At 46.7% G+C, this 288,358-nt stretch overlaps 1 protein-coding gene and 1 non-coding gene across 2 annotated transcripts; one reads left to right on the forward strand and one right to left on the reverse strand.

Annotated features, from left to right (window-relative positions):
* Positions 1–2,371: 2,371 nt before the first annotated feature.
* ZBTB7C (zinc finger and BTB domain containing 7C) lies at positions 2,372–145,858 on the reverse strand. The gene is made up of 3 exons (XM_063076463.1): positions 145,802–145,858; positions 11,501–12,724; positions 2,372–3,023 (listed from the first exon to the last, which is right to left on the reverse strand). The coding sequence occupies exons 2-3, from the start codon at positions 12,706–12,708 to the stop codon at positions 2,372–2,374; spliced, it is 1,860 nt and encodes a 619-aa protein (XP_062932533.1). The 5' UTR covers positions 12,709–12,724; positions 145,802–145,858.
* Positions 145,859–245,290: 99,432 nt separating this feature from the next.
* On the forward strand, positions 245,291–245,394 carry LOC134362247 (U6 spliceosomal RNA). Its single transcript, XR_010021529.1, has one exon. It is a non-coding gene; the product is annotated as a U6 spliceosomal RNA (small nuclear RNA).
* The last annotated feature ends 42,964 nt before the right edge of the window (positions 245,395–288,358 follow it).

The raw sequence follows: 288,358 nt of genomic DNA on the forward strand, positions 1-288,358 counted from the left end.
ATTGCGGTTCTGTTAACTTCCAGAAGTCACATCTCACAGAAGTGCGACTCTCAATATAATTTAATCAAGTCAATTAATACTGTTTAATAAATAAGCCAGAAAATTAGCTGAGACTTTTTCTCGGCGGGATGCGGCGTGCGACCAAAGTTGTGGAAGATTGTCCCTTGAATCACTAAGGCAAACTTTGTTGAGTGTCATTTTACATAGAGCAATCACATAAAAAAAAAGAGTTATAAATAGAAAAAATTCCAAAGTTCTCCCACAGACAGACAGGGAAATTGAAACATTGAAAAAAAAAAATTAAAACAAAATAAAAACACAATGAACCCTCCCCCCACAACCCATTTGCTTCAAGTTCTTGATCATACAGTACTCAACATCTTTGGATATTTTACAATGGATAACTCCAAATTGCAGCCAAGAAAAAACAAAAAGAACTAACCAGTCATCTGAAAAATTGAGTTTATAAGAAGTCATTACCTTTACAAAATGAAAACAAAGGCCCCAACACCACTAGATTCCAATTTGTTCATTTTTCCTTTTAAAGTTTGGTTCAGCCCAATCCCTTGCCTGGTGGGGGGGAACATGGGCTTGTTGGTTGGTGGGTCCCAAAGGCAAGTGTCTGAAATGGAGACAGGAATCTGAGAGGTGGCTGCCCAGGCAGATGATGTCTGAGGACAGAGGGTGTCCAAGGTAATTAATTCCGCCTGGCTGGAATGGCATCTGGTGGTATAAGCGAGCAGGGGTCTCTTCTGGGGAGCTGTGAGAGGGACAGAGTCTGCGGTCTTCTCTGGCCTTTTTGTTTGTGTTTGCTCAGGAAAAAGCCAAGGCCACAGGAAGAGCCCAAGTCTCTTGTGCCCTCAGCTCAGGATCTGGGGACTCCAGCCCTGGGCCCTCTGTGAGGGTGAACTCTCTTCCTCTCTGGGTTACTGAGAAACCAAAGCAAAGTCAGCCAGAAAAGGGAGAGGGCGAAAGGGGAGAAAGGGTCAGGAAGGCACTGGGCCAGCAGAGCTGTCTTCCCTCTCAGGAAATGCTACAAACTTGAGAACCAGGGGAGCATGTGACAGTCCAAACTCACAGAGCCCTTTCAACTCCAGCTTGGAGCCAAAGGCCTTCACTTCCCTGCACTAGGCCCTTTTGTCAAAAGAGGGAGGCAGATGCCCCAGTTTCAACCCCGGAGGGAGGAGGAAAGGGTTGAGGGGGTTCAGACATAGCAAAAGAGGACAATCACCAGCAATGCCAAGGCCTCGAGAAACCCACCACATGAAAGCAAACAGATAATCACTGGGTAACCAGGCATTTTGTCTGTTTTCAGGAACCAGGGTGAAAGGGGGCAGCTGAAACGAATTAAGAGGTGGCTGATCCTTGGATGTTGGCCCCAGGAGTGCCAAGAGACTCTGTACAGCCTTGGAGGGAGCATGTGGGGAGGGGGTTAATGCTAAAGTGTCCTCCAGGGGTTCAGATGTGAGCAGTGGAGTGCCCAGAAGGTAGGGGAACATTTGGAGTCCCCAGAGCTGCCTGAAGCCCCACCCCATCTTTCTGTCACCCCTGTCTACTGTGGCCCTGTTTCTCATCTATGCTAATATGCTAATATAGAGGTGGTTGTGGAAACTAAGTCCAGTAAGATAAACTGTTTCACTGGGGACTTCGGGAGTGCAAAGCTCCTACCCTCTCAAGGATTCTCGCTGGAGGGATAGGTGTGTATGTGTGTGCAGGCGGGGGGAGGGGAACCTAGCAGGGTGATGCCAAGGCATAGAGGGCTTGCCTGTCCAGTGTCACAGGACAGGTAAGGGGAAAAATGGGCCTGGACCCCAACAGTCTGGCTCTTGACTCTAGTAGGCCTACCTGCCAATAGGGCACTTCTTTCTATGTGGCATGTGGTCATTTCTCAAAAGGACCTTCAAAAGGATGGCTGAAGACTGGAAAATGACGCTTCAGAGCAGCTTTGGCAGGGACTCCACCAAGGGCAGTGAGGCTCAACCAAGGTGTGTGGCCCAGGACCCTTCCCCCATCCCTGCTCCATCTGGCCACCTCCAGGCCAAGCAACCCCCCTGACTCCCAAGTGCTCCTGGGCACCCAGCCTGTGGTCCTCCTCTGTGGCCCGAGTAAGCTTCTCTGTGAGAGCCAGAGAGCCAGCCTGGGAGAGGTGAGGCCCAGGCCTGCAGGCCCTTTGGGAGGAGCTGCCCACCTCACACACCAGCAGAAGGGAGGCAGCTGCCTTGGAGGCCCAGAAAACACCATTGCTGCTAATATTATTTTTTCATTCTCCCTTTGTGTTTTTAAAATGAAAAGTTCAGACCCATTGGGTGGGGGAGAGTGGACCTGGTGGAAGGGGGACAGGGTGGGTGGACAGAGGTCGACAAGGACCAGCCTAATTGTTGGCTTCAGACATGGAGGCCACGTGGTTGAGGCCCGCCAGCCCCGGGAGGCCGGCCAGGCCCGCGGCCCAGGGGTCGGGCAGTGGGAAGTAGGGGCGTGCGGCGGCCACGTTCTCGGCCAGCGCCAAGGCCAGGAGGCCCCCCGCGTTCCGCTCGGCCTCCAGCTGGGCACGCCCGAACAGCTTCATCTGCGTCTCCTGGAACTGCCGCTCGAGCTCCTGCAGGCTCAGGGCGCCCTTGGGCGCCGCCAGGAAGTGCTTGGCGGGGCTGGGGCCCGGGAGGCACACGGCGGCGCCGCCCAGGTGGCCGCCCACCTCGCCCAGCGCCGGTGGCATCACGAAGGCCGCCTTCTCGGGGGCCGGGCCGCTGGGCCCGAAGAGGAGGCTGGCGGCCCTCCAGGCAGCGGGTTTGCGGCCGCGCCGGGGCCGCGCCATGCGACAGCTCTGGCGCTTGATGTGGCGGTGCAGGTGGTCAGAGCGCGTGAAGCTCTTGTAGCAGAACTCGCACTGGTAGGGCCGCACGCCCGTGTGGATGCGCATGTGGTTCTTGAGGTCGTAGTTGTGCACGAACTTGGCGTTGCAGTGAATGCACAGGTAGGGCCGCTCCCCTGTGTGCTTCCGCATGTGGATCTTCAGCTTGTCCTGCCTGCAACGCAGAGCCCAAGAGTCAGTCCCCGCAGGGAGCACCACAGCCACGCCCAACCCTCTGCTCCCCCTTCCTCCAGAACCTGCAAAGGCTCCCTACTGCCATGGAGTGAAACCCCAGAAAGGGAGCTCGTGCTAGGATCAACCTTTAACTGCTACCCTACCCCAGACAGGTGTGGCTACTCACTTGGATCAAGGGATGAGGAAGGAGCAGGTCCCGAGAAGCCTCCTCCCGCCAGAACTCCTTTCACACACAAGCTCAGAGTAATGGAGTGCCCACTCTTTATCAGGGGCCTGTCTCACATCCTGGAAAATAGACTTGCTGGGAAGATAACATTCCTGGAAGTCAGCATTCTGACTGTAGTCCTCTGCTGCTACAATAACTTTTCCTGATACTGGATTGCACTTTCATTTTACACCCACTGTCTGCAGGCAATAGTCTGCCCGCTGGGTTCATCCTTGTGCTTTTGACCAAAGCGCCTGGGCCCATCCCAGCCCTTGGGCTGTTGAGATCTGTCTGTCCTCAGCACTAATCTGGGAAGCTATAGAAGCCCAGGCACACCTTGTTCAAGTCTCCTGCACTATGGTTTCTTATCCTAAGCCCTGGGCTCTCCTCTTTGTCTGCAGACAATTTCAAAGTTTACAAAAGAGCCAGGTGCAACAAGAATGCAGCCTAATCTAGGGCATAATTTCTCAGGGTTTAAGTGGTATTATTCAGACATAAGGTATGGTATAGAGCGGGCTCTTACTGGGGATCTGGGAGCCCCTGCAGCTGCAGAGCTGCACCAACTTGCTGGGTGACCTTAGGCAAGTTACTTAACCTCTCTGAGCAGAGCTGAACCTAGTGCCAGACATCAATCTCCATTGTCCAGGCCTCATGGAGAGAATGTGGGTTTGTGAGCTAGATTTAACACACCTTCTGGTGGTCTTGAAAGGAAAACTGACGTCACGGGGTTGTTTTCCTAAAGACAAAGTACTGGGTAAACCAGTTTAAGGAACCTTTCGTCCTGGCTGAGGTGGAGGCAGCTGGGCTGCAAGAATTCCTCTCAGGATTATTTTGCAGCCTTCCTCAACTGGGCTGGGCAGGCCAGGAAGCTCTGCGTCCAGTCTCCCACCTCCTCCCCACAGGTGTGGCTGGGGTGGAGCCTCTGACTATAATTTCAGGCTGGGCTTTGAGGTCAGAGCAGATGTGGAACCCTGGTATCCTCCCTAAAATGGCCAGATTTAAACGTGCTCAACATAACCCCAGGACAGCAGGAGCAGGTCTTGGGATCCTGGTGTCCCCTGGCCACTAGAGGGCTCACGGCTCTCATTTTCAAAACGTTCCATGGGGGCTGTGCAGGAGAGAAAAGGAAAGCCATATGAGCACTGGCAGGCACCGGGTTGGGGGGGGGGTGGGACACCAGAGAGGACAGCTCGAGTCCTCTCATCTGTGCTCACAGGAGGGCTGGAAGGGAGTGGGATAAGCAGGGAAGGTGGAGGGGGGTGCTGCTGCCCGAAGATGGCTGGGATCCTCACCAGACCCTCCTCTCTCCACATCCCTCTTCCTTTGCCACATCCCTCTGCCCCTGCCTCTCCCACAGCTCATCAGCCACCCCAGGCTGCAGAGTACCCTGTGATATCCCACCCTGCCCACATGCTGCCCTGTGATATTTGTCACCAGATTGCACCCAGATGACTGGATTTTTGAGCAGGAAGGGGCCTTAGAGAGCATCCAGGCCAGTGGGTCTCAAACTAGAGCACCCATCAGAACCATGGTCAAGACTTGCCGGGCCCTACTTCTGAAGATTCTGATTCAGTTGGTCTGGGTGTGGGAGGGGGGGAAAGAATTCGCATTTCCAAAACGTTGCCAGATACTGCTGGGGGTCCATAGACCCCATGTTGAGACCAATGGCCTAGGCCAATCTTTCCCTCTGTAGGTTCCCTTCAAGGGGAACACGCTAAGACCACCTGGAGGGTGATGGCATTGCTGAGACTCTTTTCTCACCACTGCATTGTGACCTGTGTAAAAATGTAGGGGTGGGGTGCATAGTACCATCTGCACCCCTATAGCGATGCTCCTATCTGGTCCTAAGGCATATGTCTTCGGACTCCACAGATTCGCCCAGGGTCTGATGGAAGCACTGACGCCAGCTGCTCGGCTAGGCTTCCTCCCCAGGGCCTCAGAGAGCTCAGTTCAGAATCAGCTGAGCGGGCTTTAAATACATCATCTCATCTAATTCTCATCACAACCTTATGAGATAGATTAAAAAAAAAAAAAATCACTGTTACACATAATTAGTAGTATTGACCCTTAGGGTCACTCTCAAACAATGGACAGTGCAAATAGTAAATCTTCAGATGTCAAGGGCCTACTATAAATATCCACAGTTTCTCCCATACTTCTCATTAGGGCAAAGGGCCTACTATAAATATCCACAGTTTCTCCCATACTTCTCATTAGGGCATCTAAAATAAATCCCATTTTAGTGGCCATCAACCCAAGTACTTAAGATGTGCTGAGAAGGTGCCTATAATGTCCTTTCATTGAGCACCTGCTATCAGCAGATGAATACAGTATTTCAATGACCCTGTAAGGTTGTTATTCAGAGGCAAGGTAGGACCCCCATTGGGGGTCTGGGAGCCCCCGCTCCAGCTGCAGAGCCACCACCAACTTGCTGGGTGACCTTTAGGGAAGTTACTTAAGTTACTGTGCAGAGCTGAACCTAGCGCCAGGCATCAGTTCCCATTGCCCAGGGCTGATGGAGAGACTGTGGGTTTGTGTGAGCTAGATTCAACACACGTAGTGTAATTTCCTCACTTGGACAGAGCAAGAAAGGAGGCTGAAAGAAGTTAAGAGCTTCCCAAAGGTATCCCCTGGTGAAAGGCACAGGGACCTGGAGGCTGCCTGGGTGATGTTTTGTTTGCAAGCTGTGCTGAGGAAATAGAGGGTGGATTTTTACACCAAGGACTCCCAGCTTGCCACCTAGAAGGGCTCCTCAGAAAGTGCAGACCAGACCAATAAAAGAGGGCATTTGTAGCCAGATTCTGCCTCTAGGGCCAGGAGACTGAGCAAGCGAATGGGAAAAACTCAGCCCTAGGCAGGAGCTGTCTTGCCCTAAAGGAGACTTCTCCTGGGACTGGGGCAAGGGGTGAAAGTGGGCAAAGCTCACGATAAGCCAGTCCTGGAAAACTTCAGAGATCAACTAGCTTAGCTGGAGCACTTTGACACATTCCCATTCCTAGTCTGAGTCAGTGGGCCCAGTAACCTGCTTATCAGCAGTCCACTTCCCAGGACCTTGGAAATACTGATCTGATCCAGTTCCTTGGCTTTCAAGATAAGGAAAGCAAGGACAGACAGAGAATGGCACTTTAAGAGCACACAGCCGTCCCTGGCTGCTGGAGCCCTGCCTAATTAGGAGTGTAGGTGGCAAGATGACACAGGAAGTCACAGATTCTTGGGCAGGGAAGTAGTGATCCCCAGCTGATGTGGAGGAGCCCAGACTCATGGACATTGCTGTCAGTGCTAATCATTAGCATGGATCAGGAGTATTCTGTGGACCAGGCAGCTCTGTCTCACTGCACTGAAGCCCACGAGGTTGGTGTCACCAGTCATTCTCATGAGTAAACGGAGGTACAGAGAGGTATGGTCATGTGTTCATTGCTTTCTTATCTTGGGCAATAAATGAATGGAGTCAGAAAACTGGGAGCCACCTTAGGGAACACCTACTCCAACCCCCTCAAATTACACATAGGAAGCTGAGGCCTGGAGGGGGAGGAGATGTGGGCAAGGTCACATGGCTAGTGAGAGGCAGAACCAGGCCCTCCTGATTATCACTCCATTGCTCTTTGCAAAGTACCGTGATCTACTGAGAGATGTTGAGCCCTGTATTCACTCATTCAGCAGCATTTACTGAGCGCTGTGCTGTCTCCAGCCCTCATGTGCACATGACATGCATGGTGCTGGTACCTCCTTTGAAAGGAACCTGTCAGATGCTCTTTTCTACTCTGTACAACACTCATTGTAGGTACATCAGGTGCTCATCACGTGTTTGTTGACTGACCAATGACGAGCAAGGCCAATTTCAGAACTGCCCAACTCCAAATCTGATGTGCTCCTCTCTGGCCCTGATCCTCTTGCCTGCCATTTCATTCCATTTCCCTGCATCAGGGACCTGGGAAAAGTCACATGCACCCAAGCCTTGATCTGCATGCTCCCTTCCAGCTCCGAGAGCTTGCCGTCAGGAAAGACACATGAGTCCTCATGAGCTCATTCCCTGAATGGAAGAAAAGGGCTGCGGGGCTGGGCTGAAGGTCCACAGCCTCCAGAAAGGCTCCCAATCACGATAATGCTTTCCCAGCACCATCTGCCCGGACTTCTTGGTAACCTGATGGCCTGAGACAAACTCTCTTCCTGCTACCACTGCTAATGACATTACATTATCTTAATAAGGTTCCCAGAGCTGCCAGGAGTGGGAGGACTAAAAAAGAAAATAAAAAGAGGGGGATGGGGGAAAGCTGGCTCCTGGCCTTGTTTGGAGAGCAGACAGCTGTCGGGGTGGAGGGGGTGGTCAGCATTTGACTGGTGTTGGAGACTAAAAGTTGCAGCCTTTTAGGATATTGGTAGGGGATTCAGCAGAAACTGGTAAAATCATGGCTTGTCAGAGAGTGACTTCTTAGGGTACAGAGGTGCCCATCCTTCCCCAGGACAGTGTGGCCTCTGTTGTCCTGGGGGCCAGTCTCTTCTTGTCTTGCAATTTCTACTTGCCCCCTCAGACGTGGCTGGGGCACCTCTGAGAGACAGGCTGCCATAGGATGCAGGGGCTACAGGAGGCAGAATGGCCAGGCTTGTACTTTAGGAGCTCCCCACAGGAGGGCCGGGTGGGGCCGGAGCAAGTCCCTGTGGCCTGCACTCAAGGAGCCATGCTGCGGGAATTAAGAGGAGGCAGACACAGAAGAGTAGACAATACCATGGTGGGGGAGGCCTCAGTCTCTCCTCTCAGAGACCTGTGGAATGAAAGCAGCAGGCTAAGCCTTCCAGGTGGAAGGGGCTCCCCTACTACACCTTGGTTGCGGCTGCTGAAGTCATTAGGAATGATGTCCCCAAGCAGTGTGGACATTCTAGGAGTTGGCATCTGGGATGCCGTAATGTAGAGCCCTAGCCAGAGTTCCACCATGCAGGGGAAGGGGAGGCCCCTCCATCATCCTCCAGGAGGGTGGCAGTGAGGTCAGAGGACACTAAGCTGTCTCCAGCATCAAGGAGGGAGGAAAGAGCAGAAGCTCAGCTGTGATTAAGACTCCCACTCCATAAGGGGAAACAGTATCCAAGAGGGGAATGTGAGGGCAGTGTATCTGGGGTCCCTCCCAGCCTCTGGGGGGTGAGAGGGACATTGAGGGGCCCAGTCTTGGGTCAGTGAAGCAGCCATGGCTGCTTTAAGTGGCTGCTGAAGAGCCTCCAGGTGGGGAGGAGGGAAAGGTGTTGTGGATCATGGTTGGGGGGGATCCAGCCGGAAACAAGGTCCCCACAGGAAGTTGGCTACATGGGGACTTGGCTACAGAAAGAATTGCAGGAAACTCCAACCTGGACAGGCCAGGGTTGGGGCTCTTCAAGGATGGAAAAGAATCCTTGCAGGGCAGCTCTGGAGAGGGGGTGGGAAGGCAAGGACCAGTGATTGTGAAGAATGTGATGGGGAGGGGTATGGGGAGTGTTGGGCATGGATAACCACAGCCCACGGGGAGAAGTCGAGGCCCCGATGGAGACAGGCCAAAAGAATCTCCCCTCCCCAGGGTTTCTCTGCTCCTGGGAAGAGGGGCCCCAAGAGCTTGTCTGATCTTTCTCAGGAGGGTCAGAGCCCAGTGGGAGCTGGGTGAGGGGAGGTGTTGATGGTCTGGAATGCAGCTGCTTCAGCAGGACACAGGCCTGGGGCCAGATGGCTGTCTTTCCACAGAGCAGGAGTAGCCCAAGAGAGGGCAGGACAGGTGGCCGGATGGCCGGAACCATTCCATGGCTGATCCTGCCTGGAGGGGTCGGGAGACTGTAGACACAGAGGCCACCCTAAGTGACCATTAGGAATGTGCTGGGAGGGAGGATTCTGAAATGTCACCCTCCTATACAACACGGCTATCTCTGCCCAGACTAGGAGGCCTTCTCCTGGAGAATGTTCCAGTGTCTGGAGGGCAAGAAGGCTGTCTGCAGTGACTGACCAAGTTTAAATCTTTCCTTAGGGAAGGCAGGGCCCATAGGCTGGCCACCGTGCATGGCTGTGCGTGGGAAAGGTCCAGACGGGAGGGAGCAGGGAAAGAAGGAAACAGGGACATGGGGTGCTGGCTGGGCTCACTGTGTGGAACCCTGAGATGTGCACCCTGTTGAAGCCACCTGGCTAGATCTACCCCAAAGGGAGAGGTGTTTCCAGTATCAGCCAAGAGGCCAGGCAGGGGAAGTCAGGAAGGTGGAAGCAGGATGGGCAGGAGGGGGCGCTCTAGGCTGATTTGGCGCTGGCTTTCTCAGATCTGGCCTGTGAAGAACGTCATTGTCTAACTTTGAGGTCATTCCCAGGGAATGGGAATCATTGGCTGGAGCAAGGCCCTGGCCAAAGATGAGTGAACTGTACTTGAATTCAGCTTGTTTCGTTCCACGTGGTGCTCCGGTGTGTCCTTCTTCTGTCATTGCTGTGCTATTGTCAAGCCTGGTTTAGGGACTCTAGCCTGGCCCTGTGGGGGTAAGGTGAATTCAGCAGAAGGCAGGGGTGAGAGAGGTGGGGGTGGCATCAGGGTGGCAGGGCTGCTATGGAAGGACGCCCAAGGGGAGGTGAATCTCGGGGACTTTGGGTGCAGCTGCTGTGTGGGGTAATGGGAGCAGAGTGCCTGGAGGCCAGCACTGCTGGTGGGCTAGGAGAAAGGGGCACACTCTGGATATGGGCGGCCCTGCCCCTGCAGATTCTCCCTCCACTGTCACCTGGTAGCATCCGGGAGAGACTGTTTAGAATTTCCCTCCCAGAAGCAGCTGTGAGCAGGACCCCAAGGTTACTTTGGAAACAATCAGTTTTGTCCTTCAAAGCATTCACCAGAGGACTCTGCAGAGCTACTTTAGCAATGCCACTGACACCTGACATATTTCTGAAACTCTTCTCTGGCAACTCTAAATAGAGTTTCCAAGCTACCCAGGACTCATTACTTTATAGGATTCATCTTGTTTTTCCTGGAAAAGAATAGTTTCTGATTTGATATCCAACCTGGTTAAAAAATTTCATTCTGTCCTTGAACGCCAAAGCTTTGGGCCCACTGAAGAAAATTGAAAGAACAAGCTTCCAGCAATTTCCAAAGATAAATTTCCAAGAGGATGTGGAGCAATGGCAGCACCATTAGAGGAAGTGTGGGTCTCTCAAGGTGAGCTCTTTGAGGGGGACAGTGGCAGAGTGAGAAAGACCTCGTCTGGCAAGTCACAGTCACAAGGCAGCTACTTCCAGGCTCTGTCCACACCCCACCCAGCACACTGAAATGAGCCAGTCTGGTGCAAGGCCACTTACTGGGACTCTCCCTGCTGTGGACATGGATTAGCTTTGCACCAGGGACCACAAATGGCACCAACAGATCACATTTTCCAAAAGTGAGGCCCATCAAAGCCTCACAATGGACAGATCTGAACCCACATCATCCCACCCATCAGTTTAGACTACAAAAGTTGCTGCTCAAAGAAGGTACATAACACACGTTTGCTGAATGGGATGGAGTCTATGAAAGATGAAAGGTTTATAACACATTGATTTCAAATTTCATAATGGCATAAAGTTATTCCTCTTCTTAACATAGAGAGGCAAAGAGGAGAACATGGAAAAGAGGCTCATCCTTTAAGGTCTGACCCCAAAATGATTGAAAGGGCTTACAGGGGTCTCTGCAGTCTCCTGGCCACAGACTTAGCTGTCTCACAGGGGATGGGATTCAAGTGCCAGCTCTGCCATTTTCCAGCTGCACTTAGGAGTAGCCAGGAGCCCCGGGAAGGTGGATGTAACACGGCAATAGAGCCTCCCCATCTTCCCAGGGCATGGCTGGGGAGTGAGGGTGCGTGATGCACTTAGGACAGCCCCTGGCATGCAGAATGTGCTTAATAAAGGGCAGAGCTGCTTCTCTAAATGAAAGGAAGGGGCTGCACCCCACTGGGGAGCTTCAAACTGGGTTCCATGGATTTACGGTGGGGAAGGAGAAAGGGAGGCCTGGCGGGCAAGTTGCTCAGGCCCTTCACTTCTGTCTCACCCAGACAGCTCTGCTGTCACCTGTTTTATGTCTTAGGCTTCCACCTAATACTGTATTTGAGAAAATATTTTAGCTCCTAACAGGGTTTGAAAGTCATGGCACCAGGTAATGCCTAGCATCCCCTCTAGCAATGAACTTGATGTGTGTTTGGGATCCAGCTGGGTGTCTCTCTTCGTCCCCACCCTCTGTGCCCACCTCTGCAGTTGTCCCCACGCCCCTTGGCCCCTCCCGGTGGGCTGCGGTGCGCACCTGGTGAAGCGGACCTCGCAGATGTTGCACATGTATGGCTTCTCCCCGGTGTGGGTCCTCATGTGCCGTGGCAGCTTCCCGGCCCCCATGATGACTTTGTGGCAGATCGGGCACTGCTGAGAGGCCTTAGGCTTCAGCTTGCGCTCCTCGACCAGTGGCCAGGGTGGGAAGAGGCCCCCCAGGTGGGTGGCACTCAGAAAGTTGAGATAGGCACCGTAGTCGTTCTCTGCCTTGATGGGGCCCAGCGGCCCCCCAGGCAGGTCAGGGAACATGTCCTTGAAGAAGTCATTGGGGAAGGGCGGCGGCGGGGGTGGGGGCAGCTCCTCCTTCTCCTCCTCCTTGATCTTCCGGTTCTTGATGACCAGGTCCAGGGGCCCATTGTCCATGGGCTGCTCGGGCAGCTGGGCAAAGGCACCAAAGTCCCCTGGCCAGAGGTGTGGGAAGAAGTCTGGGGTAAATGGAGACAAGGAGGGTCTCCTGTCAGGGATGTTGGCTTTGGGGTACAGGTTCTCCCTCAGCAGAGATTCGATGGAGAAGTCCCGGATCACCCCCAGATGGCTGGGACTGCCAGCCTGGAAGGAATCAGGGAAGTCCCTGGGTGTGTCTGAATAGGCCTCCTCTGTGAGATGGTCCGTCTTGGAAGGGCTTTGGTGGCAGTTGATGTCCTGGGGGTCAGGCAAGTTTTCTTGGTCAGCAAAATCCTCCGTGTCATCATCATCATCCTCTTCCTCCTCCTCCTCCTCCTCCTCATCCTCCTCATCGTCATCATCTTCGTCGTCCTCATCATCCTCCTTGTCGTCCTCCTCCCCCCCGTCCCCCCCAGGCTCCATGATCTCCAGGCACACGTTCACGATGCACTGGATCTCCAGCATCCTGGCGGCGTTGAGGATGTGCTTGACGTTGGAGGCGGTGATGGTGAGTGTGGAGGTGTAGGCGAACTCCAGGATGGCGGCCAGAGCCTCGGGCTGCACGAAGTCAATCTCGTAGACGTAGGGCTGGCTGGCTAGGGTGCCGGCCGTGAAGAGCTTCTTGAAGTACTTGCTGCAGGCGGCCAGGACGGAGCGGTGAGTCCGGTACTCCTGCTCCTGCACCACCAGGAGCACGTCGCAGAGCAGGCCATCGTGGCGCTGCTCATTGAGGCTGCACAGGACCTCGCTGCTGTGGTTGGGGAAGGGAATGCCGATGAGCTCGTCAATGCCATTGGCCATGTTCTCAGCCAGAGCCCTGCAGGGACACACAGAGAGGAAGACTGGGTTAGCGAGCACGGCCCTAGGAGGGGGCTCAGCTCCGGGTTCTGGACCACTCGCTCCCCCACACTACCCGCTTTGTTTAAGGGCTCCCCCTCCACTAGAAGTCTGGCCCTCCTACCTCTCAGCTTTGCCACATCTCACTGCAGTTCACTGCCTGGCTCACGAGTGGGGCTTTTCACTCACTGGACCACTGGGTTCTTTTCTTTGGACCTCCAAACTCTTAGAGTTTGGCTTCTCACTGAGCAGCTGGTGAGAGCTACTTAGCAAAGGCTCTAGAGGTTCCTCGAGGGCTCTATTTCACTGAATTCCACTTTGTTAACATGCAGTTGTGGAATACCAGGATGAACAGCTACATGAAACCCAACTGTTCTGCACGCTATAGGCACTGTATCCACCTCTTACTCACACAACAGCTGCGGATCAAGGACCACTCAGCACTTCTGCTGAGAAGCTCTGGTCTGCTTCACAAATCCTCCGACTCCATAATAGATGCATATTTTGCACTGGCTACCAGAAAGCTTAAAACTAATTTTGTGGCACATTTTCAGCAAGCAAATGGGGGTCTTATGATATATGTTTTGCCTCCTGACCTTACTCCTGGCTTCACTGTAGTTGAAGTTTCCTTTCATTTGCAATTCTTGATTTTTTTTTTAATACTAACAACCTATATATGTATATCTGTGAGCCGTTTCACCTATAAATAAATATTTAAATTCAATCTAAATGCAAGTGCATTTTTAGTTAATTTACCATGTCTGAATTCTATTATCTTCACAAAAATATAATACATTCTGTAGGAGAAGCCTCTTCTGAGATGCCTTATTGTTACATACGTTATACATGAAGTGTGGCCAGTGGTAGCCACCAGGAGAGAGAAAGACAGAACAAAGGACAACTGGCATGCCCTCCTTTCAGGAAGCACCACTCACAGCTCGAGTTAACATATTCAACCTGGACAAAAATGGGCTTATGCCAGAGCATGTGGGGCCCTTCTACTTACAGCGAAGCTTGAATGTGGCCCATAGATAAATCCTAGCAAAGGCCAGACCCTTATCTTGGTACAGTTAAAGTGGGGAGAAAACAAGAAAAACAAAACCTGAAAGCCCCACCTCCCAGTGGGAAGATCTCTGGGGATCGTTGCACACTTATCTGCTGGATGTTTTTGCCCTGGGAAAGCAGAGGTGGGGGAGGGGAGAAGTGACAAGTGCCTGGCCCGTGATTTGTGCTCTGACAGGGGCCTGGAGGAACCAGGGAGCTGGTGGAGGCACCATGGGGGGGGGGGTCCTGAGGGCTCCTTCCTCCCCCCTCCCTTCTCCTCCATCATGGAGCAGTCTGGGCCTTCCCTAAGCAATCCCACCATCCAGGTGCTCAGGAGTTTTCCCAGAGCTAAGGACTCGCTGCTTCCCCACGTTCTCATCCTTAAAAGGCCAGACTCCCCACAGGCCATGCATTCATTTTCTAAATACCCATTGGCTATTCTTCCTGTGCCAGGCACCATACTGGGCTCTGAGGATGCACAGAGCACAAACGAAAAAGGCCCCTGCTCTAACAGAGCTTACAGGGACACAACAACTGTGGTCATCATACAGCAAGGTTCACCCAAGAGGGTATGCATATGGCAAGTAAGCCATCTTATTGGAAGAGATGTTCAACATCATTAGCCATTAGGGAACTGCAAATTAAACCCATAATGAGATATCACTACATACCCATTAGAGTAGCTAAAATGAAAAAATAGTGACAACACCAAATGCTGGTGAGGATGTGGAGAAACTGGGTCATTCGTACATTGATGGTAGGAATGTAAAATGGTACAGCCACTCTGAGAAACGATTTGGCAGCTTCTCAAAAAACTATATATGTGACTACCATATGAGCCAGCAATGATTTACCCCAGGGAAATGAAAACTATGTCCACACAAAAACCTGTACACAGATATTTATAGCCGTGTGATGCATAATAGTCAATAACTGGAAACAACCTAGATGTCCTTCAACAGGTAAATGGTTAAACACACTGTGGTAAATCCATACCATGGAATACACTCGACAGTAAAAAGGAAGGAACTACTGATACATGCAACAACCCTGAGGAATCTCCAAGGAGTTATGCTGAGTGAAAAAAGCAAATCCCAATGGGTTGCATACTGTATGAGTCCATTTATACCATATTCTTGAGATGACAAAGTTATAGAAATAAGTGCTGGTTTTGACAAAGCTCTGATGCGGGGTGGGGGGAGGAAGTGGAGAGGAGAGGAGAAAATCAAGCTGAGGCTCAAGCAGACTTTCCTATTACACCTCCCATGCACAGCTGTGAATGGGCAGTCACCTGGATGGGGTGAGTGGCCACAACACTCCCCTCTGATGTGCCCCAAATATACCCTGCCCCCTCTACTCTCCAATTCCCACACATAAGTCCTCAGCCTGCATGCCTGTGCTCATGCTGTGGTCCTGGCTGGAAAACATCCAATCTCCAGGAGTCTACATCCCTCCCACACTTCAGCATCCCATGCAGATAACCCTTTCCCCATTCCTCAAATGAGATGCTGTGTCTCTCCAGCCTTTGGTCTCCAGAACACTTGATGATCTCTGTTTTAAAACAAACACCTGATTTATTTGATTCTGCTGTGTATTGTAACTAAATTTATGTGTGTCTTGGTGTTTTTGCTAGATTGTAAGCTGCTTGAAGGTAGATACTATCATTAAATGCTTAGCACAGTCCTGGCACAGAGTTGGTGAAGGTCCGTGGCAAGAGTTGTCCTTAGCAGTGCTGAAATTACTGTTGTGCAGGTTGTCAACTGTACAATGGTGCTACATCTATGGGGGAGGTGGCAGCAGATTCAAAGATGGTCCCCAGTGATTCTTGACTCTTGCTGGCAACATTTCATGTCTTTGTGTAGTCCCCTCCCACAAAAGTAAGGTTGACCTGTGTAACCAATAAGATCTGTGGAAGAGATGATATGTGACCTCCGAGGCAAGGTCATAAAAGACATTGCTGTTTTAGCCCTGCTTTCTCTTGGATCCCTTGTGTTGGCGGAACCTAGCTGCCATGCTGTGAGGATGCCCTATGGAAAGGTTAAGCTTCTCCTGAATTCCTGATCCACAGAAATGGTGAGACAATAAATGCTTATTCTTGTTTTAAGCCACTAAGTTTTAGAGTTGTTTTTATACAGCAATAGATAAATAATACAAGGACACTGTTCATTCCATAGGCATGATAGATTTGTGATATTTATCTTGACAATTTTCTGGCAGATGGTTGTTAAATGTCTCAGTCTAACAAATCAGTATATTATGACAATGTTTATTTATTTTTTAAAATTATTTTATTTTATTTTTATTTTAACTTCTCAATATACATTGTAGTTGATTTTTGTGACCCTTTACCCATTCCTCTTCCCCACCCTCTCTCTACCCCCCACCCCACATCATATACGACAATGTTTTGATAGATGGAAATAAATGTACTGAGAAAGTGACACCTTCTTCTGATTCCCAAAAAGTCATCCTATGGGGTAGCAGGGTCCTGACCCTCAGAGGAGTCTTGTTGTCTGAAAACACTATCTGTAAATGAAAATACCCTTTGACTTCAAAGTAAAAAGCCAAACTCAGTAAAACCCCAGGAAATTAGTTCTTTATAGAGAGCCCAATTTTCTTGCTTGCTAAGGACTTCTTCCTTTAAAGATGAAAACGTTTTAAAATGCTTTTCAGGGAAAACTCTCACCATTCCATAAGCTTTACTCTGCCTTCGTAGGTAGAGAAGCCAGAACCCATCGGACTGTGTATTGGTAATCAGTATCTCACTATGCGATAATTGCATCTGAAACCACTAAGGAATAGAGGGTGCTTGTCCTGTGCTAAATACCCCATCTGCTGTGCTTTTGGAGCAATGCTTACTTGGGATTTGGAATCAGGAAACCATAGCTGTGTGACTTTGGGCTGCCCCTCTCCGTCTCTGTGCTTCTGTTTCCTCATCAGGTCATCAGATGGTCTTGAGAAATCTGATAATACATGTCATGACCATGAAGAGCTAGAAGCGCAAAGTGGATCTAGCAATGGGGAGGGGGTAACAGGCCCAGGTGACCCTGGACTTGAAGGCTGGTCTGCCCAGCAGTGACTTCTCACTGTGCCTTGGTTTGTGGCGTTTGTTCCATTTCTGGAGGAACGGATGTAACCATGGCAGCTGGGGTTGTTTTTCCAGGCAGGAGACTAACCTCAGGGGTGGGGGTGGGAGGGGTGAGTTGCGGTCAGGGGGCGGGGGCTTCCACTCACTGTTTCATTGTCTCTTTGGGAAGAAGTGCCCCCACCCTGTACTCTGGGAGCTTCCCTGGTGACCCTAAGATTCCCATGCCCTGGTGGGCCAGCAGACAGCAATGTCCCAGAGGGGATGCCATGACCCTCCCCCACCTTCCCACCCAGGCCTCCCATCCCCTTCCCTTCCATCACCCAAGCTGGGGCAGTTTTGTCTCCAAGAATAACATGCACAAGGAAAAAAAATTAAACACACACGCACAAAGGAAAAACAAAACAAAAAACTCTCAACAGCTAGTAGAAGTTCGATGCAAAATAAGAACCACTGGTAGAAAGGGGAAAGAAAAAATATATAGATCAAACGTCAAGAGGAAAAAAGGAAAGAGGAGAAGAGAAGCTCAAAAATAGAGGAAAAAGATTAAAGGGGAAGAATGCAGAAGGGTTGAAACCTTCTTAGGCGTGGTAATCATTCCAGAGTACATGAGGCCTAACTCAGCATCCCCTGTATCCTCCACCCTCAGTAGAAGGTTCTAGAACCCAAGTAGGTCCAAGCAACATTGTCTGACACTCTTCCCCATGAACATTGGCTCTAAAAACGTACTCCAAGGGTTTGATCAGAGCCAGACATGAGGGATGTGCACCAGGATGCTGAGACCCACGCTTGCCAGGTAACTAAGAAGGGAGGTGGCTCAGTACTGAGTGCAAATGAGAGGTATGGATAGAAGGCACCAGATCCCCATGGGCTGGGGATCAGGGAACGTTTCAGGAGCAGGGGCCTTGTCTGAGCTCTGAAGGATAGAGAGGATTTATATGGGTAGAGTGGCAGGAAGAACCTACCCTACAGTCATTTAGATCCTGACATTTGATCACAGCCCTGTCATTCACAAGGTATTATGTTAATTCCTTTCACCCTTACTGCCGGTGTTATGATCCCAGTTTGATGGAGATCAGAGAGTCTAAGTGACCTGCCCCAAGTTACATAGCTAGAAAACAGCAGGGCAGGAACTTGATTTCTGCTCAAGTCCCATTACTTTCTTATTCTCTATGGCTGCCTTGGGGATGTGACTTCTGGGACAATTCTGTTGCTATGATCCATAAGTTCAGCGCCTCCCTGAATCCTGCTCAGCTCAGCAAATCTGGGACTCAGGATGATGCTTCCATCTGCCAAATCCCCATGGCAGGCTGGCCCCAGCCAGCAGACACCCACTGCCCCAGGAGCTGGCCCCACCCTGTCTCCAGCCTCCATCCAGCTCCTCCCCTGCCCAGGCCTGGAGCTTCAAAGCCACCTGGTGGAATTAGTGGCTGTGGTGAGGGTGGGGGTGGGGGTGGGAGGTATGCTGCACAGGGGTGAGAAGGGATGTGGATTTCCTTTCCAGACCTGGGAATGAAGCTGGTTAGTGACTACCTGTGTCCTTTGAACAGGTCTTTATTCCCTGTGGTCTGTAGGCACTGAAACCCACAAAGGGATGGTGGGCTGGAGCAGGAAAGAGGGCGGGAGGACTGTCCCCAGTAGCTGGCCAGCTCCAGATCTCTGCTGGGTGTGCCCCACCCTACCCTTGGCAGTTTCCCCAAGCAAGGAGGCCACACCCTTTGGCCCTGGAATGCCCCTGGGCCTCAGCTGCCCCAGAGGCTGGGGCCAGACCTGTGGGTTGGGAGGCTGGGCAGGGCCACTTCAACTTCTAGCCTGTATCCCGCCTACCGCGAGCACCCCAGGCAGAGCACCCACACTGGGTGAAGCTGGCCCCACCTGCACTGCCACCCTGCCAGGACACGCCTGGAGCCTGCAGTCCCCAGCTCATCCGGCCCCACGCAGTCCCTGAAGGTTTCTGTGCAATTTGCTCTGAGCTTTCTTCCTTTGCCAAAGGCCGTGGCCATCCAGATGTTCCCTTACAGCTGGAATGCAGGCCCTCCCCACCTCCACAATTGCGCATGCCCTTCCTCTCTCTCCCCAGTGCTCAGCCCCTCCCCCACCCGCAGGAGGCCAGCCTGGGAAGCAGGCATTCCCGGGTTCTCATCCCAGCCAGTCAGATTTTCCATGTCCCTACATCTGGAGGCCTGAGTTTCTTTCTCCTGTGACCTGGCACTCAAGTCCCTGACTCACTGTTGTCTGCTGTAGCCCCTGGGGTTAACAATGCCACATGCCTGTTGAGCTTCACATTCAGGAAAGCTTGTTCACATGCACCTTTCTCCATACGTTTCCCTGAGATCCCAGTGTGCAGAAGGAATTATTTTTCCCATTTTGCTGATGAGAAACCTAAGCTCCTGCAGGTATATTGACTTGCCCTAGGTCACAGAACTAGCTAAGTGACAGAGACCCCAAACCTCCTGACTCATTGCCCAAGCTTTGCCCACTGTCATCCCCCACCCCATCATCATTACCATCCCTTCCACCCACCCCTTCTCCTTCATAGCAGCTGCCTGCCAGCATCTGGGCAAGCCCAAAGTGGGTGTGCTGCCCCCAGCCCCTCAGCTTTTACCTTTCACCTTTCAAAGCAGTTTCATCTCCTTGGTGGCAGGCAAGGCCATATTATACCCATTTTCCAGATGAAGAAACTAAAGTGAAGTGAGCTTATGGCCACATAGCAAGGTGGTGAGATGACTGCTGGAGGGCACACATCTCCCCCACGCCACTGCTTTCTCCATGGCTCTGTGCACTAGACTCGCAGGAGGGAGAGAAAAAGCAGGTTCTCTGAGGAGCCACACAGCCTCAGTAATGAAAGGAGGGCTCTCTCCAGCTTGCTGGATGGTGGCTTGAAGGGCCGAGGGCTGGCGGGCAAACCCATGGGGACGGTGGAGCTGCTGATGGCTGGTGCAGTGGCTGGCTGGCCAGTGGGTGTCTGGGGCAGGCAAATAAAGTGGTGCCCCTTCGAGCTGTTGTTCTTTAATTATTTATTCATCCTTTATTTATTAGAGGAAAGGAGGGTGGTGGGGGGAGACTTGTTTTCTTTTAAGAAGAATTGCATACCTCTTTCTTTATGTTCAGAATAAAGGATTTACTACTTGTGTTTATTACAGGCGATTTCCTGAGCCAGAAAACTCCTTGGGAGGCTTATTAAACCTTATTAAACCACTGAAAGTTAGATAATAAAATAAATCACTCGTCTCCCATAAACAGCACTCGGCCACGCGTTACTGAGCTTCAGAATCCCAGCTGCCTCTGGCTGCCTTTTCAGGAGGTGTCCCTGGCTGGTGTGCGGTGGCTCCGGCAGCCCACCTCTCACTAGAGGGTGGGGGTGGCATGGAAGGGGGTACACATCAGCCCACTGAGGAGCACTATTCTTTTTAGCATTACTACCCAAAGGGGCCATCTTCTGTCTAGGAATGGGAATGGTTTAGATTTTGGTAGTTATCTAAAGGGTTGTGTGTGGACATCTGGGTTAAGTGGTACCATATTTCAACTCTTTGTGGGGTTATTTTGACATCTGTTCTGGAAGGCACTAAGGTGGCTGCACAGCTGGCCAGCCTCTGAGCACGCTCTGCCTGCATGCCATCTTTACCTGCTGCCGTTACCGGCGTGCTGAAGGCTCCCAGCTGCAGACGAGGCTCAGAAGTCAAGGCCACCGCTGCTGAGTTGGGGACTTTACACTGGGCAGAAAAGCAAGTGGATGCCAAATAAGAAGGCTGCAGCTGGAGCAGGGAAAGGGTGAGTGTGGGGAGTGATGGCTGGGAAATGCCCAGGTGTGCAGTTAGCAGAGAGGGGGCTAAAACCCTTTGGGGGAGGAATTATAATTAAAATCCCAGCTCTGCACTGCAACTGATTGATGGTGTGACCTTGGATGGGCCAAGTCCCTCTCTGAGCTGCAGTTTCTTCTCTTATACAAGACTAGCAGGCCGTCAAGGTCCCTTCTGCCCACACACTCAATGGTTCTATGGTGTGCTTTAGCTAATCCACTTAAATGTTTTGATTCCAGGATGGATCCTTGGATTCCGAGATCATGAACAGCTCAGCTTTGGATGTCTTGAGGTGCTGCGCCTGACCGTGGATTTCTTGTGACCCAGATTCTGTCTCCTCCCCCAACCCCCAGCTTAGATCTTTCAGGAACCCTGCCAGGTTACACAGGTAGGGCTTTCAGACGATGAGTGTTCTACAATGTCAAGGTGGGACTGTCATTTGGCCACACTGGGTAGAGTGATGGAGACCTGACAGGTTGGTAAAAACTCTGGGGTTGTCTTCCCATCTCTCCAACAGTGGCCAAGGATGGCTAGGGAGTTGGGGAGTGGCTGCTTTTCCAGAATGTGCACAGATGCATTACAAACACCCCCACAGGCCCTGTGTGTGGGGTGGGCGAACAGGCAGGGGCACAACCAATCAGAACATAATGCTGATTTCAGATATGCGTGACAGTGATACAATACATAGGAGACAGGGATTCATTCTGAGATTCCTTCGACTTGGACAGAATCAAACTGGTAACTAAGATGTATTCAGTGCCAGTTGCTATACTAAATATTTTACATGGATTCTCCCATTTCATTCTCTCAAATACCTCATGAGGTAGCTACTGTCATCATTATTACCCCGTTTTTCAAATGCGGAGACTGAGGTAGAGCTGGGAGTTGAACCCAAGCAGCTGGCTCCAGGTTTCCTAGGTATCTGTGATGCTCCCTCTCAGCTGCTGTAGGATTTACCCGTTTCGCTAGGTGCTGGAGAAACAGGGTTGAAGGGGTGGAGTTCCTGGCCTTAAGAACTCACAGGAGTGTGGAGAAACAGACAAGTAAAGAAAAGACCCCAAACGAGAGCTCAATGCTAGTCCAGGGGTGTGCACAGGGCATGCTGGGTGAGAGGGCAGAGGCTCTGCAGGTTCAGGGAGGGGACTCTGCCAAGGAAGTGAGTCCCCCAGGCAGTTAGGGGTGTGGAGCAGAGGGACAGCATGTGCTAAAGAAGGCACAGAGGCCAAGCGAGCAGGGAACATGCAGACAGAAGTAACAGGTAGTTTGGGGAGCTGAGTTCAAAGGTGGAAGTTGGGTGGGTTCAGAGACAGGCACGTCTAGGGGAAGGACGGAGAGGTCAGCAGCCTACCACGGTGGCAGTTTTGGGGGTGGGGGGATGGTGAGGCAGGGAGACAAGGGGCCTCACATACCCTTGGGCTCTGTTTAAGAGGCCAAAGAATGGAAGTCAGGGAAAGTTCTGGATGGGAGAGGAATCTGCACAGTGCTGCATTTGAAGAAGGTGTCAGCAATCGGCAGTCCTGGGGCGGGGAGGGATGGGTGGCTGGAAACCTGTTTGGAGATTGTATCTTCTGACCCATGAAGCCACTCCCATTATTCACGGCCACTCTCCTGCCCTTCTCTTGCCCCAGACCTCCATGTGGGATCCAGCTGGGAGGGAGTCCTGGGGGAGTGGCAGCTGTGAGAGGAGAGAGGACAGAATCACACACCAGGGCCTCGTCACAGGGGTGAGCTGTCCTGTTTGTGCCTCGGTCTTCGAATAACACTTCTGCCTTCCTGCTGTTGTCCACTTCAATTTCCAGACGAGGCCCAGATCAGCAGCCCCGCAGCATGGTCCCAAGGGTCTCAGGCCTGCCTGTGCTTTCCAAAGGAAGAGAAACCTCAGATTTGCCCCAGAACTCACACTTTTCTTCTAAGCAAATGCCATCTACTGCGGGAACCGCCTGGCATTTGGCTGGGAAAGAACAAACTGGAAGCTTGCAATTTTCAGGCTTAATTGCACAGTTACGTATAAAATTATTACATAGAACTTTTATTGCCCCGAGAAAACCCAAGAATTTCCTTTTCCTATTTATACTCGAACCCACTCTCTCCTTTGCTATAACTTCCCCCACTGCCTGCTGCAGAAGCTGACAACAGTTGGGTTCCAGGAGCCCTTTCCAAAGAAAGGGCAATTAGGGTGTGAGATGGAAACTCATTTGTCACGAGTGGTTTACTCATAGAATATGAGTCAATTAACAAATGTTATTGATCACTCAGTGCTTGTCCTGGGCTTCATGCTGTGTAAGACTCTAAACTTGCTTTTGAGGGGCTGCTGGCTTCACTGAGCAGATAAGACTAACCCACAGCAAAATATTACAGAGAAATAGGAGCCAATAAGGAATCCCATACAGATCGTGTCCTGCAATCGGGGATATGGGTACCAGCATGTCCTAGGTAGGCCAGGATCCCAATGCCAGGCCATAGTACTGGGGAAGCCACATGGTGGTGCACAGAAAGTGCCCCCATTTCAAGTGCAGCCCAGGAGTCCAGCCCTCTCCTGTATGTTTCGTGCAAATCTTAGGGGACAGGAGCATACCTTCCTTTTGCTGACATTTGCTCCCAGCCACAGGGGCCCAGCACCAAGGACTGGACTCTTTTATGACCTTCAGGTAGAATGGTTCACCTTTCAGCACCTTAGAGAGTACTTTCTCACCCTCCATTACCCCCCCAATTTCCAGCCACCACCACTAATCCATTTGCTCTGAGATTTTTGGTCTCCAGACAATCATAAGTTACAGTGAAATATTCTCAAGGCATGAATATCTCCCCATCCCCACCCCCAGCCCAAAGAAGCCTGGCTGATCCACTGCTGAGCTAAAATGGGCTTGGTAATTTTCTTGCACCTAGGAAATCTGCTTCCGGAAGCCTTGAAGTGTCAAGATCTGAACAGTTGAACAGGAAACACAAGGCTAAAAAGTTAGTATTGAGTTGGAAAAAAAATCATTATTTAAGGATTATATGATTGGATACTCTCCTATACAAATAATGGGCAAGTTCAAAAATATGTTAAAGGACCCCATTTACTTGGCAACAAAAATAGAAACAACACCTAGGAATAAGTTCGTAAGGAATGTGCAAGATCCATACAAAGACCATTTTAAAACACGAGTGAAGCACTTTTTAAAAAGACTTAAACCAATGGAAAGATATAGCCTGTTCTTGGATAGGGAGCCACAAGATTGTAAAGATGCCAATTACTCCTAAATAATTCAATAAATGCAATATGATCCTAATAAAAATATCAACCAGAATTTCTATTGAAATTAGATAAGCTGATTCTAGAGAAGTAAGTATATAAGAATAGCCAAGAAATTTTTGAAACAGATGAGTAATAGGAGTAGGGGGACTAGCCCTACCAGATATAAAAACACATGAGAAAGCCATAAAAATAAAATATTTGGTACTGGACCGTGAACAGAGAGACAGATCAATAGAAAGTCATGAACACTCAATAAATAGACTCACATAAATTCATATACATATGAATTTAGCATATGATAAAAGTAGAATTTAAATTTTTATTTTAAGATGGATTTTTCAATAAATAGGATTGAGACAACTGGCCAATTGTGTAGGAAACAAAGCAAAACAAAATAAAACTTGGATCCCTTCCTCACTCCTTAACCAAATAAATGATACATACAGCAAGGATTTAAAAAATTTTAAAAAAGAGAAAAAAAGAATCATGAAAAGAAAATAAAGAAAATACTGGAGAATTGTTTTATAACAAAGGGAAAATCCTCTTTTAAGTGAGAAAGAAAACCCAGAAGTCACAAAAGATTGATAAATTTGATTAAATAATGATTTAAAAATTTATGCACATAAAAAATTCCATAACAAAATTAAAACACAAATAAAACTGAAAAAATATTTGCAAAACACAACGAGGGGCTATTTTCCTTTATATATATAGAGAGAGAGAGCTTATATCAACAAACCAGGAAAAGACCTATAGCTTACTAGAAAAAATTGGCAAAAAACATAAACAGGAAGATCACAGATACGAAATACAGGTATGAAAAATGCTTACCATCCCTCAGCATTAAAGACATAAAAATTAAGTAAATGGATTTCAATTTTTCATCTATTAGGTGGAAAAAAAAAATTCTGATGACCCAGTAATTTCCTTTATATTTATCTTACCACTATTGCATTTACCCAACTCAAGTACAAGGAGTATCCCTGCAGCATTGATTCTATAGCCAACCATTGGAAGCAAGCAGTATGTCCACAGTGAGGGCTGGCTAGACACAGCATGGAATATTATGCAGTCATTAAAAAGAATGAAGCATATCTTTATGTGTATATATACAGAGAACTATCTCTAGGATTTGTCATTAACTGCAAAGCATGCTGCATAGTGCATAGTTTATTACCATGTTTGGAGAGAAAAAGATGCCCACTTATACATATTGGTTTAAGATGCATGGGCTAAACTGGTTACAGGTTGTTTTCTGAGGAGGAAGTGGAAGGCTGCCAGAGAAAAGTAGAAGCCAGATTTATTTTCCTATATATACTCTTCGGTGGTATTTGAATTTTATTTTATTGATTTATTTTTTGTTGTCTGGCCTGTACTGGGAGCTAAATGAGTGACCTTGGTGTTTTCAGCACCATACTCTAACAAAGTGAGCTAACCCGCCAGCGCTGGTATTTGAATTTTAAAGCCATTACTATTATAAATATTGAATGATTTGGATTATCTTCCACAAACTCCCAAATCTTTGGAATTTTTTTTGATGTCTGATCACTACTGATTTGTCCTCGGGCCTTTTGGCTACTCTGTGTCAGCTCTTCTGTCTGTACAATGGAGTTAATGACACTGGGCTTGTCTATCTCATGGGTGGTTGTGAGGATCAAATGAGAACAGGCTTTGGCTGATAATCAGGTCCCACAGGACACAACTGTAGGATATTAGGGGTGGCCCATGTTCTGCCCAGCACCTGTCACTACATAGCAGTATCCCTGTGGCTAGATAGGCAGGCCATGCACCAGATCTGGGTTCCACAATAGTGGAATAGTACATGATTTCAACCTCAAGAGGCTGTTTTTTAGTCTAACATTTATTATACAGCAATTTAGGATACAGGTGATAGAAGGAGCCGTGATGTTGTTTTGACACCATCTAAACTTTAAGAATCCCAGGTGGGCGTGGCTGCAAATGATGATCATCACAATAATGAAAACCTTACTGCTTTCCAGTTAACCACTTATTTCACATGTATTAACTCATTCATTATCCCCATTTTACAGATGCGGCCACTGAGCTCTGAAGGGCTGAAGTGACCTCCTCAAGATGGCCAGCCAGTAAGAGGCTGAGCTCCCCACCTGGACTCTGTTGTTTCTCTACTACAGAACTCCTGTTGACTCTCTTCTCAGTCTGCCTGTCATGGTCCTCCACAGTCTGGTTTTGACATTATCTCCCAGTGCTTGTTCCTTTGACCTGCTCACACCTCCAGTCCCACCTCCCTTGCCATCCCGGTCTAGGACCTCATGTGAGTCAGTCTCACTTCTTCCTCAACACCTTCCTCTCTAACCCAGGTGACTTTTCACTCCCAGGATGGTCCCCAGTGATGCTCTCCTGGTATTCATGCCTTGTGTAGTTCCCTCCGACATGATATCATGGTTGGTCTGTGCACCCATGGACCATAGAGGAGTGACGGTGTGTGACTGCCACAGCTAGGTTCTAAGAGACATTGCCAATTTCTCCTTGCTTTCTCTTGGAACTCTTTTTTCTTTTCTTTTTTGGTGGCTGGCCAGTACAGATATTGAACCCTGGACCTTGATGTTATTAGCAACACACTCTAACCAGCTGAGCTAACTGTTCATCCCTTCTCTTGGAACTCTTGCTGTGGGTGAAACCAGTTGCCATGTTGGCAGATGCTTAAGTAGCCTATGGAGAGGGCCACATGGGGAGGAACTGAGGCTTCCCACCAGCGACCAGCACCACTTGCCATCTATGCTAGTGTGCCATCTCGGAAGCAGATCCTTCTGTCCCCACCAAGCCTTCAGATGACTGCAGCTCCAGTTCCAGTCAACATCTGGACTGCAACCTCATTGGAAGCCCTGAGCCAGAACTCCCTAGCTAAGCTACTCTTGAATTCCTGACTGTAGAAGTCTTGAGGATAATAAATGTTTATTGTCTTTTTAAGCTGCTAAAGTTTGGGGGCATTTTGTTACACAGCAACAGCTAGCCAATGCACATTAGTTAACTCAACTCTAGGAAACAGGATGCTACTCCTTGGCCCTTGCCTATTTACGTCTTGCCTAGATGTAATTGTGTGTGTAATCTTGTCTCTCCAACAAGACAGCAGACATCTGTGGTTTACAATTCCCCTACATCTCCATTGTGCTAAGTAGGGGCTGGAAACAGAAGGAGAGATGCCCAATGATTTGTCAGCTTGCTATTTGTGAAAGGAAAGCAGGTGACAATTGAAAGGCTCCAGCTCACACAAATATTCAATGCTTCTGGCTTGGCTAGCACCCTCCTGAGGATGCAAACAACTCATACACAGAATAGCTGTGAACTGACCACCTAAGACCTACAACCCACCGTCCCACTGTAGCATTCACGTGTGAGCATTCCCAGATGTTCCACAGTGTGTCAGACTTATAACCTGCTGCCAAGGGTCTCTCTCCTACAGGGAGGGAGGGAGGGGAGGGCATGCAGAGGGCTGTTACTTCTTACTACACGGAATGCTACTTGGGATTTATTTACTTGCTCCACATCCTTTCCCAAAATATTTCTTTCAAAGGCAGGGCGACAGCCCGCCTTTCAGCTTTTCTGATGCTCAGTTCTAAGTAGATGGAACGCTTACCCCCACAGAACAGTTTAGGAGTTTAAGAAACTTAGTGCAAAGGGAGGGGCCGCTGCTTCTTTCATAACAGCCCCCCCACCATGCCCCAGTCTCTCCTGGAGTCTGCCTGCCCTGTCCCCAGAGACACGTCTCCAAAATCACCCAGGCTATTTTCCCTCAAGGCAGCCGGTGGGAGGACACGACCCTTCCTCCAAGGTCTCCCTCCTCCCAGCTCTTTCCCAGGCCAGCTGGATTATTTTTCAGACTAATCAACAAGAGTTGAAGGGAGGAGGAGAGCCCCTTTGTAAAATGGAATCTAAACAGAGGCAGCGTCACCATTTTCTTGGTTGGGTGGGTGGAGGTGACCAAAGATACAATTATAATGTAGCCCGTCTTCTCCCACAAGACCCATTTTAACCAGTGCGCATTAAAGTCCCAGCTCATCCACCCTCTGATTTGGGTCAAAAGAGATGAATTTTTAGCCTTTCTGTGGAGTTTGTGCCAGCCAGGGAAGCAGGGTTGGGGGAGGAGGAGGGAAGCAGTAAACAAATACATCATAGTTTCCTAGAAGAAAGGACTAAGCAGGGGCTGGGGAGTCACCCTTTACTTCTGTCAACCGTGTCTCTGTTTCCAAGTTAGCCATCCAGGTCCACGACCTTGGCTGTGACTATGGGTCTCCCACTCGCTTGCTCCCTTGGTCCTGACATCAACAAATCAGCTCTCACCACCGGCTCCCAGAGCATACCCAAGTTGTGCTCACCTGCCTACCCTGCTCTTCTGCCTCCTGCTGGTTCCCTTGACCTCCCAACACTGGAAGATGTCATCAGCATGCCCAACTCCCAGCACCTTGGCCTCGCTCATTCTGTCCTCTCTCAACCTCCCTGCTCTACCTCACCTTTATTGGTCTAATTTTTGCTTAGCCTTTAAGACCTGGACCAGATGTTACCTCCTCCAGGAAGCCTTCCTGAATTACATGCCTGTCCTCCATGTTCCCATCCTTCTCTCTCTCCTAGCCCTCACCACATGGAAACGTAACTGGAAAATGGGTATTATTGTGATGGGCCTGGGGAGGGAGAAGTAACTCTGGGATGTGAGGTGCTGGGGTGGGGGTTAGCAGACCACAGTCACTGCTTCAAGATGAGTGCTGGGGTGTCAGGCATCCCTGTAGCCCATGAGGTGAGAGGGGCTTCCAGGAATGGAAACAGCTGCTTGAAGGCTGGTGCCTAAGCTGCCATGGCGTGCTGGGGTTGAGGGGGGTTGGACAGTGTTAGAGACAGGAATGGGACCCTGCTCTGGCCTCTACAGGCTGAGGGATGTACTGGGCAGTGAGGGAGGCAGGACACCTGGGAGATGGCTACAGGACATTTACAAAGTTCCAGACGATTTTATTACAGAATCTGTAAAAGAAACAATGTACACCCAGATGCAAAATTCAACAGGGAGAAAGGGAGTGAGAAAGGCTTCTTAAAACAGTAAGATCGAACAAAGGTTGGATTATTCATATATCCGCCCCAAGGAAAATGTCATTTTTTCCTCTACTCCTTTACCCCAACATTCCCCACGGTCTGTCCACTGAGGGGCCACCCACCCGGTGTTGTCCTGCTTGGGAGCTCTTGGCTCTGTCCTTCCTTTGTCAGGGATGTTCTTGCTTTCTTCATCACTGAGTCCCTTTTCTACTTTCAGTGGTACTGAATGCTCATTCAGCCCCTCAGGCAGCTGGAGAGGGAGCAGGGGGTCTTCAGACCCATAAGCACCACATACTCCATCGGTGTGTTGATAATATCACTTACATGTATGTCTAATTTTCAAAGCATGCAGATGGGATTGTTTCAACACAAACGTATGTTAAGATATTATTGAATCACACGAGGAGGGTACAGCCAGGCAGAGGCCTGTGAGATATTTTGAGCTTCAAAAGGGATGCTCACCTTCCAAATGACGAAGCCCACAGGACGGGAGTGCAAGTTCGTTCACAGTTAGAATGGGTTGCTTCTCCGTACCTTCCACAGGATGGAGCACGGAGCTTTGCATATCAGAAAGTATTCAGTACAATGTTTGTTGAGTGACTTCTTGTGCACACATGGACCTATTTACCTTGAAGTAGTCAGTATCACCTCTACTTTCATAAGGAGGAAATAACCCGGGAGCATAGGTAATAAAGAATGCAAATCCCTCAGTAAATAGCAAAAACTTTGCCCTTCCAGTAAGTCCGGGCCTGCACACATGTTGCACACCTGTTCTTATAAGCGGCAAGGAGAGCGAAACACTAAACCAGAAAATTTACGTGAGCTAAATTTCCCTAGGAAAAAATGAGAGAGTCTTATTTCTTCTGACTAAACAATTTATACATCAGGATAAAAAGGATTTCCTCTGAAAACCTTTGGCCCAACAGTGCTTCAGTATTGCTATAATTTCAAAACATAACAAAGACGGCCACTGTGAAACTTTCCATTTTGTTCCTGAGTATTCATAGTCTGAGAGGTGAGGGGAACACCTTTGAAGGGTCTTGATCCCTGGGAGGGAAGAGGAGAGCAGTTCCCTCTCTCACTCTCCCAGGAGGATCTGCACTAGCTGGAAACGTGAGGCACGTTTGGTTTTCACGCTGTTGGTCCACTAGATCACTTCTGTGCTAAAGACAACACCCGTCACAGTCATGGAACCCCTGAACGCTGAGCATGCTGGAATATATCTGGAGCAGTTTTAGTTTCATGCCACATTTCCTGAACACTTCCCATGTGCCAGGTATCAAGCTGGGCTCTTTTACATATATTACTTCATTTAATGCTTACAATAACCCCATGAGATGGCTTTTCCTATCCCCATTTTCCTATGAGAAGACTGAGGCCAGAAGTGGTAAAGTCATATGTCCCTGGATCACAGTAAGTCAGTGGCCTGTGCTGTTCTGGAGTTTCATTTGAGAACATCCAAATGTCAAAAGCTGGGATAATGGTTGGAAGAGCTAAGAATGCTGTCTGCAAATATCGGAAGAAGTCTCCTAGGATGTCAGGGCTGGACAGGACCTTTTATAGTTGAGGATGCTGAGTCTCAGAAAGGGAGAAAGACGTGTCCACCTAGTTAAGGCAGACAGTACAGCTTGCACTTTTCGTCACAGCCAGGTAGCATCCTGGCACAGGCAACCAAAATGAGTGCTGTGGGACCAGCGTTCTGCCTTCCCTGCTCAGCTCTTTACTGTCAGCGGAGGCCCAGTCAACAGCAGGAGAGAAAAAGTCTGTGCCTCTGCCAGCCAGCGCCCCAGAAAGGGCTATAAAGATACCAACCACACCCATATGGTTACCCTCCCGCCTCCCCACCACCCAAACCAAGAGGTGAGACCAACACGTCTTGGTTTTCCCAGGATTTTCCTGGCTTATGCACCGAAAGTTCCACATTCTGGGAATCCCCTCAGTCCCTGGCAAGCTGAGATGGCTGGTCACCCTAGACTATCTCCACTTTCTGGTATATGACACCTACCTCCGCTGCCTTTAAGGATCATGTGACCCCAGCTTCACTAGACAAACAGTGCAGGGCTTTCTGCCCAGCCCACACCTTTGAGGTACTGCCCTGTCCCATCCAATGCCAGAGGAAGAATTCCTGCTGTCACCATGGATTGCTCAACCCTGGCACCTTTCTGCTTTACCTGTAAGGGGGCAGTCCTCTGCCTCAGGGCTCCCTAGGGATACAGGCCAAGGAGGGGCAGAAGGTGGAGAGACAGCATGTGATGGAAATGGGAAGAAGAGAGGAGGGGAAGGTAATGAAATTGAAACAGGGAGAAAGGTAGCAGAGGGACTCAGGGATGAGGAAGGTGTGGAGAGAGGAGAGAAAGAGGGAGAGGTGACAATCTGGGTCATATAAACAAGGACATGGCTAATTGCCATGGTCAGCATTCTCAACAAATGCTCACTGGGCAAAGGCGTATTCAGAGTTTTGGGAGATGTGGGGATTACCTGGCTTAACGCTCTCATTTGGCAGACTTTGAGACCTATGCAACTGGAAGGTAAGAGCCTCCACAGCAGAAGTCACATCAAGCTCTTTTTTGTACCCACCCCTGCACTTTCATGGCATCTTGTGAGTGGCAGGTCCCTCAATGTTCATTAGTAAGGACAGTGACATCAGTGATATTGATCTCTGGCAATCCAGTCCTCTTAAGCAGGTCTTTCCAAGTCGATGTCAACACAAAGTTGGATAATTATCTTGGAAATTTGAGCAACATGGCCACGACGAATGAGAAGGTGGCCCCAACGCACTGGCAGACAGAAGCAGGGTTAGCTCCCTGTGTGGGCTGCTGCTGGACGGGGTAACCAGAGGGTGCCTCACTAAGCTCTCCCCACCCCAACGCACGTCTCTTCCCCCAGCCTGATGTGATACCACCCAGCTTGCCATTCCACTGGGAAGTCCCATCAGGGAGAGTTCAACAAGGAGCTCTTCTGGTTGAAATCACTGAAGCCTTTTTAATTCTGCACCCAAGTTATTTCAGGACTTCTGGGCTAGCCCCAGGGCAGTACATGTGAGCTCATCAGATCAACAATGGGTCTCCCTGTAGACCCGGGGCACCTGCCCTGTGGACTGCAGGCACTGTCCTTGCCGCTAGCCCTGCAAGTCAAGGGAAGGGGAGGAATGGCCAGAGGAACAGGGAAAAGAAAGTGGCTGGAGGCAAGGGAGGCCTCTGGGAGGGAAAAATGCAAGGGAGTAGGACGCACACTTTGGTGGGACCTCGCAGTTCTGCGCTAGAGGAAAACAGCCAGAGACAGCTCAGAAGAGTGACAAAGTCCACAGTGGGCTTCTCATAACACCCGCTCCTTGGGGGTTCTTAAGCACCCTCCCTCTCTCATCCAAGAAAAGGACTCTGCAGTCAAGGGTTCTGATCGCCAAGCCTCTGACGTGTCTTTTTGGTTTGGGAGAGGCCCCCATTGTGAAAGCTGTGGTGGGAGAGGAGGAGGAGGGGGCTCCTTCCACTCCCACCGCTGGCGGCAAGCTCATGAGCACATACCCAGGCTCGGTCAGACATTGCTGCCAGGACTTTGAATCTTCAGTGAGTGACAGCTAGCAGCAGCAGTTTGTGTCTCTTATTTGCACTTATGAACTCCAAATGACACAAATGTTGGGGATACCTGAATACCAGGGCCGTGTTGGAGGTTCACAATGAATATCTCACACATACACACACGTACACACGCGTACATGTGAGCACATGCGCGCGCACACACACATACCCCTGAGGAAGCCTACAGTAAAGAAACCTATTTAACTTTAACTCTGCATTTTCTAAACTTGTCTAATATTTCTACTTTGCCTAACACCTTTTAATATCCTGCAGAACGGGTGTGACAAGCACACCTTCAGGAGACACTGGCACGGAGCAGTGCTTTCCAAACTTTTCACTTGTGGAATTCACAGAGAAACAATATTTTTTTTCACGGCACATAGGAGTCAGAGGGCTCTCAGGAGGTTGCTGGCTCGCTCAGTTGACAAGAGGGTTGAGGGGTCAGTATCTGGGTGCAAAGCCATTGACTGGGAAGCTCCGGCATAGAGGACAGAGCCCTCTGGGATGGAAGCCTGAAGGCCTGACCTTTTGTGCTGGCTCTGGCTTGAACCAGCCTCTTCCAGGTCATGCAGGTAGTTACTGCCACCTGGAGCCTCCTCTACCACACACACAGCCTCCCTCTGGTGCCCTTGAAGAAGCGGTCTCATCAGAAGATGCCTGTCTTCTGTTATCAGAGATGTTGCCTTCTCTTTGTTAGGCAAAGAGGCAGGTGGGGTGGCTTATCTTCCATTCACCCCTCACCCCTGGCGTTAGCTCAGTGTCAGGACTTGCCAGCTCTGCCCTCTGCCCTCTTCTCTCCTCCCTTCCCAGACAGTGTTGCATCCAGCCCAGCAGGAAGTGCATGAAGCTTCCTGTGTGAGGCAGGCCTGCCTTTGGGGGTCTCCTGCCTCCAGTACATGGCATCTTCTCTCTCCCCCACCTGTCAGCTGGGCATCATCTCCTGGTTGGGCATAACCTTTGGCTTCCATGCCATACACCTCCTGGGGCCCCCTAAGCCTTGCAGGGCATCCCTGGGGCAGGGGCTAGTGCCCGCTTGGCTCCACCAGCCCTGGTTTGTGGCCGCGCCTCATCCAGACTCTCTTTGGATCACAGTCTCTGGCCAATGTCACATGCACATTTCAGAGTATCCACACACCCCACTGATGTGGGTGCTGCCAAGCCCTCGGGGGCTGGGGGTGGGGGTGACATGTTACTAACAAGATCGACCACCATAACTGGGCTTTGATTTAAAGCGAAATCTATTTCGTGAGCCATATTTAATGCTGAGCAAGAGGTGAGTGTGCAGAGACCGTATCTGTAGATTATGGCATTAAGTGTGCAAACCCAAGCATAAATGAAGCAGCCACAAAATTACAGATTCCAACAGGACTGGGGTATAAATCCAGGGAGCTGGCAACCACTGGGAGGCCTCCCAACTTTCCCCTCTACTTAGAGGCAGAGTCAATTTATAGCTTCCCCCTCCCCTGTTCCTAAGAACTTTAAGACCTAGCTCTGTTCCCTGCCAAAGTGCGTGACTTGGAAAGGGTGGTTAGCCGCCTTGAGTCACAGCTTCCCTCTGTGAGTGAAGGAGTTGGACTTTCCCTTGAAGGTCCCTTCATGATTTTACAGTCTACAAGTCTATGACAACACAGAGCTGGATAATTATCTTAGAAATTTGAGCAATACGGTCACGAAGAATGAGAAGGTGGCCCCAATGCACTGGGAGACAGAAGTGGGATGGAAGCAGCTATGGAAGAGCCGGTGTGGCCCTGGACCAGGTGTCCTACTTCTCTGCTTCCCTGATTTGTAAAAGGAGGTGTGTGACGGTGAATTGTGTGTCAACCTGCCTATGCCATGGTATCCAGATATTTGGTCAAATACAGATAGATGTAGCTGTAAAGTATTTTTTAGATGAGATTAACATTTAAATCAGCAGACTTTGAGTAAAGCAGATTACCCTCCAGAACGTAGGTGGGCCTCATCCAATCAGTTGGAGGCCTTAAGAGAAAAAGACTGAGATCCCCAGAGGAAGAGGGAACTCCGTCTCCGCACAGCCTTCAGACTCAAGCTGCTACACCGACTCTTTCCTGGGTGTCCATTCTGCCCTGCAGACTTTGGACTTAGCCCCCACAATCATGTGGGTCAATTCCTTAAAAGAAATCCCTCTGTGCACGCACAAAACACACACATACATACATCCCATTAGTTCTTTGTCTCTGGAGAACCCTAATACAACAGGCGTGGATGAAGTCAGTGCTGCTCAAACTTGAACTCTGTGGGTCATAACCCAGGCTGCACATTAGACACCTCAGGAACTGTTAAAAAACAAAAGCTTCCAGACCCCAACCTCCAACCAGCTGCATCAGACTCTCTGGGATGGGGCCTGGACATCAATGTTTCTAAGCCCTCCAGGGCCTCCTCTGTGCAGCCAAGGCTGAGAAGCATGGCTGAGTGCATACCAGAGTCACTTTGGAGCTGATTAGAAATGCACCATTCCCAGACCCCAGCCAGGACCCATGCGTCAGAACCTTTGGTGGGCTCTTGGACTCTCTAGATTTAGCAAGCTTCCCGGCACATCCGTCAGCTGCTCTGTAAAGTTGGAGAGTGCCAGGCATGACCTGTCTCTCAGGGCCATTTTCACTTTAACAATCTACAATTCTGTGGTCAGAGTTTTGGGGCTGGAACCCTGTCTCCTCTCGGGTGCAGGCCAAGGACATGGCAGTGGGGAAGCCAGCTGAGGCCCATGATGTGAGAAGAGGACAAGTTCTTCCCAGAGCTCACTGAGCAAGACAGCCTCAGCGTTCTTCCCGTCTCCACCGAGGATGTGCTGCACCTGCCTGGCAGGATGCCTCTGCTCCTGCAGGGCACACACGGGGTCCTGGGCTGCTTGGCATCCCCATCCCCAGTGCAGGGGAGGGCACAGAGTAGGTGCTCATGCATTTCTGTTGCCTGATTGACTGAATCAATAAACACACTGTCCCATTATCACCGGGCTCACCCCATGTAGGTGTTTCTGTGGGTGGCCTGCCTCTCACCTTTCCCAATTCTCCCTTCCATGGTCGGAAAATGCCCTCCCCTTCCTTGTTGTCTCACCCCCAGCCATTATCCATGGTCCAGCAGACAGTTCCTCCCTTTGAAAGATCGTCCCCGGTTCTTCTCTTCTCTCTACTATCTCTCATCACTGCACCTGACTGGACTCACAGTCAGGCCCAGAGAGCTGCCCCACAGTGTCCTGAATTATGTCACCTCCTCCTCCTGTGTCCTCCCCTAGCCTGTGAGCAGCCAGAGGACAGGCTGGGCATGGGCAGGAAGTGTGAGAGTTCATGGCACAGGCCAAAGAAATTCCCACTTTGTGGCCAACAAAGGCCCAAGAAAGGAAGTTGGGTCCCTCTACCCCTCTCCCCATTTATTCGGAGACTCTAGTATCAGGAACAGGCTTGGTGCTATTCATGCATCGTTCCTTCCAACTCTGGGGCTATGCTCTTAGCTACAAGAACAGAAGGCCTCCCCACTGCACCATGAGTGGAGCAGAAGAAGAGTGTTTTTCAACTTTTGAGAAAGGCAAGGATGAAGGGCAGGATCTGAGCCAAGGTGGTAGATTAGAAAGAAGATCTGATAAAAGGCCTGTGGAGCTAAGCGGTTGGCAAATGGCTTCAGGGGACTCAGGTCTGGCCCTTGGAGAGAAAGGAGAGAGAAGGAACGTGTCAGGTATTCTGCTAGGCCCTTTATGCAGATGCTCTTCATGATGCCTGGCCAGACTCCCTGAATCACCAACCCATTTCACAGGTTTGGCAACTGAGGCTCTCAGAGCTGAAGTCATTCACCCAAGGTGTCAGTGCTTCTGTGTGGTGGAGCCAGGACCCAAATCCAGGTCTGTGTGACTTCAAGGGTCACTAAAGTGAGTGTCAAGGAGGCAGAAAAGGACTCATCCCTTCACTCACTTGACAAATATATGTTTAGCAGGTACTATATGCCAGGCATTGCTAGGCATATAGCAGTGAACAAAAGTCTTGGCCGCCCTGAGTTTATAGTCTGGTGAATGAGAGATGGAATACTTTCAGGCCATGGCATCCTGGAAGATCACAAGGCTGTAGAGTTATCCTCACCAGGGTCTTGTACCCCAAAGCCCCAGCTGCAGAATGGTGCCTGGCCTCCAGCTGTGAAAGCCATGAAGACATTCTCATCAGATGATGTCATATGGAGAAAAGGATTAGTGCTCTCTTGTGGTCCAGGTCCAGGGGCATCAGGGGAAAGAGGAGGAGGAAGGCTGCCTCCATTCCAATGCATATTAGCCACAGACCCCAGCAAAGCTGGAAAAAAATCAACCCTATCTCAGTGTGGGAGCCACACCTTTTCTTCAGCACAGTGTTCTCCTGGAGAAGGGAAATCCCCCACCCTGAAACAGTGCCAAGGAGGCCAGAGATTCCCCCGAAGTCATAGTTCGCATCCACACAACCCATTGCTCCCTTAAAAATTTGCAGGGAGTAGAAGCCCAGAGCAGCCATCAAGGGGAACAGGCACGTGTGCACATTGGGAGATGGGGTGCACACATGCCATCATGGTAACTTCTGGACAAGAAGAATCTAGAGATCCAGAGGCCTCCCCAGCCCACCCCATCCTGACATTCCCATGTTTCTTCTCTGATCCTTTCCCTAGCTTCTTTCTGAGCCTGGGTTCTCCCCTTTCCTTGCTGATCTGACCCTGGGGTGCCAGCCTATCTCAGAGCCCAGCTTAGTGCAGCAAAAATTGCTGCCAGATTATACATCGAGATTTCAGGTTCAGAAATTACTTTGTGTTGTACCCACTTTTCTCCAGCAGATTCTAAGGTCCTTAAGGGGAAGGACCAAGTCTGTAGCACAGTGCCTGGTACATAGTAGGTACTTAATATATGTATGATAAATGAAAATTTCACAAGAGCTATGGATTTCCAGAGATTTTGAATGCAATAAAACACATTTTACATGAAAGCACTACATGTACTGTTTAGAAGATCCAGAGGGTACTATGCTTACCCAGGAAGGGTCCTCTTTAAGAACATAAATGCTGATGTTAGAGTCTCTGAAACACTCTGGTTATTTTTAATTTTGAGTAAAAAAGTATAGATGACTCAACAACAACAACAACAGAAACCTCAACAACTCAAATGAAAAATGGGCTAAGAACTTGAAAAGCCATGTCTCCAAAGAAGACATAAAAGTGGTCACCAAGCACATGAAATGATGCTGAACATCACTAATCATCAGAGAAATGCAAATCAAAACCACAGTGAGATACCACCTCAAGCCCATTAGGACGGCTATTATATAAAAAACCAAAAACAACAGAAAATAACAAGTATTGTTGAGGACGAAGAGAAATTGGAACACTGTGCATTGATTGTGGGGATGGAAAATGCTGTAGCTTTTGTGGAAAATAGCACAGCAGTTCCTCCAAAAATTAAACATAGACTGACCATATGACTCAGCAATTCCACTTCTGTGCATGTACCCAAAAGAACTGGAAGGGCTTGAACAGATATTTGTACTCCCATGTCCACAGCAGCGTTGTTCACAATAGCCAAAAGGTGGAAACAACCCAAAAGTCCATCAGCGGATAAATGGATAAAAAACTTGGTATATACATACTATGGAGTATTATTCAACCTTAAAAAGGATGAAAATTCTGACACATGCCATAACATGAATGAACCTTGAGGACATTATGCTAAGTAAAATAAGCCAGAGACAAAAGGACAAATACTGTATGATCCCACTTACATGAGGAATCTGGAAGAGTCAAATTCATAGAGACAGTAGAATGGTGGTTACCAGGGACTAGGAGGAGGGAAGAGTGGGGAGTTAGTGTTTAGAGGGGACAGAGTTTCAGTGGGGATGATAAAAGATTCTGGAGACGGACAGCGGTGATGGTTGCACAACCACGTGAATGTACTTAATGCTACTGAATTATACACCTACAAGGTGGATGTTATGTTATGTAAAATTTCACTGCAAATGAATGACTGAAGCACGCTGCCCCTTGAGGCATCGTACCCTTGGAAAATCAGCCAGCCATGATTTCTAGTTCCAGCTCTGTAAGATTGGGTTGATACTTTGCTTCTTTGAATTTCAAGTCCCTCGTCTGTAAAATGAGGTAAGCGGACCCAGAACAGAGATAAAAATACCCATGTTACAAAACAAACGTAAGGATTAAATGCATGATCTGTATGAGCCGGAACCCAGGGTCAGAAGTCAACTCTCCCCTGACCTCTCACCCTCTTCTCCCTTCTCCCTAACCAGTCCCTGGGTGACTGTATCCATTGGCACCCATCTCAGGCCCCCTTTCCCAGGCTGATCTGCAGCCCTCTCCCCACGTCCCATTCCTGAAGGAGGGCCGCCAGCGTCCTTCAGTAGACAGACACAGGGGACAGCAGGCAAAACCTTAGGAGCGCCTCCCCCGGTGCTTGCAACAAGCAAACAAGCAAGCGAGGACTGAAGACTGACGGGGAAGGTAGGATTTCTCTCTCTGTGGGAATTTTGGCAGAGGTATTTTTAGGATCGAGGAAGGTGGGAGGTATTTTTAGGATGGGATCTCTTCCCATTCCTCCTCAGATCCCACCTCCCTGTGGGGAGCAGAGGAAAGGTGGTACCCGAGAGCCTCATTTGGTGGGGGAGGCAGCTGGCACCCTCTGCAGGGGAGGAAGTCGCTCTAGGCTTTGTCCTTGGGCTACGACTCCAGATGTCTGACCCCGACCAGCCCCCTGCCGGCCTTCCCTCCAGAGCCACTTCCCTTTTGGGAATGGAGCCTGGAGTTCTCTCCCACCCCTCCAGGCCACATCCCCACTCTCCCTTCGGGATGACCTGAAAGGGAAGTTTATAAGAGGAAAAGGAATGAAAAGGATCCTATTTAACAGCACACACTGGGCGGAGGAACTTCCTGACAGGAACCGATGTGGAAACCAGGCCCAGTTTGGCCATGGAAAACTGGTTTGGCTTGGAACTGGCCGGAGTGGACAGGAGACCTCGGGCAGCTGTACATCGCAATTAAACTGGACTTGTCCAAGTTCACGTTCTTTCTTGTCCTCTCTAAGCAAGCAGACACTATAATAATCTGCACACCACAGGGGGAGAAAGGTACCATTTTTTTTTAAATCCAGGAGGAAAAAACCCCACCCTCATTTAGGTGGCAGAGACATCAAGGGCTATGGACTGGGCATGGTAAATCAGGAGCAGATGTCAGCAGCTGAGCAGGGCCAGCTGCGCAGAGCCGCTGCCACCAGGCGCCCTGCCTGAGTCACCGGGTGGGCAGGGCGGGTGGCCGTGGGCAGGGGGTGGTGATCTTTATTCTTGGGCTTGGGTGTGGGACACAGGAAACAATGGGAACACAGGAGTCCTCGGGGCTGGGACGGGTGCAGGGCTGTGGGCAGGTACAGACAGGCTCCCAGCAGGCTGTTCACCTGGGCCAAAGAATTAAAACAGGCCCTGAGTTTGAACAGGGACGAGGCCCCTTCCTCTCCTTCCCCTCCCTTCCCCCTCCTCCCCACCCAAGGGGACCTTGCTGTTCCTTTCTTTGGGGCTAAGTCTGGCCGTGGCAGGCCAGCGGGTCTCCACCCTTGCTCTCTACCCCTTTCTCTGAGAGCCAGGTGGTCCTGTGGCTGGCAGAGAGGGCTGGTGTGGGCCCTTGCCTGTGCTCCTGCTGGGTCTCAGTGCCACCTTCCTGCACAATGCCCCAGCCCCCTCCTCAGGTGTTCCTTTTCTCTTGTCACTCTGATTGGTCTCCTATAGTCCCCAACAGAAATATAAGCTCCTTGAGGGGAAGGTCCTGTCCTGGCTTGCAGTGGGTGTTGGGTCCTCACCGTGGCCTTTTCTAAGACCACTCTCCACCTGGCGCTTGGTCCTTCCTGAGATATCACCTTTTCCTCCATATAACACTGCCTCCTGGAATGTGAGCTCTAAGGAGCAAGGACCTCCCTGCCTTGGTGGCCTTCTGGTCCTCCCACAGTGGGCCTGGCAAAGAGTAGGGGCTCAGCAGGTGTCTGTCATATGATGGATGAGTGCTGTTGGGCACAGAGGAAACCCCTGCCAGCCCCCTGGAGAGGGCACAGTGGCTTAGAACACCTGAGCACCCTGTGTGGACAGCCACACACCAAGGCTCCTCAGTGGCATTCTTCTTGTGACAAGAGGAGGGCTTTTGTAATACCCTCAGCCCAACTGAAGACAGAACTGGGTTTGGGACAGAGTGACCTGGTTTTCCCAGGTCCCACAAGCCATCCGGTGATAGATGGAGAGAAGGGTAAGGGCCTACTCTCAAAGATGGCCAACCACAGGAAACAGAACCAAAGCATCTGAGCTGGGCATTTCAGAGCTCTGCAGCCTCAGAAACCCAGAGCAGAAAAGGCGTGATCAAGGACACTTGGGCTCAGAAGAATGGAAACCTAGGTCTCCTGCTGTCCAAGGTGCTTTCCATCTGTGATGTTTTTGTGATGGGTCACATAGTTATTAACATACTGGCACCTTTTTTTTTTTTCAAATTCTCAAATTTCCCTTGACCTTTTGACCCCTTTAGTTAATTATTCACATCTTTGCCAGCATCAAAACAGGTCATCTATCAAAGTGCACAAAGAGCAGGGAGGTGGCAGGAGAGAGGAGGCAAGGCCTCCGTGTGTCTTCCCAGCTGCTTCTCCCCTCCACGGTGCACTGTCCCTGAGGAGTCCACGCCTAGCTCCGCCAGCGTGCTGCTGCAGACTGCCCCTGCCTGACAGACTCCCCAGGAGATGTTCTGGTCCCACCCACTCATTCCCTCCCCTCCCAAATGCCTGTCTTGTTCTCTGCCACGCAAGGGACATAGGAGCAAGGGACACAGGAGTGGCTCTCCAGCTTTTGCTGCCGCTCTCTTGTTGTTGTCCCTGGAGGCTGGCGATGTGGCAAAGGGCTTTTAGCCCAGTGTTCAGCAGGGAGAAGCAAGATGGAAGCAGCAAGAGCCAGTCTGGAGAGAAGACTGTGCTAGAAGCTCCACAGGAGCTGTCTGATGCCTGGAATTCCAGGCAGCCCTAATGCGGCCCTTCTCTTCCCTGAGCTTGGCTGAGCTCATCAGCTGAGTGATCACCCAGTTCTGGGCTAATTTACTCACTCTTGCCTCCCCACTCCCAGGATGGGCTTCACCTGCAGCTTGGGGGGCAGGCAAGAGCCTGCTTCCGGCTGGGGAGGGGCAGGTGAATCCTTTCTGCCTTTTCCCAGTCAGTTTTGTCCTCCCTGCGTCTAAATGAGAGAGAGAGTTCAGCTTAAACAGGGGGCCTTAAGCGGCTCCACCTGCTCTGTTAGCTAATCCCCAGCACCTGCAGAAATTGAAACACAGGTTCAAGATGCCCCACCCTCCCCAGCCCCGATCTCCCAGGAGTCCCCAGCTCTCCCCTCCAAGCTTAACACATAATCCATCTGCGTGCATCTTAGAGAGCACCTGGCACATAGTGCTAGGTGCCAAAGAAATGTTGGCTCCCTCTCCCCACCCTCCCTTAACTCCTCCCTCACCAGCACCCGCTCAGGCCAATGCAGTCAGTGATCCCTGGGCCCCTTCTGTGGGGCAGGCCCCAGGCTGGGCCAGGTACTGCAAGAATGGAAAGTAAACTCGGATCTTGTCCTAAGTACCTCATGAGGTACTTTACTCCTGTGGCCTGACTTCATTTAATTTTCACAACAATGCTGTGAGGTAGCTAATTAGTCTCAATTTTATTTATAAGACTGAGGCTCAAAGAGTGAACAAAGGAAGTGACAATCTAGTAACTGCAACAGGTTTTTATAATTAACCATGAAGTTCATGTGCTGGGAAAGAAAAACAGAGAAAGTGCTGGGGTGCCCAGAGGAGGGCAGGGGTAAGGGCCACCAGCAGTTTTTCTATACCCAGGCTATATCCAGGACGCTGACCCCAAATAGAAAAAGTGTTTTTATATCCCAGATACTGACCCCCAATACTCCCTGCTTTCCAAGCATCTTGCCAGCTACTGAGATTGTGGCTGACTGGTTGCCCAAGAGACTGATTCTCAAGCAGAGATGACTCAAGAACTCTGTGGGCAGGAAGTAGAGTGAGGGGCTCTGGGTTTGGCAGGAGCCAAGCTCAAGTTCCTGATGGACTTGCATCTTATTGACCCTCTGAGCCCTTGGGACAGCTGCTACAGTGTCTCCACAGGGAACTCTCTGGACTTGCAGGTTGGAGCCAGGAGTCCCAAAATGCACTGCTCCACTGAGAACCCGTGGGATTGCCAGAACACACAGTCCTGACGCCCCATCCAGAGCCTGGACCATGCTCACTTTTTCAACTAATCTAATTAAACCAAGGAGGAAGTTCCAACCAAGTACTAATCTGGCTTTAACCCTCTCTTTAACATCCTGCATGGGTCTAAACTTAGCCAGGACAGCATCTAAGTTCCCTTCCAGCAAAGGCAATAGGAACTGACTAGAAAGAAATTTATTATATATTGTTAAATGAAAAAAAAAAAAAAGAAGCAGAAGCATTTTCTCTGTTGTTTTTTCTTACTATAAAAGCAATATAGGCTCATTCCTAAAGAATCAGAAAATCCTTGGGGCGGAGGGAAATGAGGAGATGTTGGCCAAAAGGTACAAACTTTCAGTTATAAGATGAACAAGTTCTGGAGATCTAATGAACAGCATGGTAACTATAGTTAATAATGCATTATATACTTGAAAGTTGCTAAGACAGTAGATCCTAAGTATTCTCACCACATGCACAAAGGTAACTGTGTGAATGGGATTGGTAATAAGAGGGTGAGATGGGAGTGGTATTTAAAAACTCTGTACTGGTGATTCTGATATGGAACCCCCCAGAATGCTCACACCCCAAACTCCCTACCTCTCATTGAGAGTCCCTACAATAAGTACGCAAAACTGGGGAATGAGGAAGGATGTGTGGGGCACACCCACCTGACCCAGTGAGTCTGAGTGAGCACAGGGCCTGGCATGGAGGAGCTGCTTAAGACAACTTGTTGATTAAATGAATGTGCTGAGAAGTGGGGTGAGGAGGTACAGGCGGGGCATACCAAAAGGCTACCAAAGAGTTTAGCTTCTTTCAGCCTAAGATGTAGGTGTGAAAGCGGTGGGAGTTGCCCCCAAAGGTGCAACAGTTGACTGTGCAAAAACGATGACAGCAACATTTGGTGAGCCCTCAGTGCCCAGACTCATTGAATGAGTGCCCAGGCACTGCACTAGCTGTTTTATATGCCCAGCATCAGGTCGTCCTTACCATTTGAGTTGGGTCTTACCATCGCCACCTCTCAGCAGCAAGACCAGGACCCAGGTTCTGCCCACTGCCCTGTTGCCTCCCTGGTTGCTGGGGAAGATGATGAGAAGATTCCCCACTGGGAAGATTCTCTCCTGGCAGGACTCCAGCTTGAACTTAAGCCAGGGTACATCTGGGACAGTCTGGAGCCAGGTGGCCAAGTATCTATGGGATGAAGGGAGCAACTTGCCCCTCAACTATAATAGATGGAGTCGAAAACCACAAGCTGGATCCTCAGACAGTTCCCTTGGGGGTGGAGGTGATGGGAGATTTGGGTATAGCTGAATTTTGTCACTAAGATGGCCCTGTGGCTCATCCCTCATGATTCCAATATCCATTCATTCATTCACTTGCTCACTAATTCATTCAATAGCTAATTGTTGAGCACCTACAATAGACCAGGTCTACACTGAGGAAGGAGTCCCAAAAGGAGAGAACTCCAGTAAAACCCAAAGGTGCTATGTCTAACACCTCTGAGACGCAGACACAAAGTCCCTTTGGGGCTTATGCTACAGGTGGCAGCACAAAGGTGGGAGAGTGGGGTCATCTGACCTCTGCAGAGAACACAGAGCAGCCCCAGAACCTCTGCTGCCCCTGGAGGCACGCCCTTGGGGTGGGCAGGGCACCTTTAAGCCTGGTGCTGGCACCTTGGCCTATGCTCCACAGGCAGTGGTGGGACGGCCTTGTGAGCATTGGTGCCACCAGTCCCAGCACAAGAAGAGCAAGTTGGCAGGTGCACAGGGGAGCAGCTGTGAGATGTCCAGGAACTCCAAGGGCTGTGGTGAGTGCAGCCCCAGACCAGCCGAAAGCTACAGGAGACCCAGTGTTCTCACACCAGAGTGGCAGAAAGAGCCAGAGAAATATTGTTTGTTACTTCCGTCATGCCCCTGATTTATACCCAGGGAGAATGAATGGGAGACACAGGCTATACTTATGCAACGCTTATTAGGAATTATGGAGTTGTTTTTGTTTTGTTTTTTAAACTGAGGTAAAATTCATATAACATAAAATTAACCACTTTAAAGTGAATGATTCAGTGGCATTTAGTTTATTCACAATGTTGTGCAACCACCACCTCTATCTAGTTCCAAGATGCTTTTCTCACCCCTGAAGGAAACCTTACACCCATTAAGCAGTTACTTCCCACTCCTCCCCCAGCTCCTGGTAACCACCAATCTGCTTTCTGTTCCTGTAATTTACCCATTCTGGATATTTCATATAAATGCAATCATACAGTGTGTGACCTTTTGTGTTTGGCTTCTTTCACTTAGGATAATGTTTTGGAGGTTCTTCAATGCCTCATTTCTTTTTATGGCTGAATAATACTTCGTTGTAGGCAATACCATGATTTGTTTATTCATTCATATGTTGGTGAACATTTGGGTTGGTTTTGGCTACTGTGAACAGTGCAGCTGTGAACATTGATGTACAAGTATTTGTTGGAGTACCTTTTTCGTTTTTTGGGTATATGCCTAGGAGTGGAATTGTACACCTAGGTGAGGATTATAGAGTTTTAAGAGCTGGAATGAACTTAAAGATCAGTTATTCCAATTTTACATATAGAGAAACTGAGGCTTGGGTGGGATATCTGCCCTGCTCAGGGTCACACATGAGCCACGATATGAGGTGTGACTGGAAGCCAAGGTGTCAGTGGCTTTTTTCAATTCAGCTACATGCTGGTCATAACTGTTGTCCTTATTGTGGGCTCCATGGTGCCCAGCACAGCATCTCTTGCACATGGTAGGCACTGAGTATTTGTTGAGTGAATGAAAGAAAGAAAACATTTACACCCAGTTTTTAAAAGTATTACCCATTCTAGAGAGGTGCCCATTATCCTATCACAGAGGTTCAAAGCATCTTGTGGAACAAAAGGATAAATTGGCCCAGAACCCACCTTGGAGGAGGAGACGAGCTCACCAGAGTGGGATGGGGATGCCTGCCACTCCATCTCCTAGCTTGTGCCTTCCTGGCTACCTCAACATCTCCTTGCCACCTCCTTCACCAAAGCAGAGGAGGTGATGCTGGCTGGGCCTCAGGGGGCCACAGTGGCCCACAGAGAAGGCAGCCAGTCCACCTCTTTGTCACAGTGCCCCAGGACCCACACTCACAGTGACACTTCCCTCATTCTGGGAGGAGGCAGTGAGCTCAGGCCCTGACAGGCCAGCTGTACCACTGGGTTCTCACGGTGCTAGTCATCCCGCTTTGTGGGACAGAAAGTGGCCCCCAAGACCTCCTGCTTAGGGGGCTATGAGGGCTCAGAAAAGGAGCTTTGTTCTATTTCCAGGGGACCAAGCAATGGCACTTAAGCTGGCAAGAAAGCCTAGTCCGTGGGCCAGTGGACAAGTGCCCAGGGGCTACAGGGCACAGGCAAGCTCCCTCTTCTGCCTTCCACCTTCTCTGACAGCTGCACACGAGGCTGTCCTAATGACACAACTGCTCCTAGGAACAGGAAGAGATGTCACCACACACTAGCAAGCCCACTGGCATTATTGTGGTTCCTTTGGAACCCACCTGGTTTTGAAGTTTCCATCTCAACGTTTCCATCAACTGTGGGTGACAGCCCGGGATCGAATCAGCCCTGTGTGAAGTACAAGGGCTTCTGAGCCAGCATGTTGTCAGCCGGAATGCTTCAGCACCTTGGCCCATGCTGACCTGATTTCTGTACCCAGGAGAGTTGGTACGTGGACAGACACATGCGTGTGACTCTCAGATGTCTGAGTGCGGACAGCTCCCCTGCACATTAAAGTCACCAGTGCCACCCACAAATGACAGTGCATCTGAGTGTTTACCTGCACCCTTCCGTTTCACACCCCTTTGTATTTCTCCTTGGGCCCCAGGGTAAGCCAGTATATCTCATGTGCTGACACTCATTAAGGTGCAGCCAAGAGAGCCACAAATAGCATTCTCATTAATGCACATAAGGGGTAGGCCTGGAGTTTACAATTCCCAGGTGCTGTTCCATTCCCATCTATCCCATCTAGGCTTGCCTGGCCTTGGCAAGTCATTGAAGCTCTGTGGGCCTCAGTGTTTGCATCTTTAAAGAAAGCAATGGTCTCTGTGCCATCCTTCATGTTTGAAGTGCTCTCAGTAGTGATCCGTGTACCTTACATTGGATATATTCTGTAGGCTAGTAGCTGGCATGGCAGCACATGACATGGATTTCATGGGTCCTGTCAAGGCTGCACACAGCAAGACCAGGCTGAGCCTCCAGAGCCCTTAAGGCCAGGTGGCCACAGAGCCCTGTTCCTCCCTGGCCTGGCTGCCAAGCTGCCTGCTTTTCTCCCTCTGCCTTTGCCACCCCAGAGAGCCCAGGCGAGCCCACATGTGCCTTCCAGCCTCTTCCCTGCACCCAGGATCATTCCTTCCTCCAGTCACCTTCTGTTCAACCTCCCATCAAGCAATACTGAAACCCTCCTTGGAGTCAGACACTGGACAGCCAGATAGCTGTCCCTGGAGGAGCCCACCATTGCAGGCTTAGACAGCCACAGGCTCAAATACACATGCATGTGGGTCACATTTGCCGGAGAAAGATGTGTGCAGGGACCAGCACTGGCAGCAGGAAAGAGTGGCTAAGGCTGCTGGGGCAGAGCTGAAGGGGGATGGGAATCAACCCACAGCAAGCGATCCCTGAACCGGCCTTTGTGGGAACAGAGAGGACAAAAGTCCAGGGAGAAGCCCTGGACAGCTGGCTGTACTTGAGGACCTGGAACTGCACCTGCCGTCCCCAATCACAGCTCCAGGCAGCTTTTCTGTCTCTCTGGTCCATGGATGGGTGGCTCCTTCCTGCTCTATAGCATCTGTGGCCTTAGTCCTACATTAGCTGGTCATTACCCCTGCTGCTGATGGGGTGATAGATCCTGCAAGGCCCTGGACCTCATCTCCTATTCCTGATTTCCCTAGTGCCTTCCAGAATTGAGTGCAGTGCCGGGCATGGATAGGTGCCCCCGATTCAGGTTCAACTGTTCCTCTTAGTGGTGCAGCTGTCAGGCTAACAGTGCTCTCCAGCTGCTGTCCTTCCACCAAGCAGGAAAGTAGCCCAAACAGTGTCAGTGGGGGCCACTGGACTCCACCTCCTCCCAGGTACTAGTTCACTGTAAAGACACTGCAAAGCTTCACCCCTTAACCAGGGTAACTTCCTTGAATGTATGAACAACAAAAGCTAAAATTATAGTTTGTCTTCATGCAAATCTTCAAGAGGGGTAGTGTGATAAAAATGAGACCTCAGGACATCCTAATCTCAAGTCATTGAACAGCCAAACTTCTGGTGTGGCTTAGCCTGGCCCCTGAGCCTGCAACTGGCCTGACTGTCCAGCACGGGGACGTAGAGTCTGCACTGTGGACGTGGGTTTTCTGATTCTAGACACCTTGTTGGACTGTCCACATCATAATCAACAAGTAAGTCTGATGTAGCCCATGAAGCAGAGGCGGTTCTGGGCTGTTTTAAATACCGTGATTTCGCTCATTCTAAATACAGATTTCTTTTTGATACCACCAGCAAGGCCCTTCTTATTTCATTTCTTTCTTGCAGTTTCCTTTCCTCAGATCTCAGCACATTGCCTGCGGTTCGACTGGAGTCCAGTGTCAGATTAAACTCAGTAAAATGTTTTGAACTCCTACTATGTGCAGAAGACTCAATACTTGTGATGTCCAACTAGCCACTAGCTACATGTAGCACTTGAAATGTGGCAAGTCAAATCAAGATGACCTGTGAGTTGAAAATACACACCAGATATTGAAGACTTAGTACAAAAAATAATGTTAAATATGGCGTTAATAATTTTTACATGAATTACATGTTGAAATGGTAATATTTTGGATATGCTGGGTTAAATACAATCTATTACAAAGATTAATGTCAACTATTTCTTTTCTCTCTAAATATGACTATGAGGAAAATTTTAAAGTAAATATGTGGTTTGCATGATATTTCTATAGGACAGTGCTTGTCTATACAGCAGGAGATGCCAAGAGGAAAAAACTGGTCTTCACCCTTCAGCTGTCACATGGTTTGTAAATATCCCAAATGAGTTGAAATTAAAACAGTCCCCATAAAGCATTTGTTTTCCACAAAGTTATGCGGTGTTCCCTTGACCCCCCTGCTTGCAGAAGATTCCGAGACACAGCCTTATAACAGGGCAACAGGGTGTGAGAACATTTGGGGTACAAGGTGGGGTCTGACCCGTCATACTTCTCTGCAGGTGAGACTACAGGTAAAACTCTTCCACAATGGTTTCTGGGTGTGAAAAAATTGTTAGCCATTTGGGATTTTTTTCAACCCCCCTACATTACCAGCAATTCTGTTCCTTATCTGCAGGGACCCAAGATGGATTGGACTGTCATTAGGCCCTTTCAGAACCTGCAAGCTCAAAGAAATGCTGGAACACGTTTGTATGTGCAAACAGTTCCAGCTCCTTGCCTTCTCTCTGGATGTTTGCTTGTATTGAGGTATTGGTTAGGGGAGTTGTAGTATATGACTAGATATTTGGAGAGAAGGAGAAGGTAGAGGCAAACAGCACACTCTGGGTACCTTGCATGTGTCGGACACAGGTTGTATGTAATCTCAGTATCCTCATAATGACCCTGCTGGGTGGGTGTGGGCCCATTTTACAGATGAGAAAACTGAGGCTCAGAGGGTTAAGTGACTCACCCAGTCCGAGAGCAGTTGCTTTGGTTACAGAGCCACATGGACACATCCAACTGCCCACCACGGAAAGAATCTGGTGTGAGAAACTGCTGGGGGAACGAGGTCTGGCCTGGAAGTCAGGCCATGTGTCCTGGATTCAAATATCATGAGTTGGGTGACCTTGGACAAGTAGCTTTCCCTCTCTGAACACTGATGTTCTTAAAATGAAAATGCAAGTATTGGTGGACAAGGTCAATGTTTCTCAAACTTTTTCCAACGATAACCCACCATAACATTTTTTCTTCATGTCCAGGATATAAATCTGCATGTGTATAGACCTGAAATAAAAGTTTTATTGGATAATATTTACTGTAACTACATATGATGCATGTTAATATTTCCTATTCTATTTTTCTTTAAAGCTGGTAGTTGTGACGTACTATATTGGTCAAATGACCCAAGAAAGGGTACCCCTTGCAGTTTGTAAAACACTGCCTTAAATGACTGATTTCTGAGCAGCTCTCTAGAACTAACATCCTGCGAGGCTGTTACTGATGCCAGAATAAAAGTCGGTAAGCACCTCAGTCTCAGAGCAGCTTTCTTCCCTTCTCAGTGTTCCTGGGTCCTCTCTCTTTAACCTCTATTGCCTGTCCTTCCTCACCCACCCTACACCTCCCACACAGAGGCAGCAAAGCCAATGCGAAGCACTTCTCTCTGTCGAAGGGCATGGTGGAATCAAAGGGAGGGACCAGGAGAGCCCAAAAGGTTTTACCTTCGACCCCACTAACAGAGCCCCATTTCTGCAGGCCGTTTGCTGGGACACGAAAATCTCTCTATTACAATTGAGTGCTTCTCTGTAATGGAATTTGTCATACTGGGGCTTTACTGCTCAATATAGCAGTAAAGTCAATTTCAGAGCCCTGAACAAGATGAAATTAAAGAAGCTCCCTTGACTGTAAACGGTGCAATGTAAGGAAACCTCTTTGTCCCTTCTGATTATGAGGTTATAAAGAGCCTTATTTTAGCAATCCACTTTAGGAACTTATTTTCCCTCCTATCTTGTCCCTGAAGAAAGGAAGGCCTTCTGAGGGCCTAGGCTGGGGAGATGGATGTGCCCAAATCACGCATGGCAAACCATGAACTGTGTTGGCTGAAGCAGACCTTGAAACAGCCTGAGGCGGTCTCTCCAGGGTCGTTGCAGGGACAACCTCACCCTTCTCCTGCCAACTGCCTGGGCAAGATCTCCATGTCTGAGGAACCATCTGGAACCTTCTGTGGGCATAAGCCCTCCTCTGCATCTGGCTTCTTTGTGCATTACCACTGGCTGGATGTCCCATTGCGCTGGTGTGGCATTTGGAAGGCAAGCAGGGGACATGTCACCCTGGCCCCAGAGCAGCTAAGGAGTGTAGGGAAAGGTGCTGTGGAAAGCCCGAGTCTGGCTGAGGCTCAGCCTTCGGAGGCTATATTGGTCCATTTTTGTTGCTTATAATAAAATATTTGAAACTAGGTAATTTAGAAAGAAAAACTAAATTTATTGCTTATGGTTTCTGAGGCTGGAAAGTTCAAAGTTCATTTAGTTGTGGCGACCCAGGCGTCTCACATTGCAAGAAGGTGGAAGCAGAGAGAGCAGAGAGAGCAGAGAGAGAGAGACTCTCCTCTTCTTTTAAAGCCCTCAGAACCACGCCCCTGACCACCATTTTTAATCCATTGACTACTGCATAATCCTGCGATCCAATTACCTCTTCAAGGTTCCACCTTTCAATTTCCATAATAGGATTTCCCATCCTCTTAACAGTCACAGTGGGGGCCAAGTTTCTAATACATAAAACTTGGGGGACATAAGTCACGCATCACAATTCAAAGGAGTTTCGTGGGGACACAATTCAGTCTTCTACAGAGGCCTTGCCCTGGGGCAGAGGAAGGAAACCAGGAGCCGGGAGCAGAGGTCGGGGGGCCAGCAAGGAATGGGGTCCTGCAATGATGTGTGGTCCCCTCTCCACAGTGGTGTGTTAGGTCTCTTCCACCTGTTCGCCTCAAGTGCATGAAAGGCTGTGTTTCCCTTATACTTCTTTTTACCTCACTCGTCATGCCAGGAGCTGCTGCATCTTCAGCTTTGGGGTGACTCACACAAGTGGGGGCAGGTGGCTCTCAGGTCCTTGCCAGCCTCCCTCACAGCTCCTCTGCCCCTCTGGGCCAACTCCACTGGGGCCCATGTGCACTTCACTGGGATATTCAACACATATGTGGAGCCCACAGTGTGCCTATGAGCCATGGAGGAGGGAATTACTGTGTCTCTGCAAACCCTGTCACCCCAGGGCTCAAAGCTTGTGCGTGTACAGATTCAGAACCAGCACAGTCACAGGGGCTTCATTCCGCCCCTGCTGAGCCCTGCCATGACACTTCCTGGCCTCCTTAGAGCCCCGCCTGGGTCTTCCCTGTATCAGGACCGGAAAAGGATGTTGAGTTTGAAGCACCGGGCAGGACATAGGCAGAAATGGGGGCTGCTGGTGTGGGGTGTGGTATCTGGGAGCCAGGGAGGGCCACTGTCTCCCTAACCCCTTTCCTACTGACCACTGAAACCTCCCCCGCTAGCTGGTGCCCACAATTCCATATCAAACATCATCCCTTTGGGGTAAGACAAACCTGTACTTTAGCCCATATTAAAATGCCCAGCCCTGGGAGTGGAGTCATTAAAACCTTATCAGTCCATTGCATCTTAAAATGGATGAGTTCATTCAGATCGACTCAGCTGAACTCAAGGGCCTGCCTTGTGTCTGGTCCTCTGCTGGGCCTTATGGGGAAAGAAAAGATGAGAAGATACAGTCCTTGCTCTCAAGGGGCCCCGGGCTCTACTCTGAAAGCAGGCTTTGGAGGCAGAGATGGGAATGGGATGGAGAAAGGGGGGCAGGCAGAAGTGGGGGAAAGGCCCCATTTCCCAGCCCAGCATGTTTACCTGTGATGCATGCCGGAGGAGCTGCAACAGCTGCTCCTCAGTAGAATTTTCCCCAGCACGGAAGTTTGTCACAGGCTAACATTAGACATGAATCTGTACCGCCTGTACAGACAGGAATGGACAAGGAGTAGAAAACATAAAAAGGCAGCCCCTAGACCAGGGTTTGGATTCCTGCTCTACTATTTATTAGCTGTGTGACTCTGAGCAAGTGACTGAATGTCTCTGTGCCTCAGTTTTCTCATCTGTCAAGTGGGGAGAAGAGTAATAAAATCTACCTCCTAGGGTTGTGGTGAGGATTGAAAGAGTAAATTACATGAGTACACAGAACAGTGTCTTGCTAGTAGGAAGTGCTCAATACATATTTGCTATCATTTCCTTACAGTAAATCTATTCAGGAAAAACTGAGTTTTGATCATGCAGAACTGGGCTTTATTGGACGCGGACAGACTCTAGGACCCTTTATTCATGTCTAGGATCTTCAGAGACCCCTCTCTGCCTGGCCAGGGGCCCTGCTTGTCTCCAATAGCATATTCGGTGACTCAGGCCCAGGTGGGAGGCATCTGAAGAGCTCTGGCTCCTTCTCCAGGGTCCCCATTGCTGCCTGGCCATGCCTGGGCCATCTGAGTCAGAGGTCGGGCAGAGGGCACCTCCCCTCTCTCCCTGCACAGTCTACTCTGAACATTGCTGGCTGTTTCATCTTCTTACGGACCTTGGATCACATCACTCTCTTGCTCAGTCACCTTCAGCGGGTCCCCAACCACAGCATGAAGAACAACTCCTTAACCTGGCACTCATTTTGCCCACCTGCTTCCTGGGCTTTTCCTTTTCTCACTGCTGCTGCCCAACAGAAAACATGCTGAGCACTCATGGAGTTCTCAGGCTGTGCCCTGCCCTGTTCCAAGGGCTCCACTGGTATTACCTCACTTAATCCTCACACCAACCTCCTAAGGTAGATACTACTACTATTATTCCCATTGTATAGATGAGGACAGTGAGGCACAGAGAGCTTAAGAAATGTCCTCAAGGTCACACAGCTAGGGGATGATAGAGCTGGGATTTAATTTCAGAAGGCAGGCTCCAGAGCCTGCAGTCCTACCTACTGTCCCACAGGGCCACACCCAAGATTCTATAACCTGGATCACTTTCTGTTCCCCCAGCACACTGTGCATGGTCCCACTGCTCACATGAGTTCTGCCGCTATCTGGAATGCCCTTCTACTCTCATTACCTCCAGAGCCCCGTCTCATCTGCCACAAGGAAACCTATGCTTCAGGGTTCATGTAGAAGCAACCAGTGGAGAGTGCCTCACTGCTCAGTGAAATATCTTTCTCTCTTTCTGCCTTGGAGATGCACGTCAACGTTACTCTGTCTCCTTTACTGGATTCTGAGGGCTCTGTCTTCTGCATTTTTGTTTTTCCTGCAGCAGTTTAAGCAGGCTTAGTACTGTTTGTTAAATGTATATATGATGCGCAACAGGTTTTAAACTTTGCAAACACTCTAATACTTCCCATTGTATTGAATACTCACAGCTCTACTTTGGAGTGGGTATTGTTATCCCCACTAGACAAATAATAATACTAGTTGCCATTTGTCGAGTGTTTACTTCATGTGAGGCACTGTGCTAAAGGAATAACATATTTTTTCAGTAACTCCTCCATTATTCTGAGAATTATAATTATCCTCATTTTCCAGGTGAGAACACTGAGGGTCAGACATGCTAAGTGACCTGCTCAGGATCATGCAAATAGTTGCAGAGTCTCATGACTGATACCACAGTCATGGAACCAATCTTGAGTCTCCCAGAGCTGGTGCCCCAGCCATCGAGTGCCCACATGCTCCAAGGCACTGAGGGGCCCAAAGCAGAGGACATCTGAATTCCATGAACAAAGGCAAGAGGTGGGAAAGTTCCAGTGTGTTTGAGTGACAAGGAGGACACTGAGTTTCCTGTGAGAAGATGAATCCTCTAAGCTAGAAAGTTGGATACAGTGCTACCCTAAAACCATGACTCCTGCTGGTTAAGGGGGTGGGGAAAGTTACAGGCCTTTTGCATTCACAATAAGCTGTGTTCTTTCTCTTGTCACTCTCTTACTTCTCAGATTTGATTCAAAGTGACCAGAGCTGTGATCCTGCCTTGTGCTTGCTCATACAGGACCGGACCAATGAATGGAGGAGCCCACAGGGGGAATTTTTCAGATTTTTCTTATTCCTTCCCAAACTGCTTTTGCCTTTCTCTCTTATTCTATTTCATTTTTTCCCTTTCTATTCTTTAAAGCTACCATTTACTTTTCAAGAAGAAATCAGTGGATTTGTATAAATATGTAAGTACGTAAGCATGTGTGATCAGCACATCACCAGCATCCTCATCATCAAGGTTCTACTCTGCACAATCACCTTCAATCAAATATTGATGAAACCCTGGCCACGCAGAGACCACAGGACTAAACAGGGTTAGGAAGAGAGAAATGGTTACAATAAAAGCATAAAGATCTGATCTGTGCCTTCTTTTAGTCCTACAGTCTACCAGGGGACAAAGAAAATATGCCTAGAAAAATAAGCAAGGACTCCACAGTCTTCAATTACCTTGGCCTCCACCAAATGAATGACATTGAACTTGGCTCTTGAAGAGCTCAAAGGAAGGACACAGTGCTGAGTCTGAACAGCCACAAAAACCGACTGTGAAGGATGGACAACATTTAGGAACAGGTAAGTTTTAGGCCGAGAAGGGGCTGGACAAACACTATCAAAACAAACAAACCCCAACTAAACAAACAAACCCCAACTGTACAAACAAAGGAAAAAAGAAATGAATACAGATGATGTGCTCAGTGTATCAAATGGCTCCATTTGGTTGGTGTGATGGGTTGATGAAGGAAACTATGGGTGTGAACTTGGCGGTGGGCAGGGGTCAAACTATGGAGCTTCCTCAATGCCCAGGCTGAGGAACTGACCTTAATTTGGTAGGCAATGGGCAGCCACTGAAGACTTTTGGATGCAGGGGCGATGAGCTGAAAACACAGTTCACCTGGTGGTAGTGTGCATGTGACCTCCCTGAGCCTGGTCCACTGCTCACACAGGGCAGAAAAGTGCGAAGTGCTTTGAAAAGACCAAAGTCCCAAACACATTATTGCAATTAACCAGAATCACTGGGGTTGCTTGTTAAGTGAGGATTCCTGTCCCCTGCCTCAGACTTAAAGAGTCAGGTTCAGAAAGTGGGGCCTAGTTGCTAGTTTCCCTGACTCCCCAGGGGACTGTGATGTGCACTACAGTAGGGCTTCTCACTGTGCACACTGATGCCCTGCGATCTCACTAAAATGGGGATTCTGACTCTAGAGTTCTGGGGTGGGCCCCAAGAGTCTGCATTGCTAATCAGTTTCCAGGGCATGCCAATGCTGCTGACTCAAGGGCCACACTTTGAGTAGCAAGGTGATAAAGTTTTGTCCTAAATCTAAAGAGTTGTTTTCCATGCTAGGAAGCGTTTAAAAAAACACTTCCACCTGGCTACTCTAGCCCAATTAATCACTCTCTGGAGATGGGGTCAGGCCTAGGTATAGTTTGAAAGCTCCCCAGGTGGGTCCCCTGATCAGGCATGGTTGAGATTCATCACTCTGTGACTCTGTAAAGCAAACGTTCCTCTCTTTCCAAGACCGGCAAGGATAGTCCCATGATTCGGAACTGGGCGCAGGAGGCAGGAGTGTGGCCAGCAAGCAGAGCAGTGAGCTGGGCAGCCCTCAGCCCTTCACACCCTTGGCCAAGAGCTGGCGGTCAGGAAGGCTCCCATGGGGTGGGACCCAAGCATGGAAAGTGACGGGAAAACACCCACGGCCAGAGACAGCATGTGCTTTTTCCTATGAGCCCCCGGATTTTCTCAGGTCATAAAAGAAGGCGAGACAGCAGCACACACTATGCAGTCCTTCCTGTTGTCGCTGTGGACCAATGCACAAAGCATGAGTGCCCGGGACAGGGAGATGCGCATGTGCTCAACAGCAGGACACCCACCAGCTGGCTTTGGTGTCTGGCTACCCCACTGAATCTTGGGGTTCAAAGCACTATCAAAGGGAATTCTTGCCCAGGAGGTTAAAAGTCCTTTGCAAGGACTCCTACGGAGTTCTAGAGGCAATCCTGAGCTTTCCCCAACAATCACCAACCATCCCCAGGTGAGTTATGCTGAACTGGCCTTAAGTCAAACAAGGTGGGAATAATGAACCAAGTTCTCTTCCAGCTACTTCTCTATCCTGAAGACCCCTTGCTGGGCTAAGCATTCTCAGAGAGGGGCATCAAAATGGGAGATGGAAGAGGAGTAATGGAGTCGAGGGAGTGGACAGAGGCTGAGACTAGGAACATTCAGCTTGACCTGGGCCTGGCTTTCTAGCCCTCACCCCTACAGTCCCTCTAAAGCCTTTACTTCCAGAAAGGTTGGCCACTGGCTGCAGGATGGGTTCCTGTCCCCTAACCATGCTTGCCCCAGGCCAGACAGACTCAACCGCAGCCTCTCTGTCATCTGATTCAGGCCCACCGCCTGCACCATCCTATTGGATGACTCCAGCCCACAGTGCTCACTCCTCCCTGAACTCCTGCAACAAACACTGGCCTGCTGTCACTTGTCTCTTCCAGCACCTTCTCTCTGGAGCAGTGCTGTCCCATAGGAAAAGATCGTGAGCCACATATTTAAAATTGTCTGGTAGCCACATTAAAAATTTAAAAAGAAACAGGTGAAATCCATTTTATCAATATATTTTAACCCACTCTATCTAAAATACTGTTTAAAGGTATATCAGTAAGGTCTATTTTTTAAAATAAGTTTTCAAACTCCAGTGTGTATTTTACATTCGCATTGCACCTCAATGTAGAATGGGCACATTTCAAGTGTCTTGAGAGCTACTGGCAGTTCATAGTTATCGCACTGGACAGCTCTGGACTGTCAGCACTTCCCAGATGGAATTACTTATTAGAGCTCTTAGGCATGTTGGCTGTAGGAGCTCAAAGAAATCTTAGGACCACCTGGTCCAGCGCCTCTGCCCTACAGATGAGGTAACAGCCTCAGCCAATGAGAGAGACTGACTTGCTCTAGGTCACATGGTCACAAGGCCAGAGGTATGATCTTCCAAACAAGACCCTAATGATCTTTTTTGTGTGCAGTGTCTCTGTCTCAGTCTGTGCCAGAAGACTCCGTCCAGCTCACCTACTAGGATCCTTGAGAAAGATGTCGATTGATCATTGCCCGGTGATACAGAGGCCAGTAAGTAGTCTCTAAAGGTTTATCCCTAATGGCAGAGTCCAGTGCTCTTAGTAATCACTCTAAGGCCAGTGTCTCCCGTCAGCCCCAACTCCTCGAGTCCTGGGTCAAGCAGTGGAGAATGGCAAACAAGCAGGGTGTGGTATCAGTCATACAATTTGTGGCAGCAGAAGTCACTCAGGCAATCATTAATGCACTGATACTGCAATAAGGAGGGGAACCATCTGTCCAATCAGCTCCAAGTGCTTGTTTCTCCATAGTGGGTCCACACCACCAGACACAGAGCCCTCAGGAGGAGTGCCACCCCCGCTTGCTAGACTCAGCACCTGTCAACTCTCCCCATCCCCTCGACAAACCTACTGAACACACTCTGAACACTGGAGGCTCCTGGCCTCAGGTACGCCCCAGCACCTCTGCACCCATTTGCTGTCATTGTTATTCCACAATTTAAATACCATGTAAACTGAAGAAATAGAAGTACCAAAAAAAAAAAAAAAAAAGGCAAGCTGAAGTTTTCATGCAAACCAAACTGACTGACCCAAAGAGGAACCACTAAAAAAATGCTATGGATTGGGTATGGATGAGATCAAATACTGGAAAGCAAACTAGAAACCTAGAAGGATTCTGCACTCAAATATGCTTTACAGATGTCTTTACGTTTTTACAGCAATTTAATAAATCCATCCTAGAAACCACAGAAGATTCCTTATGGAGATGGTTTATGCAAGAAGAATAGCAGGGGACCCCAGCCACTAGATCCATATGAAACCAAAAGGCCTCGACACACCTCAGAAGATTGGTAGAAAAGGGTGCATTTACATGACCTAAGTTAAAATGAGATGCATAGGTTATCCATGTACATTAGTTTCCGATCCGTTTTAACTGATTTTTGTGGTCAGTTTACTATTTAACACTGTGGGTTATTATCAGGTAGAAAAATGCTGACTGGGTAAAATTTTTTGCTGGGTCTTTCCTGCTGTGGGGGAAACCAATGATATACAGCTGGTTTCCACTGAACACTGAGGTTGGAGGTACACAGGGTTTTTTTGTCTGTTTGTTTTTTTCACTATGGGCACTTGGTTACGTTCATTGCACTTGCAATGGAGTGTAAATAAATCCTGGGTGTCCGGAGCCAAGGTGAGGGGAGGGTTGGACGGAGAGAGGAGAGGCAGTGTCAGTGCAGCTGGCAGGCAGAACCCAAATTCTGCAGGCCCAGGACGGTGGGCTCCCCTTCCTCTGGAGGACTGAGAAGGCCTGCGTCTGGCCAGGATGAGGTTCCAGATCTGATGCCATCATGACCCCTTCAGGGTCCCGGGCAATTCCTGACTTCTCCCAAGTAAAGGGTGAATTGGGCCACCAGGCCCAGGTCTGGAGCAAGTCCAGATATAGTCCTGGATCTGCCTGGATTAGGTTTCCAATGTCTGACCCTGGGTTCCACATTGGCCCCAGGCTAGATCTGGCCTCATTCAAGTTCTGATTCCCCCTGGGGCTGGGTTCTGGGCCAGCATTGATCCTTGTTTGGGATCTGTCCTGAGCTGGTCCTGGGGCACCATCCATGGTTGGTGTTCTTTGTTGGCCCTTCAAGGTGGGGGCTGTCTGGAGCTGCCAGGTCTCACTCCCCAGGTTCCAGGTTCTTAGCTGGGGGTTTCCTTTGAATCTCTGGCAAGGCCAAGGATAGATCTTTGTAAGCTGGAGCTAGACAGGAAGTCCTTGTGGCATGTCTGGCCCAAAGAACTGTGAATTGATTACCCACTTATGGTTCCAAGTTGTTTTCAGGAAACTCTCTCTAAAATGCAAAGGCTGCAGGAATGCTGGGGCCTCTGTCCCTGGATCTGAGGCCCCCCATCCATGAAGAGGGCATGTGTAAACGAGGGCCCTTTACAAGGCACTGGGGGGAGGGATCCCCAGCTCCTCAGTGTCCCTCCAGCTCTGGCCCTTCAAGTACGTCTCTGGGCTAGGGAGAGTTATACAGGAGTTTTGAATTTAATTTTTAATTTTTAATTTATTTTAATTTAATTTTTTTTTTTTTACTCAAACAATAGAAATTTATTTCTTCATGGTTCTGAAGGCCAGATGTCCAAGATCAAGGTGATAGCAGGTCTGGTTTCTCCTGAAGCCTCTCTCCTTGGCTGGCAGGTGGCCGTCTTCTTGCTGTGTCCTCATGAGGTCTGTCCTCTGCACATGCACACCCCTGATGTCTTTCTGTAGGCTCTGATCTCCTCTTCTCATAGGGACATTAGTCAGATTGGGTTAGGGTCCATGCTGACAGCCTCATTCTAACTTAATCACCTTTTTTATAGGAGGAGTTTTGAATTTTAACAGGGACTTTGTATTGGTCAGGGACCCATCAGGACCAGGTAGTTCAACAGAGAGAATTTAATGAGGGGGACCCATATGAGGAAACTCACAATTAACAACAGCAGGAGGCTGCTTGAGTATACAGGGGGAGACTGTATTACCAGAGCGCTGACTCTGGGCTTTCCTGCTGGTGCCAAAGCCATGGTGGGGGCTGCCTGGGGGAGCTGGGGCCACAGAGTGGACACAGCCATGGTGGAGATGCCACCTATTTAGAGGGAGTGGCAGGTGTCTGGCTTCTCCCTTCCTCCTGCTTGCCTGCGCAAAGCTTGCTCCTGCCCTGCACCCCCATTGGCCAACCCTAGTCAGAAGCCTGCTGGTAAGGGAGCCTGGCAGTGCAGCTGGTGGGTCAGCCCCCAGGTCACAGAGCAGGGAAGAAATCTGAGGGCATCTGAGGGCATCTGAGGGCAAATAGGCTCAGGACTGGCCCAGATCTCTTGAAATCCAAAAAATCCCCACTGAATGACTCAGAGAGCGGAATTTAAGACATGTCTAAGGCTTAGCAAGTAAAAGTGAATATTTGAGGCCAGAGCAGGGAGAGTGTCATCCTCCTGGTGCCCTACAATCGTGCTATATAAGGGACTGCCTATTCTAAGGCTGGCTTTAAGGGCAACTATGAGGATAAAGCAGGCAAGGTGACAAACTGCCCAGGGAGGTCAGAAACATCTTCACTAGGAGGCAATGCCAGGCAGCACCTTGGCTTTTTAATTGTTTTAAGGCTTTTTAAGGTTAATAGCCTTATTTTTTATAATCAAAATCCAAAGGGTGGCTAATTTAAATGGCCATTTCACTCTATTTTGGCTATTGTCCAACTGCTGTCCTCAAGTCAGATGCTCTGGATCTGACGGGCAATGTGGCCATGGCAACCTGGGTAACAACATCATGTGGCTGATGTTTTTAGTTCACATGCAGACATTTCAGTGACTACCAAGATTAAGCAGCTAACGTTGGGGGCGGCGGGGGGGCGGGTCATGCCACAGTTGTAGCTTTTGACTCTAGCATTTAAAGACTTTGCTTCTGGCTACCCCAGCTGTGTATTTTAGGGCATGTCAGTGCACCTCTCTGGGCCACAGGGCCCTCTTCCATAAAATGAGGGAGTCGAACTGACATTATACGTTTCAGGGTCATCACGCTGAATGCCAGTTTTTATACCGCAGGGTTTCACATGGAGGGGAAGAAGGAAAGGTGAAAGGTAGATTGAGTCCAGGCAGAGTTTGGAAGTGGTTTTAAAAAAATTCCTGAGATGAGATTTTTTCCCCCCTTATCATATGCCTTTTCCCCTAAAAGCAGAATTCAAAGAAATAAATCCTAGTTAATTGAGAGTTCTGGTTACTTGGGGTGCACTTAGTCAAGGTTTCACTGCATTTCCAGTTGCGGAGAGTTACACAGTGGTTTGCATATGCAGTTACTTCTTAAGTGACTTCTGTTCCCTGACCTCATATCTGTTTCATTAAAATTGAACACTTTGAAAGGAGAAAAGGAGCACAGAGCAGAATGGTTCCACCTGGATACAGCTCTGGGGAAACAGCAGTCAAGGTGATGAAAAGCAGCGTCCAGCCATGCCCATACATTAGCTGCCCTGCCTGAGAGGCTATAATTGTGTTTTCAACCATACTTCATAGCACTTTCAGCCTGGCGAGGCATTTCTGCGTTATTCTTCTCACTCTGGGGCAGGTGAATTTGGTGCAAAAATCTCCCCTAATTCTCTCCTAGTAGTGGCCATAATTTAGCGTTGGCTGGCTAAGCAATGTAACAGATGATCCCTATACTCCCCAAATGCCGTGCATCAGAACACAGGCACATTCTTAGGTCTAGAAAAAAAATAGAGTCCTTGAATTTACATGGCCACTGTGAGGCAGTTCCATGGCAAGCATGATGTTGCCATTTTATAGAAAGGAGAAGAAGAGGTCTGTAAAGGCAAAGCCATTTATAGACCAGAGCTCCCATTCAAGCTGGAGGTGTGGTGGTCAAAGCAAGAGAGGGCAAGCTGCCTGAGTCTGAGCTGCCAAGGCAGCACCAGAGCAGGGTCAACCAGCAGGGATCTCGATAAATGATTATCGGGCAAGGGAATGGATGAATGACTGGGTCTCTCCTGTAGCCCACAGTTGAGGGACAGATGGCTGTCTCCTACCTTGCTTCCCCCTGATAGCCAGATGGGGAAAATCCCATGCCTTTTGGCTGATAAACAGCTGGTACCTTCTTATGCGGAACCCAGCAACGTCTGGAAAACCATATTTCAATCAGGCAGAGAGCTGCAATAAGGCAGTTTATGGCAATCACCCAACCTCTTCTCAAAGCTGCCCTTTCTCCTGGAAACTTCTGTCACTGTCCTTTAGCACCTGCAACTCTGCCTTTATTGGGGACTCAGGTCCCTAGTCCCACAATGCTTTCCCACCCCTTTTATAGAACTTTTCTTTAATTCAGGCAGGTGAACACAGTTACATTCTTTTAGCAGGCAAAAGAAAGAAGTGCCAATTGCCAGCATTTTGGTTTCTTAAGTGTGTGAAAGCAAGCAAGAGAGAACGGAAACTGAGTCACAGGCTGTTCCCTTAAAGATGGGTCACAAGCTGAGCTGTGACTTTTTATGAGAGCTCTGAAATGCTCAGGGCACAATTCTCTGACTGTAAATGCACTTAGCAGGAAAGGAAATAGGGCTCCAGATGACATCAGGGTGGCCACTGATGGCTTCCTGGGCTCTATCCTGACTTTATTCTAATTTTTTCTTTCTTTTCTTTCCGTTTTTTAAAAAATAATTACCAGGATGTGATGACGTTTGACAGGAAGATGGCAAAGAGGGAGGTCAGGAAGCTGGTTGGATATCAGGCTCTGCTCTGAGCTGTTGCAGGGGGACAGATAGCCCTGCTTCACTGGTTGGGAGGGGCGGGCGTCAGTGAGCAAGGGACAGGTGACACGAAGCTTCCACCTTCAGTCGAAAGTCTAAAGCTAAACGTAATCATGAAGCTTAGAAATAAATGTTGTGCCATCTTGTATGGCGTTTGAGAGGAATGGGTGAGGAGAGAGCAGAGGAGTGTGGTGAACCGACTCAACTCAATGGTCCTGCCCTGCCAGGAACTACTTCTCAGAAGTTATCGATGTCTGTGTAGGGGCTAAGTCATTTTCTCCTACCAGACTGCAAGTCCCCCAAGGGAACTCTGAGTTTTATTTATTTCTGTATCTGTGCTCCTGCCACTACCATCACCCCTGTGGCCACCACTACTATCATGGCGTGGTCAGCAAATACCCAGAATAAATAGAAAGGAGGCCCCTTTTGAAGTGTCTGTTCAGCCTTAGATGACCCTTTTTTCCTGAAAACTGTCTCCTCTCTTCTCACATAGGGTTCCTTTAGTTACAAAGGAGCTCAACCCACTGACCACAGCTGATTGGATCCATGGTAGATAAATGACTTAAGCTAGGCTAGTTGAGACTTTCTCTACATGTGGCTAGACCTGATGGCCGAACCTTGTATGACCATCTTCTATCATGTGCAAGGAAAATCAAAGAGCGCTTGTCTGTAGAGAGGAAATGAGTAATCAGCTGTCCAGAAAGAAGCCATGATGAAAGAGCATATGGCCCTAGAAAGACAGACAAATATTAGGGAAGTAATTGGTTGCCCATGGCTTTCCTGGTTTCAGTCTCTCACAAGGTCAGACTGTCGTGTATTTCCTGCTTTAAGACCATAACAAACCTCTGTATCCTTAAGTGGTATTTTTGGCATAAGCCAGCTTGAGTTGGCTTTCTTTACTTGTAGCCAAAACTGTCTTTACTAGTACAATGCATGTGTCACCACCTGCCACTCTCAGCAGGCATCACTAATCAAATCACAGCAGTTTTCCTGTTAAACCTCAGAATCCTTCACCTGACAGTCACTGCCAATTGAGCCACATAAGTAGACAAGCTAAAAATCTTTTGGAAAAAGCAAACAAACATAAAACCCCACAAACTACTGGTCAGCCTAATGTCTGGGATGGGAGAGAGTACAAAAGGGCACAGTAGGGGAATATGGAGGCAGTGATTCACTCTGATGGGGCCTTCTGAGCATGGACTTGAACAATGGATAGATTTCATCAGGCAGAGAGGGACAGTAGGCACTTCAGGTGTGAGGGACACGTGAGCAGCCTTTATGGGCCAAGTCATCGCACGGGGATGGACCCAATACTCTTCTTAGTGTCTTCCTAACCACATCTTACTTGGGAAACCATTTTTTTTTTGTAACTGTTGTTTAAGGTGCTCTAAAAGGATCCACTTAGAAAAGGGCTAGTAAACAAAGCCCAAAGTTGGCCTTGGCTAGAGCTGGGATGCCTGTTCTCCCCGTGTGGCTTGGAGGAGAGCCAAATGACTCAGATGGTTCTGGTTTCCAGGCCTGGCTTTGTCGCCAGTGTACCTCCTCTAGTGAATGTTACTGTGCTCTGGCTTCCCAGAACCCATACCACCTGTTCTAGCTATAGCTCCTAATTTCCTTTTGTGGATCCCTGGCTCCCACCTTGCTCCATGTGGTATGGGAAGAATTCCACACCTGGTGCCGGGGGTGAAGCATGTGACCAGCATAAACCAATCAATGACTTCCATTCTTCACCTCCAGGGATTGGTTCAAGGATGGACATGTGACATAAGACAGACAATCAAGCTCAATCAGAGCTAAGACTAGGGCTTGATTTTACATAACAGCAAGAGATGTTCTCTTTTTTCCTACTGGACAAACTGGAGAGGCCAAGAGGCTGCCCCTGCTGCTGTCATCTTGCCACCTTGCAGACCTGAAATTAAGCCAATCCATGTGGAAAGCAGGAGACAAACCTGAATCCTGAATCTGCTGAGCCTGGATGCAGTGGTATCTGAGTCTGACCCTATCCACAGATCATTGCGTTAGATAGCCAATACAGGACATATTCTGTTTTACTTATACCAGTTTGATATGGATTTACTCTCATTTGCATCCAAAAAATCCTATCACTATCTGCCTCAGTAACCTCATCAATAAAATGGGATTCACGATAGTTATCCTTTGCATAGGACTGTTGCCAGGAATAACTGAGTGCCTATAAAATGCTTTATTAATTACCAAGCAGGCTCTAGTGGTAAATAACATCACTCTGATAAGTGCTTTTAGGAAGGGGCATTAATGTTCTCCAAAGGAAAGAAAATGTGAAGTATGTTCTCTCGACTTTCACACAATTTATTCTAGTGCAATGCCTGGCATGGAGGAGATGCTTAATAAGTAATGGGCAAGAGTCAAAAGTTATTAAAAGAATATACCTCTAATGCCCTACCGCTGCCTCTACATGCTGGGTGAAGACAGACCAAGAAGGTCTTGTCCTGTAGACAGCATCGAAGTGGGCTGCCACTCTCTCTCTGGCTTTAGATTAGGCTTTGCAATTCTAGCAACCACTCCCCCCATGCACACCTTTGAACACGTCAGGCCTAACCTGCTCTACTAGGGGTATGGGAAAGGTTGCAGAGTGACCTTAGTAATTAAATGGGACTCCTGACAATGACCTGGCAGGGTGTCCCCACCAACTGCTCCTGCTGGCTGGGCTGGGGAGAGGGGGTCAGGCAGCCCCAGCTGGTTCTGAGGATGTCCCTCACACAAGGAGCTGGTTATCACCCATTCATTTTCAGGCAGCTGGCAGACTTGCCCCACTCACCAGGACAGGTACAAGGCTCCCTTGTCCAAATATCATTCATCACTAACACAAACCTAATGAAAGGTGAAAAGTGTATTTCTGAACACAATTCACTTGAAAATTATTTGTGTCTCCTTTAACCTGCTGAGCTGTAGCCCTGACAGGTACCTCCTCAGAAGCCTGAGCCCAGAGCCACCCCTGGGATGGGCATGCACACCCCCATGTCTTTGGCAACAGCAAATGATTCAGTTGTGATTTCCTTTGCTCTTCTCCATCAACACCCCCTCTCCTTCCAGACATTTGGTTTGGGGGAGTTGGATGCATTCTCCCAGGTTTTTCTCATCAAGTGCTCCCTTTCTACTTTTTCTCTATCGTCAGCAGATTAGAATTGGAAATAATTTACATGGAAGTAGGTGATTCTATAGTTCAGCCCGTGTGCTTGACAATTAACTAAATAAACTGCTTGGGGTCACCTGGAGTAACAATTCACAGACTTCCCAGTGACAGGCAAAAGTTAAACCCCTCGGTAAGCTGGACCTCTCCATGGGGTGAGGAGGAGGCTGGTTCTGCAGGAGGAAAATTCTAGGCATCTTATTATTCACCAGCTCCCTTTCCAGTTCTGACCTTAAGAGTACTCTTAACCTTCCTCCTCCAGCTTGCTAATGGGGAAATAAATCTTGGGAGAGTATCTTAAATTCTTTTTTATCACAGACTGTATCGCCGAGATAATAAGACCAGCCTTCAGAGTAACCATTAAGGCACAAAAGGTGTGGTCATCATTTATGATTTTTTTAGCCTTAATTGCTAGACAGACACTTTAAGTGGGAAGTCTGTCTAATGAGCCCAGTCATTAAAATATCAAAAACTGTTATCTGGGGTTTCTATTTTAGTTAGACATTACATTATTTTAATAAGGGGGCCGCATTTCTTGTCACAGGGTTTGGTAATGGAGGCTGAAGCAGCCCCCTGGGGAATGGGGGAGGGAAGCAGGCTTGCCTTTGGAAAACAAGGTCGCAAATCAAGCTGGAGCCCTGGAAGGGGGATGCAGATGAGTGTGTCTGGGAACCTGAGCGGGAGGAGGGCCCTGATTATAGGGGCAATGGGGGACTGAACCCTCCATCCTAGCTGGGAAGGGGGAAGGCAGATTGTGGCATGTTCTGGTCTCTTTGTGCATCACTGAAGAGCTTTCTGATCCTTTGCCATGTCTTTGCGCACAGTGCCCTTGACTTTGGCCCTCTTGGACTCCTCCATGCTGCTGGGGAGGAAGCCAGCAGATCCAGCCCAGTCCCTGGCCTCTCCGAACCCTCCCCTTGCCATCTGACCCCAACTCTCTTCCTCCTTCCTCTGGTCTCATAGGACAGGCATTCTCAGATTGAATGTGCAAGATTTTGACAATCATTTGTTCCTTTTTATTGATCTGGACCAGTACTGTCCAAAACAAACAAAAAAATAATGTGAGCCACATGTGTGATCTTAAATGTCCTAATAGCCACATTCAAATAGTAAAAATCTGCTCCTTCTTGGTTTAAAAGAAAAAGGGAACCGCCCCAAAAAAGTAAAAATAAACAGGTACATTTAATTTTAACAACATATTGTATTTAAACCAATATATCCAAAATATTATCACTTTAACAACTAATCAATATTTTTTAAATGGTTAATAAGATATTTTACATTCTTTTTTCATATTAAGTCTTATACTTACAGCTCACCACAATTCAGACTGACCACATTTTCCAGTGATCAATTAGGCTTTGATTTTCCAAGTAGCTAACCATTATCGAGCACTTAGTCTATGCCAGGCACTCTTCTAAGCAGTTTACATATATTAAGTCATTTAACACAACAACCCCATCAAGCAGACACTACTATTATGCCCAGTTTACAGATGAGGAAACTGAGGCAAAAAGAGATTAAGTAATTTCTTTGAAGTCACAGAGCTTGTCGGTGCTACCACCCAGAATGGGGCACATTGTAGGAATGGGCTCAGCATATATTTGATGCCTAACTGTCTGGCCTCTCATTCTAAATTCAGCTGAGCCCTAGATGACCTGGCAAATGTAAATGTGCTGAAAAGTCCCACTAAACCGAGGCAGCAGGTCCCCTTCCTCTGTGTGACCGACATCCCTGGCCATTGAAGTCCCAGGTAACCAAGCTGTCCATCTGGGGTATGCGTCTAATACCAGGAGATCCTACCCAAATAGGGAAACATGCCAACATGTAGTTTTTATCTAAAAAAAAAAAAAAAAAAATTAAGAAATTAGTCTGAGAAAGACAGCCTTTAAAAACCAACTTTGAAAAAAAAAAAAGCTTCTGGCACTGACAACTTCTGACATTGAAGAACTGAAGATCATCCTAAAATCGACTGTCAAAAGGAGAGCAAAAGGTAACAACAAGAAACTGTAATCATGGTTACTGTCATCTCGTCAACAAAGTCACATGCATTAACAGTAAAGGCACAACACACTCCATTCTGGTAGATGTTCAATAAATCCTGGCTGAAAGAATTAGCTAACCTAGTCTTCTTGGAGAGAATAGACAGGGCTTGATAAATTATAAAAGAGTAATCCATGGTAACTGTTTACCCCAGACAAAACGGAGAATGATTATCAAGATCAGGAAATGGGGTGAGGCTGCCCTAGGTAGACAGAGGTTTGCATCAAAGGAGAGAAGTGGCCCCAGGGAAAACCCCTGAGGGCCCATGGCTACCCTGCATTTATCTCCCTCACAGGAACAGCCAACCACCCACACTAGATTTGTAAAAAACACATAAAGAGGGGGCATGTGGAGAGGGGATGACAGCCTTTCAAAAAGGAAGTCAGAATTCATAGCACCATTGTTCGCTTTTAAATTGTATCAGAACCCAACTCAACTGATTAAATTTATAAAGAAGAGAGGCAGAAAAGGCCTCTCTTTTTTAGAAATTAAGTATAACATTTATAGTTATTTATTATTAACAGTTTCTCATTTAGTATTTTTACTGCTATTCCACATGTATAAGACAGAGAAGTCCTGGTTGTATGTACACATAGTACAAAAAAAGTGATGGGGTCCTAGTGGGTCACAGACCAACTCAAGACTTACAAAGGTCAGAGAAGCACATTTCCAGAAAGAAATGAGAGAGCAGCTCTGGTCTCACCAGGCAAAGATGAAAGGATCATGGATTACTGAGTCGAGAGAGGAGAAGGATGAGGAACAAGTTAATATTGGCCCACTGAGATTCAGAAGATTCTGACCTAGATCAGCACAAGGATCCTGGAGGAGCAAGGAGTCACACAACATGGGTTCAAATCCAGTCCAAGCAACTCCCTTGCTCTATAGTCTTGGACCACTTCTTTACCTTTCAGAGTCTTCCTTTATCTGCAAAACAGGGATAATGATAACTGCTTTGGGAAGCTGGGCAATTTGGTAAAAATATATGTAGGGCAGAGTTATCATATGACTGAGCAGTTCCACACCTAGGTATACACCCAAGAGAAAAGAAAATACATGTCCACACAAAAATCTGTACACTGATGCTCACAGCAGCTTTAGTCATAGGATCCAAAAAGTGGAAACAACCCAAATGTCCATCACTTGATGAAGGGTAAACAAAATGTGGTAGATCCATACAATGGAATATTATTTGGCAATAAAAAGGAATGCAATAGTGATAATACTACACCATGAATAAACACTGAAATCATTATGCTATATGAAAAAAGCCAGTCACCAAGGACCATATGTTATATGATTCAATTTTTATGAAATATACAGACGAAACCAAGCTGCAGAGACAGAAAGTTACATTAATGGTTGCCAGGGGTTGGGAGGTAGTGTGGAGCAGGTAAGGGAGAAAGGGAGTTACTGCTAATGGGTATGGGGTTTCTTTTTAAGGTGATGAATATGTTCTAAAAATGTGATGGCTGCACAATTCTGTGAATATACTAAAATTTTTGAATTGTACACTTTTAATGAGTGCATGGTATGTGAATTATATCTCAATAAAGATTATGTACATTCCAGCTAGTGCCTGGCATATAAAAAGCATATAGAAGGTACTTGGTAACTGTTAAACAGAAAATGTGTTCTCCTTCTTATTTGCTATGAGGATGCAGGAGAAGCAAACACTATGGAGACTTAAATGCCCTCCTAAATCAGGATCTTCCATCAGGCAGCAAGCTTCCAGTTTCTCTGGGTGGTCCATTCCCCAAGCAGGAGAAGAAGGGGTACAAAGAACAGGGAGTCGGCCCAGCAGGGTGTAGGTGTGCCGTGCAGTGCCAGGGCACACCTGCAGCGCCTCCCAGGCCCTGGGCAGGTGAGCCCTGAAGCACCAGGGTGGCAGGGTGTGGGCCTTATATAAGAAGAGCCCACACCCAGCTGTTTCAGGATAATTCTGTGAGGACCTCTGCTTAAGGCAAACTCCCAGAGTGCTCCCTGTGGCTGGAAACACACTGATCAGTGTCTCTGCGGCTCTGTAGGATAAGCATTTCAACAGGACAGCTCACCCCCACTGGGCTAAACCCTGTCTGGAGCATTTGCAAAGGCTGTGTGTCCCCAGTCCCTTCATTTCTGTCCTCTCCAGAGAAGACAAGCCCTACCTTTTGGTTCTCGATTCTGCTGACAGGGGAAGAGTCTGAAATGGGATGTAAGATGTGGGCAACCTTGGTTCCTGTGCCCACTGCAGACCTTCAAATACCAAAGTGATTTCAGGCCCAAGGGAAGACACAGCTAAGTGTCATTCCTCTGTATCACTTGGCTTATGGTGCCTGATATACTTTGAATTGAATCAGATTCTCTGAACATTTTTTACAAAGCCAGGAGCTGAGCAAAGAATCTCAGTGCTTCTCAGCATCATGGGTGCAATAATTCTGGGGCACGTGGAACTGTTCTGGCCCTTGCAGGACATTTATCATCCATGATCGTGGCCTACTTATTAAGTAGTGCACCCACCCCAGTGGTGGGGCGACTCCAAACATGCCCCCTACCCAAACTTTCTAAATGCCCCTGGAGGGCCGGTGGCATTGCCCCCTGGTGATCTCAGAGGTTTTTTTCTAGTCCCAGTCATTGGTGTGCTGCTAAAAGCTTAACAACCAGCTCTCCAAAAAAAGGGGTGTGGGGGGACTATTGTATAGAATGTACTGATTTCCACAGTGTAGGTGTAAATACTCCCACTATGGCTGATTTCAAAATTTCTAAAATTTAACACCCTCTATTGCTCTCACAAGCTGGTCCCAGCTGGCTCCCACACACCACTGCCTGACACCTTGTGTCTTACTAACAACTCTACATGCTAATTTAAAAGGTGCACTGAATTATGTATTCCATCGGAATAGTCTTTCTATGGTCTCATACTTTAGAACCCAATCCTGCTACTACCACTACTAAAAATCCTGGTAACACATCCTGTGACCTGAAACAGGCTGAGGAAAAATGAGAAATGTTTCAGTGCACAGCAGCAGTGAACAGCAGTGCTGACACGTTAATGTCAAGCAGGCACTGCACCCCGGCCTTGGTGGCTGTCCCCACACTGGCAGGGATGGGCTCAGCTCTTCTCTCCCCCCTACCCTTTCCCAACCTTCAGCATGAATCCTCTTCTCTTCCCAGCATCTCACCTTCAGAAAGCCCCTGACAAGCTCTTTCATCCCCAGGTGGTACAGACTTAATGTGTGCCTCTTCCCAGGGGGCCTTGCATTTCCAAAAGTGGCAAAAAAAAAAAAAAAAAGAAAAAGAAAAGGGCAATATTTAACCCAAAGAGTCCTAGACATGTGCACAAGGTAGCAGGCAGCCCTGCAAGGCCAGTATGGCAGAGACAGCAGCTGTAACAAGAAACAAGAGGCTGGCTGGTCAGCTCACTTGGTTGGAGCGTGGTGCTGATACCAAGGTCAACGGTTCGGATTCCCATACGGGCCAGCTGCCAAAAAAAAAAGAAACAAGGGGCCTGAACCTTGTTATGATGAAAGAGGGCTAGTAAAGAAGATGAGAAGAAGATGGAACAAGCAAGAAACTAAAAGCTCTGAAGGAGAAATGTATTCAAAACCAGTCCCCAGGTCGGAGGGGGGAGGTCCCAGGAAGGCAGGAGAGAGGAATCTGGAAAGAGGCACCAGGTAACTTGGGGGTGTTGAATTTGTTCACTATCTGATTGTGGGGATGGTTTCACGGCTGTCTGCGTGTGTCAAAACCTACCAAACTACACTTTAAACATGGGAGGTTTATTTTACATCAATTACACCTCAATAAAGCTGCTAAAAAAACATCCCCTAGGCAAACTGTAGAGATGGGTGTTTGGCTCAATCCAGAGACCCACCAGCTTGGAACAAAAACATCCTGGCATTAGGAAGAACCAGGGAAGGGGGTGTGAAGTGGGGCAGGAGTGGGAGGGACCTCTTTGACTTCTCACCTCCAAACTGCAGGGGCCCAGGGAGGGGCTGAGGAAGGAGGAGAGGAAACGGTTATACGAAGCGGGTCCAGCAAGCGTCAGACTGCCTGGAATTGTCTGTTTGCAAGGATGGAGGTGATATAATTGAAATCAGAGCCTTGTCTGAACCAGGAAACGAGTGGAGATTTCAATATCAAGATGCAAAGTTTACGGGAGGGACAGGAGAGAGGGAGGGGAGGTGGAGGATGCGGGAGGTGAAGAGTGGGGGAGGGGCGGGGAGGGAGGAGGCAGCGAGCAGTGGGGAAGGGCCCAGGACGGGGAGGAAGGAAGAGGAGGAGGAAGAGGAGAGGGAGGAAGGCTGAGAATCAGCAGGAAAGGCGCTGACTCAGCAAGGCGGGAGAGGTTCACATAGTGGGCTTGGAGAAAAGAGTCTGGAGGTCACAGACACCTCCCAGCCCTGGCAGCCTCAGGGAAAGGGAGGCCTAGAGATGTTTCTGGAGATACATGAAGATAAACCAGGCTTGGGAGAGGTCAGAGGCAGCAGCAGGGCAGGGAGAGCCTGGCAGAGGGCAGGGCAGGGCTGGCCTGGGGACCACTCAGGCACTCCCAGAAGGCAAGTCACAAACCCACATGGGAACCCGCATAGACAGTGTCTCCTTCTTCCCGGGTGGGGTTGGGGATGTCATTTTCTATCAAGAACGCTCTGGGGTCATTGCTGGAGCTCAGGCAGGAGCTTGGCTCAGGTGCTAAGGTACAGCCTCAGATAACTCCACAGGTGCCCAGTGAAGTAAGTTACCTGGAACCAGCAGTATCTGGAGAGAAGCTGTACAACCAGCCTGTAGAGCTGATTTCCTTAGCGCCTGCCCTTGCTAGCTTTCAAAAGGAGTCAGAGGTTCCCAGGGTTTGATTTTATGGCCAGCCAAATGATACCTCTTCCTCCTCTGCTCAGGAAGACAAAACCTTTCCCCCAAATATTTGCCAGACCATGTGAAATCTCACCATTAGAGAATCATTCCTTTGAGTGGCACCTGAGGCTGGGGGAGTGAAGGTCATGGGTGTCTGACTCTTTCCACCCGCTGGGAGTAGCTGGCTGTCCTCAGGGGTGAAGTGTCTGGAACAGCAGCAGCAGCAAAGCCCTGAGAGGGAGGGACTGCAGGACTCCTGGCCTGGAGTCTGCTCATGTAGTGGGAGCCTAGAGTAGGAAAGGGGGAAATAAAGAGTTGGCAGGCACCTCAAGGTGCAGAGATTTGAGTGCAAGGAGTCCGGCCTGGCTAGGCAGGAATGTTACGTCAGAGGGAGACACACAAAGGAGGAATGTTCTCCCCAGCCTGAGAACCTGGGGAGGGGTAGTTCAGAGAATGCAGCTGGGCAGATCTTACGGTGCATCTGCTTCAGTGACCTCATTTTATAGCTGAGGAAACTGAAGCTCAGAGAACGGATGGGACTTGCCCATGGTGAGTCCATGACAGGTGGGCCAGACCTCAGGTTCCCTGACTCCTTGCCCTCTGCCCTTCCTTGTCTGTACCAGGGTCAACCACACATGAGCATCAGCAAGGTAAAAGAAGAAACTGGGGTGAGGACAGGAACGTGTGGGGCAAGTCAACAGCGGCTGAGTGTGGGAAGCACTGCTCAAGAGAGGCTCAGAATGAACCTCCAGACAGACACCCGGAGGAAACAGAGGCACTGTGTTTCCCTAAATCATATTTATGGGCCCTTACTGTGTGATCCACATGGTAGAGTGGCCTGGTTCCCACTGTGAGTTCTGTGGGCAGGGCCTTCCTGGGCTCCTGCTCCATGCCTTTCTCACCTTTTCTGTCCTCAGTGATTGTGAACTTGCTCTTTGACATGGGATCTGTGAATTACTGGAGTTGTTAAATGTCCCTGAAACTCTATAAAAAAGTGGGGAGAAGGGAGCACTCAAGAGTGGGGGCAGTGAGCTATGGACAGAGCCCTGGCAGGAGATATTTTTTGGGAGGTGCAAGAGAGGGGAGACTTCCCAGAGGAGGAGAGCTTGGAGAGGGGTGGCTGTCACAGTCTAATGGAGGCCCAGGGGAGAAGGCAAAGAGACAAGGGAATGCCAAGCACTGCAGCTCCCAAGCAGAGGGACCCCCCCCATTCAGGTCAGCCATGCCCCCACCCTTGAGTTTCCAATTTTGAATGCCCGGAGCTGGTGCCCTCCTAGAACTCTTCCCTTTCTAGAATTGGAAAGCTCCAGAGATGACTTCTGCCCTTAAAAATGATGCTTATGAACAGTTTATAATGTGCAAATGCTTACAAAGATGAGTGAAGCAGGATATGAAATGTGTAAACAGCACGATCATTAATGTGTTGCAACAAACAAACGCACCAAACAATGTACTCGTGGAAAGACGCGTGGGAGGAAATACAGCCACGTGACGAAGGAACTTGTCTGAGGCAGGGCCTGGGGATGAGGTTGGGGACCAGGAAGAGCAGGACAAATGCTATGGATGTATATTTTCTCAATGTTCCATAGCGAGCATGCATTACTGTTATAATGCACACAAATAAGGGTTATTTATGAAAAAGGAAAACATGCTATATTCTTAGAAAGAGAGGTGCTTTCTTGTGCAGATGTGGTATTAACAAACGACTCAACTACAAGCATCCACCCTCCCCACACACACTTCTCTATGCTACCCCCAGGCCTGGGAACCTGCTTCCTTCACATTCCCTGGTGTTCGATGGGCCTGACTAGCAGCAGGGATGATCCCCAGATAAATCTGTAGAGCTAAAGGGCATAGATCACTCAACCCAAGTGGGACTGCAGCTGGAAGGATGGCCCCATTTCACAGACAAGGAGACTGAGGTGCAGAGTAGCAAAGGGACTTAGCCACAAACCCATGGGAAGGTAGTTAGGGGTAGAGACCATGGATCCTTAATTTCAGCTCAGCAATCTTTTCTACTCTACATTCTGCGTTATTGGATTTGACTATTATTAGCATCGTTGTCATCATGATCCATGGCACAGCACTGTCTTCTCAGAGACGGAGCAATCATTTTGTGTGTGTATTTTACCATCGTTGGGCTCCATCAGGGATGCACACTGATCAGAGGGTGGCATATTCTCCTTAGATGCCTTGCGACTCTCTGACCATGTCTGTATTGCTGCCCACTCTCTGGCCTGCCCTGTCCCCTCACCTGGCTCAAACAGCAGCACTCGAAAAGCCTGTCCCTTCCTGACACCCCTCCTCCAGCCTGCACTGCGTTCTTAAGAGGCGCGATCTTTAGGGAGCTAATTACATAATTAGTGCATCTAGAGGCAAGCTTAAGTTATGAGGCTGATAATAAGGCAAAAACCACGAAACAATTGTGCGAGGTGGCTCCTTGCTGTCAGGCTTGTTGTCTGCATCAAATTATTAATTACGACTCTTAATCACTCCTTTCCCGGACAGAACCCCTGAAATTTAATTCACTTCGTCATTTGGCTTTCCTAGAATACACGGTTCTGCATGTCTTTCTTCTGCAGGGCAATGAAGAGAAGGCTACATTTAGCCAAGCAGCCATCCTGTCTGCCCAGACCTGAGAGTGCTACAGTCACCCACCTGGCTGCGGAGGCCAGGACTTACCTGTGCCAGCTGGCCCTGTCCTGGGGAAAAAGAGGGGCCAAGGAGGGGGTCCAGGGTGGGCAGGTGACTGGAACCATGTCCTGGAGTGGGGGGTAGGGGAGCAGCACAGTATAGCTGCTGTTAGCAATCTAATGGGCTGTCAGTAGAAGAGAAAATAGGCTTATTCTGAAGCTCCAGTGGATAGAACTGTGATCAATGAGTAGGTTGTGTGGAGGTTCGATCTGGATTTCATATAATAGCTTTCTAACAATTAGAGCTGCGCTAAGGACGGCCTGAACTGTCTGGAGTGCAAACACAGTTGCTGGACACATTCTGGCCGCTGCTGGATCACCAACCATCGAGGTGTGAGAAGATTCCTCCTTCTTCTGTGCCCCCTTTCCACCAGAAACTGATTGTGGGTTTCTGAGTCTGTCTGTCTCTTTTGCTCCCCACCCCCAAGGCCAAGACTGTGCCTGACTCATGCCTGTGTCCCCAGCACCTACCACAGTCCCTAGAATGGGTACTCAAGCAATGTTTGTTGATTTGAGTTGGAATGAAAAACAAACCCAAATTCGACAAACCATAGTAGTTCCACATGCGTGCAAAATGGAATATCTAGATTAGGGAAAATGTCAGCGGGGACTTAGTTCTGATGTTTTAATTTTTCCCAAGGAGTAGAATGAATTAATGCAATATTTGTGAAATGAACAGTTAATTTAAAAATTAAAAAGTCAATATAGGAAACTTTAAAAGATTCCTTAGATGGCAGTTTTTTTTCCTTTTCTCAATACAGTATTTGGTAACCCAACGTGAACTACTCCCCAGGACTGTTCTGATCATGCTGCAGTTACCCATGGGAGGGAGGCAGAGGGAAGTCAGGAGTCCTCGGCAGGGGTCTGCATGTAGGGGATCTGGGAGGCATGCCTGGTTTTCACCTGGGATGGGAAAGATAGAGGCGGCTTAGCCAAGTCAGTGGCCTGAGTCTGGGGCCTTCTTGTGGATGGGCTTCCTGTGTTCATTCATTTTTAGAGCCAACCTTGCCAAAACAGAAACCAATACACACACACACACACACACACACACACACACACACACACACACACACACACACGGTACTTCAAAAGTTCATGGAAAAATAGAATTAAAAGATAATACCAGTATTCCCATGAACTTTTTGAAGTACCCTCATATATATCAGAAGAAACTCAGGCATAATAGAAAAAAGAGAGAAAACACAAACACACAAGTTTTTGGTGGGCAAGTTAGCAATTTAGGACCCTAAAATGATTATATATACATTTTCTTTGAGCCAGCAATTCCACTTTTAGTTGTTTATCCTAATGGCTAAGTATGTGCAATGGGTTTGTTACATAATATTAATCTCAATGTTGTTATGTTGTGGAAAAAATTCTAAAGGTCCAGCAGAAGAATACTGGTTAAATAAAGTATGAGATGTACTTTTATACAATGAAATAACTTGCAGCCATTAAAATAATACAGATAAGTATTTTACTGGCATGGAAATATGCTATGTTGTGACGTGTACAGTTTGCACAAAATGATCTCAATTTCTTTAACAAAATATGTGTTCATAGAAAAATGTCTGGAGTAATATATATTTATAGTAATAACACTCAGTGGGATAATTATAGTAGTTTAATTGTCTTCTCTTATTTATCTGTATTCTCCTTCCTTCCTTCCTTTACAATGGACATGTACTACTTTTATAATTTAAAAAAAGTTTACAATTATGTATGCTTTTTCCAGGAAAAGAAGATCATTATAGATGGTTGAAAAAAAAAACTTTTGCTAAGTATGAGCACTAAATTCATTGTGTGTGTGTGTGTGTATTTGTATTCACTGAGAGAAAAATTGCAGAAAATGCTAAGACTATCTAATAGAGGATTAAGGAAAGCATTTGTAAGTAGTGGGATGATTTTCCTCTCTTCTTGTTTAAATTTTTCTTTACAAATAAATTTTCTTTTTCTTTCTTTCTTTTTTTTTTTTTTAAAGATGACCAATAAGGGGATCTTAACCCTTGACTTGGTGTTGTCAGCACCACGCCCTCCCAAGTGAGCCAAGGGCCCGCCGTACAAATAAGTTTTTCAATAATAAAGAGTTTGAAATTAACAATTGTGTGGTCTCTCAACTGCTTAGTGGTTAAAATGGATTCAGTGCTTTAGCGAAAAGTAACACAGGGTTGTCCATTCAGACAACACCAGGCCCCCTATGTGTGGAGCGTCTGACTTTGAGTAACCTTCATAGGAAAAGGTGCCTGTAAAAAAGCCGGAAAGTTGATAGAGGGATATTTCTTGAGGAATTCTTGAAGGTGTCCTTCCTGCTGTCTTATAAATGGGCATTTTGTTGTGGATAGGAGCGTGACAAATGGGGATAATCCCTGGACCTGCTGACCAGTAGACTTCTCGGTGACACCAACTAACTGCAGAAATCCCCTCCAAGCCTCAGTTATCTCATCTGCTGAACGGAGATAATACTCCCTGATCTGCTTCTTTTAGTGTTACAAATACATATGAAAAAGCAAAACTCCCTCAGAGACAAGGAAGAACCATCATGGTTAGTAACTGAGAAAGCCAAAGAAAAGGCACAAAAGATAAGCTCGAAAACAAACAAACAAACAAAAATTGGAGCTAAGTTGGTTTCTGAACCAGCTTGGGCTAGAGCCCCTCCCCTAGAACTCAGACTATTCAACAGGGCTGGCAAGAGGGTAGGGGGCAGGAGGTGCCCCAGCTGGCCCAGGCCACTTGCCCTCATCTGGGGAATATCCACTGGCGTAGGGTGTGGCCATTTTCATTTGGCTCAAGGTCAAGGGGAAGGCCAAGAAAATCCACAGGTCTAGTATTTCTTCCAGAGTCTTAGAAATGGAACAAATACAAATGATTAACTTATCTTATCCTCAAACCCAGCCCTTGACACAGATCCCGTTGCAAGGAGCTCTCTGCCTGCTGCTGTGTAGACTGAGTTCCAGGCGTATCAGTAACAGCAGCTCTGCTTGCCCCCTGTGTGAGGTGTGCTCCTGTCCCACATCAGTGGGGCACATGGTAATTCCATGTTTTACTTTTGGAGGAACCACAAAATTTCTTTAAAAGTCCTCCATAAGTGGTAAGACCATCAGGAAAAGCAAGGGAATGATATACACATAATTCACAGTAGTCCTTATTTCTGGGAGAAAGGAAGGAGAATGCCATAGAGGAGGGAGACTAAAGCACTTTAGCACTTTTGGTTCTACTTCTTAAACTGAGAGATGGGTTTACAGAGGTTTATTTTATTATTATTCTTCATAACATATATGTGTATATATACAGACACATATATATTAGAGATATTATTTTGCATATATCAAATGCTGCCCTAAAAAAAAAAGAGGAAAGTGTAAAATAAAGTCAACCCATCCCCCATCCCCCATCCCCCTATAGGACAGCAACAGGGATGCTTTTCCCTGGTGTCATCCATCCTGGTAGGAGGGGACCCCCCACCATGCCGAGCGGGAGCTCAGACGCTCTGTGTTAGCATGTCTCCTGCTGCCCCTCCCACTAGACTGCACGCTCCTTGAGGGCAGCAATTTATCTTTGGACTCCAGTGACTAGTGCAGTCCCTGGTAAATAGTGCCTGCTCCATACCTGTTCACTCAATGAATAAATGAATATATCAGTATTCATCAGTAGCCTCTTCCCAGAACCTACCAGCGGTGGCTTTTGGAAAGCTGTCCCTTTTATCCTCACCAATTGCTTCCAGACACAATCTTGAGGCCACCTTCTCTCCTCAGTCCTCAGAGCAGGCCCAGAGTCAGCTCCTGCCCTATTTCTGCTGAGTTTGCTGCTTTCAGTCACCGTCATCTCCAGTCTCTAAGCCAGTTGTACTGGGGCCAGCCAGGTGCTGGCCTTCCTACCACTACCCCGGCCTGCTTGCCAGCTACCCCCTGCCCGCAGCTCCCCTATATTCCTGCCACTTGCCAGGACCTCAGAGGGTATCTGCTTGGATACCCCACCTCTGCTGGCTGCCTGGCCACTGCCAGTCTGGCTCTGGGCCCTCTCTGTGTGTATCACCTTCGGTCCTTGCCCAACTTGGAACGAGCCCTTTTTGTGTTCTGTGTGTTCTTGTTGTCTGCCCAACATAGGGAGATGCTGGAAAAGCTGTGCTCAGGTGATGCTGTTACACAGTGAGAGGCAGACAGTGCTTGGGGGACAGTTGCTGAAGAGCCACAGCCGGTCGCTGTGTGTCTAGGTCTGCTGTTACCCCACACCTTCCTCTGCTGCTGTCCACACCAGCAGGGAACCAGCCTGCCTGTCGCATGGAACCAATTCTTTTAACACAACCAAACTGCCCTTGGTCGAGGATTCACACACAGAGCCCTTTCTGCTTCTTGTGCCAGCCCTTGTCTGTGCTCTCGTGTCTTTTGTGCAGTCCTGCCCAGGGTAGGTGTCCTGGGCACTCAACTCTCAGAAGCCGCCTCACAAACCCTCTGCTTCAGCAAACCCTCTGAGGCACACACAGGAGCCAGTGCCACGATATAAAATGGTGCCTGTCAGAGCCCCATAATCGCTGGATGGTGACCGGACAGCAGGACCTCAGAGGGACGTGGTCATTCTCCTAGAGACTCTTGTACCAGCCTCTCCCCTACACACAACTCTGAATCCAGCCAGTCTGGACTGCTCACTTTTTGAAGACACCTGCGCCTACCACTTTCGAGTGTTTGTTTCTGTTATTCCTCATCTGTTGCTGTTCAAGGCTTAGTTCAAGGGACACCTCCTCCAGCAAACCTTCCCTGGTTAACCCCACCAGAAGCCTCGCATCTGAATGGAGAAAGTGCAGGGCCTGCATCACGCAGGCCAGCCTATTCTTCTCCTGTCACGCACATGAATGTAGGTCTGCACTGCACACAAGGGCATTACCTTTCTCCAGGGCAGGGACTCTATTTTCTAATTCTTTCGTATCTCCTGCGGCACTTAGCATACTCCTGGGCACCTGATGGAAAAGCTATGACCTGAGGATAAACTTCATTTTCACCTCTCTAAAGGTCCCAGTAATGTGACTGGCCTGGGAATGGGTTACAGCTGTGAATCTTGCTAGCTGTTGTCCCCACTCCAAGGACCCAACAGCCAAGGAAACTGCTTGTATGTTTTCAAGCAAAACTGGATATAGCAGAACATACCAGTCCCTCCATGGACAAAGCAAGCTTTCTGCTCCTTATAAACTATGTGTCTTTCGTATCATTATCTGAAATTTAGATGCTTCGAAAAGAAGAGAATGTCTTGGAGTAAGGACAGACTAGAAGCCATGGCTGAGGTCAGCAGATGGAGAGTAGTGAACAGGGAGAAATGAATGAATGCCAAACTAAGAGACAAAAGAAGGCCCTTACAGTCTTGGATGGCTTAACCTCTCTGTCTCAGTTTCTGCTGTATCGAGAGGCAGCCTGCCATAGAATTTAAAAGCATGGGTGTTAGAGCAAGACTTCAGGGGTTCAAATCCTAGCTCAGCCACTTTCCTGCTGTGTGACATTAGGCAAGTTACTCGACCTCTCTGGTCTCATTTTCCTATCTACCAAACGGGAATAATAAATAGCCCCTCACTGGATGGTTGTGAAGGATCAATAAGTTAATACAAGCGAAGCACTTAAAATAGTGCCTGGACTGTGGTTGGAGGTAGCTCTTCCTATCGTACAATGACACAGCACTCACTCATCCACTTCACAGAACATGCAGATGAGCCCTTATGGCATCTAATGAGCTACTCAAGTGGAATCGATCTTTAGTAAAACACACCAGCCTCTCCAGAAAGGTGGTACCAATTCAGATTCCTTCCAGAAGAGATAGGTGGGAATATCCATTTCACCGCACCTTTGCTTACCAGCCCTGGCTACTCCAATTTTTTACAAAGCTTTGTGAAGTTGATTTTTTAAAAAAATTATTTTGGAGCTTTGAGTTTTTCACTAGTAATGAAGTTCAACCTTTTCTCATATGTGATCTGATCACTTGCCATGTATAATCCTGTGTTTGTTAACTGTCACTTCCTTTTCTCCCTTTTATGCCATAAGATGTAGGCCTTCCTTTTAGGGCTTACGGAAGCTCTTCTTATAGGGTTAATATATGTACTAACTTTTTTTTTGCCATATGTGTTGTAAATACATACATATGTTTTAAAATTTTTTAATAGTAAAAAAGTTCATTAAGAAACCTAAAATATTTAGTGTTTGATATGTCCTTCCTCTTCTAGCATTTTAATCTGAGAAAATAATAAGGGTTTATGAGCCAGAATGTTCACCCTGGTGCCATTTATACTAAGGGAAATAGGAAACTACTCAAATATACAGCTACTATGGTACATTAACATGAGTGAATAGTCCACAGCCATCAAAACGAGATTTTCTGTGAACGATTAGGAGATGCTCACAGATAAAATGCTAAGTGATAAAAGCAACATAAAGTAAAAAAAAAAAAAAATTATGCATATGCTTTAAAAAAGGTTGCAAGAAGATATACCAAAATATTAAGCAGTATTAATTCGAGTTATTTCTGAGTGGTACAATTTCTGATTCTAAGATAATATTAATCTTCTTTCACTTCTCTGATTGTCTAGATTTTCTATAATAAATTATTTTAAACTGAAAAAAGATTTACGTTTATCGCACCAGTCTCTCAAGCTTTAGCATGCATCAGAATCACCGGGATGGCTTGTTAAAACACAGATGTCTGCATCCCACTCCCAGAGTTTCTGATTCAGTCGGTACAGGGTGGGCCCAAGATCCTGCATTTCTAACAAGTTTCCAGCTGATGCTGATGCTGCTCGTCCAGGGAACACACTTTGAGAACCATAGTTCTACACTAAAGGATATTTCTTTTCCCATTTCCTTGTTTCCATCTTGGCTGAGGAAATGAAAAACACTGGCACCAGATCTTAATCTTTGAAGATTGATTAATTGTTTCTACCAGGGGAGAAGGAGCCAGAACATCGCCACAAGCCCAACACAAGCAAATCCTCATTCCCACTGCCAGCCCCACGTTTGTGGAAGGCCTGCGTTCCACACATTCCTTCCTGAAACCACCAGGCACCTCCCTTTTTTTTCTCAATTTCCAACCAAATGAACTTTAAGGAATGCGGGCATTTCTTGTTTGTATTTGTCTCCTACATTTTGAATTAACTTTCATGTATGATAGGCAGGTCCCACCATAAGCTCCTGGAGCGCCCAGGCACCTTGCTTAGGCCCATCATAGGGGCCCTGGAAATGTGTAATGGTTTGACTGGGTCCCTCCTGCTCTCCAAGGGCTGTTATGGGCTCAGAGGACATGGAGGTGAGCAGGACTGACTGGGCCCCACCCTTTTGAAGCTTACATTCTGGCGGGAAGACATACAATAACACCCAAACATAAACAATGATCTCATTGACGGGGATGAGCACTCGGAAGAAAATAAAACAGAGGAATAAAATTGTATGTGTCTTGGGGTAGGAGGTGACCCTTGAGGCTCAGAGAGGGCCTTCTGAGTCTGAGTGTGGTAGTCTTAAGTGAGGTCAAAGGCACAGGCTGGGCAGATTGTCGAGGGTCCCTTAGGCTAGTGTTTCTGAAACTGTCACGTGCACACAGCCCAGGGATTTTGATTCAGTGGGTCTGGGGTCTGAGATGCTGCATTTCCAACAAGCTCCCAGGCAGGGTCAAAGCTACAGGTTCCCAGGGACCATCCTCTGAGTAGCAAGACCTTAGGCCATAGTAAGAAATTTGAAATTCAATCTAATTACAATGGGAAACCATTGAGGACTTTGAAGCACCTGAGTTATGTTTTAATAGATGATTCTGGGGGAGAAAATGTGTGGGAAGATTCAGAGCAGAAGCAGGGAGACAGCAGTGCAGGTGGGAGTGAAGGGTGCTGGGCCACTGGAGGCAGTCCTGGAGGCAGGAGAAGAGGTCAGGTCCAGAGTGCGTGTTGGAACTAGGGTTGGCAGGACAGGCTGTAGGACTGGATGCTGGCAGAGGAGGGAAGGTGGGAAGCAAAGACACTCTAACCCGCCACCCAGCAGATAGGTCTGCACAACCCCAAAAAAGGGCAGGACTTTGCTGAGCCCCACCCTCCCATCGACCCATCAGGGATTTCCTTAGAGACTAAATGAAGGGGCTCTTTTGGCATCAGGCACACAATCTGAACTCTAGGCCTTCCCTGACTTGCCTGCGGAGGGTGCTGGGAAAGATCATCGCAAGTTTTCACACTTACTTCCCTGGAACACCAGTTCTGAAAGGAAGGACCATGGCTGGAGGTGGCATGGACTTCAGGAGGCTCCAGAAGAGTAAGTGGGCACCTCCGGAGTCTCTGCCAGGACCCTGGTGATGGCATGACCCTCCCAGAGCTGCTCCCTGGTCTCGGAGAAGGCAGCTACTTCTCATACCCCCTGCTATACCTCCTACAGAGCCATGCCCATGAGCACTGTTCTTCCCTGTTTTCTACTCCAGTTAGAAGAGAACCAGCCCTTGAAGAGAGAGATGCCGGCCATCAGCCAGCCATGATCCAGGTTGGTGGGTGGGGGAGAGAGAGGAGGTGGACCACCCATCTGGTGGCAAAATCATTATGTAAGCAACTCTCAGGCACCCATGTGTTTCTATCTTCACAAGCCTGTGTCCCTCCACTGTCACCAGAGCTAGGGGACAGGATGCCTCCCAGTTGTTCTTGCTGTGTATCTTGAACCTTCCACAACTCTTTTCCTTTTTAAGGTTGGCTTAATATTCATTTTAAAAATGTACCTATTGTATTACAATATTAAAGAGTGATTTAAAAGATGCACACACTAGAACTCCCCTCACCCCCCTTTAATACATCCCTGTCTGCTTCTTAGTTCCCTCTGAGCCCAGATTCCGATGCCTCCCCTTCATACATACTTGCAGTGACAGGTGCTCTAGTGGGTATCTCCCTCGTGCAAATGGGATTCTGGGTTTATCTGTGTGTGGCATTGATGGCCAATAATTCGCATGGAAACTTTTGGATTGAATAAAGAGCTTGGTCTGCAGGACTGGGCCAGACAGGAGAGAGACAGCAGGCTGATGGTGTAAGCCCCTACCTGGCCCGAGAGACAGGCTTTCATCCGTGAAATAAAGGCTTAGGAGGAAGGCTGAGGGCTATGGGGCACCTGGGTCCTGATGACAAAGGGGGTGCAGAGAGAGGGTGAGGGCTGCCTGGCACAGGGTGTCTCTGGTGTCCTGAGGGCTCAGGGTGGCATCGGGGGTGGTGGCGTTCTCATCAAGAGCTGCAGAGACCGCGATGTAGAGGCTACAGCATTAAAGTTTGAGCGGACCTGTGCTGGGGCCCAGTGAGGTCCCTGGTGACTTAATGGCAATAATGTGAGGTTTCCCGCAGGTGCAGGGAGGAGGTGCCAGGGTCCTGCATGCGGGAAAGCTGAGCTTGGAGCATCCAGATCTGCATCTTGATGTTGCTGTGACCAGACCTATCTCAGAGGCTGTGGAAACTGAGACCTACTCTGACCAACCGCAGTGCCAGCACAGCCCAGTGGAGGCACAGTGGTGTGGGCGGCAGAATTTTCAGTCTGTTTCTTCTTCATTTAACAGTGCTTCACAAACCCAGTCCCATGTTGCTGTGCAATGGTTGGATTTGTCCTTTAATGGTATACAATATTCAACTGAGTGGATGGTTGACAATTTATATTACCATTCTCTTATTTTCAGCTACATTGATTGTTACTAATTATTTTCTTCTTTTGTAATGAAGATGTAGAAGTTGTTTTATCTTCGTTTTCTAGGCATATAGCTGCTGGAGCAGGGCATGTGGGCGGTGGAAGGCAGAGACTACATATTCTGTCCTGCCACGTGCAAGCTCTCTGTGTGAGGGGCCTCTAAGGGAGAGGCACCATTAAACCCACAGCGCCACGTGGTTGCAGCCGATTCTACTGAAAAGGCCCAGAGCAGCTGGGGCCTGCGATGGCTGGGATCACAGGAATTAGGCTGACTTAATATGTTACAACATGCTCCGGTAAAATATCTGAAATGGGCGGCAAAGCACAAGGGGTTGGGGTTTGTGGGGGGGGGGCATTCCAAGTGAGAGGAGAGAGCCAGCTACTTCAGGCTTCAGGGAACCAGAGGCCAAATGAACATGAGCAAGATTTCCCTGGGTTGGTGGTGGTAGGGGAGGTTCCAGGATTCCCGTGCAGCTGTACCTGCAGTCCACCCTGCGGGGAAGAAGAGCTGTCCACGCCTGTGCCTCCGTAGCACTGGCTACATCACTATGTTCCATAAATGAATGAATGAACAGACCAGACGGGAGCAGCTTATGGACTGCATAGGCTCTAACCCCAACTGCCAAGAAAGTTGGAATATTCCCTCCTGGACCATGACTCTCTGCAGAAGAAGGTGTGGATCCATGGGGCTGGGGAAGCCCATCCCTGGGGCTCTGTCCGGAGGGGGGTGACACCCTGAGCAGCTGTGGGCACCTGGGTAATCTGTCCCCAGGCACAGAGAGCAAGCCAGCCTGATGCCTGTCGCCGTACCTCCACATGATGGCTGATTGCCTGAAAGGGGGACAGAGAGAACCGTGTAGGATATACATCTTGCCCTCAAGGAGTTTACAAACGAATGAGAAGGATGAGCCATCTACAGGCTGCAGGGGCACAGAGATGAGCCACCCAGATGGCGGTGGCCCCAGCTACTGGGAATGAGGTCAGCAATCAGCCTTCAGCTCCTGACAGCTCCATCAGGGTTGCCTCTGCTGCAGAGACACCTGGCCCAAAGTCATGCCCACATTCAATGACTGCGTGAGGCATCAGAGGCTCTATAAAGGCCTGGGCATTTTGGCTCAAACTGGGACAAACCTGAAGGGGCCATTTCAGCTCAGGAGGTCCCCACGGGTTTGGCTGGCATCACTGTAATGTCTCCGTAGGCCTCTCCTGCCCCCTACTTCTGCCTCAAGTAGGACTTATTCACTTGGGCACTCTTAACAAATAGCCTGCACACCAAACTGCCTCCTAGTTGGCTGCCCAGAGCACCCCACCTTTGAGAAACGCTAAGTATATAAGAATGGTGGACATAGAAATAAGTATAAATGCTGCAGGATGCATCCTTAAAATATAGCTCTCCTTAGGAATGACTCTGTATGTTTTTATTAATGACTTTGGAAAACACAAGCACATGTATATTACAGTCTTGTTTATTAATACGAAGAGTTGTTCCTCTCGTATCTCATGTATGATGCTCAGCTCTGGGGTCCCTGATGGACAGGAGCTGATGTAGCCTGGGGACACTGAGATGGTTTCTTTCCTGCAGGGCTTGGCCAGCCAGGAAAAATGCCAATTAAAGCAAAGCTGTCTGTGAGGAATCATTTCAGTTGTCACGTTAACCCCACGACCCAGGGATCACAGGGTGGGTACCATCTCCCCAAGTCTCCAGGCAGACCAGGCCCCTTTAATTGGCACCAGTTACTTTGGGGTATGGTGAGTCTGCCTAGAAATGTCAATTTCTCTGGGGCTGATGAAAAAACCAAGCAAAGCCTGCAGTCTGTCTGCCTGGCTGTGACCCTCGGGCAAGCCTGGGATGGGAGGAAGTGGGAACAGGTCTCCCACGTGAACTGTTAGGAGACACTGAGTAGCACATCACAGTCCCTACAGCTACACAAAATACGGCCAACTACCTCTGAGAACCATGGTATTTGGTTGCTAAGTACCTTTTCCAGATGTTTTTACTACTGAATTGTTTATCGTATTATTGATTAAATTAATCATTACTACAGAAGAGCCAGATGGGGTGTGTGGGGGTGGGGGTGAGGAAACTTCATGCCCACCCCAGCAATCCTGGACTGTGTGAGGATCACAAGGGCCTTCGGGCACAGTGATGTGGGGGCTTAGGGATAGTGGCCCGAGGGTCCTAGGACCTTGGGACTCAGGCCGAGAACTTACCCTCAGTCAGATGGCTGAGATGTGGGAATCCCCGTGGGATACCAGTTGAAATTTTTGGTTTATGTCTGTGAAGTGCTAGTGCTGTCTGAGCCACCCTGGGGCTCCATTTCCTCAAAGAGCAGGGGTGAGTGAGAAAGCAGGACAGCAAAGAGACCTTTTTGGGAAGTGGACAGGAAGAGTTTATCGTCACTGGGGAAAAAGGCCCTCAGTGTTGTCCCCTCTCCCAGTCCCTTTGCTCTGAGAAGAGCAGCATTGGCCAGTACGGGGACAACCAGGAGGGACTCTAGGGACAGGTTAAGGCAGGGCAGTGACTGCTGATCCAAGCCCTCCCTTTTGTCAGTGGTGACAGGAGAGATGCTGTAGTCACGAACAGAATGGGGGAGTCACTGAGGAAAGGGGGGCAGAGATTTGCTGCATGGGAGCTCTGAGTCAAAAACCACATTCAAAATTATGTCTAGTGTGTGCTAGATATATTGCACAGTTTATCTTCTTAATCCTCTCATCAGCTCAGAGGGCAGCTATGATTATCCTACTGTACAGGTAAATAACCTGAGGCCCAGAGGTTCTAAGAGGTCCTCAGTGACTCAGTTGGGAAGTGCATGAGCTGAGACTGGAACTCAAGTCTCAGTGGATTCTTACCCAGTAAGAGCTTCCTGCCATGTAAGTGTGGAAGGGATCTCACTCCTGAATGGAATCCCAGACTAGACAGTGTCCCAAGGAAGAAGGTTGCCCCAGCCCTGAAAGGTGTGTTTCCTCTGGCTGCCTCGCAGACATCTGTTCTTGCACCCTTGAGCTGTGGCTGCTATCACCTCGCTAGGGAGCCCCCTTACTAGGGTACATGGTCAGCCCTCTGTGCCATGGTGCAAGCCACCATGCAAAGTCAACTTATTTTAGCATTCTTCTAACCCTGTTTACAGACCATGGAGGCACTGGCTATAATGACGTAATGGATGGAGAGTCAAGCACCCTGGTCTTAGGGAGCAAGCAGACTCGTGTTCTGGCAACGCCATCCACAAGAGAAGAACTTTCAGACAAGGAGGGCTCTGATGTCATAACCTTGTCTGTCTTGCTCCTTGGTAGGTGGCCCCAATGGACTGGGTGATCTAGGGCAGTAGCCCTGTCCAGGCAGCCCCAGGAGACACTGTCTAGCAGATGTCCCTCTGGCATGGTGTGGCCACGCTGCGGTAGCCGGCTGTGCACTCTAAGAATGCGTGACATCGTGCAACGCCTTCCCTAGTGTGATTCGGGCAAGTGATCCTGGAAGGGCCCTGCCAAGAGCAGAGAACCAGTGTGCCAGCAGCAGGGCCACAGGAAGAACACTCAAGCACTGCACAATCAGACTTTAGAGAGCGCTGCACATGTGGCTAGGATTTAGTGATACATCATTTTTATAACAGTTGATCTCTTCGAAGGACATCACTTCAAAAGTTTACATACTGGTGTTTTCTATTTCCTTTATTACCTCTCATGCTGAACTTCCCCCTTATTATTGCCTGTTCTGATTTAGTCCCTGATAATAGTTACTTTGAAAAATCCATTATAAGGTAATTCTTTACCACCATTGGTAAACAACTTAGTCTAAGAGCAGACCAGGATTTTGTCACAGATAAGTCTAAGGAGTTTCTTATTAAGCAAAATAACTGTATCTTTAATATACCCCCTGATACCCTGGGACTTGAGGACAGCACTGGATGCTACTCCCCTCTGTCCACATCAAAGCAGGGCTCAGAGCCCAGCCCTAGACAATGTGGCCCCCAGTGGCTCTTGAATCCAATCGCCTGAAACTGATTATGGGCTTGGGCCTCCCCTGCTTCCCACAGTGAGCTGCTTACTTATTTCTAAATTTCAGACAGTGCAAGCCCCTAGGATAGAGCCTGGCTAAAGAGATGCCCTCACCAGCTTCATGTGAGCTGGGGACACCTGCTTGGAAGGGGCCATTGCGATGGCTCATGGTTTGTTATGTGTGTTGCACATGACATTTCCATTGCTTTGGGTTCCATCAGTCCCTCTGTGGAGGGACGTTTGATGGGAGAAAGGGAGAAAGACCAGGGCTCCATACTGAGTTTCTGGAGCTATTTGACTGGGTAGGAGTAGTCTTACTGGGGCTCCTCCTGGGACCAAGCATTTGTGAGGAGGATCTAAAGTCTTGCTGGCCCCAGGACACACAGAAGGTGGCACAGGTCAGAGTGATCACCTCAGTCTTAGGGCAGAGGAGAAGGGGGATGAGAGAACCTTCAAGGTTCAAGGGCAAGGGGAGTGGAGGAAGGGATGCGTGGCCCAATAAAGGTCCGTCCACATGGTGAGGCCACCAATAAAAGGGCACATGAGACAGGCCAGACACTGATGGGTTCACTCATTCTGTCCTCACATCAACCCTAGGAGGCTTCATCCCATTCTGCAAGTGGGTAAACCAAAGCACAGAGAGGTAAGAAACTGCCCCAGGCCACAGAGCCTGTAAATGACAGAGGTGGGACTTGAACCAGGCCCTGATTCCAGAGCCTATGAGCTAAGAGGCTGTGCCCCGCTGCTTCAGTGTCAAGCCCCACTCAGAGCACCTCCCCAAATGTTCCCCTGGGCCCTCAGGCCACACCTCATCCCCCTGCTGTCGCTCTGAACAGCACCGTCTTCCCATCCCACCCAGAGCAGGGCCGTGCTTGATTCTATAGTCTTTCAAGTTCTGAAATTACCCATCTCAATGGACGACAACCCTCTAGAAGGCAGGGGCCAGGGACTGGCAGGGTGTCCTGCTGGCCATGGCATGGGGACTGGCACACAGTAGGTGCTGCTCTGTCCTTGCCGTGAGACATCATCCACGACGGCCCCCACTGGCTGCGGGGAAGGCCTTGTGGGCCAGCGTTTCTCCTTCCAGGGCCCCGTCTGTCCTCTCCTCAGCTCCCCCCTCAATGAGGCTCTCTTGGCCTTTCATCCCAGCGTGGGCTCGGGGATTGGCCGACGCCCAGCCCCTCTCTTCTGCCTGGATCGCAAAGAGTTCACCACTATGTTGTTGGAAAAGCTTCCAAGAGTTGGAGGCCAGGTTCACTCAGAGGGTGCACCACGGGAGTGGGAGAGGAGGGAGGGGAGGGGACATGTAGGGAGCTGCCCCTCAGCAGGGTGCAGCATCAGGAGAGGGGAGGGAGAAAGAGGCAGTGGATTGGAGAAACCCACAGCTGCGTGTCCACACGGGCTGGTCAGGGGCCGCCCAGCCCAGCCGGGGGTCCTCCTCCCCAGGCCCGAGTCATCTGGAGTGCCCCTTAAGCTCCATCTTTGCATTCACTCTGATTGTTCTCCATCCTTCCCAGGGCCACACTTAGTCCTGCCTTAAAGAAGCCACAGGCCTCTGGGGAGGGAAATCGTTCTTGCCCGAGAAACATCAACCTCTGGTTGGTTTAGTCCAGCTTGCCATTTCAGAAGCCCCTGGTTCTCCCTAGGATGCATGCCAACTGACTGTCCTCCCCAAAGTGACTGCCCTCTGGCCCTTCACCCTCCTCTCAACTCAGCCACCTCCGGGTTGATGCTGCACACAGGCCTCACAAGCAGCTACCTGTGTGGCATGATTCAAGTGTAAACAACTGGTCCCCCACATTGCCCAGAGTAACCAACCTTGCTTTGTCTCCACACCTGAGTCCCACCATTAGAAATGGGCGCCGGTACTCCCCCTCTTTCAAATACAGACACCAGCAAAGGTGGGCCAGGTGGTAGCTAGTATCTGCCACACTTTAATGTGGGTTAGCGTAAAGAACTGGCTTTTTCCTGAGAACTAGGTTGGATCATTGGAAAAAGAGGATGAAGTGAAGGGGTGCTGAGAGCTCAGAGGGATGATTTTGGAACAAAGAGTGATTGCTGGAGGGGCAAGTCCCCTGTGGGGTGTAGGAAGCGAGCAGTGTAAGAACAGCATGGAGGTACCAGGAAGCAAAGTTCACTATAAGTGCCTGTTTCACTGCCCTCCACAAAACCGCCAGTGGACAGTGATCAAAACCGAGGGGTCAAAGACACACTTAGAGGGCTTCATAAATTCCCAGTGTCCCCATCACTTGGTTAGAGCCCCAAAGTTTCAGCATTCACTGAGGACAGACATACATACATACACACACAGAAGGTCCAAAGGAAAGTACAGCAATACCGAAAACCACCCAAACATGTTCCTTTCAAAGCTGACAACTAAGGCCTCACTGATCAGTTGGAGGCAGATCAAGCCTGTTTCCTTTTATTGCAACTTCCACCCTTCTAGAATTTCTCCTTCTCTGCAGGTCCAGGCCACAGAGACATTAATCCCTATTCAAATGAACCTTCAAGGTTCTTCCTTCATTAAAAAAAAAACTCTCAAAACACCCCAAAGCAGCAGCTTTATTGTCATTGGTGTGTGCATTCGCCAGGAAGGGAGGAGAGGGCCCCGAGCATCGAGCATCGAGGCCTGGCCTCATGTTTCCTCACCTGGCCCCTCTCTTGTTGGAAGGCAGAAATGCGACCCTTACTTCCCTCCTCCACCCGCTCACCCTCCCTCCAACAGCTTTAATAAACAGTGATTATTTCAGACCTTAGAGCACAGCTGTCCCGTGAATTGTCCAGTCAGGGTTATGGGGTGAGAGCCAAGGGCTGGAGAGTGGAGCTCAGATCTCTGAATAAACTGTCCCTCCCCTTCCCTCCTCTGCCCTCCTGCTCCCTAGCAGGTGGGAGTTGAGGAGGAGGGCACGTCTCTGGCTGAGATCAGAGATGACGGAAGCATTTTCTGAGCAGTCTACTGAGGGCAGAGCCCCAGTGGGGGAGGGCAGGGGAACAGAGCTTGCAGATGGGGTTAGGCATGGAGTTGCCCTTCCTATGTGCCATAAATTCAGGCCTCTCTAAAACCCCTCTTTCATTCAAACCAAGAAGCCCTGAAATTGCACCTCTAGGGATTAGCCTCAAGCTGTTTTTCTGCTTAGAATATGCTAGTACATTATTTGAGGACAGAAATGGAGCTTTAGTCAATTTGTCATCTCTAGGAGGTGTTTGGGAAATGTTGGTTAAATGAATGAATGAATGAATGAATGACAGTCTGAGCTACTATTAGAAACAGTAGTAGAAAAAGAGGAGGAAAGCTTTGAGGACTTTGAGAGAAGTGGGTAGAGAAGTCACTGAGGGGTGAGGGAGAAGAAAGTGGTGCCAAGTCAAACTCTACCAGGTCACAGTTGTGCACATGACCAGCCAGGGCAGCAGCAGAAGATGATCTGATTTCTGCCCGCAAAGAGTGTGGCTCTATGATGAAGTAACTGCCATTTTTCATGACTCCTGGTAATCCTCCCCCAAGAAGTTGGGACAATTGTCCTCTGAGAATGTGATGCTCAGAATTGTCAAAGCTGAGCTTCAGAAACCATCTACTCAAGGGCTCTCTGAATTGTTTACAGCAGCAGAAGCTCCCTTTCACAAATAAAATTTTATGCAAAACCAGGCCCACACAGAACTATTCTGCTTGAATCAGCTGTGTGTATCTGTATGGAGAAAGCCAGTCTAATCCAACTCCTCATTTCAAGTAAGGAAACCGAGGCACAGAGCATTAACCTGTGTCCTCAGACTTTATCACAATCACCTCCAGGTGCCTGGCTGCCTCCCTTGAAATTCGACTTCACTACTTCTTGGGTAGGGCCCGGGCATCTGCAATCTTTTAAAAGGCTTCATAGGTGACTACAACGTGTAGTCAGGTTTAGGAACTGCTAGATAAGCACTAATTTGATGGTGAAGAGTCCATCAGTAGCAGAACCCAGTCCAGGCTGCTCTTTGGTCATACAGGCCAAATTCTCTTACAGTTACTTCCAGGAAGCCATTGGAATTCATTTCTGACACTGACATTTAGCTATATTAAACATGATGCCACAGAACGGCTACTGACCATGTTCTGATGAAAGAGTAATTATTGGTAATCTTTGGTAGACTTCAAGCTAGGTGAGTTCCCCCATACCATTTCATTCAAATTTTTCTTTATTTAAGAGTGTTATCCCAGTCAGTCCCACAGGTATAAAAATAGGATAAAATTATTTCATTGTGGAGCTAAAATACCTGTGTGAAATATAGCATCCAGCCCCACAAAGCAATTGTCCTATAGAAACTTATAGGGAAAATTTGGTATAGAGCTCTAGGACATGCAGAGGAAACACCATAGTATTCAGGATGCTCAAGAGACCCAGATGGTTCTCACTATGGCTATGGCAAGCAAACATGATTGATCTGATTCTAGAATATTTCCTGGGTACTACTTCCTTGGGCATGTAAACCCTTAGAAAATACGATGGCTATAATCAAAAAGAAATATTATCAACAAGTGTTGGCGAGGATTTGTAGAGACTGGAACCCTCACAAACTGCTGGTGGGATGTAAAGTGGTGGAGCGCCTGTGAAAAACAGTCTGGTAGTTTTCCAAAAGGCTAAACATAGAGTTACCATATGACCCAGCAATTCCACTCCTAGATATATGCTCAAGAGAAATGAAAACCTATGTTCACACAAAAACTTGCACATGAATGTTTATGGCAGCATTACTTATAAAAGCCAAATATGAAACAACCCAAATATCCATCAACTGGTGAATGGATAAATAAAATGTGGTATATCCACACAAGGAGTACTATTCAGCAATAAAAAGAACTGAAGTACTGGTACATGCTAGAATGTGGATGACTCTTGAAAGCATTATGCCAATCATAAGAAGCCAGTCACAAAAGACCACATATTGTATGATTCCATTTATATGAAATGTCCAGAATAGGCAAGTCTATGGGGACAGAAAGTAGATTAGTGGTGGCCTAGGACTGGAAGCTTGGGGAAAAATTTGTAGTGACTGCTAACGGGTATAGGGTTTCTTTTCAGTATGATGAAAATACTCTAAAATCGATCACAGTGATGGTTGCACAACCCCATAAATACACTAAAAACCTTTGAATTGTACACTTTAAATGTGTGAATTAGATGGCATGTGAATTACATCTCAATAAATCTGTTATTGTAAAAACAAAAACAAGACCTTTAGAAAAGTTCCTGCTAATAGAAGCAAGCCTTTGCAAGACCTCTTTAGGGCTTAAGGGAGGCAGGTATCAATACGAGCTGGGACCGCTGTCATTTCACCAGCGGCTCAAACCAGTAGCTTCACAAAGAACAACGGGCCAAGCTATCATCTCCAGAAACAACTTAACTTGTCAGCCAGAATCCACAGCCAAACAAACAAGAGGCCTGCATATATGTGTGCATACGTGTAGGTAGGCAATGCAGATTCTTCTGAAGGCCAAGTCTAGTTATATGATATCATTTGGGAGGGTCTCGTGGACATTTGCATCTGGTTTGTATCTAATGGGAAAAAGCCAACATAGATCGTGTTCTATATTATTTAGGCAATTTTCAAGTCTGAAGGCTCGGAGTTGCTCCCTCAATTTGTTCAGAGGACGGACTCATTTATCAACTGATGAATTACTGCCTGCTCCAGGGTTCCCACCCTGGGAGGGGTAGGCTGTGGTCCGGCAACTTTCCTGTTCTGTGCTCCATGAGCACAAAAGCCAAGTTACCACTGGGGTACAGCTCTTACCCTGCAGGGGAAGCTTCCTGCTCACTAGCTCCTGCATGGTGGAGGATGAGGTGGAATGGGGCCCATTCTGGTTGATCCCCTTCCAAGCCAGGCCTGGATGGAGGGGCCTTCCAAATGGAAAAAGAGTGAGTGCATCAGGAGAGCTAGCATTCCCCTTTATCTAAACACAGGATTGAGATGTACAGAGGGAAAGTAAAATTATGCTGCAATTTCAAAAGATAAACTGAAGATAAACTCTCCCTTCAAAGAAATTACTCATCTCACTCCATCATGGTACCTCGGAGTCTATCAGTATTCAAATTTATTAAGCAATGACATGTAGAACATCATGATATGAAGGGCCCATTTCATCACTCCATTCCCCAAGCTATTTTTTTTTTTTTTGCAAAGTCATAAGCAGTCCAGCAAGTTAAAAATCAAAACAAAAACTAACAAGCACACACACAGACACACACACAAATGATAGAAAAAATTCTTCGTGGAAGTTACTATGAGGCGGGCAGCTTCAGAAAGGAAAAACACAATCTCTGACTAATATGAAAGAGACTCCAAATTGCTCTTGGCAACAATCTCTCAACCCGATTCCCCTCCCTCTATTCATCTCCGCAGTTCCCAGCCAAAGGAAAATAAACTGAACAGCTCTCTCCCTGGCCAACCTGTAGGGCTGCTCGGCTGAGCGAGGGCTGAATAAACAAACATCCCCATGCAATTATACACCTGTGTAATTGCTGTAAACACTGGGACAGCCTGCCGGGGGGGGGGGGGGGGGGGGGGGGGGCTCGCTGTCCTTATCAAGCTGATAAACTCAATATGAGGAGAAAAATGCCTTTATTCTGGCAGCATGATATCAAAATGGAATGCAATATGATCTTGTGACCTCAAACCCAGGAGACTTCTTTTTTTTTAAAGAAAAGGAAGAAGAAAGAAGGAAAAACTATCCTTCTGGCAAGAACTGGTGTTAATTCTGGAGAAGGAAGGTCCCAAGAGCATCTTTCAGATAGGCAATAGCTTCGAGGCAAGATTTATCAGTTCACTTTCCTCACAAAAGTGATAGTTAATTTTAGAGGTAGTTATCTAATACCTATTACACTATTCAAGATGGAAGGAGCATTAACAGGCCAAATGTCCTAGAGTATTTATGGCTGTCTCGAACATCCACCCCATACCATTCTATCAGGACAGATATGTCCGGTCAGCTGAAAAGGAGAAGGACAGGATTCTCAGGAAATGGCATCGTAACTGGAGATATAAATGGATGGAGTACCATCTTCTCAGCTGAGCTCTGAAACAGCCCTGGCAGCCAGGGTGAGCTGCTCTGCGAACCATGGAGAGTCAAGAGGTCTGGGTTCCAGTCCTGGCCTTACTACCAAGTCCTAAGATCAGGGACTTGGAGCTGCAATTTGAGACCTGTGAGTGTGGGAAGTGTCATCCTGGCCACTGAGGAATGCGGCTGATACATCAGGAGGGTAGTGCACTGGGGCATTTCTCAGCCTGGCTGTCCCTGCTCCAGAGAGGGGCCTGCAAGGGCCTCTTCTTGACATCTCCAGCTGGCATGTGCCAAAATACAGGCTCATTTTGGAACCCACAATAGTAAACCCTAAACTGATCATCTGAACAGCAGGGGCTCAAATGGCTTCCTGGGCACTTAGGGCAGAGGCTGATTGTGCTGTGTGCACTCCACAACGTCTCCTTGAGCCAGGGACAAGCTGTCATGATGCAGCATAGGGACAGCTTGTCCTTCCTCTCCATCCTTCTCCCATACACCTACTCTTCCCTTAGGCCTCCTGCTGCTGCTGCTTAACTGCGATGCTTCCGCAGCACCTTCCCATGCACTGGCCCATTTCGAGGGATGTACCATTACTATTACTATTCCCATTGATCGATGGGGGCCAGGGACCAGGTCTGATTTCACTTACTGATGTATGCCCAGCACTTAGCATGGTGCCTGGAAGCACACAGTAGACAGTACAATAGTTGTTGAATAAATGATTGATTGACTGATTGAATGAAAAGAAACTGATGTTCAAAAAAGTAAATACTGCATGTAACACATACTATTTTGTGATGTCCTATAATTGTACGAGGGTGAGTCCTGTCTCTCCAATTAAAATGTGAGATTCTAAAGATGTGGGGTATAATAATGAGTAGCTCTGAATCTGGCCTCCATCAATAAGTAGCTACTTAACCCTTTTGAGCCTCAGTTTCCTCATCTGTAAAGTGGGGTTAATGATTCACATCTGAGGGAGTTAGGCAGATTAGAGGAGATAATGTATGCCAAGCAGTGTCTGGCACATTGTAGGTAGTCTCTAAATGTCCCATCCCTTTCCTCCCCACCCTTCCACTCTCTGGTTTATCTTCCAGCACTGACACAGCAGGACAAGCCTCATGTTCTTGAGCCTCCAGGTCGTTCCACTTTAGGTCTTCCTCATTCAAGTTCCTGCCCCAATGTTCCCTCCTTGTTGAAGCCTTTCTTGAGCTCTCTGGCCACCAAAGTGCATCTTCTCAGATCCCCAAAGTGGCTCTCCAGCAGACTGTTGAGGGGACCTCCTATTCACTCCCTTGACCTCACTTACTGCTGTGCAAGTCTTACCTGACTGCTGGATACTCCTGCAGGTGGTTCAGGCTGGGGTCCTGTTTGCATCTCCCAGCAGAGCTCAGAAGGTGCCTGGTTGGGTGAATCTACCAACTTCATGAGGTTCTGGAGCCCAAGCTGGGGGCCACAGGATCCCTCCATGTGGCACTGGTGCCCGTGGTTCTGTGTAAGAAGCCCTGGACTCTAATACTACCTACTTGTGGTCTTGGGGAACTCACCACATGCCTGCTGGGCCTCAGTTCCTCACCTATAAAATGGGGATGATGAGGATGGTGGTGGTTGCCCTTGCCATGGTCCTTAGAGTGGTACTTTGGGAGAGCTTAAGAAACAGCACCAAACAGCATACTCACAGAGAGCTGGAGCACCGGCTGACTGACCCGTCTTTTTGGGAGGGTGGGTTTCTTTTCTGTGAGCCCATGTTGGGTCTTATGGAGAGAGGGTGCCACCAAGGCTATTTTCCTTTCCTGGAGGGAGATTCATCCAGAGGGAGTTCCTGAGCCTTTTTAAGCCTAGAGAGGACTTAACTGAGTGAAGGCAGGGGGAGGGAGGAGAGAAGCTGAAACTTGAACCTGGCAGGGCCAGTGACCATCCCTACCCCTGAGCACCCCTCCGCCTTCCAAAAATCTTCTTCTACCTAATCTGGAGAAAACTGCCTGATTGTTTCAATCACTTTCTTTCCATTTTCAAAATTCCGCATTTAGAGGGATTGGAAGTGGTCTGCCACCAGCCAGCTAATGAAGCGCAGGAACTCGGCTTCCTGCGGCGCAGCCACAGCCGGGACAACCGAAGCCAGGAACAGAACCGAACGCCCCGGGAGCCCTCACCACCGAGCACGCGGAAAAGTGCGTCCACCGCTCAACGCTCTGCACGGGCTGGGGAGTGGGCGGCTCTTTCCAGAGTCCTTCCCAGGCCAGTCCCGCGGCTGCTGCGCCCGCCTGCAGGGACCCATGCGCTCCGGAGGGTGACGCGGGCCCGGGCGCCCGAGGGGTTAGCGGCTCACGGGCCGGTCCCCCCGTCCCAGCCCCGCCGGGCCGCCTCCAGAGCCCCGAGACCACACCTTGACACTCCCACTGGAGATCCCGTCCCCCCATCCCCAAGATGGAGCGCCGGGAAGGGTCCCCCGCCACCCGCTCAGCCTGCGATTCGAGCCCAGGGCCCCCGACGGGACTACCTCTGGCGCGCTTGACGGCTTCTGCAAATCCCCCCTTCAATTTCTGCCCCTGTCTCCGGACCTCGACTTCTGCCAAGTTGCCATAGTTTTTGCCCCCCTCCCCGCTTCCCAAGTTCTGCATCTGACACTCGGGAGGACCAAGTTTTTCTTGGTGGGGGTGTGGGGGAGGCAATTTAGCCTTGTATATCCGCAACCACCTTTCGGGGTCCCCTTACACTCGTTTCGCGGCCCCCTGGCCCCGAAAACGCCGACGGCAATGGGAAAGCGACGAGAGTGGCTTTCTGCGAGTTCCCCATTCTCGCGCATTTCGCGGGGGGTGCGCGACCCCGCGCCCCTGCAGGAGCTCCAGCGAGGGGGGGGGGGACTGAAGTGTCCTGCGGACGCCGCCACTCGCGCTAGCCGGAGCCGCCCCGCGGCCCCCGAGGCGCCACCCCGACCACAGGGGTCCCCGCGGCGCGGAGCGAGAATGTCCGCGGCGTGCGCGGAGCTCCCCCGGCTGCCCGGAACCGCTTCCTCCCCAGCCCCGCCTCATGCCCGGCCGCCTGGCTCCCCGGAGCCCCGACCAAAGCCCCGCTCCGGGCCGAGGCCGCCGCAGACCCACCTGGCCGCCCGGGGGACGCCGCGCTCGTGCCCGGGCCGTGTCCGGAGCGCCGCCAGGGTCCCGGGCTGGGAATCCACGCGGCAGCGCTGCTCGGGGGAGCCTGCCGCAGCCGGCGGGAGGTTGTCATTGATTCGAGCTGGGCGAGTTAAGCCATTCCAGGAGTGGTTTTGAGCAAGCACTCCCTCCCCTCCCTCCAACCAGAAGTATTTGGCAGGCAGTCCCTTTGGTCCACCTGTACTGTTAAGCGTGGGACAAGGACCAATTCCACCAGTCGCCCTTTAGGATCCACTTCATAATACGCAAATTAAGGTCTTGGGAAAAGCTAAAGCAGAAACGAAAGCTAGGGCGGTGGAGAAGTTTTTCTTTCCCCCTTTTATCTCCCGGGTCTCTTTGTTGTTGGGTTTCCCCCCTCCCCCCCCCATAATATTTCACAAAATGCTTTATCACTTATCTCAAAGCAAGGGAGGCTTTTATTATTGTTGTTTTATTCAATTCTTTGTATCTGTCTTTTATTTTTAGAGGCAATTTTATTTCCATTTGCTTGAAACTTGAGCCCAATAAAATTGCTAGAATTATGTTTTCTCCTTACAGGGTCGTGAGTGTAACTTAACCAAACCAAACACTGCACAGCAATCATTCAAGTGACAGAAACGAGGGAGGGGCGGGAAGTACAGACTGCAGCACCCCTTCCACCACTGCCCAGAAGGGGGGGCTGAGGCCCGAGATGGGGTCACCCGCTGACACCCCCAACCCCCTAACAAATGCACATATCACACAGGCTGACTCAGAAACACCAACCAGAGATTCCAACAGTCCCCATTCGGGGTGGGCCAGCCACCAATCACAGAGAGGTGTGGATGCAGGGAACACTGTCCCCCAAGCCTTTCCCTCAAACCACACGCCACACCCTTTCTGAAAACTGCCAGCTGGGAGGCTCAGGCCTCCTGGCTGCTGTCAGGCCTCTTTTCCTCTGGAACTGTCTGGTCACCTGGGGGAAGTGACCATTAACTCCTTGATACCTCAGCTGGCCATTCTCAGAAGCAGGGAGGAGCCAGGAAGGGGTTCTTTTGTGCCGGAGTGCTGTGGAGAATGGGCAGAGAGCAAAGGAGACCAAGGAGATGCTTGGTCTTCCAGCCCCTGCCACTCTTCCAGGGCCAGGCCAGGAGCCTTAATGCATCCCGAAACCGAAGGTGAATCCCAAAGGTACATTGGCCATGAAGACCCAGGGGTGGGGCTGTGATTTGCAGAGCCCAGAAAGATCATTCAGACTAAAATATCTCCTCCCACAGGTGCTCCCTGCCTGAAATCCCAGGGTTGGTGACTCAGTCCTTCGTGGGGCATGCCCTACAGAGAGTCTGCCCCAGGCAGGCAGGCAGGCAAAATTGCTCTGTGGTTCTCTCTAAAACTGGGCTGGGGAGCGGGAGCTCCCCTGAGGGCCTAGAGTGAGTTAGTCAGGTCCTCCACGCTGTGGTAGGAGGGCCACGGATGGCAGTCGCAGGGGAGAGAGGCCAGGGAGCGGGGTGTGGTGGGCAGGGTGCTAGATCAGGGAATCGGGCAATGAAGGCAAGAAGTGGGATGCTTCATCAGAGCAGATGGACAGTTTCCAAGAATGGATGACTCCATAGCTTTTTATCAAAAGCCACCCACTCCCGGAACACCCAAGCCAAAGAATGGAAAGTCAAATCCCTTTGTCCACAAAGTCACTAATTAAATATCTGATCAAGGGTAATTCCACGCTCCACTCCCAGACCTGGGCAGGTAAAGGCGCCAATACACGACCTGGATGGAATCGGTATCAATCCAGAAGTGTTTGTTGTACGCCTATAAAGGGTTTGCCTCAAGGGCCTGGGTGGAGGTGGGGCAGGGTGGGTGCAGTGAGGTGCCACCCTGGAACCGCTTGTCTTTTGTGGGAGGTAAAGCACAAGTGGACTGGGCAGTGTGGGGCAAAGTGCAGACAGCCCTGTGTGGGGTCCATTAAGGGAGAGGGCACTATTCTGCAGAGCAGACAAGGGGCCCAGAGCAGTTAGTAGGACAGTTTTATGTGGACAGGATTCCAGGTGGGGGTGGGCGAGGCAGGCCCGGAAGTCTGTGCTGCTATGAGCAGGAGGTCCTGTTAGGAAGGGGCGTGGAGGCAGGAGGTAGAGTCACTGGGGAAGTGGGCAGCTGGCCTGGTGCAGAGGGTGCTTCCAGTGGGTAAAACATCAGGTGAGGGTCTCTGGAGTGGAGCCAGTTTATGGATGCAGCAGAGAGGAGCGAGTGCAGGGCAGGGCCTGCTTTGGAGGGGAGGGAAGATTAGGGCACCTTTTCAAACTAGGCTGGAGCAGGATGTGGGCAGAGGGGATGATTGGGGAGGGAGGCTGCGGGGAAGGGTGGGGACAGTTGAGGTGCCCAGCCCAGCCTGCCTCTAGGCGGCCGCTCCTAGCAGGACTCCAGCCTCTGGACTAGAAGGAGTGTCTGGGTAGGCCAGTGGGTGGTACCAGGGCCAAGCTTACTTCTGCCAAGAGCCTGGGGGAGAGCTGGCTGCTGTCCAGCCCACTGGCTGGGTCCTGCAGTGGACAGCAAATGTCACTCCTCCCTCCCTCTTAATCACTGTGTGTGAGCCCTGTTGGGACACGCCCTTCGGAAAGGCTCTGGGCAGAAAGTGCAGAGCCCTGCCCCTCTACCCTTCCAGCCTGGCTCAGGTGCCAGCTCCCTCCTGGGAACAGGAATATAAAAGGGTCTTAGGGAGTGAGACAAGGAGAGGGTGACAGGGGAGGCTCAAAGCCACTCACAGAAGGGGCTCTGGGTAGGCCATACTCTGGATCTGTGATTGAGCATTTCCTTTTGGGCCCTGCTTCTTTTCTTGGCCCTCCCTCTTACTCAGGCTCCTCCTTGTCCCAACCCCTTGCTCCTGCCCTGCCTTGCTGGGTCAGGTCAGAACACTTGGAAACAGACTGGCTTCACGGAGCCCTGACTTTCACGGCTGGCTCCAACCCCAGCAACTCACTTGTGCTCCAGTGAGGATGAAAGCTCTGACTTCAAAACCACCAAGCATGGCTCAGAAGGCTAAGGAGAAACACACGAACACATGAGCTACTGTCTGAACTTGAAATCACAGCAGGGCCTGTGCATTGGCTGTGGTACAGGTGCACAGACAGCTTCTGTACACACGAGCACACATGGATACAGAGCGTCTGCACGCATATGCACAGAGACGGATATGAGTGATCTAGCAGGAGTAATAACAGTATCTTCTGAGGGTCTACTCTCTCACTTAATCTTTGCTACAACACTGATGTAGAGCCTGTTATTGTCCCTATCTTACTGATGAAGAAACTGGGGCTCAGAGAGGTCTTATAACCTGTTGGTAGTCACTCTGTGCTCGGTCTTTAGGATTCTAGTGCCCAAAGGCTGCCTGGGTGCAAGCTCTGGCTCTTTGTTTAGTTCATATGATTAGTTCCCTAAGGGGCAGTCTGCTTTGCTGATGTGTGCCTCAGTTTCTCCTCCCGCTGAACAGGCAAGGTAGTGACTCTTACTGAACCCGAAAGGGTTTTGCTAGCCAGGAGGAGGCTGAGATGGAGGTTGGACTTTGATAAAGCACTGGAGCAAGGCTTTCTAGAAAATGCATGTACACTGGGAATGAATGCTCCTTAAGCCAGAAACCAGAGTCACACCTCTGCCTCCTGCCCCTTCCTGTCCCCTGGCCCCAACCAAATCATCCAGCAGCAAATCTGTCTCCAAATCAGATCTCAAATCTTCCCTCTTCCTGCCATTCTGCCCTAGGCCATGCCACTGTCTCCTCTCACCTTGACCTCTGCAGAGACCTCCTAATGGACTCCCTGTCCTATTCCTGTCCTGCTCCTATAGTCCAGTGCCACGCGGCTGCCCATGCAATCCTCTTAAAACATGGATTTGGTCGTGCCACAGGCACTTGCAATGCACTTCATACTGCTCACCACGGCCTATGAGGGGCTGCAGACCCTGGCTTCTCTCTCCATGCACCCCACCTGTACTCCAGTCACAGGCAGACACAACACACTCCTCTTCCTTCCCGCCGTGGGACTTGGCTCGTGTAGATTCCCTGGCCAGATATAAAGCTCTCCCCCTACCTCAGGTCTTGCAAAAATGTCACACCTCAGAGAGGCCTTTCCTGACCACACAGATGTATTAGGGACCCCTCCCCACCATTATCTATTTCAGACCCTTGATCAAAGCAGTTGAATAACTTGCATAGTTTTATTTAACTGCATGCCTATGTTGATTTTATTTTTTGACTGTCCCTTCCACTAGAATGGAGGCTGCTGAGGGCAAGGACCCCATGTATCTTTTTCACTGCATCATGCCTGGTACACGGGAGGTCCCAGACAGACATGAGTGGAACAGATGTTACTGAGAGAATCCCAGATCTGGGAAACAGAAGGACTTCATCTAGTCTTGATGAAATTCTTCCATTTTAGAGAAGATTTGTGAAAGAAAGGGGGAAAGGTCACCTGTAATGTCACCATCCTAGATAGGCTAATATTTGTAGCATCATGGCAGCCTACGGCAGCTGGCCTCAGTCTGTCTCTCTCGCTGGAGTGAACAGTCCACACTGCATTTAACACAGCCTTCCCCTGACATCCCACCTAGCACTTCTTAGGTGCTCAGCAAATGTCTACTTAAATTTTGAGGAAAACTGAGAGAAAACTCATACAGCTGGGGCAACAGGAAGATGGCAGCGCTGCCAACAGCACTTCCCAAGGGAGGTGGGACATTTTTCTTTCTTTTTTTTTTTTTGGTGGTTGGTGGTATGGGGATCCGAACCTCCCGTGACCTTGGTGTTATAAGGCTGCACTCTGAACAGCTGAGCTAACTGGCTCAAGGGTGGTGTGGCCCCTCTAGCTTCCTGTCTGATGACAGGCCAAGACCTCACTCTCCTGAAGTCCGCTGTTTGTACTGTTAGCGTCAGCAATTACACATTGACTGTAATCGCACAGCTCTATCACTTTGATACAGAGATCAAATTTTATTGAAACTTACAAACGCCAATTTGAAATAACAATTCATCACTGTTTAGCATCAAGAACAGAAAGGGAGCCACACATTGAATCTAAGCTACGCTTTCACAGCCCTTTATATGGTCACCAGGTTTATCTAAATCTGTCAGCTGACGTTGTTATGTACATTTCTGCCAGTGTGTTTTAGGGAGGCAAACCCAGCCATTGAGAACCTACAGGCAGTTTGCCAAACTCCATCAAACTCCTCTAGTTCTTCAAGCACATACTGGTGATGCAGAGGAACTGAGTCCTGTGGCCGACTGGCCTTTGGCTGCCTTGTCCTGTGGCAGCTGGAGGGCAGGGGCCAGGTGCTGTGGCCCAGAGGGGAGGACCGGATACCGGCAGAGCCTGCCTTTCACTTCTCAGGTGTGTTGGGAGACCAGCTGGTGCTTGCCTGGGTCTTCGGAGCCTCCCAGGGGAGGTGTGGGCTGTTCTTTCTGGGGGAAGTGAGGGGAAATACCCTGCCGGGCTGGGGCTCAGGAAAGGCTCTGAGCCTGGCTGGCTGCACAGTAGTCTGGGCGAGTGAGTGAGCGGGGTCCCGGCCTCCTGCTCACCACCTGGGCTCACAGGGCTTCCAGGGCCTCTCCTGCCTCCCAGATTGTATGGGATGACGCAGTAGGCACGGGGGGAGGGGGGCTGCCGGGCAGTTGCTTTGGCTAAACTTGGCTGTGGGGGTGGGAGGTGGCTGGGGGCCCAGGGGAAGAGGGGGGCTTGGGCGGAACCTGGCCAAGGTGGGGCAGTGTCGGGAAAGGGGTGGCACTACCTGCCAGGGGAGGCAGATGCCCTCCATCCTTTCCTCACTCCCTCTCTTCCTCCTTCTTTCCTTCCCCTCTTTCTCCCCCCATCCCTCCCTCCTTCCTTCCTGCCTCCCTCCTTCCCTCTCTCCTTTTTTCCTGCCTCACCCCTCCCTTCTTCTTGCCTTCCTTCCTCCTCCTTCCTCCCCTCTCTCCCTTCCTTCCTTTCACAGGTTGTACCCTCTCTTCTGCGCCCCACACTACTCTAGGCTTTGGCTGTAATGTGGCGAACAAATGGACGTGGTCTCCACCCTCACGGAACTGACCTTCCGTGAAAGACAGCAAAGAAATGCACATCCACCATGAGTCCAGGTGCAGGGGTCCCAGTCACTCACCTCCCAGCCCCTTCCTTAGGTAAGGTACTGCCTATCTCTAGCAGCCTCTCACCTTATTTGATCTCCACCCCCAGGACCAGGAGAGTGGGATTATAGCTCCCATATAAAGTGAGAAAATGGGGTTGAGGGCAGGGAGTTGTCCAAGGTCACCCTGAGAGCAGTGGTGGAGCTGCTGCAATGCAATACTGGCCACCTGACTCTCCACCGAGTGTTCCTACAATTGTCCCTCTTCCCCCACCAGTGTCACCTGAACTTGCCTCCAACTTAATTCCATGCTTCCAGAGATACTTTTTTTTTTTTTTTAAAGGAAACATTTGTACACAGAAAACTAACAAAAAGCAAAGAACCTCATGCTAGGACAAACGACAAATTCACATACTATTAAATGAACACTTACTGTGTGCAAGACAGGATCCCTGTGGGTCCAGGCAGCCTGGGGAGCTGAGGTCTGGCTACACTAGCTGCAAACTCTTGGTCTTGACCCAATGTGGTCTTGACCCACATTCCTTTTGGTAAACATGGTGAAAGTTGGTCTGTCCTTCCTGGGTGCCCACACTTCTGTGAGGGCCCCATTACCCAATGAGGTTATTGGGACTCTTTGGGCATAACAAATATTCCCCAAGTGCTGACAAAGACTCTCTCCTTGACCAAAACTTAGGCAGTCTCCTCTTAGCCCTCTTTTCAACCAGCCCTTGTCCTTGGATCCTCTCTTCAGCCTGCCTAGCCCAGTTTTAACAAGAATCCTGCTAAGTCCATTTAGCAAGAATCCCCCCACCTTTGATACATAATTACTGAGCCTGTTGGCCTGCCTTCAGAAAGAATCCCATTAAGTCAGTTTAGCAAGAATCCCTGCACCTCTGATGACCATATGCTGACCACCCTCCTTGGCTATAAATCCCTATTTGGCCTTGTTGTATTCAGAATTGAGCCCAATCTCTCTCCCCTATTGCAATCAGGCTCAACTTCCAAAACAACAAGGACAGGTGGAGATACCCCTATTGTAATAGTCTTGAATAAAGTCTTCCTCACTCTTTTAACAACCGTATGACTAATTTTTCCTTTAACAGTTATGGTGCCACAGCCTGGACTGGATCAGATTCACTGCTGGCCCCCTGACCTCTTATTCAGGACTCCAAGTGTGCACTTTTGAAGCCCTTGTCTTTGCTCCTGATTGAGCAATCCGGGGGAATCCATTGGTGAGTCCCACTCCTGATCCAATCCAGTGTTCTGGGTGATAGTACATTGAAACAGGGTAAGGACACATTTTGATTCTTAAGATTCTGAGTACACTCTCTGAGGCTGGGTGAGAGTCCCAGACCTCTTTGGTTGAAAGGTACCAGTTTGAGTAAGAATCTGATGGAAATCTTGGCTCTTTTCCAGTAGAGATTCACTCCTTGACTCTCCAGCAGGAAATTCCCCAGTCTTTTGTAAGGCCTCTACTCTAGAAGCTAGGTTAGAGTCCTAGGTTTCTTTATCGTAAGGAACAGAGAGGCTGGATTAGAGTCCTAGGCTTCTTTGTCTGGGAAGTTCCATTAGTTAAGAATGTGGGAGCTTTTCAGTCGACTGAAACCCCACTTCTAGAAGTGCTGCTGACTATATGCCCTACATTTATGGCACTAATTCTGTCTTCTTCCTTTCTGGTTGGCATGATTTTACTAAGGACAATGTGGAACTTCAATGATTTCCCCAAGCTGGCTCCTCTAAGACCTCTCCCTTCCCACTGCTTCTGCTTCTCTTCTTCCTTTTACCACCTTCGATCTTCCCTGTAGCTCCACTGAATCCTCTGATATGTCCCCATTCAAATCCCTCTCTCCTCCTTCTCTCTGTCCATCCTTGCCAGACTTTCCTCTTCCCATTCCAGCCCCTCAGCTCTCTACAGTCACTTGAATTTTAGAACCCTGTCCCCATTGAGACTCTTAAGGGACTCAGGGACCCCCCAAAGCAACTACACATCAGGGCAAAAGAAAATCTTAAGCCTCTTCCACAAATATTGGCAAAAAGCTTTAGGCTTCATATTCAGCAGGTAACCTTAACTTGTTGCATCTGTCAGAAATGCAAGTCAGATAAAAATAGGAAGTGGGGCAAAGACAAAAGCTAACCATTATATATAAACCAGTAAGTTTTGTATTACTGTGTTTATATAACTCATGGCTAAAATTTCAGAATGAAAGCTATAAGGTCTCTATTTGTGCCTATCTATATGTGTATGTATGCATGTATGTATGCTATATATATGTGATATTTTTCTACCTCCAGATGGTATTACCAAGTTAATTTATAAGATCCTTTCAGAGAGCTCTATTCAAATTGGCTTTGATGTAAGTAAGCACTTACATAAATAAAATATTCCTAAAACTCTCAGAAATATAGAAACTAATCCAAATATTTTTCAAGTTCATGTAGTTTAGGTAAATCTTTGGCAAATAAGACTAGTTTAATATTGTTGGTTTAATAAAACCAGCTATGTTTTCTGAGTTATTAGCATTAAGTATAATACAAGCATACATTTCGTATTTAACTTTTTTTTAGGGTTTTTGCTTTTGTGATTTTTTTGGATACTTGCCTAATGTGCATGAATTATAAAAATAGTTAACAGGTAAATAACTTGAGATGATGGCTAGCTTTGTTTAATGTCTTATGAAATTTTCATAAACAATCCAAGCATAATGGTTAAGAACATGTGTATTAAGTTAATGTAAGTAGGATAAAAGTTTTATGAGTGAACTTTTCAATAATAATTATGTTTTATATTTAACTAAAAATAGTTTCCAAACTCTTTTCAGTAACTTGCAACCTTAGACCTATGCTAAAATATGTTAAGCAACAGATATTTATTAAATAGCTAGATCATTTCTAAATAAGATAAAGTACAGAAACATTAATAACTAAGCATAAGCTTAAGTTTGTACCCTTTTGGCTTATTTTTATGCAGCACAGGCAGACTATTTATATTTGGGTGTGCTGATAAACATGTTCTTCTTTCTACATTGAGAATTGTACTATGAAACAGCATATACCTTTAAAAAATGCAAAAAAAATTTATGAACTTTTTTATTCATAAAATTTGTTAGTCTGCTACAGAATCCTGGTATGTGACAGACAATTCACAATCCTCTACTTCAAATACTAAATCTAATCTTGAACTTGAACTGACCTTGAGATTTCCCAGATGGCCCATGAAAAATCTCAGAGATTTTTGTCACCTTGTAAAAAGAGATGTTAAAAATAATTAGGTTTATTTTATATGTTGAATTGCATGAAAAGTATTGTCAAGTAGAAACAGATGCCTAAACTTCCCCATTTATATTTGTATGGGTAAATGTTATTAGAATAAATATTTCCTAGAAATTTGTTAGTGCCCTCGCTGTTCAAGGTATGTCCTGGTATAATGTTATGTCATAATTTCGGTTATTGTTTTAAAACATTGTGTGCCACAGAAATAACTAAATTTCCTTGCCAAACAAAGTTTCCTCATATCTTCAACGATGACCATTTTAAGTCCTTTGTCATCCACTGATGGCTCTTGGTTTACTCTGATTCTTCTCTGAAAGTGTTTGCCACCAACTACAGGTCAGAGTACTTTGCCTTCAACAAAAAGGAACTGTCTCAGAGACCCATAGAAAGGGCTATGCCAGGTACTCTGGGGGATAGGCTTCTGATAAAATTGCTTAAATAACTGAGACCATACCGCTGGACTGAATCAGAATTCCCAGACATCTAGTTGGGAAGCTGATGGGTTCATAAAACTGCTAACCCAAGATCAAGCAGAACAAAAATTAATTACATGGCACTGAATGAACTGATGAAAAATGATTATGGCTTTTGTTTTGAGTATTGCTGATGGCTTTAAAGAACTCCTTATCCTTTTCTCTCAAGCTATCTATAACTCACAAAAGTTTAGTGGATTATACTTTTGTAAACAGAAATGAAACACTTATCTTTTTCTCCATGCCTGATCCTTCCAGAATTCAGAAACTCTTATTGACTGTTTTCATTTACACAAGTTCAATAAAATACTGTCCTCCTTGTAACAGGACATAATTGGAAACATTGGTGTTTTAGTCCGTTTTGTGTTGCTATAACAGAATTACCTGAGACTGGGTAATTTATAAAGAAGAGAGGTTTATTTGGCTTACGATTCTGGGACAGCTGCATCTGGCACGGGCCTCAAGCTGCTTCTGTTCATGGTGGAAAGTGGCAGGCAGCTGGCGGGTACAAACAGATCACATGGCGAGAGGAAGCAAGAGAGACAGAGAGGAGGTGCCAGGGTCCTATAAACAACAAGCTCTCATGGGAACTAACAGAGCGAGAACTCACTCATTACTCCCCCCTCCCCCAGGGAGAGCATTAGTCCATTCATGAGGGATCCGCCCCCTTGACTCAATCAGTTTCCAACACTGTCACATTGGAGATCAAATTTCCACATGAGTTTTGGAGGGGACAACACATCCAAACTCCTTCAATTGGTTATATAACCAAGGCTTTGACTGGAATGTTATCTTCAAGAATGATGCATCAGATATAACCAGTCTTAAGGAACTACATTGATTTAATGGAGCCAGTGCTTACAAAGCCCTCTTGGGAAATCAGCCTGGTCCTTGGCTTACAGAGTCCCTGGTCTTATAGTAAAAAAGGTCACTTACTGGCAAGCCCAGGAGCCTTAGGATATTTTGACTTCCTCAAGAAGAGAAGATTCACCCTAATCTGTGGGTATTGCAGGCAAAATCTGGTAGCAAGTTCTCAGTGTGGCTTCCTAGCCTTGAGAGGCTTTTATAGGTCCAATCTGAGACTCCTTATGAAAAGTTCCACCAAAACAAACTTAAAAAATCCCATGTGGTCAACTACCATTCTTGCTGCACTTATGTAAATAATCAGGCCAAATCTAATGAGACCAGACTTATTTTGTAAACACAAATAATCTTACTTCAATTATCTTTGGTTAAAAAGGGGGGTGGTTATAGAGAGAAATTTTCATCAGAAAACTACAGCACACCCTTGTGGGTTAGCAGATTCTAGTCGCGCTCATTGCCTGCGAAGTTTTCTTATCTACCTATAAACTGGACTAGATCCTGCCATCTTGCAAATTTTGTCAGTGTCCAATTTTCCCTTCGCTAGTGTTTGACCAGGAAGGGGAAGGGTAGTGACAGGGATGGGGAACATGAGGGCAGACCTGTGTGTGTGTGTGTGTGTGTGTGTGCGTGTGTGTGTGTGTGTGTGTGTGTGTGTGTGTTTACGCTCATGTGGGTGTGATAAGTGAGGAGCTGGGCTGAGTGGCTGATTGCTAGATGTGGAAGAGGTATGCACCAGCAGCTTCTTTGTTGCATTGAACACCAAACAGGGCTCTGACAGCTTCCAGAAAGGTGTCTCTTCTAGCTGGCTCCAGTGTAGTCAGGCAGAGGTTGGCCCCACCTCTAGTGCTGGTCAGTGTGCCATTGCCAGGGGACACTGAATATGGCTGAGCCAATCCAAAGCACTTCCCCAGGGCCAGACAAACCAGCCAGGGCAGTGGATCAGCACAATGACCTTCCTCCACACTGTGAGGCCAATGAGACAGGGACCTTCTAATTGAACCTGGCCATTTTCCACAGGCCAAGGTTAGGATTGTAGGACACACAAGGGAACAGGGCATAATGGAATGGCCACAACACAGATCAAAACAATGAACTTGGCCTCCTGCAAGGACCACATCAAAGGAAAGACCCATTGTTATCCAACCCGCAAGGACAGAAAAATCATCATAATTATAGTAGCTGCAGCACTGTGCTAAGAGCTTTGCATGCATTACTCTTTTAATTTTCAACAACAATCCTGTGAAGTCAGAGTATTATTTCTCTCTTTTTACAGAATGGCAACTCAGAGCCAGGATCTGAACTCAGGTCACATTTACCACCTCTAAAAGTCACTTTTAATCCTGCGGAGCTGCAGAAGGTGGCTCAAAATATTTTGGGATTTCGAATGCAATAGGAGAAACCAAAGCAAGGTAGAAGGTAGACCCTGTTCATCACAACAGTTGTAAAACATTAGACGAGGCCCTTGTTTGAGGCTGTGGATGCTGTCTGGGTCCATCTCAAAGCAGAGAATAAATAGCTCTCTGTCCGGCACAGTTACCTAGCAGCGAGTTCTGAAACAAGTGCAGTCCGAGATCCTTGATAAAGACTTTATGTTTCATTGATGAGGAGACGAAGGTGCCACATCCTGGACCATGTACCACACGGGGGTTATGTGTGCAATGACTGAAGCATGGCGGTGTCTCTCAGAACCTGGGTTTCAGATCCTCCACTAGAACCTCCTGGGCAGGTGGTTACAATGCAGATTTCTGGGCCCCACCTCAAGCCTACTGAATCAGAATCTGAACCCCAGATCCGCATTTTCTGAGTCTCTTGGGGATGCTGCTGCAGTAGAAGAAGCAGGGGTACTTGGTAACTGATGGGTTTGGCTCTGCTGGTTAGTGGTCCAGGGTTGAGAATCAGCATCCTGAAGAGCCACCGTTCCTGACCTAGGTCCTTCAGATGTTAGTGGGGGTGGGGGGTGGGGAGCAGGAGGAGGTTTTCAACAGCTGGACTGCATCTTAAGCATGTTCTTCACATCAGTCATTTTTAATAGCTGCATAAAATGCCACCAAGTGGACACACCATCCCACACTTACGTACTCCCCTACTCTGGGACACTTGGGGATTTTTCCATATTATAGATAATGTTGGCATGAACATCCTTATGCACAGTTCCCTTATATTTTGGATGATTGCCTTAGATTAGATTTTTAGAAGAAAATGAAAAGGGTATGAACGTTTTCATGGCTTCTAACATATAGTGCTACACTGCATTTTCCGTGTGCGCTGACACCTGCAATGTTCAAGAGTGTCTGTTTAACCACAGTGCCGCCAGCACTGCAGTCCCCTCATTGTAAAGATAAAGAAATTGAGGCCGGATTGTTGAAGTGACCTGCGACCTGGCCGAATGCCAGAGCTGGGACAAGAACCCAGGGCGTTCTTGTTCATGGGCCAGGGTGTTTTGCTACTGCTGAGTTCCTCAGTCTCCAGCCAGGCAGGAGGGAAGAACCCAGCCTGGAACACCATCCTCTTTCCGTCCTGATCTCCCTGCCAGCTCTGACTTCAGCCTCGCTAGCAGCTCACGTTTCAGTACTTTTCTAGGCTTTTCAGCCTCTATAACTGGGACCTTTCTTTGTGCAAGCTCCACATCCTCCATGAACCCTCCTCTGATCGGTCAGAGGAGGTCATTACATGCTTGCACCGTGGGTTGGATGTAGATAAGTGGGTGGCGGGAGAATGTTTGAGGGTGGGGAAGCAGTGGGACAAAGGTGAGGCGACAGCCAAAGGGAGGGCAAAGACCAGCCAGCCTGGTCTGAGCTGTGTATACACTTGAGAGAAGATATAGTGGGAAGGCATTTGGGGCAAGGAGCCAGGCAGGCGGGGGGCAGACTTAGAAATATAAATATGGTGGGGGTGTGAGCATTCAGCACACACCTAACCAGCGATGTGCTGCTACTAGGACACAAGTTGTTTATGAAGGAGAGTTGAGCTCTGGCTTTGGCAGAGTCCTCAACAGGGTGGGCTTCAGAGGATCCTTAAACCCAGCTAAGCCATATATTAAACTGTATGAGAATGTGAGCATGTTCCTTTCTCTAGAAGGACAGCCCATAGTGTTCATCAGATTTTCAAAAAAGCTTATGACCTCCAAAAAGTTCAAAAAATGAAATTCAGTTGAAAGGTAGAAAGTCAAATAGAAATATAAAGTTTGTCATGTGAGTTACATATGTTTTTATCCATGGTAGGGAGAGAGGCCATACTTGTAGATGGTCTTTCTCAGACAGATAAATGATTGCTAGACAGATGATAAATAGATAGATGATACATGAATAGCTGATTGATATACAGATAGAACAAATCCACACTTAGCAAAAAGGTACAGTAAAGAATCATTATTTATGCCACCTATATTATCTTATTTTCCACAGCGTGACAGGGAGATCGTGGAGCTGGGAGGGGACAGGAGACCTGGTGCTGAGGTGTTCAGAGTCACGGCACTCCAAAGGTGATCGGCAGCAAAGATAAAGCCTCCGTGAAGTGATGAAGTCAGTTAGTGGGAAAACGGGATCTGGTTGCACAAGTTTTCCAGAGCCATCTCTTGTGCAAGATGGGACACACTTAAGAATAATCACAGTGAGCCCTTATTGAGCACATAGTGGGTGTCAGGCACTGTGCTATGCGCTTGACAAGTATGATCCTGTTTACTCCCCACAGCGGCCCTGGTGGTTTGGGAAGTACTATAACTCCATTGTACAAGACAGGAAACGCAGTCTCAGGGACATTAAGTCACTCTCCCCAAAGCAAACAGCTGTAAGTGGGTACCAGAAGCCAGGCAGAGGGGGGCCACAACGTGGGCTCCTGGTGTCCAGTGAGGCATAGCCTTTGAGGACAGTGATGTTGCGTTGTCACAGTCAACCCCAGCTCTGTCTTCCACAAAAGGCTAGACTCTTAATATACCAAACTTACTGTTCCCTTGGCCTTTAAAGGGATAGTGTAGTGTATATACTTGCAATTATCCAGGCTGATGTTCCACCCAAGTAAAGAAATAGTATAGAAGCTATAGTAATACCTCCCATTTACTGAGCATCTGAGTCAGACAACATATAAAAGGCTTTACAGTCATTTTCTTAATTTCATCCTTACAGCAAGCTCCTAAGGTGATTATCAGCATGCCCATTGTACAGATGTGGTACTGTGGTACAAGGGGTTTAGAGAACCAGCCTGAGGTTAGCTAGTACATGGATGGGGGCTGGGTTGCACACATCCTCTTTCTGCTTCTTTGCTCCTTGCTGGGTAATGCAGAGCAGAGAGGTGCAAGGGGTGTCTTCCTTGTTGGGGTGTGCCTGATGACCAGGGAATGGAAAGATCCAGGCAGCTCACTGCCATGGTCAAAAGGAAGGAAAGAAGGCAGGCAGGCAGGAAGGAAGGAAGGATCATGGGCTATATGTCAGGGAGCACCAAGATGTTCAAAAATGACCCAAATATATAGCTACAATTTCAAAAGCCTTACAAAAAAGGGACACTGGCCACTGGCCACAGCACTGTGAATCAGTTCACCCTGAGCCACTCACTCCAGGATACAATCAGAGGTATGACCCATGTCTTTTGGAATTTGGCTATGGTCTTTAAGGTCAAGCTTACTACCTTATAAAATGTTCTTGTGAGGTTCAAGTAAATATGGGAGAATGCTCATTTAGTTGAAATCAGTGGCCCTTTTAGCTCCTCCCCTCTCAGCATTTTGACCCTGATTCTGGAAGTCAAAGGGCCTGGAAGGCCTGAAGCACAGGAGGCAGTAGGGACAGCTAACTCCAAGGTCAAGGTTAGGAAAGTGGTAGTGAACAGGGTCATGGCTGTGGCTCGGGGTCACAGTGAGGAAACCCTGGGTGGGAGGACTCTGCAAGTCTTGTCAAGTCCAGAAGCCAGAGCTGGAGCACAGTCTGAGAGGCCTTTGGCAGCAGAGCACACAGCCAGCGTTCCAAGTAAGTAAGCAGGGATGCTGGGTATGTGGCCCTGTCACCTGGGATCCTGACCAGCAGCCACAACCAAGGGTCAGGTGTCCATATGAACAGTGAGGAGGTCAGTCAAGGCAGAGGAAAGTCTGAGGGTGGATCCCAGGTGCGGGCAGGGCTGAGAGGAGCCCCCAACAAATGACCCCGTGAGTCTCAGGAATACTCAAGCAAAGGAGGCACTCTCTGCAGACTGGTGCAGGATCCTGGGGCTGTTCTCTGGTGTAGGACAAGGGCTGAGCTGTAACCAGGGAGAGGAGAGGAAGCCCAGGGGACTGTGGCCATTGACTGTGCCCCAGAAACCAGGCCTATCCCACAGCTGCCTTTCTTCCATAATGGTTTCCAAAATCAGCACTCTTCGGTTCTTAAAGGGTTCACCCTCTTGACTCAATGGTCCTTTTGGGTCTGGAATTTCCTTTCATTTCAGAAATAAAACTTTGTGCTTCTTAATCTTGAAAGTAATATTCACACCTCAAGGAAAAACGCTGTGTGTTTGGATGCTATCACAAGGCAGCATTTTCAGCACCACACTCTGCCAAGTGAGCCACGGGCCGGCTCACAAGGCAGCATTTTTACCCTGTTTTCTTCACTAGCCATTTTACGGCAGCATTTCCCCATGAAGCGCTTGCCCTCTTCCTCCATGCCTACGTGTCTCCACCTCATTTCAAGACTCACCTGCAAGTGCCTTTGACTGACATCTGTGTCCTCTGATTAAGGGAGTCATACTCTGAATTACACTGTCACTGTTAAATGTTCAAGTCCTCAGCACTTCCTGGGAATTGCTTAACCCACCTGAAGAAGATTGCATAACAGAAAACCCTCATGCTGTGATGCCAGTCTTTACCCACTGCTGCCTCCTAGAGCCACCAAATGTGGAAAGTGCTGGAACGTAACTGAATTTCCCTCAGCAGTTCTCTACCCTATATTCCCATCTGCCATCCGACCGCATGTGGGCTTGGAAACTAGGAAACTAAATATGTTAGAACTGTGCATGAAATAAGAGCAAATACGAGGGTCCTTCAGAAAGTTCATGGAAGGATTCGTATTATCTTTCCATTCCTTCAGGGAATTCTTTCAATGTCTTTCAAAGAGTCCTCTGGTACCTGGCCTAACACACATTACTTGGGGCCCATGCCACTGGGAGCCTATGGGGGTACTACAAAAAGTTCATGGAAAAGTAGAATCGATAAATAATATGAATCTTTCTATGAACTTTTTGAAGGACCCTCATATTCTATGACCTCTTTTGGTGGTTCAAAATTATTTTATTTTCTCTCAGTTTCTTGGTTCTATCCCAGATAGAGGAGGTTACCTTGTACCTCTAATATTCTTTACTATGCTCTATGGGATTTTATTTCTTTAAATTTTTAAGTTCTTTCTTTCTTGATGCTGTAGCATTTGTGTGGTGTGGTCACCGCAGTGGGGAAGGGGGATGCTTCTAGTTTCCATAGTTTGCTCCTCTGGCCAGGCTGAGACCCACTGGTTTAGTGCAAACAGGGCAAGACGAGAAAAGCCAGTTTTTTTCTTACTTTATCTGCAATTGCCCTGTGTGCTTCTAACAAGGTAGGAGATGGAAGCCAACTCAGACTGTCAGAGCTGCTAGGCTCCTGAGAGACCCTAGGGACCCACACCCTCATTTCACCCTTAAGTCAGTAGGGTGTGTCCCAGGTTACAAAAGAAGTTATTGGCTACCATGTAAATATCTCCTCCACAGGAGACCTTATGAGATGATTAACGATGACATCCTGTGTAGGAATGTGTATATCTATAACCGGCTGTGTTCTGAGCTAGCTGTCAGATGTGTCTACAATGCAAGATAAACATACATAAAAAATAAGGAAGAAAACTAAGGCAAGGGGAAAGTAAGAGTGAAGATGGAGCCAGGCTGAAGGTCAGCACCTGAGATGAACACCAACATGGCTATAGATTTAGTTCTAAGATGCCGCAGTCAAGAGCAGGTGAAATATGCCAGCCCGGGTAGACTCTGCCTTCCTGTGCTCTAGGACTCATCACTAACCCACACAAGCCACTTCCCTTTCCAGGTATGTTTTCCAATCTGTCAAATGGGCAAATACTGCCCTGTAGGATCTCTGTAAGGATCAAGTTAGATCTTGTATGTAAAAGCAAGCACTCAAAAAGTAAAGTGGGATATTCACAAAATGGCTTATTATTTCATTTTCTCGGCTGTCTCCTTGTAATGCATTAAACACGACTCGTTTTCCATTGGCTGAGGTGATCATCAGATTGAAGCTGTTGGTCAAAGTTAATTATGTATATGTTCTTAAGAACCTCAAGCGCTGTCCAAACACTGGGAAGCCTCATGACATTTCCTGAGCTCAAATTACACCCATTTCCATCCTTACACCTTTTTCTCTTTCTTTGCTTAGATTGGGAAAAATTAAGGTACTTAGAAAGGAGCAGGGGAAATATCAAATTCTAATGTAAAGTTTAATCTCCCTCCACCCCTGCCTGGAAAATTTCTGTTTTCTGGAGTGGGAGTGATGTTGGGAACAGAGGAGAGAGCACGGTTGGGGAAGGAGAGTGACCTTTAGGGATCTTTCCAGCTATAGTTTGGGAGACACTGCCCCTACCTGACACTCACAGGGTTTCCCCAGCCTTAAGTATTGGGGATGGAATAAGGCATCTTCTGAACACAGGCCAGAATTTTAGCTGAAAGTTAACCAGTGGCCTAAGGTAGGCAAGCTGCTATTCCAAAGGGTGGGTGGGGGGCGAAGGAGCCATGGAGTGTGGGCAAGCAGAGCTCGGGAGGCCTCAGCTGGCTTTTGCCTATATACTGGGGGCACCCACCAAGAAGAGCTTTTCAGTAAACAAGAGCATTAATAGCAAGAAGGATCATATAAATATCATATAAATAACATATAAACAATATGTTTGGTTTGGGGTTGAACATGGGAAGGTCACTATGGTGAAAGGAGGTCCAGCAATCTCGTTGGGAATGCACTGGTCCCACAAACCTGCAGGGGGATGAATCAACCCCAGCTGGAAACATGGTCAGGTAAGAACAAGCGCTTCTTTCTGTGAAGCCCTTCACATTTCACAAATGACTATTCGAGGGTTAATGGAGAGTTAATATTATTATCTCCATTTTACGGATGAGAAAACTGAGACCTGGGTTGGTTAAATTATTGTCAAAATGGCACAAACCTTGCAGTCCCAGCCAAGGGAAGCTGGAATCATTCCTGAGAGCATGGACTCTGGAGCCACCACTCACTGTGTGACCTGAGGCAAATTCCTTAGTCCCTCTCTGCTTTGGTTTCCTCATCTGTAAAAGTTGTTGGGTGGATTACCTGAGCCAATATTTGTAAAGTGCTTAGAACAGCCCCAACACATATATAATGCCATATATGTGTGCTAAACACATAAATTCCTAGCTCTGTGCCCAACTCAGAAGCCCCCAAGCCAAAAGGGGCCAATGGTAAGTTCCAAAGTATGTGCCCCATCTTGTGGGAGAAATTGTAATCCCACTCAATGTCAACCAGGGGTTGTCACTGGGGAGTGGAAAGAGGGGCTAGAGCTTGAGAGAAGTGGGGAGCAGGTACCTGGCAAATTCCCAATGCCCTGGGACAGTCCCTGCTTCCTTTCTCTCTCTTCTAGGACTTTGCCAAGGAGGAACACAGAGCTCGATAAATCCATGCCAAGCAGGAACGAGATGATATCTGGGCTGGACAAGCTGACAAGTTAAATATGTCCAGGTCACCACCAGGGGCAAACACTAGGTCCCAGCTCTGTTCCTCCTTCTCTTTCTCTTTGCTCTTGGTGGATTTGTTTTAGTTGCTGCCAAGGGTGTCTGTCAGAAATGACAGGCGGTTTGCCTTTGGGGAGGGCTGGGAAGATGTCAGGCAAACAATCCCTGGCTGCCTTTCTCATAACTCTAGCTCTGCAGGCCACAGGATGACCATGGGACTGAATGGTACTTCCCAAAGCTACCGGCCCATCCTCTTAGGAACACGGTCTGAACTGGATGGTGTGGGTGCAGCTCCCAGCCTGGGCTCTGACTTGATGGGGCTGCATGTCCTTGGCCAAGTACTTCTTCCTGGTCCTCCCTGCTCTCATCAGTAAAATAAGGGTCCTGGAGGGTGGAGGTCCTTGGAGGCCATTTTTGGCTCTCCTACCTGTGAGTTTGGAGGAAGCATCTGGAACCAGAGCTGCAGGACTCTGAATGGCTGTTGGGTGGGCCTACCTTCTCCCGGCTTCTGCGCCCTCTTCTGCAAGATTCTCAGTTTCTACTATTGACCCTGCAGCACAGTGGGTGTACATTCATTCGATAAATGCATGCAGTGTTCCCCATGTCCCTGGCCCTGCTTGGTGGAAACAGAAGAAGGTAGACTCAGAAGCAGAGGATGGCAAGGGGAGGTCAAGGGGGAGACTACTAGGCATGACCTTCTCCACCGTACTGTCCTGTCCACCCATCTGGAGGCTTTGAAGGCACCTGGTTTTAGCGATGAGGAGGGCAGAGGGGGACAGGCTTGAGTGGAGCAAGAAGCTGGAGGCAAGTCCCCAGGAACTTCCTATACAGTGGGAGCTTCCTGGAGGCTGTGGATGAGAACCAGAAAGTTGGGGGGGTGGGGAGGGAAGAGAAAGCGACTAACGCCCAGCCAACTGCTCCATTTCTGTCTTTCTCAGCCTCAGAGCTGCTTCCAAGCAACCAATCAGAAGGGTGTGCAGAGGGAGCACTGGACCAGGAAGCCCTGTAGCCTTGGGCAAGTCCCTTTCCCAGTATCCTCATCTGAAATATGCCCAGACTAGATATGTCCTACAGTTCTATTGGCTATTCACTGTCTATTATGCACAGGCACTGGAGTGGGGGCAGGGAATGAAGAGAAAGTCAAGCCCACTCCTGTTCTCAAGGAACTCAGTCCACATCCTCACTCATTGCTTAACTGATTGAGTCACTTATTGAGAATCTACCATACACAAGGTCCTGTGTTTACTTCTTCCAATGAATCAGAAGCTTCTGTATGGGGTGGCGGTCATGACCTATCCCTCCTTTTTTCTTTTCTTTCCTCCTTGTCTTAACACATAAAATACCTGCACATGGGGGTTGTTAGGGGCATGGACCCTGGAACCAGATTGCCCTGTTGTGAATCCTAGTGGTCGTCCACTTCTCAGCCTCAGTTTCTTTGTCCGTAAAATGGGAAGAATAATAATTTTTATCTCACAGGGTTCTTATGAGGATTCAATAAGATAGTACTTATATAACACTTAGCACAGGGCCTGGCACATGGAAGCTACCCAATAAATGTTGTTAATAAAAAGCTTACCAAGGTGAATTGAGATGAAAAGCTTTTGGTCAAAATTCATCATCACAGGAAAGTCACACATGTGCGCCTTCCTTCCTGCTTTAAATCATGTGTGCATTTTTGATTTAGTCATCAGGGCTTTGTGTCCACAAACAGTGCAAAGGTGAACTTTACCACAGCCAAGCTCTACTATCTTAAATTCCAAAACAGTGAGGTCTGAGTTCACAAGCTTCTACTACAGCCAAAAGTATTACTTTAATCATTCATTTCAGCCTCTTTCCTCTCCAAATACTATATTAAAATTGACAATTTTAGCTGGATGACTGCAATTTTTCCCACTTTCATTTTTCCCCTGAATGCTGTCCCCACGTTCTATAACAATGCTCACAAACAGCCAATGCCCAGCAAGCAGGACCCCAGAGGTATGGAGGACAGCAGGTTCACTGAGCCCTAGGCAGCCCAGAGTCCCGGAGACCCTGCATCTGTGGGGCTGTGGTCTCTTAACACAGTGCCTGGCAGATCCACAGGATGACAAGCACCCCTGCAGGAACAGACATGCAACCTGCTCAGATATTGGTTGAGGGTAATGAATGGGAAAGAGTCACAGCATTAATCACTCTGATCTGGAGTTGCCAATTTGGCTCAGGCTTAGACCCGCCTCCACACCCACAGTCTCCTTGGACACAATGACTGGGCTCAAAGTGACCAAAGATGATGCCAGGCTCCTCACTGCTGGCTGGGTACCCCAGAGAAACATTTTGCTAGCACACTCAGTGGGAAGGGGCTAGAATGCCAAGTGTCCATGGAAGCCTGGGGTCTTCTCACTTCTTCCAAAAGATGTACTCATCTAGCCCTCTTTTTGAGGGATTGTTCATTCATCTCACCAGTATTTACTGAGCAACTACTCTGTGCCACACAGGTGCTACACTACGTCCCTAACACAGAGGCACCTACCCTAAAATTAAACACAGAAGTCCCTATCTACCCTTAAATTAAAGCACAGTGTAACAGCAGGCACACTGGGATGAGGAGCTAGGAGGTTGGTTCGATTTCCAGCTGTGCCAGTATCAAGCAGTGTGACCTTGAGTAGGTCACTTCCCTTTCTGAGTCTCAAGGGCCTCATCTATAAAACTCAGGACTGGGCAGATGATGCCTGTGGTCCAGCTCTGTTAAAGATCTCAGTTACTTAATTTTGAAAATAACATCCCTGATGTATAGTGGCAGTCGTTGCCAATGAGCTCTGAGCTTGTAGAAAACACAAACGCAGCAACCTATGAAGCTCCCCATCGCCACAGAGAAGGTTCTTGGTTTGTTATCTTGGGATGAGTGACAAGTTGAGCTGGCCACAGAGTAAGGGGGACCATGGTGAACTTCTTGATATGATATGAGGGATCCCCGAAAAGCATCCCCTGCCCCAAATATCTCCCTCCCACCCCTAATCTGGGATCCTGCCTCTAGAGTTCCAGCATTTGAGAGAAACATTTTTTTAAGCGGGTGGGTGGGGTGGGTGGGGGGAGAGTCTTTGGTTGCAGGAATCTTCATGCAAAATGCAGATAGCCAAGAAAAGGGTACCTGGGTCTTTCTTGCCTACCAGCGGGGGCCTGGAGCCTGTGGGCCCTGGGTGTCTGACGCTGGAGGGGAGAGGCGAGACCCTAAAGGGGCTGTGGGGGAGGGAGGGCCTGCTGGGCTGATTCAAGGTCTCCTTTACTAAGACCCAGAGGGCCTGCGGGAGCGGAGCAGGGAAAGAGCGAGCACGCACAAGGTTTGAACTCTCCAGGAGGGACAGGGGTGGGAGAGTTGAGGGCAAGGCCTGCTGCCTCCCTTTGGCTAACCGATTCCTCGGAGGAGCCAGCACGGAGAGGGGAGGAAGGGAGGGCGGGTCAGGAGACAGGGTGGGGCCGGGATGAGGGAAACTGTAAAACCACCGGGGCGGATTCACGAAAAATTCCCGAGCGTGGTGAGGACAGAGGGTGCTGGGCAGCACTCTGGTTCGCTGGGCCCACGCCCCTCGAGCTGCCCGGCCTGTTCAGACTGGTTCGCCCACCTCTCCCTCCCCGCCAGCCCCCTCGCCTGATCCCTGAGAAAGCAGAACCGGGAACGTGATGTAACCACAGCCGCTCCGCCCCAGCCACAAACGCTCCGAACTCCGCTCCGGACTGCCCGCCTGCAGCCCCTACCCCGGCGTCGCGTCCCCGCCTCTTGACCGGCGGCCCGCCCCCTCCCCTCGCTCCCCGCCCCCTGGCCGGCGCCCCGCCTCCTCTCCTTATGCCCTCCCCCGGCCGGCGCCCCTCCCTTGCCTCATGCCCCGCCCCTCCCACGCACCCCGCCCCTTGCGCCCCGCCCCCTGGCCGACGCCCCGCCCTTTCTCCGCCCCCGGGATACCTCACGCTCCTCCGGACCATCCTGGTACTCTTCTCCGCGGCCCCGGCCTGTTTCTCCGACCTCTCCCCCGCATTCTCACACCGCTCCAGCCCGAACTCCCCACTCGCTCGCTTCCCCAGGAGGCTGTGGGCGGCGGGCGCCTCCCCTGCCCAGGGTTACCTCCCGAGAGGCCCGCGCTGTCGGGGCGGGCGGAACTGCCCCCAGCGGGAGAGGGCGGGGCGGCGCAGCGAGAGCCAGACCCCCACCGCTGCCGGCCGCCCACCCCGGCCGGGCCCAGTGTGCGCCCGCGGGCCTCCAGCTAGGCTGCAGCTACCAGCTGGGTGGACGGCATTGCCAGCTGCAGGCGTCCCTGCACCTCCTCCCCTGACAGCAGCACCTTCTACCAGAAATCCAGAAGAGAGCTCCTAAGAGCAGGGAGGCGAGGGGCTGGGCCTCAGAGGGAGGGTTAGACTGAAGCCCAGCACACATATTTGCTGGTGACGTTGGGCACCTTACTTGTCATGCCTCAGTAGTTTCATCTGTACAATGGTAATAATAGTACTGACTTCATGGGGTGTTGTGGGTTTTGGTACCTGTCACATAATACGTCCTTCATAAATATTAGTTATTCTTACTTCTTTCCAGGCATTTGGGGTTTGGCAGAGGGATGTATAGGGTACTCTGTCATTAAGGATCTGTGAAGCACCTACTATGTGCAAGGGAGGCCACTTGGTGTGGTGTATGGGTCTTGGAGTTAGATGTGGGGTCGAATCCCAGCCCAGACACTTTGTAGCTGAATGTGACCTTGAGAAAGGTATTTCTCCTTTCTCTACTGCATTCCCCCCACTGTAAAATCAGGATGTAAAATGCCCACCTGGCAGGGTCAATGCTGGGATGAAATGAGAATGTAAGGAGAGTGTCCAGAGCAGGCCACGGCACAAAATAGGTGCTTCTCAGTAAATCAGAGATGTGGGGAGAGTGGAGAGAGTGGGGACAGAAGGACAGACTGTTTCTGCTACATCAGAGCTCTAGGGAGGTAAGGCCTAGGGGAGAAAAGTACCACTAACTCAGGGGATCAGTGCTCAGTGACCAACGCAAGGTCAGTAGGAAGGGCTGTGGGAGGCCAAGCCTTAGAGTTTGTGAGAACCACTAAACTGCTAAGGGTGGGGTTTCAGGCATGGGTGGGGGATGTTTCTGAACAGGGCCCTCAGCACACTCCCATCGAGGTGTAGCAGCAGCAGCTGGTGGGCTTAAGAAGGGTTGTAGTTACTCCAGAAGGACTGATGTTAGCATCTGCTTTATTGGGGTGGCCCTGAAGATGACCTGACCGTCTCTCTCCCATCCAGACAGAAGAAGTAAATGCAAAGGACAGCTGGAAAATGAGTTCTGAGCAAAGTCTCACCCTTATAATGACTGTGAGTGTGGCAAACGTGATCACTGCCCTGGGTTGTGGCTGTGTGACTCTGGAACTGGGTTCCCTCATCTGTGAAGTAAAGGGCTGGGCAGATGCTTCCCAGGCCCCCTGAGCTGCAGCCCTCCTCCCTTCTTAAAATCAATGCTACTTCTGACCCTAAGGAATGTGGGGGAGAAGCACCCCTTCTTGGGGGTGCAGGGCTGGTCTTCAGTCCCATCAACCATTCCATGAACTGGCAGGGAGCCCTCTTTAGTGGAGTGGAAATGAGGTGGGGCTCAACCGTGGGACAGGCCCCTGGAGGCAGCCCTGGGAGACCAGCTGTCCCACTGAATGTGACTTAGAGCTGGGAGGAGCCTCACAAGCAGGTGTCCAGCCTCTCACAGATGGAAAACAAAAGCTCAGAGAAGTGAAGGGACTTGCCCAAGTTCACGAGTCTGTTGAGGGGCAGAGCTGCCTTTCAATCCACTGCACCATACTGCCTTTAATTAATGGACTTAATAAAAATAACAAAAACCAGTAAGCTGGTGACCAAGGCCAATCAAAATCTCTGAGTCCATTTCAGGAAAGCAACATGGAAATGCATTAGCTTCAATGACAGATAAGAAAGTGCTTTGGGAAGTGAGCAGGGTGATCCAAACAGCCCCAACAGCTGCTTTAAACACTGTCTGAGGCTGGAGGGGGTTAATGGTGGCAGCTCCTGCCAGGTCAGGGGGGATTTGCCTTTGTGATCAGCGCTGCAGGCTCCATGAAGAGAGTCCAAGGACACTGGGCTCTGAGTACTAATGTGCATTTTTATTCTGCAATAATTTTCATACTGAGTTCAAGAGGCACCAGCTCCAAGTACATAAAACCAAATCAAATTAAATTAATTGATTTTATTGAAACCTGCTGCAGTTGTATTCAAGCCCACAGCCAGGGGCATGACCCTTGTGAAATACCAAAGGGGCTTTTGAAATAATTAAATTAATCACACCCTGGGTTATGCATAAGGGCTTGCTCCTGTACTCCCAAGCAGACACGTTCCCAGTCACAGCCACAGGCAGGAGAGCTGCTTGTGGCTGTGACACAACCACAAAATGTGGTGCTGCCTAGGGGAGCTGAAGACCCAGACTTCTCATTCCAAGGTAAGCCTTTGTTCATGTTCTTTTGGCACACACACACACACACACACACACAACATGCCACTCATGCGCTCACATATAATTCTAGCTGGTGACAACTAGAATTCCCCTCTCTCCTTCTCCCTGTCTGCATGGCTCAGGCCTCCTCCTCTTCCTCCTCCTCTGGCCTGTCCAGGACCCTTCCAGCACTTACACTCATGTACTTGGAGATGCACTTGCTTCTTGGCTATTGTTTTATGAGGGACCATATTGCATCAATAAACAAAGGCTAATAAGCCCTTGAATACAGAGAATGGACCTCTGCCTCCTCCGGATCTCTCAGGAAGCTCAGCATAACCCAGGGTGTGATTAATTTAACCATTTTAAGTGCTGTGCACATGGAAGGAGCTCCAAGCAATTATTAAGCACCTCTTGTGTGCTAGGCACTGTTCAAATGACTTTACACATATTTAGTCTTCACCGCAACCCCTCCCCCCTGAGAGTTGGGATTGTTGTTGTCCTTACTTACAGATAAAGATACTGAGGCACAGAAAGGTCAGGTAAATTGCCCAAGGTCACCCAGTTGGTAAAGGGTATGTAAAGAGTTATAACACTTCTCAATAAATCTTAAACCAAAAAGTTCTGTAACTCTGTTGCTGATCAAATAATGGCATCACTTTCTGTTTGAAGACATTCCTACAAACAAGTAAGGGCACAACATCTCAGTCGCACAGGTGGAAGGGACACTCACCAACCCTTCCTTTTACAGAGGAGGAAACTTGCAGGCCAGCAAGGGGAAGATTCTCATCCAAGGTCACAAAGCAATTTAGAAGAGAGAGCACCCTGCCTCTTGTTGGCGCACATCTCTGAGCAGCTCTTCCTGGGAGAAAAGTTTCTGATTATTCCAGTTACTTATGTATTCGGGGCTAAGAAAACACTCCAAATTAGCCTGTCCTTTAGAGAAGAGGGGTGTCCAGTGGCAGGCATGAGCCACTATGCAGAGCTTCCCACACTTGGTGGCCCAAGTCCTCATCTGTATCCAAGGAGCAAAAGAGGGCAGAGAGAGGCCACCTGGTCCTGTCAGGGATCAAAGCCCCAAATGGTGGCCTCATGAGCACCTGCTCTAGTCCTTGCCTTAACCTTAGATGACAAAGCCTGTTGCTCTATCCCTGTGGCACCCCCAGCCCTTCCTCTGCCCTTACACACCGCTCTCACTACCAGATGATCTACCCTCAAGGTTAATCTCAGTATAGCCCTGGGCACTCGTCAGCAGGAATCCCCTCCCTAACTCTGTGAACTTGAGCTGCTTAACACTGGTGGGGAACAAGATCATCAGAGCCATGATGACCACTCTTGGTGGAATGTGCATGGCTCTGTGCCAGGCACGCATGCGCTGTTCCATTTAGTCCTCACAACAACCTCACTTGGCAGACGAGGGAACTCGGGGAAAGGGTGGGCGTGGCCTGCCCAGGGACACCGAGCTAGAATTTGTGGGGCTCGGGTTCGAAGCCCAGTCTCTTCTCTCTCTTTTCACATTACGTACCAACTATTTTTATTGATAGTATAACATACCTGTCTGTCACTCCTGTATATCTTTTTTACCCATATTTTTTGACTGATACTCTTTGATTGCCTCTTCATAGGAGAATAATTCTTTAAAATTTTGTGGTAAATATGTATAACGTAAACATTGCTATTTTAACCATTTTAAGTACACAATCCAGTGGCAATGAGTACATCCATAGTGTCATGCAGCCATCGCCACTATTTCCAAAACTTTTCATCAACCCAAACAAAAAGTCTGTCACCATTAAGCAATAACTTCCCAGTATCCCCCCACCGCCCAAGCCTTGGTGATCTCTAATCTATGTTCTGTCCCTAGGAATTTGCCTATTCTAGATGTTTCATGTAAATGGAACCAAACAATATTTGTCCTTTGTGCTTTCAAAGCCAATTCTCTTAAACAGTAAGCCAGGCTCTTTGGCTTCTCAGACCCTCGGTTTTTCACCTGCCAAAAGGACACAGTGATCTGAATCTTGCCTCCCCCATGGGGACGTTGTGGGGGTGGGAATGTTGACATCAGTGATGTCATCATAGGGAGGGCCCGTCCTGTGGAAGCTCAGTGTCCATGGGTACACAAAGGCAGAAGGACCTGGCTTAGACATGAGTGTTACCCAAAGGACCAGTGAAGCAGCAAGTTAGAGGAAAAGAAGGGAGTCTCTAGCAGGGAAATGTGGCAAGAGGCAACCCCAGTGCCTCCTGGGGTCTAGGCACTGTGCTGTCACAGGTGGCTGGGGTTGAGTCCTGGATGGACCATATTGGCAAAATCACACTTCGTGATGGTTTTGCTGAAGTGGCCCTGGCAGCTGCTGCCCACACTGGAACAAGCCCTTTGGGACTCAGTCCACGTGGCCACCAGCACTTACTGGGTGACTCTTGTCTACTGAGTAAGGAGGTGGCTCCAGCATGTTGTCCTTCCTGGGTGGGAGGAAAGTTCTTGATGCTGCTTCCTCACTCCCACTCCCCACCCCAGGAAGAGGCCTCTCCCCCCATCTTTGGGAAGGCCCTCAGCTTAAAGCCGGGTTGAGCCCGGCCCCAATCCCTGCTCAGTCCTGCCCCTATCTGGCCTGCTGAACGCATCCTACCCTTGCATCAGAGCCACCCGTGCCTGCTCTATGCACAATGGCCATCCGGAGGTAGCCCTGTGTCCGGTCCCTCCTTGGCCGGAGGCAAGGTCCAGACCCTTTCCCCCACCCTCACAGGCCTCCTACTCACTCCCGAATCTCTGCTTTGAAAGCTTTCTGTTGATGAATGCTGTCCTCCAGGCCTCGCCGCACACCCACCTCGCTGCCCCTCCCGGCCAGCCTGCCCTGCTTACAGGCCCCGGCCTACCCATTTCCTCTGCCCTTTTCACCTTTTGGCGCCAGAACCCAGTTATTCTGAGCCTCAGGCCCAGCTCCTTCCTCCTTCCAGCTGCTCCCCTATTGGGGCCCCCATTTCTTGCCTTTTCTCTTTGGAGTTAACTGGTACACAGCCCTGGCAAAAAAACAAAAACAAAAACACACCCTGAAAGCATGTGGTACTAAGATATGGGGGACACCAGAGGCTTCAAGACTCAGCACAGACCTTGTGCTAGAGTTACCCATTTGGAAATGTTAAATACAGGCCACTGCATTGCTGGGTGTGGTGTGTGTGTGTGTGTGTGTGTGTGTGTGTGTGTGTGTGTGTGTGTGTGTGTGTGTGTGTGTGTGTGTGTGTGTGTGTGTGTGTGTGTGTGTGTGTGTGTGTGTGTGTGTGTGTGCCAAGAAGATCTTGCCAGATACAATGAATTAGTAAGGATGAGCCCCAACAGGATTAGTAATCCTTTTCTGGTTACCCAGGTTTCTTGCTTCTTTTATAACATATCAGCCACTGGATTTCAAGGTTCTTTGAGAAGATGCTAGGGCAATTACCGCAGATCTTATAAAATTACACTGAATGGTATGTTTGAAAAGATAATTTTCTGTTTTTGGCTCTGTGAAAAGTTTCCCATAAAAGCAGCAACAGTCAGATAAAGGTGTCCTTCCACATAAAACAGTTTTAATAGGGTTTCAGATCCCTTTCAGAGTGTGGGGAAGAAGGCGGGTGGGGGGAGGATAGAAAAACAGTCCGCATGCTTTGATTTGGCCATGGTGACCAGGAAAACACATACTGAGGGCACCACCATCAATATTCGCTTCACTGAGCTTACCATCAGGCCTGACCTGCGGGGAGTAAAGGGCAGAGCTTGGCACAGAGGCCAGGGTGCTGGGTGGGGGTCCAGCATGAGGGCCAGACTGGAAAGCTGTCCTGGGCCTCCTGGTCGGAGGCTTCCTGCAAGGAGGCCCTTGAGAAAGGCTTGCTTGATGCAAGACAACCTTCTGGGACCTCTGCATTGAAGCTTTCGGATCCAGAGCATCTGGCAGATTTCTGTTTGACAAATATATGGTAGATGTGCAGGTTTTTCTAAACATGACAGAAAACGCACAAGCCGTAAAAGGGAAAAAAAGTGATGGATTTGATTAAATAAAAGTTAAAAACTTTTATATGACAAAGATATCCTGATCCAAATTAAAAACACACTAGGAGAAAATAATTGCTTTATATGTAACAGACATAGGTTGAAATCTATAATATACAAAGAACTCCTATAAATAAATAAGGAAACACACAATATAAATGTCCATTATAATTATTTAAACTGCTCAATCTCATTAATGATTTGTTTAAGTGTAAAATCCAACTGTTAGGTGCTGATGAAGAAATTGGGGCAGAGGGAACAGATATTTCAGAGGAAGGACACTAGATTCAAGAGCTACAACCAGTCCTATGAGACCTCAGGCAAATCATTTTCCTTGTTTAGGACAGTTCTTTAGTTAATATTTTTAATGGAAGCTGCATAAAGAATGGTATTGGTCTTGTGTCTTTTGCATCAGGCATAAAATGGCTTCTTATACTTTCCCCTTCTCTGAGCAGCTCCAGATACTTATCACACCCTTCTTCTCCACCCTCTTCACTCTGGAAGATTAGAAGCAGAAGATGTATCGGGTCTACTTCCCAGCTGTGAGATCTGAGAGCTCAGAAGGGAAGTGGCTGAGCTAAGACTGTCAGGCAGCCCTCGGTGAGCATTAGAACTGGTCCAGGGCTCTTGCCTGTCTCTAAGGGGTCATTTGTGCCAGAGGGTCTGCTGTCCTGATGGCTGCATGGGGGAGGGAGGGCAGGCAAGGGATAGACAATAGGAAGGTAAAGTGTAGGGAAACTGCTTTGGGTTTGTGTCCCAACTGTGCCTCCTCCTAGCTGTATGCTGCTGGTCACATTGTACTGTCTCTGCATCACAGGTTCCTCCTCCCAGTCTCCTGCCTTGCTGTTATCCTTACCACTCAATTGGACACACTTCAGAGAGGGCCTTATCCTGCTGTTTTGGCTCCCCAAACTAGACTCATGGGCTGGAGCTGTGATTCAAGAGGGGGCAGGGACCCCAGAGTCTGAGAGTGCTGGACCCAAGCCAGGGCCCTGCCATCGTCACTTTTGAATTTGCAGCACCTGGCACCACATTATCTTGCACATGGAAGGCACAAAATATCTATGGAATGAATGAATGATACTTACTGATGAAATAACTGATAAGGCCTACACAACCCATAATTATCTGGAGAGGGTTGTGCAATTGTGAGGTTTCTTTTTCTTTATCATGGGCCACATGGACAGAAACAAACATAGCCAAGTATATTGGCTCATGAAGTCTCACGTTTGCCAGGGAAAGTCCCATTTTACACCTTTTTTCCCTCATAATCATAATAATGTTCATTTTCACTCTCGAAAGCGTCCCATTTTGGATGATAAATTGTCTGTTCTCCTTGTTACGAGGGAGAGTGGAAGGGGGGGACTCTGTGTTTCCCTGACTCTATCTACTCCCCCACCCCTCAACCCTCTTAACCTGTCAGAAATGCAATTAAAATGTCATTCCATTATCTCTTCATTGAAAGCCCCATGTGAACTGTGCTCACCCCAAATGCCACCTTCCCTTAGCAAAACCCACAGATGTGCAGGCCAGTCCGCAAGGGTGCTCTTGTGCCTGCACAATGGGCTTCCCCGCTGCATCACTGCCCTCCACTGTACCCCAGAGAGAGCCAAAGGCACCTTCTCAGCATCCCTGGTGCACTGGATAAGGATGGACACACATTTGCCAGCTCCCAGCTAACTGGCATCTAGCCTTCCTCTTCTTCAGGGGCATTGGGGTCTGTCAGGGAGGGACAGGGACTCATTCACCACAGCTCCTGGTAGGCCTGATGGCCTCTTCAGGGCAGGCTGGGCAGGCTGAAATGAGTGCTGGGGGTCCTGAGGTCCATCTACCTGGAGAAATGTTGGATTTGGGGGAGACAGAGAGGCATCAGGAGCAAAGAGAAACATTCCAAGTGGGAGCTCACCCAGCCAGGTGGCAGCCTCAAAGGTGAGCCTTTCCAAACACATTTAGGAGCACGTGGCTTAGCTGTTGGACTGGGGGATAGGGCCGGCTCTCCTGCTGATCCTCAGCCATTCAGAGGTGGCCAGGAGGAGAAAAAGACCCAGAACACCTTAGCAAAGACAGCAGGCAGTCTTGGGAGAGCCCCTACACAGCTGTGGACTCCTGCAAGGCCTGGCCCCACAGGTTCTCCTCCAGGGCTTCCTCGGTCAGTGTGCCTCCCTAGGCTCACCCCATTCCTCCCTGCCCAGCCCTGCTGTACTGACAGATGACAGAAGACTCGCCTGCACAGCTGCAGAGGCCTCTGTGGTTGCTCTCCAGGTGTGTCCCTTTGGATGACTGTCCCCACCACCCCTACCACCAGGGTAGCCTGGACTCAGCATGCAGCACACACTCAGCTGGGAGTGTGGCAGTAGAAGCTGGAACCTGGGGTTGGCAGGTGACACTCTGCTGGGCCTGGACCCAGAAGTTCCCTTGGCAGTGGGAGAAGACGGCATGCAGTCTTGCTCTTTCCCTATCCCTCCCCGAGCCTGTGGAGCCCTATCATCCAGCGCTCCCAGGCCCGGCCACAAGTTAAACAAGAGAACAAAGAAGGTTTTTGCAGCTTCTTCCCCAAGCTGGCGACACCTGATTTCCCTAAAGGAGGAACCCAGGCAGGCTCTAGCCATCTCACCCCATCCTGGAGATCAACAAGCCTGCCACCCGAGAGCTCTCTGAGATCAGGAGCCCAGCCCTCTGTTTCTTTTGAATTCTCCTCTCCTTCCATCCCTCACTTTTCCACTTAGGTCAGGCCCTCTGCTCTGTGAAGAATATCCCAGAAATCATCCATCACCAAATTCTGGAAGCTGATCTCAGCAACTGCATGGCTGGAAAAAACGTGGGAAGTCCACTGTCCTTGAGATGGGAATGACTGTTAGCTCTCTGAGGACAGGGATGCCGTATTCATCATGATGGCACTAGCCCCAGCCAACCTGGACAGAGTGGGTTCTCGACAGAGGTTCACAGGCTGCACCCAAGTCTTAGCTTGCTGCTCGCTGGCTGCCCTGGAGCCAGGCACAGAGTAGGCATACAGTAAGTGCAGCATGTGTGAATGAATGAGTGGGTGCCTGCTGAGTTCCAGGACTATGCTGGGCACTCTGACTACTTCATCTGTTGATAGGGCCCTGCAAAAAGCTGAAACTTACTTATGCAGGCTGCGGGCAGAGGGAGGTCACTCTCCCTCTGGAGTTTGAGAAAGGCATCTGGGAAGAGGTAGCACCGGGTTGGGCCATAATGGACAGACAGGCTTTCAGCCACGAACAGGCCAAGGTGAGGTTGAGGAAGCTTTGAAGATGGATTTAAGCAGCCCCCTGGTGGGAAGCTGAGTCTGCATGGGGACTTCCAGTCTGGGCAGCTACTTCCACAGTCTGGTGGAGCAGGCTGCGGTAGAGGGAGGGCTGGTGGGTCCTGGGAAATCTGCTCCAGGACTGTTTAGTTCTCTCAGCAGGAGCTGCAGGATTGAAGGAGGTGGGAGGGCTGGGATGGAGAGCCAGCATTGGCGTGCCCACCCTGCATGAGTGTTTCTGGGAGATTGAGCCAACATCCTGGCCCCCATCAGCGGGAGCCTGGGTAGGCAGATCAGCGAGAGGGATGCACTGGCCACATTGCCGCAGACTTATTTTTCCCATGCACTTGACTGATGTGACCCACGGGCAATGGGGAATGACCTTCACTGGGCCTGTTGCTGGTGCAGCAATGACAGCCCTTGGGTCCTTTGGTGACCCCTCCCTCAAGGAGCTGGTCTGGGGTTGGAGAGAGCCTCAGGACTCAGGGTCTCTCCCAGGTCTGCCACAGTGGGGATGTGCAGGGACAGCCTTGTCCTGCCTGATTCCAGCTTTTTGCTTTTTCTTCCTTCCAGGTCAGCATGATTCAAGGAAGAAACTCTTGTCTAGGCTGTTGGAAGGCCTCTTGCGGAGACAGAGAAGCACATGTGCTTTCTGGGTGTTGGGTGGGAGATGAGTGCCCATATCTCTCTGAAGTCTGCAGAGAGGCTCGGTTCAAGCACAGCCCTTAACTTACTATGAGCCATTAACTCACTCCCTAGCCTCAGTTTTCACTTCTGTAAAATGGAGTGATATGCTCCCTAGGCCTCAGTTGTCATATCTATAAAACGCAGGCCTTGGAGCTGCCTTCTAGATCTGACTTTCTTCTAGTCCTTGAACAATGCCATCTTCCTCTTCCCAAGATGTTTCCAGACCTGAGTGGACAGGTACTTTATTTCAAGTTTTGCTGATTTGATTTGAACACTGTGGTTTGAACAGTCCCCCTGTGTCAAAGGTGTTAGACCTAAAACCTGATCACGAAAATCAGTAGATCCTCCCAAAGTAGACGAAACTAATGATTATTGAGCTTCCACTCTACATCAGGCCTGATGCCAACTAAAAATATTTACATCAATTATATCATTTAATTTTGATGCCAACTCTGGGAAGAGGCTCTGATCATCCCCATTTCCCCCAATTTGGCATAATTTCTTAAAGTCCTGCAGTGGTTTCCCACCATCTTCAGGATGAAATCCAAACTCCTCCCCATCCTACCTTTCCAACACTCCACCTGACATAGCCACTCCCCTGATGGACTGACCACTCCTTCCACAAACACAATCCTGAGGTCTACAATGCTTCCTCCTCCCTGTCCATTCAACGTGCATCTCTCCAAGGCCTGGCTCAAGTCCTACGGCAGGGCACAACATTTAAGGAGGTGCTTACTCTCAGGTGCTAGCCCTGCACTTGCAGTACCCTGACAGTGGCGCCTCCTTAAATTTTTCTCCAGTGCTTTCCTTGCCTCACCCTGGCCCTGCCACAAAGTCTCAATGCTCAGACCAAGGACCTCTTCCAAAGTCCACAGCCCTCCCTGATGGGTCCTATCACTGGACTGTGTCATGGGTTTGAGGTGGGGGTTGGCTTGATTCCTCATGTGAGTGTTCATTGCTCCAGGGCAGGGACCACGTTTCCTCTGTCTAGATCCTAAAACCAACAGGGCTTGAGCTTCCAAACCTCTGACCCCTGAACTTGCTCCCTCCCTACCTTCATCTGTCTGCTGCTCCATCAGCCTGGGAACCCCAATTCATTGTTTAGAGTCTACATAAAAATTATGGTTTATCCTTTCAACGAAATATTATATAGCTACTAAAAATTATGTTTCCATATGGGTGAATTCTTCTATAACCCGGGTGTAAGAAGAGGCTTTCTAATGATGACAAAAAACCCAGAGGTAGTAAAAGAAAAGATTGAATAATTTGACTACATTAAAATAAAAAAATTTTATATGACAAACTCTGTAAGTAAAGTAAAAGGTATATGATAAATTGGGAGAAAATATTTGCTGCTTGTATCTTAGACAAATGGTTAATATCACTAATATATAAAAGATTCTTAAAAACTGAAGGACAAAGAACCAAAAACCCAATAGAAAAAGGGCAAAAGACATGAACAGACAATCCACAAGAGGGGACATTAAAAATGATCCTTAAACATATGAAAAGATGTTTGACTTCACTCATAATAAAATAAATGAAAATTAACATTACACTGATACACCATTTCATACTCATGAGATTGGCAAAAATTCCCAGACATTACAACACCTTCTGTTGGCCAGGTTGTGGGGAAACAGGTGGGAATGCAAACCGGCAAAACCCCATAGAGGGGATCTGGCAACAGATAACAAATCATATATATATACTTACTCTTGAACTCAATAATCCCATTCCTAGAAATTTACCATGAAAATACATTTCCAAGAAAATGAAATGTATATGCACAAACATTGCAGCATTATTTATAATTGCAAAATATGGGAAACTACCTAAGTGGTCACACACAGGAGAGGAGGTGAATAGACTATGAAACATACACACAGTGGAGTATTATGCAGCTGTAAAAAAGAATAAGGAAGAACTGGTATGGTGTGATTTCCAGAATATACTACTGACTGAATAAAGCAAAGCATAAAAAAGCGTATATAACATGCTATCTTTTGTGTAAGAAAGAGTGAAAATAAGATAATATATAATTTTGCTTATCTTTACAAAAAGCAATAGAAGTGTAAGCAGAAAACAATTAAGCTGGTTACCTACAAGGGGGGAAATGGGATACAGGAGAGAGTGACATGTCTCCAAGTATACCTTTTTGTACAGTTTTAACTTTTGAAAGCATAATAATGTTCAGTATATTAACAAATCAAATCAAATCAAATCAATAAGAATAAAAAGGAAAAAATATCCTTCAAACTGAACCTAACCGATTTTCCAATAAATACTATAACCACACTGAAGGGCAAAAAAAAGAAGGAAGAAAGGGAACTAATCCAAGTAATTTATGAACACAGCACAATGGAGTGGGGGCGAGGGAAGGTTTGTTGATTGTAGGGTATGGGTAAAGCAATTTTGGAAGTATTTCAGTTGTAATACAGGGTTAAAGAGGTGAGTGAATGTGTTCATGGTTTGGGGAGCCCAGGTTTCACTGTGGAAGAGGACATATAAATATGGGATGGGGAAGGCAGGAAACAACCCTGTGGAGATGGATTGGAATCGGGGGTATTGGTGCGGACTCACAATTTCTAAAATACAAATATATAAGTGTATATGCACTTTTATGTGTACGTGTATACACATGCATATGTACGTATGAAAGGTATGTGAATATATAGGTGCATATACATGCATGTATTTCCTAGTTCTGTCCCCTGAAAGGGCCAAGAAGCAAAGACACCTGGCAGCAATGAGCACACCTAATTCCCAGATCTTGGTCTCTGATATCATTCCCCACTAAAAGGAACCAGAGCTCCTTAGAGAAATGACTTGATCCCAGGGCTGGGTAGGTAGGGCAGGTACAAAATGAGCCTGGAACCATTTATGCCAGAAAGTAAGAATGTACTCAAAATTGCGATAGTGGTGTTTCAACATCTCATGGGAGCCAGCTCAAAGGGGCTCCCACTGGTCAAATCTGGGACAATTTGAGCACCAAAATAATTGAGTATAGTGATAAATAAAAACCATTGGAAGAACAGGAATTCATCAGTCCATGCAGATAATAAATAGATAAACACATTCTACTGGTTACAGTAGAATGCCAAGGGCCAATTGGTAAGTATAGAGGCAGTGCTGGGGTTGGAAAAGCATCACTTTGCAACCCTCAAGTTAACAATTGGCAAGAGCCATCTTTGGATGTGACATCCAGGGGGAAATCCACAAGGGTACCTGTGAGGTTTTAAGAAGTCTCCCCACAGACTGCTTACTAGTGTAAGGGAGAAAAAAAATACCATGTATTATAAAGTCAGGAAATTATTCAATGCCTAGACTGGGAGACTGAAATAAATGGGGACCAGTGAGTGCCTCCAGATATGACTCCCTGGGAAGAACTGAGAGGGCCTATACAGGATCATGACCAGGAGCATATAACCTGGATCTAATCACAAGGAAACATTAGACCAACTCCAAATGAGGAACATTTTATTAAAAATAAGAGGGGGGCGCATTGTATTCTTCAAAAATATCAATGTTATGAAAGACAAAAAAAAGGCCTTGAATATGTTTCAGATTAAAGGAGGCTAAAGAGACATAACTAAATGCAATATCCGACCCTAGAGGGGATTCTCTCTTGGTGGGAGAAATGCTGTAAAGAACATCACGAAGTTAACCGACAAACTTGGAATACAAATGGCAGATTAGATAAAAGTGTAGTATTAATGTTAAGTTTACTGATCAACCATACTATGATTATGTCTGAGAACATGCCTATCCTTAGTAAACAGATGCTGAAATATTTAGGGATGAAGGGCCATGATATACATAACTTATTCTCAAATGGTTAGAAAAAATGTGTGTGTGTGTGTGTGTGCGCGCGCGCGCGCATGAGTGTGTGTGTGTAGATAGAAAGAGCACAAATGATAAAGCAAATGGGGTAAATGTTAACAACAGGTGAACTGAGATGTGATGATCTAAGGGTACTCTTTGTAATATTTTTATTTTTGATGTTTTTCTGTAGTTTGAAATTATTTCCAAATAAAAATTTTATTTTATTTATTTTTTCGAGTGTTCATTTTAAAAAAAATTTAATTTATTAATACACCATGTAGTTGATTTTCATGTCCCTTTACATGAAAAATTTTAAAGGTATGTTCCAATATTTGAAAGCCATTCCCTTCTCTGCAGGTGTAGACTCCTCAGCCAGGATATGGCTAGCAGGTGCCCAGGCCGGGGGGAAGTTCCGAAATCAAACCCATCTGGGTTCAGTGTGTAGCCTTGGAGAAGTGACTGTACTTCTCCATGTCTCTGCTCCCTCCTCTGAAGGGCAATGCCACCTCCTGGGCTGCTGGACAATGAAGAGATCCTGCCTGCCAGTGCTCAGCTCAGGCTACAGCCATAGATTGGGCTGGATCAGCTGAGCTATCACTTCACTGGGTTGTCGCTCATCAGCATAAACCCTTCAGGGCACAGAGCTGATAGCTATCTACGTTTCCAAGAGCTGGACTGTGAGCCCAGGACTGAGGAGCTGTCCAGGCCTGGCCTTGGGTAGGCTGGCCTTGGGTGGGCTTCCACCTGACAAAGCTCACTGTGGGTTGTGGCCCCCCTGTTGGGCCTCAGCCTCAGGAATCAGGCCCTTGTGCTCTGGGCCTTGACCCACCACACTCATCCTCACCTGCAAAATGCTTTCTTTTTGGCTCACACCTCCTTCAAGGCCACTCCTGGTGACTCCTGTGACACCTTGCTAGAGCTATTCCAGTCCCCTCCTTCACTGCTTCTCTGAGTAAGGGATCCAGTGAGGTATTTCAGTGTTGATTCACTTTTGGCCCCATCTCTCCTCTCCCAAGAGAAACCTTTGTGACAATGCTGTCATTCCTGAGTTCCCAGCAAAAAAGAACTGTGATCCCTGCTGAATAGGCAGAGAGAGAGATTGAGAGACAGAGAGTTTGTGTGTGTGTGTGTGTGTGCGTTTGTATGTGTGTGTGTCTTTGGGCTGGGGACTTTACTGGAGGCCCTGAAATCAGCCCTCAGCCCTCAGGCCAGGTCTGCCCTGATGGGGCCTCTGCCATCCACCCCAGCCCTTCGCTTGTGGCAGAGGCCTGTGCACTCTTAACCCTTCTCAGCTTGGCTCTGTGCCCCAGCAGCTGACCGTTACAGACCACAGCAGTGGGCTCCTTGCCTCTGGCTTCCTGCTGGTTCAGCACATGGAGGCCCCAGATAGAGCCTAGAGGGAGGGAAGGAGGGAGGTCCATGTTGGGATGTTTAATGCCTTGTCTCCAAGGATGCCTCAGGCTGGCTGTGTCCCTGGACCAGAGGTCACAGCCTGGTAAGGTGTCCCCTCCATCCTGTCCTCACTGTCTCTGCTTCCAGCAGCCTCTCTCACTCCTCAGTTGTTCAGCCCTTGGTGTCACAGCTCCCTAGGGTCAACAGCGCCGAGGCACTGTGCTGGCTCTTGTGAGTGCCCTAGACCTTGTCCAGGCCTTTCAACTCAGCTGTCTTCAAATCGCCCACTTGGAGTGTGCCACCAGTTTCCCGCCAGGCCCATGCCTCAGGCGGACACCTGTGGCAGGAGGCCACGGCGTCACCCATCAATGCGTTTGGTATGTGTCTGCGTGCGAGGCCCGTGTCACCACACTCAGTGAGGGGGCCCCCGCGAGGCCATTCACGCCATGGAACGAAAGCGAGGGCCACCACCTGAGGCCTCCTCTGAGGCCTGCTGCTTCCTGTCCCAACTTCATTTCTTTTCATAAGTTACTGTTAGCCAACAAGCATTCCAAGAAGGGAATTCAAGAGAAAAGTTGGTGGAGGATTGCCATATTTTTGGGTCTATACCCTTTGTTATGAACTCTTCAGGAGCCTGATTCAACTAGAGGAACAGGTGGCAGAATGTGTTCTTCAAAATTAGTTCTGAGAGACACTTGGGGCTCTTCTCTGTTCATTCTATTAAAATCAGAATATTAGCGAGTGCCAGTTGCAGTGTCAGAGCAGGTCTGGCAATGTCTCTGCTGCATTGTCTACTTGAAAGTAAAAAAGGCCTGTCAAGTCCATTCTGGTCTCCTGCTCACAGTGACAGAAAAGCCCTGACCTGCTCTGTGTCTGAGATGCTGGCAGGTCCAGGACAAAGCAGTGGAGCCAATCATGTGGCCCATTATGCCAGGCTCTGGCGAGCGAGGCTGCCTCGTCCTCCTCCCCACTGTGCTCTGCAGCCCCAAGTCCCAGCAGTGTGGATTTCCATGGTTAGAGCTAGAGCTGATTTTGAAGGGAGTGGGGGGGATGGATGACTCAGGGACTCCGAGGCTTGAAAATCAAAACTGCTTTGCCATTTCCTTGGACCCCGTTGCAGCCCTTATCTCTGGAAGAAACACCACAATGCAAATGAATTCCGTTTCTCCAGCAGCAACAAACAAATCTGGCTTTTGGCATTCTGAGCTCTAGAGTCACCCAGAAGTGTCATGGTGGCATTTTTAATTGGGCCCCTTGGAAGACAGTGAAATTCTTAGCTCAGTGGAGGTTGGTCCTCTCTGAGGACCAGGAATGGGACCAAAGTCCCAATTGATAAGGGTTCCCTGAGTGTCTGGGGGGGCTCATGCCTGGTGGCCTGGGTTACAGAGCATGTCCCTCAGGGGGCTTGGCAGCCAGCTGGGGAATGACAAGGCCCAATGATGTGGGGACTGCAGGTGGCTTGAGGAGGCAGAGATTCCTGGGGGCTGGGTGGGCCAAGAAGGGCTTCCCAGAGGAGGTGGGACCTGACAGGTGGTTAAGCATGGGGAATGAGAGAGGAGAGAGCAGGGTGAGGAGGGACGTGAGTGAAAACCTCAGAGGCCAGGGTGGGAGGTCATGTCAGAGAGAGGAGCGGCAAGGATGGAGCATCTGTTAGGGAAGTCATCAGAGGTTAGGCTGGAAGGACCTTGACTGCAAGTGAAGATATTTCTTCTTCCTTCTGTTTCCCTGAGCAAACCTAAATTCAGTATTAATCTCCCAAGACCTATCTTTTTGATCAATGTTGATTTCCCCTGCACACCTGTTCATATTTCAGATGGAAATGTCTTATAAAATCAGTCCATTCGCTGGTGATTACCATGGTAATCAGGCATGCTCAATGACAGGCCAATACTCCTCTTGAAGACAAGATTCTGGAGACAAGAGCTTTCACATCACTTATGCTGGGGAGAGACAGGAGTGAAGCAGGCCTGGGCTGGGGTGTGTGGGGTAGGGTTTCCTTCTCTGGGGAAACCTTGGCAGACAGCACAGCACCAAAAGCCCGGGAGGGCTCTGCAGGAGGATAGGGGAGGACTCAGATGGGGGACAAGTAGGCAGGAGGGCAAGTCCTGCATTCCTCCTGGCTTTATAGTGTATATATTGCTGGGGACACCTTTGCAGAATCCCATGTGAGGAGAGGATCTGAGTCACCAGGCACCCAAGCTCAGGTACCTTGGCTAGAATATCATTCAACCTCCCACCTGGTGCAGGAACCACCTCTATGGCCTCCTGGAACATTACAAAGAAATAATTATTATTATTGCTTCTCTCTATCACAGAATTATGTTTTAGTGTCTGGTGAAAGTCCAGGCGGTTTAAATTATATTATGTAGTCCTGATGCAGTCTTATTTCCAAGAGCTCCAACCAGACTATATGGTTTCAGGTCCCAGCTCTGCCACTTGCTGGCTGCATGGCCTTGGGCAAGTTACTTAACCTCTCTGTTCCTTCTCACTTGTAAAAGGCAGATAGTAAAAGTTTCTAATGCACAGGGTTGTTGTGAGGATTAAGTGAGTTAATACATGTAAAACGTTGGGACAGTGCCTGTCACAGAATAAGCTCTCAAAGAGGTCAGCCACTTATGTCCTTGAATCACCCCCTTCATTTTCATAGGTGGGGGAACTGAGGCCAGGCCACAGAGCAAGTAGGTAGTGAGGACTGGACTGGACAAGACTTGCAGGCAGTGCTGTTCTCACTGCATTCTAACCCACTGCCCTCTAAGGCTAAAGGAATTTTTCTTTTGATGCAGGAGTGCTGTGGAGCTGAGTGGGGAGGCTCTGCTTCCTCCTGGTGGGTCTCCCAGGTGTTAAAATGCACTCAGTGGATGGGGGACAGGGAGGATCGAAGGGACAGCCAGTACCCTGGACTTTGCATAAATATTGCCTCGCCTACTTCCCCTGATACTCACATCACCCTCTCTGAACAATGAGGACACTGAGGCCCCAAGAGCCCCAAGCTATATGGCAACGACGGTGGGTCAGGACTGGAACGAAACACCCCTGCCTCCCCACCCACAGCTCTTTCTGCTCCTTCCCAAAGATGCCAGCTTTCTGGCTTCTGGCTCTGTCTGCTACCCAAAGCTGGGGCCTGGTCCACCCTCTTAAGCCCAGTCACTCCCTTGCTCCAACTGAAGACCTGGAAGCTCAGGCCCAGGGGCACAGGCCTCCAGAGCACTCACGTCTTAAAAGGATATAAACTTCTATAGCACTCGGTCACTCCCACAGTTGCCCATACATGTTAGATGTTGTCTAATAAAACAACCACCATAATGATAGTTGTAGCTGCATTTATTGCTTACGCTGTTCGAGGGTCTATGCTACCCTCTCCTTTTAACAGAACGATATTTGTCATTAATGGAATTATTTTACATTGCACCAGACATCGTATAATCCAAACCAGGCCAGGAGCCATGGGCTCAGTGTTACAGAATCCGCCCCACCAAAGGCAGCTGACAGGCCATTATTCTGTGTCTTGCGAGCTCCGTGCACTGTCAAAAAAAAGCCACCAATTTGATGGTTTATCTGGTTACAGGTTGAGGAAGATTTTACTTCAATCAAGATAATGATTCTATTTCTTGGACGGAAATTAGATTTTTCTTTTTTCATTGTCTCATGGGGGTGCCACCAAAATCTGTATTGGGGCTAGAATAGGTCACGCACAAGTTAGAGGATTTCCTTGCAATCTGAGAGAGAGTATAAACATGAAGGAGAACCGAAAGGCAGGAGCCTGTTTGCAAGAGAAGAACATATATGCCTGGCCTACAAGATTCCAAAATAAGTTCTACCTGGACATTTATTGGCACTGGACAAAAACTGTGAGACCAAAATTCAGAAGACAAGTGTACAGTGTGAGCCCGATAGCCTGGAATTTAAGTGAGGTAAGCGGCCTGTACAGACAATGTAATGTCAAAGAAGCACAGACCATACTCAGCTGGGAAGGACCTGAGAAATCTTCTAAGGCTGCCTGTCACGTAGTGTAGATTTCCTGTGTAACTGCTGACAGATGACCTAGCTACTGTTTCAACACCTACCACAGGGAGCTCACCAACAAAGGAGCCCATTTCATCGGTGACCAGATCCTAGGCTGAGAAAGCAACTCCAAATTATAGTCAAGTCACTTCACAAAAGGAAACCACAGTGAAAATTCACAAGTGCTGACAATGCAGATCTATCTAAACACACTTTGGAAACGGAATACACATTTCAGTAAGTCATTATGCAACATGCAAATGACATCTGATAATAAATGCAGGGAGACTTCAATAATTTGCACTAAATATGTGAATTTAGTGACATTTTAAATTATTTTTAAATATTTGGAAATTCCCAAGGAATTTCCAAAATGCTTTAATACTGTATCTCAAACTACGCGTGATTTTCTTTAAATAATAATAATTATTTGCAATTGGTAATGGTAGTAATTTGCAATTCTTATATTAATTGTTTATATAGTAACTGTAAGGAGTGTAGAAATGTTTCCAAAGTTTTAATACATTTTAAACATTCCACTGAGAGCCGACTCGAGCTATGAATTGCTCTCTCTCCAAAGAAAAGGCACATTTCGGCTCAACCCCTTCTGGAATAGTCCCAGCTGTTGACTCTTGAGGCCCAAGAAGGTGGTATCTTTCTGTACAACATCAGATTCACCAAAACTTTGAAATCTAAACCATACCTATCACCGAATGTAACACAAAATTCTGGTAATATTGGTTGTCTCTAAGAGAGGAGCCCGCTTGGGGTCAGAGATGGGGAGGAGAATTTTACCGTACACTTTTTGGTACTTTTGAATTTAGAGTCATGAGATTGTATTGCCTATTAAGAATAAAATTTCAGTTAAAAAAAAGCATGTGTTATTTTCAGTTAAAACAGACTTTGGCATTATTGATTTCTATTTTAATACCTGTACTCTTAAAATGTAAACTTACCATACTAAAAATCACTGCCAGGTCAGGTGAAAATGACATTTGGCTGGCTTCACAATAGTGATGCTCACAGGCATGACAGTAAATTCCCAGGTCCCCTTTACCTGCTGGGGAACCCATTTCCCATCTGCTGAGAGTGTGGCACATGGCTTTCACTTGGTCACAGGTTCTCTGGACCCTGGCTGTTGGCCGAGGTGACACCCTGGAGGTTGCACCATCAGCAAAACTCTGTAGGTGGCCGATGATGAATAAGGGGACATACAAGCCCTGCGCTGTGCCTCCAAACCAGATGGCACTGCAGTGCAATTGATGTGGATCAAGCCCAGGAGAGGCATGCCCTAAGACCATGTCCTTACTCAGATTCTCCTTCTCTATCTTGCTTCCCTCTCTTCCTGAAAAGTGTTTCCTAAGAGCTCTCCCTGAATGCATCATGTGCACCTGAAACCCTGTCTCGGGCTCTGCTTCTAGGGAGCCCAACCTAAAACAGTAACCAATGGCTCCAGATGGAGCCCTCCAGTGTCTTTCCAGAGAGTTGTCCCTGATGTTAGAAGCATACCCAGGCCTTCCTTTTTTTTTTTTTTTTTTTGTCTTTTTCGTGACCGGCACTCAGCCAGTGAGTGCACCAGCCATTCCTATATAGGATCCGAACCCGCCGCGGGAGCGTCGCTGCGCTCCCAGGGCCGCACTCTACCAAGTGCGCCACGGGCTCAGCCCAGGCCTTCCTTTTTGAGGGCAGAGCCTTAACTGCCTTCCTGCCCTGCCAAAGACCACCAGTCTGACATTCTGAAGCTCATGAAAGACAGCAACAGCAAAATGTTGACATCCAGAACACGGAGAATTCTGACGACCAGAACCTGTGCAACTGCACAAGTATTCTTCCTCCCCGTGATGAATAAGCAGGAGGGGCAGACCTGGAAGGGCCTGTTATATAACCAGAGAGATATCCCGTTATGTACAGTGGAAAGTCAGCGTGAACATCTTAGCTCTACCACTTTCTAGCTGAGTGAACCACAGCAAATATTTAATGACTTAAGCCTCAGTTTGCTCATCTGCAAGATGGGAATTTCTTTGCAAAGCTCATATGAGGCGATACTGTCAAGTGTGCTGCAAATTGGTAATGATGTGTAAATATTGGTTGTTGTTATTGAGATCTAGAATTAGTTAGCTTCCCATGCTTGCTTGGAACAAATAATTAATTAACCTTTGTTAAATAAATAAATCCAGCTGACCCTCCTCCTGGGCACAGTACCTAGAACTCCCTGTGTGAGAAGCAGCTCGGGGGGAAAGCAAGGACAATCGGGAGCACTATCTTGGTGCCTGTCCACCTGGAGCTCAGGGTGTGTCCCTATTGATTACTGGTCTCACAGGGCTCTGGTGGCCCTCAGCTGTAGCTGTCTGGAGAAGGTGCTCTCTCTCTCTCTCTCTCTCAGACATAAGGAAGATCCTTAATGTGGATTTCCTATAAACTATCCAATGTATATATTGATCTCAAATACAACCCCAAATTTGGTGAAAAATCCATGCAGCCACTTTCATGTGATGAATTGAAAAACTGGCAGAAACTTAGTTTTATTTACATGGATGAGGGATGCTTTATTCCACCCTTACTCTTTGCATCTGGACCATTCATGAAGCCATTACAAGCCCTTCAGCACCTGGCCCTGCCCCACCTCACCAATGTTTCCTCCCCTCCTCTGCCAGACCCATGCCTATGACGTCCTCCACATAGATAGGCCTTTGTGGCTTCTTCCCATGCTGGGGCCTCTGTCCCTGTTTATTCCTTTCAGGAATGGCTCCTCCATCAGCCCAGTTCAAGTCTCTCCTCCTCCAGGAAGTATTCCCTAACTACTCCCCATCACCAGCATCTCTGCCTGAGCCAGAGCTGGCCCATTCACCCTTTCATAAAGTTCTTTAATTGTCGCATGTATGGATGTCTTCCCTTTCTTTCCACCCTGGACTGAAAACTCCAAAATAAAGCATTGGCCTGCTGTTTCTCTTGAATTTCTCAGGGCCTCCAGGTAATGTCAGGCACTTTGTGATTAATGATATTCTTAGATTGATTAATGGATTGGGACGTATGATTGCTCTTAACACATTGTTAAATGGCCCATATGGGAATTTACCATTCCAAACAGGGTCAGCCTAGGAGTAAATTTAGAACTGTACAGTTTGTGGCCCCAGGGTTAGAAAACGCACGTCTCTCTTTTCTCCGGAGGAGTACTGCTCTCCTGCACGCCAATCGAGTCAAGGGAGCGACTCTTCATCATGAGTCTGTGGGAACGTTCTCCACTTAGAGGGCAGAGCAGCATTCACATCATCCTCCTTCAATTCGATACCTTACATTCCTGGGTCCATCCCCACCCAGCTAGAGGCACCTTCCAGAGGAAGAACCAGAAGCTGATTCCATCCAGGTCATGCCCCTCCTCCTAAAAGGGAATCCTGCCCATTTCCCAAGGACATTGTTAAACCACAGAACTAAAAAAGCAAAATTCATACTCACAAGCACCGATGCCTTAGTCTTGAATTTCAGGCCACCAGTTTTTCTGCAAACCTGCTCATTTCCTGCAAAGGAAAGAAAAGGACGGAGAATCATATTAGCATCTGCTCTGGGTATCCTTCAGCGCTTTCCTGGCTGACCTCGGGCTTCTGCACCTTCTCTGCCTTCTCATTCCCAGCAGCACTCTCCCCTCCCCGGGCACAGCGCATGTAGCTGGGTGGGCACCCACCCCTCCAGGCCCATGGGCTCAGCCCACGCCTCCTCCTCCCCCTCCCCGGCGCCGTGCCAGTCTCAGATTGACCATTGCCTCCAATTCCCTGAAGGCGCCCAGCTTCTTCCCACTCCAGTGTGAGGCCTCCACTTCTGTAGCATGGGGTTGCCTAGCAACCCTGCACACACGGCTCGGAAGGCCCTCCTAAATTGGACCTCACAGCACAGGGCATCTCCTTGTACAGCTGCCTGCATCTTAACAATCTGGCTCTGAATAATAACACAATGGTAATTGCATTCATGGACCCCAAACTACATTTAAATAATGTTCAAGAGCTGACACAAACCAACAAAGGCCAGAAAATGCATTGCGGAGGTTGACTGTAAGGCCAGGCCGAACGTTCGGTATGGGAGGGAGGTGACGCCAAAGACTTGAGTTAATGACAATGCCAACCTGAACTGTGAATTCATCTGCCGTTCGCCTGAATGTGTCACCACTTTAATGTGTTGTAATGTGAGTTTGGGCAATTAATGCCCAGAGGTAGGATGCTTCAAGACAGGATGCCCTTTAGTTCTGCTGTGTGAACGCAGATTTTGGAGGGAGAAGGGGAGGGGGAAAATACTTGGATGGAAGGGAGACAGTGCACAAGTGATTTTCCTTGGCTTTTACCATCGTGGCTAAATTCATTTTAGAAGGCAGAAGGAAGAACTTACCAAGCAAGAGCACAAAGCCCTTGCTACCTCAGCGAGGGACAAATTCAACATGACTGATGTATTCCAGGATAAGAAGTGAAGGCACAGCGTCCCTGACCCTGGCTAAACTGCAGACGGAAGCAGCCTATCTCGGAATGGGGAAAGGCGGCATGCGCGGGAGGCCAGCCTTCCATTTGTGTCCCCAGCAGAAGGTAGCGCAGAGCTCCGGTCAAGGCAGAAGTCTTCACATAACGGCAATGGCAAGCTGACAATCTGCTCCTTGTGGAGGGACAGGAGCAGGGGCTGGTGATCAGGCCTGATCATATGAAAGCCTGAAGTACTTTTTCTTTGGAGCTCAAAATCCTCCTGCAAGGGACTCGATTAGGTGTTGTATACACATGCTCACAGCATTATTTGCAATAGCCAAAGGTAGAGGCAACCTGAATGTCCACCAGTTGATGAACAAACAGAACGCTGCATACACTGGAATATATTCAGCCTTAACAAGGAGGAAATTCTGACACATGCTACAACATGACGAACCTCAAGGACATTTTGCTAAGTGACATAAGCCGACCACAAAGAGACAGTTATTGTGGGATTTCACTTATATGAGGTCCCTGGAATAGTCAAATTCACGGAGACAGAAAGTAGAATGTTGCTTGCCCAAGGCTGAGAGTAGGGGAGAGTAGGGATTTAGTGTTTAATGGGGACAGAGTTTCAGTTTGGGAAGATGAATAAGTTCTGGAGATGGATGATTGCACAATAGTGTGAATGTACTTAATGTTACTGAACACACTTAAAAATAGTTAAAGCAGTAATTTTTATGTTATGTGTATTTTACCACAACAAAAAAATACCCCTGCAACATAGCACAACATACACCACGTTTCTCTACAAGACTTCTGCCCATCTTCGTCTTGGAAGTCAGAGTGGCCTGTGTCATTCACAAGCTTGGACAGGGAGACTATCATCAGGACCAAAAGACACACTGGATGGTGTGACCCTGTGCCAGGGAAACCCTAGTTGTGAGCTTGGTGTTTGTGCAGTATGTGGTCTCAGATGAAGGGGTCTGAGCATGCAGAGACAGGATTTGCTTGTACCCACTCCTTGAAATCCAAACACCATTACCCTCCAGAACTGGCCTCCATCCACCCAATCAGTCCCAGCTCCACATGGCTGCCTGCTGCCACTCTTCCCCTTTGTCCACGCTGTACTCCCTGTCTAGAAAGTTCTTTCCTGTGCCCTCCGCCTGGCTTAATCCTACTCTTTCTAATGGGCCCCCCAAGCCTTCCAGACAACTCTCACTTGTGCTTCCTCTCAATGTCACAGCCTGCAATCAAGCTCTTGCTTAGGGAGCATCTTATGTTCATGTCTGAAAGATTTGCCCCTCCCAATAAATCCCTGAAAGGATACCCTGGGCAGGGATTGTCACTGACATTTTTTGTCTGCCACAGGCTCTAGCTCAGGGCTGAGCACTCAGGGGCTGCGGGACCATCTTGTCTCCTTTCTCAGGGAATTCAAACCGCAGCTCCCCTGCCCGGGGTACAAAGCATGTCAGCTGGCTGCAGGGCCATGGAGCTATTCATGGAGAATATTCAGTTCCCTCCAGCCATTTAGAGGTGTAACTTGCCATATGCAATAAACAATTGAGCAGTTACAGATTTTATTGATTTGGAAAGGTCACTGGAGCTAACAGCTTCTCCAAGTGAGAGTGAATGAATAGCACGGGTCATTTTTTTTTGGTGTCTTAGATTTTTTTTTTTCTTGGAATATGCTTTAAGCCTCAAAAATTAGTGTTACAAGTAAAACAAAAAAAGTTCCCAGCAAGGGAGAAAGGAGGAGCTCAACAGGAGCTCTGGTCAAGTCCTTGTCCCCTCTAAATCTTCCCATCTGCAAAATGTGGGCATGATCTTGAAGGTCCTTCCAACTTAAAAAAAATAATAAAATTATGATTGGAGGTGAGCATGTAAAGGTAGCTAGTGACCTTCCAAGGTGACAGCTACTCCGTACCCCACCCCTTCTTCCAGGTGCTAGACACTACTTCACCTTCTGCAAGTTCACTCCCTCAGTCAGGACAAAGTTCTCCATCATTCCAGGTGCCTCCCCAGACCTTGAGCTGGGTGCTCAAGCCTGCTGACCTGGCTGGCCTTGCTCTCATTAGATCCTTAAGGAACACTGGAGACTAGTAACTTGTTTTCTCCAGTCTCCAGGAATGGCTGGAAATGAGCCAAAGGGCATAGCCCAGGTTCTGTCTCACCAGCCCTTAGCTCTGCAACCAGCCGGTGCTGTCTGTCAAGGGCTGGCCTCTGTGGGACGGATGCTCCTGGTTCTCCCCAATAGGTGAGAAACAGAAGAAGCACTCAAGGAGCAGAGGGCTTTGGCTCCAGCCTGCTGTCGTGGGGAGGAACATTTGACCCCTGACCAGACTGTGCCGTTGGCCAAGGCTTTTTCCGACATCCCTCTCTTTCCCGATTGCCCTCCTTTTTTCTCTGCCTCAGGTGCAGACAGACACTGGGCAGGTGGGAGGCCGACGTCTATCTGCAAATGTGTGGCCAAAGCACCCAAGCCCCCACCTCCAGATTGCCCGTGGCTTTCAGTAGCAATAAACTGAGTGTGAATCAGAACTGTATCCATAACAACATTAATACTAACACTAGAATTAATATTAAGTTATATTAATGAACATTTGTGTGATGCTTTATGATTAAGAAAGTACTTTCCCACATACTTGTCAGGCAGGTAGGATAGATTCAACGTTTCAACGTATTTATTGAGCATCTGCTCTGTCCCTGGGTCTTGCTATCTACTGGGGATGCAGACATAAAAAGATGTGATTCCTGCCTGCAAACTCCTTCTAGGAGGGTTTACGGACAAGACGATGAAGGCACAGAGAAGCTGAGTGACTTTCTCAGAGTCATCCAGCTAGCAGATGCTAGAGCAGCAGTCAAATCAAGTCCTCAGACTAAGAGACCATTTCCAAAAGTACACGCATGGCTCATGAGTCTAGCATGAAATTTAGCCTGTATAATGTCATCCAGAAGTTACTGGACAGTGCAGTTTAGGGACAGAGAGACTTTATGCCTAGGCTGAAACAATGTCTGTGGGTGTCAGGGCATATATGGCCCTTGCACTCTAGAGGGGCAGGCCCTGGGCTGAGCACAGTGCAGAGCCTACTGCAGAGATGGCCTCAGCACCCATGGCTTTTTGGCTGGTTGCTGTAGACCCCTCCTTTCAGCAGCCTTTGCAGAGATGCTGCCTTAAGAGCTGATACAAATTCATAACACCTTTTTTTTTTTTTTTTTTTTCCTAATCTGCACTAACCTTTCTCTTCTAGGAACTGGCACAGCACTTATAATCAGCATGTGACACAAAACTGGTGTTGTTCTTCTCAAAGTCTCTATTGCTTTTCTGAAAGAAAAAAAGTTCTCTGCTTGGAGGAGTCCTACAAATCCCTCGCTTTCACTTTGCAGCCAAGGGCACCCAAGCCCAGCAAAGGCAAATGCCTCTCCCTGAGCCACACCAAAGACAAGACCAGAACTTGGGTTCCAAGACTCCCAGACCTGCATACGCCCACTCTACAAAGGTGAAGGGACACTCAGGCTGAGACCTGATTACTTGGAGCCTCTCCCGCACCCCTCCCCCCCAAGCACTTGGAAGAAGACAAGCACAGGGCAGCCTGTCAGCAGCATCCGTGGCTGGGACCGGGGCTCCTCGGTATAGGAGGGCAGCCAGCACAGGCAGATAACCCTCCAAGAACAAGACTGGAGGGGCAGAGGCCACGAGAATTTCCCTCAGAAGATGACCAGGTCACAGTCCCTGCAGCAGGGTCTGCAGCTCCCAGGAGGCAATAATGCCTGGTGGTTTAGAGACAGACTGGCCCTGCCATTGACCAGCTGTGTGACCTTGAACAAGTGACTTAACCTCTCTCTGCGTCAGAGTTTCACCAAAAAAATGGGAATAATAATGGTCCCTCCGTCCTACCTCACAAGGTAGAAGCAAGGGTTAAAGGAGAAAATGGAGGGAACACTTGGCATAGGGCTTCAGTGAGATCGGTGAACCTGGCTTTTCCCTGGGAGGTCAGTTCCACTGCAGGGGGGGGCGGGGGAGGGGATGCTGACCACTGTGTTCACTGCTAAGTGAGCCGGCACATATGTGAGAATTGACTGCATTCCCATGGAAAGTACTTCTGGGGCTAGTGGCAGCCCAGCACCTGGTAAGCGGAGGCCTGGTGTGATGAGCTGTCACTTTGGGTGGGCCAGCCTCAGGCCGGGAGGAATAGGCATTGGTCACTGAGGGTCTGTGGTGACAGGGAGGCAGTGGTTGATCCTCCCAGCATCCTTTAGAGATTATGTCAGATGGGTTGCAGCTTGCTTTTTCTCTGATATTAAAACCAGCCACCCTGGGAATGCAAAATGGTACAGCCACCTTGGAAGACCATTTGGCAGTTCCTTACAAAGCTAGACACAGGTTTACCATCTGATTCAGCAATCACACTCAGGTATTTATCCAAATGATTTGAAAACTTGTGTGCCCATGAAAACCTACATGCAAATGTTTATAGCAGCTTTATTCCAAATTGTCAAAAACTGGAAGCAAACAAGATGTCTTTCAGTAGCTGAATGGATAAACTATGGTACATCCAGATATCAGAGTATTATTCATCAATAAAAAGAAATGATCTATCAAGCCATGAGAAGACATGGAGGAAACTTAAATGCATATTACTAAGTGAAAGAAGACTGTTGGAAAATGCTACATACTGTCTGATTCCAACTATATGGCTTTCTGAAAAAGGCGAAACTATGGGGACAGTAAAAAGATAAGTGGTTGCCAGGGGTTGGGGGAAGGAAGCAATGAATAGACAGAGCACGAAGGATTTTTAAGGTGGTGAAACTACTCTGCATGATATTGTAGTGGTGGATACATGACATTATGCATTTGTCAAAACCCATAAAACTGCACAACACTGAGAATGAACCCTGCTGTAAACTATAGACTTTAGTTATGATGTATCCGTACGGGCTACAGTGATAACAAATGGACCACACTAATGCCAGACAATAATAGGAGAAATGGAGGGGGAGTTGAAAAGGAGTATATGAGGACTCTCTGTACTTTCTGCTCAATTTTTTGTAAACCTAAAACTGCTTTAAAAAACAAACTCAGTTTAACAAATCAACCATTCCAAAATACAGTGCTCAGGGCCAACCAGTACACAGGGGATCATTGAGGTCTCCCTGAATATCCGGGTCCCATGCTGGGGACTTGGTGGGGGCCATGAGACCAGCACAATCCTCCCAACTTGAAGTACATCTATGTCTGGCCAAAATGACAGAAACAGTGTGGGAAAGCCAAGTGTGGAGGCCAGCAGGACCCCCAGCTGGTGATGCAAACAGGCTGTGCACCCCAGCAACCCAGGCACCTCTGGCTTTTGGGCAGTGATTCCAGGCTTAATTCATCCTTCCGAAACACACCGCCTGTGCCAGGATCACCCTCTCTGACTTCCAGAGGGCGTCTAAAATAGACTTAGTCCCCTCCTCACAAGCTATACTCTGCCCAGCGTTTTCCTATTTCCAGCACCCCTCAACCCTCGATACAGTAGGTGTATGATAAATATGCATTGAATTAAACAGTGACTATTTGCATGTCTCTTCCTCCCCTCATTAAAGAAAAGAATCGCAAGATAAGCCCCCCCTAACCTCCCAGCAAAGTATTTACTGAACAGAATGAAGAGAAGGATTTAGGCAGAAGTAACAGGCCATCAGAGAGACCTTGTGTTTGGTAATGGGGACACTTTCCACACCCTGAGCGCATTCTCTCGGAGGTGTCTCTCCCAGATGTACCTGGCACAGGCTGGACTGCTCTCCCCTGAGCCCCTATCCAGCGGGATGGACACTCGTCAGCTCCTGCAGGGAAGGGCTGACAGGCCAGCATCCTCTGAAACTTGGTGGTAAGCATCTGGAGTCTTCTCTGAGGGGCCTGCCTCAGCAGCGGGGAGGCTGGAGCAGAACCTGGGACCCATTGTAGGGTAGGAAGCCCGGTAGAGTTTGTAGAGAATGAACTGGGGTTTAACCTATGCCACCTAGCCTGCCCAGAGGGCATGAAGCCATGGTGTGACTCAGAGAGAGGAAGGGACTGTGTGTGTGTGTTTGTGACTGGGGAACCAAATCTTCCTCTAGTTTTTGCCTTGGGGTGACGGCTCCTTAGAAGTCCAAACTTCTGTGACCTTGGCCTAGAATCTTAAAATAGCTCTGAGAAAGAGGGAGGGCTGAGCCTAGAGCCAAGGCCAATGGTGGGGCCTAGCTGGGGGAGGGGAGGGGAGACAAGTCTGTCCAAGGAACAAAGGCCTAACCTCCCTGGTCAGGTGCCCAGCCCAGCCTCTCTGCTTGCTCTCGCACGTTTTATTTTTTCTGGCCTCAAGGAAGTGTTGCTGGGGCTGGGCAAATCTGAGCAAGGGCTGATAGCAGGGATCAGCCTGGAGCTGCTGGGAGAGGGCAAAGGCCACCTAGACCTGACCCCAGGCCCTTGCAGCCCCCTGCCCAGACAGCCGGGGGAGGAAGGGGGGGGGCACCTGCTGAGGTGGTCCTTCCCACCCCTCTCTTGAGTGTAAAGCAGGTATGGTGAGTCCTCATTTGGTATATGGGTGGGCAAGGAATGTTCAGTGTTATAATATTGAATAATAGTTTAAACTTGGAAAAAGGAAAAGGTTTCTGTCTATAATACAGGAAAAGAAATAAAGCATGCAAAGTCTTCGTGTCTGCTGGGCCCTGGAGAAAGTTTCTAGCTGCAGCAGAACTGCTCCTCTGCGGGGAGGTGGGATGGGGGCGTCTTATGTTTGCTAAAAGAGCCCTGGGTTTAAAAAGATGGATCTCCGTGCCTGATTCCATTGGCTGATTGTGTTTGGAGAGGAGCATGCTGTGGAATTTGCCAGGGTGGTATCCCCAGCCCTGCCTGCCTGGTTCTGCTGACAAGTGGGGCTGGGATTTTGAGGCTGGCAGTGGGAACGTCCTGGGAGGGGAAACCAAATGACAGTGGGAGCAAGTGTTATGCTGGAAATGTTGGCGTTCTGAGCTCCACACAACAAAACGGGAGGCAGGCCTGCGCCATCTTTAGGGACCACAGCTCTGTCCCCCCCCACCCCCGTGCTTTTTCCTGCCTCTGTGAGTTTTGTCCCTTGCCCTATTTCCTGGTGACCTGAGTCCTATTATTCATATTCCTCCATCTAAAGCTGCTTTCCAGAAAGTTCTATCTCCACCTGGTGTCCACTATGATGGGAATACTTAGTGCCAGTCTTTCTTTCTCTCAGATAAAAGGCATTTCCAGCCACCTCTCAGGTGGGAAAAGGATTTTTATTTTTTAATTCCACTCTTCAGGATGCATCACAACTATGACAAATGCACAACAAGCAATAGACAGTAACAAATGATATACAGGTAGTGGGGATAGCATCAGTGGACATTTGGAAAGGGGAGGGGAGATTCCCAGCAGAGGGGAGTGTCCGGGAGGAGGCTGCCTCTGAGACTGTCACCTCCAGCTCCCGCCGCCTGTCCTCCTGGGACTGGATCACTCCTGCCCAGCATGGAGCACTGGTAGGAAACCCATACATCTTATTGTCCAGATCAGGACACTTTTGAAAATGAAAGGGGACACTATTAATTGATCACTGGGGACAGCAGGCATAAAGTGACTCTACCATGTGGAGCAGGATGTGTCATCCCCACCACGGTGTCACCCAACCTTTGGGGCTCAGGAAAATGCAGACCCAGTGCTCTGCTCTGGAGCTGCCATGGCATGACTTAGGGAAAAGATATGTGCCTCAGCCACCAGCTTCCCTTCTCAGGGCGAATCACCAGAAATGATCCTGTGCAAGGCCACCAGGCACATCAAAGTGTTGGTGAAAATACTACACACATCCAGTGAAATAGAGGAACTCTGCCTGTCTGTTTCTGCCCACCCCCAAAGACTCCCCTCAGACTGCACCTTCTCCAAGAAGTTCGCATGAATATCCTGCTTCTCTCAGCATTTTGTATCACATGTGCTCGAGTTCCTCATGTGTGTGGCCATGTCCCCAAACAAATCATCAGCTCCAGAGGACAGGTGCCATGAGTGTCATTCTTCTCTGGATCTGCCTGTTCCTCCTGTGCTATTCCCACTGCCCGCTCCACAACCTCCTATCCCATTACCTTTAAGCCTCTGACTTAAAGTTGCTGGAAAAAACTGAGCTGATCTGAACTCCTGCAACTTCCTCTTTAGTGATAGAGACCCAGGGCTCTAGAAAGTGTTCTGTGGCCCTTTGGGAGTTCACTTGTTCTCTCACATCAGCTTATAAGTCATCTTGTATCTCTCTGTCCATTGCAGGGGTGTTAACGGTAGAATCTGTGCAATCATGCACAGTGGTCATTGTTGGGTGGGTGAGTCTGAAATAAAATCCAGAAAGGGGCTCAAGAAGAGCTCTATTTTCTTAGCCTGGGAGAGGTGAGGCTGGCCAATGGACCTTAGTGAGAACTAAGTGCAGGAAGGTGGTACACACAGTAAGCTCAGGGAGTAATCAGGGAGTGCTTTCTGGAGGCAGCAGACAGCAGGCAGCATCTCGTATGATGGGTAGGATATGGAGAGGTAGGGGCAAAGGGCAGTCTATAAAGGGGAGACTCTAAACAAAGACGCAGAGGCAGGAATGGGCCCAGCACAATCAGGGCAGTAAGTTACCAAGTGGGGCTGGAGCAGATGGCGTGTACAGAGGACCAGGAGATGCAGCCACAAGGACAGATAAAGAGCCCCAAATGCCAGCAAGCCGACTCTGGGCTTGAGTCTTTGGATGGCTGTGAAATCAGCTCACCCCCACTGCTATTATCTGGGGAGGGGGCAAAATAGGGGAGGAGGAAGAGGGGGCCGGAGTGCAGCATTTTGCTTAGGCCCCCCCAGAGAAACATCTGGGAGGGAGCAGAGGGACTGGCTCAGGCTGAAGCCATCCCCAACCATTTTCCTGCTTCCTCTTGACAACTCCCAATTTTGCCAGCTCTGGGAAACCTAGCCAACTAAGCATCTGTGGCCCAGAAATGTAATTTCTTTCTGCACACCAGTCTCCGATTCAGAGGAGCAGAAGTGGGTTTGCAGGAGCTAAAGCACATGGCATATATGCTATGGTAGGAGTCCTCTCAGTCAATATCATTGGCCAGCTAACTGAACACTTAATATTTAACATATACTTGTACATTGATTCACCAAACTTTTGATGCCAAGTCAAGGCCTTTTCTTTAACTTTGTGCCTCCCGGATGAAATTGTTTCTATTGTCTTTCTGACATAAATCCACTCAAATGACATTGCCTACCATTTCTAGTTTCAGCACCCCCTCCCCGCCCAACCCCAGTGGAATGAGAAATTAAATATACTTACAAATATCTCAGTGTAAAAATTCTCTGTAGATTTTTTGGATATTTCCCCCACCTTTCATAGTTGTTTCACCCACGTCTAACTCAACAGCAATTTTTTAAAAAATGACTAGTCTTTTTTTGGGTCTTTCTAAAGCTTCAACTTAGTATTCATAGAAACAACTTTTTCTTTCTTTTTTTTTTTTTTTGCAACAGTATTTAATTGGTTTGTATAATATTTAATTAAATTGCATAATTACAATAGCAAGTTCCTCTGGCATAAACAGGTTTGGAAACTAAGCCAGCTGCCTCCAGGAGAGCATTCGATGCAGCTGGTGGAAGCAGACACGGTGGACGTTTGGACAGCAGCCTTCCTGTCCCAAATGTGCCTCCAGCTGTGGACATCAGTCAGAGGGAATGGAGGAAGCTGGTAAATTTGGCAAGACAGTTAACTGCAGTTTAGAGAGCATTTAGTGCTCCCTTTATCAGGACGTAGGTCAAGGTTACTTCTCCATGGACCCATGGACTAAGGACCTGATACTGCCCCGCCCCCACTATGGTCAATCCTCACCTGGTCTTGTTTGCTTCAACTCCACCCCTGTGTTGAGTGGGCCAAATCTCTCCAGATCCCCTTCCCTCTCCCCCTCCCATACCCAGGACTTCCTCCCATTGCAGCTGTCTAGGAAGGATTTGGCAAACTAACCCTGAGCTTTAGTAACAGACAATAGCCAAATGCATCACTCTCCCGGAGGTGATGGGAATTTCTTACAGAAGTGCATTTCTAATGATGTTATTTCAGGTGTCTGCAGTAGGTTGGTTGGGGAGGGATTTGGGGTCAGGGGAACATCTAGGAGACTCTTAATCACACCATCTTCCTGAGGCTGGAATTTTTGATCATGACCAACTGTGTCACAGTTGTGCACCCTTCCACTAAGAAGATGTGGCTGTGGACTCACTTCTGTCTTTCATTCTTCATGTTCCCTCCTATGGCGTGTGATGCTCTCCCTCTATTGATCTCCCCCATGAAAGTCCTTTTCTCTATATCCAGCCTTCCTTACCTCATGGGTCACACAGAGCAAAAGTTAGCATCTAACTCAAATGCCATCAAACCAACCAACCAACCAACCAACCAATCCCAAGTATTAGCAGACACCTACTATAAAGAGAAGAAAATTATCCTTTAGAAGAAGAACACATTTGTAGTGACATTTGCTATTTTAAGCCATCCACCATTCATTCCACTTTCCTCTTGGTAAGAGAACCCTAATTTCCCTCCAGATTGCCACCCTGTCCCCACAGCCAATGTGTTTCAGGGGTAGGCCATGGTTGACTTAAGCCAATCAGCTCAGCTCAGCTCAGCTCCTTGGCCATGGTGATTGGACCAAGTTCTATCATATGAAATGCAAGGGGATGTTTTCTGGGGACTTCTGGAGACAAAGCATCATCATTGGAAATGTAGAAGGTGCATATGAGACCTGGAGCCGCTGCAGCATTTTGTTACCAAAAGGAGCCAAAAGGGCAGTGCTGAACTAGTCACAGAAAAACGAAAATGGAGACTTGATCAAACTACTCCTGAAGATCACCTTGCTTCTGAACTTTTCATTCACCTAAGCCAACAAATTCCCTTTATTGGTTAATTTTTAAAAATCAAACTAATACATATATATAGTTTGAAAAATCAAAAGTAACAAAAACCCTATAGTGAAAGGTAGCAGTCTCTGCTCCAGCCCTCCCCACACTAAGTCTCAGTTCCCAGGGATAACCACTCTCAATTGTTCTAGCTATTTCTTCTGTTCTTTACTGGCATATTTCTAAATAACAAATAACACTCTGTGTTAGTCAGATAGGGCTGCCATAAAACAAAATATAATCCTGGGTGGCTTAAACACAGGAATTTATTCATCACAGTTGTGGAGGCTGGGAAAGTCCAAGATCAAGGTACCGGCCAATCTGGTTTCTGGTGAGAGCTCTCTTCTTGGTTTACAGACAGCCACCTCGTTGCTGTGTCCTCACATGACGTCTCTTCCTATAAGGACACGAATCCTATGGAATCAGGGCTCCACCCTTATGACCTTAGTTAACCTTAATTACTTCCTTACTTCAAATACAGCCATACTTAGGGTTAGGGCTTCAATTTAGGAATTATGAAGGGACACAATTCCGTTCATAGCACATCTATACACTACTATTTCTAGATTTTCCACTTGTAGATATTATCTATTAGCATCCCATAACAGAAATGAGGTTTTATTTCCCTTATGCACCGATCCACACCTCCTCTGAACATGCATTTCTGTTGTCTGTATCTTCCCAATAGGGTAATACCACATTGTAAGTGTTCACAGTACTCTGACGATGCAGATATAGTTCATGGATGAGCCACGTGATAATATTTTCTTTCTTGCATAACTTTTTATTTTCTCTAGTGTTAATGGCTTTATGTGCTCCTAGCACTTAACAAACAAACTGACTGCCAGAGCTGTTCAAATCCCTTCCTAACCAGTTCAGCCCATTAGGAATCTGTCCATTCCTTTTTGGTTTTTGCTGGAATCATCCCATAACCACTCTCATTGTTTTAGCTATTTCTTCTGTTCTTCACTGGCATATTTCTAAATAACACGCTGTGTTAGTCAGATAGGGCAGCCATAACAAAATATGATAGACTGGGTGGCTTAAACAACAGAAATTTATTTGTCACAGTTCTGGAGGCTGGGAAAGTCCAAGATCAAGGTAGAGGCCAATTCAGAGACTCTGGAGAGTTGCCCAACCTCCATCTCCAGTCTGGACCAATTTTTCCTAAGCCTAGTGCACAGCTGTCACCTGGGAATTCTTACATTAGACCTCCTGACACACTGCACTAGTTTCTAGTGCTGCTGTAACAAATTATGGCCATCTAGGTGGCTTAGACAACACAGATTTATTATCTTATAGTTCTGGAGGTCAGAAGTCCAAAATGGGCCTCACTGTGCCAAAACCAAGGTGTGGGCAGGGTTGCATTCCTTCTGGAGACTCTAGGGGAGTGTCTGGCTTCTTGCCTTTTCTGGCTTCTAGGGGCAGCCCGCACTCCCTGGCTCTGGCCCCTTCCTCCATCTTCTTGTACAATTTCTCGATAACTTCCTCTCGTCAGGTTTCTTTGCTCTCCATCTCTGGAACTCCTACTGCTGGCCCTCCTGGATTGAGCTTCTAATTTCCTTATTTTTTCTGTCCTTGTGTCTACATCATTGTCTTCTTTTCCTATGTTCTGAGAAAGTTCTTCAGTTCTCTCTCTCAAACCCTGTACTGAATTTTGAATTTCTGCTGCTATGTGTTTAATTTCTTAGAGTTCTTCCTTGTTCTTCAGATGTTTCTTTTTCATAAACTCCCATTCTCACTTTATGGACACGTTATCTCCTCTTATCTCTCTGAGGACATCCATTATAGTTTTATCGAGGTTTTCTTCTACTCTTGGACTCGGCTCTATTCCTTCCAGCTCCTATTTTTCTATTTATTTGTTCCCCTCTCTCCCTCTCTCATGTTAGAGGTTTCCTTTTCACAAATATCAGATGATCCTTGACCATTTATATTTGAGAATGAGACACTAAAACGTTGGTTGATTTCTCTATGGGGGATTAGGTAGGAATCTGGTCATTTCTTTGTTGAAATATATACATATGCACCCGCACATGTGTGTACACGTGTATATGTGTGTGTATATATACTCATATACATACATATCTGTATCTATATCTATCTATATCTATATAATATTTCTTCTTCTTGGGCCAGTCAATCCCCCTGCCTGCGAGGAGGCCCCGGGGATGCCAATATTCTCAGAGCCCAGAGTGGAGAGGTCCTGGAAATCTCACCACTCAACATGTAGTTTTCAAATAAATTCTTTCATTTTGAGTATAATGCTCAAACTTGCCCTCAATTATATGTAGTGTCTCCAAGTCTAGAACTTCTCAGGATTGTATCCTTTGGAAAAGAAACCTCTAGTCTTTGATCGAGGTGGAAAGGGGAAGTTGAGGGAGAGGAGCTGGGAGTGTAACTATTCTTTATGCAAGTTATTGAACCCATTCCTCACCTCACCTTCAGAAATACCTGAAACATCCAATTCTCTGGGGGCCTGGAGGGAATAAAAATAGAGAAAAAGATGAATCTCTCACTTTGTCTGCTGGAGCTGGGATCACTCTGCTGTCCTGTCCGTGGACATCAGAACTCGAGACTCTTCAGCTTTGGGTTCCAGGACTTATACCAGTGGCAGCCCCAGCTCTCAGGCCTTTGGCATTGGACTGAGAATCACACCATCAGCTCTTCTGGTTCTGAGGCTTTCAGATTTGGACTGAGTCACGCTACCAGCATCCAGTCTGCAGATGGCCTATCATGGGACTCCTCAGCCTCCACAACTGCATGAGCCAATTCCCCTAATAAGTCCCTTCTCATATATTTATATACAGATACTACTGATTCTGTCTCTCTGGAGAATCTAAGACAATGGATAATCATCCATCCATAGATTTCCCAGCCTCCACAGTTTTGTTGACATCTCTCACCTGCTATCCTCATTGTCCCTGTGAAGCTGAGCTTTGGTCAATTTCTTTAATGCTATAGGTGGTGGGGGATGATTAGGAAGAGGGCAGAAATAAAGATATGTGTTTGAGTCACTGTACTTAACCAGAAGGCTCCCCTTGGTCTTTGGGGCTGCTTTAGGTGGGGCTGCATCACAGTTCCAGGTGCACACTCCTGCCTGGGTATCCAGTTCCTAACACACAGCTCATGTTGGGTCCACAGGCCTGTCTCTGGTGCTCACACTGCCTCTGGCTGCAGCATCAGGAGCTTCTAGTAGGTACAACTGACTCTTGTTACCAGCCCTCACTCATACTCCCATTTCAGGTATTTCCCCACCTAGCTCAAGCTGAGTGCCATAACCCCGGGTCCCCTGCCCACAGCAAGCAGTGTCTCTGCTCAGCACAGCCCAGGATTTCCCAAGAGACTCCAGAGAGTGACTCAGTCATGAAGATCCAGGAAAGAACTTTTTGTAGGCATAGTAACACAAATCATCCACATCTTCCACCTGGTCCCTTCTGTGACTTCTTTCAAGTTCACTACATATGCAGCCATGGTGAGTTGCCCATGGGGCTGGTTTTTGCAGCACAGGCCATTCATAGGCAAGATGAGTAGGGCAAATCTAACCCCTGCCTGAAGAGACAGACTTAGTCAGCATCGGGCTCACCGATATAGCACCACCCACCCCAACCACAAGCAGAGCAGGAAGGAAAGGAAACCACAGGCACCAGGGGTAAGACCTAGACCCAGAGGCCAGTTGCTGGCTTGTTTTTTCAGCTTTCTCATAAATATGAAAATCCACTGAATCATTAGGATAGAGTCTTCCAGAGGAAGAATGCCCAATAGCAGGAAATGGATCCTTGTATCCAGAATCGCCTTAGCTAAGCAACAGACATGTTGTGTCCCCACCCCAAAGCTGCCATCAGCCTTCTGTCCTCTTCCTGGCTCAGACTCTACACCACAGCAATCTAAATGAGCACTCTGTGGGAGCGCCCCCTCTGTGGGTGTAGGCAGAAACGGGGTGGGCTCCCTGTAAGTCAACGTTCAGCACAGGTCCCCTCCTATCCTCTTGAAAAGCAACAAACATGGTCCCATTCACTAGGGGAGAAGGTAATGGTGTGCGGCTCATCACCAGCACCAGGAAAGGACAGGCGGGCCACCAGGGTGCTGTCCCCTGGGAGCCCAACGCAGATGCAGGACATGCCAACAGCAGCACGTGGGCATCATACCTGTGCAGGTGAACCCTACCTTCCATACAAGATTGGATCAAAACATTGTAACACCTCAAATCTCACTGTCAGCCCACTAAAGACATGGCTATTTAAGTACTCCATTTTTATAAAATGAATCATTCTCCTCTCCACGGTTTCCTCTCTTCCCTGCGACACATAACAATTTATTTGTTCTTCGGAGATTCAAACTCAACACCAGGCATGCTGAAAAGAAGAGTTGCCTACTTTTGAATTATTTTTAAAAAACAACAACAATAACAATAAAGGGAATTCCCATCCTCTGTGACAGCTATGCATACATGCCTGGGAGCAAAGGCACAGCCTGGGATAGAAACCCAGGGGACTGGTAGGCCACAGAATAGAACTCTTTTGTATCCTAATAAAGTTGATCAAAGCTCATCTGTTGTGCATTCCCATGATGACATCACCCCTGGCTCTGTCCCTGCCCTGGCAGGGTCCCTGTCCCATGCTCTGGCAAGTTCCTAACAGAGCCCCAGTGACTCAAGACTTCAGGTTTCCACGCATCTTCTCTTTCCCCTTTCTGGAGCCCTGCCCTTCCTTCCACCTACACTCCAGGTGTCCTGCCTTGCCTCATGTCTCTTTCCCTCCATCTTTTCCAAAGTCACCTCCTTTATGTTGGCCCCAGGCATCTCTCTCTTTTAAAAATTTGTGATGAAATATTCCAGACATATAAAAAGGCAAAAAAAAAATATATATATATATATATATATATATATATATATATACATACACATACACATACACACATATATGTTATATGTATATACATATACATATAACAAACACCTGTGTACCCACCACCGGCTGCATAAATAAAAGGCAGCTCTCTCTAATCCCGGGCCCACCTCCCTCTCTGACACCACAGTTCCTAGTAGCCTTTGATCCATTCTTCCTCGGAAAAAGCCCAGGGAGCTGCATAAATCCAAGGCATAACCAGCTGTCACCTGGACTCTGTTGTATTTTTTTTACCACCTTAGTGGCTGCATGCAACTCCCTTCCATCCACCAGCCCGCCTTCTTTCTCCGTGATTTGACTGCTTCCCTATCCCAGAGGGGAAGTGGCTAGTTGAAGGTCCCCCACCTAGTTAAAGGCACATGGGCAGGTCAGCGGAGAGCTGAAAGTTGGAGTGGAGACTGTCATCTGAGCAGGACCACCAGGTGGACCACAGTGCTTCCTTCCCATGCCTGGGTACTAGGCTACATGCACCAGGCATGGTGCAGGGGTTGGGAGGAACCAGCACAGGGACACTCTGCCCTCCATAGCCTTGCAGTCTCTTGGGGGCAGCAGACATGTTCACAGAGGCAGCCCAAAGCCAAGTGGGCAGGGCCGGAATCTGGGGAAGGGCCTGTGCAGCAGAGTGGGGGGCTGCCGAGGCCTGGGGAGCCATGAGGAGGATGGGGAGGATTGAGAGAGTCAGGGAGGGACACACTGGGACCTTCCAGGTGAGAGAAGGCCATCAGGAAACACAGTTGGGGGGCAGGGCAGAGAAGGGGCACCCAGCCAGGCTGGAGAGGAGAGAGGGGGCAGCAAGATGAGGCTAGCAGGGCAGAGTCCTGGGTGGCAGAGGGCTGAGAGTGGATGTTGATGCTAGAAACACCCAGGTGCCCTTCCTCTGCCAGGCCTCAGCACTCCTCTGTGCCCAGCACCCTACTGTGCTCCACAGCTGCTGGTGAGACCCTCACTCAGATCCTCAGTGGGAAGCCCTTTGTGACAGCACCCCACCTGCTGTGGCAGCACAGCCTGAGCAGAGGCCGGGATGACTCCTGCAAGCCTCTCACCTGCAGCCTCCAGCCCAGGGGACAAAGGGCACCCCACAGCCTGCAGCCTACATCTTGGCATCGGCACCCATGGTGGGGGACAAGGCTTCAGGAGGATGAGTCCCCAGACTGGAGTTGACTGCCACCTCCTCACACACACCCAGGCCTTGCCCCGCACCGCAGCCCCGCCTTTTGTCCCAGCAGCCACAAGGCCCACCCCTCACTGACACCCGTGCAGCCCCTCATGGGGCCCAGGCATACCCGCACCAAGCATCAGGCCCTCTGTCACACTGGACATGGAGGCCCACATGCTGGCTTGGGTGCCCTCTGCCTCTGTCGTGAGTCTTCCTCCTTTTCTGTCGAGGCCCTCATCTGCCGCCTCCCCTTGCAGCGGATTTCAAGCAGTAGCAGGTAATGTGGGAGGCAGCCTCACTCAACTCACACGGTGGAGGTGGGGGCAGGTCGGGATCACACACCTGGCCCATGCTGAAAGTTGGCACACTCCTCCGAGAGTCCTTTGCTTAACACACCCTACTTGGGAAAAACTTAAACCTGCTAAGAAGAAAATAATAATTCAGGTCCATTTTAGGAATGCTCCCAAGGTGTGGAAGAATGGGCTTTCTCTTCTCCTTTTAATTGTAGACCCATATTCTGGAGATGCCAACAACAGGAGAGAAGGTCCTCACAAAGACAGAGGACACACTGGGGGACTGGCCTCCTCCTCTCTATCCTCCCAACTCGTCCCATCCCAAGCTGTCACTCAAGACCCACCTCCCAACCCCATCCCACACCGATCTTTCTAGCTAATCTAGAAAAGCTAGATCTCTTCTGCTCTTACTGCCTCCACCTCTTGCTTGGTCTTCTGGACTGCTTCTCAGGTAGAGCCTCAGAGCCGGATGAAGCGGTAGAGGATAACTGATTCACCTATATAATTTCTCTGGGATGCAAGGCCCATGCAGAGGGACAGGCATGTGTTAGAAGGCTTCCAGCTCCTTGGTGAAGGAGCCAGAACTCAAGCCCAGGTCTCCTGACTCTAGTTTAGGGATCCCTCCTTTTTACATAGCTTGAGCTTTGCCTCCTTATCTATAGCACAATTCCTGGAAGACAAGGACCTGCTGCATGCTTCACTGTATCCCTCTTGAGGACCAAGCAAAAGAGTTTCCCAAACTAGAACCTCGGCAAATATTTGGCAAGTGGTTGTGTTACATGTTCCAAGGCCTAAAATGACCTCCACAGACCTCAGTATCAGTGTCACCCTTCTCTCCTGACACATCACAGCTATACACCTGCAGCCCACGCCACAGCCTCCCATGGAAACTCAGCTAAGAACCCTCAAGGGAAGAGAGGGAGTAGGTAAATTTAGTGTCCTTTGAGCCATGGCAATTTTCATTTGGCCTTCCGCCTGTCTTCTCTTGGCCACTAAGCAAAGAGGTAACCACTCATTTTAAGGGTGGCAGAGGACTGTAAACAATAGAAAAGCAGCTCAGCTTGGTGGGGATGAGGGGGTATGGAGCAACCTGCAGGCAGGTTATACCTGCCTGGGGACCAATGACCAGGGTTCCCCAGGACCCTTGCTCTTTCCTTTCCCCCTGCTATAGGAAGATTTTCAGGATAGCCAGTAAGTATTTATTAAGGCCTAGCATTCTGCAGAAGGGGTTCGAGGGTATCCTCCCCCAGTTAGTTTACAGTTTGTTTAAGATAAGACTAGACATAATTAATCAATCTAGCAAGGTTGCTAGACACTAGGTCAATAATCAAAAGTTAATTGTATTTTCTATAGATCAGTAATAACATTTTTAAAATACCGCTTACTACAGAAAAAGGGCCTATGTAAAAAAAAAAAAAATACCACTTACAATAGCATTAAAAAGTTAAATAGCTAAGAAATAAACCCAATGAAATATGGGCACAAGCTCCACACTGAGAAGTACAAAACAACACTGAGAGAAATCAAACACTTAAATAGAGTGAGGAAAATGAGGTACTATGTTCATGGATCGAAAGAATCAACACTGTTAAGATGTCTATTTTCCCCAATTTGATCTATAGTTCAATGCAAGTCCAATCAAAATCCTAGCAGGTTTGTACACCTGTGTTTGTGTATGCATGTGTGGAAACTGACAAGTGATTCTGAAATTATATGGAAACATAAAGGACCTAAAAGAGCCAAGGCAATAATGAAGAAGAGCAAAGTCAGAGAAATTACACTATCAGATATTAAGACTTCTACTATAAACCTACAGCAATAAGCAGAACGGTATAGTTTCAAAGAGGCCAGTGGAATAGAACAGATGTTCCCTTCACATATGGTCACTTATGACAAAGGCCCCACTTCAGTGGGGAAAGAATGGTATTCACAATAAATGGTGCTGAGAGAGTGGAGGTCAAGATGGCGGAAGAGGAGAGCTGCCTGCCGCTTTTCCACCAGGAGTAGAAACAGCCTGAGGCCCGCGCCAGATGCAGCTGTAGCAGAATCAGCACGAAGGAACAGCTTTGAAAGGGTGTCTTTACCCTGCCGAGAACCGGGAATCTTCCCCCAACCCGCGCACGTGACACGCCATTGCACTGCAGCCCGCGTCGCAGCCACAGCCACAGAGGTGGAAACATGGAGGCCTGAGCTGGCGTGTGTCACCCCGGGCTGCAGCGGTGACCACGACTTCTGACCCCCGCCCCCACCCGCTCGTCCCTGGAGGTGGGAGCGAATCAACCCACGGCCAAGACAGAGAGACGTCCAGCGGGAGAGGCAGAAGTTCCACGGAGACCACACGCCCTGCGGGGCCGCCACTGTGTGATCCAACAGGTAGGCTTCGCTGCCACCACCCGGCTTCATTCCCAGCCCAGCCCAGTGCACACAGAGTGGGGAGACGTCCGGCAGGGGAGGCGGGAACTCCACAGAGTCCACGCTGCTGCCGCGCAATCCAGCAGCAGGTAGGCTTCACAACCACCACCGGGATCCATCCCAAGCCCGGCCTAGCGCGCACAGAGCAGGGAGACATCCTGCAGGGGAAGGGGAAGCTCTGCAGAGAACACACGCTCTGTGGTACCTCGGCGCATCCCAGCAGCCCAGACCAGAGTGCACGGAACAGGGAGTCACTGAGGTAGCGATACCAAATTGGCAACCACAGCAACATCTTAGTCAGTCAATAGTGTCAAACCTGTGGACTGTGAAACCCCCTGCCACAATGAATAAATATCAAAGAAAAGATACCAGAAATACGAAAAATCAAGAAAGTACACCACCAAAAGATAATAAATCTCAAGCTCTAGATCCTATAGAACAAGAAGCCCTTGAAATGACTGACAAGGAATTTCGAGTGATAATTCTAAGGAAACTGAATGAGATACAAGAAAACTCAGCTAGACATCATGATGAAATGAGGAAAAGTATACAGGACCTGAAAGAGGAAATGTACAAGGAAATCAATGCCCTGAAAAAAAATGTAGCAGAACTTGCCGAACTGAAGAAGTTATTCAGTGAAATAAAAAACACAACGGAGCTTAACCAACAGGCTTGTGGAAGGTGAAGAGAGAACCTCTGAACTTGAAGATGGGCTGTTTGAAATAACACAAGCAGACAAAAAGAAAAAGAAAAAAGAATAAAAGGCATTGAAGAAAATCTGAGAGAGATATCAGATAACCTTAAGCGCTCAAATATCCGAGTCATGGGTATTCCAGAAGGGGAGGAAAATGGAGATTGCATTGAAAACATATTCAACAAAATAGTGGCAGAAAACTTCCCAGGTATAGGAAAAATCACAGATCTTCAGATCCAGGAAGCTCAACGATCTCCAAATGTATTCAACCCAAAAAGGTCTTCTCCAAGACATGTTATAGTCAAATTGGCAAAACTCAAAGACAAAGAGAGAATCTTAAAAGTGGCAAGAGAGAAGCGTCAAATCACCTATAAGGGAGCCCCAATCAGGCTAACATCAGACTTTTCATCACAAACCCTAAAAGCCAGAAAGGAATGGGATGATATATTCAAAATACTAAAAGACAGAGGTTGTCAGCCAAGAATACTCTACCCTGCAAGGCTATCCTTCCGAAATGAGGGGCAAATAGTATATTTCTCAGACAAACAAAAACTGCGGGAGTTCACTACCACAAGACCACCCTTACAAGAAATCCTCAAGGGAGTACTGGGTTTGGTTCCTGAAAAATAACTACCACTGCCATAAAAACCCAAGAAAAATCTAAAGCCACTAGTATAATAAAAATGGCATTCATGAAGAGAAAACAAACAAACAAAAAGGCTATCTACAACCTAAGGAACCAACAAACACAGAAAACAAACAGTAAATCAGAAAGCAAGGAACAAAAGACACCTAAGACAACCAAACAACAATAAAAAAAATGCTAGGAATAAATCAACACTATTCAATAACAACTCTTAATGTAAAAGGCTTAAATTCCCCAATCAAAAGACACAGACTGGCTGACTGGATTAAAAAGGAGGACCCAACTATATGCTGCCTTCAAGAGACCACCTCACCCATAAAGACTCACATAGACTTAGAGTGAAAGGATGGAAAAAGATTTACCATGCAAACAGAAAAGAAAAACGAGCTGGAGTAACTATTCTTATATCTGACAAAGTAGACTTTAAACTAAAACATAAAAAGAGACAACGAGAGACACTACATAATGATAAAAGGACTGATCCATCAAGAAGATATAACAATCATAAATATGTACGCACCCAAAGTTGGAGCAGCCAGATTTATAAAACAAACTCTATTAGACCTAAAGAAGGAAATAGACACTAATACCATAATAGCAGGGGACCTGAACACTCCACTGTCAATATTGGAAAGATCATCTAGGCAAAGAATCAGCAGATCTAAAAAATACTGTAGACCAATTGGACTTGGCAGATATCTACAGAACATTCCATCCAACAACCTCAGAATATTCATTCTTCTCATCAGCACATGGATCATTCTCCAGGATAGATCGCATATTAGGTCATAAATCAAGTCTCAACAAATTCAAAAAAAATTGGAATTATCCCATGTATTTTCTCAGACCACAATGGATTAAAACTAGAAATCAATGACAAATGAAATTCTGGAAACTATACAAACACATGGAAATTAAACAGCATTCTACTTAATGACATATGGGTCCATGAAGAAATCAAACAGGAAATCAAAAAATTTATTGAAACAAATGAAAATAATGATACATCATACCAAAGCCTGTGGGATACTGCAAAAGCAGTATTAAGGGGGAAATTTATTGCATTAAATGCTCACCTCAGAAGAATGGAAAGATGGCAAGTGAACAACCTAACACTTCACCTTAAAGAACTAGAAAAACAAGAACAATCCAAACCTAAAGTTAGCAGACGGAAAGAAATCATTAAGATCAGAGCAGAACTCAATGAAATTGAAACCCAAAAAACAATACAAAAGATCAATGAATCAAAAAGTTGGTTTTTTGAAAAGATAAATAAAATTGACAAACCATTAGCATGGCTAACAAAAAAAAGAAGAGAGAAGACTCAAATAAAAATTAGAAATGAAAAAGGCGATATTACAACTGATTCATCTGAAATACAAGGAATCATTCAAGACTACTATAAACAACTATACGCCAACAATTTTGAAAATCTGGAGGAAATGGATAAATTTCTGGACACACACAAGCTCCCAAAACTGAACCATGAAGATATAGAAAATCTGAACAGACCAATAACAATAAAGGAGATTGAAGCTGTTATCAGAAAGCTCCCAACAAAGAAAAGCCCAGGACCAGATGGATTCACAGCAGAATTTTACCAAACATTCAAACAGGAATTGACACCGATTCTTTACAAACTATTCCAAAAGATTGAAACAGACGCAAGTCTTCCAAACTCTTTCTATGAAGCAAACATCATCCTGATACAAAAACCAGGTAAACATATAACCAAAAAAGGAAACTACAGGCCAATATCCTTGATGAATATAGATGTAAAAATCCTCACTAAAATACTAGCAAACAGAATACAGCAACACATACGTAAAATTATTCACCACGATCAAGTGGGATTCATCCCAGGGATGCAAGGTTGGTTCAACATATGCAAATCAATAAATGTGATACACCATATTAAAATCAAACACAAGGACCATATGATCATCTCTATAGATGCTGAAAAAGCATTTGATAAAATTCAACACTCATTCATGACAAAGACCCTCTATAAGTTAGGTATAGAGGGAAAGTATCTCAACATAATTAAAGCCATATATGATAAACCCACCGCCAATATCATCCTGAATGGGGAAAAGCTGAAAGCTTTTCCTTTAAGAATAGGAACTAGACAAGGATGCCCACTCTCACCATTCCTATTCAACATAGTGTTGGAAGTACTAGCAAGAGCAATCAGAGAAGAGAAGGAAATAAAGGGCATCCAGATTGGAAAAGATGAAGTCAAACTGTCCCTGTTTGCAGATGACATGATCCTATATATCGAACAACCTAAAGCCTCTACAAAAACCTCTTGGAGGTGATAAATGGCTTCAGCACAGTAGCAGGATACAAAATCAACACACAAAAATCAGTAGCATTTCTTTTCTCCAATAGTGAACATGCAGAACGAGAAATCAAGAAAGCCTGCCCATTTACAATAGCCACCAAAAAAATAAAATACTTAGGAATTGAGTTAACCAAGGATGGGAAAAATCTCTATCATGAGAACTACAAACCACTGCTGAGAGAAATTAGAGAGGATACAAGAAGATGGAAACATATCTCATGCTCTTGGATTGGAAGAATCAACATAGTGAAAATGTCCATACTACCCAAAGTGATATACAAATTTAATGCAATCCCCATCAAAATTCCAATGACATTTTTCTCAGAAATGGAAAGAACTATCCAGTCATTTATATGGAATAACAAAAGACCACACATCGTCAAAGCAATGCTGAGCAAAAAAAATAAAGCTGGAGGTATAACACTACCTGACTTTAAACTATACTACAAAGCTATAATAACCAAAACAGTATGGTACTGGCATAAAAACAGACACACTGATCAATGGAATAGAATAGAGAATCCAGAAATCAACCCACACTCCTACAGCTATCTGATCTTTGACAAAGGCACCAAGCCTATACACTGGGGAAGAGACTGCCTCTTTAGCAAATGGTGCTGGGAGAACTGGATATCAATATGCAGGAGAATGAAACTAGACCCATACCTTTCACCATACACTAAAGTCAACTCAAAATGGATTAAAGAATTAAATATAAACCATGAAACAATAAAACTTCTTAAAGAAAACATAGGAGAGACACTTCAGGAAATAGGACTGGACAGAGACTTCATGAATACGACCCCAAAAGCACGGGCAACCAAAGGAAAAATAAACAAATGGGATTATATCAAACTAAAAAGCTTCTGCACAGCAAAAGAAACAATTAACAGAGTTAAAAGACAACCAACAGAGTGGGAGAAAATATTTGCAAAATATACACCTGACAAAGGATTAATATCCAGAGTATACAAGGAACTCAAACAACTTTACAAGAAAAAAACAAGCAACCCAATTAAAAAATGGGCAAAAGAGCTAAACAGGCATTTCTCTAAGGAAGATATACAAATGGCCAACAGACATATGAAAAAATGCTCAACATCACTCAGCATCCGGGAAATGTAAATCAAAAGTACACTGAGATACCATCTCACCCCAGTTAGGATGGCTAAAATCCAAAAGACTCTGAACGATAAATGCTGGCGAGGTTGTGGAGAAAAAGGAACTCTCACACATTGTTGGTGGGACTGCAAGATGGTGCAGCCTCTATGGAAAATGGTATGGAGGTTCGTCAAACAATTGCAGATAGATCTACCATATGATCCAGCCATCCCACTGTTGGGAATATACCCAGAGGAATGGAAATCATCAAGTCGAAGGTATACCTGTTCCCCAATGTTCATCGCAGCACTCTTTACAATAGCCAAGAGTTGGAACCAGCCCAAATGTCCATCATCGGATGAGTGGATACGGAAAATGTGGTATATCTACACAATGGAATACTACTCAGCCATAAAAACGAATGAAATACTGCCATTTGCAACAACATGGATGGTCCTTGAGAGAATTATATTAAGTGAAACGAGTCAGGCACAGAAAGAGAAATACCACATGTTCTCACTTATTGGTGGGAGCTAAAAATAAATAAATAAATTCACACACACACACACACAAAAAACCGGGGGGGGGGGGAAGAAGACATAACAACTACAATTACTTGAAGTTGATAGGACAAGGAAACAGAAAGGACATTGTTGGGAGGAAGGGGGGAGAGGGAGGAGGGAGGGAGGTTTCAGTAATGGGCCACAATAATCAACCACATTGTGTATCGACAAAATAAAATTAAGAAAAAAATTTAAAAAATAATAATAAATGGTGCTGAGTCAAATGGACATTTATATTAAGAAAATAAACGTTGACCTTCACCTCACACTAAAGAAGAGTTAATCTGAGATGGATCGTAGATATAAACATGAAAGATAAGACAATAAAGCCACTAAAAGAAAACATCAGAGAATATATCTTCATGACCTTGGATAGGCAAAGAAGTTCCTTAAACAGGACAGCAAAAGCACTAACCATAAATGAAAAGAGTGATAAATTAGACTTTATTAATATTAAGAACTTCTGTTAATTAAAAGACACTGTTAAGAGAGTAAAAAGGAAAGCCATAGAGAGAGAAAAGAAATATGAGAGAGAACTCATATCCAGAATATACAAAGACTCCAAATAAAAAAAAGACAGGCTCACCAATTAAAAAATCGGAAAAGATTTGAATCAGCACTTCGCAAAAGAGGATATAAAAATGGATAATAAACCATCCAAAATCACACATATGCAAAATAATAAGACCACAGTGACATACCAACCAAAATGGCTAAAATTAAACACCAAGTGTTGGTAAGGATGTGTAGCAACTGGAACTCTGGTTAAATTTCTGGTGAGAATGTGAATCCATACAACTACTTCAAAAGAATGCTTGGCAATAACGGTTAAAGGTAAACATACATATAACATATAACCTGGCAATTTCACTCTTAGTATATACTCAACAGAAATGATATTTATGAAAATGTGGTATATGTACACAATGAAAATACTATTCTGTCATAAAAAAGAATAAAATCCTGTCACTCATGGCAACATGGATGAGCCTAGAGGACATTAGGTTAAGTGAATAAGCCAAGCACAGAAAGAAAAATACTGCATGTTCTCACTCATAGGTGGAAGCTAAGAAACTTGAGCTCGGAGAAGTGGAGAGAGGAATAGTGGTTACTATCCTATTCCCAGAGGCTGGGAACGGGAGAGGGAGGGGTCCTAGGGAGAGGGTGGTCCGCGGATACAAAATTGCAGTTAGGTGGGAGGAACAAGTCCTGGTTTCTATCACACTGTAGGGGGACTACGGTTAATTTATTGTGTGATTTCAAGTAGCTAGAAGAGAGGTCTGAATGTTCTCAACACAAAGAAATGGTAAATGTTTGTGGTAATAGATATGCTAATTACCCAGATTTGATGTACATGTATATTGATACAATGTACATGTATATTGAAATGTCACACTGTACCCCATAAATACGTACAATTATTATGTCAATTAATAATAATAATAATAAAATAAATTTTAAAAAGAAATGATATTTATGTACTAATAAGGCATCAATAAAAATATTTACATTAGCTTCTTTCAAGATAATCAAAATAATCTTAAACTAGAAGTGAGCCAAATGTCTATCAACAGGAGGAGGGGTAAATAAGTTGTGGTAAGTCACACCGTGAACTCTGGCATCTCTACAACGTGGTTAAATCTCATATTGTCAAGTGAGATACAAAAGGAGTGAACGTGGCATGATTCTGTTTACGTGAACAGCACAACTTTGTATGATAATAGTCAGGACAGTGGTTACTCTTGTGTGGGGGGATACTGACTGGAAGGAGGGAACAGGGAGCTGTCTAGAGTGCTGAGAATGTTCTAGAACATGATTATGGTATGATTACAAGCATGTTTACCTATGTTAAAATTCATCAAGCTGTACATTTAAGATTTGGGCACTTTACCAAAAAGGTAGGAGGGGGGTCTGTGTGTGGGGGTTGGGAGGGGAGGACTGCAATCAGAAGACAGCAGGAGAATGAGGCCGTCTCAGGCAAGTATAAGGAGGACTGAGAGCTGGCCAGGGTGGCCTTCCCTGTGCCCAGGAGCCACAGCAGTATTGCAGTGAAGAGGATAAAGCAGCAAGAGTCAGTCCCAAGGATAAAAAGGCACTTTGACCAGCACCAAGTCCACTTTGAAAGGACAAATAAAGAAGAGTGGCTCCCACGCAGTTGGAGTGTGAGTCGTAAATTAAGCTGCCATCAGGCGGACTGTACACAGATGCAGTCACTGGGGACCACAGAGGCCTCTATCCCCCACCCCTGGTTTGCATCAAGTGCTGACTGCTCTAGAAGAAATTAATAAAAAGAGTATTCTTTTCTGATCTGCAAACTCACTTCTCTCTAACTTCTCCTTCCTCTTCTCCAGGAGAGGCGGGGTGGGGGTGGGGCGGAGGAACTATCTTAGCTGGCACAGAGCCCAGCAGCCTTATCTAGATAAGAGAGAGATTGCTTTACATTTCATTTAACTCCTGCAGGCTCCTTAACTTTTCCACCCACTAAATGTGGAATGCGTCGCCTGCCCCAGGAGGGCTTTGTCAGCACTTCTTTTTATCTCTGTCACAGATCTGCACTTTTCCGTCTGATCTGAAAGCCCCGTCAACTTCAGTTCATCTGCCCCCTCGTTCCCAACATCTCAGACTCTTAGTGGCAGAGGGACGGTTTAGGTGTGCCACTTCCTCATTTGCTCCTCTTTTCCCCATTTGATTTGTGATTTATTGATAGTTGTTTGCTTTCAGCAATCTGGCAATCTGGTTTTATTCCCCCCACCCCATCCCGGTCACTTATATTAGGGTGGCTCTGGAAGTCTGTTATTTGGATTTGCTTTCCATCTGTCCCGGGCTCAGTGTTGCTGTACTCCATGTTATACTGTTTAAAAATAAAGTCGAAAATGTAACAACTAAATAGATGACAGCCTGGCAAAAACAGCAGCTGTTGCCCATAAGGCAAAATAGAAAATATTCCCCCGGATATATTTATAGAGAGATGGATATTTCAGAGTGAAAGAAAAGAAAGAGGCCTCAGCTAAGCCAATATCATTCAACCCTCCCTGATGCTGAGGAAGTGGTGGATGCTCCGTGGCTGGCTCCTGTTACTCAGTCTCAGGCTGAAAATGGGAATGTGCAAGTCTAAAGGGTCTGAAGAGGCAGCTGGTGTCTGGGAATCTCCACGAGATGAGTGTTCTGACTCAGGTACAAGTCAGATCCAAATCAAGCCAACAGTCCAGATGTGAATTTCACATGACTTCTGCCCTTAACAACTTAAAATTTAATTGAGTTAGCAAGACACAAAGTTACCAAAAGTTAACCATCAAATTAGTTTAAAATCCAAGTCATATGACACCAAAAGCACAAGTGACAAAATGGATGGATAAATAAAATGTGGTATATCCATACAATGAGATAGTATGCAGCCATAAAAAGTGATGAAGGTCTGATTCACACTATGACATGGATGAACCTTGAAAACATTATGCAAAGTGAAAAAGGTGAGCCACAAAAGACCATATACTATGTGATCCCATTTATAAAAAATGTCCAGAATAGGCAAATATATAGAGACTAAAAGTAGATTAAGTGGTTGTCAAGGGCTAGAGGCAGGGGAGAATGGGGCATGACTGCTAATGGGTATAGGGTACCTTTTTGGGGTGATGAAAATGTTTTGGAATTAGAGAGTGTTGATAGTGGCACAGCTCCATGAATGTGCTCAAAACCATTGAATATTATGCTTTAAGTGGATGAATTGAAAACATGTGAAGTATATCTCAATTAAACTGTTTTTTTAAAAAAATCCATAAAGTTTATACAGAGAGGCAAAAGACTCAGAATAGCCAACCCAATATTGAAGAAAACAAAGTGGTCAGAGGACTGATGCTACCCAACTTCAAGACTTACTGTAAAGTTACAGCAATCAAGACAGTGTGATATTGATGAAAGAATAGACATATAGATCAGTGAAACAGAATACAGAGCCCAGAAATAGACCCACATATGGTCAGTTGATCCTTGACAAAAGAGCAAAAGCAATACAATGGAGCAAAGTAGTTCTTTTCAACAAATGGTGCTGGAACAACTTGACATCCACATGCAAGAAATTAATCTAGACATAGACCCTACACCCTTCATAAAAATTAACTCAAATAGATCATAGACCTAAATGTAAAATGCAAAACTATAAAGCTGCTAGAAGATAACATAGAATAAAACCTAGGTGACCTTGGGTACAGCAGTGACATTTTAGATACAACACCAAAGGCAAGAAATAATTGATAAGCTGGACTTCATTAAAATGAAAAACATCTGCATTGCAAAAGACAATGTCAAGAGAATGAGAAGACAAGCCAAAAGCTGGAAGAAATATTTGCAAAAGACATATCTGATAAGGAACTAGTATCCAAAATATGTAATGAACTCTTAAAATTCAACAATAAGAAATGAACAATACAATAAAAAATCGACAAAACATCTGAACAGACACCTCACCAAAGAAGACATACAGATGGCAAGTAAGGATATGAAAAGATGTTCAACATCATATGTCATTAAGGAATTGTAAATGAAAACAACAGTGAGATACCACTACATACCTAGTAGCATGCCCAAAATCCAAAACACTGACAACGCCAAATGCTGATAAAGATGTACAGCAACAGGAGCTCTCATTCATTACTGGTGGGTATGCAAAATGGTGGAGCCACCTTGGATAAGTTTGGCAATTCCTTACAAAATGAAACATACTCTTACCATATGATCCAGCTCCTTGGTATTTCCCCAAATGCAGTGACAACTTATGTCAACACAAAAACCCTCACATGGATGTTTATAGCAACTTTATTCCTAATTGCCAAAATTTGGAGGCAACCAAGATGTCCTTCAGTAGGTGAATGGATAAACTGTGCTACATTCAGACGAAGCTAAGAAGAAATGAGCTATTAAGCCACGAAGAGACAAAGAGGTAACTTAAATGCATATTACTAAGTGAAAGAAGCCAGCCTGAAAAGGCTATATACTGTATGACCCTAACTATATGACACTCTGGAAAAGACAAAATGATTGAGACAGTAAAAAGATCAGTGGTTGCCAGGGACTAGAGGTGAAGTAGGGACAAACAGGCAGAGAGCATAGGGGATTTTTAGGGCAGAGAAGCTACTCTGTGTACTATATAATGGTGGGCACATGTCATTACACATTTATCAAAACCCACAGAACGTAACATCAAGAGTTAACCCTAGAGTAAACTATGGACTCTGGGAGATAAAGATGTTCACCAATTGTAACAAGTGCACTGCTCTGGTGAGGGATGTTGATAATGGGCAGGCTGTGGGGCGGGGGGGGGGGGAAGGATATATGGGAAATTTCTGTACCTTCCACTCAATTTTGCTGTGAATCTAAAACAGCTATTAAAAACAAAGCTTATTAATTTTAAAAAATCCAAGCCAAGAGAAGAGATGGGACAAGTTAGTTTACAATTCATCGCTGAGTGGCTGGTATAGCAGGAAAGGTAGGAGGTCAGAGCAGAAGGAGTGCCCATCCCAGGTAAGGGGGGGATCCAGCTGGGTCTGAAGGAGTGGTAGAATTTGGAAAGGAGAGTTAATCCAGGTGAGGGGCAGGAGAGTACACCCAAGTTCAAGGGATGCCACAAACCCTCCTGTTTGCCCCCCAGGCTGGACCACCACCATGTGGTGGGGCTACAAAGCCTCCGGACCCAACTTGAGCCACATGCAAGCTCTGGTTCAGGCACACAATGGGAGGGTCTTTTCCCAGGAGATGGCCCACGAGAGACTCTGCTTTTCAATTCTCCTGCTTGTACACTCACCTGGCTCCTTGTTCTAGGGGATTCAGAACTCCCTTTACCCAGGAAAATGTCCCCTCCCCAGATTATATAACCTGGTGCCAGTGATGAGGAGCTGGACTACATTTATCTCACTTATTTGTCAGGTACTCTTCAAGGTGCTGCGGTACAGGAGGGACATGAGAGCCGAGAGACCCTGATGCTTGCGAGGAAGGGGTGGCAGCAAGAATCAGCACACGGCAGAAGTGCCAGGTGCTATGGGGGGGACTCAAACACAGCAGGGTGCTGAGCGAATGGGGTCCACTCCAGACTGGGGGTCAGGAAGGGCCGTGGTGACATTGGAGCAGACACCCGGTGTTCTAACAGCAACAGCCAGTGCAATGACCGTTCCGAAGGAATGAGGTTGGCATGTTAGAAGAAGAGAACACAGGCCGGGGTGGCTTTATGTCCTGGACGTGATCCCACTGTCCCTTAACCTTCGCAGTCGCTAAGGTGTTGTTTTTGACCACATAGGTGCCTTTACTCTGGTTTCTCTATCCTCAAGCCACCCAGTGTCAGGAAATTAACTCAACCAGGACAGCTTGCTGCAGAAAACCTTTAGTGATAGCCCTAATCACTCCCGAGTTGATATTTTTCACAAGTAAAACTAGAGTGTCCTGGGCTTGGGTTGAGTGGGATCCACTCTTGCCCTGGGCCTTACCACTTTCAATGGCTTCTCCCATGTGTACTGGGAGACAAAATGGCTCCTACTGTGTACCTCTTGATAACACTTCCATAAGAACACCCCACATTTGTTAGCATCTCATTACTGTTGACATAAATGAAGCAAACCCCTTACTGTCAAATCCAAAAAGAGAGTAGCTACATTTTAGACAACAGTAAGGACAACAGGGCACAAGAAGCATTTGCTTCATCCAAATTTATTAGTTTCTTTGGGGGGCACTGACTGTCCTGACCTAAAAGCAGTGAATCCATTGGGTTAAAGAACATGCCAGAGAAAGTGAGAGGGACGGGAACTGGGCTAACACAAGAAAAGAACTGGCTAATGGGTGATGTCAGAATACAGCTCTTGGAAACCACTGTTCTTCTTTCCGTCTCTATTCTCTATCAATGTGACTCCTCTAGATACCCTAGATAAGTGGAATCATATAATATTTGTCCTCTGGTGACCAGCTTATCTCACTTAGCCTAATGTCCTCAAAGTTCATCCATGTTGTAGCATGTGTCAGAATTTCCTGCCTTTTTAAGGCCAATAATATTCCATCATATGTATGTACCACATTTTGTTCATCCATCCTTCCATGCATCAATGGACACCTTTTGGCTATTGTGAATATTGCTGCTATGAACATGGGTGTGCAAATATCTGCCTGAGTCTCTGCTTTCAATTCTTTCGGGTATATAGCAGAAAGGGAATTGCTGGATCATGTGGTCTCGTTTATTTCAACTACCCTGTTGTATATATATGTTTTTAAAACTTACAGTTTTGGGGGGAAGTGGGTGCAGTGTAAAATGATAAATAAATAGATCAAGAAATAACTTTCCTCCAAGATCTGGGTTAAAAAGACCAGTCCCAACAACGCTGCTTGCTCATGGCCTCCTGCTCACTGCCATTATTTGATCTTGACATCAGGGGACATCCAAGCCAACTCTTCCCTTGGGCAGACTCTCCTCCACAGAACTCCCAGCACATGGCCATCCACACCCTTAGGTTTACTCCCAGCGACAGGTGCACATGACCTCAGCAGGCAGCTGACTTCACTGTGGGCAGGCTTATTATTTCCAAGATCTTTCCTGTGCTGAAGAGGAATTGGCTTTCTCCAGCTCAGCCAGTGAGGAGGAAGAGCTATTCTGTGGACACGCTGGGCACGGGGGAAGCCTGAGGTGGCAGAAAATGCTGTGGCTGGTCTCCAAGGCTCACGGCCTTGTGGAGCGCGTACCGGCTGACATACTGACACAGTTACCTAACAGACTGTTTAGGATGAAAAGACAAAGTGCACTGCAAGAAGCCACGGTGACAGAGCCGAGGGACAGAGACCCGGTGGCCACGGCGCTCACTCCCTGACCAAGTCAGATGGAAAGTACGATGCCCAGACCTAGGTCTCCAGCCAGACTGTCTCTTGAGCTCTGGGCCCATTTGCCAGAGTGAGTAGAAATTCTTTCCCCCCTGCTCCCGCAACAACTTCACAGTCAGAAGCCGGGGGTCATTCTAAAGTCCCCCTCTCCTTCAGCCTGTTTCATCTGTCTATGCTGAGCCCACTAAGTCCACCTCCTGAACCTGTGGAGTCCATCCCTCCCCTCTGTCCCACAGCCTCACCCCCACTAGACCCTCATTTGTTATGGGTTGAATTGTGTCCCCCTCCTACCCCCCAAATTCATGTGTTGAAATCCTAGCCCCAAGTACCTGTGAATGTGACCTTGTTTGGAAATAGGATCGTTGCAGATGTAATCACATAAGTTAGGATGAGGTCATACTGAAGTAGGGTGTGCCCCTAATCTGATATGACTCGTGTCCTTATAAAAAGGGGAGATTTGGCCACAGACACACACCCAGGGAGAAGGCCATGTGAAGATGAAGGCACAGATCAGGGCGATGCAGCAGAAGACAAGGAACACCAAAGATCACCAGCAAACCTCTGAAGCCAGAAGAGAGGCCTGGAATAGTCTCCAGCAGTTCCTGGAAGAAACCAGACCTGCTGACACCTTGATCTCAGACTTCTGGCCCCCAGAACAGCAAGACAATAAATCCGTGATGTAAGCCACTCAGCTTGTGCACTTTATTATGGCAGCCCAAGCAAGCTAACATACCATTCCTCCTGAGCTCTCTCAGCAGCGCCTAAATGCTTGCCTTCAGACCACCTGTCCTCTCTGCTTCCATTTAGCCTTCACACACCATCGGAAGTATTACTTTGGCACTGATCTGACCCTGTCACTCCTCTACTTAAAGCCCACGGGGCTTCTCCTACTGCGTAAGCACAGACAATTTTAAAGTTGGCCCAGCTGTACATAAGCCAGCCACCACCTGACCACTGATGCTCTTGTTGGTCTCTTCTCCCTCCTCCTCCACTCCCTCCTCCATTCTACACACTTCACTCCAACCACCCTGAAGTCCTCGAGGTCTTCTTTGGGGCCTGTTGTCCCTCACACACCTCTGGTCCTCTGTTGGGATCTCCTCATCCACCTGCAAAGCCCCAAGTCATCCAGGAAGAAAAATGTCCATCAGGGTCACATTCCCCCTGTAGGCCCGGCCATTGTGGTGCTAACCCACTCCCCATGCCCACAGGGCTCTGTCACTGGGCTGTGTCTCATCATCTCAGGGCTCCCACCTCCCAGCTATCTGGCCTAGCTGGAGGGTGATGGCCTCGGGAGGCTGGGGAGCACTGGCTTGTTTGTCTGCCCGTGTCTCATCTGAGAGCATCTGTCCATGACAGAACCCTTCTGGGGCAGAGAACAATCTGCTCCTAACATCCCTGTCCCAGAGGGGGCCCTGGGATGAGCCACACTGCCACCAGTTCAGTGCACTATAGTAGAAAGAAACTCTGCAAAGGACAAGGTGGCGCCTGGCCTCCTGCTGACCCTGTACAGAGAGGTTGCTGTATACCACCATGGAAAAGGAGCCGGGAGCCACACCTGCTCCTGCATGGCCAGGGTCCCTGATCCTAAATCAGCAACTGAACACCAGGGGCCCGGGGTGGCATGCTGGAGCTGGCAGGCTCCTATTTAACCTGTCCCTGTGGAGTTGAGTTCACATGGCAGTCCCCTCCCCCCGCACCCCAAGCCTGTACAGTCAGGGTCACGGCCCAGTCCCTGTAGTATCCCCAGCATTCTGCAGACAGTTGGCGCACCCAAAGGGCTGCTGAATCCAAAAGAAACACAAGACTGTGGCCCACATGCTGGAGAGGCCCTGGATGATTGCCCTGCTCTCCCAGGGGAGTGTCGCCTCTGTCCCTCAGGTACTCCCTGCTAGAATGAAAGCTCCTCCAGGGCCAAGGACTCAGCACAGGGTGAAAGGACGGGGAAAGCTGGGGGGTCGACTGGTCCAGCCCTCTCTCTCCACGCAGGACAGACGGGGCTGAGCTCGGCGAGATGCTGACCCCAAGGGGCCTGGTTCATCAAGCTCTCTGCTGCTGTTAGTGAACCTGTGTTGTTGTGTGTTGTTGTTTAAACTGAAAGAACATTTTCTCCTTATTTCCTTCAAACATTTTGCCATGGCCCTTGCATCCCAGGCTCTGCTTTTCTGGGTCTGAGAACCTCCCTTTCAGCTCGAGCCTTCCGCTCCAGCCCATTCCAGCCAACATCTGCCCTTTGCACGTGGGGCTCCCACCTAGCAGCCTTCCCTGCTAATTCTTGCCAAGGCAGCTTCCATTCATTGCGAGCCTTCAGGGTTGCCTGGGCAGCAACTTGGCCCACACTTGGAAGGCCACTGCCCAGGGGCCAAGAGTGAAGGTCCCTCCGTCATAGGCAGCTCTCAGCAAAGGCCATCTCAGGGGCTCTCTATTGCCCCATTCAGGCCCCTGACCCACTGCACTCAGGGCCCTGACACTTTTCCTATGTGCTCACAGCAGCTTGTCTGCCAACCAGTCCCCTCCTGCAACTGTATAGTAATAGCAGCCTCTGTCTGAAGGCCCTTCCCATCTATTGTCCCATTTGACCCTCAAGCCTGTGACCAGACTGAGGGAAGCTGGGTTAAGATTCTTATGATCTCTGTCTTGCAGAGGCAGCAGCTGGAGCACCAGGGTGAGCCATCTGCTGCGGGAGCAGAACTGCACCAGGGCCGGGCTCCTGAATTCCAGTGCCGATTCTCTCTTCCTGCAGCACTACAGACAGTGCTGGCTCCTGCCCTCCCAGACCCTGCCCTGAGCTCACCCTCCTAGCAAAATCTGGCCTCCATTAGGCAAGGAAAATAATAATAATGACGACAATAGCACTAACATCTAATAATGAGAGCTGACTTGGGGCAGGATCCTATTCTAAGCATCTTCACGTATTAATTCACTTACTCATTGCATCCCTATGAGGCAGGTACTATTATTATGCCACGTTTCAGGTGGGGACACTGAGGTGCACAGCTTTAGTACGCTCCCAGGTCACCCAGCCTGTAAGCAGTGGGGAAAGGATTCAGGCCCAGGCAGCAGACTCCAGAGTTCCATGCACAAATCCACACTGAGGAACTGATAACAGACAAAGGCTTGCTCAGAGTGTCTGTGTGTCAGCGTGGGAAAGACCATCTCAAATGGTGGCAAGGAGGGCATGGGGGCAGGATTGAGGTGGAGAGACATGAGCGAGGGTCTCACACTGTGTCTCTGTCCTTGGCCACAGCAGGTCAGAGTGCTGGAGCAGTAGAGGGAGCTGCACAGGTCCTTGTTGGGGTGCTTGGTGTCAGAGCAGAGGGTGGGATGGATGCAGAGAGAGGGAGGCAGAGAGACTGTTAGAAGGTGAATGCAATAGAGCCAGATTCAAACTGAGGCAGTGCAGGAAAGATGAGGCCCCCAAATTTCCCTTTATGTCCCCTCCCAGAGATGGCCTGGCACTGGGGTGCTGGCCAACATTGGTCCCACCAGCTTCTGTCATCTACAGACATGGCACAGGGACCACTCTCCAGACCCATTGTCTGCTGCTAAGGGGCCTGGTGGACCTGACAACATCTGCCCCTGGGCCAGAGAGCCAAGACTCTGCCGTCACCAAGATCACGTACTGGGAGACGCAAAGCCGCCAGCTCCATTAGGTCAGGGCACAGTCAGCCTTGCTCACACTGTACAGTGCTCCGGACCCTATTCAAATCAGACCCAGACCTGGGGTGGAGAGGAGATGGATGAATGCACCACAGTCAAGGGCCACTTTGTTGAGGCTTCAGTCCCCGCACCGGCATCTAAGAGGGGAGCCTTGGACCTGCTCGGTGACGCTCAGACAGTGGCCAGGCCTCAATTCCCCCTGCAGATGTGGGGAGAGGAAGGCTGCCTCTAGGAGACATATTTATTGAGTTTTGGGGGAGAGAATGTAAGAACCCAAACTGCCAAGTCCTGGTGCACAAACCTCAAATTTTCACCTACATGCTGGCCTTATGTCTTCCCTCAATACTGTCCCTAGTCTCTCCTCTATACTACTCTTAATCTCCCTTCTATACTGTCCCTAGTCTCCCCTCTATACTGTCCTTAATCTCCCCCATATACTGTCCCTAGTCTCCCCTCTATACTGTCCTTAATCTCCCCCATATACTGTCCCTAGTCTCTCCTCTATACTGTCCTTAATCTCCCCCATATACTGTCCCTAGTCTCTCCTCTATACTATCTCTAGCATCTCCTCTATACTGTCCCTAGTCTGCACTCTGTACTGTCTCTAGCCTGTCCTCTATACTGTCTCTAGTGTGCACTCCATACTGTCCTAGCTCCCATCTCTGCTGTCCCTGTCTCCCTGCTGCACTGTCCTAGTATTCCCCTCTATTCCCTCCAGCCTCCACATTCTTACCTCTGACAAGCACGCTGTGAACCCCGGATGCTGCTGAGGCTGCATATGAAACAGACATTGCTAAGCTCTGTTCCTGCTCCCAGCCAGCTTCCATCTTGGATGATCCTGGAGCTTAACTAACACACATGCCCCAGGAGATGCTTGGCCACTGAGGAACTGTTGCCAGAGAGGAAGAGTCTGGAAGGAGCAACAGCCTTTTGCTCAGAGCAGGACCATTTTTGTACAAAAATGTAAATATCACTCATGCCTATTCTTTTAGGGTAGGTGGTCGTGGTATCATCCCCATTCATTAACTGTGAAAATTAAGGCTCATAGAAGCTGGAGATTCGCCCACAGCCTTCTAAAGCTGGTCCCGATACCTCCCCCAGGGCAATTCCCATCACCTATGTTTCCAGAAGGAAGGTGAGAGCCTTCCCACACAAACACAGGGCAGGAGGGACTATGCCTATCTAATATGTGTATGTGTGACTGATACGGGACCATTGCCAGAGTTTACAATCAGCTACCCTCCTCCAGAGGGGCATGAGAGTGAGTCTCCTTTGTCTTTCTCATCACTCTACCAGACCTAGCAGGCAACCAGCCCTAAAAACCTTGTCCCCTGTACTCTGTACTCAAAGAAACTCCAAGGAAGCAGCAAGAAATCTGGACAAGGCAGGGGGGGAAGTAGAGTGGAGCTAGGCCATCTAGGTCCACAGAGTCCCTGCTCTTGGGGCTGGGCAGCCCAGAGCTGCATACTGAGATAACAACCTCCATGCCCAGGCTCTGTGCCAGAGACATTTTCAAAAAACACACCAATAAATCCTGAAGACTAAATTAACAGTGCAATCCCAACCTAGTAACTGCATGTGATAACACACTGGGCTCCACACAAAGAGCTTCTTGGCTTCCTTCAGGAAGAGCTGGGGTGGCTTTACACTGGGGCTTGCAGAGGCAGGTAGGGGGTAAGTGAGGTGCAGCGCCAGGTCAGCCTTGAGACCCAGTAGTGTGGGGGCCCTGGTTCTTGACCTGTGGGTGATGGGCTTGTCCAGGTATAGGCCCCCAAATAAAGGCAGGGGTGTCAGGTTAGAGATGAGGATTTTCCACCTGCACCCCTTATTTTTATCATCACTGGCACATCCTAGAAACCCAAAGGCCTCTGGCCCTCCCACATCTCCAGCCATTGGGCTAATAGACAGCACTGTTTAACAGAGAAATCTAATTAACTGGAAATGGTGCTGCAAAGGGGGAAAACTTATGGGATCTAGAATATTTCTTCTACTTGAGCATATTGCAGTAGGTTTTTTTGTTGACAACCCCTAAGTCACATGTGTGCACACATGTGGGTGTGTGTGTGTAGGAGGGGTGGGGATGGTGTCCCACCTTACTTCTTCAATGGGTTGATGTTGGGAAAATATAGGAAAATGGTCAGGGCCCCTCAGATGTTCAGAATCTTGCCGAGCATTTGATGTAAATAGGCATATGTGCTCAGGTGTTCCTTGGTTATTGTCTAGTGTAATTGTGCATGTGTACCCAGGTGTCCTGGGTTATGGACTTAAGGATGAGTGGCTCTGATCCATGGTGCCTCCCACCCCCAGGATGCCCCTGGGGAGCGGGGTGGGGCATGAGGAGGCCACTACTGCTGCTGGAGGCTGCTGCTGCTAGTGCCCCCAGAACCCTCTGCAAGGCCACTGCCACTGCCAGACCTGTAAGCTGCTGCCGCTGAGGAAGCTGAGGACTGAGCTTGTGTCATCTACCAACAGCTCCTGGGATCTTTCCCAATTACCTAGCATGGACCTGTGTGCAAAGGGTCTCGGGACCCAGTCTGTACAATGGGTTGGAAGGGTCTGAGTCCTAGCTCTGACAATGTAAATGGAAACTTAGTATACCTAAAATAATAACTAAAATAATGAAAACATTTTGGCTTTAGTTATGATTTGCCCTACTTTACAGTTGGTCATACAAAGAGGTGGCCAGGATTCCCAGGTCTTAGTCCCAGTTCCTACTACGACTTTGAACAAGTCATTTAACCTTCTTTAACCTCAAGTTCTGTATCTATAAAATGGGATATTGCCTGTTCTCTCCTCCAGCCTATCCAAACAGGTGGGTCTCAGGAAGAGGATCCATTTTATTTTATTTATTTATTTATTTTTTCAATCCCTATACCACCCAGGTGCCAAAAAATAAAAATTAAAAAAAATTTTAAATTTTAAAAATATATTTTGTCCCAGTGAACCAGAAAGCTTTTTTTAAATTTAATTTTATTTTGTCAATATACAATGTGGTTGATTATACGGCCCATTACCAAAACCTCCCTCCCTCCTCCCTCTCCCTCTTCCCTCGCAACAACCTCATAAATACACAAATAAACTGGGAGGGGGGGAGGAAGAAGACACAACAATTACAATTCCTTGAAGTTGATATAACAAGCAATCAGATATGAGGTTGCTGGGAGGCTGCATTTTAGAACCTGCTATTTTCTTAACTGATTCTCCCCTTATGAGTTCGAAACCTGGGTAACTTACCTACCTGGAAAATTACATTTCCCAGACAACCTTGGAGATAGAAGTGGCTAATAGAATGTATGCAGAAGTTTTTGGGTGGGACCTGAAAAAAGCCTTTTAAAAGCTGTGATGGCTGGAGCTCCAGCAGCCATCTCGGACCATGAATGCTAAGGAAGGGATTAGAGAACAGAGCGCCAGAAGTCCCAGATACCTGTGGATATTTCACACTAGCCCCAAACTTCCCACCTTACAGACTTCTTTTAATGAAAAAAAAAAAACTTTGAAATTATTTAAGTCACTGTTGTCTAAAGTCTCTGTTACTAGCAGTTGAACACAATTTCTAAGTGATACAGGGCTTGCCTGCATTTCTAACTAATAACCCATTATCCAGTGCTCATAGGTTCAGAACCCTCAACCATCAACTCCACAAAAGTCCATGAAAGTCACAAATCTAGAACTAATGAAGAAACCTTAAAAGACAAGATCTGATTAATACAGCTGAAGAGAGCTAAAAGCAAGGGACAAGAGAGCCACCGCCAACACAGGGAAGGAGAGGTGGAGAGTCTGAGAGGCAGAGAAGGCAGGCAGAGGCTGTGGAGGAGTGGAAGGGTCCTCACAGAGGGAGAGGAAGCAATGGGTGCAGTGGACTTCCTGCCTGGGGACCTCGGTTTGGGGGCTAACTGCTCCACATACCATCTCAGATCTCCATGCATCCGTGGACTTCACTAAAGGCAAACCACAGTAAGAACAGAGTTTTCTGGAACATTCAGCATGGGGTGCTAATATGAGGGGCTCTGTGACAGACTGAGGTTTGGACACCAACACCCCAGCATACTAGCCATGGGCAGGTACTTCATTAGGCCTTTTTCCCAGTCCATGAACTGGGGAGAATCACAGTTATCACTCAGAGTTGCTGTGGAGTACAGATAATATATATAAAACTAGACATTTTGCATAGTTTTTGGCACAGAGTAAATGCCCAATAAATAATAGCTAACCAGCCTAAATATATTCTACACAGTAAAGGCAATTATAATGAAATCATTAAACTGTGTTCTATATACTCTGTTAATTCAGGCAGCGACTTTTATTATACATATTTGAAACATTTCCATCCAAACTGCTAAAACATTTTGGTGACTTAAGGTTTACTCACCAGTTAATTATCAGTTAAACATCAGTTCATCCATTGGTTGCAAAATTCCCTCTGTAATATTTCTGATTTCCCTCTTCCTGGTCCAGATAACACAGGTGTTTAGTGTCTATTGTGTGTGCACATACGCCTTTGCTCTATTACACACACATGCATGCCTGAGCATAAGCGTGCCCTACCCACAGTCGTCTACTTCCTCCACCCTACCCACCACAGTTATCATCTACCTCATCTGACAGGTTAACTCAACCTTGTTAGAGTTTTAGAATGGCTGGGGTAAAAAAGAAAATGAAAAGAAAAAAAAAGCAAATAGAATGGGAGGGGCAAAAGGTAGGAGAAGGACGGGGAGAGGGAGAGAATGAACAAGCACAGTGACCCATGACCCATGGAAACTGCCTCGTGCATTGCAGACAATAAGGAAACCAGATCTGCTCTGAGTAGTGTGGTCGACAGTTGCAACTGCGGTTGCAATAATTCTTTCTATCCATCCATCCATCCATTCAAGGCTCCCTACAATGTGACTTTGCTGCTTCTCCCATCAGATGATTGTCTCTTTTTTTCAGAACTTGAATACAGGCTGTTCTTGTGACTTGCTTTGACCAGCAAGATGCAGTGGCAGTGACTCTGTGTGACTTCAGAGCCTAGGGCTCAAGAGCTCTGGCAGCTGCTGCTCTTTCTCATAGAATGTCACTGCCATGGGAAGAAACTCAGCTAGCTTCCTTAAGATTGACAGACACATGAAGAGAGAAGCCCAGTCATCTCACACTGTCCCAGATGAGCCCAGACATATGAGCGAGCCCAAACAATAGCATATGGAGCCCAGACCAATTGCTGACCACAGAATAGTAAACACTTCAATGATTATTGTTTTAAGCCACTAAGCATTGGGCTGTTTGTTACATAGCAGTAGATAACTGATATAGGTAGATCCTTCCATCCAGAAAACATCTCCAAGGTGTCCTCTAAGCTCCTCTGTCTCAGGCTGTCATACAATGTCCCTCTCTTCTCATTTTGATTTGTACCTTCTTCCAGCTCTTAGTCCTTAACACGTACACACCAGTCAAGATGCCATGTTGTTAAGGAGCTGAGGACTCACGTCTCAGTCACAGGCCTCTAGACAAAGGTAGGGCTGGATGGACTGTAGAGGCATCTAAGGCCAACCCCCTCCTTTAAAAATGAGAAGGCCGAGGGCCCGGAGTTATAAATTGCATGTGCACACCTCTTCTCTCTCCACCTGGACTGGAAGCACTTGTGGGTAAGACGTGCATGATGTACACCTTTGCATCCTCAAGGGGGCCACATGGGGCCTCACCCACAGTGGGCGGTCACTGCAAGCTCACTGAGAGTGACTCCTCATTCGGCTGGCCAAAGACTGACCGAGAGTTAGCCCTCTCCTCTGCAGCCCCAAAGCACAGCTGCAGCCCTCCCTCTCTCCGTCTCCAGCCCCGAGAAGGGCCACCCTTAGAAACACCCCAACGTGGCTGTCTGGACCAGGAGGGGCTGGACGAGCATGCAGGAACTGAAAGGCCCAGGATTCTGCTTGCAGTTAGGAGAGAGGTGCTGCTGCATCCGCCACGCATGCGTCTGAGGTGCTGCCTACACCGTGTGAGCCCGGCAGTGCAGAGAGCACCTTGGCCAACCTCCTTCCATCGGACTCCCGCTCCATCCTTCTAGGCTGGCACGTTTCTGAGGATTTGTGGAGGAGCCAGGCAGACCCAACCTCTTCATTTTGGCCAGCTCTCTATTCACCAAGGATGAGAGAGACGAATCATTGTCTTTCTTGGAGTGGCCTCTACAAAACTGTGGATTATTTTCAGATTCTGTGCATCTCTTTGCTCCTGGTCTCCCCATTGCCACAGGAATCTCAGGTAATCCTGAAAGTGTCAGTGGTTGTTTATACTGCAGTGGCTTGCTGTTGTTATTATTATTGTCACCACCATCATTACTATAATGGCCTGAAATCTAGAGTGAATAGGGAATAAATAGACCATCTTTTAGAGTTCTGCTAATTCTTTCAGACCCTAGTAAAACAGAAGTCCTGTTTTACTAAATCTTGTTTTACCACAAGGATTTTCATTGAAAATTGCTGGACTAGTCTTTGCCCTCTAGCAACTGAAGGGAAAATTGGGAAATTAGGAAAAAAAAAAAAATGATAGGCTGCCTGGAAGGTTTTACAATTTCTGCAGACACGGGAAGGGGTCCACTTCCCCTCCTCTTCTCCCCCTCCCTTGATGAGGGTGTATTAAAGGACATAACTGCTTATTCCACACGAAAGTCCAATCCAGACGATTCTGGAATGTAGCAACAGGAGAAAAGCAGAGGACACCCAGGAGAGAGGTGAGGGGTCAGAGGGTGATGGGGGCCACCAGGAAACCGGAAGACACTTCCAGCCTCTCCCTGAATGAAGAGCCTGCTGTGACGCAAAGTTAGAAGGGCAGGAAGTGTCTCAGTGGCCGGTTCCTGGGCCAGAGAGACGGGACCTGCAGGAAAGTGTGACGGCTGGTAGTACACAGCAGCAACGTCATAACCACTGACAGTGCTTCACCCACATCCTTGCTTGTCACCTGTGTGGGCCTATTTCCTCGTCTGTACATGGGAGGGATGGACTACAAGATTTCCAAGGCCAGCTGCTGGTCTGACCATGGATGATTTTGTTAGGGGTCAGCCCTGAGAGTGAATCCCTCCCCAGACCTGACTCTGGTGGGGAGGAGGTTGCCACCTGCCTGGCACAGACGGCACTCGGTCCTTGCTGCGGGAGAGGGTTATGGCATGCATGCCTTGCTGCCAGTGGGTAGGGCAGGTCTGCTTCGACCTTTCTCTCCCCTCACCCCTGCCTCCCCATCCCTGGCAGGACCCTCCCCTCTGCCCCACCTGCATGGCTGTGAAGGGTGGAGCTGCGGCAGGAAGATAAGAAGCAGTCCTGGCATGTGTGGTCACCGTGCCCGCCTGCCTGCCATCCTTCCTTGGACGCCAGGAGTCAGGAGGCTCTGAGCAGAAGTAAAACCACTGATCGGCTTTTCAGCTCAGAGGGCGCTCGACACACACTCACGCACCCCTCCACCTCACTCGTGACCATGCACACTCACACGCACACACACACTCTAGACTTGAGCAACAAGGCTCTTTTCCCCTCCCTCATCCTCTGCCCCCACAACAGGAATCCATCTGGCTCTCCAGTGGCAACCACAGAGCTTCAGACCATCTGGAAATCCAAGCACAGAAGAGTTGTGCCAGGCTGGGGATGAAGACAGCCAGGGTCATGGGAAGGGAGGGGGAAAAACGAGGTGGTGGCAGATTCCAGTCAAAACAGCATGTTCAGCCCCTCACATCTAATCACCCCCAAGATGCCCCCCACAGCCCCCACATGTCTGCCTGGGCAGCTCTCTCCAGACTCAATGTTCTGCTTGAGCCCTGCTCCACCTGGCCCTTCTGTCCCTTTCCAGACCGGCTCCCACTCTGAGGACATCGCAAAACGGCCACACAAAGTCTAATTTTAGCTCTAATCTTCTCCAGCCATGGTTGTGTGGTCTCTAATTATTTTATTCCCAAGATTTACCTTGATGGATAGTTACACATTTTCCAATTTACTGTATAATATCTTGTAAAGTGCCCTTTAAAAAAAAAATGGGTGGATTATTCCATGTTGTTAATTTTCCCAGCTCTAAGGAGAAATCTGCAGATAATCACCTGCCCTAGAAGCTCTGATTCAATCCCCATTTCCTTTAATACTAATAAAATGGACAGTTCATTTATAAGAAGTTCCCTAAAAGGAGGTATTGAAAAACATTATATTTCTTTTAAAGTTGTTAAAGGGCATAAATCCATTACTCAGATAGAGATCGCTTAATAATTTAATGCCTTTGGCTTGGCATTGTTCCCAGAATATTTTCACTTTATCTGTCTTTATTTTCAGGTTGGAACAAATTGAGGAATAATCAGCTCTGTTGGCGGGAAATGTCGAAGAGTAGGCAGGAAGGAATGGGGAAGTCTTGGGGGAGCCAGACAGCTTTCAGGTATGTCCATCTCCCTCCTGGGCCTTCAGTCCATGGCGTGGCACAGTGCAGGTGAGGAGCTGCACAGGTGTGGGGTGCTGAGGGGGTGGTCAAGGGGGAGCCAGGTTTTCCTATTGGCCTCTGTGTGGTAGGGAATGTGCCCGCACATTGCCTGCAGGCTCTGCCTCCCAGGAAGCAGGGAACCGCCTGGAAGGCATCCACCACTACCTCCCTTGCCTTCCTCCCTCCCACCCAGCCAGGCAAGCAGGTGGGAGGGCTTTGAGGCAGAGTCTTTCTGCAAAGGGGATTAGTTTGCATTTTCTAAATAAAATCATTTACATGATGTATTAACCCAACCCCATAATTAAAATCATTAACGATTCTTTGTGCAGATTAGCAGTAAAGAGAAACTAAGTGCAGGAATCAACATTCCTTCTTACAGCCTCATCAAACAACGCTCCCCTGAAGAAGGCTTCTTACAGTGCTGTTGATCCTCTAGTCTGGGATCCTTACTGGCTAGTTTTAGCAGTGCTTGCGGAATGCCTGTCCCAACCCAGATGGAAATCACCCAATGGGAAGCTGCTTGGGAGCAAGGACCAAGGGTTTGGGAGGTGTCCAGGACTACACAGAAAGATGGTTGGTCTTAAACACAGCTCTCTGGCTGAATCCCTGTGTATTCCTTCCCCTCCCTGCTCCTCAGTTTCCCCTATAAAATAAAGCCACTGAACTAAAATGATGCTTAAGGGCTCTTTTCAGTTCCTCAATCCCATGGCAGGTATGCTGACCCCACACCTAGGACAAATTTTTGGCCATAATTGGCACTCAACACATGTATATTGAAGGGAATTGAATTGAACAAGCCAGACCAGGGAGGGGATGGGCATGGGGGGGGCAGAGGAGGGGGGACATCATCATATCTGGTGCAGGGATGTAAGCTGCCAGCAGGTAGAGCTGAGCAGCTACTAATGCTCCCAGGGGAAAGGGCAGCCTGAGGCCTGCAGCATGGTGCTCTCACCCCAGCCACTCTGGGGGTGTGCCCACCTCTACAAGCCCCACCTGTGGAGTGACCTCATCTGGACTCAGGGCATAGAGGAAGAGTTAACAAAGGCTGCTATGAGAAGGGGAAGCAGGAGATGTGACATGCAGGAGGACCAACTGGAGGAGGCTTACGGTCCAGCCTCATTCTCTGGGGACAGCAGCCAGTTCCCCTGCAGAGGTCAGCACAGCTGGAGATGCCAACTGCTACACCAGTGAGTGCTTCTGAGACCCCCAGGACTTCTAGATGGGAAAAGGAGGGCTTAGCAGTTAAGCAATGCTCTTTGTGGAGGAGTTGTTTCCAGTGAAATCCTACCACCGCTGTGGTTACCACAATCCCTGATTGCTCATGATGGTGTGGGCATAGAAAGCTCACATTTTTGCCAACCAAAGGTTTCTGGAGCAGTTCTAGATCTATAGTACCAAGGAGAGTTGGTAGGAATTGGCTCTCTTTTCTTTCCAAGGTGGTTTCCTAAAAGAAACATGCTTTGGAATGAGATAGCCATGGGTTCAAATCCTAGCTCCATAGTTCATTAGCTGTGTGGCTTTGAACAAGTTACTTGACCTCTCTGAGCCTTGCTTTTCCCACATAAATAGTGAGCATAACCTGACTCAGGATGGTTAGGAAGGTTAAATGAGCACAAAAATATGAAAACATCTACCGTAGTACATGGAACAGCAGTCTCCATGAAGATCACACAGGGTAAAGGTTAAAGATGGCTATAAATTCCTGGACCCTTCTTGTATTGAGAGGTGGGATCTAATCTCCTTCCATTGAATATCAGCTGGTTGTGTGATAAGCTTGACCAATAGAATGTGGCAGAAATAACATTCTGTGACTTCCAAGGCCAATTCATGGTCTCTTGGGACACCCTCCTGAGAGCCCTGAGCCACTACCTAGGAAGTGCAGCTACTCCGAGATCCCCAGGCTGAAGAGGGCATATGCAGGTGCTGAGACCAACTTTCCAGCCAGCCCTGCTGTACTGGGTTGGATAGTGTCCTCCCCAAATTCCTGTCCATCTGCTGCCAGTGAATGTGACTTCAATTGGAAATAGGGTCTTTCCAGACGTATTCAAGTTAAGATGAGGTCATACTGGATTAGGGTGGGTCTAAATCCAATATGATTGGTGTCCTTATAAGAAGAGAGAAATCTGGACACAGAGATAAAGACACACAGGGAAGAAGGTCATGTGAAGTTGGAGGTAGAGACTGGAGTGGTGCATCCACAAGCCAAGAAACGCCGATGGTTGATGGCAATCACCAGAAGATAGAAGAGGCAGGAAGGATCTTCCCTAGGGCCTTAAGAGGGAGCACAGCCATGCTGACACCTTAATTTTAGACTCCTAGCCTCTGAACTGTGAGAGAATGCATTTCTGTTGTTTTAAGCCACCCAGTTTATGATACTTCATAGCAGCAGACCCAGGAAACTAAAACATCTGTCAAGATGCCAGACTCGTGAGTGAGACCACCTTAAACCCTCTAGACCCATCAATCTGCCAGCTAAGTACCACCATATGATCTCAGTCAAGGTCACCTGGAAGAATCATCAGCTGAGATCTGTCCAAATTCCTGACCCACAAGATCATGAGATATAATAAAATGGACTGTTGTTTTAAGCCATGAAATTCCAAGGTAATTAGTTTTGCAGCAATCGAAAGACACACACAGTAAGTCGGTGGCAGAACTGGACCCAAATTCAGGTCTCCTATCTCCTCCTTAATACAGTGGACTTTCCATTTTCCCATGATTTCTCCCATTCTTTCCATTTTCCCATGATTTCTCCCATTCTTTCCATTTTCCCATGATTTCCATTTTCCCATGATTTCTCCCATTAACTCCCACAAACCAGTTATTATTCCTAGCAATCTCATTTGCATATATAAGTTTTATCCTAGTGCCCAAAGAAGATGCAAAAATTAACTGATGACAGGCAAAGAGCATGTCATCTTTGTGCACCATCATCAACACCCACCCCCTCATTGAGTGCTAGAGGTGAGGACTATAAGCAATGAAAATAATGAAAACAAGCAAAGCATGTAGGAGAAAAGGTGTGATAAGAGTATAGGTTTTGAGGTGGTGGGGGGAGTAGGGATATGCAATGGATAGGGGTGCTATGGTTTGAATGTGCCCCCCAAAAGCATGTGTCAGAAGTTTAATCCCCAATGCAACATGTTGAAAGGAGGGGTCTACTGCGCAGTGATCAGGCCATGAGGGCTCCACCCTCATGAATGGATTGTTGCCATTATTGCAGGAGTGGGTTCATTATAAAAGAGCAAGGTTGGTCCCCCGTCTCTCTCTTGCACTCTCTAGTCCTCTTGCTTTCTGCGTGTGATGACATAGCAAGAAGGCCCTCAACAGATGCTAGCACTTTGATACAGTAGCCCTCTCTATCCACGGTTTCACTTTCCAAGGTTTCAGTTATCCACAGTCAACATCGGTCTGAAAATATTAATGGAAATTTCCAGACATAGACAATTTGTAAGTTTTAAGTAGCACACCGTTCTGAGTGGCATGATGAAATGTCATGCAGTCACACTTCTTCCTGCCCAGGACCTGAATCTTCCCTTTGTCCAGCATGTTCAAACTGTACATGCTACCTGCCCATAAGTCACTTAGTAGCTCTCTTGGTTATCAGATTGACTGTCATGGTGTCACGGTGCTTGTGTTCAAATAACCCTCATTTTAATTCATAAGGCCCCCAAGTGTAACAGTAATGACACCGGCAATTTGCATATGTCAAAGAGAAGTCGTAATGAGCTTCCTTTAAGTGAAAAGGTGAAAGTATAGAAAAAAACATAGTATATGTAGGGTTCAGTACTGTCCGTGGTTCTAGGCATCCACCCCAGTGGTCTTGGAACATATTCCCCATGGATAAGGGGGACTACTACATTGGATTTCCCAGCCTCCAGAACTGTAAGACTTAAACTGCTTTTCCTTATAAGTTATCCTGTCTCTGGCATTCTGTTATAGCAGCACAGAACAGACTAAGACAAAGTGAATTCAGATTGTGAGGGGCTTCAAACGCCAGGCTGGGAAGCTCAAATACAAAGTCTATAACAATGGATATTCTAAAAGGAAGACCAATGAGCAGGAACCAGTCAATGCTATCTCACTGCCTACATTACCACCCCTGTTCTAGCTGGCTGGATGCCACCTGCTTTCCCCAGCACTTCCCAGCAGTTAAGGACACTTGTGAAACACTTATTTGTACTCAGAAACCCAGCTACAACATAAGCAAAATTGATCGCAGTTTTGAAAATCAGTTTTGAAAATCAAGGAAACCCATGAAGAACCCATGTTCATCTGTGCTTCTATGATAAAGGGAAATGTTTGGCTAAATTATCTCAGCTACTTGTGGGAGGCTGCTTGTGGCAAAAGCCACGAAGTTCCAGAAGTCCATTTATGAGATCCCAACCTTGCCAACTGAGAACTTCACAAACTGGGATTGGCCTCTCCTTTGAGGATCGTTGGGTCAGTTCCACCCACATTGGCCATTACCTCCACTTGATTCCTTCCAATAGCAAGCTTTGCCAGTGAAAGTCCTCCCCCATGTATCAATCTCCAAAGCCACTGATCACAATCTATGAGCTTCAGTGGAATTGCTCCTAGATTTTTAGAACCTAGAATGTCCTCCCTTTCTCTCCCAATCTCAGTCCTACTCAAATCTCAAGACCCAGAAAAAATCTCTTCCTCTTGAAGTCTTCTGCAACTCTACAAGCCTACAAGCAGACCAGTTTCTCTCAGAGCTTAGAATAGCACACTATGCATCACTTCATATTGACAGAAAGTTGTTTTATAATATCTCTATTGTCTTAAACTATTTCTTTCATAGCTACCTAGATGTATTTTTAATTTACAATTTTAATAAAAAGACACAGATGGCAGAAAAAAATTGAAAAACAAATATATATGTGATAAAAAATAGGTCTCTGTCCAATCCTAACCCCCAATCCTCTTCTCCAGAAGAAACTACTGTTGTGTTTCTTGTTTAGTTTTCCAGAAACACTTATGCCTGTATAAGCATAAATATGTATGTGTGTATGTGTCTGTGTTTACCTATATGCCATGCACTCTTTCCACATCTTGCTTCTTCATGATCTGCTAAGCCTTGTTTTGTGTCCTCATACAAGGTTGGCTCGGGTAATTGTTCCTATATGCTTGAGAAGAATGTGTATTCTCAATTGTACTAAATTAATTGTCACTAAATTAAGCATCTTGCTTGACTTTTTCAAGTCCTCCCTTTGCTTACTAGTTTTTTGGTCTACCTTACTTATCTGAGAGAGGTGTGTATATTAGTCCATTTCTGTTGCTTATAACAGAAAACCTGAAACTGGGTGATTTATAAAGAAACTAAATTTATTTCTTATACTTTTGGAGGCTGGGAAGTCCAAAGTCCAGGGAACACACCTGGTGAGGACCTTCTTCTTGGTAGTAACTCTTTATAGCAATGTAGGGTGTCACATTGAGAGAAAATGGCATGAACAAGAGAGAGCTAAATTTCTCATTTATCCTCCTTATAAAGACATCCCCATTACTCCCCATTACTTATGAAGAAACATGCCCATTACTCCATGAATGGATCAATCCATTCAGGAGAGCACGGTACTTACAATCCAATCACCTCTCAAAGTCTCCACCTTTCAACTTCTTAACACTGTTACAATGGAGATCAAGCTTCCAATACACGAAATTTTGGAGGACATATTTGACCCATACCATTCTGCCTCTGACCCCCAAAGTTTATGTCCTTCTCACATATAAATACATTCCTTCCATCCACAAAGTCTTAACTTGTTTCAACTCAAAAGTCCAAAATCACATCTGTGAAATCAAACAAGTTATCTACTTCCAAGATACAATGGTGGGACAAGCATGGGGTACATGTCCCTGTTCAGAAAGGGAGAGAAATAGGCCAAAAGGAGGGGATAACATGTCCTAAGCATGTCCAAAAATGAGCAGAGCAGGCATTAAATCTTAAAGCTGGAGAATAATCTCCCTTGACTCCATGTCTGGTATCCCCTGCAGTGTGTTTAAATCTCCTACTTATAAAGACAGATTTGTTCATTTTTCCTTGTATTTCTCTCTCTCTCTCTGTCTGTCTGTCTCTCTCTCTTTTTCCTTTGTATAGTTTGAAACTAAGTTATTAGGTGCATATAAGTTTAGAATTGACATCTTTCTGTCTTCCTGGAGAATTGAAAAGTTTATTATTATGTTGTGAACCTCTTTAGCTCTAGTAATGCCTCTTGCTTAAAAAATTTATTTTTGTGGTATTAATAGCTACACTAGCTTTTTTTGACCAGTGTTTTCCTATCATATCTTTTTTCATTCTTTTACTTTCAATTTTTCTGTCTCTTGTGTACTAAATATACGTGAATTGGACTTGTGTTTTTGTTAATCCAATCTGACCAATCTCTGTCTTCTAATTGGTAGGTTAAATCTATTTACATTTAATGTAATTACTGATGTGTATGGACTTATCCTACCATTTCATATGGTGTTTTTTGATTCACCTTTCCCCACCATTTTTTCCCTCATATATAACTTTCTTTGGAAAGGACTGAAGCTTTTAAATTATAGTTTCCTCTTCTCTTTTAGAAGTTATATACTTCACTTCTATTATTTTAGTGCTTACCATTACGTTTTAACATGAATACTGAAACTGAAGTTCAAAATTAATACCACTACCCTGTCTTAATCAAATCAAGAACTATAGAACACTTAGTGTTTATTCTCTTCCACCTTATATATTTAAATTTTAGACATATCTTGTACATGTAGACCATAATTAATCAGTATTATTTGTGTTTTTTAAAAAATAATATTTGTTTATATTTACTCATTTGTTTACCAAGGTTCCTGTTCTCCATTGTATCTTATATCTTACTTCTGCAATAAGTTTCCTTCTTTCTTGAATACATATTTTAGGAGTTCTTTCAGTGACTATCTGCTGGTGCAAACTCCGAGTTTTTGTTTATCTAAATATGTCTTTCTTGATCATTTATATTCACATAAAATTCTAGTCTGATACTTTCCCCGCATCTCAGCATTTTTAAGACATCTTCTGGCTTCTATCATTGCTATTGAGAAGTCAGTGGTTTTTCCAATTTTCTTGTCCTTTGTAGGTCATCCATCTTTCTTCCCTAGCTGATTTAAGAACTTTATAACATTAATATTATACAATTTCATGTTCAAATTTCTAAATGCATGTTTCTTTTCTCTTATCTTCTTAGGATTCATTTTACTTCCTTAATCTGAGAATTTATGTTTTTCATCAATTCTGGGAAATCCTCAGCCATTGTCTCTTTAAATATTGACTCTCTTTTATTCTCACTATTCTTTTCTTCTACATTTAAGAATTAGATATGTCTTAGACTTTCATATTCAGCCTTCAGTATCTCTTAGCCTGTCTAGTATTTTATAAACTTTTGTTTCTCTGTGATGGATTCTGAATAATTTCTTCATGTCTACCTGCTAGGACACTAAATCTCTCTATAACCAGGCCTACTTTTTCCCATCCTTCCCACCCAACTCTCATTCCCTATATCCAAGTTTATCTACCTTCTAGAAGAAAATCAATTGATTAAGTTAAACCACACTTCGGTATAAGGCCAATGTCAACTCTCTGGAAACCTTTTAAAGTCATAAATGGTTACCTAGTCTCACAAATTTGGGACAGAGTTTTGCCCGTGATAGGGGCTTGATAAGTCTTCATTGAATAGTGCATGAACTCTAGAGAAAAAGATAAGTTTTTTATCAGGAGCCAACAAATGCCTAAACCACCTAAAACCCTTTCCATTACCAAAAGGAAACAGAAGTTCAAGATATTTTTTGAGCTGGAAGAAGACTTCATAGAAGAAATAACACTTGAATTGAGCCTTGAAATATGAATAGAATGTTACTGTGGGAGAGGGGAGGGTTTCAACTAACAGACTTACCTAAGAGCAAAGGATAAAGATGGGAGTGAAGTCTAATAAGAACAGTAGGTGGGATCTGTGAACAGTGAGGGCTAAGTGTGGAAATTTAAGGTAGGATCAAATTACGAAATTGTTAAATAAAAGGATTTGAACTCTATCCTATTTGCAACAAGAATCTGAGAGTTGCCTGATTGGAAAGTTTGTCCCAGAGAGCATGTTTTAGTCAGGGTCCAGGCAGAAAAACAAAGCCCATGCCAGGTAGCTTCACAGAGGGAATTCACTATGCGGAATTAGTTACAAAAGTGTTAGAAGAACTGAAAAACCAAACGGGATGATGAGGCAATTCAGAGATTAGCAACAGCAGGAAGTCACAACTATCCTGTAGTGGACTGACTTGTGTTCCCCCAAAACTCACTGAAGCTTGAATTGTGTCCCCCAAGTTTATGTACTAGAAACTTAGCCCCCACTGTAACTGTCAAGAGGGTGGGAAATCCTATTATGGTAATTGAAAGGTGGAGCCTTGAAGAGGTGACTGGTTTGTAGGATCATGCAGTAGCGAATGAATTTAAAATGGTGGTCAGGGGTGTAGTTCTGGGAGTTTTAAAAGAAGAGGAGAGTCTGTCTCTCTCTCTCTCTCCCTCTCTGCTCTCTCTGCTTCCACTACCTTACAATGTGCGACCCCTGGGTTGCCGTCATCATCACCGTATGGACTTCCTACTTCCCAGCCTCAGAAACTGTAAGCAATAGAAGTTGTTTTTCTTTGTAAATCACCCAGTCTCAGTTATTCTGTTATAACATAAAAATGGGCTAATACACATCCCAAGGGATGGAGAGAAAAAGGGGAAGGTAGTGTTACTGGAGCTCAGGGACAAGGAATAAATGTTGCTAGAGCTAGAACTGAGGAGTTGGAAAAGCCACAGCCATAACTGGAGATGCTGCTGAGAGCAGAGAGTGGGAGAGAAATATTCTGGTTTCTCCCCTCCCCTTCAGGCCCCTGTTAGTGTTTCTCACTGGCCAAACTTACCCAAAATTCAGTTGACTAGGAAAACTGGGGAATGAAATTTGAAGGGGTCATCCCTCTGCATTATAGCACAGAGCACAGAGCAGCAGGAAATGATAGAAAGAGTAAAGCAAAATGACCAGGATGGTCCCATCAAGGATGAATTGTTGGGAGGAGCAGAATGAAGGCTGGAAGTAAGGAGATCAGATGGGGAACCCACAGAACTGTTCAAATATGCTGCTGTGGTTTGACTGTCTCCCTAAGCTCATGTGGGAACTTAACCCCCAATATGGTGGTGGAAGGTAGAGCCTTTAAGTGGTGATTAGATTGTGAGGACAGTGCCCTTGTGAATGGATTGATCATTCATGGAATAATGGGCGTGGTTCTGATGGCTGTTTAAAGAGTGTGAGTGAGCAAGTTAGCTCACTCCAGCTCAGGCTATTCTCTTGCCATGTGATACCCTAGTTGTCACTGGACCCTACAGAGAATTTGCACTCAGAAGTCCCTCACCAGATGCTCTACTGGACCATGGAATTCCCAGTGTCCCAAACTGTAAGAAATGAATTTTGTTTCTTCATAAATTACCCAGTTACTGATGTTCTGTTATGAGCAACAGAAACGGACTAATACACATGCAGAGATGGAACCACCAGGGGGAAGAGAAAGGAGGGAGAGTACTTAAATCTGAAACAGCCAATAAATACAAGAAAAGATACTCAGCTTTGGCCATCAGGTAAATGAAAATTAAAATCATACTATACACACATCAGAATGGCAAAAATTGAAAGCCCTGACAATATCAAGTGTTGACAAGAAGGTGGGGCAATAGGGAACATAATTTGATATATAGTCTTTGCCTGCTTGTGGGAATGTAATTTGATATAACCATTTTGGAACAAAAGCAGTTTGGTGTTATGCAGTGAAGAGGTAGACAGGCAAACTCTATGATAGAAATTCCACCCCTAGCTATATATCTGCTGAGATGTGTACACATGGTTACCAGGAAACATGCTATGCAGATTCATAGCACTATTGTTTATATTTGCCCCAAACTGTAAATAATCAAATATCCAATAAATGGTAGAAATACTAAAAAAATTTAGTTTATATTCTCATATATTTATATAATAGAACATAGTAATGAAAATGAACTACAACTGCATACAACCAAATGGATGATACTTACAAAAAACTGTGTTCAGTAAAAAATAAGACTAAATGAATACACATATAATGATTCCATTTTTACTAGATTCAAAGTGAGGCAAATCTAAATGATAAAGATGAAAACACCGTAGGGAAAAGAACAGCAAGGAAATTATTACCATAAAAATAAGGATAACGGTTACCTCCTAGAGGTGAAGGAGTTTCTAGTGGCTCTGATAAGTGTCCTATCTCTTGAAGTGGGCGGTGGTTACTTCAGTGTTTGCATTATAACTATTTGTTAAAATGTACATATAACTTTTTCTAAATGTATGTATACATTTAATGCACTTTTCCATGTGACATATGTTTAAGAGTAAATAAATAAATAAATAGAAAGGAATGGAGAGAAAGAGGATCTCAAGTACCATTTCTCAGGAAGCTATTGGAGGATGTGCTCCATCAAAGCATGAATGCAAACCAAGAAAGGAAAAGATATTGGATCCCAGAAACAGGAGATCCAAATAGAAGAGAGGAGAGGGAATCTTTAGAATGCTGATCCTAAGAATGGAGCAGGTCAAAAGTCTCCAGAGACATCTCAACAAGGAGCTGAAATTGACAGATTGCTTGATGTATCTGAAAGGATTGGGAAGGTATTTATCCAATTAAGGGAATGTTGGGGGCTGAATTAATGATAAATACACAAAAAACTAAGCAAACAAACATACAAACAAAACCAAGACAATTATTAACTCTAGACAACAAAAAGTTGTGCCTGAAAGGAATCACATAGTATACTACATAGCTCAGGAGTGACCAATGTACATCATCACAATAATATAAACACTAAATATTGATCTAATCACAATTATGATATAAGGATAGGATATGGGAAGTGTGTGTTTCTAGTGTGGATGTAAGGTAAAGGGAGCTAACTCATCATTTTCCATAGTAGAAAGTCAATAAACAATAGTGCTTAAAATTGCAAAATGAAAAATAGCTGTATAAGCATGTTAGAGATAGAAAAATTAATACTAAAAAAGAAAAACAGCTAGGAAAGGAAAAAGTGGTTGTCTCTGGCAAATGGGAAATGAGGGAGGGTGAGGTGACAACTGCTAGTTTTTGTAATAAGTTTTATTGAACTACCTGATTCTCTAAACTATGGACATACGTATCTTGATAAAAAACTAAAACTAAAATTAAAAGTAAAGATAAGACACCATATTTTACTTGAAGGGGTGGTGCTGGAGGCATCATTATAAGGTACTTTGACACCTCCACTCACTCGCAACACACACCACACACCCCAGGCTCTGCTTGGCCACCTCTGCTCCAGGCTTCCTCCTGACTATGACCAGGACCAAGTCAGAAATGGAAGAGACCAGGCTGAGCTGACTATCAGTACAGATAGGACAGTCTTGAAAGAATAGTGATGTATTCAATGACACATTAAAATTACACCACAACAAAGTGGGATTATCCTAGGGTTGCAAGCAAATATTGCTTCATGTAAGAGGTTCTATTGATATGCTACACCATGTCAAGATGCTAAATAGAAAAAAAGCATCTTATAACTTTAATTCCCACTTAAAAGATATTTTACAGAATTCAGCAACCATTTCTGATAAAAATTAAAGAACTAGAATAAAAGGAATTCTTGTTAATATTATAGAGCATCCATATTTATACTAAATTAGCAATAATTCCCCTAAATTCAGAACAAAGATGCCTACTAATATTATTGCTATTAAAATCATTAATAAAAATATAATTATTTAAAATGGTCTTGAAAGTTTTTGTCAAAAAATAAAAGATAAAGACAGCATAAAGGAAATACTGAAAAGAAGGAGAAAAATATTTCTTATATATGATGTGATTATATACCTAGAAAATTAAATCAGCCCAAATGATTCACATATAAAATTGTCTAGTGATCCTCCTAAACCATAAGTCAGATTATGTCTCTCTTATGTTCTCTCAACTCTAGTAACTTCCCATCTGCCTCAGATTAAATATGGTGCCATTGGCCCCATATCCTCACTTGACAACCTCCTTTTCTCCAGTTCTCTACCTCTTCCACTCCACTCCAAATGCATGTCTTTCCTTGTTTCTCAGCATGCCAGATATGTCCCCGATCTCAGGGCCTTTGCAGCACTTGCTGTCCCATCTGTCACCTCATTCAGGTTTCTGTCCAAATGATACCTTTTGATAGTGACTCTCCCTATTTCCAGTGTCACTTTGTGAGTGGCCTTTCCTGAGCATTTAATCTTTCCTTTTTCATTCTCTATCCTCTAGTCCTGCTTTATTTTCTCCCTTATAAGATTTATTGCTATCTGACATATTAGTTATGTTTTCGATTATTGTCTCTCTTCTTGCTAGAATGTACTCTCTAAGAAGATGGAAATTTTGTACCCTTGGAGTCTAGAAGAATATCTGGCCCACAAAAGGCACTAGATAACTCTGTGTTGAATAGATGATTAAAGGAAAGGCATCTAAAAGATCTGCAGAGGAATTACTTTCTCTTCTTTAGAAAAATAAATACTCACAGATCAAGAGATTGACAATTCCCATACATAACAATATAAAGCTTCTCTATAATAAAAATTAAAACCAAAAAAAGGACAACAAACTAGGATAAATATTTGAATCAACAGGACAAAGTGATCCACACTTATAGAGTCCATTTAAATTTATAAGAAAAACACCAAGACCATAATAGACAAATGAACAGATAGTTCATAGAAAATTATATACAATATAAACAAACACATGGAGAAATAGTAATTATTACTAGTAAACAAAGGAATGTAAATTAAAGCAAATTGGGATGCCATTTTATCTGCCAAATTAGAAAAAAAAAAGTTTTTGCTAACCTCTATTAAAGTTGAGATAAAAGAAGTAGTTCGTTCCAGAGTGATGACACTTTATTAAACAACATTTTTGGAAAGCAATTCAGCAGTATAGAGAAAGAGCCATATACATGTCTGTGTCCTTTAACAGTAATTCCTCTATTAGGAATTATTCCTGTGGAAACTCAACAGCAGCACAAAGCTATTTGCAAGAAGATGCTCACTGCAGTGTTATCTATAAAAGCCCCAAACTGAAAACACATAAATGGCTGACATTAAGGGGAATGGTTTAATAAATTACAGTACCTCTGCACAATGGAATATTATGTGGCCATTAAAATGATAATTATGCAGAAACATGAAAAATGTTTATGATCCAGTGGTCATTGAAAACAATCAGAATACAAAATAGTAGGTAAGCACTGCGGATTGAACTCCCAGCATGTATATACGTTTAGAAGAGATAATACGTAAAAGTAATATGATAGTTGGATTCAGGTTAATGGACTTTTATAGGTGACATAAGAAATAGTATTTTTTAAATGTTCTCTTTATATTTTCATACAGAAGCTCCTGTAATTTCTAACAGGTTAGATTCTGAAAGGCTCTTCCTGTGCCTGAAGAAACACTGCACAAACTATCAATTTGTACATGTCTTGGTAAAGCTTTATTATCTTTACTTTTATTTACACTACAATGGTAGAACTCTTCTTACTAACCATTTTTAATACTCCCTCTGCTGTGCAGCTTAAATGCAATGATGCAGATGACTCAAGCTGCCTGTTGCTGGCCAGCTGAGCTAATGTGTTTTTGCCTTGGCTAGGAGCTTTGCTTATGTCTCTGAGAGCTTCTAGGTGGAAGGGGGTCTCCACTCTGCCCGACCCAGAGGGCATGGTCTGGAAACACAGTTGAGCCTTGAGTCAGCCATCCTCTAAAGCCAAAGGCACAGCCCAAATGGATTTTGCATCCTGTATGGGCAATGAGTAGTTCCACTGACCCAGAACCTTCTGCACCCCTGACCACAGCACAGCTTGATGGCACAGAATGGGGTGGCTGTCCAGTCTTCCCAGAATGCTTCCTCCCATCGTCCCCTGAGGGGAATGGATTCTCTGAACTTCCTTATGATACTTTCCTGACCTTTCCACTACATCCAAGCCATGAGACCATGAGCAAGTTACATAAACTCTCTGCTCCTCTTTCCTCCTCTGTAAAAATGGGGATAATTAAAGCACCTACTTCATAGTGCTATGCAAGAATTAAATGAGTTGATATCTATCAAGAAAAGGGAACAGTGCCTGCCATATAACATCGAACAGTATTAGTCATCACTACTGTTGTCCCTTGCTCCACTTTTTTTTTTGTAAAATTCCTAATGAAAAAACACAGTCCCAAACCTGGTATGGGACAGGACCTTTTCTTGCATGATGTAATTCCCAACCTCCTTCTGGGAAGAAATTAGCATTGATAAAATGCTTAAGCAATTTTCTGATAAACTTTAATGAGATTAAGACCTCTTCTGGGAAGCCAGTTACCCACCCACTCAGCTGACTGTCAGTCAGGATCTAATGATCCTGAAACAATCCTTTTTTGTGTGTTAACAGTGATAACCTAATCATCCTGTTTTCCTATAAAGTTTTTCTGTGGGAGACAATCTCTGAATTGGCCCACTTCAACCTCTTTTCTTCTGATGGCTTGAACTAAAACCTTAACACATGTTTAAAAGTAAAACGTCTGAAAAAATTAACAAGCCTATTATAGCACATAAAATAGTTTATAGCATTTAATTGTATTCTTTTCTAATTTTCACACTGGAGGAATAACCCTGTGCGGCAGGGATCACACCTGTTTTTACCCATATTTTTATCTGGCATTTAATATTGTGACTGACATATAAAAGGTAATCAATAAATGTTTGTTAAAAGAATAAATTAATGAAAGAAGAAATAAATTTTTTAAAATAACTGAAAAGAGCACTTACTATTTAGCCAGAAGAACTGGGAGGCTGTATTTATTATAAGGCACTACTGGCTTTTGATTCAACTGTGGGGTCAAACTTGTTTTTAGCTGTGTGGCTTTGGGAAAGTTTCTTCACCTTCCTGAGCTTCCACTTCCTCACCGTACTATGGGGATAATAGTGTATTGTTGAGGTACTGTGAGTTGGAACAACCTGTGCAGAGAGTGTAAGACAATGCCAAGTACATTAGAACCTCAAAACATCTTAGTTTCCCCTTCTTGTCGCTGACTCTTTTTGTGATATTGGGAAAGTCACTTCCTTTCTCCAGGGCTCAATTTCCTTATCTATAAAGTAGGAATAAAAAACTTCCTCATGTGCCAGAGAAATAGGATAAAATATGATAATTCCTTAAAAATGCTTGAAAAAAGAAAGATCAGGGCAGACTTCTGCTAACAGCCAAGATGGAGAAACAAGGACTAGATATTCCCTCCTGCTTGGAACAATGAAAATACTGGCCAACATACATGAAACAACAGTTTTAAAGATGTTGGACATATGGCATTGAAAGACAGTGATACCTGAGAGGTGAGAAAAAATGATGTGAGTCCTACAATTGCCCCAGTTGTAGCCTTGAGAGCATATCTAAGTCACAGAGCAGGAAGGTGGAGCTCAGGCAGAGTCTGGCATTCTCCCTGAGTTGAAAAGACAGAGCTGAGAGTCCAGGGAGACCAAGGCAGTTAAAGTTCATAGGACAAAGCACCAGAGTGAAGAGAGCTGCACAGAAGGAGAGAACTTCAAAGATCTGTAGAGGGCTCTCCTGAAGTATTCGTAAGAGCACTGACCAATGCACACACATGAGGAAAATACCCAGGGTCAGGGAAAGAATCACCCTGCAAAGATTTGTATTTCTCTCTCTCTCTCTTTTCAGCTGGCCAGTATGGGTGTCCAAGCCCTTGACCTTGGTGTTATAATACCATGCTTTAACCAACTGAGCTAACTGGCCAGCCCCATATTTTCTCTTAATTCTATTTTTCCATGAACTTTTTGAAGTACCCTCATAGTGTTGTTCCCTTTGGCCAGACTGGAAAACCTCATAATTCACAGGGCATTGGTAAGAGTACTAACACTGTAGTGGGGAATAATTAGTTCTAGACTATACACATACACATACACACACATATATACATATATATACACATCTGTGTGTGTGTGTGTGTGTGTGTGTGTGTGTATATATATATATATATGTTTAGTCCACCTAACAAATCTTAAAAGCAAGATCCAACAGAATCGAGCTATTTCCAATAACTTGAGTCCTAGAACAAAATTCAAGAATATTTAAAGGAATATAAAAATATCTAGCACACAAGATAAAATACACAATGTCTAATATCCAATCAAAAATTTCCAGGTAATCAAAGAAGCTGGAAAATATGACCCAAAATAAGCAGAAAAAATTAATTAATCAAAACTTAATTAATTAACCAGGACTAATACAGAAGTTAGAATTAGCAGAGGACAATAAAAAAGTTATTATAACTGTATTCCACATGTTCACAAAGTTAAGAATAGAAAGTAAGATATAAGAAGACCAAAATCAAACTTCCAGAGATGAAAACTACAATGGTTAGGATAAAATACACTGGATAGAATACAATTAAAAGCAGATTAGATCTTGCATCCCTCCCCCCAAAAAAGAATAGGGAACTTGAATATATAGCAATGTAAGTTATCCAAAAAGAAACAGACAGAGAAAAAAAGAATGAGAAAAAAAATGTACAGAGTTTTAGTGCACTATTGGGATAACCTCAAGCAACCTAGTATATGTGTAATTGGAGTCTCCAGAGAAAAAGAAAGAGGTGAAGGACAGGAGAAATATATTTGAAAAAACAATAGCCATAAAATTACTAAACTTGATATTAAAAGAACAAAATTATAAACCCACAGTTCTATGAAGCTCAAAAAACCTAAAACACAAGAAATATGAAGAAAAGTATTCTAAGACACATCATAATCAAATTGTTCAAAACCAACAATAAATATAAAATCATAAAAGCAGCCAGAGAAAAAAGACACATTACATTCAGACAACAGATATGAGGATTACAGGAGATTTCTCATAAAAATAATATGGGCAAAAAGACAGTAGAGCAATGCCTTCAAAATGCTGAAAGAAAAAACTGTCAACCTAGAATTTTCTATACAGTGAAAATGTCTTTCAGAAGCTAAGATGAAGCAATGCCTTTTTTAGACATACAGAAGGTGAAAAAAAATCATAACCAGCAGACAAAAATAATAACAATGTAATACAGGGTTTATAACATATATAAAAGTGAAATATATGATAACATTAGAATAAGGTCAGGAGGAGAGAAATGGAAATGTACTGTTGTAAGGTTTGTATACTATACATGAAGTGGTATGATATCATCTGGAAGTAGACTATGAATTCAAAGATTTATATTACAAACCTGACAGCAATCATTAAAATAGCAAAGCAAAGAGTTATAGGCAATAAGTTAACAAAGGAGATAAAAGGGGGCCATAAAAAATATTCCATCCAAAGGAAGGCAAAAAAAGAGGAAAGACGGAACAAAGAAGAGATGGGATAAATAAAAAAACAAACAGAAAGATGATATATTTAAACCTAAACATCAATAATCACATTAAACATAAGTGATCTAAACACTATAATTAAAAGGCAGAGGTTATTAGACTGGATAAAACACAAAGATCCAACAATATGCTGCCTACACTTTAAATATAAAGATATAAACAGATGAAAATAACAGGATCAAAAAGTATATACCATGCTAACACTGATGAAAAGAAAGCTACAGTAGCTACATTAATGTCAGACAAAGTAGGTATCAGAGCAAAAATATTGTCAGGAATAAAGAGGTAAGTTCATAATGATAAAAGGATCAATTCAACAAGAGGAGGACATAAGAATCAAAAACTACAACAGAGCTATGAAAAACTTGAAGGAAAAACTAAAGAAGAAAGAGATAACCTAAACAGTCATATATCTATTAAGGTAATTAAACCTGTAGTTAAAGACCTTCCCATAAAGAAAATTCCTGGCCCAGAGGGTTTCACTGCTGAATTCTACCATGTATAGAAGAAATTATATCAATTCTATACAAACTTCCAGTAAACTGAAGAGAAGCTAATACTTCCCAACTCATTCTTTGAGACAGTATTACTACCCTGATACCAAAATCAGACAAAGACATTACAAGAAAACTATAGACCAATATACCTCATGAAAAAGATACAGAAATTATAAACATGATTTCAGCAAATAGAATTCAACAATATTTCAAAAGGATAAAATATCATGACAAAGTTGTGTTTATCTCAAGATTGCAAGGTTAGTTTAACATTCAAATATCAATGTAAATCACCACCATATTAACAAACTATAAAAGAAAAACCGTGTGATCATCTGAATAGATGTAGAAAATCATTTGACAAAATCCAACATCCGTTTCTGATTAGGAAAAAAAACTATCAATAAACTTGGAATAGAAGGGAATTTCCTCAACCTACCAAAGGGTATCTACAAACAAACAAGCAAAATAACCTATAGCTAACATCATACTTAATGGTGAACAACTGACTGTCTTCCCCCTAAGATCAGAAACAAGTCAAGGGCATTCAACCCACTACTTCTTTTCAACATTGTCCTGAAGGTTCTAACAAGTGCAAAGAATGGAAAAAGAAATAAAAAACATCAAAGAACTAGCTGGTTAGCTCAGTAGGTTAGAGCAAAGTGTCATAACACCAAGATCAAGGGTTCAGATCCCCATTCCGGACAGCAAAAAAAAAAAAAGAAAAGAAAAGAAAGAAATATAAAGCAGTCATATTAGAGTAGAAGTAAAACTGCCTTTATTCATAGACAACATGATTGTCCATGTAGAAAATCCAATGGAGACTACAAAAAAAAAAAGCTACTATAACTAGTAAGAGAGTTGTACCAAGTTTGCAAGGCACAAGATCAATATACAAATATTAATTATATTTCTATATACTAGCAACAAGCAATTGGAAATTGAAATTTAAAAAATAGTTAAATAGCATCAAAACATAAAATGTTTAGTCATAAATATGACAATAGATGTGCAATACCTATTTTGAAAACTATAAAACATTGCTTATGGAAATTAAAGATTGAAATAAACGGAGACATATACCATGTTCATAGCTTAGAAGATAATATGTCAATCCTCCTTAAATTTCTCTATAAATTCAATGTAATCACAATCAAAATCCCAGTAGGCTTTTCGTTGTTGTTGAAATTGACAGGTAAGTTCTAAAGTTCATATGAAAATGCAAAAGACCTAGAATAGCCAAAACAACTTTGTAAAAGAACAAATTTGTATAACTGGCACTACCTGATGTCAAGACCTACAGAACTGCAGTAATCAAGACAGTTTGGTACTGGCACAAATAGATAAATTGATCAATGGAACAGAATGGAGTCTAAAAATAAACACACCCATATATGAACAACCGATTTTTGACAAATGTGTAAAGGCAATTCAGTGGAAAAAGAATAGTCTTTTCAACAAATTGTGCTAGAACAATTAGATATCCATACAAAGAAAAATAAACCTTGATATATATCTTGTACCACATACAAAAATTAACTCAATATAACACCAAGGTCAAGGGTTCCAATCCCCTTACTGGCCAGCCACCAAAACAAACAAAAAAATTAACTCAAAGTGGATCACTGTCCTAAATGTAAAACCTAAAACTAAAATTTACAGACAAAAACATGGGAAAAATCTTTGTGACCTTGAGTTAGGCAAAGATGTCTTGGATATGACATCAAAAACATTATTCATAAAAGAAAAAAATGGAAAAATTGGACTTTACCAAAATTTAGAACATCTAGTCCTTGTAGGACATTGCTAAGAGAATGAAAAGACAGATTGCAAAATGGGAGAAATATATGCAGCTCACATATTTGGTAAGGAACTTGTATCGAGAATAAATAACTCCCCAAACTCAATAATAATAAATTAAACAAACTCCACCCAAACAGGCAAAAGATTTCAACACTTTACCGAAAAAGATATATAAATAGCAACTAAGTAACATAAAAGATGCTCAACATCATTAGTTAAAAGGGACATGCAAATTGAAGCCCCTGAGATACCACCATAGAACAACTGGAATGGCGAAAACTAAGGGTGAGAATACCAAAGGCCATGGAGGGTGTGGAACCACCAGAATTCTCATAAACTGCTGGTGGGAAAGGAACGTGTACAACTACTTTGGGAACCAGTTTGGCAGTATGCCAACCACATAATCTAGTCATTACACTCCTAGGTATGTACCCAAGAGAGATGAAAGCATATGTTTGCACTAAGACTCATACGTGAATGTTCGTAGCAACTTTTATTTGTAATAGCCAAGAAATGGAAACAACCTAAATGTCCATCAACAGGCAGATGGCTAAACAACTATAATATATCTATATCAGGGAATACAACTCAGCAATAAAAATGAATGAACTATTGATACATGCAACAACTTGGATTAATCTCAAAATAACTATGTTGAGATAGAGAAACCACATAAAAAAGAGTACCGTGCACACTGCGTGATTCTTCTTACATAAAATTCCAGGAAATGCAGATAATCTAGTGACAGAAAGCAGATCTGTCACAGAGCATGCCCTACTCCCTCCAAATGGGAAGGAATGGGAGGGTGATTATAAGGGGGCATGAGGGAATCTTTGGGGTGAAGGATGTGTTCATTATTTTGACTGTGGTGATGATGTCACAGGTGTACGCATAAGTCAAAACTTATCAAATTGCCCACTTCAACCATGTGCAGTTTATTGTATTCTGTTATACCTCAGTAAGCTGTTAAACATGCACTATAGCAAAGAGTGGCCATTATCAGCTACTCCTGGGTATCCAGAAGCAAGGTCAAGCCAGACTGTGACAGCCACCACCCAGGAGCTAGTCTGAACCTCCTTCCAGTCAAGGAGATATTCTGTGGGTCCCTCCTACTATCTCTGTGACTCATATCTGGGTGGGAGAACTGCAGTAAAGTTTTCAAGTTGGTAAAACCAAAGCAGGAAACACCAGCGAACCACGTTAGCTGTAGGACCTTATCTGACTCACTCTCTCCTCCCAGACCGCCTGCTTCCTGCCAGTAGACAGCAGTGAGACCTGTCCTTGGCCTGGTAGTCTGGTCTCTCTGCCCACTCTGAGACTCTTGCCTTCTCTCCAGCTGAAAACTCTTCTCTGGAAAAAAAAAAACAAAATCGTGATAAAAGGCAGCAGCGTAGTCCCACACCAGGCTTTAATAGACAAATTTGTATGAGTAAGGGTAAAATGGAGGACAGCAAGTAAAACACTGAATTAAAAGCCACTTAAATTAAGAATTCAATAGCATCCACTTAAGTAATAAATAGTATTCCTCTTTGCCATTGATCAACCCAGGATTGTAATGAAGAGTTCCAGGGGCAACAGAGGAATGTCTTAATTCATGGTATAAACGTCACCAACTCTTGGGTTCCTAAGATTGAATGTGTCAGAGAAAAGCAGAACGGAGAGCCCACAGGAATTAATTCTTGGAACATCCCTGCAGGGTCAGCATTATTATCCCCTGCTTCTAGGTGGATTTAATATCTCGAGTGCTGGGCAGAGCACTGTTTGCCCAGGGGGGCGCTGTAATCGTTCTTAAGTGATGATGGGGCAGATAGGCTGGCGCTGGAGCTCACCCTAGATCAGCTGTCTTATTTATTTCCAAGTTAACAGAGTGAACAAATGGAGTGTTGTTATTATCATGGTGATGATTATTGCCATAGTGTGTAATAATGGCCCAGCGCTGCCAGAACTGTGTGGGAAAGACAGCACTAAGTCACTGGCTGCAGAGAGAGCTGTTTTCTTACAGGGCAATGTTCTGCAAAGTAAGAGTTCATCTGAAGAATGCCCCATATTCCCACCCTAGACTCCCATGCAAGAGTTCTGCCTGGAATCCTCTCCTTTTAGCCACTCCCTGCATCAAAGAACATCTACATGTTGTCAACACCAGGCTCCCAAACAGAACCCGAGCTCTCACTGTCCCTTCTCCTTAGAAAGTGAGGCCAGGTTGCTTCAGCTTGGGCTCCGTAGGCTCCCCAACCACTCTCTTAAGCAGGATGTGGCAGTCATGGAGATGTGGGCACTCTGTGTCTTCCAAATCATCATCAAGTTTTATTTCCTGCACCAAATGGGAGAGGGTGGTCTGGCCTTGGACCTCCTTGGACACAACCCCTTGGACTGCTGCCATCTGAGCTTCTGTGAAGGGAAGCAGTGCAGAAGGGCCAGAAGGAAGGTGTAGAGGGATAGAGGTGATTTTTCCTATTCTTCAGTACATTCTGGGTGTGTCTGGTCACATGGCTGGGGTTCCTATCCCTGGAAAGTCACATGAGCATGTGAAAGAACATGAAAGTCGAAAAGAACCTCTCCACATGGAATGGGAGATATCCTTACTCCCATTTTACAATGGCTGTCTCATTTTACAGTAGAGGAAACTGAGGAGCAGGGGAGTGAAATGACTAGCTCAGGGCTGCACAGCGAGAGGACGGCAGAGCTGGATGTGAACCCAGGCTTCCTGGCTCACGGTCCATCTAGCACCTCATGCTTCCAGTCTCTAGGGAGTTTAGCGAAGTTGAAGGATGAGACACCTGAAAGGTGGCCCCTAATCAGACAACAGGTGTATCTTGACTACTGACTGTATCCTCACCCTATTGTTAGGCCCTGTGGGGCCCTTGGAAGAAAGTCTATTGTTTCCCTGTCCTCACAGAAGAGATGAGGCCCACCCACAAGAAACCCTCTGAGAGAAACACTGGGCAGTATATAAAATCAAGGCTTACATACAGATTATGTGAAAATGCTCAGAAGATGGCAGCAGTACAGTGGTCTTATCTTAGAGTAAGTCCCGCAGATCTAATTCATAAATGAGTGTCCCCAAATTACCAGAACACACAAAAACATTACCCAGCCTTTCTTTTCCATTGGGCATACCCAACACATATGGACCCATTAACACACAACCACTAACAGTATATGTACGCACAAGGACACCCAGTACTCCTCTCACTCCATGCTGCTGCCTTTTGTTTCTAGGGAAATGTAGCTGGACTGGGGTACTTTCAGGCTCCACCAAGACTAAGTTTGCAGAGCATCGTCCCTGACCCCTCACAGAGCCTGACAGTGACCCAGCAGCCACAATCTCCTGATGTAGGACCTACAAGCTGACAGCGCCTGCTGGTCCCCACTGGTCCCTGTTGGAGAGCTGCCCACCTGGTGTCCATGGCTATCATCGCATACTTTCCCCATCCCTCTGCCCCCCCACCCTCAAGCCTTCTGTGCATTGCTCATGGCTAACCTCCACCTGGTCTGGCCAGGTCCCTCACAGAATGGGCCATACCTCTCTTCCCTGCCTAGAGTGGCCCCAGCTCCCATGCCTGACTCAATTCCTCATTGTCCCACAAACACCATAAAAGTTCCTGTTGCCAATGCTTGAAGGATGCTTTCCCCCCACATGGCAAGTCCTTCTTATTTCCCCATCTGGCTAAATCTTACCCATTCTTCGGGACTGCCCTCCACGTCCTGGACTGCCATAGCCTGTGTAGATCTCTGTCCTCTGGGCACCCAATATCCTTGCAAGCAGCACCACTCACATGGCACCAGCATGGGCTGCTCATGGGGGGCAGCACCCTCCTCATGATCCCCAGCACCCTGAGGGCAGCACCACCCTGTGCTTGTCTCTGCATCCCCCCACACCAACCACCGGACACCAGAGGAGGATTAAGGGAAATGGAATGGACTCAGAGATAATCTGTTGTCCCTTTTTTCAGAAGAAGGAATAGAGCACTTTCAAAAATGGTCTTAATGAAGGCAGGCAGCTGAGCTTTCTGGCACCCTTAAAATGAATACCCTGCCCTCCTTCCTACCCTATCCCCTCCCCTTCCACAGCAGAGTCCTTAGCGGGTGAGCAGTGTGGCAATACAGGTGGGCTATCTGCATCTAGATGCTGGGGAACTGTCTATTCATGGCCATGTGGCTCCTTGGTGACAATAAAGCTGGTAAAAGAGCCCAGCCAAAAGGAGCTAAGGACATAAACAGACAATACACAGGAGGATAACAAATAATAAACCAAGATATAGAATACATTAGTAATCAAAGATATGCAAATTAAACCACTCAAGCCCCCAAATGAAAAGTAAGGCAATAATGAACCATTTTATCCTATAAATTAGCACCAAAAAATGGAATTAATAAAGCAAATGCTGTTGGGACTGTGGAGAAATGAGAACATCCACAAATGGCTAATGGCATTAAAGTCTGGCACAATATTTGGGGAAATATTCAGTAAAATACATCAAGATCCATACAGATATTTGTTCTCCGTGACCTAGTCACCCCACTGCTAGGATTTCTTCCTAAAGGAACAAACAAATCTGCAGCCCCTCTGCTGCTGAATCAGCTCTCCTTAAGGCCGATGACTGTTAATACCTCCAGTGTGTGGGTGACATCTCTACAGTCAATTAATGAGCCAACCTTTGTAAGATATAACATTAGCCAGCCTGGCTAACATCAATTACAGTCAGAAGCTGAGCTGTAATCATGGGGCGAATGAGACTGAGCTGCTCATTGTTTAAAATGACCACAAAATCAAATCACCTTTATGAACACAACCAGGATAAATCAATAAGAAACAAAGAAAGGAGCACTCGCCGCATGTCACTTCACACAGCTGGCTCTGTGTCACATCACATCCTCACAGATTCAGCCAGGCTGTCCCTCTCCAGCTCTGGGAAGCCACTCCCCAGGCTCAGCTTGGTGAAGGACCTTCTGGGGTCTTCAGAGGGGCTGGGTTCCAGCTGTCACACACAGTCCTGGTTTCACGGAGGTGGAAAGAGCTTTTCCATGTGTTGGAAAGCAGTGCTTCGAAAAAGCTGCAGGGGTTGGGATTAGGAAAGCTGGGGAGGGCTACCATCAAGTCACCATGGCAACAGCCTCCCTGGCATCACCCTCCCCCTAACCCGGCCAGCCCCTACCAACTGGTCTACTCACATGGGGACTGTGACTAACTGCATCTTCATGTGGCCAACACTCCTCCATGGGCTTGTGCCTGGGAGCAAGCCAAGAGGGCGGCCTGTAATCCTTTATCTTCACAGGCAACTTTGCAAAGCACTTTTGCATCCCCTATCTCAAGTCACCCCCCACCAGCCACCACCAACACCACCACAGGGGTGTGGGGGGTGGGTGGGAGGGCAGGGGATCTGAGTCCGAGTTACAGATGTGCAAGCGAAGACAGACAGGTAAACCCACTTTGGGAGCTCCTAGGAGAGTGAGACACACCTCTCAGGAGGAGATGGGGTGAGAAGAGGGACCTGCATTCCAGTCCTGGAGGTGTCACACACAGCTGTGTGGCCTGGGCATCTCACTCAACCTCTCTGGCTAAGGGAAAAACTGGAGGACTGGACAAAAGCCAGAGTTCATAAGCTTTTGGATGAAATTGACAATAGTAAAAATAAAAATGGATGTTCTGACATAGGGTTGCCAGGCTTGCTGAGTTACATTAAAAACCACCTATTATCTATTCTCTGTCCACTACAAACTATCTAATATCACTATGATTTCCTAAAAGAGATGACATGTTAACTCCCAAAACGTAGAAGTACTTAATCTCAAAACAAAGCATAATCCTTTAATTTAATTATAAAATTATGGGCCGGCCCGTGGCTCACTCGGGAGAGTGCGGTGCTGATAACACCAAGGCCCCGGGTTCGGATCCCATATAGGGATGGCCGGTTAGCTCACTGGCTGAGCGTGGTGCTAACAACACCAAGCCAAGGGTTAAGATCCCCTTACCGGTCATCTTTAAAAAAATAAATAAAAAATAATAATTATAAAATTATCTTTAGGTTTCTCACCTCCCTTCAGACTGGTGAAGACTTCAGTGGTAAATCACAGGCACCTGAGAGTCAGTGTTTGGGAACTCTGAACAGTTGGCCATCCTTGAGAAAGTAGCACAGAGGATGTCATAGCCCCTGAAATGGACTTGAATTCAGGGTGAGCTGTCCCTCAGCACTGAGGCCACCACCCTGCCTGGGGCTAGGGAACTCACTGATGGACCCATCAGTTTAAATGGTACCAGTACCTGTTTTTTAAAAAATGTTTTTCCAAAGCAGAACTTTTTCCCTGTATAGACTGAAAACCTCAGTTTCTCCTTTTCCTCAGTGGCTTCTTCCAGTTCGCCTCTTCTAAGTGCAGGGATTTGTCAGTGTAAGTGTTTCTAAAGGGTTCTTGGCCCCGCAGTATAGCCCCCTGCTCCGCACCCCCACAGGGCCACAAGGTCCTGACTTGACCATGCACACTTCGTGAAGGATGCAGGGTGTGGAGCTGGGAGGGGTGGGAAGGGAAATGGTAAGGCGAAGACAGCTCCTGTGATGGGGTAACAGAGAATGGAAACCCATCTGTGGGTTCCTGTTGGATGCAGTGGGCTCCGTCCCCTTCTCTCTAATGCACTGGAGCTCAGACTTGAACAGGCATCAGAATGACCTGCAAGACCTATTAAAACAGATCTCTGGGCTCCACCCCAGAATTTCTGACTCCCTCAAGTTCCCAGGTGATACTTGATGCTGCTGGTCTTAGATCACATTTTGAGAATCATTGTTTCTAGCTCATCCCTCCTGGGACAAGGCATGTGGGATGCTGAGATGGGTTCATGGATGGGGCAGTGAGAGGGGAAGAGGGTGCAGTTGGGGTGGGCAGTGCCAATGCTAATGTTTCAGTTTGGAGGAAGCCCAGCAAATTCCTGAGGTTACAAAATCTCTCTGCAGGGTGCCTGTAATCCCCATTCATGATAGGGAGATCTAATTTACAACTATGTCCTATTAGCATTGAGCTTCTCAAAGGCATCCTGGTGTGAGCCCCCCCATCCCCACTGTTCCAAAGCCTTACTGGACAGGCCAGAGGCTCCGAGCCAGGAGGGGGGTGCTTCCTCTCCCACCCAGCAACTCAGCAACTCAGCAGCTCAGCCCTTCCACAACCCTGCAGCCACTGGAGGGTTAAAGAAAAAATTACTCAGGACACACATGCAAATGGTAAGGCATAGGCACACTTTATGCGGAGGGACTACTACAACAGGGCTTTGCAGTAAGGGAGAGAGAGCTCAATTTTGCATGTTTGTTTATGTGTTTTTGTTTTGTTTTGTTTGTGGGTGGAGCCTTCAGGATGTGATTAGGTCATGAAAGTGGAGCCCTCATGAATGGGATTAATGCCCTTATAAAAGAGAACCATGGAGCACTCCCTCACCCCTTATACCACATGAGGACTCAGTGAAAGAAGTTGTCCATGAACCAGGAAGCACTCCCTCACCAGATACAAAATCTGCCGGCAATTTGATCTTGAACTCCCCAACCTTCAGAACTATAAGAAATAAATCTCTGGGCCAGCCCGTGGCTCACTCGGAAGAGTGCGGTGCTGATAACATCAAGGCCACGGGTTCGGATCCTATATAGGGATGGCCGGTTAGCTCACTGGCTGAGCGTGGTGCTGACAACACCAAGCCAAGGGTTGAGATCCCCTTACCGGTCATCTTAAAAAAAAAAAAAAGAAAGAAAGAAATTTCTTTTGTTTATAAGTCACCCAGTTCATGGTATTCTGTGATAGCAGCCCAAATAGACTAAGACAAAAGGTCTTTTAGATTTCTAGCTTCTAAAGGTCTCTATCTCATGTGTGACATGTAAGCACTCTCCACAGGCCTGCATTCAAGATACATCTGCCATTTCAGCAACTGGACACAGCATTTAGCAAAGATATTTTCCATAGGCAGATGAGAATAAGTTTGAGGTAAAATATTTGGAAATAGCAAACCATACACTTATTCAAGCATTGAGTTCCAAAGTCCAACAGGAGACTTTTCACAACTACAAGCACTTCTCCAGCCCTGGGTCATTCATTTATTAATTTATTCATTATATATGTAAATTATAAAAGAAAAATTTTGCACTTGACACTTGTTAAAAATGGCAAGACATATTTTATTCAAGTTATTGCAGTAGGGGAAAGAGAATTCAGCATAGAACTAAGCTCAACTCCAAATACAGCAAAGATATCTAAGGATTTATAAGCCAAGGAGTAAAATGAGGGGGTTAGTAGATGAAAATAACGAAGAAGAACTTGATTAGATCTCAAGGGTAATCAGATATCGATGGTAGGGGGGATCTTAATAAACTGGCTTACCTGGATTCTTTGCTAAAACTGGGCTCAGCAGGCCAAGGTCAAGGCCTAGTCTAGAACTGAGTTCAGAGGAGTCTGACTAAAGTTTGTCAAAGAGGGAATTCTTGTCAAGACATATATATGAAGATGTAGATATGGATATCTATGTCTACATCTATATCCACCTACAATCATCTTGTCTTAGTCCATGGGGCTACTATAGCAAATACCTTAGATTGGATAATTTATAAACTACAGAAATTTATTGTTCACAGTTCTGGAGGCTGGGAAGTCCAAGATCAAGGCACCAACAGATTTGGTGTCAGGTGAGGGCTGCTCTGTGCTTCAAAGATGGTGCCTCTTGCTGCATCCTCACCTGGCAGAAGGGACAAACAAGCTCCCTTGAGCCTTTTTTATAAAAGCACTAATCCCATTCATGAGGGCTCCACCCTTGTGACCTAATCACCTCCCAAAGGCACTACCTCTTAACACCATCACCTTGGGGGTTAGATTTCAACACATGAATTTGGAGGGGGCACACAAACATTCAGACCATAGCACATATAATCAGGCACCATACTGGAAGCTGTGGATGAAGTGGTGGATAAAAAAAAGTCCTTCTTTGGAAAGGGCTCCACATCAGGAACTTCCCCACTTTGTGGGCTACTACAGTGTGGGCAGACTAAAAGCACCATGAAATACTCTATTCTAAAGAATGTTCAACTCTCAAATTACAGGGACAGCTGAGATTATGGGAGCATCCGGGACTTGTCTATAGACTTTCTGGAGACTCCTGGGAGCTGAGGATAAAAAGCCCACAGCTTGAAGGTAGAGGTCACTGTGATGGGTGGATGGTTCTGACAATGTTTTATTCCTAGGATGATCTCCTTCTGAGCCACTTTCCTGGAGGTCTCTAGTCCACACCGAAGGTTCATTAGCCTGGTTGAAAACTGGATTAGAACCACCCTTTAAAAGACAGATTCTCAGACTGGATAAAAGAAAAAAAAAAATCCAGCTAAGTATTGTTATAAAGACACCTAAAACAAAACAATATAAAGATGCTGAAAATAAAGTGATGAAAAAAGACATTTCAGGAAAATAATAATGACAAGAGAACTAATGTAACACTGTCAATGTCAGACAAAAGAGAGACAGAGACAGAGAAGGAATAAATATAAATCAGTTAAAGGTTCACCTCAAGAAGTTAGTAAGGCAGCAATAGATTAAACACAAAGAAAGTAGAAGAGCTGAAATAGTAAGTGTAACAGTATATATTAATAAAAGAGAAAGTTAATTATCAAAACCTAAACCTGGTTCTTCAGCAGACAAATCTTTAGCAAGATTGAACAAAAAGAAAAGTAATATGGCACAAAAAAATGAGGATTTAAACAAGGATTTCTTGAGAAAAACAGGAAATACTCCTTAAATCAAAAGAGAAACTATGAACCAAGTTTAAAAAAACAAGCAATTTTCTTCAAAACTATATTTGTAAATAATTATAACTGACCCAAGAAGAAATTAAAAACCTGCATACACTAATAACCACAAGAAAAACTGAGTTGACAGAAATCTGTGTCTCCCTCTTCAAAGATACCAGGTCAAGAAAGTTTTTATGATATTGTGAAATACAGTATATATTTAGTCTTTGTCCCTGTTCCTGTCCCAGTCTCCTGGCATACAACTCCTAAAATCATTAGAATCTCTAAAGTACTGTCTTTTTGTGCTAATCAGTTGTCTAATTGCTGGCAGCCCTTAGGTAGCTTCAGGATGGGGGCTGGTTTACCTGAAAGATCAAGGCAGGATTAGAAGGCTGGGACTTTCAGTCCCACCTCCCAACCTCCAGGGAGAGGAGAGGGTCTGAAGGTTAAATTGATCATCAATGGCCAATGATTTAGTTAATTATGCCTATGTAAGAAAGCTTCCATACAACCCCCAAAGGACTGGGTTTAGAGAGCTTCCAGATAGCAAACATGTGGGGGGGGTTGCCTCAATTTGCCAGGGGGGTGGTGAGTTGGGGGAGTAGTTCATCCCAGCTCCCCAGGGTCAGAGCTCCTACACTTGGCACGCTTCCAGACCTTACCCTATGTATTTCTTCATCTGGCTGTTTATTTATATTCTCTAAAATATTCTTTGTAATAAATGAATAAATTTAAGTGTTTCCCTGAGTTCTGTGAGCCACTCAGCAAACTAATCAAACCCAAGGAGGGGTTATGAGAACCTCAATTTATAGCCAGTTGGTCAGAAGCACAGATAAAACAACCTGTAACTTGCAAATGGCATCAGAAGGGGGGCGGGCATTCTTGGGGACTGAGCCCTCAACCTGTGGGATCTGACAATATCTCCAGGTGGATAGTGTTGAAATTGAATTGCAGGACACCCAGCTGGTGTCCACTGTAGAGCTGGGTTACTTGCCTGCTGGTAACACCTTTGGTCACAGAAGTCAGTCTTCTGTGTTGATTGTTGCTGAGTAAGAATAGAGAGAAGAAAAAAAAAAACAGTTGGCATTTCTCCTGTCGCTCATTGTAGCTTGTTTTTTCCCACTCAGATTCATAGACAAGTTTTGCCAAATCTTTATGGAATGACTAATCTGCATCCAAAGTAAACTGTCTCTGAGAATAGAATAGGAGGGGAAATAACAAAATGATTTTATAAGGCTAGTCTAACCTTAATAAACTGCACATGGATAGTGCAATGAAAGAAAATTATTGACCAGTCTCACTTATGACAATAGATTCAAAAATCCTATTTAAAAGTCTCAAATCAAATTTAGCCATGTATAAAAATTATATCATGTTCAGCTACAGTTTATCCTAGAAATGTAAAATGTTCATCACAAAAAAAATGTATTAATATAATATGCCACATAATCAGATTAAGGAGAATAAAAATAGTGTGATCAGCTTAGTGAATGCTGGAGAAAAAGCATTTGATGAAATTCTATACCTATTCATAATAACTTAGCAAATTAGGAATAGAAAAGAAGTTCTTTAATTTGATAAAAGTATTTATTAAAAAATAATGGCAAACATCATATGTAACAGTGAAAATTTAGATGTATTTTCATTAAAGTCAGGGCCCTAATGAGGACCATTATCACCTGCACTATTCATCACTGAATTCAAAGTCCTATACAGTGTAATAAGACAAGAAAAACAAAGTGTAACAATTGGAAAGAAAGAGACAAATCTCTTATTATTTGCATATGATATCATTGTTCATGATGCAGCTTTCAATGGTTAATTTTATGTATCAACTTGACTGGGGTAAGTAATGCCCAGATAGCTGGTAAAACATTATTTCTGGGTGTATCTGTGAGGGTGCTTTTGAAATAGATTAGCATTTGAATGCATACACTGAGTATAGAAGATCACCCTCACCAATGTGGGTAGGCATCATCCAACTCTTTCATGGCCCAAATAGAACAAAGGGCAGAGAAAGGACAAATTTGCTCTGTACCTGAGTTGGGACATCCATCTTCTCCTACTCTTTGACACCAGTGCCCCTTATTCTTAGGCCTTTGGGTTTGAACTGGGACTACACTTCTAGCCTTCTGGGCCTCCAGCTTGCAGATGGCAGACTGAGATTTCTCAGCCTCCACAATCATGTGAGTCAATCTCTCATAATAAATCTCTTTCTATTTATCTCTATCTGTCTCTCTATATATATCCTATATGAGTTCTGATTCTCTGGAGAATGCTGACTAATACACATCTAAAGCTAAAATAATAAAGGAATTTAGCAAGATGACTAGAAGGGCATAAAAAAAAGTTATGACCAAATTAAAGAGATATATTCCAGGTTTGTGGATGAGAAGACTCAATATTAAGGTGCTAATCTCCCCAAATCATCTGGAAACCAATGCAATTTCAATCAAAATCCCATGCAGGTTGCCACAGCACACCTACTAGAATGTAAAATGGTGCAGCCACTTTGGGGAAGTCTGGCTATTTCTCAAAAGATTAAACATAGAGTTTCCAAAGGACTCAGCAATTTTATTCTTGGGCATATACTCAAGAGAAGTAAAAATATATGCCCGCGCAAAAACTTGCACATGAATGTTTATAGCAGCATTATTCATAAAACCTCAAAAGCAGAAACAATAGAAATGTCCATCATCTGATGGGTGGATAAGCAAAATATGGTATATCCACACAATGGAATGTTATTCAGCCATAAAAAAGGAATGAAGTACTGATTCATGCTTACAACATGGATGAATCATGAAAACATTATGCTAAGTGAAATAAGCCAGACACAAAAGGATACATATTGTATGATTCCATTTATATGAAATGTAGAGAATAGGCAAATCCATGGAAATGAAAGTAGATTAGTGATTTCCAGGGGCAGGGGAACTAAATGGGAACTAATTGCTAATGCATACAGAGTTTCTTTTTGGAGTGATGAAAATGTTCTGGAATTAGTAATGACGGTTGCAGAACTTTGGAATATATTAAAATGACTGAATTGTATACCTTAAAAGACTGAAATTCATGGTATGTAAATTATATCTCAAATTTTTAAAATTTCTGTCAGTTTTTTTGTGGTACATGATACAAATCATAACTCATATGGAAATGTAAAATGACAAGAACTGCTATGACAATCTTGAAAAAAAGATACTGGAGAAACTTGCTCTATTATATATCAAGGCTTATTAGGAAACTTAGCAATAAGAATTATATGTTATTGTCATAGAAATAAACAATTAAGCCTAAAGGAAATAATAGCAAACCTAAAAAGAAACCCATAGATGGGTGTAAACTTGGTATACGGCAAACTTGGCATTACAAATCAGTAGGGAAAGGATAGACTATTTAACAAGTTTACCCCAATATGGAAAAAAATATATTGTTACCCCAATAAAGTTTAAGGCAATGATAAAATATCATTTTACATTCAGATTTGTTAAAAATACACAACAGTTGTTACACTTTAGGAGAAAAGGAAGAGAATTAAAGGGAAGGGTAAAGGTGGAGGGAGTCAATGGCATCTACAACATATTGTCTCTGAAAACAAAAGAATCCACTCACTGTCCCTTTTTACAGATGACATGATTTTAATCTATACAGAGAAATCTAAAGACTCTACCACAAAACTCCTAGACATGATAAGCAAAATTCATAAAGTTGCAGGGTACAAAATCAACATACAAAAATTAGTAGCATTTCTATATACCAACAATAAACTTGCAGAAAAATAAATCAAGGAAGCAACCCCATTTACATTAGCAACAAAAAATAAAATACCTAGGAATAAATTTAACCAAGGAGGTGAAAGATCTCTTCAAGGTAAACTATAAAACACTGATTAAAGAAATTAAAGAAGTCACACACAAAAATGGAAAGACATCCCATGTTCATGGATTGGAAGAATCAGTATTGTCAAAATGACCTTACTACCCAAAGTACAGATTCAATGTAATCCCCATCAAACTACCAATGACATACTTCACAGAAATAGAAAAAAAATATCCTAAAATTTATATGAAACCATAGGCCCTGAACAGCCAAGACAATCCTGAGCAAAAGGAACAAAGCAGTAGGCATCACACTCCTTGACTTCAAAATACACTACAAAGCTATAGCAATCAAAGGAGCATGGGACTGGCACAAAAACAGACACATACACCAATGGAACAGAATACAGAATATGGAAATAAATCCATGTACTTACAGCCAACTAATTTTCAACAAAGACACCAAGAACATATATTGGGGAAAGGACGGTCTCTTCAATAAATAGTGCTGAGGAAACTGGAGATCCATAAGCAGAAGAACAAAACTGGACCCCATCTCTCACCATATGCCAAAATCTACTCAAAATGAATTAAAGACTTAAATGTAAGACATGAAACTATGTAACTACTAGAAGAAAACACAGGGAAAATGCTTCAGGACATAGGACTGGGCAAAGATTTTATAAGACTTCAGAAGCACAGGCAACAAAAGCAAAAATAAGCAAACAGCATTATATCAAATTTCTGCACAGCAAAGGAAACAACCAAAGAGAGAAAAGACAACCTGCAGAACAGGAGAAAATATCTGCCAAGTATTCATCTGACAAGGGATTAATATACAGAATATACGAGGAACTCAAACAACTCAATAGTAAGAAAACTAAGTAGTTTGATTTAAAAATGGGCAAGACAGTTAGGCAGACATTTCTCAAAAGAAGATATACAAATGGCCAACAGGTATATGAAAAAATGCTCAACATCACTAAACATCTCACCCCAGTAAGAATGGGTATTATCAAAAAGACAGAAAATAACAAATGTTGGCAAGATTCAGAGAAAGGGGAACTCTTATACATTCTTGGTGGGAATGTAAATTAGTACAGCCATTATGGAAAACAGTAGGGAGGCTTCTCAAAAAAAACTACAGACAGAACTACCATATGACTCAGCAATCCCACTACTGGGTATATATCCAAAAGAAAGGAAATCAACAAGCCGAAGGGAAATCTGCACTCCCATGTTTATTGTGGCTCTATTGGCAATAGCCAAGATAAGGAAACAAATCCAAATGTTCATCAAAGAAGGACTGGATAAAGAAAATGTGGTATATATACACAATGGAATACTGCTCAGCCATGAGAAAGAATGAAATTCTGCTTTTGCAGCAACATGGATGAGCTTGGAGAAAATTATGTTAAATGAAATAAGCTAGGCACAGAAATAGAAATACTGCATGTCCTCACCATACGTGGAAGCTAAAAAAGTTGATTTCATGGAAGCAGAGAGTAGAATCATGGTTACTAGAGACTGGTAAGGGGAGGGGAGGGGGGATAGGGAAACAGTAGTCAGTGGATACAAAATTGCATCTAGGAAGAATAAGATCTAGTGTTCTATAGCACTGTAGGGAGACTGCAATTAACAACAATTTATTGTACACTTTCAAGTAGCTAGTATGGAGGATTTTGAGTGTTTCCAACACAAAGAAATGATGAATGTTTGGTGTGATGGATATGCTAATTACCCTGATATGATCATTGCACACTGTATAAATGTACTGAAATATCATATTGTACCCCCAAAACATATACAGTGATCATGGGTCAGTCAAGGAAAAGAAAAGAACAGAAAAAAATTCAGAGACAGCAGATTAGAGGTTACCAGAAATGGAGGGGAAGAAATAATAGGAATTTATTGCTTAATGGGGACAGAATTTATGTTTAGGATAACAAAAAAGTTTTGGAAACAGAGGTGATGGTTACGCAGCATTGTGAATGTAATTAATTAATTCCACAGAATTGTATGCTTTAAAATGGTTAAAATGGCAAACCTTATGTTATACATGTTCTATCACAATAAAAAATTCAAAAAACCAAAAGAAGCTGAATCAAATATGGCAGAAATGTTATGATAGATTAGTGTGGCTCATGGTATCTGAATAATAGCTACGTAATTTCTCTGTACACTTCTACATGTCTGAAATCAACCCTAATTTTTAAGCTTCCAAAAAATATTCCAGGAAATATGCCAAAATATTAAACTGGTTTTCTCAGCATAGTGAAAATATGGGTGATTTTCTCTTTCTTTTTATTTTTCTGTATTTTCCTTTTTTTAACTGTTTTTTACAATAAGCAGATATTATTTTGCTGAGGGAAAACATTAAAACTATCAGAAATGGAAACAACCCACTTTCTTACTGCTATCCTGCTAAGAAACCCACATTATAATGTGAATGAAATGATAATTTCTGTAAACTTCTTAGCATGTTATACTTTTCATAACACCATCTGTGTCATGTTAAGTGTGTGAAGTAGATTGGCAAGTATCATTTTAAGTTGTTTGTTCTAGTGACACATGGTTAGTTAGTGATGGAGGTGGGTCAAGAACTAGTCTTTTAGGACCCTTAATCTCGTACTTTTTCTGCTACACCAGACCACCTCTTAACAAGCCCCAGGAGGGCCTTGGTATGTAAATGTATACAGCTGCTCCCCACTTCCAAACAGTTATTCTCTAAGGTTTACTTGTTAAATCAGGTATTTTGGACTTGAATTCTGTTTTCTTAGAGGAACAACTTAGGGTCAAAAGTTCACAGAAGTTACTTTCTCCACCCTGATCTCTGTTATAAGAGTTGCAACCAGCTGAGGTTTCTGCCATCTCCACCAGGATGATGTGCCAGGCATCACAAGCTCAGCATTGCCAAAACTAAGCTGTTCATATTTCTCCCAACCTTACTCCTCCTCGGTCTTCCCTATTTTCATAAGTGCCACCTGTTCCACACTGTGGTCAATCCAGAAACTTCTGGGAGTTTTCCCTGACTTATTTCTCTTCCTCCCCAGTCCCCATTCACCCTTCCCCACCACTGTTACCATCCAACCCATCATCAAATTCTGTTGAGTCTGTCTCTAAAATACATCTCGGTTCCGTCCCCTTGTCTCCACTCTTCTGCCACTGCTGCGGTCCAGGCCACCATCTCCTCTCCTCCAATGAACTCACCCTCATCAGACTTTAAGCAAAAAGGCAAAGGGTAGGAGTCTGGTCCACGGGTGAGGATCCCTTAAGTCAATGAGCACCTGCTATTTGCAACAGTGTCCCCACTCTCCACTACCCTGCCACACACACCCAGCTCTCGCTACAGGCTGCTAATCACTAACCTTTCCCTTCACAGGGACTTACTCTGGGGGCCTTGTCATCTCCAACTTGAAGCCAAAATTATTTCTCCTAATTACAGGAAGTACTTATTATTGGAAAAGAGTCACAAGTGAGAAAAATAACTTCATTAAAAGAAAGGTCTGATCTCTAGCAATGAAAAATTAATTGGTTAATTAATTAATAGATACCAAACCAGGCCTAGCAGAATTGGCAGAGTGCTTACCTACACAAACCTTGCAAAAACATACACAAATGCTAATGACCAGTGTCAGATTCTTCCTATACTTACGGTCTATTAGAAGACAGCAGACCATCTTCAGTGTGGGTTTCCTCTCTGTAGGAGCCAGAGCTGTTGTGGAGCTGTGTGGAGTATCAGGACATGCATCTGTCGGGGAATCTCTATTATTGTAGAATCTCAGATATTCATTCCTCTGAGTTCCTTGTGGGCAGGACACAACCTAATCTCTAAGTCCAATGCCCAGCACAATGCTTGACTCAGAATGCAATAGAATTAATTTAGTCCAAATCCTTGACTTAGAGATGCAAACGTTTAAGCCCAGAGAGTGACTTGCCTAAGATTACAGGGCTCACTTTTGAAAGATCTGGGATCACCAAACCGAGGTCTCCTGAACCTCAATCCACACTACTTTATATATTCAAAGGAAAACAATATGCATTTAATACTTTCTTTCCCTAGCACTTGCCTTGTTTTTTTCCTAGCGTTAAGGGACCTAAAATGATTGCTTAGCACCATCTTCCAGGAAGCGAAGAAACAGCAGGGAGCAGTTCAGAAGTGCACCTTGGTGAGCCTCGTCTTTCTTCCCTCAGCTCTTAATGACACCACGTTGAAAATCAATGAAAAACAGGAGCCCTTTAAATTCCAATCATCTGCAAAGCAGCCCACAGTGAGAGTACCAAGCAACAGGAACCAAGCAACCACAGACCTGCATTCTCTCCCCAAAGGCAAATTTGATTTTGGAAACATCTCAGGTATGGGATCCTGGAAATGAACTCAGGATATGGAGGAAGGAGGAGATTTGAAGAGCTGCAGGAGGACAGGTCAGATGACAAAAACAGCAGCAGCCAAGATGAGGTAAAGGACCACCAAGACATCAGAAGACCTCAGATTTTAATAACCCATGGTGACCTGCAGGATTCTCGTATTGTACCTCATGGAAAACAATCCTCTTCGTTCCTCTTCTCATTTTCTTATTTTCTAGCTGTGTAAATGCCCACAACAGGGCTGCAGTTGCATTCCTAAATTTACTCTAAGATTTTATGTCCCAAATGAAAGTGCAAAGTAAATAGATATTCTACTTACATTTTGAGAATTTAAAATTCACAGCTATTCTAAGGAAGGCTAGAACAACTAATAAGCTGTTGAATGATGCGTGAGGTGAGAGCTTCACGGCTGCATAACTGCATACAGCACTGGCTGGTGAGGACACACCAGCATGTGGGAAGGGAGGCTTGGGCTTGGCCTGCCTCACAGCAACTTTGGAGGCTTCAACAGAAATCAGAAAGTATTCCCTCAAATGCTAAATTTGTAGACAGACATATTAGGTTTATAATGAACAATGGAGTTCTGGAACTCATAATTTGTAACCACGAAAATAGCACACGAGATTTTTTCCCCCACCTCCTTTCTGCCAGGTAGCAGCATCCTCTCTTTCAGGACTCAAGGAGGTGACAGATGGTAAGGGAGTGAGACAGGGTGAAAGAGGACAGGCTCAGGGGTGAGGATGACAGGAGGAGAACAGGCTGTTTAGATGATAGATGATTTCCAAAGATGGCCACAACAATCTCCTATCAAGAGGTGGGCTATATGTCCCTTCCCCTTAACCTGGACTGGTCATGTGATTTTTTTTCTGACCAATAGAATGCAGCACATGTGACCTTCTGGGCCTGGCAGCTTCTACATTTGCAGAGGCAGGTTCCTGCTGCTGTGTAAAAATAGTCGGGCTGTTCTGCCACAGGAGAGAGAGGCCCTGGAGAATGAGGGGTGTTGAGAAGAGGACTAGGCCACATGGAGAACTGAGGCTCCCAGTCAAGAGCCAACTCCAGGGCCCCGGAGTGGGAGTGGCACCGTCTTATTGGATCCTTCAGTCCCCGCTGAGTGGCCCAAGTAGAAGAGAGAAAAGCCGCCTTCATGGAGTCCTGCCCAAATTCTTGATCCATATGATCATGAGTAAATGGTTGCTTTAAACCCCTATATTTGGGGATGGTTTGCTATGTGACTGTAGACAACTGAAGCCACCTAGCTGCTCTCTGCTGTCAGCTAGTTCCTCGCAGCCCGTCTCCTGAGGGACTACAACAGGTTTGGGTTTTGATTTTGTTTCTGAGTTGTTTTGGTATTGTTTTGCTTTTTTTGTTTTTTTAAATTCATTAACTGGAGAATCTTGCTGGGAACAGTTAAAATTGATTTGAGACTGACAGAGCCCTTAAACATGCCTAGTGGGAAACTGGCATGCAGGGCACAGTCACACCTGTGCCACACATGTGCAGAGGGAAGAAATCCACAGTACTGACACCCCCTCCCCCAGGGCCCAGAAGGCATCACCGCGGAGCTGGTGCCATCACCTACCCCCCTCCTCAGAACACAGACCTCTGGCTCCTCTGTGAGCAAGCTGCTCCCACTCCACCGTTAAAAAGAATGCCCTAGAAGGAAATCCGGTACATCCAGTACTCACAGGCCTTGGTCCCTCTCCAGTCTGAAATGACAGGTTGGCAGATCCGCCTGCCTGGATGCTTCAGGCTTCCTGCCTCCATAGTCATTTCATGGTCAACGAGGCAAAAAAAGGAAAGGAAAAAGAAGCCACGCTTATTCCCCACAAAGTTCCAGGCAGGGCTGGCATCGCCTCACATTTGTCTTCAGACGGCCCCCACAAGATGCACCAGCCTTCGTCACCCTGAATCACATCCAAACTCCACTGAGGAGAAAACACGCAAACAAAATGAAGACAAAGTACTGCATGGGGCCTGGCATGGTGGTACTGTCCTCTGCTGACAGCATGTTCTGGCTTTTGTAGGGTGGGGGGCAGACAAGGGGCAGGTTCCCCAAATGACCTGCACTTGGTTGCTGCTAAAAGGAAAGCACCCCCCATCCTGGCCTCAGGCAGCTTCCCCACCACAGCCTTATGGATGGGGGCTGCACAGAGCCAGGTATCTTGAGCACCCAGCTGTCCAGGCTGCAGACCCCAGCCCCTGTTCACAGAAGCAGGGGAGGAGGGGAAGCACCTGACCTGCCCCTGCACCAAGTTTGCCTGGACACCCTCACCTGTAGGCAGGGTTCAAGAGCCTTGAAGAAAAGGGGATGAAGGGAATCACCAGCTGGTGGCTAGGAGCAAAGACAAGCAGACGGGAGTTATTCAAAAGGGGTGACAAGCGGGGGAAATGGGTATGATGTGAAAGAATATTCATCATTCCACAAATGTTTATTAGGCATCTACTATGTGCCAGGCACTCTGCTGGTGCTAAGAATAGGGTGGCAAACAGGACAGGCATGGTCCTTGCCCCAAGCAGCTCATTCCACAATTACAATGTCAGTGGTAAGTGCTGCAGTGCAAGGGCAGAGATGAGGAGCACTTAATTAGAGGGTGCTGGAGTCAGCAGTGGCAGAAAAGAAGGATGGGCAGGGAAGGCAGAGTGGAGGCTGCAGAGAGTGGTAGCATGCTGCAGCATGGTCCTAGAGGGATCACAGACTCCTGAGACTTCACACATAGCTGAGAGCACTCTTTGCTCCCCTCTCTGGACTCCCAAGTTCCTATGTCAGTGCCTAATAGCATCCAGCATTCATTGGATTCTAGCAATGGGGTGGGGGGAAGTACTTCAAAAGGTATGTAGAAAATGGAATTGAAAGATAATACAAAGATTCCCATGAACTTTTTGAAGTACCCACAGATTTCCATAAATGTTTCTAAAACATTGCTTCTATGAAGGCACTAACCTGCTCTAAAGCTTTCAATGACAACTCACCACAGATAGAATAAACTCCCCAACATTTTGGCCTAGCTTCTCAAGCCCTACACAATCTTCTACAAACCACCTGAACCAAAGGTCACAGAAAAAGGACCCCCAATCCCTGCTCATGGTCACCTGCACAACTGTGTGACTAGCTACACACCCTACTATGACCACATTTATGTATGTATTTGCAAAGGTCTCCATTTCTATGTGTAAACCCTAAACACAAAGTCAGGACACTGGTTACCCTCGGAATCATGATAACGACTGAAATGGGGCATGAGAGTGGCTTCTGGGGTGCTGAGAATCTTCTATGTCATGATCCAGATGCTGGACTCATGAGTATATTCATTGTGTGAAAATTCATTGAGCCATACACCTATGACGTCTGTATTTTTTCTAGGTATATAATACTTCAATAAAAAGTTTACCTTAAGGAGGGAAAAAGAAAAAAAAATCTGATATTGATGAAAGTGCACAGAAATTAATACTTTGTTACATTGTGGAATGCAAATTAACAAAGCTTTAAGGAAAGGAATCTGGCAAAATTTATAAAATCTTTAAAAACTTCATGTCTTCATATCCTTTGACCTAGCAATTCCAGCACTAGAAATTTATCTTCAGGAAATAATGAGGGTGCAGTGGTACTTGTCACGTAATTGTTTATAACAGGGAAAATGTGGAAATAGCTTGAATGTTGGGCATATGTATACTTATTATGTAGCCACTAAAATACGTTTTATAAAATATTTAATGAAAGGATTATGTGAGATTTTAATTTCTTCTTTCTACTTTTTTTCCCCCCAAATTCCCTACAATGAATAGGCATCACCTTTACATGACAAAAGAGTTATTTAGAAATAAAACATGCAAACACTCATGCAGAAATTAATAAATCAGCATTCATTCAAAAAATATGTACTGAAATCTTCCATTGCCAGGCACTGGGGATATTAATGGTATGGCTTACAGCCTGCTCTCAGAACTTCAGTCTAGTCAGACATGAAGTTCAGTGTGAATTATTCACAGCTAATACAATGGGAAAAGCAACCAATCTGAAATCAAAATACATGAATTTGACTCTCAGCTCTGCCACTGAAATTTTCCCAGCACCTTGATAGGTAAGCTCCTTGCTCTATTGATCTCACCTGTAAAATAAATAGAAGAGCTCTCCTGGCTACCTCACTCTGATGTGGTCAGTTGCAAAGGAAACTCCGCTAAGCATGCTCTAAATATCATGATCAGGTTATCATTCAAGTCATTAACAAAAGAGGCACACAACACACTCTCCAGTTATACGAAGAAACATCCCCAGTTTTCTCCTGCCTCATAGTCATCCCTCCCTCCTCTGAGCCTTGTTTTTGTGGTGCTAGCATCAGTGGCCAAGTGACTAGTGGTTAAAAGCAGAGGGAAGTTCTTTCTACTGTTGAATACTGGTTGCATTGCATGGTGGTAGAGAATGCAGCCTGCACAATGCTGATTCTTTGGCAGTTGCTGAGACTTCCTTAGTGGTCTTGTCCATGGCCACTTTCTAAAAATGCATGCCTGAAAAGAAGGTGTAGCTTCCATTTGTAGGGTGCAGGATTATACATATGGATCCATTGTCTCTTGCTTTTTACTTCTGTTGTTTGAACCTTTTATAGTCTTACTAGTTTTTATCTCCTTGATCTGTTTCTAAAAGGCGTGTTAAAAAAAAATCTACTATAGTAATTGTGGAGTTGTCTTTTTCTCCCTTCAATTTTTTCAATTTCTGCTCCTTTTATTTTAAGGCTATATTGTAAGGCACATAAAGATTCATGATTATTCTATGTCCTGGTGGATTGTTCCTTTCATCACTGAGCAATGATCCTCTTTATGCTTTTATCCTTACATCCTACAGTGTTAAAAACATCGCAACACAAGTTTTGTTTTGATATCTGCAGAGTGTATTCTCTTCTAAACCATGGCAACTTTTTGTGTCATTAAATTGTGTGTGTCTCTCTTATAAATAGCATATACCTGGACTTTGCCCTTAAAAATTGTTTTTCAATACAAGAGTTTCTGTCTTTAATGAAGAGTTTTATCTGTTTTGGGTATGATAACAGCTTGGAATTCCATTTACTCATGTTTTTGTTTTGTTTTGCTTTGTTTTTGTAGCTGGTTAATAACAGGGATCAAACCCTGGACCTAGATGTTATCAACACCATGCTCTAACCAACTGAGATAACTGGCCAGCCTGTCCTCATGGGTAAATTTTTATTTTTGTTTTTGTTTATTTTTTACTGCTGGCCCGTGGAAGACGACACACTTCTTTGTGGATTCCCTGGGCTGATGAGTGGAGTGTTTATGGTTCTCATTTTCCAAAACTGCCCTTCATGACTCCTGGGATTATGCCATTAGCTTCCCAAACTCAGGGACCCATACAAGAGCTCCTGTCCTCTTGAGGGTTTTAGAACCTCAGTCTACATTCATCTTACCCTAACTGAGATCCCTGTACCTGTGAAGCTTTACGCTTCAGCTTCCACAATGCTCAGACTTTTAGTACCTCTTGTTTTCAAGCACCTGACAATCTCTCTCTCTTGGTTTGAAGCCCAGCCTCAAAATATCATTTTGTTGGGTTGTGGTGGTTGTTATCCTGGCCATCTTGGCTAGGGCAGGGGTGTGCGTGTGTGTTGGGGGTGGGGGAGCTGTGCATTACTTCTTTGTTACCTGGATCTTCCATGTTACCCAGAAATAAAATAATGGAATAAAGATAGTAGAAAATATCCTTAAAGTGCTAAAATAACTGACAACCCTAGAATTGTGTACCCAGAAAAATGATCTTTTAAGAATGAGGGTGAAATAAAGACACTATCAGATGAACTGAGAGTGAGACAGATCGTCACCAACAAATATGTCAGTGAAGGTATTTCTAAAAGATGAGCAGGTCACTACTTGATGAAATATTCAGCCAGGAAAATATAATTATAATATAATAATTATAAATGTATACATACTTAATGAAATAGCCTTGAAATATGTTAGGAAAAGGTTGATAAAAGAACAAAAAGAAATGAACCTTCATTATTAAAGTGGGAAATTTGGAAACTCTTCTCAGATACAATAAGAAATTTATAAAAGTTTTGAACATTTAACTTTGAATAATTAGTGAGTTTGAGTTAATGCAAAGCTTTGCACCCAAATTAGAGAACACACATTCTTGGGTTCACATAGAACAATTTAAAAAACTGACCAAAATATATAAAGCAGTTTCAAATAATTCCAAAGAATAACACAGTCCATGTTCTCTGACCTTAATGTAATTAAATTAGAAATCAGTAACAAACAATAACTAAAAACAAATAGAAAAAATTATATTTGTAAATATATAATATTTTTGTAAATATTTTGTAAATTTGTAAATATATTTGTAAATATACTGATCAAAGACAAAAATCATAACAGAAAATTTAAAATACTTCAAACCAAATGATATGAAAATACTCTCTGTCAAACTTGTGGGATGCAGACAAAGCCATATGTAGAAGGAAACTTATAGCCTTGAATTTTTATAAAGATGAAAATCAGTTAATAATAAACTGTTACTACAAAGTTATAGCTAGATAGGAAGAATAAGTTCTGGTGCTCTAGGGTGACAACAGCTAATGATATTGTATTGTATATTTCAAGATAGCCAGAAAAGAGGACCTGGAATGTAAAAACTGTAAGAACCCAAATGCCCCAAGGGATCACACCCTGATCACGTAAGTCCTTCTCGGCCACACCCCATCATGGCACTGGTTGCCCTTCTCTTCTGTACTCTCCTTCCCGCCAGCGCGAATCGCACACCAATCAGCTCACCCCAAGCCCCATGTGGTATGCTAAGTAGGGATTGTATTTTAAGCCAATCAGCCTTCCCTAAAAGCCCTATATATATGTGTGTGTGCTGCCTAATAAACGAGCTCTCTCAGGTGGATCGTCAACTGGTGTCGACTCATCCTTTCATTTGGTGCCGAAACCCAGGACGGAGCTTCTCTCGAGCTGCGACACTTTTCAGATTGCAGCGGCAACATCTTCCAAGTCGCCCCTCAGGGCTCCCTCGAGCTGTAACACTTTTCGAATTGCAGCGGCAGCACTTTCCAAGTCGCCCCTCAGGAACTCCATCCCGCCAGCACCAGCCTCCCTTCCATCGCTCACCATTGACGGTCCACCCTCGTCCATTCTTTTCGGCGCTGGCTCCTTCCACTCACCACCGGCTCATCATTAGGTAAGCCCCCTTTCCTAAAGGGCACCAGCCCTTTTCAGGCTACCACAGGGAGTCTAGATCGTCTGGTAGCCCCTAACGCCCATACCCACCCCACCACGGTCTTCACGACCACCATAAATTCCCAAACTATAACAGGTTCCAAAGCCCCGGTAAACTTTTACTTTCATTTTTGGAGGTTAAAAGCCCCATTCTGTTCTCTCCTTCACCCTCCTGTCCACCACTCTCTTCTCTCCACTTCCCGGGTCTGGGACCCGACCAGAAAATCCTGGCGCTAGGTTCCTTCAGGCACCGGGCTTTTGCCCTAGAGAAGTGGAGGTCTGAGTGATGACCCACACTTCCCTTCTCTCCTCCTGGTTCGTACCTGAACCTGCCGGGACTGACGTGACCTACTGGGGACACCCTCTAGGATCCCGCCTTTCCCAACCGGCCGAAGGATCTGTCCTATCACTAAATCTCTGTCCAATTTCTGTCTAAATTCCCCTTAAGAGACCAGAATGGGTGCTTCCTCCTCCTCCCTAGGCGACTTGCCACTTCAATGCCTTCTGAAAAACCTCACCAACCTTTCCCTCAGGCCCAAACTCCTCACCAAATTCTGTACACAAGATTGGCCTTATTATCCTTTAGATAATCAAAACACATGGCCCCCTGAGGGCACACTAGATCCTAACATTCTAGGAGACCTCTTTAACTACTGCCAGCGCCTAAAAAAATGGAAGGAGATCCCCTACATCAAGGCTTTTCGCCTCTTGGCTCAGAACCCCGCCCTCTGCTCCTCCTGTGCTCCCTCTCAAGTCCTTTTAGCCTGTAAACCCTCTTCACAGTCACAGCTCGATTCTTCCACCTTTGACCCTGCTGATGAACCCCCACCCTACCGACCTCATCCTCCCCCAGTGCCTCCAGCGTCCGCTCCTCTTCCTCCGTCATCCGCGTCACCTTCTGCACCTCCTGCGCCATCCACTCCCCCGTCTTTACCCTCACCTACTCCTGACCCACTAAGCCCCCCTTTCACCCGTTCCCGAGGACCTCCCCCCACCCCTTTAACAATCGCCCCACTACGTGAGGTAGCTGGGGCTGAAGGAGTAGTTAGGGTCCATGTTCCCATTTCCCTAGCTGAACTTACAGAATTAGAAAAAAGACTAGGCTCTTTCTCTACCGACCCTACCACCTACATTAAAGAATTCCAATGGATCCTGCAGGCCTACAGCCTCACACATCATGACATCTTCATGCTCCTAGCCAATACCCTCCTCCCCGAGGAACGCCGCAGGGTCTGGGATACAGCCCAAACCCATGCCACTGACACCCATCGTACCAATCCGAATCACCCGCCAGGCCCCCAAGCAGTCCCAGAACAGGAACCTAATTGGGATTATAACACAGCCCAGGGAATCCAGGCTCAAGACCGTTTTGCCTCTTGCTTAATAATTGGCCTCAAAAAATCGGCTCGTAAGGTCGTCAATTTCCAAAAAATTCAAGAAATTGTCCAAAAAAAGGAGGAAACTCCCTCCGAGTTCCTCAATAGATTAACTCAGGCCTTTCAACAATACACTAACTTAGACCCCAACTCAGAAGACGGCCGGCATGTCCTTATGACCTATTTCCTGACCCAATCCTACCCCGACATTAAAACTAAACTTAAAAAATTAGAGCAGGGTCCTGCAACCCCTCAGACCTAAATCCTGTCAGTGGCCTTCAAGGTTTTTCACAATCGGGAGGAGGAAAAAGAACGTCGAAAACAAAAGGCCAACCACTCCAACTTCCAGATGTTGGCCCAGCTTATCAAACCCCCTGGGCACCCTCCCACAGCCTCCACCTCTAAGCCTCCACCTGGAGCCTGCTTTAAATGTGGGAGGGAAGGACATTGGGCCAAGGCTTGCCCCACCCCCAGGCCACCCACCACTCCTTGTCCAAAATGCAAAAAGAAGGGACATTGGGTATCTGATTGCCCCCTCGCCCGAAGGGGTGAGGGACCAACTGCCCCACAGTCCCCCGAACCGTGGACACCACCTATGGTGGGCCTCGCTGAGGAGGACTGACGGAGCCTTGGGCCCTTCCCGACCATCTCTATAACAAAGCAGGAGCCCAGGGTATCCATGGTTGTGGACGGCCACCCAATATCTTTCCTCCTGGACACTGGAGCCACCTTTTCAGTCTTAAGGGAATATAAAGGCCCCACCACCTCCAGCAGCTCTCCTATAGTCGGGGTAGGAGGTAAACAAATCTTTCCCAAAAAACCCCTCTTTTAACCTGCTGCCTTCAAGGCACTCAATCCGTTTTCTCCCATTCCTTTCTAGTCATGCCACAATGCCCCGTCCCCTTGTTGGGTCGGGACATTCTATCACGGCTTCAAGTCTCCATTACTTTGCCCCTGTCCTCTTCCTCTTCCCCCATTTCCTTCCTCCTAGCGCTAGTTCAAGCCCAAGATCCTACTAATTCCATCCCTCCAAAGAAGTCCTTACCCATCCTAACGCACCCTGTTAACCCCACAGTTTGGGACACTGCCAGCCCCGCTCTGGCCCAGTGTTCCCCTGTACACATAAAACTAAAAGACCCCTCCAAATACATTTGTCAGGCTCAGTATCCATTAACCACAACAGCCCTCCTTGGGTTAAGCCCCATCATTCAGGACCTATTAAAAAAGGGGTATCTCCATCCTACTTGCTCCCCTTTCAATACTCCCATACTCGCAGTAAAAAAACCTAATGGCACCTTTCGTCTCGTCCAAGATCTCCGCCTTGTTAACGCCGCTGTCATTCCTATCCACCCCCTTGTATCAAATCCGTACACTCTTCTTTCCAAGGTCCCAGCAACCTCCACCCATTTCTCGGTTCTGGATTTAAAGGATGCCTTCTTTTCCATACCCCTGGAAACCTATACTCAGGACATTTTTGCCTTCACATGGACTGACCCCCACTCCTGCCACTCCGAACAACTCACTTGGATGGTCCTGCCACAGGGATTTCGGGATAGCCCTCATATTTTCGGGCAGACCCTAGCACAGGACCTCAAATCTTTTCACTTAAACCATCCAGAGTCCACCTTACTACAATATGTGGACGATCTAACTTCCTAGCAGGTAGGGGATATCGAGTGTCCCCTGCCAAGGCCCAAATCTCCTTGCCGTCTGTAACCTACCTTGGTTTTCTCCTCTCCCCGGGAAGGAAGGAAATCACCCTGGACAGGAAACAGCTTCTTACTGACCTGCCCATCCCCACAACCAAAACAGAAATCCTATCTTTCCTGGGTCTAGCCGGATATTTCAGAGCATGGATCCCCAATTTCTCTTTGCTAGCCCGACCTCTCTATAATATGAGTAAGGGTCCTCCTGAAGAACCTTTGCTCTCCTCACCTCAGCGCCCTTTTCTCAAGCTTCGACAGGCCCTTCTAACAGCCCCTGCACTTCATCTTCCTGATCTAACTAAACCCTTTTTCCTCTATGTTCATGAAAATACGGGACAAGCTCTGGGCGTTCTAGGACAGAATTACGGCCCCTCCTTTGCCCTCGTAGCATACCTATCAAAACAATTGGACCCCACTGTACAAGGCTGGGCACCCTGTTTAAGAGCCCTGGCAGCGGGGCAGTTACTGCATAAGGAGGCATCCAAATTAACATTTGGGGCACCTCTCACCATTCTCTCACCACATCACCTTAAAGACCTCCTTACCTATAAGGCTCTCCAATCCCTCCCACCTTCCAGAATCCTAACCCTCCTATCCTCCTTTCTGGAAAATCCTGCCCTATCCTTCAATACCTGCCCACCCCTAAACCGAGCTACCCTACTGCCTATATCAGATTCCCCCAACACCCCTTTGCACAGCTGCAAAGAAAGCCTTCAGAATTTCATACCTTACTGCTCTTCCATCAGTGAGGGGCCCCTGTCTCACGCTGATCTCGCATGGTTCACGGATGGGTCCTCTTTCAAGGAAGGAAACACTCATTATGCAGGTTATGCCATAGTCTCCCTTGATTCAGTTATAGAAGCCCAACCTTTACCCAAGGGTACTACCAACCAGCAGGCTGAACTTATCGCTGCCACGCGAGCCTGTGTTCTAGCTGAAGGAAAAACTCTTAACTTATACACTGACTATGTCTTTCATATACTTCTCTCTCATGCCGCCATATGGAAAGAACGCGGTCTGCTTAACACCAAGGGTAACATAATCACCAACTCAGCTTTAATCTCCACATTAATTGAGGCATCCCATTTACCTTGTAAATTAGGAGTCATTCATTGCAGATCCCACCAGAGGGATGATTCCCCAATCACTCGCGGGAATTGTAAGGCTGACCTCACCGCACACACTGTGGCACGGCACCCACAGACACAAAACCAACTTCCCATTCTTCCATACGGCTCCCAAGGTTCACAGACACCCTCTCAGCCTCAACCGCCTAATGATGATAAGTCCTCTCTCTTTCGCTTGCTCCATGACCTGTTTCACTCTAGCCCCTAAACTTTATCCCAGTTTTTACAAGCCTTCTTCTCAGTCACTCCATCTGACAAAGCCCTCTTACAAAAAATTTCCTCCTCATGCACAATCTGCCAGCATACCAATCCTAACACCCCTCTCAAACCTGGGCCATACCCCTCCCACCAGGCCAGAGGTCTCACACTTGCGCCCGACTGGCAAGTCGATTTTACACACATGCCTTCTGTCCAGCGCCTCAAATACCTCTTGGTGTTTGTTGATACCTTTTCAGGATGGGTAGAGGCATTCCCATCATCCAATAAAAAGGCCTCCACCGTAGCCCAGACTCTCCTTTCCCAAATCATCCCACGATTTGGGATGCCCACTTCCATTCAATCTGACAAAGGACCTGAATTTACCGCCCAGGTAATACAGAAACTCTCCCAGTTACTCTCTCTCCCCTGGCACTTACATTGCCCTTACCGACCTCAGGCATCCGGAAAGGTAGAGAGAACCAACAGAACCTTAAAGGACATACTAACTAAATTGTCTCTGGAATTACACCTTGATTGGGTCCGTCTTCTACCTCTCGCTCTACTCAAGACCAGGGCTCTCCCAAAAAGGCGCTCCAATCTTTCCCCTTTTGAAGTCATGTATGGTAGGCCCTTCCTATCTCCAGGGATCACAGCGACTGAAGGACCCATACCACCCACCATGGCCTTACCCTTGCTCTCCCACCTTCGCACCAAGCTATGGAAGTACCAGGACTGGCTACTTCCAGATCCGTCACTTTCCAAAAATAACCTTTCACTCAGCCCAGGCCAATTAGTATTCTACACTTCCCCAGAACCTAACCCCCCCCAACCCCTAAGTGGGAAGGCCCATGTCCTGTCATCCTTTGCACTCCAACTGCTGCTAAACTTGCCCTGCCAGGTAATCATGTTACTCCATGGATTCATATTTCCAGGCTGAAGCTTTACACTCAGGATCCACCCTCGGCCACCGAGAACTCCAATAACAAGCTGCAAAAGAACTTAACACACCATTCTTTTAAGTATATCCCTCATCCTACCGACCCTTTCAAACTCCGCCTATCCTGGACCTCAGCCTTACCCCCAATTCCGGAGACATGAACCTTCTCCTTGGCCTTCTCCTGTTCTTTCATTTCACCCAGGGAGCTTTCAGGCCCCTCTGCTAGCTCCCCAGGGTCACCCATTTACACCTGGCAACAGATCATTTCTGAAACACTCATCTTTCTCTCTCTCTCCTGGAAATTGTTTTCTCTCATGCAACCGCTCCTGATGGCTGTCCCCTTAAACGCTTCCCTTCCTCAACCATTTATAACCACACCATCGCCCCACCAGGCTCTTTCTTCTGGTGCAATGGAACCCTCTCTACCTCCATCCTGCCTACTCTTACTGCCCCATGCCTTCTTGTCACCATCGTCCCTCAACTCACTCTGTACACCAGTTCAGAACTGTTCCATATTTTAAACCCTGTCCTAACTTGGATTTGGCCCATTTTGGGACCTCTAAACCTGCCTTTTCTTGCCCTGTATCATTAGGTTTCTTCAAACCCAAGTGGGAAAAATCTCTAATCAGGCCTTTAACCAGCTTTTGCTTAGAAACTACCAGCTTCTAGGTACCGATGAACCCCCCGCCTCATCTCGTGAGCACCTCAGCAGATGCTGAAGAGACACCACCTTACAGAGGAAACGCATTCCTACACGCCCTTGCCACCGACGCCTGGCTGATCCCTCCAGTCTCCAACTACAAACAATGGAACCGGTGCATATTCGACTTGTGACTTCAAGGAACGTTTGTGGACTTTTCCCCTTTTGAAATTACTTGTTTCTCCACCCTCCTCTGGGGTTTCATAATGGGTATTTATGTACCTTCCTCCCTTTGCCCCCCCCCACAACACCCCAGTTCAGCAGGAAGTAGCTTGATGACTTCAACGTCCCCTTTCCTAAAACAAGAAAAAGGGAGGAATGTAAGAACCCAAATGCCCCAAGGGATCACACCCTGATCACATAAGTCCTTCTCGGCCACACCCCATCATGGCACTGGTTGCCCTTCTCTTCTGTACTCTCCTTCCCGCCGGCGCGAATTGCACACCAATCAGCTCACCCCAAGCCCCATGCGGTATGCTAAGTAGGGATTGTATTTTAAGCCAATCAGCCTTCCCTAAAAGCCCTATATATATGTGTGTGTGCCGCCTAATAAACGAGCTCTCTCTGGTGGATCGTCAACTGGTATCGACTCGTCCTTTCCAAAACCACAAATAAATGATAAATGTTTAGGTGACAGATATGCTAACTCTTCTGATTAGATCATTATACTAAAAATGCATATACTGAAACAACAAACTGTACCTTATAAACACATATAACAAAAAAAAATAATAATAGGCTCTTAGAAAAATTCAACTGAAGAAAACCAAAGAATATATAGAGAAGAATATAAAAAGAAGAAATTAACAAAATGAAAAATAAAGATACAGTAGAGAAGACTGATTAACAAAGCAAATAGATGTCTCTTTAAAAGACTAACCTCTGGTGAAACTGATAAAAGAGTGAGGAAGGAGGAGAAAAAAAAGAAAATTATATAATATTAGAAAAAAGGGGGGACCTAACTTCAGATAATATAATGATATTAAAAGAACATAAGAAAATAATATGAAGAACTTTATGCCAATATATTCAAAAACTTTAAAAAAATGGATAAACTCCTAAGAGAATATAATTTGTGAAAATGGGCTTGGAAACAAATAGAAAATGTAATGTCTTATAATCAGTAAATACATTAAATCAGGAATTTAAAGTCTTCCCACAAAGAAATTAAGAGACCCAGATCGTTTTACAGGCAAGTTCTATAAAACATGAAATGAGTAAATAATTTCATCTTATGTATAACTTTCCCAAAGCATAAGAAAAGAAAGAACTACTTTGTAACCCATTTTATAAGGTGAATAAAAACCTCAGACTAGAAAAGTCTGAAAAAGGAAAATTACAGGCCAATCTCACTCATGAATAAAGATGCAAAAGAGCTGAAAAATAGTTGACAAACCAAATATAGAAATATATTTTTAAAATATATATCATTATCAAGTTGAATTTTTCCAAGGAATTGGAAAAATTGGCTTAACATTAATCTGCTAGTGTAATTCACCAGTGTAATGGATTAGAGAAGACTAATCATATAATCATCTCAGAAGAGGGAGGGAAGCACCTGATAGAAGTTAACAGATATTCCTGATTAAGCTCCTAGCAAACTAAGAACTGAAAGGAACTTCCCTAACCCAATAAAGGTCATCTAACATACAGCTACCATGATACTGGTGATGTATTGGAAGCATTCCCTTTAATATCAGGAATAATAACAAGGCTATCCACCATCTCTGCTTCTATTCAGCTCTGTACTGGATGTCCCTAGCCAGTATATTAAGACAAGAAAAAGAAATAAAGGGTACAAAAATTAGAAAGGAAGAAACAAAACTGTCATTATTTGAATGTAATATAATCTTCTAAGCAGATCTAAAAAAATTCATAGCAATGTGTTAGAATAAATAAGAATAGGAAGGTTGTTAGTTATAAGATTGCAATGGTCTGAATGTTTATATCACTCCAAATTTCATATGCTGAAATCCTAAACCCCAAGGTGATGATCTTAGGAGGTGGGCCTTTGAGAGGTAATTAGATCATGGGGGCAGAGCCGCATGATTGGGATTAGTGCCCTTAAAAAAGAAGCACCAAGGAACTCAGTTGTCTCTTCCACCACATGAGAATACAGGTAGAAGCCATCTATGAACCAGAAAGCCGTCACCAGACACTGAATCTGTCAGTGCCTCTTCCCAGACTCTTGAACTGTGAGGAATAAATTTCTATTGTTTATAAACCACCCAGTTTATGGTATTTCATTATAGCATCTGAAAAGACTAAGACAAAAATCAACATACAGATCAATTTTATTACTACATACCTGCAAAAAACAAAAAACAAAAAAAACCCTGATATTTTAAAAACAGATATCACTTAGTATTAGAAAAATAAAGATTTATTGAAATGAAAAAGGGGTTAGAAGAATAAACATTTATTGCAATGAAAAAGGGGAAATTGTTGACTGAACCTCAATGACAAATTAGGGAAATGCAAGGTTATACACAATATGATACCACTTCCCATTACCAGATAGTGTCAGACATTGATTGGATAAGTGGGAGTGATTACACACTCCTTTTAGGAGTGTAAATGGGTTTTTTAAAACTTTGGAGAGTGTTCACTTAGGCAACACACATACTAAAATGGGAATGATACACAGATTAGCATGGCCTCTGTGCAAGGATGACATGCAAATTCATGAAGTGTTCCATATTTTTACAGATGAACTTAGAGAACATTATGTTAAGTGAAATAGGCCAGGCACAGAAAGGGAAATACCGTGAACTTAGAGAACATTATGTTAAGTGAAATAGGCCAGGCACAGAAAGGGAAATACCATGACTTCACTCCTAAGTGAGAGCTAAAAATAAATAAATAAATAAATAAATAAATAAATAAATAAATAAATAAATAAATAAATAAATAAATAAATAAATAAATAAATAAATAAAAAAGAAAGACACGACAATCACAATAATTGATTGAACTTTCAAAAGTAGAGAATGGGACCGAGGCCAGCAGGGGTGGGAAAGGGGGAGTGGTAGGGGGGATAGTGAGAAATCGGTAAAGGGCCACAAAAAATGATTACATTGTGTAATGACAAATATAGTAATTATGTTGATTTAAGCATCACATATTGCACACAGGTATTGATATTCAACACTGTACCCCACAGATATGTACAATCATGTTTCAATTAAAAATAAGTTAAAATAAATTTAAAAAATAAAAACTTTGCAGAGCAATTGGGCAATATAATAATAATAATGGTGATGATGATGATGATGATGATGATGATGATGATGATGATGATGATGCGGTTTATAAGACCTAGAAAATTCACTTCTAGGCATGTTCTTCACTTCTAGTCTCTCACATTTGTGCTCCAGGAGATGAGTTCAAGGTTATTAGTCTCAGAGTTGTGGCAGCAAAAGAAATAGACACAGCCTAAATGCCCATTGGCAACGGAACTGTTGGATGATCTGTGGGGTATTATGGAGCAGTGAAAAAGAATGAGGAAGATCTCTATGCACTGACATGCAAAGGCATTCAGTTAAGCAAAGAAAGCCAAGCACTTACAGAAAATACAGTATGACTTTTTAAACTCCACAAAACATAATTATGTATTTACATATTCATTTAACAAATATATATTGAGTACCTACTGTGTGCCAGGCATATTTGTAAGTGCTGAGAATACAACAGTGATCAAAAGTTTCAAAAAATTTCTACACACAGGGAGTTTACAATCTAGGGCACACACATACACACATAAATATGGACCTTTGCCTTACATGGACCTAAGCATATGTCCAGGCACAGAAAAAGTTCTAGGAGGGTGCACACTAACCATAAAAGTAGTTACCACCAAAGACTGATACACTATGGATAGTCACACAATGAAATTCTATGTAGCAGCTAAAATGAATGAATGTGATGTCTATGTAGCAATATGGATGGGTGCTTTATGTGCTTTGGTCACTTTGTCTTGCTAAATCTCAGTTTCTACACGTGTTAAAATCAGCATTAAAATAGTTATGCTAGTATCTTCCTTATAGGATTATTGTGTGCTTTCAAAGAGCTAATTCATTTAGAGCATTTCGCACCTAGTGCATGCTCAATAAACGATAGCTTTAGTATTTTTATGAAGGGGAGGAAGGAAACCTAAACCATCCATGGGATACTTGTGGGTTCTGGCTGGAGCTGTTTGCTCCAAGACCCAAAGGCCACACTGCCCAGGCCCTTGGGAAATAAGTTCAACCTTGCTCCCTATGAGGGTCCCAGACACTAGGGTTCCCGCTGGGGAATGCCCAAGCTCCTAAGGGGTAACAGGCCTCTGTGGGGGGAAGGGTGGGCATTGGCTTTTGCAAGTAGAAGGCATTTGCAACCTTCAAGCCAGGTAGCTGCAGTGCCACTGGAGGATATGGCCTGCTCTTCTTTTCACTTGCTGCAGGGTAGGCCCTAATTATCCTGGGAAGCTGAGCAGAACTGCTTCCCTGTGGCATTTTTTAAGGGTCATTAGAAATATGGGGGAGGGTTTGGGGGATGGCCTGATCTTCCTTCCCTGGGCAAGCAATGGGGCCTATTGTCAGAGAGAGAAAAAGAATGTGCCCTGAGTTGGACCATTAGTCAGCTCTGTGACAAAGGCCCATGTCCCCTGGGCCAGCACACTCTTCCCTGCAGAAGGAAAGCAAAGCCTCATCATGTCACCTTGGGGAGTACTGGGCTGATCAGACACCCTTCCCCATGCTCCAGGGGGCTGCCTCTGGGGTAACCTGGGCAAAACTCCCTGGGTGTCCTCCTCCTCCTCCATACAGATGCTATGTGGGGAGACCATGGCTGAAGGTCAAAATTCCTGGCCCCAAGCCACATATCAAGTACTTATCACTTCCTAGGATTTGTGAACAGAACATTTTCCAGATGCTCTAAAATGAGAGGCTCCTCAAGTAGTATTTATCAGTTTGGAAAGTCAGAAGAGTCGGCTGCCTGGTATCACCTCTCCAGCCTCAACTTGAGCTTAGTCACCACAGAACATCCCGCTTTCTGGACAAAATACACAGAAGCCCTTGGTTCAATGCATTGGTCCTCTTTAGTAAGAACACGCCTCTGCTACATTTAGAGGGTTTGGCTGGAATGTATCTCTCTTGTAAACGAGCTTCTTAGCACCCCTAGACCATGAGTTAGCCAAACTTTTATAGCAATGGGACCTCCCACCCCAGCTCCTCTCGCCTTGACTCTCAGGTGATCGCACACACTCAGAGAGGGCAGTGTCGGGGCCAGAAGCGCTACCTCTGGGGAAGGAAAAGGAGTGGCAGTATATCTTCTGCTACGCTGCTGGCCTGGGTTCAATGCCCTGGCAAAGACAGTTTTTTCCGTGAAGATGTTTCTTCCCCTAGGGGATTAAAATCCAAGAGAAACTCAGAGGTGGTGAGGTGGTAACAGCCCCAAAGAAAGCACCAAAAGAGAAAGCTAATGAGACCCATGCTCCTGATACCCACACAGAACCCAAGGATCCTCATCCACTGGGACGGGCAGCGTCTGGGCCTGGTGGTCATGAAAACCATCTTAATGTTCACGTGGCACTGCAAATCTGGAAAGAGCTTTAAAATAATTTATATTCATAGACTTATAACTAATTAAAATATCGCACCATTCCATAATCACAGCCATTATAGAAACTGCAGTCATTTTCCAGTGCTCTTGACCAACAAGTGCTGTCACTGTGGTGGGGTGGGAGCAGTGAGGTGGGATGTAACTGCGGTTAAAGGACTGGTCAAGGCTCTGGAGCCTGGAGGCAGGGCTACCTCATACCATAGAGGATAGCAGACCTCTGCTATGAAAAACTCTAATGGGAGACTCAGCCTCTTAAAAATTGCTACCATCAGTTAAGCACCTACAATATCTTGGTCACTGTGCATACTTTATCACAAATGTTCATAATTCCTCTGTGAAGCAGGTGTCATTGCCCCATTGTATAGTGGGAAAAACTGAGGCACCAAGAGGTCTGAGACTAGGCATGTTTAACTCCACAGCTTTTTGCCATGGCCCACTGCCTCTCTAACCTCCAAGGTGCCCAAACCTCCAGAGGCACTAGACCACTAACTCCCTCCTGCACCTGATCCTGGAGGGTCCAGAAGAAAGAGCTGGCAAGAGGGAAGGAAAGGAGCAAGCAGAGAGAAGAGATGCCATCCCTGCCCCATGCTCTGCTGCAGGGACCAAACCTGGGCAGGGATCATGGTGGTGAAGGAAGCTGAAACTTGAGACTGAATGAGCTTGAGATTTGGACTTTAAACTGGGCTGCACTTTCAATACCTAAAAACAAAGCCATTCATTAATACCTGGGTGTGACCAGAAAAATTAGGGGATTGGCTCAAGATTTGATTCAGTGCTGGAAAGAGCCCAAGGAATGGTATGGAAAATGGTGAACTGTGCAAGAGAAAGCTCTTTCATGATTTCATCCACTGAGCCTGGCTCCTGGCATAAAGCACTGAAATCTACTACTACTCTTACTACAGGTTGAGTGAGTATCCCTTATCCAAAATGCTTGGGACCAGAAGTGTTTCAGATTTCTAATTTTCTTCAGATTTTGGAAGATTTGCATGTACATAATGAGATATCTTGGGGGTGGGACTCAAGTCTAAACACAAAATTGTTTGGATCCCCATACCAGTCGGCAGCACCCCCCAAAATAAAATAAAATAAACACAAAATACATTTCTATTTCACATATACCTTATACACATAGCCTGAAGGTAATTTTATACAATAATTTTAATAATTTTTTGTATGAAACACAGTTTGTGTCTACTGAACCATCAGTAAGCAAAAGTGTCACTATCTCAGCCAACCATGTGGACAATCTGTGGTTATTTGATATCGCCATTATTCCTGACTCTGATTTATATGCTACTGATAAGCAATCATTTTCTTACAGTTACTCACACATAAGTAAAAAATATGACATACAATTAACATTGAAAAAATAATGTGTCAGGTGTGGAATTTTCCACGTGTGGTGTCCTATTGATGCTCAAAAAGTTCCAGATTTTGGAGCATTTTGGATTTCGAATTTTTGGATCAGGGATGCTCACACCGTACTGCTCCTATTTCTTGAGCCCTCACCCAGCAGCAGGCACTGCGCTGACACCCCACACGGCCAGTCAACCTTGCTTGTCTCTAGCCCCTTGAGAGTAGGGCTGTGTCTCACTCAGTGCTGTAGCTTCTGTGTCAGCACAATGTTGGGCCCACCAGAATCCTTAATAAATATTTGATGAATGAATAAATGAATGCTCTAAACCATGTCTTAGTCTGTTTGGGCTGCTTTAACAAAAATAACATAGACTGGGTGTCTTAAAAGTAGAAACTTCTTCCTCACAGTTCTTAAGGCTGGGAAGTACAAGGTCAAGGTGCTGGCTGATTCAGGTCCTGGTGATATATCCTCACCAGGCCTTCCTTGGTGCATGCACACAGAGAGACAGCCGACGGCTCTTCCTCTTTTTATATGGGGATTAACGCCATGGTGACGGCCCCACCCTCCCGACCTTATCTAACCCTAATCATTTCTCAAAGGCTCCACCTCCTAATACCATCACATTGGAGGGGTTTCAGCACATGAATTTTGAGGGGACAGAAACATTCAGTCCATAGCAGCCATAAAGCACCATTTGGCATTTATTATTATTCACATCATTTTCCTTCCAATCCTCTTCTCTTTGACACCGTTTCAGTCTGGTGGAGATACTAACAAACTTCAGAATGGCCCCCAAATAGGTGGGATTGTAATTAGGAGAAAAAACAGTCCAAAGATTGAAAAGACCAAATATGAATCTTCAAAGGGGAAGAGTGTATAACTGGAACAAAAACTGTGATAAGAGAATCCTCTCCCCTTCTCCCTGCAAGGCACAGGCATAAAGCCGAGGAGTGTCAGTCATTATGGTCCAGAATGCTGCCACACTTTTTCCACCTTTTGCTTTAAACTCTGCTGAGAACAATGAACTAAAACAAGCTCAAGATTCGGGCCCACAGTGACAGCGTTTCCATTGGCGAGGTGCTGGGGTCTGAGCTGGGCCTGCTGCAGCCACCATGGGAGTCATCAGGACAGAGGCAGTGTTTACCTCCCTAGAGAAGGGTGAGCAAGTTGCTTGGGTGGTTCAGAATGCACCACCTCCTGGGACCCAGGAGAGAACATTAGCAGAGGCTTGGAGAGGGGACTAGCAATCAGCAGGTGCGTGTGCACATGCCAGCCCGGAATCTGGAATTAATCACCTGCAGAAGGCACAGTGGGCAGATGGGAAGGAGTTGCAGGGAAGGAGTAGAATCAGCAGCCCAGGTAGCTGCTAAATTTAGCCTGGTCCCCAAAGAAGGACATAATTAAATTAATCCTGCACACCCCCACCTCCACCCCCCAGGCCCCATTCCCAGGTGGGTTTTCTTGTTTCTAGCTTGGCTCCCATTATCACATGGACCTCCAAACATCTATCCCTTTGACAGGTGCCCCAGGCCAGCTCCTCTGGTGCTGGCACTGGGAAGGAGGTACAATTCCCAGCTGTCCTTGCCTCTTCTGTGTAGCTGGGTGCAGCCCAGAGCAAGGCCATTTGCGAGGATTTGCCAGGCTTTCCACCTGCTGAGACTCATCTGGGCCTTGTCTGCCCTCCACATCCAATGAGGCAGGGTCCCCACATCAGGCCAAACCATCTGCTGACCAACCTGCCTCCTGCTTCCATGAGGCCAAGGCTGGTCCTTTCCTGGTCACTGTCTGTCCCCAAGCTTCACCCACCTCAAGCACCTGCGAGACAGTTATTCCAGCTGATCTCACCGCAACCCCAAGGGTGTGACAGGGAAGGCTAGCATTGCTCCTGTGTGTCAGCTGGGTGAGTTAGTAGTTCCTGAAATTTCAGCCTGAATCCCTTCCCTTTGGAATCTGGAACTTTCCCTAGAAGCACTGCCCTGCTGTTTGCCCTCCTCCTTTTGATTTATACAACTTCAGCAAGTAAATAGGAATTAGGAGCCCTGAGGCCTGGTCTCCACCCACTGCAAGTTTGCTGCAGGACGTGGGACAGAATACAGCCCTGCTCTGGGCATCCTTCTCCTCGCTGCAAAACAGGAGATGAGAGCGCAAGTCAGCTTCAGTCAGAAAGCTCTCCGAACTGCACGTGCCTCCTCAGCAGAGCAGAAGCCCAGCCTCAAACTGCACATGCACCAGTGTCATTGGAGGGCTTGTCAAACACAGATGGTGGCCCCATCCAGAGTCTCTGCTTCAGAAGGTGGGGGCGGGGCCTAAGAATGTACATTCTAACAAGTTCCCAGGGCATGCTGATGAGGCAGGGTGGCACTTTGAATGCCACAGCTCCAGGCGATTCTAACACCACTCCCTGGGCCTCACACCTGACCATTTTTCTGACTCACTGAGCACCGTTCTCTGGGGGCAGAGGCAGGGCAGAGGTAGGGCCGAACACCTCTCCCAGGTGGTCTGTCAGTGCAGGGCTCCTTCTAGAATGTTTCCTCAGTGTGATGTGAGGGAGGTGGGTAATAGATCTGCAACATAACCAGCGCCACTTTAGACAAGCCCAAGTGCAAAATGGCGCCGCCCACCTTCTCCCCTCCCCTGCCCCCTTCTCTTTACACGAAACCTCCTGACTTAAACAGAAACCCCTTTTGCTTCCACAAAGACACAGTTCTCCACCCCAATCTACATTAGCATAATGACCCTCCTTGATGGTATCAGCCAGCCCTTGGCACCAACATACCAATATAAGCTCTACCACCCCCTCGCCTGGTGCTGTCCCCTTTCCAGGGCAGCTCTGGGCTGCTGGCTACTCTGAGCACAGCCCAGCAGATTTCTTTCTTTAATAAAGCTTGAATGGTACCCGGCGTTTCGGCTCACTTTCTTTCATTATGATGATGAAACCTGGGAAGGGTTTTGGTCAACGTTGTGGACGATCCCCTCTCTCTGGGGGTGTTTGGCCCTTGGCCGCCCTTCCTGGACCTGCCAGAACTGGGTACACTCAGGACTCTCTCTCCTTTTGCCGTTTCAGACCAACACATCCAACATCGGCCTTAATTCAGGGTGAATCAGTGGGTCTGTCCTGCCTACTTCTACAGTTCCCCCGACTACTCTCTCTCTACAACTCAGGTCTCTAGGAAAGCCCAGGTACCTGGCTGAGGGAACCCTTCTCGTGCCCCCCAGCTATTGAAGGACGCTTCATTAGCTGGTTGGTGGGCTTTTTTTCTCTCGAAAAGAAAGCGGGCAACAGAGAGGACACTCTTTGTTGGCACGCTTCTTCTACCAGGACTGACTGACCTTTCTCACCCTCTAAATGGGATCCTCACAACCTAAACCTCCATGCTCTATGCCCTTGGGCTGTCTCCTGGCCAATTTCTTGGCCTCTAGGGAGACATTGAACCTAAACATCCCATCCCATCCTGTTTTCTACTGTACTCCATGCTCTACACCTCTGGGCCACTCTACACCTCTGGGCCGTCTTCTGGCCAATTTCTCGGCCTCCAGGGAGACAATAAAACTCAAATGCCTCGTTACAATGGATTCCAGTGGCCACAAGATGGCACTCGATTTAGACACTCACCGAAATGGCAAAAGCTGTAGAGATTCCTTGTTCAGGCCTTTTCCTATCTCTGAACATGTTCTCCCTGTCAAAACTGTCCTGTATCTCAAATTCTCCTAGCTCATGCTCAAGCTCTCCTTCCAGACTCAGATCAATCTTCCGATCCATCAGCCCTCCACATTTCTCTCTCTTCCCCACACCTGGCCTCCAGACACTCGTCCTCAGCCCAACTCCCCCCTTTTTCCCACTTTGTCAGCTCTGCCTCAGCTCCGGCTTTTTGTAACCCTTCTGTGAAGTGGCTGGGATGGAAGGAATTGTCCGAGTCCATGTACAGGGAGCAGGTCTGGATGGCGGCTCAGGTACATGCTCAAAATAATAGGCAGGCTGTGGGAGCCATTGCTGTTCCTTGCATGGACCCAATTGGAACTACCAGGCTGGCCATGGGGATCAGGAGCTCTGGGATAATATGATCACACACCTAATTCATGGCCTTCAAAAGGCTACTCACAAGTCAGTCAATTATGACAGGCTTAGAGAGATCACACAAATATCCACTGAAAATCCCAGCAAGTTCCTAACCCACCTCTCTGAGGCTTTACATAAATACACACGTATAGACCCAAACTCCCCTGCAGGCATGGTCCTCTTACACTCTCATTTCATTACCCAATCAGCCCCTGATATTCAAAAAATTATAAAAGAGATCAGGTCAAATACCAGCTCCTGGCTAATGCCATCTGTGGCTCACATACTCCAAAGCTGGCTGCCTCAAGGGACAAGCCTCCCGAGAACTGCTTCAAACGCAGTCAACCGGGCCACTTGGCATGGACCTGTCCTAACCCGTCCTCACTACAAACGGCCAGGTCACTGGGGGATTGACTGGGCCACTCCCCAGAGAAGGAGTGGCCCAGTCCCCAACCTACAGCCTTTGGCTTCATGGCCATCTCTACCAGAGCTTCTCGGCTTTGTCCAGGAGGAGGACTGACAACGCCCAGGGCCCGAGGCCCCCATGGAGAGCACCACACGTGAGCCCACGGTAACTCACCTCGTAGCAGGTAAGCCGATCTCTTTTGTCATTGATACAGGGGCCATTTACTCTACCCTTCCTGAGTATGCAGGACCAACAACCCCATCCTCTATCACAATAGTAGGGGTCACGGGATCAGAATACCACCCACAGATCGCTCAAGCCCTTTCCTGCACCCTACATCACACCCAATTCACACACAAATTCTTAAAAATGCCTCAATGCCCAGCTCCCCTTACTGGGACAGGACATTCTTTTCAAACTCAAAGCCACTCTTACCCTAAACACTTTAACTCCAACTACTATACTCCTGTTACAGGCCACACCTAGACCTGGCCCCTGGGGCTTCCATCTTCCCCTCCCCCTCAGACAAGGTTAATCCCGTAGCATGGGACACTTCTTCTCCCTCCATTGCTATGCACCATTCCCCTATACTTGTTAAATTGCAGAACCCCTCTTTGTTCCCTAATGTACCACAGTACCCCACCACAGTACCCCACAACCTAAACCTCCATGCTCTATGCCCCTGCCGCCTGTGTAGTGGCCTCCTGGGTCGCTGGCAGGCACCAGAGGGCCAGGTCAGGAGCAGGAAGGGGCTTCCCGAGGACCCCCGTGCTAGGCAGGCAGGCAGCTCCTCCACTCGGCTGCTTTTCTGTGCCCTCAGAAAGCTGCTCCCCAGAGAGGGCTCCTCACTGGGGAGCCTCAAGGGGTCTCTGCTAAACTTTCACCACCCAGTGCCCAGACTGAGCCCAACACATCAAGAACTGTCTCTCCTTGTCTCCTTTTTAATTTTCCTTTAAGATTTCTCCTTTTGTTTTCCTCTCCCCTCTCTATTTGGCTTTTTTTTTTTTTTAATGTTTTGGAAAATTATTTCATTATTTTAAAAAAATTAGGTAATACAGACCCACAGTAGAACATCCAAAAAGCATGAAAGGCCATATAGTGTTTAAAGAGATTCCCTCCTGTTTTGTGCTTCTCCAGAGTCTTGAGTGGTCTCTGCTCTCAGCGCGCTGTGAGCCCTCCCAGAGACGCGCTGTCCTCGTGTGTACCAGCATGTTCTCAGTGCTCTTTCCTACACAGATAGTGGCTTACTCCACAAACGCCCTGCACCTCGTTTTGTTCTTTTAAACTTTTGTATAATTATAAAATACTCCAAATGTATTGAGAAAGAGTGAATCATATCACAAACATCCTAGAACCCCCTCCAGCATCATCATATCTTAATATTATGCTGGGTGTGCCTCTGGCTTTGTTTTTAGAAATAAAATGTTACACATATGGTTGGGGTTGCAGGAGCAGCTCCTTGGTCCCATTCCCCACTCCCCCATCCCCAGAGAAAAGCTCTATCATGAATTCGCTGTTTATTGACTCTGACTTTTCTACTTGTCCCTCTCTGTCTCCATCCCCCCTCCTTCAAAGAAATCCCTTCTGGGCTGGGATGTGCTCAGTGGCTGCAGTCATCTGAAATATGGCAGGCGGGCACAGTTATTTCCCAGTTACCCTAACAAATGAGGTGCTATTAGAGCTGGGCTTGGCATTGCTGCAGCACCGGGCAATTGCAGGATGCTTTAAACCTCACAGACTCCCAAATGGCATTGTCCCCTCCAGTCAGAAGTCATTACAAGTGGCATACATCACGGCTGAAAATCAATGCCTGCTAATGTTCCTGTAGGAAGGCAGAAACATTCACTTCATGAATTCTCCTTCTGTTTACGCACTCATTAGGAGGAGAAAATGTTACTTGGGTTGGGTCAGGTTTTTGGCTGCCCCAGAGTATGAAATATGTGCCTTAATTTGGGTATGGTCCAAATTAAGGCGTACGGTAGCTATAAAATGCAAACTCCGTCTCTTGTCTTTGTGGTCATTAGGTGTCCTATATCATCAAGGTAAGTGCTATGAGCTGATGTCTACCTTGTCTTGCTGCAAACTGGAGCTGGGCACAGACCCGCCCACTGTTCTCCTCACTGAGTGACTGGCCTTTTCTGGCCAGTGGAGGTGGCAGTGGGCACTAATGTGGTGGCTGGAGCTCTGGAAGCAGCCCAGTGCCATAACCAGCTGTTTAAGGCTCCCCATCCTGACACCCACCTCCACACTGGAGCTCCAACCATGTGTGCATCACAGCTCTGCCCAGGCGCTCTGTCCCCACAGTGTACCCTCCCAGATGATGGCCCAGACCAATGTCACATCATTACCAGTCAGAGCTGTGGGCACTTCTGGGATAACCCAGCCCCACATTCAACACTTTCAAAAGAAGCAACTGAGACCCAGAGCCAGCCAGAAATAGCCCAGGGTGCCTGGCAGGCTGACTCCTGGAGCCCTCAGAGGGGCTGGTCTCTCCCAGCTGGGCCAGGCACAGCATGTGTGGGCCATGATGGGGGTGGAGGCTCCTTTCTAGTCTCTGGCCCTGCTGTACCCAGGTACCCAGGCCCCTCCTCAGTTCTATAGACCTGTCCTTGAGCACTTGGTATCTCACCAGAAGCCGCTGAGGAGCAAGGAGCAGCAGAGCCCAGGCAGTGATGCTGTTCACACGTGCACCTCTGCATTGAAGCTGTCTCTGTCCCTGTCCAAGGAGCTCAGAATTAGGCCATGATTGGCTGCACGGTTTTTGAGGGACAGAGAGGCCTTCCCAACCCACCTCCACTTAGCTTCATCACATTCTCCTCTAAGGCACAGACATGAGCGTACAGTCCTGTCCCGCCTCAAAGATGTACCCCCAGGGGTCCGGACCATGATGGGGTGGGAGGTGGGGGCCAGGGGCAGCATGGGGGGGTGCAGAAAATGGTGGGATCAGAAGGCATCACTTGACAATGGGAACGAAGAGGAGAGGGAGGACTGTGAGGAGAGGGGAAGGCTCCCCCTGTCTGTGAGCTGTGACCTTTTCTAAACACTTAGTGCTCAGCACTTGTGGGGGGGAAGACACGTGTCTCCACAATCACGAGACAAGAGAGCTGTGTGTAGGGCTGCATTCTCGTGGCTTCTCTCCTGCCTCCACCACTGATGAGAATGATCATGCCTCATATGAAGGCACTTCGAAAAGTTCATGGAAAAATAGAATTGAAAGATAAATGAATCTCTCCATGAACTTTTTGAAGTGCCTTCATATTTGTAGATTCTTCATACTTTAGAAAGCATCCGTCACCTCATTTCATCCTCCCAACACCCAGTGAGGTGGACAGAAAAGGCAAACTCTTGGCCTCTTGCACAACATGTAGAAATGAGGGGAAGTAACAAAGGAGGTGACGAGAGAAACTGGATTTTGAAGTTGGATTTCCTCACTACCAGACTTGCTTCCCCCACTCTACCCGACCCCACCAGGGCCAAGGAAGGGGAGACAGTGACTTGTGGATGGGAGGGGAGGGTGGCAAAGGATATGGATAGGACAAACACAGTCTCCCTAGGTCTGGGTGGCTGTGGGTGAGTTGGAATTAGCCAGGTGAAAGGAAGGATGCGGACACACCAGGCAAAGCACAGCATGTGCAAAGGCCCTGGGGAGCACGAGCTCAGCTCCTCTGAGGAAGTGAAATGGTTAGAGCGTAGATGTTATATCCATCTTCCCATACGTTAACATTATCTGACACCGGATACAAATGTTTTTATGCCACATCTATACCCAAAATGGATTTGTGGCCACTTACAAAAACAGATATTATAGGCTAAGGGAATCCTCAAGGAACGACCATTTATGGGGTGAAAGCAGCACTTCCCAAATATGAAATGGTATGGGAATCCCTGGGCCCTTGCTATTATGCACACTCAGATTGGGAGGTCTGGGGTGGGGCCTGGGATTCTGCATTTCTAACCAGTTCCAGGTGCTGCTGCTGTATCGAGAACCACAGCTCAAGTAGCAAAGGTGGCAACAAGGCACCAGAACAGAGGGTCTACCTTTGCTACACATTAAGGTCACCTGGGAGCTTTTAAAACATAAAAGTGCCTGAGCCCCACCCTAGTCCAATTGAATCAGACTCTGGGAGTGGAGCACTGGTGTATTGGAAAAGCTCCTCAGGCAATCTGAATGTGAAGCCAGCGCTGAGAACTCCAGGCTAGGTCTTCCATGAGTTTCTAGGTTAGATCAATCATCTCTGCCTGGCAAATGAGTTGTGAATGCAGTTTCCCTCATGCAACAGAGCTTCACCAGCAGGGAGTGTGCAGGCTTTGGAACAGGAAAACAGATGTTTCTGCCCTAAGTGAGAACCATACACTGTCAGAACTGGACATATGACTCAACCCTCGCTTTACAGCTGAGGAAACTGAGGTCCTGCACCCCCATAGCTGGTGAGTGGCAGGGCCAGGACAAGACCCCCAGTTCCTGACCCCCAGTCCAGTGATCATTCTACTCCCCATGCAGATATGAAGCAGGAAATCTCCCTAAAAGATGAGGGTCTAGATGGGGTGGGGCCAGGAGGAACTGCCAGTGACAAAAGGCGTCCAGAAAGGAAATGGGAGGAGAAAAATGTTGGTAGGGGAGGTAGAGGAGGCCGCCCCCAATTCCTTTCAAACCACACGATTTCGTCAGTGGCTGTACTGCCCACATGACAGACAAGCCTGGAAGGCTGTTGTGAGGTAGCAGACAGACAGCACTGGCTAGGAGTGTGGCGAGGGGATGGGAGAGCCACAACCAGGGCAGGGTACAGAAGGAGCCCACAGGACAGCTGTGCTACAAAGCAGGGGACTTCCCGGGCTAAGAAGATACCTCTAAGAGGACATGGGTGCACACAGCCTGGGCCTGGCTTCTAAGCAGTTTCCAGAAAATAAAACACATTGCCTATTGGACCATCCACTGAAAATGCCCTCTGAAGGCCCAGTAATGTCATTTACCTCTCGAGAACAAGGAATGTCATTATCAGTATGTTGTTGGGCACCCATGACAGATAAGGAAGTGGGGGAAGAGATAGGAGATGTCCAGCCAGAAAAGAACTCAAAGGACAGAACAGGTGACCACAGGCACCAGAAAGGCTGTTTGTTTTGCAGAAAAGGGAGCCAGAGGAGGAAGCCATGATAAGTGGCTGGGGAGGTTGGGGGCAGAGAGGGGTTGCAGAACGTAGCCGGATCTCACGACCAACTCCCTAACAGCTGGAGTTATTCTGAGTAGAATTGTCTGCTTTCCAGCATAGTGAGCCTCCTGGTACTGGAAAGATCTGAGCAGAGGCTGGATGGCCAGCTGTCATGGACACTGCAGAAAAATGATCGACCAGGGTAAGGTTGGATGAGAAGTGTTGGATGTTTTCCGCCAGATCTCACATCATGTTACATTATGATGACTTTTCATGGTGAGGCTCTGCTTTTAATTGCTCTCAGTCTCTGCTGGCTGGAAAGAACTGGGGATGGGGCAGCAAGAAGAAGTGCTCACCATAGCTCTCCTCTGTTGGGACTGCCACAGTGACTAGCCTGGAGACCAGCGAGAGCACCCTGATGGGAAGATCTCAAGGGAATAAAGAGGAGATTCCTCAGAAAGAGTTTGGGAACGAGCTCTTATCCCACCTAGAGATGATGGGCTCCAACTGCCAGCCCTGGGCCTGGGGGAAAGCAAACACACAGCCCTGAGATTTCTGAGAATTCTCAGGGGTGTATATCTTTCATTGCCCGTGAGTTGAGGCTGCTCCTTTAGCTCTGTCCTGAAATCCCTTGTACAGAAGACACAGCCCCTTCTCCTTGATCTGTCCCCTGCATCCCAGTGCTGGGTGCACACGCCAGGTGTGGAGAGTGGACACCTCTAGAGAGTCAGGCTTCAGGAGAGGGGAGGGCCATGAGGAGTTTTAAACTGAGGAGCACCAGCTCCTGTTCTTTGACAATCCCTTGGCCATTTACACTAACTCAATCCCAGCCTCCAACCAGGACCCCCCTTCTCTATCCTTTTTACTGCAATTCCTGCTCAGATTTATACAGAGGAGTTCTTCTCTCTATATATATATTTTTTCTCTTTCTACTCATGCCCTCAAGGACTCATCTCTCACCCAAATGACCTATCAAGTAGTTCTTAAATGAAAGCAGTTCCTTCCCTCGGAGAACACTAACACCGGCAGGTAGAATAATTTTTCTCACTCCACAGCAATGTTCGATAGCAGAGAGCTGGCTAAGTCAGGCCAGATCAATGTCCACTCTATCTGAACCTGCATGGACTGGCTGGAAGTGGATGTTTGAACCTGAACTTGAACCTCTCAAGTGGGTTCTCCCAACATCCCTCTACAAAAGGCTTTCTCCCACAAACCACACTCCATCAGTGACTTCCAGTTCTACTGGCAACTCAGCAGTCCCAGTAAAGCTATGGACCTGGCAGGTGTCTGTGAACCATTTATTTGCAGTTCTGTTCAGATCCAATCTGCCACGACACCCTCCAGCCTGGGGTCATCAGGAACCAGCCTCCCTTTGCAACCCGAGAGCCCATGATCCAAGCACAGTCTCTGGGTTTTAAAGCATTTAGTCCCATTAGTGTTTGCAGCGATAGGAATGATGCGAGAAAGGAGAATGAAAGCAGCAGTGGGCCAGCTGTTTCAGGGTACAAAGGTCAGGCTGCCAAAGCTTCTGTCTCCCCCCTCTCCTTTTCCATTATTGCACTTGTGCAAGAAGACCAACTTGCAACCACTGTGGAGAACGTATCTTTGAATTTCTTGACTTCTGGGTGCCTCCACAGCCGGTGATTTCACTATTTCAGCCTTGCTTCCTGACCTACTCTCTGTTAGAGTGGAGGAGGAGAAGAGGGTAAGCCAGTCCGAACAGTCTGTGGCTAAGGTTCCCAAAGCAAAAGGCCAAGTACCAACATAGGTAGTGAGTTCACAATCGCCAAGACTCTCCGACCCCCCTCTGATGTGACTCGGGGGCTCCTTTTAATTCTCAGGATCCACCAGGCAGGGTCAGTGGGAAGTAGAGATCAAGAAGGCAAAACGCCATATGGTACGACAGCAAGGTCCAGGGATGTTCTCTGTCTCCCCAATACCTCTCCAACTTGTGAGCGGGTATGATCCTGACACTCTACAAGTTCATTCCTGTAGCATGAGGTGTTGATCCTGTTAGACACAAGCTATCCCACAGGAAACAAGTCTCCAAGTTTACCTTGGCAGTGAGAACAGAGGTAGGGGTAGAAGATCCCAGAGCAAGGCTTAGAAGGTTGGAGACCAGAGCCCCGAGCACGTGCAAGGAGGGGAGCCACGAGGCTGAGTGGCAGCAGACAGACCAAGGATAAGCTTCACAGCTCAGGGGGCACCTGGTCTTGACTCCAGGTGGGGATAAGACCTTGACTGCACTTGTCACTCCAGGTTTGGCTCCTCCACTACTTTGCTCTGTGAACTTGGGTTAACTCACCCCTCTGGGCCTTTGTATCCCTTTTGCAAGGCGAAGCCAAAAATAAACCGATCTCACCTCTCACAAAACCAAAGGTAGCTTGACTAGTTCCTTTGTTAGGGAATCAGTTCTATGATAAGAGTAGCAAGACTTTACTCGGTGCCAGGTACTGTTCTAAGCCTTTAACATGCGTTAACTCATGTAAGACTTCAAAGGATTCCGGAGGTGGGAGCTATGACCACTCCCATCTTGCAGATGAAGATTTTCTGGAAACCAGCCCAGCATTCCCCAGGGGGTAAGTGAAAGCCTGGAATGAACCTGGGAAGTCTGGTCCAGAGCCCACACCTTAACCATGGCCCTCAGTGGCCTCTCTGCAGGGCCTCCACCACAGAGCATGAGCCAGGCTGCCTGCTTCTAACCTAATCCAATTCACGAGGGGTACAGTGCACCAGGTACCATACACAGTACCCCCAGACACAAAACAGGGGTGGCCTCCATGCCTTTTCCCAAGTGTACCTGTTCCACCAAGACCAGAGTAACCATCTAAATCCATTTGAAGACTGCACCTAGGAAAGGGTTCTACATTCCAGTGCGGGATAGGCACCTGTTGTTTAAAAAACCTTGCTAGATTGGATTTTTGACACCCAGACTTCATTTTAATCCTGTTTGATACAAGGCTGTGTGTCCTCCTAGTGCTGTCTAAGCCTGACACTGCGGGGAGGGATGAGGCGCCCAGAGCTTTTGTTACCTTTAATTAGGTGTGCTCTCATTGATTGATTGATTGATTTTACTCACTGAGTTGCAAGAGAGGACAGTGCCTGTGCTCCCCAGGTGTGCGGGGCCTGCCACTGGAATTGTAAAAAGAGCTAAGCAGGCCCAGCACGCAATGCCAGGCCTGGGAGGCCTCTACCAGCTCCCTGTCAAACATCAAATTGATTCTGAAATTGCTTTGAGGACAAAAAGTGGTGAAAAATTGGAAACCCACGTAATTATCTGAGCGGCTGTTGCTGGGTGACCTGGCCATCAGTACCTGAGACCATCTGAAGAGGCCAGAGCTATGGTTCCAAAACAAAAATGTTAAATAGCTATTGGGGATCTGCAACTCACACAGGCTCACTGGCCCCGGAACAGTTTCCTGCTCAGAGACCTGGAGTGGGCCTGGATTGTAAGCAAACTAAAGGTCTATCCTTGGAAATATTGCCCAGAATGTGGCTTTGTGAACAAGTTATTCATCATCAGCTGAATATCTGTTGAGCGTCCACCAAGTGCCCAAGCACTGCGAGGGACACTGTGGGCATACAAAGAGGTGACACCCCCATGGGTGCTGCATGAGTACAATCTGAGTGTAGAGAATGTTAACATGAGGAAATGTGAAATAATGATGCACTGCTCGTTGTAAGACTGGGTGTGCTGATGCCTAAACGAGTGGAAGCACTCAAAGCTGACAGTTTGGGAGAGCTGATGCGCACCAGGGCTGTGTCCAAATGCTTACCACGCCCCCATCGTGTGTGCTCCGAACCTCCTAAGGGTTTAGAACAGAAAGAGAAACTGAGGCTCAGAGAGCTTAAGTCACTTGCCCAGACTCCCCTGGGCCCCAAGGGTGCCATGAGCATTAATGACTAATCCACAGGAAATACTGAGAAAGCTGAGGAGCCCCTTGCTGAAGTTTGTGAATGAGAACTGCTCAGAAATACATTTTGGAAAAAAGAAAACCAGAGCCTGAACTCGGTGTCACCATAGTTGTAACCCCAAGGTTTTTACTGAAAATTTCTATGAAGAAACATTAGTTCCAAACAGAAATTGAAACTTGAGCACAGTTCCTATGCCAGCAACATTTCAAAATCATATTTTAGGAACAGATTTGTCTAAGGAACAGTCAGCACCTTCTGTTGCGAAGACACCTACATGTGCTTTAGTGGGCATGCAGGTGGCGACCCCACCTCAGCCTGCTCTGGGTATTCCCAGCCTCCTAAGGTCTCTTCCTCCTGACCCCCACATAGCCATCAGCCCCCACTGTCCAAGCCCCATGGTAAGGGGGAGTTTGCAGAACACCAGCTGCTTCCTGGAGGCAGGGACTAAGGTCTGTTTTGCTACCTTCTTTTTTTTTAATTGTGGTAAAATGTACACAACATAAAATTTACCATTTAATCATATTTAAGTGTACAGTTTAGTGATATTAAGTACATTAACATTGTCGTGTGACCGTCACCACCATCCATCTCCAGCACTTTTCCCAGTTATCATAGTGGCTTGGAAATAATAGGTGCTTGATAAATATCTGCTGAATTAATGAACAGTCCAGTAACCAGGTGGCTGAGAGCTAGTTGGCTCTGATGTAGAATTCCACATAGCTGTAAAACCTCCATGTGCTGATCTTTCAGTCACATACCAAATCCCCTTGCGTCTTCTCTCCCCCTGAAAGGGAATATTCAGCACTGGCTCAGCAGCTGTCCCCAGGCACAGGAAGGAGCAGCAGCAAGGTCAGAGCCTAGGCACTCCTGCCCTAGAATGATGCCCACCTTTTATGAGGTGCTGACTGCAAAACAAAACAGCAAAGCAGGCTCCCTAGCCCAGCATTAAAAACCAACAAGAATTAGCTCGAAAGGCAAAATAGGTGGGTACCCCGGTCAGATATGCCCTTTGCACTGGAATCCTTTGAGGCACACAGTATAAAACTGTAGCCAGCATTCCACGGAGCAGGCCTTGCAAGAGATGATTGCCAACTATCTGCCACCTCCTTACCACTTTCCCCGTACTCTCCTCTCCACCCTCCTGAGGAATCTCATGCCTGGCACGAGAAACAAACGAGGGGCTTTACTGTCCCTGTAATTCCTCCAAATCCCATTAATTACATGGTAAGCCTCCAACAATAGGCCAGCCGCCTGCCTTAACATGAGCTTGACTGGAGGCAGATGCCAGGGCCTCCGGGCCTCAGTTTCCACCCCACTAAAATCAGCAGTTGACGAATGCTAAGCCCCTTCGAGGGCCCATTCTATGACTCTGAGCTTGAAGAGCCAGTGGCCTCCTCAGATGCACAAAGGCACAAGACAACTAATTACTTCTCATACTGTCACCAGAAAATGTCAAAACACTGTCTACAAAGATGGTAGGTTGGAATCACAGAACTTTCTTTCCTAGCTGAAAAGGACTTGCCCAGGCCAGGGGCTGGTGAGGGCCAGCACTGAAATGGTCTGCCAAATCCCAGACTCTCAGGCTGGAGTCTGCCAATAGAACCACTTATTATCGTTCTATTTATTGCTGTCAGAGCCTTCTAAGCAATTTGTAACAACATCTAAAATTGTGCCACCTTCCTTTGCAAGAACAGGTGTCTTTCTTTATGCAAATGGCTATCCTGGAAGCCATGCATACACTACATTTTTGGTACTTTTTTTTTTTTTTTCTTATAGCAGGGACTCATACAATTAATTTTTTTAAAAAGGAATTATCCTTACAATGCCCTGCCAATCTAACCCTTTTCTACTTTGGAGCTTCTGTATATGGGTTTTGCATAAGACGGGAGGTACTCACAAGACACCAGCAATGCTCTGGCCACTCGGGTATCTGTGTCGCCCCTGCAAAGCCATACATATACACACGCAAGGCACTACATACAAACAAGGGCACTCTGGTTGAGCTGGTCTGATCAGTGCCCCCTCCACTTCCTGCCCCCCAGATCCCCCACTCTGAAGAAAAGGCAGGGATCTGGAATAAGGCCAGCTTCTTAGTTCTACTCTTCCCCAGCTATTTATTGTTCCTCCGGAGGGATTCTACTGGCATTTAGGGCAAGGCAATTTTCTGTCATGCCTATGTCTGGCCCTCAGCCATTAAATGCCAGTTTTCTCCCCTGCCCCACCAGTCATTACGAAAACCAACACCCTGCACATAACCCCCATGCCTGCCATGTTTCCAAACACTTTCTGGGGCCAGTCCACTGCATGCCCAGGCTGACCAGAGTCCTTCTGCCTTGGTTTCTCAATGGATACTCCAATTCTCCTGCCAGCCTAGGGGATGCTCTGAACTCTGGCCATTAGGCCAGGTCCTCTTGGCCAAAGTTCCTAAGCTCCTATCTGTGGCAAAAGACCTGTTTTTTTAACTACCTAATCACTGTGGACCAATACTTTTGTAAAATATAATAAAAATTAACTGATAGGAAAATAATCATGTACTCGGATGTCATGACAAGTCCAAACTTCAATAAAGGTTTCTAAATGTTTACTCTCAATTTCTGTCCTTGTATTATAGACTGATGACAAGTGGTACCAGTGAACCATACTTTGAGGAGTACTATTCACTCTAGGCCAGTAGTTCTCAAATTGTAGTCTCTGGTTCAGCAGCATGGGCACCACCTGGGATCCTGATGGAAATGTACATTCTTGAGCCCCGCCCCAGACCTCCTGAATCTGTAACTCTAGGGTGGGATACAGCAATCTGTGTATAAGCCCTCTTCATGATTCAGATACACCCTCACCTTGGAGAACCAATGCTTTAAGCAGTCCCTGCCCTCAGGGTGAGGCTGGGCTGGGATCCCAGGAGCCCTACAAAAGGGGAGGTTTACCAGAAGGTTCTAGAACCTTCCAGGCCAGGTCTTTGGCCATGCTCCTCCCTACAGTTAGAAAAGCCTTCTCAGGCTTGGCCACTGGCCTGTGGAGATGAGGGAGAGGGAAAGAGGGTATAAAAATAAAGATCACTGGAGCCCCACTCTGCCAGGAAAATACTCTTTTAATTAGGGCCAGACTCCTGGAGATCACCAAGGGAGGCTTGCCGAAGACCACTAGTCTCCATTAGCATTTTCCCAAGGGCTACATCCAGGTTATGAAATAGGAGGGCCTTGCATGATTTGCATATAATTTGCATATGCCTACTTGGACTGCACACTTTTCTCTAGCAATTTTCAATAGAATTACTATCTTTAGGAAAAAAAAAAAAACACTGCTGCCCTAAGGGTTGTCACTTATCATTTTCCCTGCTCTCACTCTCCCTCTCTGACAAATCTATAACCCTAAGCACAAAGTATAAGAAAGGCAGGGAAGTGCAGAAGTGGGGACATTGCTTCCTGCCCACAGAACATGGCAGCAAGGGTTGCTGTCAAGGCTGTGTGACCCGAGCCTCCCCTTAGTGAGGGAATTACTAGACTTAGGAATTTCGCAGACTTGTGAAATATATTTTAAAGAGGACAGGGTACCAAGTTTTCATTTTGCCAGCATCTACTCTCTCCATAGTTATCACAAGACATAGTGCATGTTGGGCCAGCCAGTTAGTTCACTTAGTCTGAACGTGGTGCTGATTACACAAAAGTCAAGGGTTCTGATCCCCATAATGGCCAGCTGCCATGCCCCCCCAAATAGTTCATCTTATTACCAAAAGTGAGAATGTAAGTCCAGAATAAAGGACAACACTTTTAAGAGAGATAAATTTAACCTTTAAAAAACCTCACATTATTTTTCTCATGTCTTCTCAGACCAAGATCTGAATCCTGGCTCTGCCAAATGTGCTAGTTGGGCAACTACCGGCTTCAATTTGCTGCCTGTGAAACAGGCCAGTGAGATCTATTTGCAGGGATCTGATGAGAGTTGAGTACAGCAGGCACTCAGAAATTGGTTGCTATTCCTTGTGATCACTGTCTTTTAAAATCACTGTTGTTATTATTATTAGGATTTTTAGGAGTCTTCATTTCTTGTCCCTCCAGAGCTAGTGAAAACTATTCCTTCCATGTTCTATTTTCTAGACTGTTCATACAGGTCTGGATTTTAAAACAAGAAATGTTAGAAGTGGATTCAAGTTGACAAAAAGAGCTAGGTCCAAGACTTCCAAAGAAAGGCTACTGTTGGAACACACAACCTTTCTTTCTGTCCTAGTGCTTAAAATAGTGAGCAGGCTTGTTTCAGAACACCAGGAAAGGCACTGTCACCCAAGCCCACAGGCCTGGACAGGCAAACTGCTTTCCTGAATTTTCGTTCAAAACACATTTGGGGCATATCTGCCTCAAAGCCCATGGTTTCTTCTCCTCTGCCCTCTCCCCAACCCAGGTCTCCCAGGCTCTGGGTAGTCTGAGGCAGGAGCATGTTCCACCTGGCAACTTGGGCTGGTAGTGACACCATTCTCTTTATGGAGTAACTTAATAAACCCACTTGTTCTCTACAGTTTGGCCTTCCTTGGAGACACATCAGCAGGTCCCTGGCCACCCAACTCCAAATGTCAACACAGAGTAACTAACTGCCCCTCCACGTGAAAAATTCATGCACATCTTTTTAGCTGATTTGGACAGTAAATGATGTCATGTGAAGTCTTTGCTAACTATTCCCAGATTATTCAGTCAACGACAGGAATGGGGGGATTTCTGGCACCTATGGGGCAATATCTTGTGCAGTATCTGGGCAATATCTGACCACCCTCCATGCCTCCCTGCCCTCTCCAGTGAAAAATCCAGGGTTAAGCATCAATTCTTCCCTGCAGCACCATGTGCTTCCCCAAGGTAGCATATCCCAAGGCACGGTGGATGCCTGCTCTCTGGTTTTTCTCACTCTCTGCTCTTCTCATGGTGGGGGCCACTTGAGGGCATGGGACCTGTCTTGCTCACTACTGAATCTCCCAGTGCCTAGCACCATAGCAGGTACCCAATAAATATCTGTTCAATGAATGAAGAAAAAACTGAATGAATGAAATTTAGCCTTTTCTGCCTAAGAGGAAGCCAGGGTCTATTAAAGTAGCTCTTGATCGTGGGAGATTTTGCCTCCCAGGGACATTTGGCAATGTCTGGAGATATTCTTGTTGTCATAGCTTGGGAGAGGGGTTGCTGCTGGCAGCTAAGAGGTAGTGGCCAGGAATGCTGCTGAATATCCTACAATGCACAGAACAGTCTGTACAACTGAGGAGGAAGCTGATGTTCAGAGAGGTAAAGTAACTTGCCCAAGAATATAGCTAGTCAGTGGCAGGGATGGGACTCAAACCAAGATCTGTCTGACATCAAATGTGTGGCTTACCTTGTACCTCAGAGGAAAACCCCAGGAGCAACGGGGATCCTAAAGGCAAGCATGGCTGATAGTAAAAATGTAAGATCTATTCCATTAAAAATTTGCTTTTATTTGGATTTTTCTTCATCAATAAATAGAATAAAATAAAAACATATAATAAATAAAGGGGGAAATGCAGCCACCTTGGACCAAATATTTCTCCTCAGCAAGTCTGCTCTGATTCCTGAAATTCCTCAGTTAGTTACTCGGTCAGGTGAAGGCTTGAATCTCTGTACTTTCACTGATGTTCTCCCACCTACTTAGGACCTCCTTGGCCTGCCGTCTGCTTGTCCAGTTTCTACCCATTTCTCAGAGACAGCATGAGGGTTTCCTCCTCCAGGGAGCCAGCTCTGACTCCTGAGGAGGGAGCCACTCCCTGACCTTCATCCCCACAAGCAGCCTGCCCCTGTTCAGGAAGCCTTGGAGGAGCTCTTGGGCAGCACCAGCCCCCATGCCTGGGCTTCAGCCACACCCTGGAAGTCCAGTCCCCTCCTGGGTCTCACGACCTGCTGGCCAACTACCCCACCTGGTCCCCAACCCCATGGGGTCTCTTTGAGGCGGTCCAGGCAGAGGCCCACTTGTTCATCTCACCCAACCAGCACTGGCCCCACCCCAGGTTGTCAAGTGCCCCTGATGGCCTCTCCTGGTCACCCCACACCAAGGCAATGTGTCATGTAATCCCCTGTCATGACCCGATTCCACTCCTCCCGCAAGTATCCAGGTGATGGCGCTTTTATATCATGGTTTAATATGCATGTGGCTCTTTATTTATAAGAGAAGCCGTGAAGGACAATGTTTACCACATGATTTCTGGAGTCTGACTGCCTGTGTTCAAATCTCAGCTCTGCTGCTTCCTAGCTATGGAGCTTTGGGCAAGCTACTTAAATTCTCTGTGCCTCACATGAAGGACAGAGATAGAAACAGTATCTACCTCGTTGCAATGTTGTAAGGACTAAACACACAGAGCTTAGCCGAGTGCCTGTCCATAGTAAGTACTCCTTAGGAGTCTGCTGTGGTCATGTCATGGGCCCTGTCCTTAGGAGCTCAGCTGCCCCTAGCTTCTGGGACCATGTTGCAGTCTATCGTTGGTTCGGTGGTGTGTTCTGAGTGCCCACCCTGTGGCAGACATAATACTGGTGTTGGGTTAGATCCTAGGGGCTGTGGTGAACAAGACTAGCTCTTCCACGATGCCATGCGTTAACTGATTCCATTCGAGCCTTCTTGACCACAGAGGCTGACACCTGAGTGCAGTAGTTCCTCGCCTCATTCCTGTGGTCATCCTCTCAGCTGATAGTCTCATGGCTGTTTATGGATCCGAGAAGATCTTGCATCAGATCTCGTTCATCTGATCCTCCTTTTGTTATAGCTCTCACTCCCCCCATCCTTCTGTAAGTGTGGGCCTGAGGCTCAGAGGGGCTAAGTGACTTGTCCACAATCACACAGTACTCAACGCATGGATTCAAAGCTAGGCTTTCTGCTTCCCAGGCCAGTTGTGGCTGGCATACCCAGTTCCAGGGGGCACCACTCACATGAACAGGATCCCCTGGGGTTGGGGAGTAGATCCACCCTGCACCTAGCAAAACCCAGAGGTCTCAGGCCAGCAAGAGCAGAAAGAAGTTGCCAAGAAAGAGCCTAAGGCAGTGGTTCTCAAGCCTGCCTGGGTATTCGATCACCTGGGGTGCTTGGGCCCTGTCCAGACAAATTAACTCAGATTGTGGGGGTGAACTCCAGGCAGCAAAGTTTTTAATACCCTCCCACCCCCACCATGCAATCGTTCTGACATTCAGCCTGCAACCACTGCTCTATTTCCCTGATATTCAAAGTATGGTCTATGGGCCAGCAGCACAGGCCTTATTAAGAGCGTATTAGAAGTGGCTTGGGAGCTTGTTAGAAATGCAGACTCTCAGCCCTGCCCCATACCTGCTGAATCAGAACGTGCATTTTTTAATTACAATCTCCAGGGCATCAGTAAGTAGAGCTGGTATTAAAGAGGATAAAAGCCACAGAACACAAATGTCACCCCTCTTGGGCCCAGCCCTGTTGTGGGGAGATTTCTCTGTGGGTACCCAACTTAGCAAACAAAAATAAAATACAAGATGCCCAGTTATACTGGAATTTCAGACAAATGACAGATAATTGTGTAGTAAAAGTATGTCCTGCGCAATATGTGGGATACACATATACTAAACCTTTTTTCATTGCTTATCTGAAATTCCAGTGTAACTGGGTGACCTGTGTTTTATCTGGTAGCCCTACCCATGGGAGCCCAGTGAAGAAGGAAAGGACAGGAGAGCCCAGAGACAAGAGGGTGGGGTCACTGCAAATAATGGTCAAGTGTACCAAGAGCTGCTGGGACTAGTGCAGGGCATGATGGGACATGGCAGATATGGGCAGTACTGGGTCCCCAGTTAGGTGTGAGACCCAAAAGCCCCTTCCCTTCAGGGAGGTGTCTCGAGCTAACCTTCCTTGAAGCCCACAGTTGCCCCCTCCCCTCCCGGCTGGCTCACCCGCAGGCAGCATTGACTGCTGGGAGAAGGGTGCAGGTTGCAGGAAACCTGAGGTGCCCACCCTGACCCTGGCTTTCATTTTTAATGAGCCATTTTCCAAGGGCTTCACAAGCAGGCAGGTGGGCATTGTCAGCGGCCAGCAGGGGAGTCCTGAGCAGGCTGATAATGGGCATGGTTTCCCTCAGCTCCTCTCCTCGCCCAGGGTCTGTGCAGCCCCTCGGGATGAAAGGAGCCCTCCATGGAGGGCATGGTGACTGAGGGCATGGCAGCACTCTCCTGCCCTCTTTTCGGGCTGTCAAAGCCTACCCTAATCTGCCTGGGGAAGGCCTTCAAGAGTACCAATTAGAGTTGGGACACAATGTGTGTGATGTCAGAAGCCACTGGAGTCGAGACACTCAGAACACAGTGACTTCTGCACAAAGCAGGTACCTGGGGAGCTGACCTTGAGAGACGCACCAGCCACAGCTGGAAATTTGCTGGGGGTAAATTGGCACAGCAATGCTGCATTAGGCTGACAGGACTCAGGGATTTTTGAAAATTCAAAACCCCAACAGGACACAGGGAAATGACCAAAGGTTTGCTGTAATCTGGTGAGGAAAGCAAACCTGAGGGATCACGAGTTTGGATTCACAATGGCGTGAAAGTCATTGCCACAGGCGTTCATGAAGTCCAAGGTCATCCCATTTTCTCCTGCTCCACTCTTCCCACCCCCACCCTGTAGGAGTGCAAAGATCACTGGCCTGGTACTCAGGAGTCCTCAGCTTTGCCACATCCCAGCTTGGGGATGCTGAAGAAGCCACTTTGGGCCTCAGTTTCCCCATTTTAGGCAAAGTGGGAGGTAAGGATGTAGACTGGAACCTGTGTTCAGCCCCAAATCCCACACCCTGTTAGAATGGCAGCTCTTAGTGGGCATGGATGGATCAGCCTCACTGGGGGTGGGGGAGGGGCGGGGGGGAGAGGCTACAGGTTGACCCCCACCCCCACCCCATCCAACCATCCAAAGAATCTCCAGGCTGTGTACTCAATGCTCTGTCCAGCTCTGATACTCAGGGGTCTCAATTAGTTTCATGTTCCCAATCCATACAGTGTAACTCAAAATGAAAGGAGGTTTATAAACAAGGCCTGGGAGACAGGCCTACAGATGGAGGACAACCCCCAGCTCAGCCCCGCCAGGGAGGTTCAGCAATTCCTCATGCCCTCAGAGACTCACACTGCCAACTCTCCAGCCCTAGAGACCTGGCAGTGAGGGTACCCAGTCCTCCCACCCAGACCCTGCCACCACCCCGAACCACCCGGGACACTAGTGCCTGCTGGCCTCAAAAGAACACTCCCTTACTCATTTTTTTCCCTTCCTTACAGATGGAGTAGAATTGGAATTTTCAAAAGAATGTTACCAGAAATCTTTATGGAAAATAAACAGAGGAAGTTTAGAAAAAAAAAGACTTTGAAAAGAATGACCATTCCATGTATGGGTTTAGGAGTAGGAGTTGACTGAAGTCGGGTCATGGGTATCTGAGGGGATCCTTTCACCCTCTGTCCCTCTCTCCCCTCCACCCCAGGCTGGGGAGAACAGCAGGGTGCAGTATGGTAAAAAGTCAAGAGACCTGGTTCTCCTGTGTGACCTTTAGCAAGTTGCCAGACCTCTCGGGGTCTCAGTTTCTCTCTCTGTAAAATGGGGATATGTGTATCTATCACACATGGTCACTGTGACAATGGCATGAAATAACAAATCTGAACATGTCTAGCACATATGAGACACTCAACAAATGTGGGCCTTCCAGCAGGTTTGGTGAAAGCATTGTCCCTAGCTGGAAGTCACGACCAAAGCTAAGGCCTTTGGTGAAGCAAGATCTCCAACTTGTACCTCAGCTCATCCCTGGCCTCACTTTCTGGTACAAGACAGTGCCCACATTTTGACCCTGGGCCTAGGCTGGCCTCACCCAGATCTGATTCCAGAAACAAAATGTCTCTCCAAATATTCTGTGTCCCCAAAGGACTGTGAAGTCCCTGCTCTGAGGAGGTCCAGAGCTTGTGTCCAAAGCACAGGGGGTGCACGAGTGTCATCAGCTGACTGTATAGCTTCCTCCTAGGTGGCAGCCACGTGTCGAGCTTTACACATGGTACCTCAGCTGATAGCAGCCTCCAATGTCAGCATATACTGCTATCAGCTGCATTTTATAGGCAATACAAGTCAATGCCCCAGGTCCTGTGGCTACTGAGGGGGAAGCCAGTATTCCAAGAGCAGTTCTCAGTTCTGGCAGAAGAACTGCCTGGGGAGGCTTTGACACATACGGATCCCTGGGTTCCTCCACAGACATGCAGATCCCGTTGGTATGGGGTGGGTCAGGGCACTGAATTTTAGAAGCTTCCAGGGGTGATTCTCACATGCAGCCTGAGTTGAGACAGCTCACCCTATGCTCAACAGTCTTTTCCCTCTTCTGGAGAACTCCCTGCCTCCCTCACCACCACCTGCCCTAGGGGGTCCTACTTAAGAATATACTCCAGCAGTAGACTCTGGCGCTTCAGCAGTGCCCCACACACGCACTCAGCTTGAAGGCTTCCACGCCCTTGGTGTGTTTAGGGGAAACTGAGGGCTGGGTGGACTTCTGATCAGTGGAGGCCTAGCTGCTTGTCTTCTGCTCTCTGCCGCCCCCTGTTGATACCAGCAGGACCCGTCACTTGCTGAAAGGAACACAGGCTTTCCTTCCTCTCCTCCTGCATAGGACGGCTCTTAGACCACCTGCTTCACGCATCACCTTGCCCTCCTCCCCCCAGATGAAGAATCTGAGCTCAAGGACCACCCCGTTTGATTCTCAGGCATATAACTTCCTGGAGGCCCTTTTGGCTTCCTGATCAGCAAGGCAAGTCCCAGGCAGCCCCTTCCAGACCTGCTCTGCTGTAAGAATTGGATCAATGCTGGCATGGCAGACAGGCCATTCCCCACACTAGAAAGGTAAAATCCAAGGCCCGCAACCTCCCACTGGTCCAATTTGGCTCACATGAGCCCAACACTGGGCTTGGGACCAAGGCCACCATATTCATTTATTTGCCTGAACTTGGCCCTGCTGCATATGCCTCCCTGGGACAGGGGCAACTACTCTAGGGGCAGCATCTACTGTTTGCTCAATCCTGCCCCTAGCCCTCCAGTTACCCACCATTTCCATTTGTTCCTATTATAAAAAAGTCTCACCCCTAAGGGGTGTTGGGGGTGAAGCTCCAGGTGCCGAGAGGGGGAAGCCGATGGCTAGGGGCCCCCGGAAGGAGAGAGATGGTCAGGAGGAAAGATGGAGCCAGGTTGTCTGGGCCTTGCCTGCTACCGTGGGGACTTGGTGTTTACTCTGAGTGACATGGAGAGTTGCTAAACTGTCCTGAGCAAAGGAGGAAGCTGTTTGACACATTTTAAAGGATCTTGCCTCTGCTGCCTTGAGAACAGACAGTTGGTGGCAGAGACTGGGACATCAATTGGGAGGCTGTCCTAGTGACCCAGTTGAGAGGTGACAGTGGAGGAGGCGAGAGTCAGCCCAACCCTGGACATCACTATGACACAGCTGCTGCTCTGCTGGAGCTCCCAGTCCCAGGCAAAGACCAGATATACATCAGATAACCACAACACAAGATCGGTCCTAAACTCTGCACCAGAGGCCAGAGGCCCATCACACCTCCCATCTCCACCCTCTCCCTCACCTCCCTGAAGGGTCTCCTGCCAGCAGCAGGGAGAGTGTTGGCAGCCCTGGCCCTGCTCCTCGGACCCTGGCTCTGGGTAGCCACCCCTACTGAGTCTTTATACACTTTCCCAAATCCTCCCATAGACAGCCTGACTGGAAACGCTGGCCATCTGTTCGGCCGGAGGGGTGACAGTCCTTCCCCTCCCAGGGCCTGCCAACCCCATGATTTCCTCCCTGACCTCCAACCAGGGTCCCCCTGGTGTCCTCATTTACAGGCCTCAATGTGGCCAGACTGTTGGAGGCCAGGGAGACTTTAAATCAGTGGTGCTTTACCTGGCCGCCCACTGAAATCACCTGGAGAAATTGAAAAATTACTCGTGCCTGAGTCCCACTTCCAGACACTTATAGTAGGTCTGGTGAATAGCCTGGCCATTGGAATTTTCTCAAAGCTTCCAGGTGATTCTAATGCAAAGTCCGGGGTTGAGAATCACTGCACAAGAGGCCCGGTCTATCTCCCCTGTCCCCATCCCTTGCAGGTGCTTCATGCCAACAGCTCTCTGTGGCCACCTGCTCTCCCAGGCAGAGCCCTGGCTGGTGGACCTTCCACTGGGGTGAGGCACCTCTGCAAAACCTGATCAGCCTGGAGATGAGCTGATTGTGCTCTTGCAGGTGGGGGCTGTGCTGGGCAGGGTATGCGCCCACCTAACTCATGTGGGCTGGGACCCAGGGACTTTGTACAGGGCCGACCCACAGGCCTGAAGAGTGGAGTGGATATCCAGGACCACTGGCTTCCAGGGGCCCTGGGGCTGCTTCTAAGGCCAGCAAAGCCCTGCAGCACAGTCACATTTAATCAAGGCTGCACTGGGCGGGCTGCCCCCCCCCATGCCTCCCCATCCTCGCTCCTTAAGGACTAGGACTTGGAATGCATTTTTATTAGACTTTTCTGAGGTGAAAATGGTGCCAGGCTGGGGGTGGGGAAACTGGATGGAGTGTGATTTACACTTACCCGGCGTCCTCACACCTCCCAAGGGCAGCCACAACCAGCAGCCTGCTCGCAGAGCCACTGGCAGATGGGCTGCACTCAGATCTGCCCCAGCTGGGAGCGACATCTCTGCATATGCGCCCCATCTCAATCCCCAATGAGCTGAAGGCCCTTCAGAAATGAGAAGGGGAAGGTGGATGCTGATGTCTGTAAGGTTTTGGCAAAGACGCCACTCTGAAAAATTACCCTAATTCCCCAAACACCTACACATCTGATCAGCTGCCCTTATTATATTTTCTCTTTGCTCCAAACAGCTTCTTCGACTCACATTTACCTCTAGGTTCCATCTCCAGGCCTCCTTCCCTGCACAGCCCCAAACAAGAGAGGCCATTTTCCCTGGATATAGGCCCACTAGGAACCTTCTGTCCTTTTTAGAGAGGATGCCCAGAGCCCTCCTATAAACCCTAAGCAGAATTTCTCAGCCTCAGCACTACTGATATTTGGGGCTTCTTCATTGGGTGGGGAAAGAGGGGGAGCTGTCCTGTGCATTGCAGGATGTTAAGCAACATCTCTCGTCTCTACCTACTTGATGCCAGTAGCAACCTCTCCCCGAGCCTGTGATAATCAAAAATGTCTCCAAGGGCTGGCTGGTTAGCTCAGTTGGTTAGAGTGCAGTGTTATAACCCCAAGGTCAAGGGTTCAGATCCCTGTGCCAGCCGCCAAAAAAAAAAAAAAAAAGTCATCCAGCTTCCTCTTCCTCTTGCTGTCTCTTAAGGGAGGACCGCTGCTGGTGGCCGGTCGTGGGGGCTGACCGCCACTTTGCCCTTGGCAAGAGAGGCTGCCTCATTTACAGGCAACAGCTCTGAAGTATGGAGCAGGAAAAGAACTGTTTCTTAGCTGCAAAAGTGAGTCTCTAAACAGGGAACACGGTGCCGGGGCTGCTGTTGACGCTGCCAGGATCCCGGAGGCTGGGGCCACGCTAAAGGTGGCCAGCTGCCCTATTCAGGATTCGAGGTTTCAGGCCGGCATAAAAGAAGATTCCTGGGAGCGCCCGAGCCGCGTCGCGGGACCAAGTGAGCAGCCCAAGGCAGCTGCGGCCGAGAATGGGGACTGCGATGACACAGAGGCAGAGGAGCCGCCCGACCCGGCACAGCCCCGTGAGTGACCCCTGGCCCGGCCCTGCTCGGGGGGCGGACGCCCGCCCGGCTTCCGCCTGCCCCACCGGGCCACTCACCGGCCCTGGGGCTGCCTCCATTTTCTCAGGTGGTGGCGGCTCCGGCCCGGCTCGGCCAAGCCTGTCCTCCTCCCCCGGCTTGGCTCCTCACTGAGCCTTCCCACTTGCTTGCCCCGGTGCGGGGCTTCCCGGGGCCTGCGGGCCAGCCTCCCCTCCCACTCCCTCCGTGGTTCTCTGGCGGGGCTGGTGGCGTGGGGCATCCCCGGCCAGCGTCGGGAGGGCAAGGAAGTACAGGCTGGGCTGATTGTCACTCCACCGCACCCTGGGCTCCGGCCCCCGGTAAACTTCCTGTTACGGGGAGGCAGATACCACCTCTGTGGCCACCAGATCGGAAAAACGCCTAACTGATTTCTGGTTAGGAATAGTGTGGTCAGAGAGTTCCTGAGTTCACTCGAACCTGCCGGAGAGCTGACTGCAGGCGGGCAATGGACTCGGTCTGCGCCGGGGGGATTCAAAGGTGAACCGTGTGCTGCGGGCTCCTCCCATGAGGAGCTCACGCTCTGGTGTGGGAGATAAGACAAGTACACAAATAACTGCGATACCAGGAGGAAGGTGATAAGTCCCAACAAAGATCTACACAGTGCTACAAAGGCACCCAGAGCGACCAGTCGTCTGCGCCTAGCAGAAACCTGGTAGACTTCCTGGGCAAGGTGGTGCCGAGCAGGGTCTTGAAGGCCCAGCTGATAGACGAGGGTTGCAGAAGACACGTCCCAGCCCAGCCCAGTGTGCACAGACTGGGGAGACGTCCGGCTAGGGAGGCAGAGACTCGACAGAAACCACACACCCTGTGGGGTCGCCACTGCGTGATCCAACAGCCTGGGCCAGAGAGCACGAACTGGGAGAAGTCCTGCACAGGAAGTGGAAGCTCAGCAGAGACCACACACCCTGTGGTACCACCCCGTGATCCAGCAGCCCAGCAGAGTCCAAGCTGACCAGAGAGGTGGCTCCCCAGAAAGGCCCAAGACCCGAGGCAACCACACACACAAGGCACTAGAGGACAACTGAGCAGCCACGGAGGTAGCCATACGAAATTGGCAACCACAGCAACATCCTAGTTAGTCATTAGTCTCAAACCGGTGGACTGTGAAACCCCCTGCCACAATGAATAAACATCGGAAAAAAGATACCAGAAATACAAAAAATCAAGAAAGTACACCACCAAAATTAATAAATCTCAAACTCTAGATCCTATAGAACAAGAAGCCCTTGAAATGACTGACAAGGAATTTTGAGTGATAATTCTAAGGAAACTGAATGAGATACAAGAAAACTCAGCTAGACATCATGATGAAATGAGGAAAAGTATACAGGACCTGAAAGAGGAAATGTACAAGGTAATCAATGTCCTGAAAAAAAATGTAGCAGAACTTGCTGAACTGAAGAAGTGATTCAGCGAAATAAAAAACACAATGGAGAGTTTAACCAGCAGGCTTGTCGAAGTTGAAGAGAGAACCTCTGAACTTGAAGATGGGCTGTTTGAAATAACACAAGCAGACAAAAAAAAGAAAAAAGAATCAAAGACATTGAAGAAAATCTGAGAGCGATATCAGACAACCTTAAGCGCTCAAATATCCAAGTCATGGGTATTCCAGAAGGGGAGGAAAATGGAGATTCCATTGAAAACATATTCAAAAAAATAGTGGCAGAAAACTTCCCAGGTATAGGAAAAGTCACAGATCTTCAGATCCAGGAAGCTCAACGATCTCCAAACACATTCAACCCAAAAAGGCCTTCTCCAAGACATATCATAGTCAAATTGGCAAAACTCAGAGACAAAGAGAGAATCTTAAAAGCTGCAAGAGAGAAGCCTCAAATCACCTATAAGGGAGCCCCAATTAGGCTAACATCAGACTTTTCATCACAAACCCTAAAAGCTAGAAAGGAATGGGATGATATTTTCAAAATACTAAAAGACAAAGATTGCCAGCCGAGAATACTCTACCCTGCAAGGCTATCCTTCCGAAATGAAGGGCAAATAGTATATTTCTCAGACAAACAAAAACTGTGGGAGTTCACTACCACACGACCACCCTTACAAGAAATCCTCAAGGGAGTACTGGGTTTGGTTCCTGAACAATAACTACCACTGCCATAAAAACCCAAGAAAAATCTAAACCCACTAGTATAATAAAAATGGCATTCATGAAGAGAAAACAAGCAAACAAAAAGGCTATCTACAACCTAAGGAACCAACAAACACAGAAAACAAACAGTAAATCAGAAAGCAAGGAACAAAAGACACCTAAGACAACCAAACAACCAAGAAAATGCTAGGAATAAATCAACACCTTTCAATAACAACTCTTAATGTAAAAGGCTTAAATTCCCCAATCAAAAGACACAGACTGGCTGACTGGATTAAAAAGGAGGACCCAACTATATGCTGCCTGCAAGAGACCCACCTCACCCATAAAGACTCACATAGACTTAGAGTGAAAGGATGGAAAAAGATTTACCATGCAAACAGAAAAGAAAAATGAGCTGGAGTAGCTATTCTGATATCCGACAAAATAGACTTTAAACTAAAAACCATAAAAAGAGACAATGAGGGACACTACTTAATGATAAAAGGACTGATCCATCAAGAAGACATAACAATCATAAATATGTACGCACCCAATGTTGGAGCAGCCAGATTTATAAAACAAACTCTATTAGACCAAAAGAAGGAAATAGACACTAATACCATAATAGCAGGGGACCTGAACACCCCACTGTCAATATTAGACAGATCATCTAGGCATAGAATCAGTAGAGAAACACAAGATCTAAACAATACTCTAGACCAATTAGAATTGGCAGATATCTACAGAACATTCCATCCAACAACCTCAGAATATTCATTCTTCTCATCAGCATATGGATTATTCTCCAGGATAGATCACATATTAGGTCACAAATCAAGTCTCAGTAAATTCAAAAAAATTGGAATTATCCCATGTATTTTCTCAGACCACAATGGATTAAAACTAGAAATTAATAACAAACGAAATTCTGGAAACTATACAAACACATGGAAATTAAACAGCATTCTACTTAATGACATATGGGTCCAAGAAGAAATCAAGCAGGAAATCAAAAAATTTATTGAAACTAATGAAAATAATGATACATCATACCAAAACCTGTGGGATACTGCAAAAGCAGTATTAAGGGGGAAATTTATTGCATTAAATGCTCACCTCAGAAGAATGGAAAGATGGCAAGTGAACAACCTAACACTCCACCTTAAAGAACTAGAAAAACAAGAACAATCCAAACCTAAAGTTAGCAGACGGAAAGAAATCATTAAGATCAGAGCAGAACTGAATGAAATTGAAACCAAAAACACAATTCAAAAGATCAATGAATCAAAAAGTTGGTTTTTTAAAAAGATAAATAAAATTGACAAGCCATTAGCATGGCTAACAAAAAAAAGAAGAGAGAAGATTCAAATAACAAAACTTAGAAATGAAAAAGGCGATATTACAACTGATTCATCTGAAATACAAGGAATCATTCAAGACTACTATAAACAACTATACGCCAACAAATTTGAAAATCTGGAGGAAATGGATAAATTTCTGGACACACACAAGCTCCCAAAACTGAACCATGAAGATGTAGAAAATTTGAACAGATCAATAACAATTAAGGAGATTGAAGCTGTTATCAGAAGGCTCCCAACAAAGAAAAGCCCAGGACCAGATGGATTCACAGCAGAATTTTACCAAACATTCAAACAGGAATTGACACCGATTCTTTACAAACTATTCCAAAAGATTGAAACAGATGCAAATCTCCCAAACTCATTCTATGAAGCAAACATCATCCTGATACCAAAACCAGGTAAAGATATAACCAAAAAAGAAAACCACAGGCCGATATCCTTGATGAATATAGATGCAGAAATCCTCACTAAAATACTAGCAAACAGAATACAGCAACACATACGTAAAATTTTTCACCACGATCAAGTGGGATTCGTCCCAGGGATGCAAGGTTGGTTCAACATACGCAAATCAATAAATGTGATACACCATATTAATAAACTCAAACACAAGGACCATATGATCATCTCTATAGATGCTGAAAAAGCATTTGATAAAATTCAGCACTCATTCATGACAAAGACCCTCTATAAGTTAGGTATAGAGGGAAAGTATCTCAACATAATTAAAGCCATATATGCCAAACCCACTGCCAATATCATCCTGAATGGGGAAAAGCTGAAAGCTTTTCCTTTAAGAACAGGGACTAGACAAGGATGCCCACTCTCACCACTCCTATTCAACATAGTCTTGGAAGTACTAGACAGAGCAATCAGAGAAGAGAAGGAAATAAAGGGCATCCAGATTGGAAAAGATGAAGTCAAACTGTCCCTGTTTGCAGATGACATGATCCTATATATCGAACAGCCTAAAACCTCTACAAAAAAACTGTTGGAATTGATAAATGATTTCAGCACAGTAGCAGGATACAAAATCAACACACAAAAATCAGTAGCATTTCTTTTCTCCAATAGTGAACATGCAGAATGAGAAATCAAGAAAGCCTGCCCATTTACAATAGCCACCAAAAAAATAAAATACTTAGGAATTGAGTTAACCAAGGATGTGAAAAATCTCTATAACGAGAACTACAAACCACTGCTGAGAGAAATTAGAGAGGATACAAGAAGATGGAAAGATATCCCTTGCTCTTGGATTGGAAGAATCAACATAGTGAAAATGTCTATACTACCCAAAATGATATACAAATTTAATGCAATCCCCATCAAAATTCCAAAGACATTTTTCTCAGAAATGGAAAGAACTATCCAGACATTTATATGGAATAATAAAAGACCACGCATAGCCAAAGCAATGCTGAGCAAAATAAATAAAGCTGGAGGCATAACACTACCCAACTTTAAGCTATACTACAAAGCTATAATAACAAAAACAGTATGGTACTGGCATAAAAACAGACACAGTGATAAATGGAATAGAATAGAGAATCCAGAAATCAACCCACACACTTACTGCCATCTGATCTTTGACAAAGGCACCAAGCCTATTCACTGGGGAAGGGACTGCCTCTTCAGCAAATCGTGCTGGGATAACTGGATATCCATATGCAAGAGAATGAAACTAGACCCATACCTCTCACCGTATACTAAAATCAACTCAAAATGGATTAAGGATTTAAATATACACCCTGAAACAATAAAACTTCTTAAAGAAAACATAGAAGAAACACTTCAGGAAATAGGACTGGACACAGACTTCATGAATACGACCCCAAAAGCACAGGCAACCAAAGGAAAAATAAACAAATGGGATTATATCAAACTAAAAAGCTTCTGCACAGCAAAAGAAACAATTAACAGAGTTAAAAGACAACCAACAGAGTGGGAGAAAATATTTGCAAAATATATATCTGACAAAGGATTAATATCCAGAATATATAAGGAACTCAAACAACTTTCCAAGAAAAAAACAATCAACCCAATTAAAAAATGGGCAAAAGAGCTAAATAGGCATTTCTCTAAGGAAGATATACAAATGGCCAACAGACATATGAAAAAATGCTCAACATCACTCAGCATCCAGGAAATGCAAATCAAAACCACACTGAGATACCATCTAACCCCAGTTAGGATGGCTAAAATCCAAAAGACTCTGAACGATAAATGCTGGCGAGGTTGCGGATACAAAGGAACTCTCATACATTGTTGGTGGGACTGCAAAATGGTGCAACCTCTATGGAAAATGGTATGGAGGTTCCTCAAACAATTGCAGATAGATCTACCATATGACCCAGCTATCCCACTGCTGGGAATATACCCAGAGGAATGGAAATCATCCAGTCGAAGGTATACTTGTTCCCCAATGTTCGTCGCAGCACTCTTTACAATAGCCAAGAGTTGGAACCAGCCCAAATGTCCATCATCAGATGAGTGGATATGGAAAATGTGGTACATCTACACAATGGAATACTACTCTGCTATAAAAACGAATGAAATACTGCCATTTTCAACAACATCGATGGACCTTGAGAGAATTATATTAAGTGAAACGAGTCAGGCTCAGAAAGAGAAATACCACATGTTCTCACTTATTGGTGAGAGCTAAAAATTAATATATAAATTCACACACACACACACACACACACACACACACACACACACACACACACACACACACACACGCACACAAAAAACCGGTGGCGGGGGGAAGAAGATATAACAACCACAATTACTTGAAGTTGATACGACAAGCAAACAGAAAGGACATTGTTGGGGGAGGAGGGAGGAGAGGGAGGAGGGAGGGAGGTTTTGGTAAGGGGCAACAATAATCAACCACAATGTATATCGACAAAATAAAATTAAAAAAAAAAAAAAAAAGTCATCCCGATATCACCAAATGCTCCCCAGAATAGGGTAGGCAAAACCACCCTGCTGGGCTGAGAACCACTGTGCTGTAGCAATATTCTGGAACCTTCTGGAGGGCAAGGACTGTATCAGCTCTCCTGAGAGCTCAGTTGGTGGTCAGTGTGGAAAACCAGGCTCTGCATTAAGTTACTGTGAGATCTTGGTCAGGAGGCCTAACCTGTCTGGGCTTCAGTGTTGTTCTCTGGCCAATATTTGTTCAGGGCTGGCACTGTGCTAAGTGCCTTGCATAAATTTTCTTACATAATGCTCACAGCATTCCCCTGGGGAAGAATGGATCCTACTTTACAGATAGGGAAATTGAGACTTGGAGAAGTTAGGCAACTTGCTCAGGAGCACATAGCAAGAAGAGGCAGTTTGACTCCAGAGACTTACCCACATAAGTCTTACCCATGGTCTATACTCGCTTCCTAAAGAGGGGGGGGGGCTTGAGCCTGAGACCACCTCTGAAGTCCTTTGTGGTTCTATAACTCTGCCATTCTTTTGCTGTTGTTGTACAAAAGAATGTCACTGGAGGTCCTGTATTCTCTGTATCCCCCAGCCCCTCAGGAAACAGCTTGCTCACACCTCCCTTCATTCCATGAGTTAGCATGCTCTTATCATGCTCCATGTGCTCAGCCAGCATCTGCAGGTTCAGCTGTCAGTGAGGTGTGGAGTTTATCCTCTGGTGAGGAGGCACAACAGTAAACAGCCTGTTAGATGTTTATTTACAACTGTGATGCTATGGTCTGAATATTGTGTACTCCCCAAATTCATATGTTGAGATCCTAATCCCTGAAGTGATGGTATTAGGAGGGGGGGCCTTCAGGAGGTGATTAGATCATGAGGGCAGAGCACTCATGAGTGGGATTGGTGTCCTTATCGGAGGCCCCGGAGAGCTGCCTTGAGGCAATATGAGGACACAGAGAGAAGGGGCCATCTATGAGAAAGCGAGTCCTCATCAGACATCGAATCTGCTGGTGCCCTGACCTTGGACTTCCCAGCCTCCAGAACTGTGAACAATAAATTTCTGTTGTTTATAAGCCATCCAGTCTATGGTATTTTGCTATAGCAGCCTGAACGGACTAAGAAACAGGATTAGGGCTAGGACACATGTAACAGGGGACCCAAGCCAAAGCCAGAGGGCTAGGGGATGGATAGTCTAGCTGCTCTCCAATGGGCAAGCAAAGACCAACCTGGAGAAGGTGAAGGAAGCCATCACCCAGAGAGAAGAATGTGCACGCTGTCCTGAGGTGGGAAAGAGCATCACTTGTTCTAGAAACCAAAAGGGAGGAGGGTCAAGAGGAGGCTGAAGAGGTAGGCAGCACCTTGTAGGCCCTGGCAGGAATTTCTCCCTTTATCCTAAAAGTAAAAAGAGGCTATTAGAGGGTTTAAATAAGGGGGTGACTTGATCAGATGAGCACTTTTACCAGAACAACTATTGTGTGCTTTGTGAAGGCTGGGTTGGGCTTGGGGGTAGCAAGAGAAGAGGCAGGGAGATGTTGGGCCGCTGGGTAGGTCCAGGTGAGGGGTGGTGATCTGGACTATGTACTGGCAATGGGAGCTCAGAGACATGGCAGACTCCAGAGGCATTTAACCAGAAGAACAGATAGAGCCACCATGGATGTGAAGGGGAGAGGGTGGGGTTGAAGCAGGCTGGTGGACGGAGTGGATGGCAGTGCTGTTTACAGGAGGGAGCCAGTCCCCAGGGGTGTGGGGACTAGGAGGAGTTCCCTGTGGGCACACTGAGTTTGAAGGGTGCTGTGCACAACATTAGATTGAATGACTGATTGATCTGCTGACTAATTGGTAAATGATGCTGGGACCTCTTTTCTAGGATGAAATTCACATTGAGGGTCCCAACGGACTCAGGCACAGCCTGGACAGGAACAGACAGACAACAAAGGCAGGACACGTGCCGCAGCGGAGCCTTGGGGAAAGAGCTCACATAATGAAAATGTAAGTTATTATTACTATTACCTTACCAGATCTGACAAGATCACAGTCAAAGGTGGGGCTGTGGCAGCCTGTAATACAATATAAATGGGCTCTCGGGTGGCAGTTGGCTGTTGCATTGATTCTCATTCACTCAGAAGCTAAATCACGGGGCTAATGGGAGACATGTGTGAAATATCCCTTTTTCATGCACTAGCAATGAAAGGGCTTCACGAATATGTAGCCAAATGAATGTACTTATGAGTAATGGAAATGTGCACATGGGCATCATTTTATCACCATGTACAAGCCAGCTTCAGCTGAGCTTCGATTCTGTGTTGAAGAAAGCACTCCAGCCAGCTAGGGAGAGGCGAACACCAGCACAATCCCCAAGTTGAGAACGTGACTTTTGATTTGATATCCAGGGCCTGAGTACTTAAGCACTGTACTTAAGACCATTTGGTTGCTCCTAGGATGGGAAAAGACCTGAGGTCATGCAGCCCACCTGTGTGACAGGTGAGGGAAGGGGCTTGTACAGGTTTGCCTCGTTCATCAGCAGCAGATCTGGGACTGGAATCCACGCCTTCCGACAAGCTCAGGCCTCGGCCACCCCTACTACTGGATTCGGGACCCATAAGTCTTCACTGAAACCACAGGAGGAAATGACAGTAACTATTTCTAATGCCTAGGTAGGCAGGCAAAGGACTCTGCATCTTGGCAAGCATTTGGTGACTGCAGGAGGCTAAGGAGCTGGAGGACAGTGTCAGTTGGAGGACAGGGGGACAGAGCATGGGAATCTGGGAACAAAGTCTTGTTCACTTACCCATTTGTAGATAAGGCATACTCTAACTACTTCTAGGAAAATTGGGGAATAGTTTTTAATTAAAAACACACACATACAACAAAATAGTTCACAGTAACATCAGATTGCAGAATTGTGTTTAATAGCAAAAAACTGGAAATACACAGAGCGTCACTTCCGTAAGGGACTGGTTAAAGGCACTCTGTGCACACAGTGGACTGTTACACAGTCATAAAAAAATGAAGTGCTCTAGGTACTAACACAGACAGATTTACAGGATATATACTTAAGGAAATAAAAAAGAAAGTTGCAATATGAAGTATACAGTAGACTATGTTTTATAAGATAAAATGGAAAACAGAATATATAGTTGAAAGTCTATGCTTTAGCACAAAGAAATACTGGAAGAATAAACCAAAAAGTAATATAAACAGCTATAAGGGGCAACAGGGGCAGGAATAGGGTGGAAGGAAACAGGTGAGAGCAAGAAATCTCAGTATACACCTTTGTACAGCATTTTGCTTTACCTATTCAAAAACTCTAATTCAATTAAACACAAGAGGAAATGAGAAATTATTGCAGGTACAAGAGCCAAAAATTTCTCCCTTCTGCCTTCTCAGAAAAAGGGATGCTAATCATGCCATGCCCAGAAGTGGAGGGTGAGTCACCAGCTTCTGGCCAAGGGGGAGGCTGGGAACAGAGGGCAAAGGAGCCAGGTCAGCTAGGTAGCTAGCTCGGGATGGTCACAGTGGCCTAGACTCTCTGCCTCTTCCCCGGTGGCAGCAGGAAGGCTAAATGGCCTGGGACCTGCACCTTATCTCTCTCAGGCCTGCCCTTCTCTGCAGGGCTGTGCCCACCTCTGCTCCCCAACCCACCCCTGACTCCCTTTTATCCCAGCTCCTGACACTCTGGGGTTCCAGGAGCAGCCCAGATGTACTCAGTATAATGTTCAGATTCTCAGGCTCCTACCTGCCTAGTGCACTGACCCCAGCTCCCTCCCACCCTCCCAGGGCCTTCCTCACTGTGTTCCTGGGTCTCCACCCCAGCTTTGGCCCTGGTGCCAAAGTTCTGAGGGGCAATACCTTGTGCCCTGGTGGGGCTGAGCCACAGTACTTGTCAGAGAAGAATCCCTGGAGCGGTGACAGGGCAGCACCCTCAGCTGAGGATGGAGGCTTCAGCTGTGCAAACGCACTCTTGCCCTCCCCAGTCTCCTCTGACCCCCTCCCAGAGTGGGAAGGGGTATCTAAACACCAAATCAATTACAATGTACTCACACCACCCACGTGTCTATCAATGAGAGTAAATTAATTCTATCCTACTAATAAATTATGTCCATATTATAGAAAACCATATTATAAAGGATTAGAACAATGTACATGAGCAGTTTTTAAAAAGATATATTAAGTGAAAACACAAGCTGTGGAACATAAAATACAGCTTAACTCCCCCTTTGTTTAATATGGATATATTTTTCCAGACCCATGGTATAGACAGATATGTAAATAGACACAGACAGTGACATGGATATAAGCATAGACATAATAATTTGTTTAATTGTTGGTAGTGATGATCTTTGGTGGTGGGGGAGGCATCACAAGTTCCTTCTCTCTCAGCTAAATACTCCTATGTTGTTTTAATTTTTTCTTTATACAAAGCAGTTATTATTTTTGTAATCTGAACAAAGATCTTTCTAATTTACTGCATTCCTCTCATACATCACTGGGCTGGCCTACATGGTGTCTTAAATCAGAGGCTCAGGGAAGATCTCCCCTCCCACCCCCGCCCCATCCATCAAATGGGGACCCAATGAGCTCATGAGACTGTCGTGCTTGGTGTCACACAGTGAGCCGACAGCAAAGCTGGCCTGAGAACACCTATCTCCCGACTCACGGCCTTGTGCTCTTTCCACTATACCATGTGACTTTAATATGAGTGTTTATTTCCGGAGGGTTCTTTATGTGGCGGCTAGGGGAAAAGGAGGGAAAATATTAGCCAAAAAAAAAGTAGATTTGGCACTCTAGGACTCATTAACTGGCTGCCAGGTCAATACCACCACTTCCTAAAAGTCAGCCATTGACTGATAGAAGATTCCAGACAAGTGTTTATTTGAAGATGAACCATTAACTGTAAGTCAAAGCCCAGAGTGAGTGCTGAGTTACAAAACTAATTAGAATAAGTGGGTAAATGGATGGCTGGTCTCAGCCCCAGTGGCCACCTGACTGTTATCCACCGGGGCTGGGAGAAGATATATCCTATGACTCATAAAAGCAACAGAGGGTCAGGGGAGGTTT

Source organism: Cynocephalus volans, chromosome 13 (assembly GCF_027409185.1).
Source record: "Cynocephalus volans isolate mCynVol1 chromosome 13, mCynVol1.pri, whole genome shotgun sequence".
In the NCBI taxonomy this organism is placed as follows: Eukaryota; Metazoa; Chordata; class Mammalia; order Dermoptera; family Cynocephalidae; genus Cynocephalus; species Cynocephalus volans.

What these genes read in the sequence shown, in the direction of transcription:
- ZBTB7C (XM_063076463.1), bottom strand. Translation starts at nt 12,708, where the DNA reads ATGGCCAATGGCATTGACGAGCTCATCGGCATTCCCTTCCCCAACCAC. An exon ending in TGCGAGGTCCGCTTCACCAG is followed by an intron (nt 3,024 to 11,500) that starts GTGCGCACCGCA and finishes TCTGCGTTGCAG; the next exon opens with GCAGGACAAGCTGAAGATCC.